General features: G+C 42.3%; 4 protein-coding genes across 6 annotated transcripts; 1 reads left to right on the top strand and 3 right to left on the bottom strand.

Annotated features, from left to right (window-relative positions):
- Positions 1-72,127: 72,127 nt before the first annotated feature.
- On the top strand, positions 72,128-99,850 carry ASPNAT (aspartate N-acetyltransferase). The gene is made up of 3 exons (XM_086747148.1): positions 72,128-72,637; positions 73,961-74,125; positions 99,397-99,850. The coding sequence occupies exons 1-3, from the start codon at positions 72,304-72,306 to the stop codon at positions 99,762-99,764; spliced, it is 867 nt and encodes a 288-aa protein (XP_086603274.1). The 5' UTR covers positions 72,128-72,303; the 3' UTR covers positions 99,765-99,850.
- A 27,942-nt stretch (positions 99,851-127,792) lies between these two features.
- On the bottom strand, positions 127,793-225,241 carry POLN (DNA polymerase nu). Its single transcript, XM_010129841.2, has 24 exons — positions 224,947-225,241; positions 221,475-221,536; positions 216,923-217,411; positions 216,253-216,443; positions 214,305-214,417; positions 212,645-212,802; positions 206,639-206,707; positions 205,060-205,120; positions 204,783-204,847; positions 203,877-203,960; positions 203,366-203,455; positions 200,292-200,348; positions 199,434-199,487; positions 199,130-199,195; positions 182,629-182,686; positions 180,974-181,051; positions 180,428-180,542; positions 160,844-160,926; positions 157,655-157,786; positions 154,608-154,718; positions 150,875-150,953; positions 139,319-139,386; positions 130,767-130,828; positions 127,793-127,861 (listed from the first exon to the last, which is right to left on the bottom strand). The coding sequence occupies exons 1-24, from the start codon at positions 225,077-225,079 to the stop codon at positions 127,793-127,795; spliced, it is 2,547 nt and encodes an 848-aa protein (XP_010128143.2). The 5' UTR covers positions 225,080-225,241.
- Positions 225,242-226,694: 1,453 nt separating this feature from the next.
- On the bottom strand, positions 226,695-235,085 carry HAUS3 (HAUS augmin like complex subunit 3). The gene is made up of 4 exons (XM_086747624.1): positions 233,704-235,085; positions 232,148-232,584; positions 230,335-230,563; positions 226,695-228,008 (listed from the first exon to the last, which is right to left on the bottom strand). The coding sequence occupies exons 1-4, from the start codon at positions 234,655-234,657 to the stop codon at positions 227,775-227,777; spliced, it is 1,854 nt and encodes a 617-aa protein (XP_086603750.1). The 5' UTR covers positions 234,658-235,085; the 3' UTR covers positions 226,695-227,774.
- A 9,656-nt stretch (positions 235,086-244,741) lies between these two features.
- MXD4 (MAX dimerization protein 4) lies at positions 244,742-284,916 on the bottom strand. Of its 3 annotated transcripts, none has more exons than XM_086746507.1 (6): positions 284,774-284,916; positions 284,032-284,200; positions 274,639-274,668; positions 251,666-251,780; positions 248,523-248,682; positions 244,742-247,512 (listed from the first exon to the last, which is right to left on the bottom strand). In XM_086746507.1, the coding sequence occupies exons 1-6, from the start codon at positions 284,835-284,837 to the stop codon at positions 247,364-247,366; spliced, it is 687 nt and encodes a 228-aa protein (XP_086602633.1). In that variant the 5' UTR covers positions 284,838-284,916; the 3' UTR covers positions 244,742-247,363. The 3 variants fall into 3 exon arrangements, with proteins under 3 accessions (XP_086602633.1, XP_086602634.1, XP_086602635.1); XM_086746508.1 differs by having other exon boundaries at positions 284,032-284,131; XM_086746509.1 differs by having other exon boundaries at positions 284,032-284,128.
- Positions 284,917-288,358: the final 3,442 nt, after the last annotated feature.

Genomic DNA, 288,358 nt, shown 5'->3' with positions numbered 1-288,358 from the left:
CTTAAACTTGCTTATAGCAGCATCTTTTAAAAAAAAAAAATTGCAGCCACTGTCACATTTAGTCAGCACAGGAGATGCTGTTAGTGCTCTAGCTGAGACTGCCGAATTTTAGCCTTGAAAGATGGTAACTCAGCCTTCCTCGTGTGTCCTGCTCTTCCCATTTCTTGGGGCAAACAGGCAGGCTGTGGACTCACACACAACCTACATGTGCCGTGGCATGCTGAGAAACAGTGAACTGCAGGCAGTGCTTTGGGGAAGAGGAGCTCTGGAGGGGAAGCATATGCTTGTGTGCTAAAATCTGCCATTTGAAGAAGTTACCTCAGAGTCTGAAGAAATAAAGAAAAGTTGCAATTATTTCTCACAGCTTTTTCTCTCCACAACAAAACAAACAGACTGTTTTAAGTAATCTCCTGAGATAATAGATTGATCTGGTTTTCTAAAAGGGCTTTTATAGTCCTTTCCCTGTATTTTCTGGAGCATGGCTATGTGACTTAAAAATTTATTCACCTGGGATTTTCCATAAGTCATTCTAGAGTTCATTTCCATTATTTCTTTCCTTGCATGTATCATGGGTTTTTCTCCTTCTGTGATTCATTATATAGTATGGTTTTGATGTACTTATACAAAAAAAAATATGTTAGTGGCTATTTTTTCTTTCCACCTCTTTTTTTTTTTATCAGAGATTTTGCTCAGTGACTCAGGGTTTGTATCAGCTGTAACAGTTCATTTCAGTTCTTAGAGGAATTTGGGGGTAATTGTCCTTGGCACTTTGTAGGTTAGTTGCTTAGCTACCTAGCTTGGTCTAGGAACATTTCATCTTTTCTTCCCTCTATATTTAGTGTGTCCACTGTAGTCTGAACTTTCTTCTGTGCCTCCTTTCATCCAATACATTAGCAGGCTTTTATATGTTTTTTCTAGCTAGCTCTATGGGAGACTGTGACAGCACATTTTCTTAGTTAGTGCTGTATTGTTCCAGTTGCTGCTTTTCAGCAGTCATCCCTTCTGAGTGGACTTCTGTGATTTCATAGTACCATTGTGTGGTTATATTTCCTTAAGGAGCTGTCAAAATTTCTAGCTATACCGGCCAATTTAGACTTGGTAGGTCAATTCAAATCTGGCCTGAGTATAAACAACTCCATTGACTTCACAAATAAACACAGAGTGAGTTTTAACAGTTTCTGAAATAGCTGATCTTCTGTGTTTGTTACTAAATGCTACTTTGTTTTAGGAAACAAATACCATCATTCAAAGCCAGTAAATACACTCAACTGGTCACAGTATCCTGGGTCCACCATGTAATCTCTAAGGAGGTAATCAACAGGGAAGGTCCCTTTGAAATGACAAAACAGATCCAAAATGTGTAGGTTGCCCTCGGCTCGCACGTTTCCCAGGCTGCCTTCGCACAGACAAAGATTTGGAAATACGCTCTGTGGCTTTGGGAGACTTCTCAGTGTGGAAGTGCGACCTTCCCCTGGGCTGCAGCTGGGCTGGCTCCATACTCAACACCATGTGGACCTGGCCACATCCCTGCTGGGAAGGTGAGTCGGACAGGAAATGAGCCAGCTCATCTTCCCTCCTTACAACTGAACAAACCGGCCTGCCAAAACGCTGTTTTATTGGAGTAAGGGTGACAAAGGGAGGCTAGGAGAGGGAAAGAGAAACAGCTACCACGGCTAGCCACTCTTTGTGAGTGGCTCCAACACAGCAGCCCCTAACTGGGGAGGATGAGCAGTGAATTGACTTTGTTGAGTCAAGAAGACTCAGATTTTCCAGGCTTTACCACCTATCCCAGAGTAGGCTGTGGGACACAGATGCCCTACTCATCCCGCTGGCCTTTCCCAGAGCCACTGGCTCAGGAGCTGCTCCTTCCCTAGCCAAGTCTGCTGGACATTTTCTTCTTGCTGTTCCCTCTGGCTTTCCCTTTCCACTGCTGGCTGCTCCTACTTGTCATCATTTAGCGATTTCAACTCCACCCTCCACCACAGAGACGCCACATCTCTGCCATGTTTGCCTGTGCTGGCAGCTCCAACAGTGCTCCTTCCAGTCCTCTCCATTCAAGATCTCCCTCATGGTCTTGGCTATTTATTCCAAGCGTATTTAGACCTGCTGTTTTGGTCTGCTCTGGTTTCATACAGCCCAGCTCTCTGAAAGGTCACCAGAGGAAAACTCATTTTTCTCATCACAAAAAATCAGAAATATAGTTGAAGTCCAGTCAATTAAAAAGACTGTTTCTTGCCTCATTCTTTCAGACTGATGAGGTTTCAGAGCAAAACAGCGGCAGCCAACGTGGACACTGCAGATTCTCAAAACACAAAAGGGAAGGGGAGGGAACGGATCCAAACTGATGGGCATGTCAGTGGCGAAAAATACCACAACCCCACCAGCTGCAGTTGGCCAACTTCACTCCCAGCCACGGAGGGTCTAGCCCTCAGCTAGGTTTATTCCAACCAGATCTGTGTCTGTTGTAGTGCTGGAACCAAATCTGGGTGCGGGAGTGATGGCTACGCTGGGAAAACTGGAGTGGGTGGAAAAATGCTGTGATGTGCCTTGAGGCTGTGCCCGGTGTTAGATTTTGCTCAGAGGCAGTTTCTGATATTAGCTCATGAATTTAAAAAATGCCATGCGCAGTCAACTGCCAGCCACTGAGAGCTGTGGGGACAAGGTTCCTCTCGTATAATTCCTAGCTGATCCATAACATGAAGTGCTTCTGTTTTTCAGGTCCCCATGCACAGCACGGTTCTGAAGCTGCTGTGATTCTTCTCTGGGACTGAGACTTTCATTAAACAAAGGGGAAAAAAGATAAAATGTCTGGCCTTTATAGCTGTGAATAAAACCTTCCAAGCATGAAAAGAATGTCAAGTCTTTCCTATGCACAGAAGTCTATTGCTTTAACTACTTTAAAAGGCAGAATGGGGGAAATTAGCCTGGTATAAAGCTGTTTTATACCAGTATAGCTAATCTCACATGGCAGGGAAACATATGGGCACAGCTCTCAAGACACTTCTATCCTAACAGAGAACTAAACACACAAGGGGAGGCATTTGAGCCCAGGCTGGCAATCAGGGACAGCCTAGTTTAGCACAAGTGGTGCAGTTCCTGCCCCTGATGCATGGATGTCACAGCTGCTCACCCCTCAGCTCATACATAGCCTGCTCTTGCACAGCAATGACACCAACCCAAAACCCCTCTGTAACCTTGCTCAGAGCAAGGCTGCCGTGCCCACATCAGAACAAATCAATTCCAGAAATGTCTGGCAGTATCACAGCATTAGTACTGTGCTTTTCCTTTTTAATAACAGAAGCCTTCATGCAGACATACCTAGGGTGGCAGACAAGTCATCTTGCCGGCAGAGCTCACCGTGCTTGTGAACTGTTCTAACCTTTCAGCAAAAAAAAGGATCATTATGTCTGTAGAAACTGAGTTTCCCCTAAAAAGGACAGTTGGTAGAGCAGGAGCAAAGTACATCTTTGCAAGAGAGCCCAAGTCTGAATCTCCAGCTGCCCTGAAATATTTCTTCTGAGACAAGTGGATGCTGTGGTCTTTTTTCTAGGGGGCACTGATCCCAATGAAGATATCATTCCCTTGATGAGCCGTTTCTCATGAGTGTAACTCCAACAGGCTTGTTCCAGTGCTTTCTCCTGTTCCTCCTGTGACCCTCTAAGACACTCTGTCTCCTTTTCCGACACCCTAGAAACAAAATGAGCTTCAGATGGTTTCTGCAGCTTACGTGAGCTCCCCAGGGCCTGCAGAAGAAAGTCCTTCTGGTCTCTTCCTCCCTCGTCCTCCAGCTCAGCTCTGCAGCTCTCTGTGGCAGATGGCAGAGCCTGATTTGTCCCAAGTAACTGCTCTGTGCCAACACCTGGAGCTCTGCCCAGAGGCCCTGGGCCCCCAGGGCTCCACCCTTGGGTCTGTGCTGCCTTTGCATACTTGTCTTCTCAAATCGTCTTGAGCTGCAAGCACAGGTGTTAGTGCTCTAACAGCCAACCAGTGCACATGGGTTATGGTATAAACTGTGTATACTGTTTCTATATTTAGCTCAATAAAGAGGTATTCTTACAAAACACCAAGGTTTGCTTCCAGATTTCTTGCCTGAACTCTGAGGTTCTGATTTTGCCTTTTGTCTCCCATGAAGGGGACACCAAGATTATTAAGAGAGCTGGAAGGCAGAAGTACATTCGCAAGCACACTCAAAAAGTTCCTTACCACTTGGTTGTGAATAACTTTCCAAAATGGGGATGTTCGTTTTACAGTCGGCCTGCTCAAGTGAAATAGCTCTGGCATGCCTCATTCCAGTAAAGTGGCTCCTCTTGTAGCACCCTGCAAGGAATTTCAAAGAGAGAAAACTCTTAGAGTTGCTGATGAGACCTGGTGCTGCCTAGAGCCACACTGCCTTCAAAAAGTGGACAGGATTTGTTTGTACAGTGCTGGGAGATGACTCTGGCTTTGTCTCTGATAAGAACAGGTCTAAAGATAATTGTGAAAAGTTACTTTTTGAGGTGGGAGGTATTTATTCCCCTGAACATCATCCAGTGGGTTTCTCAGCCCCCAGGAAACAGGCAGAGGCAGTCAGTGAGGGAGTGAAAGACAAGAAAACAGAGAACAAGTGCTTTCCTCAGAGATTTTTTTTTGACCGTTTGCTACCTGAATGCAAACATACCAACCAACAGCCGGTCCCATCCCTGTGACTGTGGCACACCCTAAGTAAGAGCATGAGTTTGGGTACATCAGCAAGGAGGGATTCCCCTTGCTCCGGCAAACCTCAGCAGGCTGAGCAGCCAACTTCCCGCTTCCTTCTAGCATTACCACCTCGAGCCCAGGGTGTTCGGCCGTGCAGCTGGCGACACGGACAGCCCTTCCTTTCTCAGGGCTTCGCTGCTTTTAAACCTGCAGCATGTGTGTCCGCTCAGCAGCGAGCGAGAAACACAGAGGCAAGTGCCAACAAAAACAGGCCTGAAGGGACTAATTTCTATAGGAAATGCCAAAAGACTGACATGTATGTAGTGCAGTTCATGAACTTTGGTGGGGAGGGCTAGTGATACGCTGCCAGGCATAGGAATTGGAGAGGCTTGGCAGTCAGAGTGGGCTGTGGAAATATGCAGAGCAGCATGTGAAGAAGCAGAAGAGGTAAGCGTAGGCTATACAATATAGAGGCGAGCTGTGATGACTAGGGCAGCCAGAGGATCAGCCTCTCCAGGGAATACGGAGGTGCTGAGAGGGCTTGAGGTGTCCAAAGCCCTCTGGTGCCCTGGAGAGGGGCCTGGTAGCTAGGCAGCCATGCTGCTCTGCTTTGAACTCCGGGAGGAGTAAGTGGTTTAGTTCAGAGCTGGTGTTTGCTCTGAGGTGCTGCCCCTAAAAGCACTTTTTTTCCTTTCCTGTTTCATTTGGCTGATTTTTTGTTTTTCCCCTGTTTTCTTTCTAAGCCCTGCAGTGGTGGCTCTGCTTCCTTCTCACTTCCAGGACTGTGTGCTAGGCAGGAGTGCTGTCAGGTGCATACAGGTGGGGTGTGAGCCCAGACCAGGGCCCAGATTTGGGAAAGCCACTTTCCACTTTGTTCTAGGTACAGAGGCCTTTCTGTGTGGGATCCCTGGAATATCTTTCTGTGGTGCTTTCAAATTAATTCAGGTATTATGCTGTACCATGGAAAATAGCATTGAATACAAGGAAGGAAACCCCCATCAACCCACGTATTTGCCTTGAATAAATAACGACTCCGAAAAGATAGAAATGTAAGGGATGTGTTGCGTGCAGGCAGTGGAAGCATTACAAACCATCAGGTAAGCTGCACAGCACTGGTATTACTTTGCAAAGTAATCCTTTTTCAAAGCAAAATCAGTAGGACACAGGCACATCAGACGTATAATTTTTCTGTTTGCAAATGCTTTTAGACACTTAATCATAGCCTATGGCATGCTCACAAGAGGATGTGCATCGAAGCGCGCACTTAGTCCATATGCTCTGGAGTAATCTCCAGTTCCTCCTCAGCTGCAGCCAAAAGTGGCATGAATTTTGGGAAAATCATCTGTCTTGTTATCATTAGGAGGATATATTATCACCAATGCTTTCTTCGTTATTAATCTCCTAAATGAGACAGTTACTCCCAAATGCACCATCTTCCTTTAATAATATCAGATCTTCAAAGCTTCTGATCTCTGCACCCAGACAGAAACAAAGCTTTTTGTTTCAGTCTGTCCTTATCTGCAGCATGAAATTTGTTTTCTATTTCTCTTTCTTGGTAAATCACAATTTTTCACATGCTGCCACAGATGCTCTACGTGGCCAGACTTCATTCTATTAATGTTCACCTTCAGCCAAACACTGCCTGCATGAGGATTTTGGCTTTTATTTTTTATAGGGACTCAGCAAAGAGAGGCATATGCCTGCTACCAGCTCATGCCACTTCTTTTGTAGCTTTAATTTTTCCTCTGTGCATCTTTTTGTAAAGCACCATTGAGTAAGAGCCTGGCATGATGGCAATGTACTTGAGGGTGTTGGGAGCACAGACATGATTTCTCCCACAAAAGTGATCCTACCAGAATCCAGCCCTGCTGCCCCATGACAGCGCGGGAGGAAAAAGCAAGGGGCCAGTGGAAAAGTGTAAATAATTTCTATGAAAGAGATAGAAAGTTTTAAGTTCAGCAATCCAGTGAACAAATATGAACTCTGTCAGAGAGAGAGCTGCAAAGGGGAGGAGGAAAAGCCAGTCTCTGGGGACAGGATAATGCTGGTCTGACATCCTAACTGGCTTTCCAACAGAAGACTTAGAGGGACACTGCAGCAGGTTGCCTGGGGAGGCTGTTACCACCCCAGCACTGGATTTTTTGAGCAAAAGCCATCTATTATGAACAGTTAAAAGTAGTGCCTATAGTACACCCATGAATGCAGGACCTTTTGAGGACTTACTTGTTTTATTCTGTCACCCTCCAGATCTCTCCCACAGAGGGCACTGGCAAAAAAAAATCACTCTCTCTAAGGGCAGGTAGCCAGATTTTGGGATGGACGCTTTTTTCAAGAAGTTATTGCCCTCCTTTGCGTTACCAGCCCTGGCCCCTCCAGCCAGAGTTTTACATTGTGTCTTGTAATGCCCTCTGCCAGCAAAGGAAGAGGCTGACTTGGAGCCAAGAGAAACTAATTGTTCTCCACTCATTTTCAACACTGAAAATAAATAAGTAGCATATGTGCCTAAAACTACTTGGATTTACCATTTTTTTCATCCCAGGTTACCCTGATTCAGTGAAGGATTCTTAGGGGCATTTTTAACCTTGGCACCTTGAAAGGGGAAGGATCATGGTGCCTAACACTCTTCAGGGGAAGGCAAATCTTAAAAGCTGGCCCAGCTTCACAAACAGCACTACATCTTCTTCAGCAGACTGTGGCCTTTTGGAAGGTCAGATCCAAACTCTGTTTGCTGAGCCCAAGTGTAAACAAAACTACCTTTACCCACCTTGTACGCTGCAGCCTTATTGCAGGCAGGTAGTGGGGGGCACAGCCTACACTTGGAGAAAAGTTCTTGCTGGCTTTAAATCATTTTGCACATTTGGTAGCATGTCAAACCATTTACATCTTAACAATGCTGCGCACCACTCAAGCAGGAAAGTGCTTTAAAATCATAAACCTTCTTGTAAAGAAAACCATAACTTTCCTGTGCTCCTCAGGGTGTGACTCTCTTAAATGGAGATTCCCCTATTAGCTTTCTTAGATTCCCAACATATTAAAGAGAAACCTGCAAGCAAAGATGATCTTGCTGCAATCGAGGAGGAGGCAATCCTATTAATTGAGCCAAGAACCTGGATCTCCATGCTGTACAGACTTGTCTGTCAAGGCAAATGTGGAAGGAGAGCTCTGTCCTCCCTGCGCTTGGTGCACCGTGATGGGCATCAGTGGGAATCAGAATTTAATGCAGTTCAGTGTAATGCAGAGTGGAATTGAAATACCTGCTGTCTGGCAGGTGGTTCCTAAAGTGCCCTTCCAGGATCAGTCACCGCCATGGCTTTATCCAGGTAGCAGCAGCAGCGGTCTCCTGTGCACGGCGCAGAACAGGGCTGGCGAGGAAACGCAAGAGGGAGCACAGGACAGTGTTTAATAATGAACATCTGGCTCTCATGGCACAGACTGCGAGAGGCTGATTTATAGGCAACAAGACAATAGACTATTGTGCTGTATCACAGGGACCATTTGACTGGGTCTATTCATTCTTACAGATATATGAACTGCCCGTCTCTTATAAATGATCTCCTCCTTTCTTAGGTTGTTGCCTTCTTGCTTCTTTTCTCTCCTGCTCTTCCTTTTGAGATGAAATATATAAATATCTAACACTAGTGCATTGATTTTTTTCCTTGGCTGTGGTCAGTGGCAGCATATAAAAGTGTTGTCTAAGGAAGATTTTCGTACTTGTAGCAAAACCAGATCCTCTCACTATGACTTGTTCTGCCCTTTCATATTCTGGTGCGTTTGTGCAGGGCCGTATGCACTGGGGGTGATGAGACCAGTCAATCCATGGTCATCATGATTGAACGAGGACTAAGAAATCAGGTGTTCAGCTGCGAACTGCAAAGCTGTTCTTCCCAGGTTCTTAATGAATGGTGTCACCAAACATTAGTGAGGCCTTGAAAACCCCTTGAGAAAATTGATTCTGCATTGTTATTGTGTAACTAGGAAAACAAAGGCGTAGCCAAATCCCAGCCTGAATTACGAACTGTGACTCTGGGAGACCCCAGCTCTTGGCCTCCCAGTGTTGATGCCAAGGGCCTCGTTCACATGTGTTTGATGCAGTGCAAAGTGGAGAAAAAATGATGTTTGATAATAGAAGGAAGCATTTGCTGTCTCTGTTCTGTTTCCATTTCCTTTGGTCCAAATAATGCTGCAGAGTTCAAGACTAGAAGAAAGAAACTGCTGTCTAACAAAGTATGCTAGAAAAGTAGTTGGAAATGTAGCATTCAACATCCAGGAAATGCCAGCACTAATATTTTTTGTGCAACGTTAATTCAGGCCCCTCCATGCATATGTGTTTGAAGGCAGAGTATAATTGCACACATTTTTTCCTCTAGTTCCCTGCCTAATTTAGTACGCAGAAAGGATGATGCTCAATTAGTGAGCAGCTAGTCAATAATCTCTTCTATCTATCTTTTTTGTTCAGTGGAAGGGTCCTGTCTCTTATTTAATGCTCGTTTTTAAACCCTGCTCTGACTACAGAATTATTTGCTTTCTCCTGGGCACGTCTCTGGAACTCCTCGGTATTTGGGTACTTCACAAATATTAGTGCTTTTTGTCGCAGCCTGTGAGTTTATTAGTGAGACCAACTCCCTTGTACCAGCGAGGGAATGGATAGATCAAGGTTGGAAACTGTGTTTAAATTTCAATGTCCAGTTTATGATACGATTGGCTGATTATTTCATTCTTAACCACGTGATATGATCAAAGCCTACAGCAGGATGACTTCAGTTTAGGATTACCACTGTCCAAGTTTTTCCCTACAAACTAGCCAGGCTGGACCCCTTGCTATTGCGTGTGTATGAGCTGGGGAGATACTGTGCTGGCACCTTGGCATTCAGCCTTGGCACTCAGCAGCGTCAGGTAGATCAGGCTAGTTAAATATGGAGTAAAACCAACAGATCTGTTTTGACAGGTCCAGCCAGACAGGAGTACATCTAAAACCTCCCGGCACAGCTGCGTGGGCAGGCTGTCAGCAGGCAGCCTGGACTCAGCCGCGTGGATCGTGGTGGGCAGGAGGCTGGGCACGCTGTGCCAAAGCCCACTCTGGAGACTGATCTTTCAGAGCGGTACAGGCAAAGCTAATACAGCCTTGGCCTCAGGTTTTCAAGATTAAAGGCAGCATGGTGCCTCTGGAGCCAAGAGGAAGTGTCAGTCTTCAGAAAGGGTCATCCAAAAATTGCAGGCCAGTCTTAAAAATATGCTGCAAGCAATCTGTCTACAGTCATTTGGGAAATCTGTGGCAGGCTGGAAATACAATGTGGACATCCATCTCCCAGCTCTATGTTTTAATAACAAGGCTGCACTTCCCAGATACCAATCTACTCAGTTATTTTTTCCTCTATCAGAAACATTCTTCACGCATGTCTATTTTTTTTCCTCCACAACAGCTTTACAAGGGTGGATCTCTGTTATAGGCCATTTCTTTACACAAAAGATTGAGGGTATTTTAATTAATATTGTTTGTAAAGCCCTGTGCAAATATTTTTATTATTAACTTTCAAGCACTCCGAATACATTTGCTGGCCTGCAGGACCATAATGTCATGAGAATTTAATTCACCAGTGAGATGCAATGCAAAGGAACCTGAAGCTTCTCTAAAAGGTATTAGCATTTTAGGAACCACATCAGAAGAAGCAAAATGCTACAGTATGTTACATTCAAAAATACTGGTGAGTTAGGGTAAACAGAAATGCTGTTCTATGAAGTAACGCTTGGGGAATAGCTAGTCAACCCTTTGCTTTGTGCAATTTATACTCAATACTTGCAGGCACAAGATGGGTCTCTAAATTTTTCTAACAAATAAAATCTTTTAACTCTCCTTGTTATTGTTCTTCTTTGCAAATTTAAGCAAGGCTAAACAGCTGATTTCAACTGGTATTTAATTTTTGCAGAAACTCTGAATGCCTGGTGACTCAGGAGCTGAGCTCAGTGAAGGCATCAGTCCAAGCCATTGGCCAGGAGATGGTAAGGCCAGAGCATCATGGTTGTTAGTCAAAGTTAGTCAAAGTTTGATATACATCAAAGAGGAGCACACTTACCTCCACACTACAATAACCCAAAAAGAAATACGGTAACCTGAAAAGGTTATTGTGAGGACTCCTGTTTAGACACTCGTTACTGTATTTCTTTACCTGCGTTCCGTGGAAATAGTTTAAGAGCAAAGTCATCCTCTCTGCAGGGTGCAGAGCTCTACTGGCTATTTTAAGACGTAGAGGCAGCAGGAGAGGAAGGACTACTGATGATTTGAGAAATGATAATCACCGTGCAAGGGCAAGAAGCACAAGTGCCAGTGACTCAGAAAATTGTGTGTCAGCCAAAGGACTGTGAGGTGGAAGGGTGTTGGAACAACAACCTCTGCACAGCCCAGACTCAGGAAGCTGCTGTTCATTTCAGACACGAGCATGCAGTTGTGTCGGAATTTTAAAGACACATCAGCCAATTGTGAGATATTTCTGAGCAGCAAATTGTGAACGATCTCTTCCAAAGCCTGCATCTACCCCTTTGAAATCACACTGCAGAGATTTTTGTAGTGGCAGAGTTATGATTTAAGGACAGGTTCTGGTTTTGTGGCAGGGTGAGCCAGGTGATCTCTGGAGAGCTGTTTGTATCAGCTGCAGCAGCGACTTAATGATTAGATGGGGAGAGCAAACTAAAAGACCAATTAGTAAAATCTGAGAATATGTTTTGGACCAGATTCTTCCTAAATTAACTTTTGGTAACAAGAATCTAAACTATCAGGTGACAAATCAAATTAAATAACTACCCACGTGGAGACTCCAGTGACTACAGAGGGAACACAGACAGGGTCAGTATCTAGCTTGGACATCTAAGGTTGGGTGGGATGCATCTGACCCATGCCATGAGGTGGAGAATGTGAGGTCAAGAGGACTCACTGTCATTCCTTGCTGAGGTGAAGGTGGTCTCTGAATCATAACAGAAGGCAGAAGCCTTTGCTAAATGAGGTCAAGAAAATATCTGTAGGAATTCAGATGAACCACTGCAGAGATGTTTGGGAAGTGCAGTAATGCTTATGATAATTCATGAAAAAGTTATTGCTGAAATATAGAGGCAGAGACAAAGATGATGAGAAACAAACCCACAGACTGAAAGATGTTTTCCAGCAAGTGCAGATATATTAACTCTTGATAGATTATGAAAGACATGGTGTCCTTATAGCAGCAGAGCATGAACCACTTCAGTACTACCCAAAAAAAGTAAATTGCCTAATTGTCCTGTGCAGTTACTTCTCATCCAAATGGATGCCTTGCCCTAGGTTCTTCACATGCCCCAAGTCCTGTCATTATCAGCAGTGTTTGTGGCTTCTGGAATTCAGGATGAATTTGTAAGCTTGTGAGATCCCATTGCTTCTTCATCAATCCTTCAGCAAGGCAGAGACCAGCTGGCCTTGGTATGAGCCTGTATCATTCCATACAGAGCAAAATGCAATGGTAAAAGATGAAGGGCTTTCAAAAAGAGTACTTTTTTTTTTTTTACATATGGTCCAGAGGGAAGTGGGAAAGAGAGATTTGGAAGAAATGTTAGAAAAGTGTTAAGAAGCTGTCAGTGTAACGCTGTCATGTGTTAATTAATGCAGGGGAGAAGACAATTATACTGAAATTATACAAATAGCCCTATCTCAGGTTAGCAGCAATTGACTGGAGTTTAAATCACTCACCAGAATTAATTAAACATTGCATCCAAATGCCTTTGAAATTATCACAGTGCAAATCATCCCAGAACAATAGCAGGCCTCATCATTAGTTGGTACGAATTGGTTTACTCCACTGACTTCAATATACCTTATCAAACCAGTGCTGTCAAACAACAGGAACAATAATCAAAGGACTTATTTCAACCATTGAACAATTCCAGCAGCAGCTCTGAAGAGGAGAGGATATTGTTATCAATTTTCATGGCACAAAGTCTCAGCGCTAACTCATGTTACCAGACCAAAAGCCATTATAAAATGAAGACAGCAGTCTTGAGGGCTGCCTCTTCAGTCCTGAGGAGATACCCAGAAATGGGCCAAGTTTACTGCTTCGTGCTAAGGCAAACTTAGCTACCAACTCTCCATCCACAGTAGGCCTGAGGATATTTCCCCATAGATGCTGTTCTTTCTTCTGGTTACACTGGGTAGAAAAAATCAACATAACCTACTCCAGGGACAGGTGGGTGGACTTAGTTTGAGTTGGGGCTGTCCTCAGACCACTAAGAGAGCATGAGGTACAAAGTCTTTGGAGACATCTGGGCTTCAGTGAGCTTTGGGGATCCCCCAACTTCAGCGGTAATGTAAAAGCTCCTCCAAAGCCAGTAGGATTGCTCAAGATTGAGAACTCTATGTGTGGAAAAGAGGAGGACAGTCTAAGGAAGGAGCACGTCTTTCACCCTGTTGCACACCTCCCTTCTTAACACCCAGGAAGGTTTCTGAGCAGAAAATCCTTACTCTTCCAAGTTGCAGGTAACACTAATCTGAAAAGCCTCCTGTAGCTGTAAAAGTAATTCAAAACTGCAGATGTTCACAGCTTGTAAATCTCCTTATGATTGCGTGCAAACCCAAGTAAATACACAGGAAATCCACGTACCCATCACCAGTGAACAAATTAAATTAGCCGCCAGCCTGTTACTACTGTCCTTGTGTTACAAACTTGTCAAACACTCATCCTGGTTAGACATGACAGTGCCTTTTGTAGTGCACTTCCACTTGGTCTGCAGAGCCACCAGCTGAGCTAGTCACCCCAAATAAGCAAAGCCTTCAATCTTCTGCCCACCACATCACACGTATGCCCTTCTCAGCTCATTGTTTCGCTCTTGCTGGGCTTTTTGACACAGGCTACCTCTCTCCATCTACATTTTCTTCAACAGTGCCTGGGGACTCTTCCATGACAACTGATGATACGTTGAATTTGCTCTACGTGACTTACAGTTACTGCCTCTCCCTTTGCCCAGGGAGAGCAGTGATTATTTCCCTCTCAGGAGTTGTGCCAGGTTTCTGGCACTGGCACCACCTGGCATGTCACTAGGAAATGGTGCCAGCCCTTGTGACTTCCAGTGGGTCTCTTGGCTGCTGGCAGCTGGAGTCCCAGGCATTGGACTCTCTTGGCATTGGCCCCTAGTCTTCATGGGTCTGGTTGTTGGGATATTGCAGGGTAGCCAGCAACCATCAGTCAACTGCAGAGAGTTTTGCTGTGCCCCCTCCATCTCTCCCAATTCACATCTCCCTGTTGTTCATTCCACCTGTTCCTTTTTTTGCTACACTCTTTTCCCCTCCCCTGCACTCATTTTTGCTGCTTGTGTACTTCCCATAACTTCCCTCTGTTTATTACCTCCCACTAGGTCATGTCTTTGGGTATAATGAGGTAGGGGGTAACAAAACCTTTGAAGTGGCCTCCTTCAAGGTGTCCTGTCAAGCCTGCAGCCACCATGCACAGGTCCCCATCCCCATTCCCACTCCAGTCCCTCTCCACTGCAATAGGTTTCCCCTTATTCCTCTATCTCCCTCCTGTCTCATTTCAGAGTGATACTCATTTCAGAGTATCCAGCACCTGGAGTGGAGAAGTGCCGACCAGCCACCAGCCCAGAAGACACTGTGTCTCTGCTTCTCTTCTCCCCCCATGGCACTAGGGAGAGCCGGTGTGGCTGGTGACCAGGCTGGGGAGGAGAAGCCTGTGTCCAGTCTGGAAAGACAGGGCAGTGCAGTTGAAGGGCAACCCACTGAGGCACGGGAGGCTCAGGAAGCAGCCTGAGGAGTTTTGTGGGCCAGTAGGCATACTTTGCCATCTCACCCTGTCCCTGCTCAGGCCCTGAGGCAAGGACCAGGGCAAGGTGGCCTCTTTCCCTTTCATCCTCATGATGGCCCGAGCTGTGATGCTGGATTTTGGTCAGTGATGACTGGCTCAGAGCCTCTTAAATGACTACTTCCATCATTACCCTGTAAACAGTGTATTAGACACAATTTGTCTCAAGAGAGAAAGTCAGGATCACTCTGACTTATTTTTTGATATAGGGCACATCCGTGGTTGTCATATGGCCAGGTTGTTTCTCTCTGAAGGTGCTTTGTAGTTTCCATCTGTTACTGTAAAATGCTGGTGCTGGGCAGCATTTCAGCATCATCCTTTATACCCTCTGTAGGGCCCATGGTTTGTTTGCAAACCAAGAGGCTTTCTACCACCTGCAGCAGGGTCCCCCAGGTACCTCTCTCCCACTCCAAACGACCTTGTTGGGGGCTGCCTAGGGAGGCCAGGCCACTTTGTGGTGCTACAGATGTCTACAATGCAAAAGGGGACGATATATGTCCAGGGACTGTCATTTCCTACCACCCATGGCTCTGAGGTGCCTTTATTATGGCCACGTGCAGAGCACGAGCACTTCAGTGCATGCAGCACCGGAGTCGCAGCCCCAGGGTTTGCCCTGCGGGCAGTTGGGCAGGGCAGCGGGGCACCGTGCTGGCACACTGCTGCATTTCAGAGAGGCGCAGCAAGCAGCCAGGGCTCAGTCATCTCACGTGTGGATGTGAAAGTCAACACAGGAAGGCAGCCCTATAGGAAAAACAACCTTCCTCTCCACCACTCACCTTTGTCACCTCTTCTGTGAGTGACTAAACTAAACTAAACTCCCAGCTTTGGTCTGGAAACCTTCCAGAGCTCTGCTAATCTCTGCAAGTTTTCTGTCTGCCTTTTCCTATCTTTGTGGTGCTTGGCAATTTTCTCATTCAGTTATTCAAAAATGATCCTAATATGCAAGGGGCACTTAAAAAACAACAACAACAACAACAACAAAAAAAAAGATGTTTTGTCCAAGAAAGAAATGAGTACCATCATCTAGCTGGAGGAAAACTGCAAAATTTTAATTACTGTGTGAGTGGCACACGCAGAAGGACATGATTTCCACACATGTTCAAGGAACCAGCACTTTTCTGTTGTAATTACTGTGCAGCTGACAGCATTAGGCATAAACAGGAGCAGTAGGCAGTGTCAGGAGGTTTAGAAAAAGGAAACGTGACGTCTGGAAGGCTACAATTCAGAATAACGCACCAGACAACAGATTATTTAAAAATATAAGCATATGTACCAAAGAAGGAATACAGAATTTACAAGAGAAAGACACAAAATTGTTAGAAATGGAACCAAGTAGGAAAACTGATAGCGTCAAATCACTCTGAAAATGCTTTTATTTTGGTGCATGCAAGTTACCTATCAGGAGGATGGGATTCGTCCAATAGCCACTGCCCAGGCTGGTATGGGATGCCCTGGAACCTCTCTAAACACCTAAAACACAGCAGAGCACAAGCCCTCGTCCCTCCAGTGTGGGTACAGTGCAAGTTTGGGTGCAAGCCTGGGCCTGGTCTGTTGTTTCTGTATCAGCGAGGTGGGCAGTGCCTCTTGTTCTGCTTACACCGTGAACTGCTGTAATTCCTTCCATCAGCTTCCATCAGCAGTCAGTAGATCTCGGTTTGGGTTTTTTTTTTTTTAGCTGAAAAACGGGAAGGAAGTTGGATTTTGTGTTTGCTCTGAAAGTTCTCCAGATGTTCATGTAAATGAAAAATCTTTGTCCTCTACACTCCTTTTGTGGCAAATAAAATTTGCTATTTTTAAATCTATGATAGGAGAAAGGAATAAAGCTACAGTAAGTCTTGTTTCCAATGGTTTTGATTAAAGAGAGATGTTGTGATGCCAATTGCATTGCTTGTGCCCTGCAAGGTCTACTGGTTTGCACCAGCGTGAGTGGGGCTGAATGACACGGAGAGCAGTAGATGGGGCTTGAATCCCTGAGTTTCATTTACACCTCAGTTACAAGTCAGTTACTAGCCTGTGGGTCTCCACTGCCCTCTTGTACAAAACTGCTGACCTCTTTAGTAAAACTGGTGGGGACCAGCAGATGAAGAGTGGATGGTGTCTAGCTCCAGGAGCTGCTTTTGGCTTGGCCCTGCACACAGGGGCAGAGGCTGCTGCCCTGAGCCTCACACATGGGGTGTGAAGGAGAGCTAGTATGGACCTCGTCCTGGGGCAGGGAAGTTGAGTGGATGGTGATTAACAAGTTAGAAGCCCTCGTGTCTTTAATTGACCCTTTGCAATCCAGGGAGAGGCACTGTGCTTCCTACTGTCTTACACAGCAATTCCAGCAAAAGGCTGTGAAATGAATGACTCCCACCAGGAACAGTTCAGCTCTTGGAAACATTTGGGTTTGTTTTCCTGTGTTTCTACTGTGCTTTTAAGCCAAGAATCAGAGCAGGAAGCACGACTTTTAACCACAGCTGCCCTAACTCACTTGTTACTGGATCCTAGTGTAGAACATGCACTGGGCTGTTCTTATAAAATGTCTGCAGAAATTGCAAAAACCATCAACCTCTGACCTAAGCTACACAATGGGCAAAACCAAGGTCTGTTTTCAGTTTTGGTCTTTCTTCTGACCTAGGCATGCCTCAAAGGGAGAGCTGGTAATGGGGTCAGGAATCTCTCCTTGCCGGGAAAATGCTGTGGTGGGTTTTGCCAGCAGTCAGTGATGAGCAGTGGTGGTGCAGCTTTCCATGTTAGAGTCCACAGTGCTCAAGCATCTCTCTGTAGGATGGATGTAAGATCTGTAAATGAAAGGGGGTTATATTAAAAATCACTTCTTTGCTGTTGACTCATTCTTCTCTCCGTGGCAAAATACTTCACTTACCATGCTGCCTTCAAGTATTTATGCAGATATTATTAATTTGCAGGAAATACAGACTTTTCAAACTCTGAGGGATAGCGGAGAAGAGAGTCTCCAGGCTCAGAATTTGCAACATTTTTTTTCCTATCTGCTCAAATGCTGCAGGGAGCTGTACAAAGTCCTCATTAGCTTGGCTCTGAGCAGACTCTTGGGACCAAGCTTTGCTGAAGTGTCACCTACACCTCAAGGGGTGTCGTTATGCACATGTGTAGCAAAGGTGGTTTAAGTTCCCATCTCTGCCTCTGGATATTTGTTTGCTGCCTCAGGGATGGGGATGGAATAAGCTCACACCAGTTTGTCTTCAGCAAACGTGGAGACAGCCCTGTGAATGCGGAGTGCAAATATCCCCTTTTACCTGACTCCTGCTACCAGCAAAAATAAAGTCTCGTCAGATTTCATAATATTGCTTGATCTTTCACTACAAGGACCTTTTCCACATTTTTAAGACTATATGAGAAAACTTATTCATAGGGTACTTGCAAACTCTTGAATTAATTATTGAACTCACTGGAAGTTTTTTTGTTGACTTAAGAGGAATGCTGGCAGTTCACATGTGGTCCTGTGTGTGGGAGAGCTCTTCTGTCAAGCATCGTAGGCTGAGCCCAGACCTGCTTAGCTTATATCAAAAGGATTGTATGGTCTTCAGTAACAATCAGCAGCTGAACAAGCAGCTGCCCTTTCATTTTAACACACAGACAGCTGGGTAGCTTTACCCTTCTGATAAGCTTTGGCCAGCAGCTTTGTTTCAGTCATGTGGTGTGCACCAGGCAGGAGGAGGCACAGGTGATGGATTCGGGCACCCTCTGATATGGTCCAGTCTGTTGACAAATGGACAAGTTCCTGCTTTGCAAAATGCAGGGGAGAAACTGAAGAGCAGATAGACCCTTGTCTGTAGCTCCAGCTTTCTCTGTCACATCTGAAAAGAGACTGAAAGGTGCCTTCTCTGGAATTTACTTCCAACGATCATTAGCAGCGTTTCAGTTTCAGCCTTCCTTGGTTTGCCTTCCTCACACCTTTCTAAGGCACTGCCCAACACACCTTGTATTTTCCATAGTTTTAGGCAGAGTCATGCCTTGGTGGAAGGTGTTTTAAGAACAGCTCCACTGTTTTTTATATCCATCATAATAAATCCTGTTCACAGGATAATATGGTGCCCACGAAGTACAGCCCATTCTGGAACAGCAGTTTGTTTCAGCCTACGACTGAAACAAACTTTAGTCATTTAAAAGTATTTCCAGTCATAGTCACTCCTGGACGACATGGACAGATATTTTTTCCAAACTGGGCCATAGCTGGTTTGTATTTTAGCTGCACTCACAGCACTGGAGGAGTCGGTGTGTACTCAGATGAGTCATCCCCAGAACCTTTCAGGTGTGGGACGGGAAATCTATTCATGTGTTATCAGGAGCTGATCCAATATCCAACGGCCTGTTACACAGAGCAGATAAGCGATGCATCTGGTGTGGAAATCTCTGCCTCTGATACCCTTTCTCTCTCTTTCAGGAGAGAGAAAAATAAAATAGAGCTGAGCCTGACTGTTCACAGAGGAGTCCTTTGGTTGCAGGGAGGAACATGTGTCACTGTAAAGTTAAATCAAACTCCCAGCAAAACCAACAGCAGGCTTTAAAATCCTGTTTGTGGGAGGCGGAGGGTTAGTGTGAACACTAGTGGTGCAGGGTGCTGTCGGGGTGTCTGCGTCGCGCTCCGTGGGGTCCTGCCAACCTGCCTGCATGGGGTTGGGCACCAGGAACCTGCTGGGCAGGAGAAGGTGCGAGACCTCCAGGACCAGTGCTGTTGTGGGACTCAGCGTCCAGGGAAGAGGGAGCTGCTTTGGCCACAAATGAGTACTGGAGACCTGGCTGGTGACTCTGGCTCACAGTTGAAGGCCATTGGGGTATGTCATTATCACGATAATTCCTGCATCAAGCCTGTAACTAAGAAATCCCCCTGGCTGCCCTTATCCTTCAGCCTCAAACACGGGGAGGTGATTATTGCAGGCATGGGCCTGTCACTGACTGTCTGCAAAACCTTGGGGAAGAGCTGCTTGGAGCTTGTTAGTGGGCAGTGCCTCCTGCAGGAGCTGAAGGTTTTGAAAACACCTGCCTGGGTATTTGATTTTTAAATGCATAATTGCCCGGAGCCCTGCTGTGTCTTGTTTCTGCACACATACAGCTGATGTGGGAGAACGACAGAGCCTTTTGCCCTGCTGTCAAACTAAGAGCATGTAATGGAGAAGAGAAGCTGGGTTAGGCACCTTCTGCGCAATGCTATGACATGGGGAGCAAAAGAGAAGCAAAAGCCATCTTTCAGATAAAGAACTTGAATGGCCATCCACATTTTGGCAGGCTTAGACTCTGTGACAGTGCTGAAGAGCATTTAATGAGAGGCTGAGTGGGTATACACTGTAAAGGCAGCCGTGCAGATGAATGTCTTGGTGCTGCTTGTGTCTTACAGCTACTGTCCCCTGCCTGTATTGATGTGGTTGGTAGGCAAAGGGCTTGGCCGACTGGCACATAAAATGCCACACTGTAAAAACACAGTGAATCAAGATCTCGGCTTGTCTGTGTTCCAAGGAGAAGAGGTCCCTCTTGTAGAGGATGTAAATGGCAAGCTCGCATCCCCAGGGGGCACTGACCTGCCTCTCTGTGGGGAAATCTGTTGTTCTCTGCTAGTCCAGGTGAAAAGCAGCAGGAAGAGTTCAGCAGGCACCAAAGCAAAGAAAGCCTCCACGGTTCACACATGCAGCAGGGCCAGAGGATGGAAAATCTTCTAAGCACGGTTGCAGCACGACAGGAGTGGAGGTAGTCTGGCATTTCCATAACAGTTTCACTGGCAGCAGCACGGTTCCCTCTGGAAGTCTGGTGGTTTACAAATTTGTGTTCCCTGCACCTTCCCTTTGGAGGCTGCAAGCTGTTCCTTCTGCCCCATGAGGCATTTGGTCAGCTCACAGCACCCAGTCCTGCTCCTTCCCTTCCAGCTCCACCCAAGACGGCAGGGAAGAGGGACTGGAGGAATCGCCTTCCTACCGTTGTCTGATTCTGCATCCTCTGGCCCAGTAGAAGAAGATCTTTGTTCCTGGCATATTTTTTCAAAGTTCTTGTTTCCCCTGATATTTTTATCATACATTACCAATTTTCTACACTTCAGAACTTTGCATTTTTTATCAGCTCTGATCTGCTTCCCCTCTTTGTCATATGGTGCTTTTTAAAATTTCTAATCGGAGCCTTCACTTTGCCATGAAATCTGGAAGGGATTTTAGCCAATGTTATCTTCTTTATTGATTGTGTGACTGTGATTATTTTGGCTTGAGAAATCATTGATTCCCATTAGCCTTCTGTCTTTGCCTTTCCTCCTGTTTGCTCATAATTTGCTTATCATTCTCTTAGTCTGGAGGAATTAGCCCTTCTGAATCACCATGCTTGTGTGCATGTGTATGTGTGTCATTTATTAAGTGGGATTTTCCTGTGTTTCCCATATTAGGCAGAATGACTGTCACTCAGTGCCTGAGCATTTGTAATGTGAGCTGTACACAAAGAAACAGAGCATAAATCCCTCCCATAAATGTCAGCAGCACCTTGCTGTTCCCCTCTTAATCACGGTCAGAACTGCCCGTAGCTCCAGTCTAAGGATATGTCTATGCTAAGGTGAAGGTACGCACTCTTGCACAAACACATCTTAGCTTGAAACTACCTAAGAAGGGCCATGACCATGGGGAAAATGTAGATTTACTCACTTCAGCCCTAGGCAGCGGCTCAGCCCATGGCGCCAGCTCCCAGAGGAGCTTGTTCACCAAATGCTGCAGCTCCCAGGGGTGAGGAAGAGGACACCCCTTGGGCTCTGCGCTCATGCTGCGTAAGCAGAGGTTGCCTGCTCCCCGATTTCACAAGTACTGGTTTTCAGCCCTCTCGTACCCCCGTCAGCAGTTTCTTGGAGTTCGAAGCCTGTAATATGGTCTGTTGGCAGCGCAATTGCCCCAAGACAGAAACATGTAGCTGGAGTGAAGAAGCTTTATTGGGACGCTGCAGAACTTCTCCCTTGCCCTTGTGTGACCTGGCACACGGCACTACCCCCGCCCTCCTCATCCAGGACAACCCAGGGGCATGCAAAAGCTCTAAATATATCTGCAGCTTACACATAAGAAAACCGTAAATGTATCTTCAGACAACAACGGTGAAGGTCAAGCGTAAAATCCAGGTAAGCCTTGTTCAGATCTGGCCTTGTTTTGCCCTGGGAGAGACTCTCCGGCACTTTGTTTGCTCATCCACAAGCACCAAAGGGACCGGGAGGTCAGGTGAAGTTTTACTGCTTGCTCCTTCCACACTGCTGAGCTCCAGCATGATCAGTACAGACATGGAGCCTGCGCAGGCTGGAGGTGGGGGTTTGCTTTGTCGGTCCCTGATGCACAGCACCGAATCCAGCTCTTGCTTACGTGCGTAACCACAGGAGACAGCTTCTGATGTCGTATTTTAAAAATGCACCTGCGGGCACTGAGAGAGGATTGGCAAAGCAGGAGGCCCTCTACAAGACAAAATGGAGATGACAGGGGCACTGATTCTGGAAACAGACTGAAGCTGCCCATAGCAGCCAGGTCTGAGCGTGACCCAAGGCTGATGGAAGTGGGAAGGGTTCCCCAGCGTCTGCTCGCACCACCACTGACAGTGCGCTTGGGCTGGTACCACAATCTTCCCGTTGGCTGTAAACAAGGCAGGACAGGAGGCTGGGCAGAGCAGGCACCAAGGTCTCACCAGCTCTCATTCTCCCAAAACATCGTGTGAAGCTCTGGCTGTGCAGCCCAGGCCAGCTTTGGCTGTAGGGCCGTGGTGCTGGTGGCATGCAGGTGAAGGGCATTTGTGAAGCCAGGAGTTCAGGAGAGACAGAGGGTGACGGTCAGTCCTATCCTGGCTGTGAGCGCTCTCTTAGACTTTCAGATGAGCTGCAAATGTTTAGATCAGGCTGAAATTATTACGAAATTAATGGAGGGGTACAACCCTGCCACATCATGTATGTCTTGACTTACAATGTCAGCAAGCTGATGATGCAATCCCTTCTAAGGAGATGATGAGGAGTGGAAAAGGCATGGGCTTTGCTGTTTAGCTCATTACTTAGACACATAACCGCCTAGTGCTGCCATTGATGGTGTTTATACAGCCTCATTTTTGAAGTAATTGGTTGCTGGATTAAACACAAGTCAGTTGTGATCCCTCTCAATAGGAGGAGGGGAAATCTTTTAATTGGCCACAGAGAAAGTGGGACTAAGCAGGAGATGTGCTGTCAGCAGGGCAGACCTGCTGAAAAAATTAGTATTTCAGAGATGAGACTGAAATTTCATATTTGTCTTCTTTTTGGGAAGATATGAAGCATACTAAGCTTTGCAGCAGCCTTGAACTATTTCTGTGGAAACTTTTATTTTAAAAATTACTGCAAAGTCTAATTTACTGGATACTTAGAGTGTTGATAGACAAATTTGTGGCTGAACAAACATATTTTTCTGCAAATAATAAAGAAACAATCTTAGTAACACTTAATTTGTGTTACAAATCTTTTCTTTCCCCAAGAAAAATAATGAAATTCCCCAAATGCTGGCCAGTTCTACCTTGCCAGGACAGTGGGAGGCTGAGACTGGAAGTTGCAAAAATAAGTCACCTGCTAAATATCCCTGCTAGGCAGGCATCACGCCAAGGAGAGGGTGCAGAGGGGGCACATGAATAAATACTTTTATGTACTGAGTAGCAAAGCACTCAACAGCAGACACTGGAAGTAGAACAGGCGACTGTTTCCTTTGGAAAGGATGTGAGATTTCTGTTACAGCAGCAAAGGACCTAGAAAATGCAGTTAAATTCTTGATATCTGAATCACAGTCGCATTTGTAAGTACTTTTGTTTACAGGCTCTGGAATGAAGTGAAACTGAGCTAGATCCAAGGATGATAAAAAGAGTATGTAAGGTCCTGTGCCAGGAGTCAGCTCTCCATTTTCCACATGCATCAACAGCTCTTCCGTTAGCAAAAGCTATGCACAGCGAAATAAGGAAGATGCCTCTGTTAAAATTACAAGGCTGATATCCAGGCTGGATGAAGGATGGATTGAGAGCAGCTCTGAGGAGAAGGACTTGGGTGTGCTGGTGGATGAGAAGCTCAACATAAGCCAGCAATGTGCACCTGCAGCCCAGAAAGCCAACCGCATCCTGAACTATATCAAAAGAAGCGTGGCCAGCAGGTCGAGGGAGGGGATTCTGCCCCTCTGCTCCGCTCTGGTGAGATCCCACCTGCAGTACTGTGTCCAGTTCTGGAGTCCTCAACATAAGAAGGATGTGGACCAGTTGGAGCAAGTTCAGAGGAGGGCCACAAAGATGACAGAGGGCTGGAGCCCTCTGAAAACCTCTCCTATGAGGACAGGCTGAGAGAGTTGGGGCTGTTCAGTCTGGAGAGGAGTAGGCTCCAAGGAGACCTTATAGTGGCCTTCCAGTACCTAAAGGGGGCTTATAAGAAAGACAGGGAGAAACTCTTCAGCAGGCCCTGTTGTGACAGGATGAGGGGTAATGGTTTTAAAATAGAGGGAGATAGATTCAGACTTGAAAAAAGGAAAAAAATTTTTACAAAGAGGGTGGTGGAACACTGGACCATGTTGCCCAGAGAGGTGGTGGATGCCCCATCCCTTGAAATATTCAAGACCAGGTTGGACAAGGCTCTGAGCAACCTGATCTGGTTGGAGATGTCCCTGTTTCTTGCAGGGGGGTTGGACTAGAAGACCTTCAAAAGTCCCTTCCAATCCAAACCATTCTGTGATTCTATTATCTGTGGATCCATTCAGACTCCTGCAGTGCCACTGTGTTTCTGCCACCCGCGTAGAAGAAAAGGGACAGTGGCATAGTTGTCCCCCATCCCACTGAGCTGTGGTCTTTCAGACCTAGCAAATGAATCCATGGCAGCCAGCCGGCAAAAGAGGACAGGATGGAGGGTGCATTGCCCGTAAGGGTTGCTGTCGGCTTGCCTTTGTCCCCAGCTGCCCTAAGGTCTCTCTTCAGTAGTATCACCTCCTTTCTCCTCTTCCCAGAAGAAGACCTCTCTCTGGGATATCACTTGCCACTAATGCAAAGTTATTTTTTTCAGAGTGGCCTCTTTCCCAAGGGTCCAGAGCACCCAGGCACAGCATTTTTAAGTGTTCACACTGTCAAATTGCTTTAGAAAAAAAGTGTCTGATAGTGATCGTATCTCGGCTTATCTCTGCTGGTGACCCTGTTATAATCAATTTGCTATCTCTGCTGTAAAGCTACTTGTGTTAGTCAAGTGGAAGGCACTGTTGTGTCCTCTAACCCCACAGATTAGCATCAGGTCGAGGAGTTTGGTGAGTAAAGAAAGAAATTACTTGCAAATGTTTATTTTGTGTTATTATTTTTCAACTCATTATCTGGGCGATGGAGATTGACCCTTGTATATCTTTGAAGGACAGTTACGAGGATCAAGCTGCTAATTACATCAAAACACAACTTTATCATTATTGCAGCCACCGAGGGGACTGTAGTCTGTTACATTCAGCAGAGAGGGGCCTCAGCTTCATCTTTTCCTACATGGAGCTATATTGCAGACGTAAAAGGTGATGTTCCCAGCCTGGGAGTCGGCTGGGGGTTATATGAGGGTGGCAGCTCTGTGGTTGCAATCTGGGTCTTCTTCCAAAATGTAATTAAATCAGGTTTTGTGAGCTCCACTGCGCTGCACAAAACCATGACAGGCAAAGGGAAAGTTTAATAGGCAGAACAGCTAGAGAAATAATGAGATTTTAAAGCTCAATTTGAATAGAACAATGAATCAGAAAGGTGCCTCAAAATGTAAAGAATTAGTTAGCTTTCTTGGTTCTCTTGAAATAAAGTAAAAAATGTGTTCTCTTCCCCAGAAAGATTATTTAAATCCAGTGTAATGCCACATAGCATTAGCATCATGCTGTTTCATTACATTTCATTCTGATGCCATGAATTATATACAGGAAGGTGCCCTCTTCACAACATTTATCTCTGCAAGCTCTGGTCTGATATAATAGGCTCAAAACCTATCTGCACCGTGACTGAGGACTGCTGGTGTGCCTGGTTTATTTCCAAGGATGCTGTATGGTACAAGGTGACAACATAACTTACCTATTAGTAGTTACTTTTCTTGTTGTCAGAAACAAGATACCAAAACAAAAAGAAGAATTTTTCCATAGTATATTGTCTGGCTGAGCCCAAGGAGGCTGATGGAAGATGCCATTCAGCTGAGTTGATGATCTCCCAGGTTTTCTCACATGTCAATACAAGCTGGAGATCACTAAAGGTGTTTAAGACACATGAAGAGAAAACCTGGAAAAACAGAAAATCAACTGAACTGAAATCATTTTCAGTCAATCACATTTTGGGACAGGATATAAGCCAGGAAAACGATTACAAGAGCGTGACTAGGGAAGGATGATGGCATGTACTAAGGATTTGGATGTCATCCCTCAAATAGGCAGAGAAGCTTACAGTCTACACCATCTACAAACGACAAGACCTAAGTGTGGGATCAATACGAGGCTGACATGCTAAATCAATGTAAAAGATTATATCTAAACTAAGTGTCACAAATCACATCCAGCTACAGGCACTGAAAAAAAAAGAGAGGCAAGTCAGAGTGCTGGAACAATTACGTTTCAATCTGATCTGTGTTTGCTTATAAAAACACTTGCACACTTTCCTGCCTGCTATCTCAAGGGACAAGTGTGAAGACAAGGGATTTGAAGGTAGAGAAGATGAAGTGGAGCAATATAAGCCTGACATGGGACTGACCCAGTAGGTGTCTTCTTGACCAGCGTGGCGATTGTAGCCATCTCACGTGCCCCAGCATCTAGAGATTGGACGGAGGCAGAAAGTGACTTAAAAGAGTAAGCCAAGAGCAGGCTTTCTTCCTGAGAAAAAAAGTGGTTATGGACTGTGGAAAAGAACCTTGGTCAGAAAAGGCCAGGATCTGCCAATTTACCCCACTGAGGAGGGTTTTTGAGGCAAGAGTATGGGAACCACTGCCTTGGTTTTGGGGTAGGCAAACGCCTGGGCCAACGCTGAGCCAGTGCCCAACATCCCAGCACAGACAGTGTTTGAACTTAAACAACTTTTGACATCAACCTGAAGTTACTGTTGCCCATGATGGGTTCCTGCCCCATCTGAGCAAGGATGCAGCTCTTCATTACCAATTCCTGTTCAGTGGTTAACAACATCCCGAAGAAAGGCTTAAGTGTAATGACACATTGGTCCAACAATTGAAACACAAATAATTTTAGTAACTAGAAAAGGAGAGCTGGGTCCAGACAATACCTTTTGCCCAGACTGTACCCAGAGACATTTTCTTCACATTCCTTATGACCTTCTGTTTCCAACTCCGTGCAATTTTGTCCTTGTAAATAGTGTCATTAAATGTTATCTAATCTGAGTGCATGGTTTGTGGGCCTGAGCTTCTTCTGAAGTTGTGATAGCTCAGGGAGAGCAACACCATGGAGAGCTGCTCTGAAGACATTTGTAGGGCAGATGATAAATTCCTATCTGAGAGACAGACAAAAGAGCATAAGACACCTATTGTCTCACCCTCTGAGGGAGGCCAGGCCAGCTGCTCTGCATAAAACCTTCAGCATCCTAGGGGGATAAACACTGGCTCTTCTGAACAAACACCCACACTTTGCATCCTCTCTGTTTTGCATAACATCTGCTGAAATCACTGTTCGCTGGATGAGACAGGGAAATGTGCACCCATAAAGAAGAGAGCTAGAATGGAAACTATTTGCAAGCTGCCAAGGAAGGTTTGCCTCCACTTTCATTTAGCAAAATAAATATCTTGAGCTCTTGGTGGGCAAATACCCCTTCTTATTCTGGAGAAATAACATGTTGTAGGGGCTCCATCTCTCCTCCAGAGCTTAGCTGTACCATCAAGCTTGCTCAGACCGGTGGTGCTCTGTTTTCTTTGGGTGTGTTTTGCTGTCAGCTGTAACTGATATGAGCCTGTGGAATAATGTGCCATTTATTTTGAGATCAATTCTGAAAGGAATTGTTGGCTCAGTGTTACTGGCTCAAAGGAAATATCTTCTCCAGAGAACGTACTTCCTCAAACTCGGCATCTTGGCAAGTGACCATCAAGAGACTGACATTTCATTTTGTGGTAACTAAACACTCAAAAGAAGCCATGACTGGGGGTATGAATTATTTCTTTATCCATTTTAGAGCAGAACCTGGCCATGTCCAGGCCCTTAAGGAGTCCCAACTTGGCATGTGCATTGTGCATTCTAGGAGTATCTATTTCAGCCACACGCTGTGAAGGAGGAGAGCAGTGTGCCTCAATGCCAAAGGTCAGAAAATGGAAATGCAGTCCTACAGGGACACATGTACAAGGGACGTACAATGTGGAACGGTGCTTTTGGAGGAGCAGATAGCCAACGACATCGAGCTTCACCACATCAGAAACAGGAAGCCTCCGAGAGACTCCCTAGAGCGCCAAGGTGACAACAAAGTATTGAGGAGCATAAAGATCTTTACAGTGGAGGTAAAGGATTTATTGGTATCAATCTTCACCACAGACAATGCTGGAAATATTGGCCCCAGACGTATTTTTTCAGGCTCAAATGATAGACAGTGAGATGTTAAAACATGAGGTGTTGAACAACCTAAAGAGCCACAGCTCTTTAGCAGCTACAGAGCTGCTAGGAATGAAAGGTATATATCCCAAGAGAACTGGAGGAATTTAAGAAAAAAGAAGCTGAATTGCTAACAGAAATATACTGTCTCTAATTATGTCATATCTGTATTTTAGAAAGAGCTGATCCTAGGATGGGGAACCAGTGAGCGCCCTTCTTCAGTGCCAGCTGCATTGGCTGAAACTAATCAAAACCAGAAGTTTGGTTGGATGAACATGACAGAATGGGGACGACTTGGTCTGGATTCACTGAAGGGAAATTGTCTCTCTAATCTACTAGAGATTTTTTAACACATTGCCAGAAGAGTGGATGTGACTTTCTTGGACTTTCAAGAGGCATAGGACAAAGTCTTTCACAGGAGGCAATCTGGGAAACAAATACCCTAATATATGAGAATGAATATTGTCACGGACTAGAAATTGGCTAAGAGAAAACAAAATAAAGGATCAGTTGCAAGAGAGCAAAAAATTAACATGAACCTTCCTATACCATATCCTGCAGAATAATATTTTCTTACCAGGTTTGATGCTTAATATTTTTAATAAGGGATTAAAGAATTGACAGAGCCATGAGATGCGTTGGAAGTGCTGAAGGCTGTGAGGAAGCTCTGACAGCTGGAGTGTGCTCTGCCTCCTGCTTAGTGGGGTTTTGAAATTCTCCACGCAGACTAGCACTGCTAAGCAGTTACTTGCAGGTTTATGTGACCAGTGTGTTGCAGAGACAAGATGCCAGCACAGCAGTTTTTGAATCCTTGTTTTTACTTCCTTTGTAACCGAAGCTGGTTTAAATTAGTTTTGTGACTTTTCTGGAAATAAATACATCTTGCAGCCCTTTCTCAGAACCACTGCACTGTTAAAATCTCCATCTGAAAGATCTTGAGAACCAATTATAAATGGAGCTGTTATTTAGGAAAAGGAGTCACAAGTTAAAAGAACTGGAAAGCCTCCAAGATGTGTATATCTTCTTGTTCAAGTTTTTGTATTTTCTCATCAAGTCATCTTGAGTTGTGTATTAGGTTCAATTTTTTTGATAAGGATTTTGCAGACTTATTTCCTGTTTCTAGAGACTTTCCTCCACACTTCATTATGTGTTTAAAGACCTTTTTCCAGAAAGTATCTTGCTTGTAGTATGGAAATAGCCACAGTAAATAGTTTTCAAGTATTGCTTCTGTTATCAGATAAATTTGCCAGTCTTTACAGTCTGCTGCTCTTCAGACATACTTTATTTTTCGCTCTGTGTTATCTGCTCCTCATCCAGAGATATTGGCAAATTCAAAAATGACAGACAAGTGCCAGTATTGAAACAGATTACTACTCTTACCATGGTTATAGATGCATTATTCTAGCAGCTAAACTGCTCAGGAAACTCTTCCTGAGAAGGCAATCTCAGCTTCCTGTCCGTTAAGCAGCCATAGAGAAGATTGTGTCTTTGTGAAAAAGGAGTCAGTTTCCAAGAAGTCCTTTATTTGTGAGCTTTGACAGGTCAATTGGTATTCTCACCGAAAAAAAAAAAAAAACTAAAATGCTGGAACAAGCCAAGTTCTTTAGGCCAAACAACCAGTTTCATGGCTAAAATACAATTTTACTGATGAACAGTATATTCAGAGGATCATAGAATCATAGAATAATTTGAGTTGGAAAGGACCTTTAAAGGCCCCCTGCAAGGAGCAGGGACATCTCCAACCAGATCAGGTTGCTCAGAGCCTCATCCAACCTGGCCTTGAATGTTTCCAGGGATGGGGCATCCACCACCTCTCTGGGCAACCTGTTCCAGTGTTTCACCACCCTCAGTGTAGAAAAATTCTTCCTTATATCTAGTCTAAATATACTTCTTTCTAGTTTAAAATCTCTACCCCTTGTCCAATCACAACAGGCCCTGGTAAGAAGTCTGTTCCCATCATTGTTATAAGCCCCCTTTCAGTATTGAAAGGCCACTATAAAGTCTCCCCAGATCCTCCTCTTCTCCAGGCTGAACAACCTCAATTTTCTCAGCCTTTCTTCACACGAGAGGTGCTCCAGCCCTCTGATCATTTCTTTGGTGGTCCTCAGGATGGACTCCAAGAGGTCCATGTCTTTCCTGTGCTGAGGACTGCAGAGCTGGACACAGTACTGCAGGTGAGGTCTCACCAGAGCAAAGCAGAGGGGCAGAACCACCTCCCTCGACCTGCTGGCCACGCTTCTTTTGATGCAGCCCAGGATGTGGTTGGCTTTCTGGGCTGCAGGTGCACATTGCCTGCTCATGTTGAGCTTTCATCCACCAGTACCCCAAAGTCCTTCTCAGCAGGGCTACTCTCAATCTCTTCATCCCACAGCCTATATTGATACTGGGGATTGCTATCACCCATGTGCAGGACCTTGCACTTGGCCTTGTTGAACTTCATGAGGTTCTCACAGACCCACTTCTCAAGCTTCTCCAGGTCCCTCTGGATGGCATCCCATCCCTCAGGTGTGTCAGCTGCTCTCTGTAATAGCAGCATTGGAACTAAATGTTGGTTCTGGCTAGGATAGAGTTAATATTCACCTGAGCTGGGAGGAGAACTGGAGCTGGTGGCCCCTATGGCTGGGGCACCCAGCTGGGATAGGTTACTAATTAGCCAACAGCTGGGGTAAGTTTACCCAAATTAGCCAAAGGGCCATTCCATACCCTGTGACATCATGCTTAGTATATCAGTGAGGAGGGTGCTGAGGAAAGCCTCCTGCTATGTGGGAAGAAACTGGGTGTTGAGATTTGTTGTGAGCCATTGTACTGTATTTGTTTTTTTTCTGTTATCTCTCTTAAATTTACTTTTTGTTTCATCTCAACACACATGTTTTTGCTGCCTTTTGTTTACCAGTTCTCCCTTCTGTCCCACTGGAGGGTGGGGGGAGTGAGAGAGAGACTGTGTAGTCTGGTCCCAATTGGGGCTGAACTACGACACCAAAATAACCTTTGGTAAAGATGTAGCAATGAATTACTAAATTCTTTGTAGAGCAGTAACAGCACTTGAAATGTTCAAACAGCGTTTCAGTCAATGGGTGACCTGGTGCTGGGAACCCATTTTAGCTTGATAGGTTGATACAATATCAGAAGAGTGAAGGAATGAAGATGAGGCAAAGAGGGGAGTGTTCATTATAAAATACTTCTGTTAAGTGTTTTTAAATGGACCTGTGGAGAGCATTCTCAGCACCTCATCAGCACCAGCACCGAGACCAGCCAGAAAAGGACCTTAGTCTTTGTAAGATGCCTTTATTTTTCCTCAAAATCTTCGGTGAGCTCTGCTACTCATCACCACTCATCATCTGACTTCTCACAAATGTATAAATTAAGTAGGTTCAAGAAGAGATTTGATTTTTATTTTGCCTAATGCGCAAACACGTGCACTAGCATAGTCTTAGGCATATACATGTTTAAATTGAGTAAAGCCAGGTCAGTTCCTGTTGTAGTCCTTCCACATTTATTCCCCACTCTTTGTCTACAATTTACAGGGTACCTTTCTGCTTCTTTTTTTAAGACTGAGTTATTGGCAAAATCCTAAACTTACCGAAGTCAAGAGAAGTATTGTTATCAGCATCCATAGGCTTAGGGTGTCATTCCCATTTTTCTAAGCTTCCTGCAAAAAGCTAGATAGTTTTAGGCAATGGAAATAATACTAAGTACAGAGCATCAGAAGAGAGCAACTCCTTTAATCTGGATTTGACGACATTTAACATGACAGAACCCTACATGGTTTGCTTCTTAGTCCCCTTTTGCAATAGCAGTATTGTGCAAGAGCACTGTGTTCTGTTCCTGTAACAGAAGTGGAGGTGAATGGTAGCACTATAATTTTTAAATGTGTTTATCTCATTACAGCGGGTCACCCACAGTGCAGAAGTGCAAAAGTTTACACATCAAACATCACTCCTGAGTTAACCGAAAGCTCATGTTCTTGCTTATGCTGTCAAACACAAATCATGAGGGGGCACTAAAGAGCTGTCAATAGCAAAGTCATTTTGAGGCAAGGTTTGTGGGGAGAGGTAACTATCTTTTTTTAGATCACCAAATATTTTGACCAGGATCTGAGATAGTCTGATTTCAAAATGTCTTCAAACTATGAGGAAGATTAAGTTTTCCATGAGCCTTTCAAGACCTTTTCTAAAAACTGGGTCTGTAATATATTTGGTTTATAAAGCCAAGAAGGGGTTTGTGAGAGACAGACAAGTCCTTTTACTGATGAATTTTAAATACTTCCTGTTTTGGAAAAATATTCTGTGTGGGAGATTAGAGATATCACCAGGCCTTGCAGCACCTGGCAGCACAAACGGAAAATGAATGAATGAAATGCAAATTGGACATCTTGACTAGTAAAGATGGAGTATTTCCTTCTAAAGACTGGGTTCTGGATGGAGTGCCAAAACTGGTGCACTTGGATTCAGCAGAGTCAACCCTGACAAATCGTAAAGAAAATCCCCTATCTCGTAGACAAAGCAGAGGATTTTCAAAATTAAAATGGGCTGTTTCACAAGCGACTTGTGAGCATTCCTATGGGACTGCGCTGCTAACAGATGTCCTCAAAATTGCTCTTGCAGGCCCCCTTGAAATGGAATGCACATATGGCACAAACTGCAACCAGACACTCAGTGCAGCACAGGCTGATCACTAATTTTGCACGCCCAGTTTAAGTCTGAGCAGCTGACTCACTGGAGCAAGGTCACATGCCATGTCTCAAACTCCAGGGAAGTCAGTGAGAATGGAACTGGGATTCAGTTTGATCACAACAAAAATAATTAATATTTGCTTACTTGCAATTAGTTTTCCTTCTTAGACATTTCTTTACATAGAACGTTTGAGGGAATAATAACAAGGTGTTTCCAAGCCAGAGGCACACAAAGATGTGTTAGATTACAATCCAGACTCAAATTTGTGTCTGATACAGCCAGAACTTTATGATCCTAATCTTCCAGTTCAACACCTTCCCAAGGATGGGATGTGAGCCATCCTGGAGTCCTGTTCCAACAAGACTATCTTCTTGAAAAAAATCTTAGTCTTGATTTAAAGACTTCAAAGATAAGAAGCAATGAAAAATCCAGTGATATCTTTGGTAAACTGTCCCAGTTGCCAATTCCCATCACTGGCAGAAAGTTCACACCCAACTCCTAGTCTGAAGTTGTTTGACCTCATCTCCCTGTGGTTGAACTCCTGTACCTTTGTCCACCACACTGAGCTCTTTCAGTGTCAGACTTCTGCTAGACAGTGACCAAACAACTCAGTCACCTTCCTTTTTTTTTTTGTATGCCACACTGGTGTTTTTTCTTGTGGCTGTTTTACCAAGGTATCTTTACCAATCCTTAAGGCATGTGCTAGCGTCAACTATTCATGCCATAATTTATCAACACTTTTTTGAATTCTGGACCCCAAACTGGAAGACCCCCAAGGCAATTGACACCCAGCATGGACATTCAGACCCATATAGCCTTTCTAATCACCGCATCATCATGGTAGGCCATGGCCAGCTACATATCCACTACTGCTTACTAGTGCTTTTCCAAGGCAGTTTTCCAGAGAATTGTGCCCTGGCCTGTGAGACCATCTTGCAGCCTTTGACTCTAAATATAGGGTTTGTATTCAGTCATGATAAAAGGCATCTTGCCCTTCCAGGTTCATTTAACAATACAATAATGGTTGCTCAATATCAGCACTTTGTATTTCTTCTGCTAACTTGCCCTTCAGTCTTTGTGTAACATAACTTTGTAAGGACTTGGTTTGTTTTTTCCATTGACAGAATCATAGAATCATAGAATGATTTGGGTTGGAAGGGACCTTTAAAGATCAGCTACTTAGAAGAGCTTTTATAGGTACAAAAGAAAGTCCAGGGAAAATGTAGGCCCCCTCCGGAAGGGAACTGGTGTCCTGGTTACCTAGGACATGGAGAAGGCTGAGGTTCTCAATGACTTTTTTGCCTCAGTCTTCACCGACAACAGTTCCTGTCCCACCACCCAAGCTGTAGAAGGTGCAAGCAGGGACTGCGAGAATGAAGAACTGCCCATTGTACTCGAAGAGCAGGTTCAGGATCATCTGAGGAACCTGAAGGTGCACAAGTCCATGGGTCCTGATGAGATCCATCCGCGGGTCCTGAGGGAACTGGCGGATGAAGTTGCCAAGCCACTGGCATTTGAGAAGTCGTGGCGGTCTGGTGAGGTCCCCGATGACTGGAAGAGAGGGAACATAACCCCAGTTTTTAAAAAGGGGAATAAGGAAGACCCAGGTAACTACAGGCCGGTCAGCCTCACCTCTGTGCCTGGCAAGGTCGTGGAGCAGATTCTCCTGGAAACCATGCTAAGGCACATGGAGAGCAAGGAGGTGGTTGGTGACAGCCAGCATGGCTTCACCAAGGGCAGATCGTGCCTGACCAATCTGGTGGCCTTCTATGACGGGGTGACAGCATCGGTGGACAAGGGACGAGCAACTGACATCATCTACCTGGACTTGTGCAAAGCATTTGACACTGTCCCGCACGACATCCTTCTCTCTAAACTAGAGAGACATGGGTTTGATGGACAGACCACTCGGTGGATAAGGAGTTGGCTGGATGGCCGCACTCAGAGGGTGGTGGTCAACGGCTCAATGTCCAAGTGGAGACCGGTCACGAGTGGCGTCCCTCAGGGGTCCGTGCTGGGCCCAGCCCTGTTCAACATCTTTGTCGGCGATATGGACAGTGGGATAGAGTGCACCCTCAGCAAGTTCGCCGACGACACCAAGTTGTGTGGTGCCGTCGACACGCTGGAAGGGAGGGATGCCATCCAGAGGGACCTTGACAGGCTGGAGAAGTGGGCCCGTGCCAACCTCATGAAGTTCAACCAGGCCAAGTGCAAGGTCCTGCACCTGGGTCATGGCAATCCCAGGCACAAATACAAGCTGGGCAGGGAATGGATTGAGAGCAGCCCTGAGGAGAAGGACTTGGGAGTGCTGGTGGACGAGAAGCTCAATATGAGCAGGCAATGCGCCCTTGCGGCCCAGAAGGCCAACCGCATCCTGGGCTGCATCAAGAGGAGTGTGGCCAGCAGGTCGAGGGAGGTGATTCTCCCCCTCTACTCTGCCCTGGTGAGACCCCACCTGGAGTACTGTGTCCAGTTCTGGAGCCCCCAACACAAGAAGGACATGGACCAGTTGGAGAAGGTCCAGAGGAGGGCCACGAAGATGATAAAAGGGCTGGAGCACCTCTCTTATGAGGACAGGCTGAGAGAGTTGGGGCTGTTCAGCCTGGAGAAGAGGAGGCTCCGGGGAGACCTGATAGCGGTCTTCCAATACCTCAAGGGGGCCTACAAGAAAGATGGGGAAAGGCTGTTTAGTAGGGCCTGTTGCGATAGGACAAGAGGTAATGGTTTTAAAATAGAGGGAGGTAGATTTAGATTAGAAATTAGGAAAAATTTTTTTACGATGCGAGTTCTAGAACACTGGAACAGGTTGCCCAGAAAGGTGGTGGAGGCCCCATCTCTGGAAACGTTCAAGGCCAGGCTGGATGAGGCTCTGAGCAACCTGACCTAGTCAGGGATGTCCCTGCTCCTTGCAGGGGGGTTGGACTAGATGACCTTTGAAGGTCCCTTCCAACCCAAACCATTCTATGATTCTATGATTCTATGATACTTCCAATCCCACTGGGCAGGAGCATCTTTCAGTGGATCAGATTGGACAAAGCCCCATCCAACCTAACTTTGAATGCTTCCAGGGATGGGGCATCCACAGCTCCTCTGGGCAACCTGTCCCAGTGTCTCTCTACCCAATGCGTAATAGAAGTGCAAAATAGAATGAGGACAATCCCTGTGCAGCCTTGGTAGAAGTTTACTTCATTTATTGTAATTCTTGTAATTCTGAGATTGGCTAGTTTATCTAGTTTTTCTCCCTATTAGTGTATGCTAAGTTGATTTTTAAAATCTTTTACTCAAAACTTCTGAAGTTATTTTTCATTTCTATTGGCAATAGAAACTGTGTGTATTCAAACATGAATCGATTGTTTGATTTTGCTTCTAAGCATGGTTTTCAGAAATTTTGACTCTTCCTTGACTGCAGGATTATGGATTTTTTTTTGTTATTTTAGGATAAATCTTCAGAAAATCTGAAATAACAATCATATTTTCACACACTTCTTTCCAAGTTATTTGGCTCACAGTTGTTTCTGTCTGTAAAATACCTTTCTAAGAGCTGGAGTATATGTATCAGTTCATTATAATAATCATCTGGACTTCTTTTTGCCTGTACACAAGAAATCCAATTAAGTAAGACCATTTGTTTGAAAGACATCATTAAAACTAATTCTGTCAACTGTTCTTTGACTTTCAAGGTGAGGTTTAATAGTAAATTTCCTGGATTAGATGGAACATTTTTGAGTAAGGAAATTAATTTCTATAATTTTTAGAAATTCTAAGGCCATTTAGTTTTGGCAGTGTAACACCTCCAGTGTATATTAGAATGAGGATACCCTCTCCCTTCCATCACCTACATTTTTTTCTTGTGAATTCTGTGTATCTACGAACAGATAACTGCAGCGTGAATGGGTGGTGTATGCAAGATACCAACTGGTATCTGCTTTACTGGTTAGGACACTAATCACTGACTCTGAAAGGACTTGCTTCTGAGCTGTCAAACAGATCTCAGCAGTTCTGGTAACATGATTGCCTCTTCCCTTGGCCACTTGATACTTTGTATCCTCCCTTTGTATCTTCGATAATTTTATTAATTTCATTCTCCATATTTTGATTTTTTACTAAATGACTGCTGTTTCCTCATTTCACCCTCTGCTTTTGGATATGAGTTTAACAGTTAGTGCAGCCAGATCAGTTCTTGGAAAATGGCTTGTCTTCCTCCTCCTGTTGGATGCAGGCTGCTCCTTGGATGAGGGACTCACTGCTACAGCTGTGGCCCTTGGTTTTGTACCATTGACCTGGCCACTGAGTCGCTGCCAATTCTTTTCCATCTTGCATTGTTTGCAGGAGAGAGATGTTTTATGAAATCTTCAGGTGTTCTTCTCTGTTAAGACTCTTTCAAGTTGCATGAAATCTTGGGAAAATTTTGAGGATCTGGGAATTTGGGGCAGTTTTCAAATTCCACTGCTGCCACCTTTCTGCAGTACTCTTTGGCAGGCTGCTCTCTGGCTCTCATGTAGCGTATCATCTGATCCTTTTGCTCATGCTCACTAGAAGCTGCTACACTGCCTTTTGCTCTGGTCCCTGCACTGCTCAATCCATTCTTTGTGGAGTCTGAGACAGTGATTCTTCTCAAATGGGGTTATCCAGAAGCTCCAGCTTGTGATGTTCCCGGCCCTGTCCCTCCTGCCCCAGAGCTGTTTCTTCTGTGTGCAGTCTATGAACTGGATGCTCTTTTCCTGGAGTTATGGACATCAAATGAGTGAGTTCAAACACCAAATCAGGTGTAGCCCTGAAGATACAATTCTGATTTCCCTGAATTTTCCAGCCTGCTTCCACACAGCCATGGTCCATGCTTACTTCACCCATCTCAGGCTTGTCTGCTGCCATGTCCTATCCTAATAACTCTCATGACCTCACTTTTCCTTATTCAGCCTTGCTGTTATTTCATAGGGATATAACCTACAGCAATCGCTCCCAAGGACATTCTGATCTTTCTCTAACTCATTAAAAAATTACATTTGTCCTATTTTTATTTCTTATTCATACTTAGTATAGAAACTAGTAGAAGAACTTTACAATTAGCAAGGTGAGATGGCTTGGTTGGTTAAGGTTACAATAACCTATTATTTTGTTGGTGGTTGAGTGAAGCATTATTGTAGGTAAGAGATAAAATACTTGTTCAAGACAGGTGGGAAAACTGGTTAAGCTTTTTTGTAATAAGGAGAGAAATACAGCCTTTGGACAGTCACCCCCTAAAACTAAAGTAATTTGCCATTGAATTATGATAGTTACATGGTCACGGGACTTTGACTCCAGACTGAAGGCAAATGGAGAGGGTTTGGCATTGTTTTAGTATGTGAGCCAGTGAGGAAGAGAGGTAGATCTATATGCCAGTTAAAAACAAAACCAAAAACAAAAAACCAAAACCACAATAGAACAGTCAGAGAGGCTTTAGGAGGAAATTGAAGAGATGCTAATGGCAGACTCAAAATCACAGCTTGGGATATTGGCAGCTGGGACCCCATGTCCAGGGTATTTTGTGTGCTCATGTGCATTAGCAAGATTGTCGAAGGAGGTCTAGGTGACCTCATGGAAAACAGCACTGTGGAACCCAGTTATAAGGTAACTGCTCATGGCAATGGTGTCATACTAAAGGAAGAATATACTTTGAAATATTACCTGTAATTTTATCTGGATAACTAGTCTTTGCCTCTTGTCCTACATTGTTCCAGTTGTCATTAGACAGTTGCTGGTTTTCAACCCAAATTACTCTATTGTCATGGTGAGTAATTCCCATTACTAATCTATAAAGTGTGTTGGCAGCTTTCCAGACAATGCTGCCCAACTCTTCCCAGGCATACAGAGCTCCCAAGTTTCAGAGTAAGGTGCAAAAATGACTGCATACATGCATACTGCTCTTGTGGAGAAGTGACCCATGTACAAAGTGTGCATTCATCTGAACATTTACGTGATTCACATTTCAACTTACATTTTCAGTACACACTTCAAACTGGTTCATGAACGCCATGCAGGTCATGAACCCTGGGTGGTTCTCACCTGCTCTGGATTAAAAAAAAAAACACTATAAACCAGAAGATTACTATTATTAGCAACAAGACTAATTAGTAACATATGCCACTTCCTTAGTGAGCCTTTCCAAGCAGGTTATAAATGGCCATAGAAGATGGCATACTATCAACCTACATGTTTTCACGTATTTTGTCTATACATATATGATTATCACCGTGCCTTCAACATGATACTGGTTCTAAAAATATCCAGGCATTAAGGGCTATAAGGCATGGTAAGATGCAACCAGCGGGAACAGAACAGGGGTAGTGAGAGAAGGGGCAGGCAAGGAGAGCAGAGAGCATATTTCACATATCAGTATTTGCTTGATCCAATTTAGGAACGAGCATCAGCCTGCCGTGGTCATGGTCATGCAGTATTTATAGACTACCATCTCCTGTCTCACAGACATGTAATGGCAACTAAGCATTTACTCCAAGAGTAAATTGAGACCAGCTGGCTTTGGGACCAATGCAATATTTTATAGAAAATCAAAATAATTTGTTTACTTATGTGATCCCCACCAAAACCAATGTTTAATTTTTCAGTGTGATTAATGGAAAACTCATCAAAATCAACACTGTTCCTTGGCCAAGGTCCAAAAAGATACTTAAAAAAATGATGAACTTCATGCATGGAAATAAAAAGTGCTGAACTTCATGCATGGAAATAATCACACTGATTAGTGTTCCTGATGAATTGGGACTTTCATTTTAAAATACTTACCACTTTTTCACTCTACAGTGCTTGTCATAGAGTTATTTAAGTATCAATTTAAACTAGAGTATACATTAAAAATACTGCGCTCTCTTTGCATCTACTCTGTATGATCTTTACTAAAAAGGGAATTGTGATTGCACACATGTATTGCTGAAAAGGACCTGGTGTGCATGTTAAAAAAATGAATCTTCATCAGCATTTGGAAACAAGCCTGTCAGATTCGCTAGGGAGCTTCAGCGTCCAAGGAGAACATTTTATTTCCAAGCATCATGTCACATTGTTTCTGAAGTGCCATTTTCTTAGAGTTTTCAGTTTGTGAGAAGCTTCAGACAGTTATGGGTTCAGCACAGTTCAAACCACAATCAAATTCAAAGAAGAACAGCAAGGACATTTCCCATATGCCAGAAATTCTGCTTCCTCGTCTGGTCTATTATTCCAGAAGCAGCTCAAGGTCTCTGTTAGGGTCAGAGACACCCAACATGGGACTAGGCATTTTTTGCACCTTCTACAGCTAGGTTTAGCTTTTGGGATCATATTCAGGGGACACCTTAGGTGGAATTAACTGAGCAGTCTCCACCAGCATTGCTCTGCTTCCTTAGGAGTTGAATACCCAGCCCTGTGCTGTTCGATGGGGCGACTCGAGGCACCTTGGCAGGACAGCCACTCCCTTCTGTGCTCTGTAGAGGAGGAGTGAACATCATCCTATGTAGTAGATTTAGACTATATGTAAGGAAGAAGTTTTTACAGTGAGGGTGCTGAGGCACTGGGACAGGTTGCCCAGAGAGGTGGTGGATGCCCCATCCCTGGAAACATTCAAGGCCAAGTTGGACGGGGCTCTGAGCAACCTGATCTGGTTGGAGATGTCCCTGCTCCTTGCAGGGGGGTTGGACTAGATGACCTTTGAAGGTCCCTTCCAACCCAAACTGTTCTATAAGTCTATGATTCAAAGATGCTGAGGATGCAACTCTCATATTTTTGTATTCCCATTTTACAGGTACGCATCCTGTCTAACCCAGCCATTCCCCTCCTGTCTTTCGCCTCCCTTGCTGCTGAGCTGCGGCTGGTCTCCATTCACCTCCTGTGAGGCACGAAGGCTGAAACACAGCCCACAGCCCGGCTCTCCTTTGCATTGGATTTTGTCTGGCCCTGAGTACACCTTGGGAGCCACTGTATGAATCAACACCAGTGTGGACCTGAGAAATGGCTTTGTTCTGCCAGAGCCCTATGTTTTCCAACACTGGCACTTCCCTAGGAAAGCTTTGGGACTTGCAGCGTAGCTCCACACACGCAACAAAGAACACATTTAGACAAATGTCTTTGGAGAGACTGTGGTTTTGGTCTGCAAAGGAAAACAGGAACTGCGGTCTTATGGTCCATGCACTTCACAGAAGTTATCTCTGTCTTCTATTAATATCTGTTCTGTAGCTGTTGGATAAAAATATATTGCACTGTAAATACAGTGTGTGATACCTTCAACCAAAGCCACAAATTTACAGAATAGTCACGATGGATATGGATATGGTAATGGATTTGGACTCCACAGAGAGAAAACCAACAAAGCTACAAAATATAAAGTACCAGAAGTGCCTGTGAACCAGTGCAGAACACCCAGGGCAAATCAAGATGCCTAGTAATGACTTTGAGTGAAAAAAGGGAATCGATATTACTGTTTGCTTTTTTTTTTTTAATCTGGAGGAATCACGTTGTCTATGCAATATCCATGTGTGATATTTAGGAAGCTGGCTGGGAGAAGCATAAAGATAAACACAGACTAAAGATTTCATACTGCCATATAAAATGTACAATATCTGAATAGGGAGCTGAAATGTTCATGGTTACAGATTTCAATATACAGCAGTGCCAATTTCAAATATTCAGAAATCATGAATCAGGCCCCTCTAAAGCTTTTCTCAGTCTGACACTGAACAATTTCAATGGAGGAAATCACCCATAATTGCCATTCTACAAGATTTACAAGAGTCTACCATTTTAACACTGACTTGAAAATAATGAGATACAAAAAGAAACACTCTTTCAATTTATCTTCTGGTTTGCAAGCACAGATCTGTATTTTAAATTTGCTTTGTAACCCAGAGGACTAGAAACTTATTATTTTAAACAAAATGTGATGTTCTTATGTAATCAGTTGCCCTGAGAGCAAGATCTTTAAGATAAGTGCCAAATTCTAGGAAACTTCTGATAAGTTCCTAAGAATTGGAATCACTAAATCAAAGAACAAAAATGTAATGACAGGGTCATACCATAGGGCCTGTGAGAAAGAACTGAATGGGGTTAGGAAATCAAAGAAGCAACTTCATCTTATAAAATTACAATTATGGGTGCTTTCATCCCTAGAAATTTTTCAAGACAAGCTTTAGAGACGTTAAATGAGGACCCTGAAATGTCTTTCTCTAAAAATATTCTAGAGGAGCAATTCCCCCTTAGAAAGAGTGGGTTTGAGTGACTAGCTACAGAAAGTCACAGACTTTCCAAGCCATTTGGGTGATTAAATTATGCTGTGCCATGGTCTACACCTTTATTGAGAATTGCACCAGTGTTGGCCGATATTTTGTTTTGCAACTGTGGTGACTGTGCCATTCTCTGTTATTCTGCCCAAGGACAAGCAATCGAGACGGCGCAATAATTGGAGAGGTTTTCAGAAACCATTTCTGATGTCTGAGCGACTGGTGACATGAACAATGACTGAGTGAGCTACTATGTGTTTCGGTACCACTCACAAAGGAGTGTTGATTATTTCAGTTTGCACCGAACAGGCTTATTCTTCCTCCTGATGTATTTTCCAGGCTGCTTGAGGTTTGGCATGACTGGGGAGGCTAAATTCAGGCAGGCGCTATTGAACGGAAAATATATTCTGGTCAGGTACCACTTTCTTTCCCAGTTAGTTCCATACATACTTAGCTGGTTTCATCATTGTACTGTGCTGACAGCTCCTCACAGGAGCAAAATCATTTGTCTGATCTGATGCCTGGGTTGATTAATTGGTTCACTATGCAAAATGGCCCTACCGAGATCTAACTTTATTGTGTTGATTGAGAAAGAATAGGAGGCTCATTTTGCCCCCATTTCTGCAGCGACAGATTTCTGTAAACGTTATTTGTGGTGTTGGTAGAGAGATTCAAAATGGTTTTTGCATCATTCTGGTTGGAACTATTTCCCTCGTTGTTTCATGCACCAAAGTGAATCTGTGCAGCATACTGCTAGGGTCATCAACTCCGTATTTGTCTGCTTCACTGTCTCTCACATTATCCTCTCCCTTAGAATGGCAACAATTGATTACTGCCTAATGTAAGCACTGCCTCAATAAGGTTTTAGACACTTGGCCTGGGACGGCAAATCCAATCCATCTAACACTGGATTTCGCTTTGCAATCAGCTGAGTTTGGCACTTCAAAGAGCTGTGAGGGGAGGCCAGTTCTCCCTAAGATAGTCTTTTTCCTTGATATATTTATTCAACAGGAAATTAGGCACCTCCAGAACATAGTCCAGTCCATATATATTAGATATACACATCTTTTTAAAGCAGGTGTATCTTGAAGATCAGTAGCTCTGAGAGTTCTCTCCTGTGGATGCACCAAGGTGGATTGGAGCTGCAGATTCCTGGCAATGTGCTGGAGAGACTTTTTGGTCTTCTGGCTATCATTTGCCAAGCAGGTTCTGGAGAGTTTGGAGAAGACCAAAGTCCCATTGGTTTTCACAGGGTGAGCCCATCACGCAGAGCTATTGAGGAGGGATTGTCTCTGTGAGATGAGTTGAATGCACTCAGGATCAAGGGTAATTCAGGTTGAAAGGGACCTCAGGAGGTCTCTAGTCCAACCTCCTGCTCAGAGCAGGGCCAGCTTTGAAGTCAACCTATTCCTGTGCTGTCCTCATGATGAAAGAGTTGTCCTTTTTATCTGGTCTGAATCTCTCTTATTTCAAATTGTACCTGGTGCCTCTCGTTCTCCTCACGTGCATGGCAAAAAACATGGATGTAGTTGTTTAGCTGAAAGTTGGCTTTGAAATGTATGCAGAGCATAAGGAGAACAAGTAAACGTAATGCCTAAAGGAGATATTCAGATATTCAGTATTTCTACCACTGTTTACACATTACTAGCAATTTTTTTTTTGTTGGCTAAGGAATGATAAGGTGCTCTCTGCCAGAGAGTTGTATTCGGCTGAGGTCTGAATCTATTTGCCAAATACAGAAATGTGCAAAAGTCAAAACTGACATTTTAGAAAATACTATGAGTGTTGTTTGGAAGCAAAATCTGACTTTCATAATTGTAAATAAGTAAGTGCTTTTCCTAAGCATATAATTTTTTTCCTACTTGAATGAAGCATAATGACTAAAACAATAATTACTCCTGGGACGACCTCAGACCTAGCCCATTATGTTGCCATTTCTGATGGTGACTGAGCTGTCAATGGGACCTCTCTCTCTTGCCAACTCTGTCCTGGTGGGTGATGTCCCTGCCTGGATTGTGGTTGCTCTCTACCCTTTGTGGCTGCCCTGCTCTTGCTGCTCCCTAAAAGGATCTGAAATGGCAAAGTTTGATTTTTGTGTGTAAACATCATACTTTTAAAAAAATCATCTGTTTTCATCTAGTGAACCCAGTCTGACTGGTCCCATGACAAGTAGATGACATGACAAACTTGGACAGAGTCCATGCAGGTAGCCCTGACACAAATTGGGGTAGAAGGATTGTGTGTTTGGCAGCATTTCCAGGGATGCTCATGCTGTGCCACTTCAGCCACACAGGCCAGACCTCGCCATCGCCACTGGCATCCAGCTCTGGGTGATTCCACATCACATGGAGACCTTGCAGAGTCCCTGCACAGCCCATGGCAAGTCAGCGCTGGGAATCCTTGGGATGGCCGAAGGTGTTGCCTTCAGCAGCTGGTGGCCCAAGCACCAGCCAGAGCAGGGAGCCCTGTCCCCAGATACAAGGAAGGTCAGGTAAATCATGCCAGCCCAAGTGCTGCAGTCTTTGTGCACCTAATTAACTTGCAATGCTGTCATCAAGGGAATCCATGATCTTTCCAAACAATTTTGTGGCAGCCGGAGATGAGCCCTCTGTAGGAAAGACACAATCTGGTTTTTTTTATTGCTGTGTCCATTTTTCTCTATTCCCTTTCTGTATACCCTTTCAAAAGAACCACAAGTGAGGAGAAGCAAAACTGAAGAAAGGGTAGAAGAAATACCATGTACTCCTGAGACAGCATTGTGTAACAGTGAATCCTAAAGCAATCATCTGTAGATGAAATGTAGGTTGAAATTCTCTTCACCTTTTATTGCAACAAACAACTCCTGATTATTTAGTTTCTCTTTATACGTCATGGATTTAAACAGGGCATATTCATTTCCACATCCTTTTTCCATCCTGCCAGGGGTGGTTCTGTACTTGAGATGATGTTTTCTTAGCTGGCCAAGACATTTCAAGAATTTGTCCAAAGAAGAAGCTCCAGCTGGCATCTTCAAGGACACTTATGAACTCTTGTACTTGAACATAACAGTGGGAGTCGGGAGTTTTGGGGACTATTTTTGTCTCTGGCACTAATCACTAGAGGAGGGACTCACCAAAAAGGCTCTGACCTTTTAAAAGTTAGACTCAAGTATTCACCAAAATCTCTTCCGCTGAGAGATGGAGCAGAGAGCCACTTGTGGATGTGTCGTTCCACACCAAATAAATATTATTAAGTAAAGTAACTCACCTCCAAGGTTAATACTGACTATAGTAATGCCTCTGTACTGCAGTGATGCTCCATGTCGGATGGAGACAATAAGGTTTTTCAGGTATGATATGAGGGCAGCCATGAAATTTTAGCTGCTAATATATGTCAAGTGTTCTTAAATCCCTATGTAAGGAAGTAAAATTGAATTTGTGCTTATTTTTATCCAATATTAGAAAAAGCAATGATCTCAACAAAACTTTTCTCCAATGAGAGAGATTTCCAGAAGAAAACTGTAACTGCATTAGTACCTCTTCCGAGTCCAGACAGTGATTATTCTTGTAAAGGGAGTAAGAGGATGGAGAGCTCTTGTATCTTATGTACAGCCATGTAGGCTGTTCATATTCACCGAAAGGTCTCAGTCTTGTCTTGGTTCTATCCATTGGTCTCTATCAGGTGTAGTGTCATGTGATGCCCTCAGGACTTTACTTTTCCTGTTTTCACTTTTTCAGCTTTTTTATTCTGGTGCATTAATTATGCTGCCCATGACAATGAGCTAAAGAGTGTTTGTTCTGTCTTCTCAGCATTAGCCTGTATTTGCCTGTTTCTGTTAAGTCTTTGCCTCTCACGTCAACTTGCTTTTTTACTCTCTGCACCTCAAGACAGGCTGAGTGATACTAATTCCTGTCAGAACTGGACTCTTAAGTTAGATTTTCCTTGGGTTTGTATTAAACCTCCCTGGTCTTGGCTATCCTGAAGATTTTGAGTCAAAACAGTGCATTTTACATCCTGGCTGGCCAGCGGTGAGTAAACACAGCACCAGTCTGCAATCCTGTCCTTGCTGCTACCCACAATTAATCTCTTTCCATGCTAAGAATTGGCCATTTGTTCCTACTCTTTGCTCCTTATCTCTTCTCCAGTTTTTAATCCATGACAGCACTTTACCTTTCACCCCTGGATTGCCAAGTTTCTCAATAGCCTCTTGTGCAGGACTTTATCAAAAGGCTTTTGAAAGCTGGTGGAGTCCTCCCTGTGCCACGGTTTCGTTAACCCTTTCAAGGTATTCAAGCTGAAAAGCAAGAGCCTGAGAGAGGGAGGAAAATTATCGCTCACAGGAAGTTTACTGGTTGGCATATCTGTCATGTTTTTTGTGTTTTCTTGGCCAAACGGCTTCCAGTTGCAGGAATGATGTGTGGTTTATATTAACCTGCTTTTCTTGAAGGTGGTCTGGCTGTTTGCTGCTTCACCACATTTTGGGAGGAAGCATGGCAAGGCCACTCAGGTCTGTATTTTAAGGCACGGGCTTATTTTAGTCTCTAGGTCTTTACATCAAACTCTGAAGTGATTGCTCCAGACCCCCAACCTTGGAAACAGACTTGAACATATTTTATCATGCTGATTGTGCATCCTGCCTGATGGGCACAATTCAGTTGCTTGAATGCGGGCCCAGTGCCATCTGAGATGGGCATGAGTATGTGTTTATGTGTGTTATGTATGGCTATGTAGGTAGGTACCACACAGGCACTACGGGAGGTCTGGGCCATGCTGGATAGACAGCTGGAGGTGGGCATGTAGGTTGTCTCAAGCATCTAGAGTTGGCAGTAGACAGTTTGCAACGTGAAGTTGGGCAAGAGTCCTCCAGAGGTTCCTTCCAACTCTGGTTTCCTTGCGTGTGCTCTGATACAGTCTTAGCAACACTTGGCACTTGCTGGCATTGTGCCTTCCCTCCAAACCCACTGTAAAGAGTCAGGGCAGCAAGATCCCGGGCACTGCGGGGCACTTCTCATTGTGCAGCTTCAGCAGGGTTGGCAAAAACCAACCAAAGGCTCTGCTGGGAAACTTCTGTTTGCCTTTGCAATTTTGCATAATCATACCAAGCCCCCTCCTGAGCCCTATTCCACCACTTTAACATGTCTCCTTTGTTGTCATTGTGTCAGTTCTTCACTGATAATGTCCCATTTATTGTTGCTGTCATTTATTTTCTTCCACAGAAGCAGATCCCTGGTGAAAGGTCCCAAACCCTGCAGGAGCTAAACTTGATCACGTCAGTGCCCTGTCCTCAGCAAGCCCTGAATAGACTCCCTTCCTGTGTGTTTGTCCTACTGATTGTGGCCAGGCCTCTTGAATCTTCACCTTGCAAGATGTCTCTTTAAAAGTGCTGAAAACCCTCAAATCTACAATGCCTTCACTTCAAAGTAGCTGGATGAATTCAGTGTTTCTCAGGGCATACCTGGTTGGTGTCTCTGGCTCTTGCTCTCCTTTCTATTTTCCATTTCACCTATATTAACATCATAATGGTTGGACTTCTATTTTCACTTGGTTGTGTTATCACCATAAAACTGGCAGACAGAGGAGAGTACAGGCAGTAGGTGAACCCTGACACATCTCCCCCTTTGCTTGTGACAACCATGACTGTTTCCTTTTCTTCCCAAAGCCCTGACTTTTTGCTGCACTTGCATCCCACATCTGTGCTCCTGGGGGCTCACTCATATGTGCTGCAGCAGTATTTGTTATGTGAAGTAAATGCAGCAATTGTAAGTGGATCTGGGCAGGAGCTCTCTGTGTCCTTGGGACAGGCAATGGGAATTATTTTTTTTTATTTATCTACCCCTGGCTGAAATATATACATATATTTATCATATCCAAAGTACTTTGGGCATAAAGAAATATTCAGTTTTGGGTTTTGTAGCACAGTTACCATACAATGAATAGAGCAGGAGCTGCAGAGCACAGGTTGAAATCTCTGGCTCTCACAAGGAATCCCAGAATTCCCAGGAGTAGTAAAAAAAATTAAGGAGAAATATAATAACGTATTTCAGTCACTACCTGTAATCCTTAGGGGCATCAAAAGTCCCTGGAGGGATCTGTTATACATAGTGAAGAGTCTGAAGAAATACCACTGCCAAGAAATCAATTCCCAGCTGATAAACAAGCAGTTAGCAGTTTACAGAGAAACACCTTCAGCCAGGATATATGACAGTTGTACAAATACAGCTACCGCTCAAGGCAGCTGCATTCCAAAAGCTTTAACCCTTCAGGCAGTGATCAGAAAACCGGCTAGTTCTGGCAGATGTCTTATTTAACCATTTTCCCTCCTTAGGAGGCAAACACCATAAATGTGTTTCCTGGGCAAGAGCCAAGGGCTCGCTGAGGGTAATGGTTTTATCCCAAAGCTCTTCCTTAGGAGTCAAAGCAACAGTGATGTTGTGTAAATACTATTAAAAGTTGCCAAAACAACAAACCTGACAACAATGGGTAATATAATATAACCATTTGAAAAGGAGGAGAGATGTTTAAATCAACAATGCCACTGTTCATGCCAGGCAAAGACCCTGAAGAAGAGCAAATCTGTTATTGCCAGAGCACAGGAAAGCGCCCTCTGCAACGTGACCTCCTAATTTCTTGACCTGTTGCCTATGTTTGTCAGCTTTTCATTAAATTCTGGCATTTAGTGATATTAGTGTTCCGGCTGCCTTGCCTTTCTGAAATACTGCTGCTGACCAGGGGATACATCAGTTAATCACTTTCACAAAATACCTGTATTTCTGGTAGCACTTTTTCCAGGAAGTTTTCTGATGGCCATAAAAACAAGTTGTTCTGTTTGAACTTTTCTAACAGGATCAAAAGTGTTAAGCTGAAAGAGAAAATTTGAAAGACTGGAAATTCAATTGCATTCCCCACCTTCTTGTAGCCAAAAATATTGACCAACAAGGTATGAAACTTGGTTCAATGCGTAGTACCCTGGCCGACGGAGGATTAGGAAAAAAGTAGGCAATATTTGCTGAAAAGGGAAAGGTTTTCTACATAATGGGGGAACTGAACATCATTTCCTTAAATGTCAGCAGAGTGAATAATCACATAAAATAAAATTTAAAAAAAACCTTTTCTGCACCTGAAAAGATAGAATACTGCTGTGGGATTCCTGCAGGAAACATATGACTTAGACTTAAACCTGAGTAAATCAGATTTTGCTCAGCTCAGCTTGAGAGCATCCAAAGTGAAAATGAGTTGCTCTTCTGTTCCATAAAAACACAGCTTTTCCTCTATTTAATTCTGGGACTAACAAAAGGAGAAGATTGTTATGAGTCAGAAGTAAATTGCTTAGTATGAAATAATTTTTATTAAACTCACTGACCTCAACTGTTTTAATTTAGCTTTCCTGAGTGCATTACAGAGAAACTTTATCCAACCTTGTTGCTCTGGTGTCTCAGGGATTACATATCAAGCTCTTTTTAAATCACAGATTTAACACATCATGTGTTAGCTTTCAGCACCTGGTAAATGTTACAGGTTTCCTAATGCTCTTGCAGAATTGGAACCACCAGTAATTCGGCTCTCCAACTGTTGTTTGACTATGTGGCATTAAAGGCTGAATATTTTATTAACAAAAGGAAAACAACCCTTAAATTAAACTAAAATACTCCACCCAATAGCCCAACTGCATGCTGCTCAACCTCAGATCCAGTTTGTGCTCTTAGCTATATCACCTACTAGTGGAATATACAAATTGAACAGTTTTGACAGTTAGAAATGTTTTCTAGTAATGTGCTAAAGGTGGATGAGATTCAATAACCTGCCAGAAGTCACAACTGCCACAATCTAAGGAAGGCTTTCTTAAAGGAAGATGAGCAAAGCAAAACAGTTTCACAAGCTGAAATAGTAAAATGCTGCAGTTTGCTAAGAGCACACAGCATCATTTTGGGCACTTTGCACAGTAAGACTGAACCAAACTTTCAAACATGAATGTTGAAACTGAGTGGAAATAACCCCAGAACTGTCGACACGGTGGTGGGAAGGGACCTCTGGAGGCCTTTTGCCCAGCCTCCTGCTTGAAGCCAGACTACTGCCAACTCTAGATTAGGTCAGGTGTGGCTTTGCTAGCCAAATTTTGAAAACCTCCAAAGACAAAGACTGAGGAGCCTCTCTACAGCCTGTTCCAGTGCTGTGCTATGTTCCTCGTGAAATTACATTTTCCCTGCTGTCCTTCCTAAGCTGCAGACTGGCCATTGCCCTCTCTTGTGCTGCCCTGCGCTCCTGAGAAGAGTTTGGCTCCATCATGTCAAGGAGTTGTAGGCAACTGCTTGATTTCTTCTTTAACTCCCTTTTGCCAGACTAAACAAGCTCAGCTACCTCAGCTTCCCTTTCTAGAAGTGCAGGAGGTCCCTGACCACGTTAGTAGAAATCTGTTGTACAACTGCGGGCCCAAAGTAGCCCAGGTGTGGTGTTCCCATACTGAATGCAGCACGTAAATACCATTTTTAATGCATGGCCAGAAGCAGGTCCCACAGTCCTCTACAAACCTACTCAGTAATGGAAACCTCAAATTGGCTGAAATAAAGGGCACAGCCTTTTTGGCAGAGCAGGGATGAGGTTGGTTCAGGGAGATGGGGAAGGAGAGGGTTTGACAGGACTATCATCTCTGGAGAAATTGCCTCCTGCCAAGACTTTCATTCCTCTGAAAGCATTTCAGCCCAATTAACTTGTAATTTAATCTCCTGTGTTTCTTCTCAGGGTGATTCGGTTTGCTGTGGGTTTTATTTGCACATGTGTGGTTTGCAGTTAGAGGGACGTCGGCTCTCTGTCTATGAGGACTAAGGGAACCAGCTGAATGTTAGGCTGGAGTGGGCAAGCACCCACTGCACAATAAACATATCTTGTGCTTTTCCAAATTTCCCTCTTTCATTCCCTGCTCTTTTCCTCATTATTTTTTCTCCATTTCTTAATTTTCTTTTTCTGGCTTTCTACTCCTCTTTTAAAAACAAACACCTCTTCTATCCTTAGTTTCTTTCCCCTCTCTTTTCTCTGCTCCCTGCCCTTCACAGCCATGCGTAAGCCTTGATGCCAACATTTGAGCCAAACTCGTGAACCCATGCAGCTCACATCCCAACTGCATTTATAAACTGAAGGAAAAACTCCCACTTTTTGCAGTGGGCCTGTTAAACTGAGGTGGATTTGTAAGATATATTAGTGCAAATGGCAGAAAGCACTTGCTTTCACCAACCAGGGAAGGGCAGACAGCTCTCTGGGTTTCTGGGGACATGCTCTCTGTCTCCACCGTAGTGGTATTTGTAGATCGTAGCACATTTGTCCATAATTTATAGATGTCAGGCAGCCCAACTGGGGCAGCCACTCTTACCGGGTGAGCAGATGTCCAGAAATCCTGACATATCCACTGTGCACGGGAACATCTGTGCTGTAGCGTCGGAGCAGTCGGATGGAGGCTCTCGGGAAGCCACGGGGGATCCTCAGTTGTGGCAGTAACATCAGCTGCTGCGTGACCCCAGCACAGAGGGTCTGGAGGGCACGTCCCTGCGCTCCTGCAGGCTTTTGCAGCCATAACAAGCAGAGAGTGTCAGGGTAAAATAGGGGACTGAAGAGATTTTTGTCTGTGCCAGAGACTTGCTATGTTGCTGTGGATGTCACTGTATTTTTTGGTGCCTGGATTCGCCAGCTTCAGCCCAGAGATTGTGTTCCCTTTCTGTTTTTCCACTCAGGTCACTCAGCAGTGATGCTGAGAATTTCTTGGTGTCCCTTAAGCCCAGCAGAAACTCAATCTTCAGTTGCACAACCCCTGAGCCCCGAGGAAAACCTGCAGCACAGTCTGGAAGTACGTGGCATTCCTTATTTTGGGGGGCTGAAAATAAGCAGGTTTATTCATATCGATCTGAGGCATTTAACCACTGTGGAGGAAGAGAGGTGCCCCAAAGTCCCATGTAGGTGACACTGGAATAGGGAGGACATGACGCCAAACCCTCAGGGTTGCTGTCGGAGCCGGTGGCACTCATTCCTCCTTCATCGGTGTCCTGGCAGTGGCAGCCCCTGTAGGGCAGAATCCTCACTACCCTCTCTGTCCCTGCATGAAGCACTCTCCAAAGTGCCAACAGTATGGAGAGGCTTTGGTCAGCAAGAAGTCCTCACTCCCATCCTGCAGGGCTGTTCTGAGTTTTCTCTGGAAACATGGCACTTTCAGCCATGGGGAGATTAGGATATTAAAATCCCAGAAGCGATGGTGACACAACATTTACAGGAACTACGTCAGAGCCAGTCTGTAAGGCATGGTGACACGCTTACCTAATAGGGAGAGAAAAAGGAGGGGAATGAAGGCATCTCCTGGTAGCTTCCCCAGAAGAGGCATGGCATTGATGGTGGTATCATCACCACCAGATATCGCTTTCCCCAGTGAACCAGGCAGCCAGGAATAACACTTCACTGTACATCTGATGACAGAGAGGGAGCAATCACTGCCCCAAGCTTCCTAAATAGCATCCAGCAGCCTTGATCATCACAACGACCATTACTGGAGAAGGTGGGTGATAGACCATGGCAAGGGCTAGAGCACACTCTTTCAGCCTTGCCAAGTATTTTCACCAGGCCACATGCATCTCATGTTGTCAACAGACCACAGATACTGTGCGTTACAAGATACAGGCTCTGGGTTAGACACACATCCCAGGACACACAGAGACTGTGATCTGGTTATCTGATGCTGCTCCCTCTTCCATGATCTCATTGCTGCATCTGTCAGCACCATGCTCCGGGGAAAACCCTCACTAATAAAAGGTCTCCCCTCCCATCAGGACTGAAGTGCTGCTCTCACCACCCTGGCCAGACACGGGGAAATCCAGCCTCCCTGGGTAGATGGTTTTCCATGTTTGGTCTTCTACAATAGTAGAGGAGATGGTATCTCCACAGGGCAGCACTGAAGTGGGCCTGGTCAGCTCTTCTCAAGTTGAGGAGCTCCCTGGCAGCTCCTAAATCAGGGAGCATGAAACCAAATGGCATCTCCAGCTGGAGACAGGCATGGTCCTCTTTCCTTACCTGGATCTCAAAGCCCAGCAGGATGCTCTGCTCCTGACATGTTGAGTCCAAAGCTCAACCCAGGTAAAACTCCCTTTTAACTAGCTTAAAGAAAAGGTTGTATCTATTGATATTGATATAGATGATATATAGATATAGATATAGATATAGATATAGATATAGATATAGATATAGATATAGATATAGATATAGATATAGATATAGATATAGATAGATATAGATATAGATATAGATATAGATATAGATATAGATATAGATATAGATATAGATATAGATATATACAGATATTTTTATTGCAGTTAGAAAGTTATGTCCAATTTTGCCAACATGAAGAAATATTTTGTCCCACTTAGTGCATGGAAAGTAAGCATGACTTTGCCCAAGATTTTCTCTCTCATTTTAGTATCTGTATTTTTTATTCTCTCAAACTCCTGGAAAGGGAGCGATCATCCCTCATTGCATCCCCTGGGTTTTGCAGTGGCATCTCCTGCAGCAGCCTCGGGGCTCCTTAGAGGAAAAGTGTCATATAAGGGAAACCACCTCAACCTGGGCTTTCAGAAAGACAGATGTGCTGAAATGAAAGGCCACTCTTGACAATATGGTGCCTGATGAGATCCATCCGTGCGTCCTGAGGGAACTGGCAGATGAAGTTGCCAAGCCACTGGCCATCATATTTGAGAAATCGTGGCGGTCTGGTGAGGTCCCCGATGACTGGAAGAGAGGAAACATAACCCCCATTTTTAAAAAGGGGAGTAAGGAAGACCCAGGCAACTACAGGCCGGTCAGCCTCACCTCCGTGCCTGGCAAGGTCATGGAGCAGATTCTCCTGGAAACCATGCTAAGGCACATGGTGAGCAAGGAGGTGGTTGGTGACAGCCAACATGGCTTCACCAAGGGCAGATCGTGCCTGACCAATTTGGTGGCCTTTTATGACAGGGTAACAGCATCGGTGGACAAGGGACGGGCAACGGATATAATCTACCTGGACTTGTGCAAGGCATTTGACACTGTCCCGCACGACATCCTTCTCTCTAAACTAGAGAGGCATGGGTTTGATGGATGGACCACTCGGTGGATAAGGAGTTGGCTGGATGGCCGCACTCAGAGAGTGGTGGTCAACGGCTCAATGTCCAAGTGGAGACCGGTCACCAGTGGCGTCCCTCAGGGGTCCGTGTTGGGCCCGGCCCTGTTCAACATCTTTGTCGGCGACATGGACAGTGGGATAGAGTGCACCCTCAGCAAGTTCGCCGATGACACCAAGCTGTGTGGTGCCGTCGACTCGCTGGAAGGGAGGGATGCCATCCAGAGGGACCTTGACAGGCTGGAGAGGTGGGCCCGTGCCAACCTCATGAAGTTCAACCAGGCCAAGTGCAAGGTCCTGCATCTGGGTCGTGGCAATCCCAAGCACAAATACAGGCTGGGCGGGGATTGAGAGCAGCCCTGAGGAGAAAGACCTGGAAGTGTTGGTAGACGAGAGGTTCAACATGAGTGGGCAATGCGCCCTTGCGGCCCAGAAGGCCAACCGCATCCTGGGCTGCATCAAGAGGAGCGTGGCCAGCAGGTCGAGGGAGGTGATTCTCCCCCTCTACTCTGCCCTGGTGAGACCCCACCTGGAGTACTGCGTCCAGTTCTGGAGTCCCCAACACAAGAAGGACATGGACCAGTTGGAAAGGGTCCAGAGGAGGGCCACAAAGATGATCAGAGGGCTGGAGCACCTCTCTTATGAGGACAGGCTGAGAGAGTTGGGGCTGTTCAGCCTGGAGAAGAGGAGGCTCCGGGGAGACCTGATAGCGGTCTTCCAATACCTCAAGGGGGCCTACAGGAAAGATGGGGAGAAGCTGTTCAGTAGGGCCTGTTGTGATAGAACAAGGGGTAATGGGTTTAAATTAGAAGGAGGTAGGTTTAGATTAGATATGAGAAAAAAATTTTTTACAATGAGAGTTGTAGAGCACTGGAACAGGTTGCCCAGAAAGGTGGTGGAGGCCCCATCCCTGGAATCGTTCAAGGCCAGGCTGGATGAGGCTCTGAGCAACCTGATCTAGTCAGGGATGTCCCTGCTTCTTGCAGGGGGGTTGGACTAGATGACTGTTGAAGGTCCCTTCCAACTCTAACTATTCTATGATTCTATATTAATAAACAGTCCCTTCCCTTGCTAGTCCCAGGGAAGAGCTCTCTCCTAGATGGGAATGCAGCTCTCCGTGTCACAAGCAGAACATCCGAAATTAGCCGAGGGGTTTGAAGTCTTTGCCAGCAGTGCTCAAATAGCATTACCTCCTGGCAGGGTGCCCGGCCCCTCTCTGTCCCTGCTCAGGAGCCACAGCTGGCAGTGGCTGTTAACCCTTGAGGCCATCACCCTGGCTGGCATGGAAAATGATTGGGAGCTTTGCAGACATCCTGGGTTAAAGCTGCCCCTGCCCGCCGAGCCTTGGGGAGAAGCGCACACAAGCCATGCAGAAGAGTCGACAGCTACTGATGTGTTGGAGAGAAGACCACAGAAATGTCGGGTCCCACAAGGCCACACAACAGCTACATATTCCTGCTGTGGTTGGAGAAACCGCAGAGGAGAAGTGGGCCTCTGCTGTGTGATGTGCTTTACAGATGCAGCGCATGCAAATAGTCTGGGGAATTTATCATCCCTGAAGAGTTTAGCATCCTGGGGGAAGTTAAAAGTACTGCTGGGATCTTAGCTCCACTTGGTTTTTTTCTTAAGGGTGGTGACTCCCCGCAAGCAGTGTAACTTAAGCCATTGGATATGCCCCCAATGGCAACTAGAGATTGAAGGAGCAGCAGGAATACCTTTGTATCTCTCCTTGCAGGTATCTGGTCGGGACTGCTGCTCTCTGCTGCCTTGGCTCAATCGCTGTGCCTGTCCACCCTGAGGGACTCCCTATCTGGGACTTTCTCCATGACTCTGAGGCCTGGCAGGATGCACAGCCTGACTGCTGTGCGCGGCTTCCCTCGCTGCCTTCTCCCTGTTCAATAATGCTAAATATTATCTCATACCAGGGATTGATTTCGTCTCATGCTTGATTTCACATCTCAGGCCCAGGAGAAGCTCTCCGTGTCTCAGAGCTCAGCAGAAACCCATGATCCTTTTGGATGCCTAATGACAAAATGAGTGCCCCTGTCTCATTCCCTGACAAGATATTTCCTCGTGCACAAAGGTGAAATCCTCCCTCCAAATACATCTTTCAGAAATCCACTTGCAAGTGTCAGTAGCTCCAAACTCCTCTGTGCCACCGCTTCATTCAGCCTTGGTGTCCTCCTTTGATTCTCCTCCTTTCATTGCTGGTGAGCAGGCTGGTGGAGGTGCCGGCCCGACGCTGCCGGGCAGGTACGTGGGCTGACTTACACACTTCTTAGCTCTGCTCCTGGCTCTCCGTTTTCCACGCTCGTCGCAGTGACAGGTTGATAGGGTGTGGGTGGGCTGGGAGACAGCAGCACAGACGGGAGACCCAGACAGCCTGTTCGGGAGCACAGCAGTAGGGCGAGAAGCAAGGAGATTCCTGGAGAGCATCGGAGCTGCAGGGGAACTGCAATCACAACTGGGAAACACAAGTGAACTTGTATAAATCACTTCGCATGCCACATTTATTCCTCCAGCACTCATAGAAATGGCAGAGCCCAGCTACAGCTTGGAGTTTATTGGATTGCTGCTGGGCTAAGGAGATTCATGGGAAAATTAAAAATTGATCAGTTGAGCTAAAAACAATGTGTTCTGCTGGAAAAAAAAAGCTGGCTTCAAGTAATTTTGCAACTTGGAAAAGTATTTTTTGAACCGCACTTGACATTGCTGAAGACATATTGTTTTGCAACTGGGCTGACGGGCAATTGCTGCGTGCTTGAAATGGAAGTGAAACTTTGCAGTTGCGCTCGCTGGAATCTTTCTTTCAGGTTTACAGCTTGAAAAATGCTTCTGTGATTGTGGCTTTTCATTGCAACTCATGACAGATTTATTATTCTTTTCTTTGATACCCTAACAAATTTCACAGGGGAAAAAACCCCGCACTCTCCCGAGCTGTGGCTGCATGCGCTCTGGGGCCAGGCATTGTTTCGCAGGGAAGGCTGTAGTGTGTGCACTTAAAACAAGGGCTACCCCAAGCCCAGTTGTGCAACTGGATGTTTAATCCAAACAGTAGTATTAACAGTCAACAAGCCAAAGCAACTGTAGCTGCTCAAGTTCCTAGCAATGACATCTTGCAGTCTGGATGCAGGCGTCCCCACCAGGCATTGCCTACCTGCGCCAGGATCTGGGTCTGCTTCTGGTTTTGCAAAGCAGAGCCAACACGAGCCCCGTTCAGCTGCCTGTGAAGAGGCATGTAGCATTTGGGGTCCTCTGTGGTCACTGGACCATCCGTATGGGGCTGGTGGCTGTGACAGGGAGTAGCTTCCTACCTGTGCAGAGCAGCAGGTAAGACCTCTAAATTCAGCCCAAAGTTCTTGCAGGGCCCCAGCACTTATCACCCCAGCCCTGAAGCTCTGGCAGGAGGTTTCAGTGGCTGATGGCTTGCTCAAACCACGTAGTGAGCCAAGGCTGGCTCAGGAGGAGAGGTGGATGTTTGCAAAGTGCCTTGGGGTGAGAAGGGCCAGCAGCCCCGGAGCATCCCCTGCGACAGCCGCCTGCCCCCCAGGGTGAGGAGGGGGAGGTTCCTACAGGAAGATGTAGGACCTGTACCCAGTGCAGTTTTTACAAAGATTTAAAACCGGGAGTTACAACAGGGATTGTCTCTGGTAGAAAAACTGAGCATTATTAAGCAATACAGTAAAAAATACTGTGATTCGCTGAGCATCCGGGCTGGGCACAAAAAAACCATGGTGCTGGGTCCTTTGAAGGGGTCCTTCCCTGTGAGGCAGGTGCCTTTTTAAAATGAAGGCACTGGCTCTAGTTTGCCACTTACCTGGGTGACTTGCTTGGGGTCATTTTTGGTTTGATCTGCTGGAAGGGAGAGGCGAGTCGGGTCTGCTCCGTTGAGTCTTACTCTTCTGGAATCTTGCTATCACACTTGTCTCCGGGCCTGACCAGCTGTTCCCCACAGTCAGTCCCACTGAGATAGCAAAACCAGCTAAACGTGCTGTTCCCTGTGTGTCCCTCCAGCCTGCACACAACCTTATGCCTCACACAAGTCACCAAGGAAGGCCCCTGTGCAGGACATGGACCCCCCTTTGAGGCCTCCAAGGCGAACAGGGGATTACTGAAAGCAGGTGAGAGGTTTGCAAAACTTGTCCTCAGCACTGGTGGCCAAAGGAGGCTTCAGTGCAAACCCAGCCATAAGGAAACCAAACCTCACCACGGTATGGATATGTTGCCTGGGTGCTCTCTTGCCTTTCCTCCTCCCTTTCCCAGAAGGTGCAGGATGTCTGGCCCAGGTGGCCTTCTGTGACAGCACACCAGTCATGTAAGCTCCTACCTACAAAAAGAAAAGGAATCGTGGGAAAAACCCAAGGAGAGCACATTTTCCATCTTCTCCCTACACATACATATTGTTTTTTCCTGCAGGAGAAGGTTATCCAGGCAGGACTGTAACAGCCCATGGTATGCGTCCAGCTCTAAGAAGGACATGGACCTGTTGGAGCAAGTCCAGAGGAGGGCCAGGGAGATGATCAGAGGGCTGGAGCACCCCTCCTGTGAGGACAGGCTGAGAGAGTTGGGGCTGTTCAGCCTGGAGAAGAGGAGGCTCCGGGGAGACCTTATAGCGGTCTTCCAGTACCTCAAGGGGGCTTGTAAGAAAGAGGGAGAGAAATTCTTCAGCAGACCCTGTTGTGATAGGACAAGGGGTAATGGTTTTAAAATAGAAGGAAGCAGATTCAGACTGGACATAAGGAAAAAATTCTTTACAATGAGGGTGGTGGAACACTGGACTAGGTTGCCCAGAGAGGTGGTGGATGCCCCATCCCTGGAAACATTCAAGGCCAGGTTGGACGGGGCTCTGTGCAACCTGATCTGGTTGGGGATGTCCCTGTTTCTTGCAGGGTGGTTGGGCTAGATGGCTTTTAAAGGTCCCTTCCAACCCAAACCATTCTATGATTCTATGTCCCAGGGACTTGCTCTGCCACAGAGCATGGGCTAGATGTCCCCCCAGCAAGATGGACTACCAGCCCAGGCTGCCTTGCTCCAGAAGCATTGCATAGGCTTTTGCACTGAACAAAGACAAAGCAAGAGCGTTTCAGGATAGATTCTGCTCTGCTTCCTACCCTTGTCCACAACATGAGAAGCAGTCAAAAGCACAAGAAAGCTCAAACCCAAAGGCACAGGTTGTGTCCTCTCCTGTGAAGTCTCCTGGAGAAGTTGGCCAGTGGCAATGTCCCTGGGAACTGAAGCAGAAACTCGCTGCAAACCATCGTGGTTGCCACAAAGAGACGATCCTCTGAGTTTCAGCTGAGTCTTGGCTGGAAACCTCCTGCAGAAGGGCTGTACTGACTCAGCTTCCCCGTGGTGCTGCGACCGCAAGCAGCACCAACAAAAGGCCACATAATCTATGTAGCTGCATCTGCTTTGATGATTTTGTCGGCACAACTGCAGCAGTGAGGAGAGGGACTTTTTCCTCACAGTCTTAACCTAGGCACACCAGCCAAGCCTTATGCTCTAAATTAAGTCCAAATGGCTGAAAAAAAAAAAAAAAGGTTTGTGGCTAAAGTTAAAGGAATTAGCCTTGTTTAGTCTACAAAAGGAGGCTAAAATGCCATAAGATAATAATCTTCCAACACATAAAAGGTTGCTGTAAATCAGGAGGTGGTCAGTTGTCCCTCAGCTCCTGGCAGGAGGACAAGCCCAGCAAACGTGACTCAGGTTAGACATTAGGAGTAACTGAAAGGAGATTTAAACATCAAGCAATAAAATTGGAGATTAATTTACTACAGAAAGCTGCAGAGTTCCCATCTCTAAAGGTTTTTAATGAGAGATGAGACTAACTTTGATCAGGAATAGTCTGGGAATACTTGTTCCTTACTTGGTGAAGGAAATCTGGATAACTTCTGGCCCCATCTCAACCAGAGATTCTGTTTTAGGGGTTGAACATGGGCAAACAGATGGGCAAAACTGAGAGATAAAGCTACTTTGAGAAATCATGGCTCACAAGAACAAGCCACTCTACAAAATATGGCATCTCAACATTTTGTGCTCTGCTTACTTCCCATCTGCTGTATTGCAGTTACATGTATTGGTCAATCCCTCACTCTGCCTTTATGTCCTCTCCCCTTTCCCAAGCCCTGGCCATGCTGTCCCCAGGAGCAGGGCCGCTACATGATATTTAACACTATTTTTAGCCTGTGCATTGTTATGGCATCTTCTCTAGTCTAACAATGCTGAAGTAGGACCTGGTCCTGCTGTGACGTGAACCTGTGATTCCCAAGAGCTGAGGCACGAGCCCGGAGCTGCGATTTCCAGATTACACAGTTTACTGAAACTTCAGGGCCAGACTGATTTATTGATGCCGCCTGAAGCCTGAAGACAGGGTGGTGACCTTGTCTTGGTGAGCAAAGGCCAACTGATCTTCCAAGGTGCTCCTGCTCAAAACAGGTGGATGAAATCCTTCCTCACCCCAGCAAAATAGATGTAAGCCTTGAGCCTGTGTCAAAGTCGCATCCAATGACCTCCTGGTAGCCAAGTGCTGAACCAGCTGAAAGGTCAATAGCATATCAGCCAGAACAGCTGGATCTAACAGAAAATGAGTCAAGATGGTACATAGTTGGCATTGCAGGAATAACAGCTTGGGTTGGTTGTAGCAGCGTGTTGATGTACTGAAGCAACTGAGGAGAGACTCGCATGACCACAGCGTTATCACTCTCTTCCCATCCACTGAAACTGAGATGACCTGCAGATGTTACATACATATTTTCTGGTGACCGGGTTTATGCACATGGCAGATACAAGGCAGATCTCACAGCAAAATGTGATCTTGGGAAGGGCCATTTGCAATGAGGGATGTGGAGATGGAGCAGATTGCAAGGTAATGGATATAATCCACAGTTTTGATTTGCGTTAGGACTCTGCAGTCTTCACATCCAGGCTCAGCCACATCACTCCTGCCACCCTGGACCAGGGATGCTGTAAACCCAGATTTGCCATTTCACCTTCTCTGCTGTTGTTGAAGAGATGGTGATGTTTGCAAGTTAAATTAAAAAAAAAAAAAAAAAAAGCAGATGCTTAGCTCAGAGCATCTTTTATTGTCCAAATTAAAGGAGGCACACGGGAGCAAGGTGAGGAAAGCAGTTTGCAGGAAGCGGCACTGTGAAGCCAGCAGGTCTTCCTGCAGGAACTGTGCTGCAGCAGCAGCAGCACCTAGCTCCCAGAGCTGTAAAAGGGATTAACTCAAAAAAATTAAAAAGAAAAAGAAGGCTAAAATAGGAGTCTAAAATAAGAATCAGAATCCCTCTGGTAAATTGCTGAGCTCGCTCCCTGCTGTGGAAAGCCAGTTGTGTCAGGAGGAGTGAGCTATTTTCTGGAGATGTGCTGGAAATAGCACGGGGCAGTCAGGGAGCAGCAGCGGGTGAGCATCAGCAAGGGAGCCTGTGGTCCCCCAAAAGCTTTCCTGCTAGGCTGGGCACCCCAGGGTATGTATGCTGGGCGGATACGGTAGGAACCAGGCCGACATGGGATGAGATGGGGAAGGTGGTGGGCCCAGTCCTGCTGATTCAAGGCTCCCGGCTCCAACTCTCAGCAAAACCACCCTGTTTCTGGGCAAGGCACTGAGCCCTGCGCCTTGGTGCTCATGGAGGCACAGCTGAGTGCAGAGGGGTTCTGGGCCAAAAGTGTGAGACTTCTTGCAGCCTCACAACTTATGGCACTATCCTGGCACCGCAGCCCAGCCGCTCCAGCCCCCCAGTGCTCTGGCAGCGACGAGCAGCCAGTCATCTGGCAAAGCAATTCCTGCCCAGCCCAACGTGCTGCTGCTAGTGCAGAAATGGAATTTTGAAGCAGTCGGCAGCAATTCCCCATGGAGCACCAGCGGGTGGATGGGAGACAGCACGAAGGAGGTTTTTCTTACCAGGCTTCAGTCCTCAACTCGGATGTGGTGAAATTAGACGCTAAGCCTTGAGCTCAAATCCTCTGATCTTCCTATTTGCATTCAGCACTGCTCTTGGTTTTTCCCTTATAAAACATGTTTGTTGAAGCTCTTAAAGCATTTGTCCTGAGTTTTGAGATGACTCTGCCTCTTGCAGAGGGCATGAGGGGGAGGTGATGGACACCAGAGCAGTCAGAAGCCATGCAATGCAGGAGACTGGGGCTAAGAAAGTGTGCTAAGGAAAAGCAGCTTTCCCACGTGGTAGCAAGGGGTCACAAAATTAAAAAAAAAACACATCAAACCTAATTCCCTGGCCATTGTTAAACCTGGGAAATCACCACCAAAACCCAGGGTTTTATTTTGCTATGTTTTTTTTTTTCCCCAGGAGCAGCAGACAGGCATGTAGAGCACTACCGTGTAAATGAGTAACCACTTCTTACGGAGGTATTTACAATAGGGGCGCGTGAAGAAGTGATGGTTGTTAGAAGACTTTTGGTAAGATCACATGAGGCTGATGAGTTCAAGCCCTGTGCCTGTCTGGATGAGAGCACCAAGAGGGAGGATGGCATAGAAAAGCCTCTTGTGCATCTCAAAAAGGGAGGGAGGGATGGAAGGAGGAGGGTGCAGAGTTTCCATACCGCACCGTTTCCTGCAGGCTGTAGGTTATGTGCAATGCTTGTCCCAATGATGCACTGCAATAGTCCTTAAGCCAGACCTTTTCTGGCCCTTCAGTAGGGATTTCCACTAAGCATTCCTAAGTGTAAGTCCCTTGTTGCAAGAAAGTGTGTGGTCAAGTTTGGGAAATGAAATCCCTGTGTGTCTCACCTGCACTCCAGCTCCATCTTGCAAGGCCTGGTGGGGGTTGTAAGCAGCTGAGCCGAGCCCATGCCAGGTCCCAGACCCAGAACCTTGCGGGTGGATCTGTATTTCCAAGGACCTGCGGCTACCAGCACCCTCCTACACAAGCTGCAGGCTCTGGGCCCCAAAAGCCAGACCGAGCACAGGAAAGGCAGCCCATCACTGCCACAGAACGGCCTCGCTGTGCAGATGATGTACCGGCTGTCCTCCCCGAGACCTGAAGGAAGCACAGCCTGCAGCCTCAGCCAACCTTACACTCGAGGCGCTGGTGCTGAAGGGAGGAGAAGGCGATCTCTTCCACTTCTCTTTGCTTTTCTACAGGACCCTTCACTTTGGACATGAGCTCCTGTTCACCCACTTGCAGTGGCGGAGAGACAGGAGCCCTGGGCAAGGTCCCGGTCCCTGGGGTGACAGTGACAATGCAATGTAGTACTCGGGAGGACCACTGGAGGTCTGTGCGCATTTGCTTTCTCCTGTTCACTGTACAGTGCTGCACAGCGCAGGATAAACTCCGTTCACCCTCCCCTAGCCCGGGCAGGACAGTGCACCCACCTCCCCGGGCCACCCCCGCATCCCCTTCGAGCATTCCAGGGCTGACCCACCTTGGGCTCCGTGGTGGAGTGAAAATCCAACAGCAAAACAGGGAAATCGGGAGGACAGCTCATCTGGTTCCTCTCTGCGCCGGAGGCACCTCCTGCAGCTGAAACCGTGCCGGCGGGACATCCTTGCTCTCTCTTTTCCAAGGAGGTGCTTGCGGCTTTCCCAAGTTTGGAGTGAACTCATCCTCAGTCCAGACCAGCATCAAGCTGTCAGCCTTCAGGATGTGCAAACCTCCTTCCTTTCCCTGGCTGGCTGTGGTCACAGACTGGGCAATGCTGGCATTCTCATAAGGCTCATTTTTTCCAGCTCCTGCAGCTCCAGCCCTGCACCTCTTGCCTGTGTCTACATCTTTTCTTCCCTGGCCTTTGCTGCATCAGTTGCCCTGACTTTGTTTTTAATCACATTCAAACACACCTGTGAGCTGCAGGGTCATGGCGTGAGTGTGTGTTTGCACAGCGGTTTTCATTCTGGGAGGGTGCTCACCCACTTTTGCAGCTCGACAAACAGACGGGCACAACTCAGCAGCTGTCTGACACAGAGGCGGTGGTTCAGTGCCGGCACCAGGGATGAGGGATCATGGCGGTGACTCAAGGGTGGCTCACACTGGTTGTGTTTCAGCCCGATTTTATCCAGCCACCACTGCAAAGTGGCTTCTTCCCTGCCCTGGCCTCTGTAGGGTGCCAGGCTGTGCTCATTGCTCCGGGCTGCAGCGCATGGGATATCTCTATGCATTCTGTGAATTTTCCCAGTGCAACTTCACCATTGTGAAAATGGCACTGAATCTTTTAAACTTCACAAGTTGTTAGGACTTCAATTTTAAAGGAAATATGGCACCCAGGATCACAGCTTCCCCCACTACCATGTGGTGGCCCTGGTCAGAGGGGAAAGTCAAACTTCTCCTTTCCGTTTCAGAACAGAAGGAAAACTGAAAGGACCAATCATTCACTCATTTTTCAGAGCCTGACCATTCTGACGCAGCTACCTTTGGGGCTTGGCAGCTGCCAGAGTTGTTTCTTCTGGGTGCTGCCATCACTCTTTCATGTCTGACCTGCCCTCAGATCCTGTGCTTTTCCACTCGGATGTTTTAGGGCCGAAGGTCTCACTTAGGACATACCCCTGTGATTCTCCTTACCTAAAACTGCATCATATACACTGTCCCGCTCCGGCCAGGAGCTCCAGATGATGATGGTGGACCTCACCATGAAAGAAGAGCAGAAAACAGAGCTAAAGCAAGCAATGGTCACCAGAGCCTCACTGTCTGCTTTGCAAGGGGTCAAGCAAAACCTTAATATGGCTTTTTATCAACTGAGCTTTGGAAACCTGCTGCCATGTTGCATCTCCATAAAGCATCCCCTAAATAGCTTTCAGTCCAGGTAATGGAAATTCAGCTGGCAGTGGTGGGCCATGTGCTCTGGAGGGAGGGAAATGCACCAGCAAAGGCACCACAGGAGCTGAGAGGGGTGGAAGTATGGGATGTTTTCTTGGTGCATGAGGATGAAGGGCTGGGCTAGGGGAAGGAAGCACAAGGATGGCGTAGAGAAAAGGATGGCCAGCTCCAGGAAAGGAGGAACATTGCTGTTTTTCACAAGCACTGCAGTTTGGAAGAGCAAGGAGATATCAAATGATGGGCTCTCTCAAGTGGCAATGGTAGAAAATGCAGATGGCTTTCCTAAACATGCAAACCCCACCATTCTTGGCTTGTGAAGAAGAAATGCCCTGCACTTGCCACGTTGCTAGCAAAACTGGAGCAGCACACACAGAAAAAAACAAAGCAAGCTTCAGAGCAGACTCTGGGCTGAAGCTGCTCTAGCTTTGTCTACCCTAGGACAATGAGGAGGCCTCATTCTCAGGGCAGGTCTTCATCTGACTCAGAAAAACAATGATGTATGATCATGCTCTGATCACCTTGCCCTGGCTATGAGCTTCAGGGATGAAAAACCTTCCACGAGCAGATGTCCAACATGCTGTTTGCAGGGAGGGTCTGGCCAGCTCAGAGCCTACCCCCGGCTCCCCTAAAACCCCTGTGGAGACCCCAGCTGATGATGTCCAACACCTCTCCCCGTGCCCATGCTGGTCCTGAGGAGGATGCTGGGCTCAACAGCATCTGGATCTCTGTGGAGAAGAGGAGCGAGCGTCAGACAGCTGTGGGAAGTGGGTTCCTAAGAGCTCGAGGTTCCCAGACGGTGAAGTGGGAGTCAGGTAGGTGCCTCTCTCTGCCATCGTTTTGCTTCTCCAGGAGGAGCCCAAGCCTCTGTGGTGCTCTGAGTTAGCATCCCCCCACCCCAGGAACGGGACCTGGGCCCGCACGCTGCAGCATCAGGGCCTGGAGGCATCACTGAGCCGGAAAACTGGAAATACCTGAAAATTTACCTCAGCTCCTTGCTGAAAGGCATTATGCAAGGAAAGGAAAATCCCAGCCTGGACCAAGTGCTGGAAAAACCAGTGTAAAATCAGCTCTGACATGAGCCCAACCCATACAGGGGATGATCTATATTGCCTCCCCCGAGGCAGCATGCACATTGCTGCTGAAGGAGTTTGGGGCACTGGCTGGCCCTCGCAGCCATGCAGGCCAAGCAGAAAACGCCGCTTCCCTTTGCTCAGCAGCAGAACGAACTCCCAAGTGTAGCCAAAAAAACCCAAAACCTTTTCACATCTTTTCCTGCCTTATCATCATGGAGCTCATCTTAGGCCAGGGCATTCATTAGTCATATTTTAAGATTTTTCCACCTCTAGTTGGTTTGACATCTAATTTCCCTCTTCTTGATAGAGAATATACTCTTCTCTTCTTTGCTGAGATTTTCTGCCTGTTTTCCTCCTTTTATCTTTCCTGGGTCCTTTTCAAACTCCTTCCACCCCCGTCTGCCGTCAGGCTGCAGAGGCTGCGGTGTAAAGGGGTAAATAAGAGGCTGCTTGTCCAAGTTCCGATATCCTCCTTAGAAGGTCATAAGGCTACAGCCATACTTTGGCAATCGTTATTTAAAACAATCACCATTAAAAATGCCAGTAAAATAGCTGTTGGTCGAAAGTACAGTTATTAACCATACGGTCTTCTCTTCTTCTTTAGCTAAGATGGATACACATTGACAGAGTTGTTCATGATACAGCAAATTTTGTAGCAGTGTTATGCTACAGTGTTATGTCCCAAGCAGGTAGCCAAAATTTGGATGGCTGGAAGTTATTCACAGCAAGAGAAGGAGCTGACTATGGAGGTGGTGTTGCTGATTTACAAAGAAGGTGCAAAGTCCTGCACTAAAAACCCCAAGAAATGAGGATTTCCTGGCTCGCACCACCTGTGTTATTCCCACGTGCATAAGAGCTCTCATGCCCTCAGCTTTTCCCAGGCTACACGTGGTCCTGGTCCCTCCTTCACGGCACCGCGCTGCCAACACAGCCCCCGCGCAGCCTCTCCTGTGCGTCGCGGGGCCTTGCTCTGCATGCACAGCTGTCTCCTACAGCTAATTAAAATGAAGGTTTCTGGTAAAAGCTTACAAAAATTTCAATTTTTTTTTTAAACTGAGTTTGCAGCAATAATATTAACAGGAGGAAAGACGTGTTGTCTCCCTAAGCCATCACACTCAGTGTCAGACAACACTACTCCTTAACTGAAGATGCTTTAACTCGCTACGGAAGCTCTCCTTGTTTGAAAGTGTTCCTCACGGTTGCACCAAGATGCTCTAAAGAAATCTCTGAATAATCATTGGATAGGTCTGAAACACAGCTCAGAGTTTAACATTCCTGTCATTAGAATGGAGTTCCTGATGTGACATCTGCCATAGATGTTACTGTACGTTAAATGTACATGCAAGTTCCAAAATCGCTGTTCCAAGGAGGATAAAGCCAGCTGTGACTACATAGACTGCATGGGAAACACTAAGATTTTATTCACAACCCACAGAATTCTTTCAACCCAAAAAATTTGTAGGAAGAGATACATCTTCAGATATCCCCGGGGGAGACTTCCACAGCTGAGCTGGTCACCCTGCACTCCCTTTGTAGATAAACCCAACCACTTTTAGCACATCATTCATCCGATCTATTTTAGGGATCCACGTTGGGATGGCAGGCTCTGTGCCTCTGAAGAGGCTGGTCTTCCCCCTTCACAGTGTCCGGAGTGGAGAGCAGCCAGCTCTGATGCCGAGGTCCACCTGGCAGAGGTCTACATCAGTCAGCGGATACTACCTCTGGCCCCTGGTTACCGATTCACTCGGCTGTGCAGGTTGGAAATAATTTGGCACATCAGGTTTTATAGTGACTTATCATTTGTGGCACCCAGACATCCGGGGAAGAAGGAAGCCTGCACCACCGCTGTGATGGCAGGATTGGGGAAACTGGGATGTGTGCGTGCCCGCACCACCGCTGTGATGGCAGGATTGAGGAAACTGGGATGTGTGCGTGCCCGCACCACCACGGTGATGGCAGGATTGGGGAAACTGGGATGTGTGCGTGCCCACACCACCGCGGTGATGGCAGGATTGGGGAAACTGGGATGTGTGCGTGATTACTGCCATTCGTTCGCACGGCGCGGGCACTGCTGCCGACGATGGCTCCTGAGCGAAAGATTTGTGAATCCTTGGGCCCGGGGGTGTGTGCATCGGGAAAGGGGCCAGCAACGTGCTCCCAGTGTGAAAAAAGTGCCCGAGAGGAGCTGCTGGAGGGCTGCTGCTGTCAGAGGGAGTGCAGTGAGAGCAAATCGTGGGATGCTAATTAATCCCCCCTCAGGAAGATATTTATTAGGTAAATGCCTCACATTCATATGCACATCTGCAGTCAACAGAGAGGCTTTTACTTTCTTCCAGCCCAGTGAAGCAGGAGGGTGGGAGGCTGCTGTGGCCCAACAGCCGGTGGTGCTGGGGGGGGCTCAGCCCACTCCGGGCATCTCAGGTCAAGCGTGGAAAAACCGGTTGAAATGACCAAGGTCCAGGCTGGAGGAGATCCTGGAGGTAGCTGAGAAGAGCTTTAAACCTGGATACCTTCCTTCCTCGCTCACTGATGGAGACGTTGCAATGGACAGAGTGGGAGCCATCCCTGCCAGACAGCCTCATCCTGCTGGGATGAGCCATTCCGGAATCACCGCATTAATATAACCTGGGGCAGTTTTTGCTGTCAACCAGTTAATTGCTGAGATTGATTGATACTAGCCCCTGATGAGCAAAGGATTGTGGCTGCTTGTAGCTTTAGCAGAAGGAAGATAGAGCCAGCAGCACCCCTCTCCTTGCCCAGCAGATACTGAGCAGTGGGTCACGGAGGTTTGCGGGGGACTTGCCTTGGCGTTCCCGCTCCCCAAGTATAGATGCTCTGCAAGAGTAACTGCTCCTCCCAAACTGCTTGCTTCATTTGCCGTCACACGGATCTCGTGGCTTCAAGAGTTATAGCAAAATCTAGTTGGAAGAAAATGTTTTGAGTCATTCAAAGACCAGCGCTGGATACAAAGCTTAAAATTTTGGAACATGAGCAGGGTGTGAGGTTCCCAGCTGGGGAAGCAGTAAATCTGTTGTACATCCGCTGGGCGCTTCCTACAACCCGTAAAAGGGAGTGACTCCCCCCAACCCAAGATGAAAACTGCAGTTTTGGGAAGGATGAATAATGACATTTACAAGGCTTACTGGTTTGATGTGCTAATCCAAAGCAAAGTCAGCCTAAAGCAGACCTGCTGAAGGTAAAACATGTTTCTTACTGAAACACCCAAACCTCCTCAGCCGCGCAGTCTGCCCTGGTTATCCCAGGTTTTTTTCCCAGCCATACCAATGGATCGAATATCTATAAAAGCTCCTTGTTTACACTGAGCAGTGAGAGCTGCTGAGAGCACTGACACGAAACTCAAACTCTAAACTTTCCATTTTAATTAAATTAGTTCTATCCATGAGGTTCAGCGGTCAGTCATAGCGTGTGGGAGATTTACCCTCAGGTCCTGCAGGAGCAGGAGTAAACCCAAACGCAAAATCCTCAGTCACTTGGGATGACAACTGCGTTCTTAAAGACTGAAAGCTCCTGGCAGAGCAGTTGCCTTGCCAGCAAGCTGCTGTTAACAATATCCTTTTTATTCCAGGGGCACAAATCTGCCGTCTGCGAACCTGACTGGCTTTTGCAATTGATTTCAGCGAGGCCCTTGATTTTCCCTGACATTTGCTTCGGTCAGTCACGGCCGCCTGCTCCTTCCCCATCCCTCCTCCCCAGCGTGCAGCAGCACCCCCAGAACCTCCCCTTCCTCCCCATTTTCAGACAAAGTTGAAATCCTGGCTTTGCAAAAAGAAAGGCAAAGTTTGGCACTCAGACAGTGAAGAAGGACTTGGGAAGTCTGGTCCGGTGCCTGTGTCTCCTTTGAGCTACTGCATAATGGTGCATAAATCACTGCGTTCCCCTGTGCCTCAGTTCCCTCCCTGTAGCCGAGGATGACGGTGCCCCCTCGTCTTGGGGGAACAGGGGATATTAATTACTGTTCATAAGATGCTCAAATGTGGCAGCATAAGTAGTAAACAAGTACTTAGTGCCTTTCTAAAGATAACTCATCTGCAAACACTCAGGTCCATAGCTTGGGACTGGAATTGGAGCTCCCCTGGCTGTTACATAACTGCAGTGGGTTTTTTTTTTTTCAAGGAATGGGTTGCTTTTATTACTGTAGTTATTTCACAAATAAGCAACGCATCTGACTAGAAAGGATCAAACAAAAATAAATGCCTGCTTGACCCAGGCATATGGAAACTAAGTGTTATTTCAATTATATATTTGAAACAGCAACCTCTTATCTTTGGCCTGAAGCTTTTAGAATTCAAAGGCAAACACTACTCTGATTTTTTTTTTCCCCATCCACAGCTTCTTTGCCTTTCTGTTGGCGAATTTGGGGCTGCCAGGTATCTCCCGAGTGCAGGAGTCCAGCTGATCCTTGCTAAGGTGAGACATGACAGGAGGATGCAGGGATGCTGTAGTCTTGCCTCTCTCTCTGTGGGGGATCTCCTTCCCGTAGGAGCCTCCACTCTCCAGCGGGAGATGTTGCTCTTTTCGCCAACCCATCCACCCAGCAGCAAGGCCGCTCTTGTACCTACGCTGTGCCATCTTTCACAACGGTACGTTTTGATCTCTGGTTCAGTCACAGGCTTTGGGAGCTGGGGGTTGCTCTGACTGCAGTTGCAGAAGATGCTCATTAGAAACGGGAACTCTGCCGGCGCTGGAGCTGGCTGCTAGCAGCTCTGCAGCATCCCACCACGAGTGGGTCCCACAGCCGCCTGAGGAGCTGCTGCTCACCAGGGACGCCCAATTCAGTGCGAGCCTGTGGGGTGCTGGCACCGCTCCTCTGGGCGGGAAGGTTTCCAAGCCCTTACCTAATCCTGCCCCCTCTCTCTTACTCCTGAATAATTCTTAATAGAAATAGAAAAGTGAAGCAATGAAACCATCACAGGGAAACCAAGCTTTAGCTTGAAGCAAAGATCTAGTCACCATGCATCTTCCTGAGGACCAAAACGTACCCTGTGAGATTCCAGGGCAGCAAATCCCGCAGGGTGCTGCACTCGCTGACGGATGGGTGCACCTCCCCGGGGATGATACAGCTTGTAGGGGGATGCAGCTGAAAGAGGGGTGGTCTCTGGCAGGGGGATGCACAGGGGCACCTTGCAGGAGGAGGAGACACAGGTGAAAATTTCAGGGCGGTGCACGGATGCACCTTGCAGGAGGGGTGTACGTTTCAAGGGGATGCACAGGGGAAGCTTCCAGGGCAGGCAGAGCTGCACCCCGCCGGGATGTGTGCACGGGCGTCACCTGGCAGGGGGAGGCACCTCGCAGGAGGGGAGGGCGTCCGGGGCACCCCGGCTCCCCGCCCAGCATCCCCCCGCCTCCGCCCCGTCCCTGCACCGGCCGCGCACGGCGCATGCCTGGGGCAGATGCCGGCCGGTTCCAACCGGGAGAGACCGAAGGTTTTCGGGTCCTGCGAAGAGGAGGAGCCCGTCTTCCTCCCCCTGCGCATCCCCGCATACCTCCCCCCGCGCCACCCCGCGCCTCCTTCTCTGCGCTCCGCGGAGGCGACGTGGGCACGGCGGGAAAAGTTACCGACCGAGGAGGAGACCTATTTGGGGATCAGGAGGTGCTGTGCACCCCTCCTCTCCCCACCCCCAGCTGCAGGGTGGCCGCGGCAGGAGGCCGCCCCTCCGCGCCTCGCGGAGCGCCGCGCTGGGGCTGCGCAGGGATGCGCGGCCGCGGTGAATGACTCACCACGGCGCGGCCCACGCCGCAGCCCGCCGGGACGCGGTGCGGTACCAGCGACGCCGGGCCCCCTCCATCCCCCCCTCATCCGCGACTCCGCGCAGCGCCGCGCACCCGCAGCGACTGTTCCAGAAAGCTGGTGGGCCTGCGGTACTTGGTGCTTTTCGCTGTAAACAAATAAAAAAGCAACGCACGCACCCCCCGCCATGCGCTGGCGTGTGCGGGCAGGGATGTGCGGGCCCCCGGGAGGAAGCCGGCCCGCCACCGCCCCCCGCGCAGATACGCGCCGTAGTAATTTGCAAGGGGCGGTGCAGGGATTTGGGGGGGGGGGGGTGGAGAGAGGCGTCCCTCCCCCCCGATCACATGGCGACCCCGCGCAGCCAATGCGGGGGGCGCTAGGACCCCGGGGACCCGCGGCTGCCCCCCTCCCACCCCCCCAGCCCTATAAATGCCTCTCCAAAATGCAGCGGAGCTCCTTTCTCCCTTCCCGCCCGGCCGCGCCGCTCCGCGCCCCGCGCAGCCGCTGCCCGGCGGGTCTCCGTCCCTGCTCCGCATCCCGCTTCTTCCCCCTCCCCTTTTCCTTTTCTTTTTTTTTTTTTTTAATTTTTTTTTTTATTTTTTTTAATTTTTTTTTTTTTTTTTTACCCACTCCCGTCCCGTTTTTCTCCTCCGCCCCCTCCCCGCGGCCGGTTTGCATGCATTGTCTGTCTCCCAAGATGGTTTGTGAGACCAAGATCGTGGCGGAAGATCATGAATCAATCCCGGGAGCCAAAAAAGACACGATCATTGTTTCCTCCTCCCAGATGTGGCCCTCTTTGGCGGGCTCCCCCTCCTCACCCTCGCCTCCCCTCGGCTCCCCAAAAGACGACCCCCGCCGGGACAATGTCTATATCCGCGAATTCCACCCCTCCGAGCAGGAGGTGGTCCGCCGCATTTTTTACGAGGGTATCATGGAGCGGATCCCCAACACGGCGTTCAGGGGGCTGAAGCAGCAGCCCCGCACTCAGCTGCTCTACGGGCTGCTGGCGGGTGAGTATCTGCTCCCTTTTGGGGGAGGGGGTCGCGGGTTTTTTCCCCCTTCCTCCGCCCCCCCCTCACGCGCACACCTTAGGTCTTCACAAAATGGTCGGAGGGACGGGAGGAGCCGGGGCAGCGCCGCAGCATCGCGCGGGGCGGTGCGGAGCGGCCGCGGAACCGCAGCGCTGCGGCGTGGGGAGGGGGGGATGAGCGGCTGCGGGATGCGCGGCGCTGCGCGGGTTTGACGGGAGAGGAGCGGTGTTTGTTGGGGGCGGGGGGGGGGGGGGGGGGTCGCCGCGTAGGTTGCGCGGGCTGAGGGTAGAGCCGTCTTTCCAGTTATTCCAGGCCTAGGGAAGGGGGACTGCGGTGAAGGGGAGCGGTGCGCGCTTTGCACCGCGCACCGCCCCGCCCCCGCGCAACCCGAGGGGGGATGGGGGGGCGCCGCGTGCCGGCGTTGCCTAGAGACAGCCGGTCCCGCAAGCGGAGCGACCCCCCCTCAGTGTGGGGAATGGGGGGGGGGGGGGGAGGGCGGCTCACGGCCCAGAGCTGCATGCCCAAAATAGCGCCCAGAACGTGCCCCGCACCAAGTGCAAATCCCCCCCACCATGTGCCAATAGATGCACGGAAGCGGGGGTCACGTTATTAATAACGTGTGCGCCCCCCCCACGCCGAGCAGGCTTCGGGCTGGTTTCTCGTGCACCCCCATATGCCCCCAGCCGGGGGTTGGGGGGGCCCTGTGCTGGAGGTGGGCCCCCCCAGCAGACATTTGGGGTGTAGGGGGGTCTCAGCCGGTGGCTCTGGGAGGCTGAGGCCATGCTGGGGGAGCTGCATCTCGGGGGTGTCGTCAGAAGCCCCCCCAGGTTTTTAGCAGCACACCGGCATCCAGGTGGGCAGGGTGCCTTCCCCGGGAGCCGGTGCTTCCTGTGATGGAAATATTAATGCCGCAGTGGCAGACCCACGGCTGCAGAGCCGCATGCCTGCAGCGTGCCTCTTCCCACCGTGGCCACGTTTCGGCCTCGCCGGGGAAAGCGAAGCAGGGCATGGGGTGTGACTGACCCCCCACGTCCCCACCAGCCCCTTGCTGGGGGAGTTGTGGCCACATCCTCCCCACTGGCTCTCTCCAGGCACCCTATAAACTCTTTGGGGGTTGTCTCGGCGTGATACGCCGTCACTGAACACCATAATCTCGAGAGTGTGAATTGTGTGTGTACTGCAAATGTATATTTTGTCTGTGCTTGTTTTTGGTTTTTTTTTTTAATGAGTTTCTATTCCGAAATCAACACTAAATTCTCTTTTCTGACAGGTATCGTTTATTTCTCTTCCTTATCTCCATAGTAATATGCTTTGTTGTGACCAAGTCCTTCCTGCTGACCTGCTGTTTGCCCATCTTTCTGATGGGCATGAGGTACTACTTCAGTAGAAAAGTTATCCTCCACTATCTCGATTGTGCGCTGCATACGGACATGTCTGATATTGAGCAATATTACATGAAACCGCCAGGTGAGTGCGAATTCCCCGTGGGGAGCCTTCCCCCTGCCCCGCTCGGGAACATGGCTGCTCCCTGCTGCTGGCGCCTTTCCCTCCTCCCGGCAGCACCGAGCCTGCTTAAAAGTCACCAGAATGCAGCTCTTGAGCCGCGCCAGGCACAAAGCCATCTCTGGGTCTGTTTTGGTTTGGGGTTTGGATTTTTTTATTTCCCCCACCTCAAGATGTCTAGTCATCCCAAGCAGCCTCCATCCACCCCCTGCCTTAACGCAGCACTCTCAGGTCCTGTGGCCGGTCCAGGGACCGGGGCATGGGTTTTTGGGGGCACTGAGGGTGGACGAAGCAGGTTATTTACTGCTTGCTAGGTCCACCCCACGCCTCGTTTCTTGAGCTCGGTGTTTCTTTGCTCCTCATGTTTGGTATTAACTCTGAGAGAGGGAGGAGGGGGAGGTGAAAAGCCTTTTAGCCCAAATGCGTAGAGGAACCTAGTTTAGTTATTGCGCCTGTTTTCCCATGTTATTTAAGAAGAAAGTTCCTTAATGCAGGTGTTTTGGAAGAGGCACAGATCAGGTATGTAAAGGGACACTGCCTGGGTCTGACATGATATGCGTTTATCCATTTGTTACGTACATGCATGTAATTAAAAATATAGTGTCAATGATGATATTTGCTTGTTAAGCAGTAAAAGATCTCTTATGTAATTATTTTAAAAAAAAAAAGTCCCTTCAGAACTTGTCAGGTGCTGTTTCCTTTTTTGTCGGCGTACATCCATGTTGAGGACCAGAGCAAGGGGGTGTCTGGGCAGTCACCCAGGGTTTGGGGTTTGCTTTTGGTGGTTGCCTGGTACTGGTGATGAGCCAGGAAAGCAAGGCAGTGCCAGTATCCCCCTTAGTTCCATCTTCTCAGGGTACCTACTGTGTTGTTTTAGTGCGTGACCGTGTTTTTGCTGTATCATTGCTGTTCTCCAGGTGTGACAGACCTTTTCCTGGGCACTTTTAGAGGACTCGTAGGAAGGACCATAGCCACATTCACTATTCACTTCTAATGTGAATTCCCTTCACTTCTAATGTGCAATCTTATGTTTTTTTTTTCTAAAATGTTGCTCCTCCTCTAATAAAAATCCCTGAGTATCTTAGATGTGCTTGCTTTAGGTTTTGTTTCCCATCATAATGCGTATCTGGTATGGATCTTGTCCTATCTTACACACAGCTTGTGTTTCATTTACAGTGCTTGCTCTTGTAAAAATTAACTGTCCTGTGACTTGTATTTAAAAGGCTCAATTTTCATTAAAGGTGGTGTCACAAAACCAAAAGGGCTCATAACAAAACATTTCGGAACCTCCGTAGTGAGGCTCAGCCACACATTATGCTGGAGAAAGTGGGAGGGGACCCCAGTGGCATGCGGACGTGTGATAAGGTGTTAATAGGTGTTTGAGTCCATCGCTCATTAGTGCCTGGGACTTGTGTGGTCACGATTCAGGGCACGGATCGAAATGCTGGTGTTTGTAACACTAACACATACAGAAAATAAAGGGACTCAAAGGAAGAGTAAGGAATGCCCTCAATTTGTTTAGGGTCAGTAACGTAAGCCGTTTCAGCTGTGTTGCCCACATGTCTTTGAAATGTTAGCATTGCTTTTGTTTGGTACCTAGAAGGGCTGATTTCCATTTTAGGGCAAGTGTGGGGGCTTTAATTTTTGACAGAATTTAATCAAGTGTAATTAGGCTTCTGCCATGCCATAAAAAAGCAGATTTATAGGATCATTGGTGCTTGTTAAAGGTTCTTGGTGATAGTGGTGTTCAGCAGGTTGGCTGGAGTCGTAATTGGGCAAAGACCAAAGAGGCTTTGGGAACTGGGGAGGAAAGGGATGTCTGTGGGTCGGGACTGGCACCACCAGTGATGCCAGTCTGCCCAGTGCCTGTCCGCGTGCAGTGAAGCTGCATGACGCTATTTGGTGTGGCTGTGCATGAGGCATGAATCCAGTGTTTTACTCCTCTTTCCCCCCAAAATACAGTTGCTGGATTTCTTCCCTATAAGGTAGCAGTGCAAATACAGTCGTCTTGGAAAAGCCCAGAGATTTGTGCGCTTCGGAGGCTGTTTATCTGAACATACGGAGAAAGGCAGTGATGTACAGCATCCACGCTGCCCATCCCACCCAAAGGACAGAAAAATGACAATAAAACAATTTCCAGTCCTGAGTTGCTTTTATTTAGTGAGCTTACAAATTTAGCACGCAGGCAGAAACGATTGCAGCGGGAATGAGAAGGGCTCGTTCTGCGTATTGCTCCAGCCTAGATGTTAGTGAAAGCTTTCTTGGTTGGGTGTTAGAGAAGAAGTGGTCACAGCGAGGTTAATCAGGTGTGGAAACGGGCCCAGAGAGGCTGGAGGTGGTCAGAGCTCAACTACACAAGTTAAAAAAAAAACAGCCTGGTTTAAGTGGAGGTTGGCCTGGCTTTGGCGGGGAGTACAACCAGGCAACTCCTTGCTCCTTCTTTGGAGAATCCTTGTCTAGTTGCTTGAATACTTTTTTTTTTTTTTTTTCCCCCCTTCCAACATGGAAAATAGGGGAAGGGATTATTTCTGTAGCGAGTTTGCAAATTCCTGTTTCCTAGGGTGATGAACACAAAGGTAGAACTGGGATGTGGTCTTAGTAGGGTCTCACATTGTGATGTGGATCATGGCTTTGCTGAGGTTTTGTTCTTGGCACTCGTGGTACCCAGGCATGAAAAACTGTTGTTTGCAGTGGGCTCCTTGTGCTACCCAGGGCTGGGATACTGTTGTACAGAGCATCTACAGCAAATAGCTTTTAGGAGGGCAGGTGTCTGCAGTGCGGGAATAGTTTAACTATTAAAACGTGTCATTCTTGGTAGTTGTGTGAAAGCATCCACAAAAACTGTGGGTCAGTCTTAAAACCAAACCAAAAGGACCTGGTCTGCAATGGGATGCCGTAAGCACCCGGGTTAATGATTGGCATTGAACGGTCCCTTGAGTCACGTCGTGTTATGGCTTTCCTCCTGCAGTTTTTCTGAACCGCTTGCCTCCAGGTTAGTTACAGTTTTAAATTTTTTCCGCTGGGTTTTGTATGAACTGAAAAATATGTGCTGACAGGGATTTTGCAGAAGTAAACTAGCCAAAATTTAAATCTTTGTTTTCTCTTGCCCTCCTACACTTACGCCGAGGACCTGACAGAACATCTGGGCCAGCACTTAGCTTCAAGCTCCTATGCAGCGCGGCTGGTGACTCGAAATCGCTGTGGATTTGAAAGGGATTGCTTGTGTTGAGTCCCGTGCTGGGGTCTTAAAACTGAAGGCTGAATGGTTCAAACACCTTCCTGAGCTCTTTGTAAACTTTCATTTTTCATTTTAAAATAGCACATATTGGAATTTCCCCCCCCTTTTTTTAATTCTTCATAGGCTATGAAAAAAGGCACTGGGGTGGTGGAAAAGAAAGGAGTGGGATAATGAGCTTAATTGTCAACCAGAGTAACTTAGGCTCTAGTAAACAAAAAAATGAAAAAATGAGAATAAATTAATTTTAAATAGAGCCCTGCCTCTTGAATTTCTCTACACAAATAAGAGGAGCACAGCTGGAGCTTCTTTTATGGTCTGATGATTTTGATGACTAATCAATTTTACAGCATCTCTTTGAGCTTCTGTCCTGCTCGGTTGTGTTGTGTATTTTTTTGCAGTGGTTGACGTGTTAGGGATATTCTTGCAAGGCTGAGGTCTCTGCTGAAGAACTGATGGAAACCAGGTCTCCTTGCCTCCGATGCAAAACCGCTGCTCTCCAAAACAAGGGGGGCTGGAGATTTGGCTGACATGCTATCATGTCTTTCTGTGGTGGTTTAAAGTGTTATCTGCTGCTGCTGAGGGGCGTGCATACATTTCGTGGTGGTGCAAAGACCTGGTGGTGGTGGGAGCTGGCCTTTGCCAGTGATTTTGGGCCAGCAATGAGCTGGGTGGTCACATTGCGATGCCCAGTGCCGCAGGAAGGACCGGGTGGATGAACGGACAGACAGGGAGCCTGGAGAGCTGCGGCTGCAGGACTTGGTGGAGTCTTGAGGGCATCTGCCTTGCGTCACGCTGCAGATGAAGCCAAAGTGGTTGCTGCAGAAGGCGTCAGGTCACATTAAACACGCCACACTGAGAGCTGTGGTTTTTGGGGATAGCTGCACATCTGCGGCTCTTGAGCTCTGGGCAGGTGGGTGCCTCTGGGTGCCTCGTGTTGGGAGGGGTCGTGCACCTCTGCTCTCCTGCCTCTGTCCAGGGGTGAGCAGAGCCTCCTCGTCCTGATGCCCTTTGTCCCCTGGTATGTGAGGGTGCAGAGGAAGAGCCTGCACTGGTATCCTGGCCTCCCTGGGGGATGAGACGGGATGGGACTGCGCCCTAAGGAACAGGGGCTGAGTGGGATGGCTCATCAGGGTTCAATTCCTGCTGCTCTTGGGTGGTGCGTTCCTCAGCTGAGCCCAAAGGTGGGCTGTCCTGCCCTTCTTGGTGGAGGTTTTGGGATCAGACCCTTCTCAACACCAGTTGAGATGGAACCAGAGCTGAGTTGTGAGGAGGCGAGACCCTGTTTGCTGCTCGTTCCTTTTGAGGTGTTCCTTGCCTCCAGCAAGATGTTTGTCTGGGCAACGACCAAGTATTTCATTGTGCTCTTGGATCTGGTGCGTTCGCAGTGGGTTTGATGCCAGAGGGACAGAGCTGACCCCAGAGGAGTTGAACCCAGGTGTTTGCAGGGAGGTGGGCAGCTGGGTGTGAATTTGTGTAGTTGCTGCTGACCCCACTCAGCAGGTGCCTGTGGGGTGAGCAGCAGTGAGTTTGGGGTGCTGAGCTGGTGTGGGGACCACAGGGAAGATACAGCGGCCACCTTGGGAGGAGATCCTCCGCCTGGGAGCTGCGGTTGCTCTGCAGACCCTTTGCAAACTGGGAGAGGTTTCTCTCCACCACAGAGGCCCTGGAGCCCAGTTCATCCACATTCTGGGTAGTGCTCAGGCTGCCAGATAAGCAGGAGCTTGGCTGCCTGCTGATAACATTGTTTGGAAAGAATAGAGCAGCTCTTGCTTTGCAAAGAAAGGGCTTAGTTACCTGATGCCGGGAAAGGGCTCAGGGCTGGTGCTTCCCAGTGGAGGAATGTGTTTTTGGAGAGCCCTGCCCCGCTCTGGGTGCCCGAGGCAGCTGGAATCTGAAGCATCCCTATCTCCAGCATTTCTTGCCGGCTTACGCAGTGCCCTGACCTCACGTACCTGCCAAACCCATGAGCTAGCTGTCCTGTGTTGGGATTTTGGCACATGCCTCTCCTCACGCACTGCATAGGGCCTTGAGGAGTCCAGCATGGGGCTCAGAGCTGGAAAAACCCAGGGGAGAGGCTGTGTCCTTATCTCTGACTGCACATTTCCAGGCTCTGCTCCCCACTGCTGCTGGGAATGGAGGCCAGGTCTCGTCCTTGGGCATTGGGAGGGTCTGTCCTGGGAGCACGTTGTGTGCCGTACGATGAGAGCGCTTCAAGGGATGCGATCTGCAGATCAGAGAGATCGTGCAAGATTAGGATTAAAGACCTTTAATGCATTTTATAGTAGGAAATACTATGTCTGAAAGTATTTCTGAGACTGGCCTGCTGCGAGAGGCACGGTCAGGGATGCTGCTGCTGCTTAGCAGTTATTCCCGTTGGTTTTTTTGGGTTTCTATGGCACTGGAACTGCCTGGTTTGGCTCTCCAGTGCAGAGCTTGTTGGAAAGCAATAGGAAAAACAATTCATGTTTCTATGTGCTAGGGATGCGCTTTGTCCAGCATTAGTAATGGACTGAAATATTTTGTTTTCATTTGAATCATGTAAAACATCTTTAAAGTTAGGTTGTCTCTCCTGAAACCCACCTCTGTTGACGCGGCTGGTGCTCCATTGCGCGCGGCTGCCTGGTTTTGCTGTGGAAGAGCCTTGGCTTTCGTATCTGGAGGCAGCCATGTCCTGCATGTGCTTCATGTGGTCACAGTGAGCACGGCATGGTGCTGCTGGGGCCAGCACCAACCCAGCACCCGAGCTCCAAACCTCCACCCTGTGTTCCCAGAGCTGGCCAAGGGCTTTCCCCGAGTCCCAGCAGCAACGGCGAGCTGACGCCAGCCCCTGCACCCCTGCCCACAACCTCCGGGTACATCTGGAGGTGACACAGCCCGGGTCCCTCGTGGTGCCAAGCCATGTGGGTCAGCTCTGTTCAACCCACTCGAGGACCTGCAGGATGTTTCAGCCTCACTAAATCTTTATTATTCAGAGTTTTTTCCACTTTTGCGGGGTTCAGGTAGGGTGGAGTAGAAGCGTGGTGCTGTCAGCCAAGGGCTGGCACATGGGAAAGCTGCAGTTGTCTGAGTGGAGCATCCTGCGGATTCAAGGCCGTGTCATCCACACAAATGGGACGAGCGCGTTCGTGGGCACGCCGCTGCAGCCTTCCCCCCGTTATGTATTTGTCACTGGAGTGGGAATGTATGCACAAACCTGTTCCTCAACGTGCATATCTGTAAGACAAAAATAGCTCTCCCCTCAGATCTATGAGCTTTGGCATGCTCCAGTGTCAAAATTAGATTAAAATAGATTTTATAGTAAATTTTGCAGAGCGCTATAACCTATTTTTTTTTTTAACTCCATGCATTAAAAAATTTTCTGTAAACGTAGTCCCTAATTGACATGCCGATCAGTTAATGCAGCAGTATTTAAGTTGTAGCCATGTCTGGGTGGATGATGCTTCTGAACACAAGCTCTGCCTGCAGGTATTTAAAAACCCTGGTACGTGCAAGCACTGTTCATTAATCTTCAATACATGAAGTAATAAGCTGCGTAAATTGAACACCAGTACTTTTTTACACACAGTTAATATCTCAAGACAACAAACACAAGCCATGCTGGGACTTACAAAAAATGAAGAGGGCAGGGACAACAGACATTGAGGGGTTTGTTTTTGGTTTTTTTTCCTGGCTTTGAGTAATTTTTTTTTTCTAAATGTTGGTGTTGTATGTTTTCTGGCATGGTTGTGTGCAATTTCTCACAACTGTCTTAGTGAATAAACCCCGAAAGGACTGCAAAATATTCTACATTCTAAATGCAGATGAATTACTCTTATAAAGGGTTTGCAGTGGCTCTTCTTCCTTCTCTCGCTTTCTTAGGAATGGCCAAGATTTAAAACAATTACAGAAAAGTTTGTTTCAGGTTAAGATTTTCATAGTAGCCTAAACTTAGGCTCTGTGTCCGCTATCTAACTAGTGGCAAGGGTTTTAAAAGTACAAAGCTTTGAGCCCCTCTTGACACTGAATTTTGGATGTAGGAACATGAACTGAAAAAAAATCTTATTCCCAAGCACATGCTTACATTTGGGATGTAAGCCTTCTTGGGTTTATTCAGGAGTGTCTGTGGCCAGGTTGGTTCCTCCCAGTGTGTGTGACCAGGGCCCCCAATACTTTAGAAATGATCGGTTGGCATTGCTCTCTATCGTCAGTCTTTTAAATGTGTTGAGAAAGCAGTTTTTACTGTAAAAGCCTAAACACATGGCCTGACTTTCAAGAAGACAGTCTATTCAAAATGCCTCCAAATTTCAGAGTGAATTTCTGAAAATCCCCTATTCCTTCTGTAGCCTTACATCGTTACATCGTCACTCGGGCAGGTTGTATTTCATTAGGCGGGATGGGAACGGCTGGCGGAGGTTGGGGCGGCCGCGAGCCCTATGTGGGCTCCAGGAGCTCATGGCGTTATTTAATGGTGTACTGCAGAGCACGTGCTTTTATTTTGGTAATGCAGTGCTGGGAATCTGTTACAAATAATCACCTTTGCTGCTCCCTTCCAGACTGAAGCAAAAAGACTTTTGCGGAGTGTTTTTCTGGTGCCTGGCTGGGTGAGGAGCTGAGGGATGTACAGGCCTTTGTTGTTGCTTTCTGCATCAGCAAAACAGGGAGCTTCAAAGTGTATTTTTAGAATTTTTTTCCCTTTTATTTTTTTTCCCTCATAAGAAGCTGAGGAATCGTGGCTTTTTTTTTTTCTGACAGGTGGCTAATGAAAGCAGTCTTAAAGGGAATCCAAAGATAGCAGCATGTCTTATCTAGTTTCTGTTCACAAATCCATTATTTGTAACCAAATTTTTTTTTTTTTTTGCTAAGGGCCAAGTGGAATTGCCAAGAAGCCTGATGCACCATGAGTGGTGTCCATAGTGGTCTGGTTAGAGCCAGGTGCAAGCCATTACAGATGGTTTTGAGCCGTTCTTTAAAGTCATCTATTGACTCATTGGACCCCAGCAATCAATTAACTATTTCTGAAAGCATAGATGGTATCATTTATGGTCTTGTATAACTGTTGGACAACTGTTTCTTTCAAGAATTGAAAATTTTATTTCTTACGAGATGATTCTAAAATTTAGACCTGGGAGTCCCACGGTTTAGTGCCAAGCAGGGTTTCTGCTTTAAATTGGGATTCTGTGAGTGAAAGGGGACTTTTCAGAATAGGTAATGGAAAATGTCTTTTACAGGTGTATTTTCAGTGGCTACATGAGATTGCTATTTAAAATTGGATTTGTAACACTGTAAACACTAATAGAAAAGTACAATGCATTAGTCGCGTGTTAGTGTGTGCTGCTGGAAATTACAACTTTTAAGTAATGTTTGTCACTTAAAATTCATGTGCTGCTTCTAGGATTTATCCAAGTGGCGAAACTGGAAACTAGAGGTTTAGTGAGAAAATTATTTTTCAGTTCAGAAACTGGAAAATAAAAGGGAGGGTAGTTTTGATCCAAAATAAGCTGATTTACTACTCCTTCTCTGTTTTTTTCTCTATGAAGAAGCAAAAATCTGTGTTTAGTGATGAATGTAATACTACTTTCAGCCTGAAACCGTGGATCCCAGGCCCTATTTAAATTATGTATTTAGGTGTTTTGTACCAGTGTAGTAGCTGAAGAGGCGGTGTCGAGGGGGGGGAACCATCTCTGAAGTCCTGGCAGCCGGGACATCCCCTGCGGTCCTGGGGAGGATGAGCTGTGCACAGGATTAGTGCCAGCCTGGCTTTCCGCTGCCTTTTCTTTCCCAGCTGAAGATCTTTGAATTCAGGACAAATGTGTAAATTGCTTTGAATTGACAAAACTGCATTTTAAAGTAAGCTACTTGCCTAGATTTATCCTTGATCACAAGTAATTGCTATACAAGCTGCTCCTACTCTCTCTTACCCATGTGCTTGAATCCTGACTCGGAAGCTAGCATCAGAGGTGCAAGTTTATTTGCTTTTTACAGTTGCAGCTCTGTCTCTGCAGTAACACTGCTGATTGAAATGGGGGGTATGGACCAGCTGTCCAGCCGTGAATGGCTCCTCAGTGCACCTCACATACAATGCTCATTTCAACAGCTCTCAGATAATAACATCTACTATTGGGGGCCAATATTGGTTCCTTGAGGGTTTTTTCCATTCCCCCCCCCCCCCCCCCGCCTTCCCCTGCCACAGTAGTCCTGTATCCCACCTTTCCAGTCTTGTGTCAAACTACAATACTTGCGGGTTTTTATCCTTTGAATTCTGCTTGGCTCTCTTGTCCATCCCTGTGTTGAATTCTCCAGTGGGTTTGGTCTGGTTCTTGCTTCATTCGTCACTTTTGGCATCTCCCAAGAGCGGCAGTCCCACACCCTGCATCCCTCTTTGTATCTCTGATCTTCCCCTTCCTCCCATTTCACTTTTAAATTTATGTCCCTTTGCTTAATTTCACTCTTTAAGTACTTATCTTTCTTCATTTCTTGTTCAGATATTTTGCATGGTGAGCACAAGTATTTATTTTTGTTGGTAGAATACTCACAATAACAAAGATGAGAAAATAAATAGAAGTCAGCAGCACGAGGATATTGTGTCTGTTAAGCTGAAAACAGAGTGCGTCAGTGCACAAACCCACGTGTTGGGAATGGTGAGGAGAGAACATTTTGCCTAAAGGAAAATGAGCTGCCAACAACAGGATTTCTTCCACCTTCTTTAGAGCATCTGACCGGCATCGCTCCCAGATGTATCTGGGCACAGCCTATTGATCTTTTCCACTATGATTTTTTTCCTATAAAATCTACTCTTCCCATTTTAGTAGGATCTATGAAATAATTATTGCAGTCAGAGTACAGAAAAAATAAAATCGTTTGCTGAGATCAGGGTTTTTTGTTCTTTTTTTGGAGGTGCCAAATCTGTTCATCCTCCCTGGAACTAGTCAGCAGCATCAGAAACACTGTGTAACACTTCTGGTGGGAATCCAGGGAAGACCTAAATCTGTAGTCTTTCAATTTAAAATAATGTTAAATAGCAGAATGGCAAAGATAAGCATTTGGTTTGGAGCACCTGCCATTTGTAAGCAGTTTTGGATGATGGTTTGTTAGAGACAGAGCAATAAGAGCAGGGCAGAGACCTGGCTGCTGGCCGCTCAACAGCAGTGACCATCTTGGTCAAGTTCTCGTTGTTGGGATTACATTGTTAGTCATGGGATTTGTTAAAGAGAGAAAGTGAGTGGCAGGGAAGTTACTGTACGAAAGGAATGCTAATGAGAGATTTTAAAATCTGAACTGTTTAGGAAGGATATTTGTAAAACAATTTTTCAAGCTTTTGCTGCCTGTAAAGTCAATTAGACTCACTTAGTGACTATGAAAATATACGTCTGGGGTGATTTCAGAACCCGCAAATGTTCAGAGGATAACATCAAGCTGCACCTCTTGGGCAGTGATTTTCATTCGGGAATAAGCCATCATCAGGTTTTACAGGGCTTTTTTTGAGCCATCAGTAGTCTGAAAAGCATCAAAGCATCTGCAAGGATTCTTGAGAAGTGGGAACATTTTTCATGGATAATTCAAACAGCTAAAGAGGATTTCAGTGAAGTTCTGGGGAAAAAAAAAAAAACCAGACCAACCACTCTCCTATCATATTCACTGAGTCTACTCTGGGACAGTTTGGCTTAAAGATTCAGCGGAGCATTTGCTTTAATTTAATCATGGACTTAAATCTCTTGTCTCTTGCTGGGAGCGTAGCCTGTACTTAGGGGCATCCTTCAGTACGGGTCCCAGTGCTCCTCTGGCCTTTACAGGAAACCTGTGGCATGAACGGGAAATGCAATGATGGAGTAAACCTGCCTTGAGTGTGCTGCATGTGCCTATCAGCTGCCTGCAAGGTGAATTTATGGTGATTTAGGGAGAACTGGTGCATCAGAAGGAGGAATTGTGGCGACTGTGGTCCTGCTCCGAGTTATATTCGTTCTGCTGTGTCTTAGCATTGGTTTAGAGTTATTTAGCGTTGCCTGTGTAGTTGGGAAAATCCACCCAATCCTCAAAATACTGCATTTCCACCCAGGTTTGTGTGGATTTGCATCTCTCCTGGCTGTGGCTACTGTAGGCACTCTTCACATTTATAAATCAATGTCTTTTTTCGGCAGGTACCCTGTGAATGGCTGTGCCACGGGCTGGTGGCACACGGCAGGAGGGTAGTCTGAACACGTGGCAAAGGGGTTTTTTTTTCTTTTTTTAATTTTAGAGATGTAGAGATTTACACATGTAATTTTCATTTTCTGTTAATGCATTTTCCACAACAGGTCTACTGTCTGTGCCCAGCCCAACAGATGTTCATGTATTTATGGATGTAGAATTTTTTTACGCTGCCACATTAAATATGCTAGTTTCAATCTGGAGTAGTGGAGTTCAGAAGAATTACACCCAAGGCGTGTTGGCCTTGATGTGCTGGAAGAGAGGTGTAGAAACATGTTGGTTTTAACAACAGTGAGCATCCAGGTGTGTGTTTTTCTGAACTGTGGCAGTGCTCTGGCTTTACATGGGGCATTGCCACTGGTTTGCTGAGAGTTAAAAATGGAAGCGATGTGTGGTGATGGAGCCTCGTGCTGCTCGGGAGGAGACAATACTGAGGCTTTGTAGAGGACTTTCATTTTCATTACTTATGTGACAGAAGACAGTAAAATCTTGACCCAGTGTTTGCCCTCCTTGCTGGGGGTGGTGGGAGCCCTTTACGTTCACACACAACACTGGAGCAACCTCACACCAGGGCTGAATTAGGTATAAATATAACAACTCTCCAGGGATTAAATATTTATGGTAAATCTTGAAAAGTAAGAAGGCTGCAGGCAAGAAAGGTGCTTCCACTGTAAGTGGGAGCCTGTGGTGGGATGGCTGTGGGGAGGTGGTACCTGAAGGGCTGTAGGTTGCCTTCACAGCCTTCTCCTGCTGGAAAAAAGCCTGCGTTCATTGTCAAGGAGAGAGAGCCCATTGCAGTAGTGTCCCTGGGAGTCTTGGGGCTGTTACAATGGCCTGGTTGCCTCAGAAGAGCTGAGGACCCTGAGACACAGTCTTAGGAGGGGCTCAGCATCTCCCACAGCCAGGCTCTACAGGCACATCAGGATGGGAATGCAACAGTACCCTCTCTCCTGTTTCTACCTGACCCCTGGAGTCAACACCCACTGTGTCAGTTGGTTGAGGGTTGAGTTGGAGGTGTAGGAAGGTACAAAGCACCAGGAGGTGCCTGGAGCTGTTAGTGGGTCAGGCTCAGCCCCATAGCAGCACAGCAAAGCACCTTAGGGTCCAGTCCCGTGTGGTGAGCACCTCTTTCTCTGCTCTTCCAGAAGAGGATGGGCTGGTTGGTATGTTGTAGGGGAAGAGTCATTGCTGGAGGAAGACCTCCAGTGTTTGAAGTGTGCTGGTGTTAAAAGCATTTAGGGAACACTTGGAAGGTTTGCTAGTTATTTATTCATTTATTTATATGGGTCAGGAGTTGCATTTGCTACAAACTGAAGTATCAGTCCTGTCGCTATTTCTGACTTTGCATGTCAGAAGTGCATGGCAGATGCCCCTTCCAAGGGAAAGGCCTTGATTGTTGGCATGCTGCAGGTGGAAATGTTGGCTGGTTTTTGGTTAGTTCCACCCCCCCCCCCCCCGCCATTACCTTCTGTGCCAGGGTGGGCACCTCCCTAGAGACACTATACTGCCTCAATGGCAGCAGGGCGGAGAGGCTGAGTTTTTGAGTGGTTGACCAAAGCCTGTTTCTCCTTACCAGCTGTATTATCATTTCATGCACCATCCCTGGAAACGTTCAAGGCCAGGTTGGACGGGGCTCTGAGCAACCTGATCTGGTTGGAGATGTCCCCGCTCCTTGCAGGGGGGTTGGACTGGATGGCCTTTAAAGGTCCCTTCCAACCCAAACCCATTGGTTGGGGAGCTCATACTGACAGGATTGGTCCTGATGAGAAGCACCCAAAGAAGTGTCCTTGGCGAGCAGCTGGGGAGGACAGGTAGTGTGCTGTGCTTCAGTGCCACCCTCACTCCTCGCCTCTGGAGTTGTTCCAAGTCCATTCAATGGATGTGGGAGGCTCTTCCCAGTGTGGCAGATATTGACTGTTCACATGCTGTGATGTGATGGGGTGGGTTGGTTCCGAATGAGTGTAACTGGCGTCCTTGTTGGATGCCTGAGCTCTGGAAAGTGTATGTGTGCAGCACTGTTTCAAGCTGCTGTGCTAGAAATAGAAAGAAATATTTATTGCTTTCAATAGGCTCAAGGAGATCAAGCCACGTACCAAATGACTTCAGCCAGTACCACATCTGTGCCCTAACCTTTCCTTTTTTTTCCCCCTGTCTTAATCTACATTGAGTAATGAATTCTTCACTGTGGTTTCAGAGAAAATAAAACACCGTATGACTGCTGTCTCACTCCTATAGATTATTAATACAGTGAAAGCTAGAGGTCGAGGAGGTTTGATTCATTGTGTTAGCAACAAGGTAGGATTCTTCTGAAACTCGAGTTGAGAAAGGCTTTGAGTGGAGCAGAGTTGTATTTGTCATTAGTTTTAGGGGAGTATTGCGGTAGCTTCTCTTTGCTGTGCAGCATTTGGTGAAATGCAGTCCCTGTCCATCAGTTCCTCGTATGATCTTTAAGGTTGGAAAAGTCCTCCAAGATGATCAAGTCCAACTGTAAAGGTTGGGCTTGATGCCCCAGGAAGGAGAGTGGAGGAGCTGCACTAGGGTCTGAGACTTTTCTGGTCAGTGTTTCTGCACCGTAAATATTGCTAATTGCTACTCATCATTATTGCTTATCGGCTGTTGTGGTAGTGACATCCTCGTTCAGAGGCTTTTGAGGGCAGCAGGAATGTGCTAAGGTGGGGAAAAAAACCCAACATTATTCAGAACTGCTGGAACATGCATGTTTTGACTGAATGTACACATCCTTTATATGACTTAGAGCTGAATGCTTCCAAACCATGCTGTTGTCCTTTTCTATCACTTCTCTGCCTTACATAGGTAGATTTGGGGGTTTGGATCTACATCTTGGGTGCAATTCATCCTGCCTGCCTTGTTCCTGGCTAACAGCGGTTGTGTGCAGTGAGCTGTGTGGGCTTCTGCTGTGGTCCTTTGCAGAAGAGGGGCTGCCCCAGAGGGTAACTCAAGGTGGTTGACCTCGGTTAGAGCAGCATAAAACTCCTTGGAAGTCCTTGTCAAGCTCAGAATTGCATTTATTATTTAACCTTAAGTAAATATAATGTCAGCTTCTCTCCTTGCTGTGAAGCATTTGGTGCAATACTTGGGTAGACGAAGGCACTTCTATTGAACTGAAGGGAGTCTTGGCTAAATTTAGACCAGACGAGTAATGATGGGTAGCGAAAACAAGATCAATTCTATCCATTTTCCCCGTGCAGTTTATGGCTAGGCCAAGTGCTAAGCTCGAACAAAGTCATTTGATGATTACTGCTCAGTGCCTTTTTACAGTAATGCAGAGGAAGTAAAAGTCAGCAGGCAAATAATGAATTCTAGGCCATCTGATTTTTCCATTTTTTTCCAGTCTTTGGAAGTGGGAAGTGCTGTAATGTAAATTCAGTACCTCTCTGAAAGCAGTAAAGCCATGCAGTGAAAGATTGATGTAGAAGATGGAGGCCGAGCCTTAACAATGTCCTCTTAAGGAGCTGGCTTAAAACACAGCCAGCAACACGTTTTGTCTTGTAAACTAATTTAACTAAAGAGAAGTTAATGATCATGTCAGTCTTATGAGCGTTTTCTGTGAGGATGCAGGAGAGCAAAGCTGGCAGAAGGGTTTGATTTATTTTTTTTCTTTAAACTTCTAACTAAAAACCAGTCTAAATGCGAAAGCACTGATTTACTTAAGGTCTGACTCTGCAGTTGGTGGGCTTAGTGTGGATTTTAGATGCGTAGGGAACATCTACTATGAAAGTACTTTAAATACTTTTTAAATACAGCTTTGTCCATTTGCAGACCAGTCCGTTCTGCTGATGCAGTTCCATTGAGCTGGGACTCACTATCTAGTTAGCCCTGAGGACAATGCCGGGCCAAAATCGCATATTCCAGCCTTTGTCCACTCCTTTAAGCTATTTAATTCTTTGCTTATCGATAACAATTGCTCACATGCAAAAACCACAGACAATGCTTGGTTTCTCAGACTATGCTTTCTCTTGATGACCCAGCAGGTAGACCCCAATGGCTGTGTCGGTGGTTTTGTCTCCTTTCTCTGTAGCCTGTCCTTTTCAATAGCGGAGAGCAGAGCGATGGACCAGGCTAAATACGCCCTGATAACCAGGGTACTTCTAATCCCCCTTAACTGCTTCTGCAGCTTTTTCTTGAACAGAGCTTATACATTGGCTTTATTACAGTCTTTGCTTTTCAAGGTGCATCATGGCCAGCAAAAAGAGCAGAATACAAGATTTTAAAGTCCTGCTGTTGCACTTCTTAATATAGCATCCTCTGAAACGTGCTGGAAGGGCTGTCTTTACCCTGTCTGCGGCATCGCCTGGATTTCTAGCTGTCTCATCAAAAGCCTACTCCTGAGATGTGCTGAGTGCTTCCCAGGGCTTTGCTGAGCTCTCCCAGTGCTGTCACACGTGGTGACACTCTGGGCTCTGTGGGACTGAAGCCTATTTGAAAAATCAACCCATGAATAGCTGATGTGTCATATGGCCACTAACGCTTGTGTTGGTCTAGACGTTCAGGCTGGGTCCTCCTGAAGCTTTAGAGGAGTAAGATGCAGGGATAGGAGCTGTTGCATAGGTGTTTTGGAGGAGCAGGGTGAAGTTTAAAGCAAAGGTTTTAAGAAGATTAGAAATGCCTGCTGGGTTACATCCCCAGCAGTGACAGCAGGAGATGTTGTATAGGTCCAAACCTGGCCGCTTTCTGAAGCCTGTTTACTGCAGAATGTGTTTTTTTTATCTTCTCCAGTCAAAATACCAGAGTGAAAGTAAACTATAGCTAGCTTTATCACATCTGTGATAAAGTATCTGAATGTTCTTGAGTATGGACCAGCTCCATCAGAAACCCTGGAGCAGGCACTGATGAAAGTCAGTTCTCATACTGCTGCTCTCAACTGCAACCCCACCACCCTTTCCATCCCCAAGTGAAGGGAAAGCTGGGCTGGAGCAAAACCTCTCAGTGGGACCAGCACCTGTGCAGCGTGTGCTGCTGCTCCAGGTTTGTCAGCCTTGGCACGTTATGGCATGTACCAGTTGGAATCCAAGTATGCTTTTTTGGGTTTGCATGCATGTTGAGGCCAGCTGTTGCCTGCAGTCCAAAACCTCTTCACTCCCAGTGTGTCACTTTATGCTCGGGTTTATCAGCTGCAGAGGCCACCTCTGAATTCCTGTCTCCTGGGGCGGTTTGAGACCCGTTGCTGTTGTGGGTCGTGGTCATGGTGTTTCACGTAGTGAACGTGTTGGAACCGTGCTGTGGCTGTGTTGCAGGTCAGATGCTGGATGTCGCTGTCATCTCATCAGTCTGCTGATTGCAGCTCTGGAGACTTTGCCTGAGCTTAGAGATGGTTGCAAGTACCTTCAGCCCTTGGGAACAACAACAAAGTTGAAAGGTAGCAAGGATGGAGAAGAAGGCAGATGGAGAAGTAGCTGAGCTGGCTGCTCGGGACCAAGTCATCAATCCCTGTTGATGCTGTGTAGGTGATCTCATCGCCTGCTGCCCAGATGCCCCGTGAATCAAGGGATGTCAAGCACCCTCGGCATATAGATGCACTGCCCTGTGCTCTTCCAGCAGGGAATTATTTATAATGGGGCCATGAATCCTGCGGCGGTAGGTTATGTGGAGTTATTTATGGGAAGGAAGGGATCTCACAGCATTTCTAATTTTATGCATGAATAATTCTTGTGTGTCCCTGACATTTTTTGCTCCCCCATGTGTGGGCCTTGTCTGATGTAGAGGGATGCTCACGGGTGTCAGGAGTGTTGGAGTCAGGGCCTCTCACATCTCAGCTGGTTTCCGTGGCCATAAACTACTCTGAGATGCCATTATTTTGTAGGAGCCCTCCAGGAAAGCCTTTTAACTGAAGTCAAGTGTAGAGTTATTAGCAGAAGTTATTGGAACTGTTGTGCAGCCCTGCTTGAAGCCAAGGAGAACTAAAAGGGTGGAAGGGAGAGAAGCTCAAGACACAGGAAAGATGGAGGTAAGGAGAGAGAGTGTGCCTCGTAAACACAGAAATAAATCCCTCCTTGACTCAGCTAGCTGAGCAGTTGCAGTCTGTAGCAGGTTGCCTGTCCTTGGTTAGTCCCTGTGGCTGGGTGGCAGCCGACATGCCACGTCTGTGCCCCGGTCTCCTCCCGTGGGCAGCATTCGCATCACGGCAGCCGCGCTCTCCCAGCAGAGCCTCCGTTCTCCCTTGACGCTGATGTAACTCGGCTGGTCTGCCCCGCGTTTCGCCGAGGGTGGAGGGGAAGGAGGAGGGAGAGTTGCCTCAAGTGCAGAGTTCCTCAGCTCGCTCCTCAAAACCCAGACAGGATAAAAGGGCAGAGACTGGAACAGCGTCAGCAGAACGCGGCTGGGGCACAGCCAGCTTTCGGCTGCCCACTTGCTGCCGCGCGTGGCCTGTCTCGCTTAATGTGTATAAATAGTGCTGGCAGGAGGAGAGGCGAGACGCTGAACTTCGGGGCTTTTTCCTCTGTTATCTATAAATAAGTGGTAATTGCACCGCATGGTGTCCAGTGCAGGTCACCCCCCAGGTCCCTCTGTATCGCCTTGCTCAGACCACCTCTGCTTGGCAGAATAGGCTGTGGCTCTGGCCAAAATCATGCTGAAAGATGGCACTGGATGCTGAACAAGTGACTGCAAGGGCAAATATTTAAAGCTTCGTGATGCGACAGCGTGCTGCATTTCCTCTGTCCTGGTATTTCCATGCGGTGGTGTTGCACCGGGCCGTGTCACAGTATGTCAGCAGGGTGCGGGGAGGAGTTTGGGGGCATTCGGATCTCTAGGATTAGCGAGCCTGTTGTTTTTGGCAGGCTTTTGTGTAGGTATACTGAGAGCGAGGGACACGGGCAGCTGCAGGTCCTGTCCTGTGGGAAGCACAGGGATGATTTCAGGGTGTTTGTTTTTTTTTTTCTCCTTTTGCCCCTTCCTAGCAGCCTGGAGGAAAATCTGGGCTGGAGAGGGAGGTTTGCCTTGTGCAGGATGCTGCTCCTGCCAGCAAAGCCCTGAAGACACACGCAGAGCCCGTGGGCAGCCTCCATCCCCTTCCAGAGCTCACGCCTGGCCTGGCCTGAGTTTTGATATCCGCTTCCTTTTCTCGTGGTGGCCAGTCCTCAGATGCTTTCCTGGCTCTGCTGTAAGCACGCAGAGGAGGTGGTGCTCACCTGGCAGGTTCCCAGCAGTGGCGGGAGCTGCCGAATGGGTCTGTTGGTCTCCTCACCTGGACGATGCTCTGAGGGGGTCACCTGGGACAGCTTTGAGCAAGAAGGGAAGTTGCTCACATTCATGTCATTGTTACCTGCTAAAGCAGAACCAACAGTCACAGTCCGTGCTTGAAGGAGCATTGCTTTGGGAAGCTGCCTGGCTACAAATCATGTTCCATGATAACACTCAGTTAATAAGAGCTCGGCTGTGAGAGATAGCAGTGCCACCCTTGAAGAAAGAGAAAAGACTGACCTGCCTCTGGGCAAGGTTTCCATACTTGCCCTGTGCTCATCTTCCAGGAAAAATCCTTCCCACAGGGATGCAACCTCACCCATGCAAAAATACCACCAGCAGTTGGCAGTGGCCGCAGGAGCTGCTCTGTCCCCTCGCCAGCCCTGTGCAAAGCAGGGGTGGGTTTTGTCTGGCTCAGCCCTGAGCCCCCTCACCGCCCTGCTGTGTGGGTGTGGGCACAGGGGAGGACCTGGGTGTGAGTTCAGGATGTCTTGGGGCAGCAGAGCTTTGCTTGCTGCTGTGGAATTACTCGAATTTACTAGAAAACAATGGATTTTAAAAGTACCTGGCAGCCAGAGCATTGCTTTGCCAGAGCAATGCACGCTGTCAAATTCTGGTTTTGGGGTAGCACTCGTCGAGCACTAAGGGATTTAGGAAAGCTGTGGAACCTGCTATAGTCAACCACACAGGACTCATGCTGGTGAGGAAGGCTGATGTCTCATTTTCCCCCTCTTCTAGCTATTGCTTTTGGCTCCAATCTTTCCACCCACTGGCCTTTTATTCACCAAAGGGTGTAGAAGAATTTTCAGCAAAAATAAAGGAATTTATTTTCACCCACCATCCTCGTCGGCTGCACGGGGGAGAGCTGTGCTGCTCATGACGGTGGAGGAGAGTGGGAGAGGAGGCTTGCAAGCACAGCCGGGGCATCACGTGGCGTGTCCTCCTTGGGCAGGAGCGGTGGGTGCTTTGGGTGGAGGATGAGCAGCCAGCACTGTGACACTGCTCTAGGGAAGTCCTCAGGGCATGGAGTCTGCATCCTGTGCTGTAGGACAGGGGTGGGTGGATTAGAAGAATGCTCTCTTTTTGGTCCTCAAAAGCTGGGAATCATTCTTAAATTTTGAGCAGAAGACACTGCCACCACATGTAGGTTCAGGCCCTGGGTGCCATCAGCTGAAGAGCCACATCTGACCCTGCTGGGTTATTCTGTACATTTCTTTTAGTAGTTTCACTATTACAGCAGCTCTTTCCTGTCCGGTAAGCAAAATATATCTTAAAAGATGGTGCTGCAGGAGCAGGTGGCTTTGCAGCAGTGAAGTCCAGGTTGGTAGACAGCTATGTGGTTTGAGTTCCTCACTGATAAGTTGGTCTAGTTTGCTGCCCAGAGCATGAGAAGGTGTTGTCGCTGAGACACAGACAACCCATGGATGAGGACAGAAAGATAAGACAACCATTTGCATCTTGCTGTGCCACTTCCTTAATTTCAAGGAGACAGGAGATATGGGAGCCCTGGCTTTTCTTTGTCTTACAATGCATCTTGAAGGCCTTGTTTATCCCACTATGACATCTCTAATCAATGCTTCTGCTTGCAAGCAAATCCTCATGTGCAGCTCACACCAGTGCATGTGCATCCTCTTGAGATTTGTCCTAGGACTTATGGACTTAAGCACAGCAGAATTCTCATGATGTAATAAGGCATGGAGATACACTGGGTGGGTCTTTCCAGGGAAAGCCCTCTGGAGCTCAACTTTCTTGTCTCAAAACCCATCCGCTGCTGACTTGGTCTCCCAGACTGACTGCTGTTGGGATGCTGGAGGAACCAGGGTAACTTCACCAAATCTGTGAAGCATGAACAACCCAAAATCATATTCCTTGTTACGCATGTCACAGTTGTTTTATGCCTTTTTGATAGATATGTGCATCCTGAGTTTTTGTTTTCACAGAATGGTTTGGATTGGAAGGGACCTTTAAAGGTCATCTAGTCCAAACCCCCTGCGCTAGCCAGGAACATCTTCCACCAGACCAGGTTGCTCAAAGCGCCATCCAACCTGACCCTGAACACTTCCAAAGATGGGACACCCACAGCTTCTCTGGGAAACCTCTTCTAATGTCTCACTCCTTTCATCGTAGAAAATTCCTTCCTTTATTAAAACTTTTGCCTATGAGTTCCTGAAGCCGAGGGTCTGTGTGGTGAGGCAGCAGGCCAAGGGAGTGGAGAGAACTATGTAAGGTGATGGTGGGCTTTCCATGGCTGCTTCTCCTTGCTGTTGGCAGCCCAGAGGTCCCAGGTGAGACTGAGAGGCAAGGGACAGTGCTGCAAAGAGGTGTGGTGCTTGGCTGGAAACAGCTAATGGCTCCAGGAGGCACTTCTCCAGAGTGGTGTTAATAGGGCAGCTGGAGTTAAGTGGAAGATGTCCATGAAGAGCAGACCTTGGAATGACTTTTCTTGCAGGGTCAAAAACCAAGAGAGGAGCTTTAGGGCAGGGTGTGCTGGAAGGGCTTTGGATGTCTGTAGCAATTGAGCGACAGGGGACACCAGAAGATGGAGGCAGGTGAGAGTGAAGGCAGACATGCTGCCACGAGATGAGTATCTGAAGGGCAGGGAGAGTTGTAGCCGTCAGCGTTTGTATTTATCTTTGCAGCAGTGATTATTTTCAGATAGTGGTGCGAGAGAGTAAAACGTCAACTCCTGCTATTAATAGTGCTGTGAACAGCAAGGCTGTTGCTCATTACTGGCAGGTGAGATGAAGTTAATTTTATTTCATGCTAGGTATGAAAAAGTGCAAAACCGAGACAGGCTCTGAGTCAATCCCTTTGGTCCAGAAAAGATGGAAAGAGGCCACCCCCCAGGGATGTGGGGTGGTTTTCTCAGGATGCTTCCATCCTGCTCCACAGCAAGTGCTGCTGGAAGAGTGGATAGGTGTGGTGAGGAGCTGCAGCTGGCTAGGATTGCTGAAAACATGTTGAGTTTAGATAAAAAGCAAACTAAAGACCTTCAGAGTTCCTGCTCTGAAACCAGGGGGTTTACCCAGAGGTGAGGAGGTCTCAGCCCAAGGTCAGCAGCATGTGGTGGGACCCTACGGGTGAAAGCTGCTCCTGGGCTTGTAGCTGCCTTTGGAAACTTGCAGTGTCTGTAGCAGGCCGAAGGATCTGGCCACCAGTGATCCTCAGAGCAGGCACAGACATGGGGTGGGCAGCAGAGTAGAAGTTTTGGGGACTGATGGTGCTGAGAGCCGAACACAACTTGCATTGTTTGAGCAGATGTGTCCCTGTCTGCTGCTAATTATAAGCGTTGCGTGCACAACACACGCTGGGAGATGTGCCAGATACTATTTCTTTTCATGTTGAACTCAAGATCATTATAGTTAAGCTTTAAAGTTGTAAGTAAAAACTAACAAGGAGTGTGGCTTTGCTGTCGTGCTGCTTGCAACTGGGCTGGTCCCCGCGGGATGGATGGTGTGAGGGCATGGGTAGGACGGTCAGAGGGGGCTGGGGGTGTGAAGGGCCTTGTGGGCTCTGCTGTGGTGGGCATGTCCAGATTTGGGTTTTAAATAGGCAGAAGACCTAAAAATACTGGAAACATGCTGTTTTGACAAAGGTGGGAAGTGTTGCTTGTTGAGCTTTAGCAGGCTCTGGCTTGGTGGTCACAGGAGATGTGCTTGCTAGGAAGGAACAATCAGGAATAAAAGCAGGAAGCGATGGGAGAAGCAATCGCATAACCTGGGCCGAGGGAAACCTAGGTTATCTCTGATAGCTCCTGGGGGATTACTGTGCGCAAGACTGTATGACAGGGACATGGTGGCTGTCCCACCAGCCGCAGCTCGGCAGGCACCAGTTGTTTTGTGGCACTTTTTAGGGCTGCCTTAGGACAAGGTGGGTGCTGGGGACAACACCATGTGTCCCTAGGGGAGCTTCCCACCTCTGCTGCCTGAACACTGAGAGGGGGCTTGTGAACCCCCTTTTTGGGCTATGCCATGGGAGCAGAAATTGGTGGCAGGGTGTGTAGGGTTGGGGATCACTGTGGCCCCAATTTTGTGGTGCGCTTGCCATGTGGCCGGAGGCCTGATGGATGGGCCGGGGGGTGCGCTGGGCAGAGCCGCCACGGGACGTGTAGTTGGAAAACAGGGCTGTGGAGCAGAGCAGTGAGCTCTGGCTGCCCTGCGATTTGTATTCGGAGGGAAAGCGGCTGCTGGGTTTCAGTGCTTGTAAGTCTTCGTCTGGGGTCATGTCAGAATAAATTACATTTTGAGATCCAGGCAAATGCAGGGGAACAAGCTGCGCTGTCAACGCGACAGCGGAGGAGAGACAAATTTTCACTGCTCGTGATAAATGGGTCAAGATGGGTCCCAGTGTTTTAAAAATTAGCTGTTGACCTAGATAGCGACAGCGTAAAAACTTGCAGTGGGAACAGAAGTGAGCGTTGCTGGAGCTGTGTGTTGCTCTGAAGGTTGGGACGAGCCTGGTGTGCTGTCTTGAACTTGGGCTGGTTCCCTGCGCTTTGTACCCGGCTTTCCCTCAGCAGCTGGGCTGTGCCACATGGAGGACCTCGGCCATCTCTTTCCGATGGCTTCACCGGGTCGCAAGGTGCATTTGTGCCACGGGCAGCAGCCAGAGAGGCCCCTCCTGCTGCCCTGTGCTTTGTTGTCCTGCAGTAGTGAAGAACTCAGAGGTGTCTTGTTCTTTTTTCCCCTCCCCATTTTGCAGGGGAAGTAGTGCCGTGCACCCCTGAGCACCCACCCCCTGAGCACCCACCCGGGCTGTTGAGCAGCAATCCTCATGGAGATGTGCCATCAGTTTGGGTCACGGCAGTTGACAGGATTGATGCTAAAGGTGGACCTGCTGTCCTAGACAGGTTTTCTTCTGCTTAGCACCGGGGAAGGAGGAGGCCACCGCCTGTGGCAGGTTGCAGTGTGCCAGGGGTTTCTCCTGTGATGGGATCTTCCTTCTCTGAGTGAAGCCATGTTCCTCCTGAGCACAGAAAGTCAGTGCTTTCCTTCTTGGCGAGAGCCCTGTCAGTGTTTTTCATACCTGCCGTAATTAAATAGTGGCTTTCTTGGGTGTTAATTAAGCGACACCCAAGCGAAGGTCACAGTTGCCCTGTGCTGGCAACATTGGTCTTTTCAGGTCACTTGAAGACACTGTTCCTTCACCAGGATTTTATGTGAAATCCTTAGTTAAGACCTGAGTAACTCGCTATTTGAATTTCATTTGTTTTTCTCCAGTTGCCTTGCTGGTGGGGCCAAATGGAGCTGTAATGCTTTGGAGTTATGCCAGTTTCTAATTGCATTGCCTTTAATGTTTGTTGGCCAGTATGAGCAGTGGAATGGGATGATCTTGGTGCCTCTCTCCAGCAAGGTCTAGGTTTATTTGAGCTTCATAACTGGGGCTGTGGTTGGAGTGCTTGAGACCCCAGGTTGCTTTCCTGAGCCGAGCTGGGTGCCTTTCAGGCTGCTGGGCTTTGATCAGATGGGTTTTGCTTTGGCCTCCTGAAGGCAACATGTGCCCCGCCAAGCCTTGAGCCCCATGGCAGAGCGGCAGTGCAGACACCCTGCACCCCCAAAAGCAGAGCCTGTTCCTTGACCTGCATCCTCATTCCTGGAGCAGCACTGCCAGCTGACTGGTGCCGGGGAGGAATTAAGGATAGGCTGGTTTTGCTCGCTGAAACGCTACGTGGTTTTGGCCTGAGCTGCTTGAGCACCATGTGTCCAGCTCATGAGATGCTCTCGTGTCGCACCTGCCAGCAAAGGAGGAGCAGCAGCTCCAAAGCGGGGATGGGGGGAGAGCCTGACTGTGAGCACCCCAAACTGGGAGGAAAAAGGGGTGGGTGAGTGGGTGAGCCTGATCTTGGTTGTGCACAGGAGATGCTCTTTCTGGGAGCTGTATATGGGGTTTTCCCCTGTTCATGCTTTGCTGGCTTTCGTGATCCTAGTTTCTCATCTTGCTGCCCAGTTTGGATTTTCTCTTTGAACCTGTCTTAGACAAGTTCTGCACTGAGACCCTGAAGTGCGCAAGAGGAGGTTGCACTTGTGTGTCCAGACATGGGGGGCGGTCAGAAACAAGCCAGGCCTCATGGGTTGGAGACGGGGTGGCAGAGAGGCCAGGTCCTCGTGCCATCCCTGTGTGTGCGGAGCAGTGCTCACGGCTCTCCAGCTCCCGTCAGGGTGCACAGCCGGCCCTGTTCGTCTGGCTCCTGCTTGGAGCTGGCTGCCTACCTCTCCCCACAACACCAGGAAAGGGGCTCAGCCTTTCCCTCCCCTCACTGGTATCTGGGCCGGATCCTGCTCTCCCCAGTCACCAAGGATGCTTTGTGCACCACGCTGTGCTTCTCCCTGGGCTCCCTGCCTGTGTGCAGCTGGTCCTGCTGGGTTTGGAGACCTCAGGTCTGCCCAGAGCACCTCGGTGGCTCTCTGCTGATGAGCCCGGTGATGCTCTGCCCACACCGCAGGCAGGCTATTCTCCTGGAGCCGAGAGCCGCTGGGAAGCCTGGCTCCTAGTAGAGGAGGAGTCTGGCAGCAAGGCGTACAGGGGGCTGCCTGCGCTGCTGCCGGCTCTTGGGGTGGGATGCAAAGCGGGTGCCTTGCTCGTTTTGCTCATCCGAGGTGGCCGGCAGCTACATGTGCTGCTTTGTCTCCTGCAGGCTCCTGCTTCTGGGTCGCCGTCCTGGATGGCAACGTGGTGGGGATCGTGGCGGCACGGGGCAACGAGGAGGACAACACGGTGGAGCTGCGCCGCATGTCCGTCGACTCCAACTACCGCGGCAAAGGGATCGCCAAGGCCCTGGGCCGCAAAGTGCTGGAGTTTGCCATGCTCAACAACTACTCCTCTGTCGTGCTGGGAACCACGGCCGTGAAGATGGCAGCCCACAAGCTGTACGAGTCCTTAGGGTTCAAGCACATGGGTGTCGTCGAACATTATGCCCTGCCGGGGATGACGCGCTCCTTACTGGAGAGAATGTTTTTCCAGGTCCGCTACCACCGCTACCGCCTGCAGCTGCGGGAAGAATAAAAAACCCAGCCGACCAAACGAAAAAAAAGTTTTTTCCTCCTCCTCCCCCCTTCAAAAATAATAAATTGCCCTTCTATTTCTCGTCACTGATTTGCCAATTCTGGGTTGAGTTTCTGTTCCCTCATGCCATCTCTTGGTTTGCTCCGTGCAGCTCGACGGGCCGGCCGAGCAGCGCTCCTTCCTCGCATGCTGTAGGTGGTGGCGCTGGGAGTCCCGCGAGCCGGTGGGGCAGAGCCGAGCGGAGCGGCGCGGCGGCCTCTCCTTCCCAGGTACCTCCGTAAAGCACAGAAACTTTTACCTGCAAAATAGTACCACTGCTCTGGTGTACATAGTCTTCTCCTTTTCCAAATGTAAGATAACATAGTGATGCATTCATAATAGCGCAGAAATATTACTTGAATGCAGTTTCCAGTATTTCATGCACCAGTAAGTAGAATATGCATTCATCTTACCGTTATTTACTGGTTAATAGTTTTCAAAGAAAAGGTGGGGGGCACAAAGCCCCCGCCCCAACCTGCTTGCTACAATGCATGAAGAGGAAAGCGCGTGCACGCACTCCAACACATCGCACTGCCGCCACGGCACTGGTGTTGCACTTTTTTTGGATGTGCCTCATTCTGCCAAATGTCTGAGAGACCCCGGGTGCATCCGGTAACCACGACTCCGCTCCATCCCCACCCTCCTTCCTAAGCCAGCACAGACTCGGACCGGCTGAACTCTGAGCCCCGTTGTACCATAGCGTGACGTTAAGATCAAACCTAAATATCTCCTGCGCTGTCCTGTAGCCACGCGTAACCTGCAGTCCTGGGCCAGACTCCGCATGTGCGTTGGACTTTGCTGCCTTTTGGGGTTTTTTTTTGTTTGTTTGTTTTTATTTTATTTTTAAGGGGGTTTTTGTTGTTGTTGTTATTTTAATTTTGGCTTTTGCTGAATGGTGTCATTGAGGCGTGATGGAGGCTGCAGTTCCTATGGCAACACATTTGCACATTAATGTGCACACCAAATCTCACCACTTCAGAGAAGCAACATGTGACAGATAATAGCATTTTGGGGAGCTCAGGGGCGGGGGGCGGGGGGGAGCATACTCCTTATCTTAACCAGCTGCTTGTTTGGTAAATGTAGATGGCCTCACTGCAGCCTTCCATCCAAGGTAACTTAACTGCTTTAATGATGTCAGATTTGTGAATTGTACAATGCAAAAAGCAATGCAAAGCAGATTTGGCATGCGTCTGTACCCAGTATGTATGTACAGTGCCTGCCAACTAAAGAATAACCAAGACTACAGCTTCTTCTAGCCTGAGATATCAACTTTTATAACTTATTTAAACAAATAGCAACTTTGCATGAATTATGTCTTGGGGGGGGGGGAAGATTGGTAGGTTTTAATTTTTAAAATGTGGTAACAGAAGTATAAAGAAAACCATTTCTGGCTGCACTTAATTTGGGGTGGGTGGAGGGGTTCAGCTCTGTTAATACGTTTAAAGGGAAAACACCTTTAATTTTGTTCCTGGGGGAAAAAAAGTTACTATTTTATGAAGTATTATTGGGGGGGGGGAACCCAACACCTGTCATGAACTTGATGAAAGGATAGAGCATGTGTTAGCCACGCTTGCACTTGCAAACACAACGGAAGCATCAGCGGGAGAGCCCCAGAAGGGAGGCGGTGTGGGGCGCGCGGAGAGGAGCGGAGCCGTGGGGCAGAGAGGAGGGCAGGCAGCGTGGACCCACGCCTGGGGTGCTGCCTGTGTCTCCTCCTGCTGAGAGCCGCGCGTTCCAGCTGAAAGCTTTCCCAGCGCTGAGACGCGGCCGGCAGCGCTGGATGAGCTGAGCGGGAAGGGGGCTCACCCTGTCCTCGCCAGGGCCCCGGAGCAGGTGCCGGTGGCGGGGATGGAGGAGCCATTTGGCACAACCCCGGCAGTGCTCAGTGCTGGGCTCGGTCCAGCCTGTAAGGAGCCTGAGGGGCAGAGTCCCAGTGTGTGTCCCAGCAATAAGGGGGGAAAATTAGGATGGTGAAGGGCACTGTAGCAAGAGACCGTGAGTTTAATTAACAAAATTTCTGTATGGGGCACTATATTTTTAAAAGTCTTTCTATGCTGTACATTTCTCCTGAAGCTGAAATAATGTACTGTTGGTAGGGGTTTTTGTATAGTGTACAGAAATTGGCAGAATATTTTCTTGCTGCATTCAGTGATTTATTAACCGAAGTAAAGTAGACAAATATAAAGTGTTAGCAAAAGTTGAAAGAAAAAAAAAAAACAAAACAGTTTGTGCCTTTTTTAGTTTATTTTTCTGTTGCTATATAATCACTGCACTAAAACCTTTCCAGAGGGGGGGAAAAAAAAAAAAAACTAGTCTCTTAATAAGGGAGGAATACATAAAGCCTAAATTGAGTGTTAATTTTTTTATTGGGATATTTAATTAAAAGAATGTTGCTGGTTTTATTTGATACCTGTGCCTTTGTAGTAAAACTTCACGTCCTGTCAGGAAAGCCAAACCTGGAATAAATCCCCCCAGATCCCATAGATGCAGAAGTACCATCAGGTTACCAGTATTTTCTTTAAAAACATATAAACCTTAACTGATGATGTTACAGTATGTGATTGTAGTACCTGTTGAGTTGCCTGGGAAAGATGTGCTGTCAAAGGGGTGCAGCTTTTGGGGGTGCTGTCTGCATTCCTCTCTGGGCACACCAGCTGCCGGAGATGCACTGATAAGGATTGAGTCATTGCCTCTGGGCCAGTAGCTGCCCAGCAAATTTCTTCCCTTAATGCTTCTGCCAGTTGCTTTGTGACCGAGCTCTTTGGAAAAAATCCAGCTGGTTGCTCCCAGCTCTCCAGCCGGGGCAGCTCATTTCTGAAGGAAAGGGCTGGCTGCCAAATAGGCTGAGTTTTGCTTTCCGTGGGAGACGGAGAGGACTGGCAGGTGAAATGCTGCTGATCTCAGCCCTGGGTTTTATTGGGAAGCCCACATGGCTGCCTGAGCTGCATCCCTGTTAGCGGCCGTGGGATGAGGGTACAGGACCCCCGGCGTTGCTGCTGCTTTCCCACCCAGAGCTGCTCTCAATAGCATTAGACAAGCTTTGGCTTAAAGGCATTGAGATCTGTTCATGGGAAGTTTCCCTACATGTGATAGCTTGGGCTAAGCTCTGGAGCCGGAAAGCCTCTGTGTGGCCCCTGGGCTCCAGACCATGCCAGGCTCACCCACTGCCCTCCCGGGGGTCCAGCCTGCCTTGTCCTCACGGCCTGGGCCAGCATGCTGGTAACCACGGTGGAGTTCATGGGGTGACATGTTGAGGCTGAACTGCCTTTGGTGGATCCATCCATCCACTGTGCTTCTTTCAGGGTGCACTGGTTTAAACAATGCTGCATGGAAAAGTAAGATCCCACAGCTCGTTGCTTGTCCCCTCAGTACTGGTTTTGCAGCCCCTCCTTGGGGAGCTTCTTGCTCCTCCTGCACCAGATAGCTGTGGTTGGCACAGCCCTGCATCGGGACCATCACTGTCCACCTTCCTCTGGGCTTGAGCGTCATCTCCTGACTGTTCCCATCCCAGTTCAGCATCTGAGTGCTGCAGAGCAGCACAGGATGGCTGTGGGTTTGGTCCTGAGCAGAAGAACTTGATGTCTGGACTGCCAGAAACCCACTGAGACCCTATTGCCAGTTGTCAAGTCTAATTCCAACAGATTCCCATCAGTATGGGATGGCAGGGGATGTTCTAATTTATGTTGGTGGTTTCTCCTTCCACGGACACTTTTAGCCAGAGTGTGGGGAAGAGTGGAGCATCTCTTGGGTCTTAGCCTCAGTTGGTAAATGTGATGGCTAGGAAGACTGCTTCAGATTTAGGTGGAGGATGTGTTGGAGATGTCAAGGAGCTTCCCCCAGCTGTGCTGGGTGCCTTGTTTTACTCTGCTGTGCATGTGGGTTGTCACAGCTCACTGCCCGTGCGGTGGCAGTGAGGATGTAGTTTCCTCACCTGGCAGCGCTCTCCTCAGTATCGTGGGGTTTTCTGCTAATCCCTGTGCCGTGGGCGCTGCTCAAGTGTCCTCTGCTCACAGGGAACTGGGGCAGAGCCCTTGCTCATTGGGGAAGGCACCTTAGAGGGTCAGGGTGTGATGTCCCTGTAAAAGTCTCATAAAAAAAAAATAAAAAAAAAAAAAAGGAAAAAGAAAAAGAGGGAGACTTGGCATTGCTGAGATCTCCAGCCTCAGAGCTGCCCCAGCCCTCCAGCACAGCCTGGGCAATTCCCTGTGGAGTGAGTGGGAACGCCCTACGCTTCCTGGCATCTCAAGCACACCTAATATTTGGCAATAAGCTCTATGGGAAGCTTGATCTCCATAGCAAATGATGCTGAGCAATCAAAGCAACAACGAAAGCAAGGAAAGTGGTTTCTAATCTTACTTGAAACTCTTGAACTGGTATTTGTCATAAAATCACGCAGTATTTTCCCTCTGTGAAGCAGGCAGGACCTGCATGATACTTGGAAATGGCAGCGTAATTCATCTCTGATGGGAGATGCCCTTTGCAGTGCTTCTTGCCACAGAGACGTTTGGGGCACCACCGTCAGCTGAGAGCCATTCTTTTCCCCTACCTCACCGTTACCGTGCGGTACGTGGGACGGTATTTCTGAGCAAGCCTTTACCTCTGCCCGAGCGTGCTGCAGGCTGTACCCACGTGCGAGACCAAGCATCAGGAGCTGGGTGCTCTCCTGCACAGTCCATCCGCTTCCGTCTCTGCGGCACGTTGGGCTGAGGGAGCAGCCGGGGTGGTCAGGGCTGCTGCAAGGTGCTGCCAGCTCGGGGAGTAGAGATGTGCGGCCGTGGGGCTTTTTAGGCTGGCTGTCGTGGGGGGTGATAGCTGGCAGTGCAGTCAATCCTGTCAGGGAGAAGCAGGCTTGTTTTGAAAGAAGTTTGTTGGAAGCAAGATTAGTTTGACAGTGCAAGAGGAGCGTAAGGATGCTCTGTGCCCTTGGGATCTGAGGCGCCGGAGTGCTGTGGGGTTGAGCTCGTTGGTCATTGCAAGCAGCGTGTAGTGGGGGAGGTGTGGGGCACAGAAGCCAGACCAGTATTTGCGATGCTGCAGAGGTAGTTGCACTCCCAAAGCCAACATCACAACTGGCAGGGCACACGTCGTTCCTCTTCTGCTGCGTGCAGGATGGGCGCACCTACCAGCACTGCATCTTGGCTTGTTTCGGCATCGCCCTTCAGCGAATGCAGGGGGTAAATGACCCGGGGATGTCTGGCCGTGAGGCTGGGACCTGGACAGTTGTTTTCTCTCTGCATTCGTCCATGTGTGAAATAGAGGTGACACTTTATGTCACAACATCTGAATTTAATAGCCCCTGTGTAGGAGAAGCAGGTCTACGGGTGGGCAGGTGGCTGTTGGGTTCGGATATGTCCCAGTGCTGCACAGCTGCACCAGGAGCAGAAAGTGCTCAGTGCTGGGGGGGGACCAGGCCCTTCCCCGCTGTGGTAAACGACACCTCACACTCGGGCAAGCAGGATAAGGCCCTGGAGAGCGAGAACAGAAAGTCCCGTGGACAGAATTCCCAAGGGAACTGTGGTTTTACAAAACCGTGTCACAACCCTTGCTGCTGCCCGTTGCTCACTGAACTGAATCCGTCCGTGCCGCAGGTCTTGTTGCCTCTTAATTTGCCAGATTTGCTGGCTGAGGTGCAAATGGATGGAGACTGACTGCAGGGATTTCCAAATTGCCAAACACACAGGGGCTGGAACCAGCTCCAGTTACCTCTGCATTAACAATCTCATTTTCAGTGTGCTGGGAGCCTGTGTTTCATTAGCGCTAGCGTGGTGCTGCTGGTATGCACTCTATTTACAGCTTAATAAAGGCGTTTTAATGCCATGCTAACTGGAGTCTTGCAGCGGAATATATTGTAGCGCGTAAAGAAAGCAAAGGGATGCAAACTGTTAAATGAGCTTTAACATGCAAAAGAATAATTTTCTTTTTTTTTTTTTCTCCCTCAAAATAGAGGGAGAAAAAATTCTCCCGCACAGAATCTTGAGCAAAAAAAATGGTGTACTCTTGCATCCCTCAGGAACAGAGACTATGCACAGAGATTACGCTTATCTCCCACTGAGGCACCGCTACCTGAGCGGCCACTTGGAGTACCTCGCGTTGAACATAAAATAATTTGAACAACGGAGGGTTTAGTTAAAACACAGTATCATTTAAAACAACAAGCTCTAAGTCAGCATTTGGAGTTTGATCACTGTTTCAAATCGCTGTTCAGTGCTGTCTTTGTATTACATGATGGTCAGCTGTGGGAAATAATACACTTTTAACATCTAAATCGTAGAGGTTGGACTTTTTGAGACCAAGAGCATAACAGATACGTAGTGCAACTGTAAATTTACTTACGAATAACACATTTGAATGCAGAAGCAGCTACTGCTACGTAAGCGTAATGAACATATAGCTAATGTTGTTTTCGGTTTCTTTTCCTCCAAAGCTTAGTCCTTTTGACTTGTAATATGTATATTTGCTTTTCTAAAAATATAATTAGTTTTAACAAAGCATCCATTGCTTTGTGAGTTGTACTTATGATTGTGCTGGGCCGTTAGCTTTAAGCAGTTTGTGTGCTTGTGTTATTTTATTAAAGCAAAAGTCTTCTTGAGACAAATGCGGTAAAGGTAAAGAAAAAAAAATATATTTTTTGGTAGTGTTAAGCAGATGTGTGGTATGCGTTTGGAAAACATCCAATGTCAGTTGAAAAAAAAAAAAAAAACAAACAACCAAACACCAAAACTGGGGCTAAATTGCTTGCCAGAACTGCTCGTGTCTAAGGCAGTGGCGTTTAGTTCCTGGGCTACAGGCTAAACTCTTGCCTAAATAGAAACTCGGATTCCCCCAAACAGCCTCTGATTCTGTATCTCTGCACCGTTGTACAAGACCGATGTGAAATGAGTCTTGTGTTTTCTATGTTCAGCATAGCATGTACTGTACTTTGTGATGGGAAGTGGCTACAAGTCCTCAAAGAAATACGAACATATTTTAAAACAGCAATAATTACCACTGTAAAGGGAGTGAGTGTGTGGGGGAGAGCACAGGGAGCTAGTTAATGAAGACGACACCGTTAGGAACACGCTGGTGTCAGTGCTGCTGTTGCACCTGGGGAGCAGGATTAGGTACTAGGAAAGGCTGTCGGTCTCTGGGACCGGACTTCACCTTGGCAGAGGACTTGCCCACGTAGGATCCCTCTGCCTGAATTGTTCTTCGGCGGCGCAAATCCTTAGGCAGCACAGGTTTTTCACCGTAGTTTTAAGGGTGAGTTATTGGAAATACCGATCCTGATGGGAGAGACAGACGGAGGGAAGAGCTGTCAGTCACCCAGAGGAAGGTAAACGCTTGTTGCTGCAGTCTCGTACCCCACTGTGCTCTGGTACTGCACTACTCGGGCTCAACAGTAGCAGAAAATAGAATAAACTCATACAATTTTCCAATGGAGGGAAGCAGGGGTCAGGTCCATTGGAAAGCTGTTTGCGTACCGTCAAGGCGTATCGATACCAACCGGTTCCTCCGGCGGGACAGGATGTGGTAAGACGTGTGAGTTAGCCCTTGGAGTGCTTTAGGCATTTGAGCTCCAGCCTGTACAGCGTTATCCTGATGCGGCGTGGTCTCTCCATCTTCTGTCGGCAGAGCCCCGGGAGCCAGCCAGCTCTCGAGGGACAGCGGGGTGTCCTGAGGCAGGGTCAGGCAAGGTGCTCTGGATTAATGACTTGTAGGTACTTAAGTTCTGTTCCTGATGGCCGCTGTAACTGTGAAAATTAACCAGACCTGCTGTGATAAATTTGGTTATATAAGGTTTATTTGGTTAATTTTTTATAAGTGAAAACTGAAAAGATGAAAGAGAATTGTAATATGAAAGCAACTGCTGTAAATAATGTATGAATGAATAAAATCTAAAACTTATGTCAGTTTTTTCCTAAACTGTATTGCTGTCGAGTTACTGACACCGCAGTGCAGACGGTGCCCGCGTCTCTTCCAGCTCCCACGCCAGCGCGGGCAAACACCACTCGTTCCTGATTTCATTGATAAATAGGAATATCTTTATGTGTGTGTCATGCATGTCCTTGGGTTGTATTTCCATGCTGTTCCAGCTCACTGACTAATGCTACCACGTTCAGAAGTGTAAATGTTCTTGGAGCTGCATGTAGTAAATGTGGAGCCACCCCTGGTCATTACGCTGCCCCATGATGGGACCCTGCCCAAGGCCACGTGCCTCTGTTTGCTGGTTGAGCACTTGCATCCAAAATTTCACCTGAGATCGAAGATAGCCCTGAGAAGTGTCCCATGGGAGCAGAGGACAAAACAAAACCACATGGTGCCTTTTTTTCTACCACCAAGGACGTGGAGCAATAGAGTGAGTGGTACCAGTGAGGACGTTTTCATGATGGAGATACATCTGGGGGGTGGGTGTTCCCTGAGCTACCCAAACCCTTTTCTCTTCCCTATGCCTCTGAACTTCCTTAGGTAAAAACCAGCACAAATGGGCCGTGCCCCACTGTTGGTGTGTTAGAGCCGCACGAGGCTGTTTCTGGCCAACTCTCGAGCATCGCTGTGAGATGGGGGACCGCTGGCCTCCAGTGTGGGGAGGGGTGACGGGGCTCCAGCTGTAGGTCCGATTAGATACAGTTGGAATAAACTGATGGCTGCTGAAGTGGCCTTTGGGGCTGTTTATTCCTGAAAAGCCATTTTTGGAGGCAGTTACAAATGCTGCTAGGAAAGCCCTGCCAGCCAGCGGCTCGGGGACACCCAGGCCAGACCCCCATGGCAAACTGGCCCTGGAGATGACCCAGGCAGCAGCCCCAGCAAGGGCATGGGGTGCTGTCACCTTCCCAGCGGTGCAGGCTGAGGCTCTGGGACGTGCAGGGTTATCGGGCTGAGCAGCCGGGCAGTGGCATGGAGCGGAGGGTTAATGCCTTTGCCGTATGGCCCCGGCCCTGTCACTGCTCTGCTTTATCCAGATGTGCAGACACCCAACAGCCGTATCTCGCCCGGAGGGGGAGTTGGCATGCACCTCTGGGACTGATAGCAATGTGCTGTGGGATTTGGAGGGGTTCTGGGGCAAAACCGCGGTAACGCCATGTATGTGCACAAGCTTTGTTTTATACCAAAGCTAGCAAAAACCACAGCCCAGAACTACTTTAGTGCAATAACAGGAAAATGCCAACAAAGGCTGTGTTAGTTTTAGAAGCTGTATTGTGGGTGTGCTGAGTGCCCTAAAGCACCTCAATTAACTGCGAATGGGGGTCCCACTCTCTACTTACAGGCCACCCTGTAAGGAGAGATTGGCCTTTTTCCTGGCCTCCTTTCCTTCCCCTTCATGGTGGTTTGCTTCACATAAAAATTTAAAATTTGTGGGGACGAGGACTTCCCCCCCTCCCATGCTCTGCACTCCCAGGCGTGTGCCTCATGCTGTAGATGAGACAGGACATCATGACCCCCTGTTGCAGGCTCCCAGCACACCCGCGAGCCGTGTACACCTTAATGCTTCCTCAAAAGCCAAACCAAACCCGCCCCGAGCTGTCCCCTCCCTGTAACCGTGGCCTCCCCGCAGCGGATGAGGACTCTCCCAGGAGGAGCAGAGAGGCCAAGGCTGGAGCTGGGCAGAGAGGCCCCTGGGTCTAACACAGTTACGCACATAAAGCCCACAAAACTGCTTTTAACTTGGCCAAACAGCCACCAAGTTGTCCTGTCTAGCTGTCTATCCACCTGTCTGCCTTCCAGCTATCCAAGCTAGCCCACCTTTTGCCAAGACAGAGCGAAATCCCCGCCTATAGGTCCCAACTATGCACCACCACAAGCCCATCTGGGCAGCGCCTTACCACTGGCTATGGCTAGATACTTTTGATGCTGTGGCAAGCTCTGGGGGCCACTAACTCGCCTCCAGTCTCCCCGGTGTCCCCCCGAGACACATTTCATATCTGGGCTTCACCAGGAGCCATGAACGCTTGTCTCATCCGCAAGGTTGATGAGCAGCAAGGAGGATGATGTGACCCTGAGCCTCATGGCTGTGTTTCTTTTAGGACGGGCTGAGGGATGTTCTGAGTAGGCCAGGTTGGGTGTATTTGTGATAGGATGCCTGTGTGGCAGTGGTGAGTGTGCTCACTGCGGTGGGATGTACAGTCCTGTCACGTGGCAGGACATCCAGCCTCGCTGCTGCCGGCCGCGTTTCTGCTCTGTCAGCAGCTCCTCTTTGCAACATCCCCCCACCACCTGCCAGTCTCACAGAAAGTTCTCACATCTCTACGTGTCTTCAGCCAAAGGAGCCACTGCTAAGTCTAGTAACAGCCAGAGTCTACTGGGAGTGCCCCTGACAGCGTGCAGGATTCCACCTGAAATTTCCTCCACCTCTTGGGAGTTTTTCACCGAGCTTGTGCCTGCGTTTCTCTTTCTACTCCCTGAAGCATCACCCTGGTTCACAACTGCCCCCGCCCCCATTAGACAAATGTAAGTACCACAATTACCAGCTCTCCCATTTCAATAAATACGAAGACACTCATATATTCCAGTAAGGATGGAGGTGTTCTGTCCCAAAGATTATTTTTTATTGCAGTTATTTATAACAGTACTGGCCAAAGAAGCAAAGCAAAACAGCTTCTTTTTACTGCCCCATCATCTCAAGATATGGCCAGACTCCTCTGGGAAGCAAAGACCTCAGAGAAAGCTTCCTTTGGAGATGGGCTCCTCATCAAGCAGGCTGAGGCACCACAGGATGTTTGCTTGGCTCCCTGAAGTCCTCACAGCCCACACTTTGGCACAGCGCTTACATGTTATTGCCAGGATACATTCAGGCCCTGGCAGTTCTCGCCACCAAAGTTTTCCAGGTTGATCTTCCTACGAGGTGAAATCTGCAGAGCTATCAGCTCTGTCAACAGCAATTTTGTATAAAAAGTTGGAACATCAACTGTTGGTATGGGAGGAAGATGGATCATGTTTATAGCCATGTATGCTAATACAATTTATTTTAAAAATTGTCAAATTGTCAAGAAATTAACCTATTAATTTCTTTGACATACATTTTCACTCTTTCCTGTACTTGACTGCATTTGCAAAGTCAATAAAGTAAATTCAACACTTGAGGTCAGTTATAACAGAAGAGGACTGAACATTGTAGAGAGAGATGAATCTTCTCACATGGATGTCAAAGGCAGGGTCAGATGAATCATGCTGTAGACGTGCTCATTGACCAGTCCAAGATGAGTCTAGACCAGCCCAGCAGTAGATGTCTAGCCTAGAAACTCCTAAGGTGAGATAAATCCTAACATGATGTCTCTGTAGAAAAGCTTAATTCTACCTAGAACTCAGGGAAGCTGAAGGACAAACAGTATTGGTTTTTTTCAGCAATTATTCATTGGGGCTTTAAAGGTAGCTGATTGTATTCACTCTCCAAAACGTAAAGACTTAACAGTAAACTGTGCTCCTAGAAATAATCTGAAATGGCTCCGAAAAGAATCAAAGGTTTGGTGCTGCAGTAAAGACAAATTACTTGCAAAAACTCAGTTGATCTATAGCCTGGTCCAACTGCTGCTGCTCTGGTTACCTGCAATGTGGTTTCATCTAGTGGAAAGAAGTATGAAAATCAATTACTCACCAGTAATAGTTATGTTACAATCTAATTACTTAGATTATTTTTTTCTAAACAGGAAGGAACTGAGAGTAGGAAAAGAAGAATAAAAAGCTGCTTTGTGTTTCTCTGTAGAGAGGGAGGTGGGGTGGAGGACAGGAAGAATACAGCAAAGTGAGTTACCTTTGGCTCCTCTTTATTTGTTAGGTGTTATCACTCATATTTTATCTTGCAGCAAGCCTGGATAATAGCCATTAAAAAAAAAATCAGGATCATTCTTTCAATTCAATTGTTTAGGGACAACTTTAGTTTACATTTGGTGGCCCTTTTTGTAAGAACAGAAGCTCCTACAGCCTTCTAAGCTGAAGAGACCTTTTTTCTCAAGCATAGGAGACAATGACCTGTATGATGAGAAGAGCTTCCAAGATGAAGCTTTTGTGCTCTCCTCTTTGTGGAAAGGTAAAGAAAATCCAGAAAAATAGTAGATACTTAGTCGTACAAGTTGTGACTTCTTTAGGAACATTTTGAGTAACAGAAGAAAAATCTAGAAGCTAGTGGGCCATTAGAAAACCTTTAAGTAATTGTGCACTAGGAAGAAATTTTGGCAGAGCATCAAGGGGAAGAGGAAGGTTCAGTACTGAACCCACCAAGTGGGTCCCAGGAAAGGCTGTTCTCAGCAGCAGCACCAAAGAGCATTTGGGGGAGGGATGAACAAATGGTTACAAATGCTTGTCCTTGGCCTTTGCCTAGTGTGTAAGGTGGAGAACCACCCATTCTGGTGTCCCATCAGTGGCAAGCTTCTCCTGCTCTTGAAGGCTGGGAGGTCTCAGAGCTACTGCGGTCCAGTTAGAAGGGGAAGGTCAAGACTTCAGACTCAAGAAAATCAGACCAGAAAAGGAACTAGATTGGCTGTTATCAGATAGGGATTTTTTTTTTTTCTTTTGATGGATACAGTGGAGCTGAGCAATCCAAGAGTTGCTTGAAGGTTAGTTAGTCCTGTTTGGACTGCTTTGGTCTGACAAAAGCCCCCTGCCTTAAAAAATGTCTTCATGCTGCATGCAAAAACTACACAAGTAGCTAATTTTTTTTTGCTCTGGCTCAGAAGGTGTGTGAGAGGAACCAAAACCAGCAGACTTTGTGCCAAACCTCTTAAAGCCGCATGCATGGCATATGCTGGGGGCGCAGGGTTGTGTCTGCCGCTGTGGATGCCCTAAGGCAAACGTTCTCCAGCTAGCACGGTAGGTAAATCTCATCATGAATATACATAAAGGCAAATGCATGACAGAGAAGCAGTTCTTCCTTTCATTTTAGTGCAGTATATCCAGCAAAATATCACCTAAAATAACTCTGAGGTTAACCACAGGGAAAAAAAAAAAAAAGCATTACATTTTATGCAATTCTGTGATTCTGCTTCACATTGCAAAGATTAGCTTTCTGTTCAAAATACTCTCTAATGTAAGAATGAGGCCTAAAACAGGCTTTTCGTGATTATTAGACTGTGTATTCATCTAATTCATCTAACAACTCATAAAAATATGTGTATTTCTATAACAAAGCTACCATTTTTCCCTTGCAAATATGTGGATTATATTATACATCCACCTCTCCCACTGAGTCCACTGTAAGCAAGAACCCAACTGGAGATACTCCTTTTGCACTGAGAAGTGTGGTGAATGGGGTTCAAATGACAGGGAAAATTATGACATACCCCTACCTCCATTCCCATTAAATTTCGTAGGTGTTACACATAGAAGATTAAAATCATCTCCGTTCATCAGATTCTATTTCAGATGATGTCAGATAGGATGTGAGTGTCCTGGGAAGGGTGAGGAGCTGAAAAAAGGGTGAACAAATGAAAAGCTTTGGGGCGAAAAAAAAAAAGAAAAAAAAAAAAAAAGAAAACAAAAAGGTCACACTGAAAACTAATTTCTACAAATGCAGTAGTGTGAAAACTTTCCAGTGGCTGTTGCTCTACTTTGATTCCCAGGCAGCAAAAACTTGCATGGCTGGCACTCGGGCACATTAAACTGCAGCAAAAATGTCCTTGATGCGCTATGAAATTTTCACAAGGCTGAAGTGTTTCTCTCTCATGCTAGATATGAGCTTTTTTTTGTCATTGCAATATTAGTCTCCTAAATGTCAGATCATACCTGTGATGATCACACACAAACTCCCTCAGTCTGGCCGTTGGGAAGAGGACTGCAGTTTCACTTTGTCCTTCAGATCTGTGCAGTGTTCAAACCCAGTATGTGAGATTTTGAGCATCCTGGAAAGATTCCCTCACTGTGACGTGCAGAAATACTGCACTTAGTGAAGGCAGATGCTGGTTTTTCACTCTTGTTCTAACACAAACACAATAGATTTTGATACAAGTAGTAATGCTCTCTCTAAATACAAAGGATGTGATTCAGCTGGCTAAACACACGGCTTCAGCATCATCGGAGACACCCTGTGTTTAGGTGACTTGAAGTGAGCTCAGCCAGGCTGTGTGCATTTGGGAGAGCTAATAAGCTGGAGAGGCAAGCAATATTGTTGTCTTCTCCCTTACTCTCATGCTGAGTCATTTAGATTTATTATGTCTTATGTTTGCACAGCAAATGCGAACACATCACACAGATAGCTTGAGCACTTGCATGTTATGGAGTCTAAAAAAATAAATATCCTTTCACCCTAAAGGATCATTTGTCTTCCTAGACTCTGAACGTCTGAGAATCTGATCACTCAATCCCGTGATCATCTACTATTTGTACAGTAACCTTTTAATTAATATCAGTGTCATGACACCTCTGGTCCTAGGAATGTGCACTGCCTATGCATAATTAAAAATAAAGATAGATTTCAGTAGGACAAATAATAGTGAAATGAGCAGAGTACATGATAAAATAGTTCCTTTGTCATTCACTTAAGCAAAATTAATCAAAACACTTCAATATGCTAATAAACTGCAAAATTATTCATTGAGATGTTTTGTTCCTTCATCATGTCATAGTGTCAAAGGATTTGTCACCAGCGCTTCCGCACAGATTTTCAGTATTCTTTGCATATGTAAAGAAGTCCTCAGGGAAAACAGCACAGAAGCTCAGGCCCTACAAAAGGCGACGTCAGATGTGGAAGAGCTGTGAATTTAACATACTTCAAGCATGCTAATATAGAATAATATCTCTAAGTCTGTCATATTTTCCTTCCTCTGCTCTAAAACTCATTTTTAGAAATCTATTTTTAAAAGTTCTATGATTAAACTGAAGAAATATTTTTTCATCAACGTGCCTAATGCTCCTTGTGTGTGAACACCTACATCTTTAATTGCAGGCTATAAAGCTCATTCTATAGGCATTCAGGTGACTGGCCAGAGGCCACAGGTTTTGTATATTATTGTATAAAAATCTGTGTTAGGTGGAGAAGGAGGTCAAGGTAAGGGCTGACATTCAAGACTATTTCTTTGTTCCCAGTGTCACACACATCTGTTTACATTCACTTTACCGCTAATAAGTTTAATAAAGGTTGTGTGGTTTACATGTTGTAGAGCTGAAGAAGAGAAGCTCAAGCCACTTTCACTCTGGTGTACCGAGCTCTGAACAGGACGCTCAGGACCAGAGTGGTCATAGCTGTAATGCACTCTTCGGCGTGCAGCTCCTGACACATGGTGAGTTTGACTGACAATTGCATGCATTCTAAGAGATGGGCCAGAGTATCTTTGCCGCTCTTCCCTCCTTTCTTCAGGAATACCCACAGAGTGAGGCTTTAAAAGGATTCCTCTGGGTCTGTGAATCTGATGAAGGTGTTATGGCTGGGAGGTGATACGGCCAGAGCTTCCTACAGGACCTCCACTGGAGCAGTTACCTTCACGAATGGCTTTTGCAGCCCGTGCTGTGCTGCCTGCTGTTGCAACAGCATCAAGCTACTGAAACTACTAAGCATGACTTCTTGTTTTGAGCATGGAGGCACTTGCTGAAATTCAGTATGGTAACTTTTTGAATAGTTTACTGGGCATTAAATTCTTGGAAGCGAGATACCTACCTCAGTGTTATTTCCCTGGTACAATGTTTTAATTAAAGACAGACTTTTTTTTTTCCTATTAATTATTATGTCTGGGAATGCTACCAGGGTTAGACATTTAACTTGTAAATGCCAAGCATTTTATCAATCCTGCTCAGTTTAATAAAATCTATTTATGATTTCTACCTACAAATCATTCTAATTATGACAAGTCCAAAGCTTCAAATGCATCAGTTTGCTTTCTAACCCTCACTTAGTTTACAAATAGATGAAGAATCTCTTTGGCTCTGGCACTGGAGTCCTCTGGGATGGCCTGTCAAAGGTCACATACAGTCTAGGTGACTCCAAAACAGTCTCTAGAGATGAGGCGTATCAGAGTCTAAGGAAAACAAGAAATGTAAGACCATTTCCCATAAAATCTATTTGATACAACCTGGCTTGTTAAGAGCATTGTGCCTGTGTCCTGCCCACCATCATTGCCAGAGGCTGCGCTTTCACAGTCTGGGGCCATACCCTGATGGAGTGAGACGACCATTCGGATCGTTCCACAAGGAACTGATGTGAACACCTTGGTTCTTTAGGGCAGGGAACCCACATTTTTCAGTTGTATACCAAGGAGCACTTTCAAAACTGACTTTTAGTCCAATCACTTTATGAACCAGGCAACAGAATGGTTTGCTTCCCCATTTCTTCAAGGCAGGGAAAGCAAATAACTGGAGATTAAACTTTTAGTCTATAATGTGAGGTTCATGTAGGCAGTAAAAGGATTTCGATTCCACAGTTTCTCCACTGTTACTAATGTGTTTAGCTGCATCACAAACAGGACAATACTTTAAGCTGGCAGATTTGGAAAAAAAAAAACAAGTCTAAAAAGAGTCTTTGCTGTTGCTGGGGAAAGAATATCCTTGGGCTAAGAAATTTAAAAAAAAAATCATTAGTGGCTGCTGGGTACAGAAGTATCAATGAGCAAAAAAGAGCAGCAGGCAGAGCAAGGCAGGGAGTGAGTAACACCTACTGCCAAGATAATTTATTGAAATAACTGAAACATAAGGAAACTAGAAATTAGTTTTAAGGCCAAAGGATCACAGAAAAATAGCTGAAATGCTCACTTTTGAGTCAGAAGGTGATGGAGGGGAAGCAGGGACAAGAAAGTGCACCTCTGTCTCCATTAGCATGGAGCATGATGAAAAAGGACATGGAGGATGCATAATGCGGGAATGGTGTTAAAGGGAAAAAGTCTTCCAGCTCAAGGGCAAAAAAATGTGCATTTCACTGGGTTTTTACCTATGGCCAATTACACATTAGAGAGTTAACTCTGCTCTGTTCTGATTTACATACAATGACATGTTTAAAATGGTGAAGCATTCCCCAGATTGGAGGCTCTCCTGTGGGATACGGTAACTCGGAGGCTAGACAGTCATGCTCTTTTCTTTTCTCTTTTTTCTTTTTTTTTTTTAAGCTCTCTGGCCAAGCAAATATTGATTAGTTCATATACAGTGGCCAGCCCCAAGAGGGAGCACAGAAAGCTCCTTGGCAGAACATCCTGTAATCTGGTGATCCATGCATTCCCGTGGATGATGGATGTCGAAAGCCTTTCAGGGAGAAAGGTTTCCTACACTTTGTAGATCAAAGGACAGAAGTGGCAGCAACATCCATTGCTCTTTTGAACAAAGGTAACCCGCCTCAGTGTTAGAATGAGAAGCCATGAGTATCAGTCGTAAGCAAGTGACTCCCAGAAGGCGGCACTTGAATCCCAGAGAGGCAGAATCAATCTTACTTCCCTCTGCACAGTTTTTTTGTGCAGGCTACTTCAGTGTTTAGCAGGCTGGCAAACACGGGGTAGGTTTTAAGCATTCTATGGAGTGCTAAGTGTATGTCTGATTCTAAAAATGCTACGTGACACTAACAGTCTGCCAGCTCCTGGTACTCCTGCCTGGCCGAGTAATGCTGAGTAATCCTGATATTAACAGCTGACGAAAAGAGAGGTCAGTAGTTCATTTGACTTGAGCTGGACTTCTAGATAAGCAAAGATAAATTACCCAGCTCAATAGGTCATTTACAAACTGGAATAGCTCCCTGCATGGCAAGGATGGACATATCAAATGCATGAGCAGGAAATGGAGTGCTGGGTCTGGGTCTGAGGTGGGATACTGCCGTAGCTAACCCCACTCGGGACAAGCTCTGCAGTCTCTCACTCACTCCCCCCACCCTCCGAGGGAATGAAGGAGAGATAATAAAACAAAAAGGCTGGAGGTTTGAGATAAGGCCAGGGAGAGATTCTTAAAGTTACCATTACGGGCAAAACAGACTCGACTTGGGGAAAACTATTTGTTTATTAACAAAACCAAAGCAGGACAATGAGGAAGAGGGAAAAAAAACAACTTCCCCCCACCCCTCCCTCTTCTCAGGCTTAACTTCATTTCAGTTATCTCTACCTCCTTCCCCGCCCAAGCAGCACAGGGAGAGGATAGGGAATGTGGGTTGTGGTCAGTTCATCACTTGTCGCTTTGCCGCACTCCTTCCTCCTTGGGGGAAGAACTCCTCACATTCCTCCTCTGCTCCTCCGTGGGCCTCCATGGGCTGCAGGTGGATCTCTGCTCCTCCATGGGCCTCCATGGGCTGCAGGGGGACAGCCTGCTTCACCATGGGCTGCACCATGGGCTGCAGGGGAATCTTGGCCAGGAGCCGCATTACTCCTCCCCCTCCTTCTTCACTGACCTTGGCGTCTGCAGCCGTTCCTCTCACAAAAAATTCTTCACAATCAGCTCAGCAGACGCCTCTCACATCTCCTCTCTTCGCTTTTTTTGGCTGGGCCAGACCAAGTCGGGCCCAGATGGCCGCCTGACAGGAGGCCAGAGGCCCACAAGGCTCACACCTCCCCATCTCTGCCCACCACTTCAGCTTCTTCACTTCTTCCTCTTTTTCTTTTTCCTTTTTTTTTTTTTCTTGTGTTTTCCCCTTCTTAAATACGTTATCACAGAGGCATTATCACTGAATATTCCCTCACCAATTGGCTTGGCCTTGGCCAGCAGCGGGTCCACCCTAGGCCTGTCCGAGTCCACTGAACAAAGGGGAAACTTCTAGCAGCTTCTTACAGAAGCTGCCACCTTAGGCCCCCCCTCTCACTAAACAAAATTAACAGATATACAAATGCAGTTTATGGCCAACTAGACGTGTAAGGGGCACTGTATTGCAAACTGGGGCTTTCAAAGGATCCATGCTCACGCTCACCTTTGTGTAAGTCACAGGTGTGTAGCTTTGTTATTTCCGTGCTCCCAAATGAAGTGACAGCAATGGTTCTGAATAGAGTCTTCAGACAGAAAAAGTTTTGTGTTTCTGGCTGAAAGGAGAGAAAAAAATTCAACATGTAGATGTCTCACAGAGATGTTATCAGTTCTACTGGGTGTACCACGGGTGGTATTTGGTACTGTGAGCCTTTATGCCCATTTTGTGATTTGAGCTTGTAGGCTGCAGAGACATGTTTTTCTCAAAATGGAAGTAGAGGAAGAAATAATCTCTAAAGTCATAACCATGTACCTTAAACATACTCTGATACATGGAAATAGTATTTTAAGACACGTAAGTGTTTCCCAACATTGAAAGAAACCCAGCAATTTCTAATGGAAGACTGATGATCACAAACTTTACTCCCTGTCCAGTCTTAGGAAGCTGTCTGCAAATCAGCCTGGGAATGGTGTTTTATGTCTTTTTGTCTTATTGACCTTGTAACTTCTTTCTAGGGAAAAAAAAAAAACAATTTGTACATTGCTGTGTTTATGTTACGTACAGAAGGCATGACTCTGAGTGAGGGAATGTGTCAAAACTTCAACCAGCTGAACAGAGTCACCTACAAAGACACCAATAAAAGTTACCAGTGCAGGTGTCCCTGGGAGTCTCACCCTATCCAGCTGAAGATGCCTCCTTGAGACTTGTGCACCACTCATCCTGTCCAAGAGCTTTTTGATCAAGACATGCCCCATTCCAAGGTCCCAATAAAACCTGCTCAGCAACACATTGCTGCAGTCATTCCTGTAACACATTATCTGTAAGGAAGCGGCAAGTTGGCAGATGTGCAAGGGGAAAGGGCAACAACAGAGAGGCCTGGAGAGCTTGATCAAAAGAATAAGATCCTTTAAAGCTCAATGGTGGGTCAGAAGAAAAACTCTTAACCATATTTTTTTTAGTACAAAGAAAAACATCAGTCTGCACTACTTAAGAGAAAAACTCCATCAGAAAACTCTCCATCCCAATAAAACTCCAGGGATTAAAAACATTGTTATGGACTCTTCTCGTGTTGCAAATTGAAACCTGACACTGTCATCCAGGCAGTCTGCAGAGCTGGACTGGGTGAGTTTCTAGCTGGGAATAACTCAGCAGGAAAGCAGGGTGCTTCAGATCTGTTACAGGTGGCTACTTAGACACACAGAGTAACTGAGGCTGGTACGGACCCCTGATGGTTAACTGCTGCAATCCCCAGCTCAAAGTAAAGCTCAAAATAAAAGCAAAGAGCTTTATTTCTTTTTACTTAGTACAGAGTCTGTCCAGAACTAGTAAAGCACCATCATTTTGTGCACCGTCATTTTGTAAACTGATGCTCTGATTTGCTGGCATCACGGGAGAAGCAGTGGCACTGATTATGATGCAATGCGTACTGTTCTCAGAAACCAGAACTAGAGTTGGAAAGGATCCCAATGGGGTCCTCAGCCAGTGTCTCTGTCCTGAAGCAGGATCAACTAAGCATGGGTATATTCTGACAGGTATTTTGTTTATCCTGTTCCAGAAATATATTGTAATAAATATTCCAAAAGCTGTATTTGAGTCCATTCAAATCCTTAATTATCACTAGCATTCTTTAGAAAGGCTTGCTTAACATCTTCCCTAGTTATACCTTGCTGAAATTTAAGCCCCTATCTTCTCATTCTATCTCCTAGGGACCTATAGAGCAGTTTATTGCCATCTTTATGACAGCCCATTTCACACTGGATGACTGCTTTCAGATCTTTTCTCAGTCTTCTCAAGGTTAAATGACGTAAATTCTTTCAGTCTTTCGTCACAGCTGATATTGTATACAGCTCTGATCATTCTTGTTGCTCTCCTATGGATCCCTGTTGCTCCACATCTTTTCTGAAATGCAGTTCTGAAAACTGGGCAGAACATTCAACTGAATTCTGAAATTTACACAGAGCCCTTGTTGGGGCTGAAGCGATTGGAAGGATTGATTTTAACATTCTTGATCACTATGCAAACACCTACAAATCCCCAGGTCTTTTCCTGAAATTGATACCTCACTACCTGTTCTCTACATTTTGGGAAATAGGTTGCCTACATTTGGGTAGATGCCTGGTTGTGCGTGTGTGAAGCTTTGCACTCATCCTCACTGAATTGCTTCTTTTAATTTGTTTTATACTATTATTCCACTGTGTTAAAATCCTTTTGAATTATAAATCTATTGGCCATAAGGATTTAAAGCAGGATTTAAATGCTACAAAAGCAATACAAAGACGACTCAGAAGCTTCCCAGAAAATAAAGAGATTACTTATTATCAGAAAATATTTGTTTTGTTGTTCAGTTACAAATGTCTGAACAATAAATGGCTCAAACTGGAGGAGTAAGATGAATTAAAGTGCTGACTATCAACCTGATTACCAAGGAATGGAAGGTGTTAAGGGATACAGAGAATGCCAGGAAAAGGTTACGGTTTAGGTCAGGTATGAGAAGTGAAAAAACTAAAAAAAAAAAAATTCAGCTCCAAAAGAAAAATCAAATGTATCACAAGACATAGTATCAGAAGCAGCACAACGTGGCCAGAGTATTTGACTAAAGCACAACATTTACAACACTTTTTTTAACCTCATCTGTGACCCACAGAGGCCCCAAGGGAAGATGTTGACTTCTCCCAGCTCATGTGCTACAAAAGCTCATTATATTTAAAGGAAAACCTCCCTGAGAGGCTTATTTAATTTAGCATCACAGTTCAAGTGAATGGATGGGAAGATAAACAGAGATGAGGATTGCTGGCAGGCGAGTAGGGTGGCCCAGCTTTCAAACTGCTGCAGAATTTATTCATTGTAAAGAAATGAAGTTCTTACAGATGTCCTTCACATGCAGTTTGGAGTCAGTCATCAACCTGTACTGGCTTTGGGGCACAGCTAAGTGTCAAAAAGAGAAGGAAAAGTAATTTCTGGCAGAAGTCCTGAGGAGACTTGTCTTCTTCACCTAACCAGATACCAACAAGACATTTAGGATAAATCAGCAATGAACTAATTTCTGGGCTCAGCTGGACGTGGACTAATGGATCAGTGCAGAGGCCAAGGTAATCCAGGGAGGTATTTAATTTTGCCTCAGCCAATTCTATGCAGAAATGTAGCGTAAGAGGCAGCAGCCGCTTATGGGGATGTCGTAGTTCAGCCCTGATCAGGATCAGACTACGCAGTCTCTCTCTCACTCCCCCCACCTTCCGAGAGAACAGGGAGAGAAAATATAAGAAAAACGGCTCGAGGTTTGAGATAAGGGCAGGGAAAAATCCTTAAAGTTACCGTCACGGGCAAAACAGACTCGACTTGGGGAAAACTATTCATTTATTACTACAAACAGCAGGATAATGAGACAGAGAACAAGATAACCTCCCCCCACCCCTCCCTCTTCCCAAGCTTAACATTATCTCTACTACCTTCCCCCCCACCCCAAGCGGCACAGCGGGGGAAGAGGGAATGGGGGTTGCAGTCAGTTCATCATACGTTGTTTTACGCCGCTGCTTCATGGTCGGGGGAAGAACTCCTCACATTCCTCCCCTGCTCCATCGTGGGGTCCCTCCCACGGGCCACAGTTCTTCGTGGAACTGCTCCGGCGTGGGTCATCTCTTCCACGGGGTGCAGTCCCTCCAGAATGGCTGTCCCAGCGGGCCCTCCACGGGCCACAGCTGCCTTCAGGCATCCACCTCCCCCGGTACGGGGTCCTTCACGGGCTCCAAGTGGATCTCTGCTCCTCCGTGGACCTCCATGGGCTGCAGGGGGACAACCTGCTCCACCATGGTCGTCACCACAGGCTGCAGGGGAATCTTGGCCAGGAGCCACATTACTCCTCCCCCTCCTTCTTCACTGACCTTGGCGTCTGCAGCCGTTCCTCACAACAGGCTGGTAGATGTCTCTCAGGATCTTTTTTACATCTTATTCACTTCTCATCTCCTCTCCACTTCTTGCAGCTGGGCTGGGCCGAGTCGAGCCCAGTCGGCTGCCTGGCGAGAGGCCAGAGGGTGAGGCCTGCAAGGCCCATGAGGCTCGCGCCTCCCCCTCTGCACCTCTGCCCCCGCTCAGCTTCTTCACATCTTCTCTTCTCTCTTTTTTTTTTTTTTTCTGTTTTCCCATTCTTAAATACGTTATCGCAGAGGCGTTTTCACGGGACATTCTGCTACCAATTGGCTCGGCCTTGGCCAGCAGCGGGTCCGCCCTAGGCCTGGCCAAATCCCCTGAAGAAAGGGGAGCGACTTCTAGCAGTTTCCTACAGAAGCTACCACCTTAGGCCCCCCCCTACTAAACAAAACCACGACAGGGGAGAATGGAGGGTGATTCTCAGGCGCCTGTAAGTACAGTTTCTACTTAACACACAAATTGGAAAATGGGATTGTAATTGGATGCATGACACTTTTGAATAATTAAGAAGTGAGAAATTCAGTGTGCACAGCAGATGAAACTGCCAAAAATGAAGGGAAAAAAAAAAAAAAAAAGAGATGGTTTAGACAGTCAATTTTTGATGCCATGGGAAAATTGATCAGGAAATGAACAACTGAAATACAAACATAGTTAGGCAGAAAATAGTCTCATAAATGCCATAAATGCATAAACACCATGCCAAATGGTAGAGGGAAGCAAGCTGCGGACACAAAAGTCAGAGGCAGAAAGATATGCAACTTTTTTTTTAGCTTGTGGACAATGAACAGTTCTGTTTTCAGTAGAGATGAGCTGATCAGGCTGAGGAAGTTCCCCAGGAAGGCGAAGACAGGACATGATTGAAACTGATTTTAAATCCCAGAGACACCCTGCCTGCTAAAACTATTGCAGAATGGCAGAAGTAAGAACTGATTCCTTTCCACTCCCTGAATGTTTCTGACAACCTGCTAATTCCAAAAGGAAGTATGCCAGCCAAAAGTGAGCCCGTGAGCCAGGAAATATAGTAAATGCTGGCACGGAATGAGGTAACACAGGTGGGAAGGAAGAATGAAATCCCAAAACATTTCTGGAGCTTCTTCTGGTACGGCACTGTGTGCTTTAATGCGGTACAGCAGAATATTTGAAAGGAATTTCTGGTTTGTCTTTCAACCAGGTGACTGCTGTTGTCCAACTAATGAATGACATAAGACCGTAGGACAATTCAGATTGGATGGGACGACCTCAGGAGGTCTCTAGTCCAACCTCCTGCTCAAAGTAGTCAAAGTAGGGTGAGCTATGAGGTCAAGACCAGGTTACTCAGGGATTTATCCAGTCTGGTCTTCTAATGGTGAAATGAGAAAACACTTTTTATGCTATTGAGGAAATATACCAGGAAGGAACAATACAACCTTCAAATCATTCTTTGGCTTCCTTTGCAAATCAGATTAAACAAGAAAATGAGACATCAGATTCTGTGGACTCCCAAAAATGAAGTAAGCTTACTTTTAAGGGCTTTTTCTTAATCATCACCAAGAACAAACAATGTCCTGCATGCTCTAGCAGATTTCTCTTAATCTACTCTCAGTTTCCAAAAACTGAGAGGGTTTCCCCCCCTACTCCCATATTTAAAAAGTCCTGCTCACATAAAATCTGAGACCCGTGTTTGAACTATGGTTATTATTATGTTGGACCAACATTGAAGGTCAGAGTCCTGCTGTTCCACAGTGGTATGTGGACATTAAAAGATTCAATTCCTGAGCAGATATGTATTGGTCATGCCATGCCCATGAAATGCCAGCAAATAGCTGTGCTATTCCAGTTCTCACAGAAACTAAGTTAAAATGTGTTCAGATAGTGTCCCTTCCTCATTACTTCACATGGCAAATGAAAAGATTTACAGATGCAAAAATTCAGGCCACCAAAGACACAACTGAAATTAAACTCAAAGACACAAATCAGTTCAAAAAGGGTTATAACTATGTCCAGAGAATCAATTAATGAAATTTCTGCCCACAAAAGATAACTGAAGCTAAGCAGATCCAGCTATTCCCCTCTCTCCCTCTGTTCGGTGGTCTCCCACACTCATTGATCAGTACCTTTTTAGGGTTCTGCACTTCAAATAGAAGCTTTGTTTCTTACTCTTCCAATACCTCTTCACAGATTGCAAGAAAAAGGGAATCATTTTAGAGATTAAACAGAGAGTTTTAAGGACTGAAAAGGGCTCTTATGATTGCTCCTGCTTCAGCCTACCCATGTTTTATGGTCCCTTTCACACAGGACCAAAATAACCTGAAAAGGTGGTCATTTATTATAATAAGGTTCTTGAGTTCTCTGGTGTGAAATTATTGCGCCACTGCAAAGGAATTCCTAGCAGTCATCAAGTACAGAATATTTTCACCTGCATTTATTTGGGAGGAAATGTGTGGTCAGAACTGGCCTTACTTCCCTATAATGACTCTTTAGATTCAGGCATGCTGCAGGGTAGCTTGCCTAGGGTTTGGAAAAACTGCACTTCCCCGATTTTACAGTTATATGTAGATCAGCACACAACTGTGGTAAAACTGATGCCTTGTCCATAGGACCTCATTGGGAAAGGAATTGCAAACACCACCCTATCTCAGGCAGCTTGTTCAAGGAAATTACTCCCATGCTAAAGAGATATATACTTCTGCAGTTCCACAATTTGAAAAATACAGATGTTTCCAAAAATCTATATTGCCATACAGGATGGAAAGCAGTGGGAATGAATTGCAAAGTAAAATACATTGTCCCACAGGCTCAGCACTCTTCTCATTATCTGGGATCTTATGAGTTAAAAACTGAGGAACTTTGAAGCCAGAGCACTTCAGTGAGGTCTGAGAAATCCACAAAATCTGTACCTTAACACTGCAGCACAGGGCAGGTAGTGAAGACTAGGTACTCACCTGGCTATCCAAGGAGAACAGAATGAAAAGATCAGAGAAGACGTCCCAGTATTTGGAATTCATAGCACAGCAGATGCTAGTTGCATGTACATCGAAGAGCTCTGGTCTCCACCTAGCTCTGCCATAAATCTATATATGCTAACTCACTCACAGGCTGCAATTAGAAGAAAATACAGCTTCTTTCTGGAGAATCTAGAGTGCTGAATCCTGAGTTCATGGTATGCAGCCTGCAAGTTGTAGTGGCAGAAACTGCACTGAGTTTTAAGATCTTGGTCATCAACAATCCTCCAAAATTATGCCAGTTTGCCTTTTGCCCTCACATCAGTGTGTGCAGAAGGAGCCCTTGGACACATGTGATTGATAAAACGGTGCCCTTATTGCTTGGTTCTCTTCCTTTTGATAGCTTACTCTTTGGAAATTTAAAACCAGGAAGAAAAGTTGTAAAAGCAGAGGGGCAAATCTTGTGCCCAGAGAAGCTCACAGTCTCTCTCTGGGGCACAAGGAGAACAAAATACTAATTTTGCCCACTGTATGAGAATCTATACAAAGTGCAAGCATCTGGGGAACTGTGACTGACAGTCTTTTGTGAAGGGCTGTGTTTGAAAATTTGTTCTGTATGGTGACCTCTGCATTTCTGTAGCTTCATATTTGAAAAGATGTCAATCCACACGACAGGATCAAGGTTCTTTATGTTCTTAAGTGTATATTTGTCTTTTTGTTAGGCTGAAGGGTATGCCTAGTATTGTTCAGGATGTGAAAAAAACCCCACTATCTATCCAGTTTAAAAGTATGCATCATCCTAGGAAACATACACAAGGTGGAAACCAGCTGGGAAATGTACAAAAAATGTTGACTTCCTTCATGAGGTAGTAAAGTTAGAAATGTAGCCTTAGAGAAGCAAGGCTTAATTAGTACCAGTAGGTCTTCAAGAGGAGTGAAATAGATGAGACAGTAGAACATTTCACACTTATTCAGTGCTGTTGCAAAGACAGAAAGCTTAAAAATGTCAAAAAGTAGAAGAAAATTCATACAACCTCTTCTGTGCTGGAAAGGTGGAATCAGACCCTCTGCTCGCATGACCTGGTGCAGCGTCACAGCCATGCAGGCTGGACTCTCCCCCAGCCAAAGAGCTGACCCCCAATTAACATGTAGAAGGTTCTGACTCTGCTTACATGACCGCTGCTAATTTTATAATAGAAGAATCAATTTTTAGGAACAACTGACTCACTTCAGCTGACAGGTTATGTATGATTAATATGCACCATAAGAAAACAATGTTTAACACTTTAATGTCTTTAAGCACAATGCAAAATTGTTTTAATGATACAAATGAAAACTGCTGCAAAATCTCTGTAAGTATACACTTAAAAAATTTAAATTATATTACTTTGATCATTTGAGGTCCAGTGTTGAAAGATATCAAACACCTCTTAAGAGTTTTGTGTTTGACTTCAACTTCTAAATAATTAGTAGACTTTGAGGACAGTTTCATATTCCACAAGCATGAAGGCAGAATTTGGCAACCAGTACTGCTATGAAACAAACTGATTTAAAAAATAAACTTTACGGAAAACCAAAATATCAGTAACAAATCCGAACACTAAACTAGAAGCCTGAATCCTAAAAAGTGTAAATCTAAACAATATTATCATTATATCAGTAATAAAAATAATAGATTAGGCAAAACTATAATATGTCCCCTAAAGTATGCTAAGGCTACAGTGTACAAACTGAGTATGAAATTAATTGAATTGACAACAATCTGGTTATTTTTAATGCATTTAGGCATCCACTTTTGTTTACCTGTTTTTATTTATCCTAAATATGAATTAAGGTGGACACTCTTAATTTCCAAAGAACTCCTTTTCTAAGTCTGTGGAACATGACATTTAATATGGGATGCAGACCAGGCAGCTGCCTTCTAGTCACAAATTATAAAATAAGCTGAACACAACAGGTAAGCACTTGCTGATACGGTTCAGTGTCTTTCTAACGTCAGATTAGAAGTATTTTTTTACACAAGCACTTCACAAAACATTTAACATTAAAGTCTAACTATCTATCTAAATCAAATATATTTGTCACGGTCCCAAAGGGTTAATATTGTCTTGCTTCATTTCTTACATGTAGTAATTTAGCTCGGAACAAAAGCAGCTCCCTGCTGGTTACCTTGGCTAAAGGAAACACAATGAACTGGTAAAAACCAGTTTTATCTCACTGCTGTTGCCTAGGGCTACAGACAAAATGAAGTAAAAAAATTCACATGCAGAGTATTAGGTGCTTATGAAAGATCCAGCAGCGCTGTTGCCTAGCGATTCAGTGAGGAATCAGCACAGGCCAATGAGGTGTATGGGTACTGAATAACATCCCCGATGACTGCTTCACATCTCCTGCAATTCTGTCATACACCCCCATGATTTCCCAGTGGTAAGAATCACTTTCAAGGGAACCTGTCAGGGAAAAAAAAAAAAAAAAAAAAAGAAGGAAAATTTAAACAAACAAACACACTACATCTAGCAAGATTACTATTTTTGCTTTTCCCTTTGGATGTTGTTACAGCTGTAGATTGCATGCTTATCCAATACGAAATGTTCTTCATAGCTATTAATACTTTTATCGCTAGAATTTTGATTAAAATACCTTAACAATTAAGATAAATTTCAGCTTTGAAATTGCAAATACATGGTACTGGATTGCAAGGAATATGCTAAAACAAAATTCATCTTATTATGCTTTTCAAAAAAGCTACAAAACCAGAGTGTTTATAATCAGCAACTTTGTCAGTAATGCATAAAGATACTAGGGTTTTTTTTACCATCCACTTTTCCTGTTCTGGGGTATTTTTGTTGTTGCTTTGGTTTTATTTCAGTTTGTTTTGCAGTTACTGGTGCTCTTTTAAACAGTCGATTTTCTGACATGAAAGCTGCCTCATTAGCAAGGACTATATTTTGGAAAAGAAGCTACTTCAAAGATAAAGCATCCTTTCCTCAAAGAAGAAATCTCTCCCCATTAAGACTGTATGTGTGCTCTACTTTAGTGACATTTTTTTCTCCATATTAAAAAATAATATTCATATTAACAGAGCACATAAGACATATTTAGTTGAAGGAAGTGTGTTGAAGGAGAGCAGGAGAACTTCACAGAAATCTTTTCATCTTCAAAATCTCTAATGCTAAAAGACACATTCTTACTGTATAGAAGGGTAAACAACATGAAAAAATATAGATTTTTTTTTTTTTTTTAAAAGATCACTCTTCATTTCTTCTTTGAGATTAAGCTGTTGGTACTTTATGTTTTCTGTCTGGCCTCTGCCACCAATCTATTCGTGATGCTTCAGAGGAAGATGAAGTATCTTCATGATGCATGTAGTCTAATGTGCAGTAGGAGTAAAAGTATGTCATGACTCCTACAGTAATTTGCTCAGGAAAAGAAGACAAAACCAAGGGTAATAAAACATGCATCTCCAAATATTTCTACTGCCTATTAAAAAATCCTAATCTTTGAAAACCCCAGACAACCACCTATTGTCCAAGCACGTGTTTATTTTCACCTGTTAAAATGTAGCTGTCATTTAGCATAGGACTGCTGTTCTCATAGGAACTACATATTGAATCCATTTGCTAATGCACCGGGATGAATTTGTCAGTGTGTGATAGACACTTTAGACAGAGGTGACAGAAACTGTGTTCCCATTTTGTCCATTGGAGAGCTGGAGAGGTGGCCAAGAGAGGTGGGCCTGTGCAAACCTCATAAAGTTCAAGCAAGGTGCTGCACGTGGGCTGGGGCAATCCCAAGCACAAATACAGGCTGGGCGGAGAATGGATTGAGAGCAGCCGTGAGGAGAAGGACTTGGGAGTGCTGGTGGATGAGAAGCTCAACATGAGCAGGCAATGCGTGCTTGCAGCCCAGAAAGCCAACCGCATCCTGGGCTGCATAAAAAGGAACATGGCCAGCAGGTCAAGGGAGGTGATTCTGCCCCTCTGCTCTGCTCCCGTGAGGACTATATTGTTGCTGTTCACTTTATGTACCATCAGTAATATCATATTTGATTATTTTAATGAACCTTACAGCAGCATGATTGCCAAGTGTCATTAAAAATATTTAGATGTACTACGCCTTGCAAAACAGTTTGCAGCTTTTTTCAAGGCATTTATAAAAATAAAGAAGCTAGGTAAGCACAGCTGTACAATGTAAGCAACTTACAGAAAAACAGTTTATAAAGCTTGGAAGTGCAACAAATGTATAATCCCAGTATGGCCAAAAGGTCTCACTTGACAAATCCAGTAAACAGGAGTGCAAGTTCTTACAAGGGTTAAAGGAATGGCAAGGGGGAAGTTTCCAGTGTGGGAAGAAGAAAGAGTAATTTGGATCTCAGATACCTCTCATTCTCTCCTCTCAGCTTTTGTGGAAAAGATGGGTTCCATAAGGACCCAGAAATATGTAACTGCCAGACCTCCAGAGAAAACCTCACAGTGACTGAGATGCTGAAATAGATCTGCAGGGAGATAGGAAGATCTGCAGGGAGATAGGAAGATCTGCAGGGAGAAATACAAGCTAGAACTAATCTAGTAGTTTTCTTTTTCAACTGTTTCCATAAGTGCAAGTCTGTATGTTGTAACCATTTCTGAAATAAATAGAATAGACTTTTTTTTTTCTGTCCTCGAATCTCATTCAGCAATACTGCTGAATGAGTGAGCTAGCAACATCAAGCACTCAATTTCTCAGGAAACTGGAAGCTGAGCAGTAGGCTAAGGTGAAGCATACCAGTCTTGTAGAGAGAAAAATATAATTATTTTATCAAGTAATTACAATTAGGTGCAATACATAGTTAGACACAATAGCTGTGTAGCTATCTACTCAGTTTTCACAGATGATGTCCTGTACCCTAAACATGGCCAATGATTTTGTCTGCTTTATATGTTAGGCATCCACATGGAAATCTTAAAAAGACCAGTTTTCTAAGTGAAAATTACTGAAGAAAGATGTTTTGCAATATTTTTTCAGCAGTAATGAATGCCTGGCACATTTAGAAAGCCTATTAAAGGCACATATTTCTCACTCTACCACACCCAACAGAAATTTCATCGTAATGAACGAAATAGAGTTTGCAATTACCATACTGCAGTGCTAAGACAAAGAGTAGACGACAATCACACTTTCCAAAATGGAAGCTGAGTTTCTTTCAGTTATTTTCCTTTAGAATTTTTATAGTATTTTTAAAAAGCAATTACCTGCAAACATGAAAATTAAACCATTGAAGCAGAAGGCAAAATAGTTGTCTCTGGATTCTTAATATGACGACACACAAAGCTAAGCATGCGTGAGATGGTAATGGAAATTCAGAATTGTCCCTACCTTTAGTGGCACTTCTAAGTCTGTGGTTTTCTGCAGGGACTCCATTGTTCTTTTTACCAGTGCTGTAAGGCAAATTTGAAAATCTACGGTTTTATTTTGCATGTTAGAATTGTTATATAGAAAAAAAAATATGCTTTACATTCTGTTGTATAATACTTGCATTTCTACATTAAAAAAAAAAATTAACCATTTACATTCTTTTCAGATTTTTTTAAAGTTAAAATTTAACTCTTGTGGAAGGTTCAATTCCTTACTTAAACTTGAATTTTAGGGTGAAATTTGGAGAACTATTTAACTTATATATCCCATAAATACAGAAGTACAGTACCAATATATTTTATATAGAGGTACGGCATGTCTGAGTGCTGTATTTCTCAGCTTTCAAGTTCAGTACTCTTAACTATATGTTTGGTGACATTTTATATATTTTAATTGAAAAAAAAAAAGCTAGGAAAAAAATACTAGAAGTGGAAACTGTCTAAAATATATTAGTCTTCAAAGTAAAAAGATCAGGGCCAAATTAAAAAAAAAAATTAAAAATTCTTCCCTGTGGGATAGTGGAGCTATCAAGAATCTAAACAATTAAACTTCAGTATGATTTATGAAACTTAACAACTCATCGTGTCATAACACTATGCTCACTATTACTGTGAAAATGCATCTATAATTATTCCAAATCAATCACTTGGGACCAGATTTGTCATCCTTGGTCATGCCAATTAGTGTTTTGCTTGACAAAGATTGCTGCTGCAACACAATCTGGTTCTAATAAAAATCAAAGAGAGATTCAACGGATAAATGGCTTTTAAAAAAGAAGTAACTTTTGGCTAGTGAAAGTGAAATGGGAATACCAGGCAGCCTCAGAACTAAAGTTATTGAGCAACCACCATTGCTCAGGTGGCTGACTAAATAATATGTCATCACGTGCCTTACAGAATTGAGAAATATCAGGGCATGCAATACGTGGTTATAATTGCTAGATGGGAAACTACATGATTACTTAGAAGCTTTCTTTGAAGTTATCCCTTGATGCACATCAATGTTCTTTTGCAGCTGAGGTTAGATGCAAAGGAGCGACAAGAACTCTAAGAAGCTGCATATGGTTGTTGCTCTGGCTGCCATCGAAACCTTTTCAAATGATGCTCCGTGACACTGAGGTTGGCTTGATAATAATGATGACAACAAGCTTCTGCCTGAACAGAAGTGGAGTGCCCTCAGACCATGCTGGCTTGCTTAGATTTGCGTGCTAATGAGCTGTCATAAGATTTTCCATGAAGTCCAATTTATGCAGTAACTCAAAAGATCAGTGGCTGAGGAAACTGAGACATTTGTTGACACATTTATGTACATCTACACCTATGAATTTGCTTTATTTGAGGGTGAAGGTTTGATTTGAGATTGTTTATGGTCCAGTGTAGGATGTAGAATCATTTTCAGAGAGCAGAAACAAACATGACAACCACAGATGGTGAAAGAGGAAGTGCTGGCCTAAATAATTATCCATTTAATATCTAGTCCAAGTCAACATGATTATTAACAGAGAAGTGTTGGCCTGCCTCTGTCTTGAGAAGCCCACTCTGAATTTGAAAAAGCTGCCAGCTCGGGGAGGTCAGCAATGCAGCAGACGTCAGGGCACTTCAACCAGGTGGTTTGCCTCCAGGAGGCTAAGGGGATTGCCAGTCAGTTCCCAGGTAAAATTTTTTTCCATCAGTAAACTCCCTACCAGGCTATGGCTGCACACAGCTTTTGTGAGAGCATAACATCTGGATTCTGCACTTCTCATGCAGAATCACTGAGCTCTGTATGTTCCACCAAAGCACTTACAAACAATCTAAGGGCACACTCAATTCTGTGCAACTTAATATTTTTTGAGCTGTTAGACAAATAAACTGCCATCAAGCATCAGGGCAACAGGAGGAATAGGTTTTTACTGTCAAAAAGAGCTCCAATGGACAACGAAAGAGGGAGCATGACTGAGTGGCATCGATTCATGGGTTGAAAGATGAGCGGTATGATAAAAGGTGCTGTCTGCATACGCACTGAGTTAGAACAGTTTTCCCCCTAGTTCTCCCCCATATAACTGTTACCCCCAAAGGAGATTCGTGATGGCAGCAATGATTGCAACACCTTTCTCTGTTGGTTCACAGTTTTCACTTCAAGGCATCTGGCATGATCAGAATTCTCCTGCATCCTTAACTACTCTTAATTTTAAAAAGCAGAGATTAAAGTGGCCACATCAGTGAACAAACCTAATGGTTCCTCATTCACTTTGACAACCCATTAAAAACCTCCCCATGGATTTGCTCTGTTTTCTTCATTGTTTTGAACTCTGTCAGTTCAGCTCCCAGTTCTCTTTCTTACGTCACACTGACTTCTCCATCTCTTCCCAGAGGGTAGCGGGTGGCATAGTAAAACCATTAATTTCAAGCAATTTGAAGTTGTTTTGCCTGCATTTCAGCCTTTTGAAATTATACCTTTAAAAGTATCCAAAATATTTGCCTAATCTACTTTACAATAGATTTTGAATTAATAAATAAATAGTGATAACAGAAATATCAAGAAAAAGCAGTTGGATTACCATTCCTGTTCAGTAGTCTGCTCAGACAGTAAACAGTGAAGAAGGAAGCATTTAAACTAAATGACAATCTTTACCCAAAAATACGTTTAGGCTAGAAATTTAAAGTTCTAGATTTTGGAGAGATGAAATTCTGGAACAGTCTCCCAGCGGGAGTAATTTTTTATATGGAGATGATCATTTATAAAAGGGACCATATGGCATGGTGGTATGTAATCGCAGGAGAGGTCTCCTTTAGTCCTATGTATATAATATCTGATTCTCCTGCTACACTCTCAAATCTCCTTGAAAACTCTTCTGTTTCTCAAGGCTCAAAATAACCAATCCAGGCACACAGAACTGTATTTTCTTTGCCTCATATACATGATAAGAGTGTGGTCACTAACAAAGGTGACCACAATGTTTAAACAGATCTGTCTCTACCACCCTCAATTTTTTGTATTTTTTTCTAAGATTTAGATTGGAGGCTTTTGGGGTAATGATTATTTCTGTTCAGTCAAGAATCTAGGGCATATAAATTATTAATTTTAAAATGTTGCTTTGCAGCAAGCCATATACTGCAACGGCATATGTAAAATGCTGTTCTCCCAACCTTTGCAACTTAGGTCTCAAACCTCATAGTCAGCAATTACGGGATTTGTTGATTATGCTCATCCTGGAATCTTTTGCAAGTGCTAAGTATGTCATAGTAAAATATTTTGTATTTTAAAAATTGGTGACAGTAAAGAAGAGATCATAGATTTTCTTGATACTGGCCAGAATAAATATGCTTATTGAAAACGTTGTGAATAGGAGCAAAGAAAAGACACGCATGCCTGCTGTGGAACAAAAGCTTATTTGTCCCTATCGAACTGAAGACATTTTTCAGGTTCATTCACCTATGAAATTATGACTCCAGAAATATGTCAAAGCTGGCCAGACATATGATCTATGGAACAGGGATTTTTGCAAACTGAAAGCTATCTGGAGGCATCTTTAGTTTATGCACCAGTGTTCTTCAAGTTAGAAAAAGGAAGCTCAGAGGACAGAAAATGTCACTACCTTGTGATGACCAGCTCCTTCTTTTGTTCTTCTGTTACTGAAGTCTCCTTTTGAACATGTGCACTTTTTTGTGCAGCTGCCTCAGTACTCATTAACTGAGAAATTGTTGCAGAATAAAATGAAATTTCTTGGAATTTGTACATAAGCCAAAAATTTGTATTGGGAGATTTAAAAAAAAAAAATTAAGATACTGTTCTTTAGGTAGTAATAATCTTAATCGATGTTAATATCAAAATAAATAGGCTTAGTTCATTCTGATTTTTTTTCTTTGACCTGTCATTTTGGTGTTCTTACACTTAAATTAACTATTTCAGCTGAAATATTTTTATACCTGGTAAAATATCTAAAAATGTTTTTAAACTGTATGTTTTACATGTACCAAATATAAGAATGGATGCAGAAATTAATTTCATTAATTCTGTCAATAATGTGTGATTATAAATGAGTTCTAAAAAAAACCCACCTTTAAAAATTGCCCTAATGCACTGTGATATTGAATGGTCCAATACAAAGTACTGGAATTAATGTACTTCTACAAAAAATGTTATTTCAGGTAGCAAGTATCTTTCATCTAATTATGTTTCTCACTAATGGAGGCAATTAAGAAAGTATAGTGACAAGGAACAATCCACAGCAATCACCAGTGGCAAAGTTCACCTTTCAAATCCAGGTATATATGGAATACACATCGGAAACCAGATCTTACAGTAGTAACTGCATGTATCGCTGTACCGTAAAAAAACCCCAAGTATTCTGCATTTCTTCACGCCAAAGTGTACTCCTCCTTTTAGCAGTAATGTATTCAGAATAATCCAAGGGCAAGGAAGTATTTCAAATAGAGCATGAAGAGGTAGTCTCAGAAATAGTCTCCACAAAATGAAAAACTAGGTTCTGCAACTCCTGAATACTCTTCCAGCGTCCCTAGACAGACGCACAGTTTGATTTGGAGACAATCTCTCTACCTGATTATACAAACTTCAGAACTCAGAGATGCTGAGGCCTCTTAGATCCAAGAGTCCAGTTTTTGGCATTCCCAAAATTTCATCTACCTTTCTGCTTCCTGGGCTGCTGGAGAGCTCAGGATGTGCGGAAGCCAGAAAGGCAAGCTGGCTAGAAACCAGGAAGATTATTGATGGTAAAGCTGACAGTCTTCTGCCAAAACTAAACCATATTTTGCCAAATGTTTTGATTCAACCTTTCCAGACACCTTATAATAGAAAAGGAGGATTTTTAAAAAGCTCTTTTGCTGTCTTGTTCTTGTCTTAAAAGGAGAATTGGGGCAAATAATATGCCATATCTTTGTTGAAAATTTCACAGTTCAGAGTAGTATGTGCTTTATTGTATTTCAAAGTATGTCAGAGCCTGGGCACTCAAAGCCTTGTTATAAATAAAGGATGTTTTGCCTTGTCCATTCAGAGGGAACCATATGCACACCATAAAAGCATCGGTCATAGATTCTGTTTGAATAAGGTATTCTTCTGAAATACAGATAACACCTAACTTATGTAGATATTAGGAAAAAAATAAGACCTTATTGCTTGCCCCTTGTTTATCAAATTCAAAAGATTCAGTGTCATTTGTTGGGCATAAATTATTAAGTGCACTATAAATTGGATTTCTGTATACTGAAAAGTACTAAAAATTCTTGTTGTGGCCAATGAAATCCTAAGCAGGAATAGAGAAAGCGCCAGCATTATGATTGCCTTGTGGCAATTCTCATTCTCCACTTGGGAGAGTCTTAGAAGCAAACAGACATTTTAATGTAGTAAAACGATATAAGAGACGCTTCCTTAAGGGAAATGCTGCTGACAAGGGTTATGTTCTGTGCTATGATCTAACTGAAAAAAAGTATTATTTACCTTTATGTTCTTAATTTATAGATCTTAAAAGTATTTTGAGATTTCATATCCATTCTGCAAATAAGAAAACTGAGACACATATATTTGTGGTTGCTTTCCCGAAAAAGTAAATCAGAAGCATGACTGGAATCAGAATGCAAACACACAGAATAGCAAGCCTTGGATCACACTTGGATTGCAGAATAGTAGCTTCTTAGATCGCACTAAATGCAGAAGAGGAACACAGCACTGAACTGTACTCCATTAAAGCCATCAAAGACTACTCTTTCACGTCTTTCCCTTTACAAAGCTTTGTGACTGTACAACTGAGATCTCTCTCTGGATCATTAAGCTGCAGGCTGGAAACTGCAAGTCAGCAGATTCTATAATTTAAGGTTTCTGAATGGACAAAAGCTGATTAGATATGTAAAGACAAAGCTGACAGCTAAAGAATATCAGCAAATAAAAGTAAGAAGAGTAAGGACTTGAAAAAAGGGAGAAATGAATTTGGGTAAAGGGATGAAAACTACATTTGGACATTCAAAACATGAAAGTGAATTAGGAGCACACATCCTATTGACACTCCTCCTTTGGTTTAAAACTCACATACCTAATTTGTTACCTCCATTAGCAGCTCCTGAAATAATTGGAAAAGATTAGGAGAAAAGAGTCTTCCTATTTAGTTTCATCTGAAAGGAATCTAGGTCAACCGCCTCAGACTGCTCTGTGATGTGAACCAAAATTGTTCACACCATGGACGACTGGGGACAATAGGGAGATCTGCTTCATCATCATACTTCTGACTGGAAGTTACATCCAGTGCAGATGCACCCTTTCTCTGCCCATTGAGACTAAAAAAAATCCTCATTAATGACACTGAAGGAAGAGCCAGCTTCCGTTACTTTTAAGACAACTTGGATTAGTTCTTTTACCAGTAGAAGAAGAACCATTCGCAGAACACAGAATCACAAAATGGCTAAGGTTAGAAGGGACCTCTGGAGGTCCTCTGGTCCAACTCTGCTGCTCAACAGGGCCATCTAAAATCAGTTGCCCAAGACCATATCCAGACAGTTTTTTAATATCTCCAAGATGGAGACTCCACAACCTCTGTGGGCAACCTGTGCCAGTGCTCAGTCACACTCACAGTAAAAAAGTGTTTCCTGATGTTCAGAGACTGTGTTTCAGTTTGTGTCCATTGCCTCTGGTCCTGTCACTGGGCACAACTGGAAAGAGCCTGGCTCTGTCCTCTATGCTCCCTCCCTTCAGGTATCTATATACATTAATAAGATCCCTCTGAGTCTTATCTTCTCCAGACTGAACAGTCCCAGCTCTCTCAGTCTTTCTTTGTAGGAGGAATGCTCCAGTCCCTCCATCATCTTTGTGACCCTTCATTGGACTTTATCCAGTCTGTCCATGTCTCTCTTGTACTGGGGAGCCCAGAACTAGATACAATACTCCAGGTGTGGCCTCCCCAGTGATGAATAAAGGGGAAGGAAATCACAGAATCATAGAATTGTTAGGGTTGGAAGGGACCTTGAAAGGCCATCTAGTCCAACTCCCCTGCAAGGAGCAGGGACATATTCTAAACCAGATGTGGTTGCTCAGAGCCCCGTCCAACCTGACCTTGAATGTTTCCAGGGATGGGGCACCCACCACCTCTCTGGGCAACCTGTTCCAGTGTTCCACCACCCTCAGTGTAAAAAATTTCTTCTTAATATCTAATCTAATCTACCTGTTTCTAGTTTAAAACCATTATCCCTTGTCCTGTCACAACAGGCCCTGCTAAAAAGTTTGTCCCAGTCTTTCTTATAAGCCTCCTTTAAGTATTGAAAGGTCACAATGAGATCTCGCTGGAGCCTTCTCTTCTCCAAGCTGAACAACCCCAGCTCTCTCAGCCTGTCTACTTAATGCAAAATGATGTAAAATAAGATAATAAAAATCCGTCTATGCTGTCTGACAGATCTCATTCAATATACTACACTTTATAACTCTGAAACTATGGCACTTTTAGACACTAGCCTTTTCTGAGTAGGTACTGCAATCTCTGATAAATTGTATGGTGATTTTTAACTTAAATCAGATTTGAACTCCTATATTTAGAAGTCAAATGTTAATATATTAACCTAATTCATTACAATGCCCCTAATATAGTTAACTTAAATATTTGCCAGGTTCTTTGTTTTGATTAGATGGAGGTTTAATGTTCCATTATGAACTAATACTCACAAGAGGGATCAGTGATGAAATGAGACTAATACAGCAAATTGTACTGTTTAAATGAACGCAACACAAGAAGGTGAAATTAATGTATTCTTAGATGCTTAGATTATAATGGAGGATATTTCTTGTATTGGTTCATTTAAAATATTTGTGACACTACGCTAATTATTTTAGTCAAAGGTACTGTTGAGCTTCAAACTAGACCAAAGTTTGTGAATAAACATTTGGTGCCATTACTTACTGGAGAAGAGACCCAACAGCCTCCTATGTGCCCTCATTTGCTAGCTAAATTTGTACCAGATGCTGAGACAAAATCTGGCTTAAGAAATAATGTCTGGAAGTAAGCCAGATGACAGGATAAAAATGTAGGTAGGAACTTTTACTAACCCTCAACCTTGAAAGTTCCATCATAAAGTTCTCTTAATATAAAAAAGAAGTAAACTAGCTTAGAAATTGCAGTACGTTATATTTTTACATTAAGAATTTCATACTTCTTTATGGAACAGACCCAAATCGTAAGTACTTAGGAAGTTATTTTACAAATCATTCTTTCTAAGCTGGTTTATTTCCTTCTAAAACCCATTGAAACCTTGGAGAAAGCATTATTTAGCTTTACAGGATTCACACTTTTGATGAGAGAATCTTGATAAGAAAACTAAATACAAATAAGCATGTTGATGAACTCCAGATGGGGAGTACTCCTCCTCAAGAGCCAGCGGTGGAAAATATTCAGAAAAATCTGCTTAGTATACATTTTCTTAATCATAAGAATCAATGTGTTGCTTCTTGTTACATTAATTCTTTATGCTCTGAGAAATCACAGGTGATAGGAAGAAAAAAGGAGGTGGAGGAAAAAGAGCAAGAGATATTCTATTTACCTGAAAATTCCTGGATTTGAGAATCTTCTACTTCAAACAACAACTCATCATGAATCTGAGCAATTAACCTGAAAAATTTCAGAGACTTTAGATAACATATGCAAGAAATTTCTAGCAGTGCTTTCCATTCATATCATCAACTAATTGTCACATGCACAATGGATATGTGAAAGTTAAAATAAACATTCTAAGAAAAAGGATTGCCAATTCACATATTCTGAAAACATAAAGACCATGGTTGGAAACCCAAACTGTGCTTGCTAGCTTATAAATGTCATTCAGGGATTTAATGATGTGACAAGGTATTACTTAAACCAATGTAATTTGCAGAAAATTGCAAGAAATTATAGAGACAGGCTACATTTTTTAAATATAGCTTGTTTTTTTCAAGTTGAGCTGGAATAAATGTGGTTGCAAAGGGGTGGGTTTACTAATGCAAACTGGGTCAATAGTAAGAGTCCTTCGCTCACTGGTATATCAATATTATCTCCTAGTTGACTTGACTCCTTTCCAGGAAATAATCTTTTCACTTCAGTGCAAAGTAGGTGTCCTCATGCTGACAAACAAGTGGGTTGAAGAATAAAAACATAGGCATAGATACACAACCTGATCTGCTGCCTCTGCTACCAGGACAGTTGCCATCATAATGATGGAGTGCACAGGTGAAAGCAGTAACATCTTGAAAGCCATGCAACCACGTGTACCCGAGCTCTTCAGTTAGAGCTGGTTTGTAATGAATTTATACTGCTGCTTTCTTTTTCTCTTTGTCTGTTATTACTTCTACATCAATAGGTCTTTTGCATACGGACTGTGACTTAACTGTTCAGTGCTTAGAGGAATACCACCCTGAATTGTTGGTTTGGGTGCAAAAGTACTTCCACAATAGAAATAACAAATGTATTTGATTGAATCAAGTCCATGGCAGAATAGATAGAATCTAGCACATATAATCCCCGAATGTAGTTCTCATTCAGGAAGGAAAAATACTGCAGATCTGATTAGACTGCTTGCCTACTAGATGTATTTTATTACTTCTTTAGTTATTGTAGCTCAGAGTCTCAGTCATGAAACTGTACCACCTGTTTCCAAATTGCTTTGCAATGTCATAGAAACTTAGAATCATAGAATAGAAAAGACCTCCAAGATCATGAAGTCCAACCATCAACCTAACACCACCATGCCTATTAAACCATGTCCTGTTGTACAGAATATTTAAATTAAATGCCCGTTGTAGACTTTTCTTAATATCTAGCAGTTATTCAAGTTAAAAATTCTTTACAAATGGATGAAACATCAACATGGTTACTACTTATAACTTTTCACAGCTTTCAGGAAAATATCCAAAGATAGCTTCACACTGCCTTAAATTACAATGTGACATTGACTAACAGTGTGGTGAGCTCTAATAATAGATCTTAAATTATTAGTCACTTACAACACAGTCAGAAGCAGAGTGAAACAGATTAACATATTTCTAATAGGAAATTGGGACACACGGTACAAAAAGAAATAGATAAAAAGACCAGGATCATCTGTAGCAAGAGAATACAGTTACATGAAAAGTTATAATTTCCTATGCAAGTAAATTAATTAAAGCAAGAGATTCCTCATAATCATTGAACTGACATGTAAAAAGATATAAATCAGAAAGAACTGTGAACATTAAATATGAATACACTGTGGATCAATGGAATAAGTGAAAATAATTGCATTGACTAAACCAGTGCAATAAAAATGTGATAGACTGGTTATTATTTGTACCAGAGCAGTGTCTCATGCCTTCAGTCAGGATCAGAGTGCCATGTAGTCTAAATATTTGGAAAGGGAAAGTCCTTCCTTAGGAGAACTTACACTATACATTTAAAATGTTATTATAAATTTATCTGGATTTAGGAGTAGAGGAAAAATAATTGGATTTTCAAAACCACTCTGCACTGGATGAACTGATCACGTCATCTCCACGCTAAAAGTAAAACTGAGTTCAGGAGGAGCAGGGTTGGGCCAGAGATCAGTGCTACCTTATGTGAGCCAGAAGACCTGTAAAAGCAATGTGAACTGAACTCAGAATTTCTGCCTGGACAGCACAATAGACTTGACACAACTCTACATGCTCCAGTTCATCTACTGAAAGCAGCACAGCTATTTTATTTAGCGTGGTTCTCCATCCGGGCTAAAGGATCCTGTTTCTCAGTGCTTATCATCCTGAACAGCACAGCCTGTCAGCTGGGTTATATTGCCAGTTCACTGAGGAACGGCACACAGCTGCAGAATTACATCTACCCCATCCTAAACATCTAATGATTAATTTGAAGTTCAGCATAATATTCTGTCTGCTAAAATACAGAACTAGAACTTAGCATTGCTGGTTCTCTGTCTAGCTCTGCTACTCTCCTGCTAAGCAATGCACATTCAGTTAGAAAATGGGGATAATGTTTATCTCAGAGATATGAGATCCAAGAAATATGTATTTCTAATAGATGTCTATTTTCAGATGAAAGATATTACATGAGTTTTAATTAACTCTAAACATGATTTCCTAGCTTGATGCCAAGAAGTGGAACAGAATACACTACTTCCTCCTTAATGTTCATCAAACAAGTTAGATATTTTTTTTTATGACTTTTTATCTCTTTTTCTTATCCACCTCACATCAGCTTAATGGGTTCTACTCTTGCAGGTTTACAGTACAAGGCCACCTGCATTTTTTCAGGGTTGTTAAAGTAATAATATTTGCATGCAATATGCTGTTCCACAGAAGGAAGCATTCAATTTGGTATCAATACAGATGAAAGAAAAAAAATCAAAGCAATTTATATATTCAAAATTCATAGCTTTCACCATACCAGTGCATGCACCCAGCCACCCATTGCACACCTTGAATGAAAGAAGTTTTGAAACTATATTTTTGCTTAGCAGCTTAATTGAATCATCTTCAATTTGAAGCAATATTGAAACAGCAAGCTCTTCTCATTATCTCTTGCTAAAAGGTACGGTAAACTAGATTAGAAACTGCAAACCAGGCAGAGACTAGCATTTTTGTTGTTCTACAGATGACAAGAATGCCTTTGGTTTATAAGCTAACATTTTGTTAACTATTGTATTGCTTGCCTGCAGATTAGGCATCATTTTTCATGAGTACATATGTGATTTCTTTTACTGAGAAACATGACCTGCGTCTGAGTACGACTGTGGTGTGGAACGGAGATACTGCCACAATCTACACCTTCAAACGCAGAAGTATTTCTGTAATTGCCAGTCTGAACGCAGCTTTTGACATCAGCACACAATATCCTTCTTAAACTATTATGGTGCAGTATAGAGTCCTAAAAAGAAAATATTTTTTATTCTTTTCAACACTATATTCATCATTCTTCCAGTTTCCTATGAAACAATAGAGAAACCAAACTTCTCAGGCCTTCAATGGATCCACCCAATTATCATGACTATATCATAAGCATATTATTGACGTACATACGCGAAACCAAATTTGACTATCATCAAGAGATTTTTTTTCATAGTATTCTATTTATGAGGCCATATTGCCTCCTTGTAGTGTACTTTTTTTCCCGGTACCAGGCCCATTTGTCTAATATAAAGAACAAATTAGGAATTTGTTTGTTACTGTAAAGCAACATATTCCAGATCTGGACCTCTCTGTTGTAAAGTACAGAATTGTAATTTTTTCCATGCCTACTTCAAATGTGTTGCCTAGAAATAAGTACACTATTGAATGAACTTCAACAAAACAGCTATTACCTTATCACCGTATTTCTTTACCATTAAAAGAAACAATATTTTGTCTAAACTGCAAATGAGCATGCTCTGGCATGACATGCTGCAGACTGTTGTAGGAATATTCCATAGAAGAGACCAGTGTAGAACAGGGGGAAAAAAAAGACAAGATTGTCATAGCAGTCTTTCTCAGAAGCTGTTTTTTAACAGCCATGTGCAGGGTTTCAGGCCATTACAAAGTGCCAAGAGATGCTCAAATTAATTAAATTCATGTTCCTTCTATAGTCAAGGGACGCAGGTAGGCTCTGACTTTGATGTTCTGAATTGACATCTGGAAAATCCCAACTCTATGCACTGGCTTTGCAGGGGTACCACCTCCTAAAATAGCTACCTACATTGGATACCTGAAGTTAGACAGAGAATATCCCTCTGTACATTTTTGTGATATATTTTTGTATCACCAGGGAAATGTTTACTGCTGTTAACAAAATATCCAAAGTATAATGGTCTAGTTTTCCAGACTGGTCTGCATGAAGATAATACAAAATATAAACCACCAATAAATTCCTACAGACTGTCAGTTAACTTACACCATTGTTTGGTAGCAGGCAATCTGGACCCACCACATGCCTGTTCCAGACCCCTCAAAACTCACCTCAGTCTCAGTGGCTGTCTCTGTTCACTTCCCTCAGCGCAGCCCCTGACACTCCCCATGGGAGGTCTAACTAAGCACAGGCAGCACGAAGGAAGAGTGTCTGAGAGCAGCTCACATACTACATCAAGCTGGCTGTTTTAAGAGTTTGAACAGAAAATAAATTAAAATAAGGTTTAAAACTGGGTAACTGGGAAAGCTTTAAATAAGAGGGTCTGATTGTCATGCATATTACAGTTGGGCCTGATGATCTTAAAGGTCTTTTCTAATCTAATTGATTCTATGATTCTGTAAGGAATCAAGGGCACCTTATTCTGACTAAGAACCAGGCTGAGAGCCCAGACTAAAATAGCTTAAGATGCTTCCTGTTGGCTAGCTCTACATCTTCTGAAAAAAAAAAAAATGGTGTGGCACCATCAGGTTGTCTGATTCTGAGCTAGAGTACTCAAATGTAAAGTTTCCATTAAAAAGTACACATTTTATTTCTAATTTGAAGACATGCTGAGAATTCAATAATAACTGAAGAGGAGATTCCCTAAAGCCAAAGGATTCTCTGAAGAAGAAGCAAAAAAAGATGAGTTATTTGAAATCCATCATAGCTTATTTGTTTGAGTAAAAATTCTAGTTAAACTTTAAAAAAACATTAAGAATGTAAGACATTGTTAATAGTTAAGTTTTTATATAGGTACAATTAAAAATCCATAAACATGTTTTTAAAGTTACTAAAAGTACAATACTTTGAGTATTAATCATCGCTTGGTAGCACAATAAACATTTAGAAATCCTTTTAAAAAAATCAGTCATTTTCTGTTCACACATGGTTTTCTTCCAATTTTAAAAAGGACTATGTCCCTGATCATTTAAATTAATATGATTTTCTGATACAATGGTACCAGATTTTATATCCAAAATATTAATATCCTTGTCTGTCATCCTATGTTATCCCCTTTTTTGATGAATAAAATAATCATCCAACTAGTAACATCACATTTTTTCATTTTGAATTTGAAACTTCTAAATACATAATGGGAGACTTCAAAATTGCAGATAGGAGAGTTAAAAGCTTTGTATATAATGGTAAGTTTTAAAAAAATCCCAAAAGAGTATAAAAGCTGTTAAGTGGTTAGAAAATACAATAAAAATAATAAGATATTTTGAAATCAGATAAATGGGGAATTAAAAAAAAAAAAAGAAAAGATGTTTTACATTCTGTAATGGAAAACCAATAACTTAATTATATGAAAATTTGAGAAATTAATACTTAATAAATTCATGTTTAATAAAACAAAATATTGGTTTACAAGGCATCTAATGAAACACATTGCCAGAAGAAGAGAGAGTAATTGTTGCTCATGCAACAAACACTTGTACAGATTTCAAGAATATTTAGAAATGATGGCATAAAATGATTTTGGGGGAAGACTTTAAAATTCTATTTTTCAGAACTCAGACTCATCCTCACAATCAGAGCCAGATGAAAATCTGCAGACAGACAGGCTATCCTACTACAAATCTTACACCTTCCTCCTGAAGAACTGCTATTGGCCACACTCGGTGATAATGGACCAGATGGATGTTGGATCAGATTCTTCTTAGAAATCTCTGTGTTCCCTACAGTAAAAATGTATTAATTTTTTTCTGATACGACCAATAAATACTACCCGTTATTTAATTGTGACACCACTGCCCCACAAAAGTACACAGATTCCAGTGAAAAGAATGTCTATTAAGTTGTCATGCAACTAAGAACAAGGTTATGAAAATCTTGTAACATTTGTAGATTTTTCAAGTTTCTGTTGAAGCTGCATATATAAGGATTTCTAATGCGGTAGTATAAAAGCTATGGATATATCATGCCTGCATAGATGTTACCTGCATTGACTTTAAGCCACCTCTTTCAGTGTTTCCATAACAAAGACTAAGATATTTTGACATTTTAACTATAGAAATTCAGCTAATGTGTAAAATTTGTTTTCTCAGCAGCTACATCATGAAGAGCAGGAAGCTGAACAGATGCTTAATTAAAGGGAGTAGAATCTTCGCATGTACCCAAAGCGTTTTAAAACATACCCATCTAAAAGGTGACCTACAAAACATATTTATAAACTAAAATTATTTATTTGTGTTTAACAACCCACATAAAGGAACACTGAAAAACCTGCTACCTCATGAATGTCCTTTTTGGCTGTGATATTTAAGCATATTAAATATATTTAGCTCTTTCTATAAAGAATAAATCATTCGGACTTGTTCTGGCTCACAATGCATGAAGTGTTCAGAACAGTTCACTGTCTTGTGGATACATGCAAAATACTGCTTTGAACACTTGAGGAAAGTACTGATTTTGCTAAGTCACAGCATGTCTAGAAATAGAAAGTTATCTGACCACTTTGGGAAGCAAAGAGTTACACAATGGACTGGGACAGCAGCTATGGAGAACTCGCAGCCATTTCTGACACAGCAATATGATCTAGGATGCTTCCTTCTGCTACTGAAACAAAAATGTATGTCTTTAAAGCATAATCCAAAGCTTTTATCTTTTCCTTGAGATTCTTTTTCTCCAGTATTAGGCTAAGGATAAAAGTTGACAATCTTGTTAAAGGTAATCCTTCAGAGCAGATCTGCAACCATATACTGGGAATTGTGGGCAGAGTATCAGAGCAATAGGCATTTACTTGAAAATCTTGGATAACTGCTAGAGAAGAAACACAACTAAAATCAGTTCTTTAATTCCTGAAGAAACAGATAAAGGGACATAAGATTTATGCCCAGAATTAGAGAAAATCATCACAGATAGCAGCAACACTAAGCAGTTTACTGAACATATTTGGTTGAAGCTATGATGTGATCAGGAAGTTGGTTTTATTGGTATGTCCTTTTGTATGAACCTGAGAAATGATAAGCAGTCAATAAATTACTAATGCTTGAATCCCTACACACCTTATAAAAATGCCTGTAGGTTCTTGTGTCTAACTAAAACTGAAGCCACTTCCAACAAATGAATCATTTGTGATGTACCACATGATTTGTATCTGAAAAAAATCCAGGTCACATAAACAATGCTTGTTCCTGGGATGATTAGGGCTGCTTCTAACTAATTTAGCTATCTGTGCAGAATCGAGCTGCATTTACAGTTCACCAACTCAGAAAATCATTAGTTTGATTAAAGTGTTTGTTCCTCAAGGAAGACATACAAAACCTCCAGCATCCACCGCTATTGAAAAACAGCTGGGACCAAGAAAATAAGATTGTGTCTTTTCCTTTTATTTGCTGGTGGCTACTGCATTTTGGAACGCTCATTTATATGTGGCCTGTTGCTGAACCTGTCTCTTTAACCAGGCTCCGGACATGCTGAGAAGTAAAGCTGTGTGTTGGTGGCACAGATCCAGTGCTGAAGGAACAATAAATTGGTGAGAAAGTAGAATTGCTAGATTCACACCAAATTACTCAATAGTTCTGTAGACTTGTTAAATTTCATTTGCATGTTGCTGGGATATTATCATCTTTACTGACTTTCTGACAAGTCCATGTAGCACCAGGTAGACTTTAGGTAACATCAGTGCATCTTCAGCTTACAAAGTGATAATTTTTACAAGAATGGCTATAGGCAGCAAGTCTTCCACGATTTACCAGCATCCTTCTTTCTTACCAAGCTTCCACGTGTCTGCCACTGCAATGATGTTTTAAACACTGAAAATAACTAACTGTCCATCTGAGTTCACCAAGCACCTTTCCACTCTCATAAATTCAACACATCTTTCTTTCAGCTGCTTCTGTATGCCTTGATCTCACCTCAGAAGCTTCTTTGCTATCATCTGCCTGCAGGAAACGTTGTGTGGAGGTTCCGTGAACTGTATCAGACAGGTAAAAGCTAGCACTTGAATAATTTATGTCAGCAGCACATTTTCAGTAAGCAACATGGCCATCAGTGGCAGAACTGCATCTTAGCAGAGATCTAGGTAATAAGGAAGAAGTCTAAAGAAATCATTTTGATTCCTCGTGGGTGTCACACAAAATGTAGAGATGTTAAGACTGATGCCAGTAGCTAACCCACACTAATAACAGTTCCTTTTCATGGGTACTGCATTTAAAGCTACTTTTCCCCATTTCTGTAAAATTATTTTCAAGTAACTGATTGACTTTTTATTGTCAACAGCATAAGCTGCTAGGCTGGCATTTGAATTAAAAGATGAAGCAACACAAAAAAAAAAAAGGAGACTGCTAGTTGAGAGAACAGCCATTGATCAGTCAGAGTGGAATATACTCTTTCGTCAAAAGGGTCTCTCTGATGAGAGACCTCTTGATTACCTTTCCCTGACTTCCAAATGCAATACTGTGTATGCAAATAATAAGAGAAAATCTACTGACTACTAGTCCTACAAGAATGAAGCTTCATACTGCTGGGTCAGAGCTTACTCACAGCTGAACAGCTTATAGCATGTGAAAAATGAATGCAGTGTGGTCAGTGGAGAAGACTGCAAACATACCTGCAAACTAAGACTAAAAACTGTAAAACTTCATCAAGGATTTACTTATTATTATTATTATTATTATTATTATTATTATTATTATTATTATTATTATTTCCAAGGTAAGGAAGACAAAATGTTGAGTGTTAGCCACTACTTGGTTATGCATAATAGGATACTGTCTCCCAGTGTAAATGTGGGGATCATAATCACTTCTAAAGCATATATGAAAGATATTTCTCTTTGATATATTGTTCAAAGTGAAAATCCTGTTTCCAAAATTAGAAGTTCTAATAGGGAAAAAAAGTACTTACAAGAAGGTGAAGATAGAAGAAAAGATAGTAGTGTGCTATCTTTGGAATGAATCTCATCTGATGATAATAGGAGATTGATTATATTCCTCATTTTGGAAGAGTTACTGTGCATTCCTACTGTTACAACAACAGCACCAATTACGTATACACTTCCTTTTAAAAATATTTTTCAAAGCGCCTTACAAAGGATGTTAGTATCATTATCCTGATTTGTCTGATAAGAAAATCAAGAAACAGACTGAAAAAATAATCAACTGAACGTCACCTGTAAGTGGGAACACAAATTTTGAAGTTTCAGTCCTGTATTCTTTTGGCAAGACCACAGCAATGCTTTCAAATGCCACCGTCCAACCAGGTGAATGTTCACAGAATTTATAAAGGCATTGATTGTGCTTTTCTGACAAGCCTGGCTTGTAAGTACCTACTAAATATTACAGCAAGGAGCCAAGAGTGACTATTAAAAGCTTCTTCTTTAGCAAAGCCATCCAGTTGTTAATGGTTGGCAGGAGTTCAAAATTCCAATTTCAAACAGGCTGTCTCATTTGGATGCCTTTGCAGTCTTGGTCTTTCCCAGCTGTGACATAAATGACAGGAATAACAAGGACAGGCAGTGATATTTTTCTGATGTCTGGTGTAGCCATTCCCTATGCTTTCACAGCACAAGGAAATTCAACATGTAAAACTTCAATACTTCCCCCATGTCTGTTACCTCCTTAGCCATCTGGTGACACTACTTCTTTAAAATAAATAGTTTTGAGAAAGGACAACTCAGATAAAATTTTCTGCTGAGAGAATAGAACAGTCACAAGCTTTATCAGACACAGCACTAGAAACAAAAAACTTGGCTTTCTCTGAATTCCAACAAACAGCTAGTTACTGAACTAGGACCTGCAGAAGGGACTATGTTCTTTGCCCTCTCACTCCGCTCACTTGCCTCCTTCATTAAAGACTGTTGGCTGGTTGTCCCAGGAGGCAGCTGCTCTATGGCTTATCTAACTCAAAGTTATGACTGCTACAGAAATTTTCAACCAGGCCACAGCTGCCAGATTCTGGTCTCTTTGTACAACTCAGGGAGCAGAAATAATTATAATCAGCGCAGAGAATCTGCCCCAAAACATACAATGCAATATGTTATAGTACATCATCCAACATTTAAGACATAAATGTATCATGATCTGAAGGTATCCAGTATCTCCACCAAAGAACCATTTCCCATTTCAGATTTGCACTAGCAGGCCACTTATTTCTTTTTTTTTTTTTTTTTTTTTTTTGTAATAGCTCAATGGTATTTTGCTCAAAAAGTTGCAAGAACACTTAAGAGTGTTATTCAGAACGAGTTGTTATTTTTGGCATAGGAGTGACCCTCCCTTTGAATTTAAACTGTACAATTTATATTTGTAAATAGAAATTACATTTTGAAACATTGATCAAATAAGACAACACTGCTGTGTGTAAATGATACACACACAAACACACACTGAGTATTTACAGGGTTAGATATTACACATAATTGCAGAGTATGTTTGGAAGGCCAAACGCTGTTACTTTGTACTGACCTAAACTCCCACTGAAGTCCTTATTAGAAAATTACTTCAGCTAAGTTTTTATGATTTCCCCTTCTGTATGATAACAGAAACACTGATGTTCTGCACTACCTGCTATCTCTGCTTTTATCTGAACTTCTGCTGCAAAAATTCCTGTTCCACTGGACTGTTTACTACAGCACTACAAAAGATGTAAATTCATTTGCTAGGGGTTTTTTTCTGGATGTTTCCCTTCAAAGCATCTTTCTATTGTAACAAATGGTAATGCTCACAGACCCTCTGCATCATCCCCTCCATCCTTTACTGCACAAAAAGTAGACTTCATTATTTCTGCTACTGGTGTAAAAATCTTGAGGACATTTTGTGATCTCCTACCCAACTATGAGCAGTCACAACAGAAGAGAACCATGATGACCTAACTTTTCTTTAGCAAAGGCAAACCATTTATACAAGAATAAAAAATGTTCATTTATTTTGCTTGAGCACAGGTTTCCTGATTCTTGTTTTTTCCCAGCCCATTGAATGTTCAATTCCCATTGTACAATACACTCAAAATACAGGAAGGATATGATCTGTGGGCTTGATTTCAAAGATGTGAAACTACCACTGAACTAGATCTGACTGAGTCTGAATGGCCCCAGGGCACCCAGCGCCTTGGGATGGATTTACAGATCAAACCATTTAAGCACAAAGATATAACTTTGAATGTATAAAACCATCCTTGCTTGTTAAAAGATTCAGAGGCATACACGTTATTTCCACAGCTGCTTAAAATGCCAAAACCACAATAATTTCAACTAATTTCATTTTAAAATTGAACAGTTTTACAATCATTCATTACTAACCTGGCTGTTAAGGTCGGAGAAGCAACAACAGAGGTAAAAATCTCCACCATAGCCATTTTGCAAAGATCAGCTGCAGATCCTATGAAAGAAAGTGATCTGCTTTTAATTTAAAGCATGCAAAAGGAAAATGTTCTTCTTAGAACTATGGCATAGGAATGAAAACCATCCAAAGACTCTGAATTATAAGAATTCAAAAAATTAGCAGATTTAATTCATGTAATATATGAAACAGATGATAAGATTGCTAAATAACAAACTAAATAATGACATGTTAAGTAAAACCAGAAAATAATAATATGAAATTATGTGTTAATTAAAGGTGAATTTGTCAGTCATGGTCATGAGTTGAAAAATTCCTTTTTATAAAAAATGTCTGAAATTACCTAATTCTAAATTGGAATTAAAATTTACCTCTAAATCAATTAAAATTTAATGTCAGAAAAGGTTAGAACATTGTTTCAGAGCTACATTTCCATATGGAAACTTAATTTTATGCTTTTTCATATTTCCATGTGCATGTAAGGTATATTCATTACATTACAGTGTTAAGAGCAGTGGTGCATGAAACAGTATCATGTTATATAATAAATTATGTATTTCTGGTGATCAAGAGGCAGAATGATTCTCCTGCAGTTTGATGAAGGGGTCTGTTCTGAACCATGCAACAGGGTTTCAAACCATTTTACATAAGGATTTATCAGATAAAATACAGAAACAATAATTTAAGCAGGGATTAAGCCATAATTCTTCTTGTCCCATCAGATATCCTAAATGTACTAGATCATAGAATCACAGAATAGTTTGGGTTGGAAGGGACCTTTAAAGGTCATCTAGTCCAACACCCCTGCAAGGATTATAGACATATGATCATAGATCATAGACATCTTTCTTTTCACACCCCCTAACTCAATCACTTTTAAATTATTTCTTCCAAATAGTTCAACTTCCAGAGCAAGGGTAAAGAGGGGCCAGGTAGGCAAACGGTAGGGGCACTCTCCTGGGAGATAAGAAAAAATATCTAATAGATCAAGGAGACAGATTTAACACCTCTTCTTTCTTCATGGTTTTACATGACAAACTACATCCTCTGAATCTGAGGACATTGTTTTACTCATTAACTATATCAAGTGCAGGCCCACAACTGATTATGGAGATGTCTATGTCTAATTGCGAATTTCGCCCAAAATAGCTATCTTGTTTTCCTGTTCAAATAATGTGGCAAACTGATTCAAAACAACACAAAAAAGGACACACTGATATAGAAATTAAGAAAGGCTGTTTCAGAAAAGGTCACATAGATATCTTCCTAGTGACTGGGAGAATAAAATTATATAATTGAGCATTTCATCTATCACAATACATATGTTCTATATGTATTCTTCATGTAATAAAATACAAAAGAATTCTCAAAGTAAAAAAAAATATATTTTTTCTGAGCTGTGATTTTTAGAGATATGCCATTTTAAATATTTCTAAAGAATAATTATATCCTTGACTTTGCCACAATTTTGTAAAAGTTTAACTGATATAGCATATATTAGAATAAGATTTTGATTATATTTTTTCTGACTATTTCTGCAGTCCTTGTTTAAAACATTCCTTAATGTTAATATGATCAAATAACATAATAGAGCAGATACAGGTGGATGGCACTCCATCATTTTCCCAGGGCATTTGGAACTTACAAAATAGCAAACTCCCAGAGTAGAGTTCTTTCAAATGAATGTGACAGTTTTCATTATTAATACCTTAATAAAATACACGGTTTGCTCTATACAGTTAGCTAGAGATGATTTATAACTGAAGATTGTTATGCTGTACATTGGTAAAGACTATTGAACTGGGAAATACTGAAAGAGAAAAAAAAGCTATGAAAGAAATGTGGCAAATCCAGTTGTAAGTTAGATCTGGAGTTCTACGTTTCTCTCAATATTGTCATTCATCAGAAGAAGTCTTCTGTTACGAGGTGCTGCTACCATAATCTAAATGTGAACTGCTTAAATTAATTAGACTATTATTTGTAAGTATAAAACACATATATTATATGCAGTTTAGTTCACTAACTGTAGTAAAATGCTTCAGCATAATTAGAAAGTTTTTGCAGTCTTTAAATATTATCTCAGAGATGAAATAGTGAAATTAAAAAATCCTTGTATTCTAGAAGGAAATTTTTAATAAAATTTGAGAATACTGAATACTGTAGAGTTTTTAGTCCTGGCTTCATCGCAGCTTCTAATATTGCACGTTTTGAATAGCAGTTACACTATTTTTAATAAGATTTTTCCTCCATTACAATTTGAACCAAAAATTCAAATTGGAAAATTATAAGTTATGATACATATAAGTGAGCGTTTTGTGGACAGTCCTGTGACAGGTTTGCCTCAGCTCCAAGCTCTTTGGACAGATGGACATGAGCAAGTGCTGCTCAGAAGGCCGTGTGGCTTTATTAATGCGCCACTGTACACTCAGCACGACTCGCTGTATTAGCTCAAGCATTGTGCCTTCAACTGGAGAGGGCTGCTGGCCAGCTGGATGGAAACCCAGGTAAGCTAAAAAGTCTCTGGAGAAGGTTGTACAGGCATGGCCAGTGTTACAAACTTGCAAGCTTTGCTGCAGATTTTATAAGGATATTTCCAAATTCTACATTTGGGAGCCCAACTGAGTTGAGCACAACTATTATTCAACACGGTATATATCAGACTTCTACATATCCTTGCAGAGACAGTACTTAACTTCAGTTACTAATCATAAGTAGTGTAAAAAATGACACCAGTAGTTGTCATTTTAAAATGAAACATTAAAATGAATAATATTTGGAGAGGAAAAAAAAAAGAAAAAATAAATGATGCATCCAAAATGAAAATTCAAGTCATTTTATAAAAAGCATCCCACCACCATGTCTACAAAGCACTTTTTACTTGACTGTAAATGGTACACTTCCAGTATAACTTGACGAAAACCCTTTCAGCATCATCCAGTTAAAGAAATAACTCTTCCAAGGGGCAGCTTGGTAGGAGGGATCTCAGCTTTGGACGGCCAGCTCAGTTTTCTGTGCAAGACTGAGCCCCAAGCAATTTATACGGAGTATGTAAATACATCAGATTAAGTAACAGTTGAGCATTTTATGCTGGTTTTTACATTTCCAACCTATTTGGCAAATTTGTAATGGTTTTCTGTGAAAAAAACCACCTTTTTTTCTTGCCCTCCACAGAATTAAGTTTGAATGTTCCTTACAAAGAATGAGTTAGGTTTCAAAGCAAATAAAAACAACGCATGATTCATGTAATGTTGTATATTTCTTAAACTAAAGCTATCTGGCAAAATAAAAGCTAGGGTCCATAATCACAGAAATATTTTTGGAGTAACAAATTATCAAAACCAGAAAGAAAAATGTTTCAAGACAACAATACATCTGAAGCACTGAATTCTACATAGTCTCTCTATACATAGTTTGTACCTATACCTATATTTAACTACCACAGAACACTAAAGAGTGTCAGAACATTGATACTGTTGTTGTTATTATTATGATACTGTTTACTGGCAATTTCCAAGGTAGACAGAATACATAATTTAAACTTCTTTTTCATAGTAAAACTCATGCCTCAGTAGTAAAACTAGTAGCTACTAGAATATTCATTCTTTTGAGATTATCAGAGTTATTGTCCACTGAAGCCAAGCACAGATAAAGAGACAGGTAGGTAAACAGAAAGGTAGGCAGGCGGTTTTTTACCTTGAACAACAAAATTGACAGCCTGCCTCTCTGCTTGAGTGCGTAGTTTGTAATCCTGTGCATTGATGTTAGCCAGTGGTCTTCTACGTCCCATTATGGAAACCACGTAACCTTGGAGGATTTAAATAGAAATTAGTAGTCTTACAGTGATTAAAATTAAATTTCAAAAATTCTTTTTGATGGTAACATAGATTTTGCAATTATGTACTGCCTGAGTCAATTTAATATTTTGCCTCTGAAAATAGTCAGAGCATCTCTTATTTAAACCTTAAATGCTTACTGTATTTTTAGTTTAAAAGTTATTTAATTCAGAGGATTGGTACATGTTATACAAAGAAAATGTCTGTTCGCTAAAGCTATATTTTCACTGGGAACGTCTACTGATATATAGCAATCTTTCTCTGTGGGAGATGAAACTATAAATAGCTAGCAGAATTGCCTACCTATTAGCAGCCATAATTAGAGCTTTCCATGCAATTAACAGATTACTTGGGAATACAAAGGAAAATAAATTTGTAGATCAATTAGATCATTACTGACTATGTCCCAAAATTATCAAATAGTTTTTGAGGGAAAAACAAAGTTATAACCTTTTTTCCACTTTCTTTATGTGATTTTTTTGGTCCCTTTCACAGCCAAGCTTCCTAAACGCTAGCATGGTGGTTTTTTTTAGTTTAAAAGAAACACATGAGAACACAGTTAAGGCTTTATGTTAGGCCTAATGACGTATTTTGCCAAGTTAACTATTTTGGAGGGCAAGTGAGAGGAGCAGAGAGAGGAAAAGAGATGTGTCTTGTCAAAATAACACACACAAAACCTGATCTCAGCTTATCTTCAAAACTCAACTTCTTAAGAAAAATGAAAAGTCATCCATGTTAAAAATGTATCCTCATAAAATAATTTGTTAAACTTCTGATCACCTTGACTATCCGTGAATGGTCATTAGATACCATGGAAGTTCAGACTGCCACAGTTTTATATCCTCTTTGGCACCCAAGATACACAAGCACATGTGGTAAGGAAACCTCTCCAAACACAAAGGTATGACCTTAATATGGACAACACATACTCAGACTTACGTGCAGAGGATGAAGATCCTTAGGTTGAATTAATACAGCTTTCTGCAAATTGCTGTATTTCCAGGAGTGCCGATACCAAAAGTACCAGTTTTGGACAAAGGAGCTGAATTATTTGGAGAGCAGGATATTCTTTGGCAAATCAGTCTTCCCAATTTAACTAAGATTTTTCACTAAGGATAGTATCTAAAGATGGAATTCTCAAGACATTGGATTTTCAAGGAAAAACAGATATATGGTATTATCCTTATTGCTGTGTGGTGTGTTTCCACAACAATTTCCTTGCAATACCCATAGCTGATAAGCATCCCAAAACAAATATAATATTTCATATAATAGGGGCAGAGTATGCTTCTGTGGTCAAAGATTAATCTGCAAATATGTATTTGAATGAGGTCTTAATGTTGTCTTTTTAATATGTTCATAATTTCATCAAATAACAGCAACAAAATAATAACATATATGCTGATATAGTAATAAAAATATTTTCTTCCAAAAGAAGGTTATTTATCTACTTATCATGTCTACATGGAGCATCAGACATTTATAACACCTAAATAATAGCTGGGTGGGTGCTGTTCACCTTTGAACGGCAGATAAGTAAAAAGAAGTTACCTTCTAATGAGCTAACTAAGTTGGAATGTTTTTGTTGGAAAGTTGGAATCTGAGGTGGATTAACAAGAAAAATATTTAAAAAATGTTGACCTGCTGCAAACGTTTTGAGCTTGTAGAACCAAAACAGATTGGTTTTCTACATTAATGGTTAAAAAAAAATAGTTGATAAATGCAAGTGAGAGGGGGAGTAAGTACAAATTAGACAAGTGTGTTTCAATTATTATCAAGGATATTAGTTACAACACTCTTGTCTACTAAATTCATAAACTCCATTCTTTATCACAGAAAGTCTGGTTATTGAAACTCATTTACCTTTAAGAAAAGAAAACTATGTTACTTTAAATAGATCAAAACCATATAATAAATGTGTCGTATTTTACTAGATCTGTTATGTTGGGCTTAATCATAGTTAAAAATAGATTTTCAGTAATTTCACTTTTCTTTATTGATATTAATGAACAAAAGAATGCAACTGTGTGACACAATGACAGTTCATGCTTCCAATAGATTTTTAAGCCCTACAAAATACAAAAAAGGAACTCTATTCATTTTCATGACTGGAAGTCAGTTCTATGTTTCTATCATGACACTCACGCTTAAAATGATGGGTAATATTATATTGCAAATTTACTATTTATTCCTATAAAATGTCTATTCTTACATAACTGTATACCCTATTAAGAAAAAAAAAAAAAGAAATCAATTTTGACAGTTCTGCTAATTAGCTTTTAAAAGACAATATTCCAAGCAGCTCTATTTTCTCTCCTCAAATTACTGCACTCCTAGGATTCACTAAATATAAATGAATATGTAGACTAACAACAAATTTGATGCAAGAAGAGTTTGCAGCTGCTGGCTCCAAGAAGTGCTCTGCACACATCTGTCATTACAGATACCACCTGAACTTCAAGAACATAAATTCTGACTGATGTCAAGAAAAAAAAAAACACACAAAAAAAAAATGGCTCTGTAAATTGGCTCTGTGACTAAATTGCTGAACTTCCACGGTCCAGCAGCCACATAGTATATTTATTAAAGAAAAGATTCCTTCGGCTTTTTTGTGTTGGAGTACATTATATGTCAAAATGATGCATTGTAACTTGACATTAAGTAGGGTTCATGCTGAGAACAGACATCTTATTCTGTTAGCATCTTTCTGAGAAAAGGCAGACAGGTTTAACTAGCTCCTCTTAGGGTTAAAAAAGAAAAAAAACCCTGATTTACCAAGAAATTATATTCCAGCTTTTTTCTTGTCCTACAACTATCTGAATTTTGGTTAAGCTGAAATTTTTGTCTTCACCACTGCCACATAGTGCTGATCAGTAAACACAAATATGCTTACAGACTTCAGATTACCTTTATTTCGGCATTGTTCAATGGTTTTCTTTGTAAATTCATGTACTTTCTTGTATTTTTGCATAAAACTCTCTATAAATTGACTGGCTTGAAGAGGAGTAATTCCCAGGCAGTCAGCAAGACGTTCTTTACCTGGTGAAGAAATTATATTTATTATGCAATAAAGCAGAACAGAAATTTACCATATACAATAGCACTCTTACATTCACAATTAGTGGAATCAGTTAACTTCACTTACCTCTATGAAAAGAGGACAGAGCTGATATACTGCAATCATACTTCAACAAAGTAAATGTTTAACTTTGAGCTTGAATGTTTTACTGAGGTTACTGGATTAAGACCATACTTAGTGAGAAGTATATAAGAAGCATGTAATTAAGAAATTCTTAGTTATAATTTATACCTATAATGTGGTTGAAATCTCTTCTGTTCACAGAATAACTTTGTTGCTTTAAGTATCATTTTACTAGTTCAGTGTTGAAATCTGCAAACTTTGAAGAGCAGATAAAGAACCTGAAATCAATTCTAAACAAACACAAATGTGAACAAAGATCTAAAAAAGGATGGAGATGTGGATGGTTGAGTTGAGCTAGAAGCTTTAGATTTAGTGTAGAAGTCACAGGAAAACTTAACTGCTGAAGCAATCAGACCAAGTAGCCTGATTTTAGAAAGGCTGTTTGGAGCCTGAGTTCCATAGATTCCGAACAGTCTTAGGCTCCTCAATGTCTGTAAGAACCTAGGTCCAAGTTGTGAGATAAAAGGGTTGGAAAAAGAAAAATGAGAAAAAGCATTTCAACAGAGAGAGAGAAAGGAATAATAGCTTTTGGATAGGATATAGGTGCACAATATATATTATGTTGGATATAAGAGCTTTTACAAGACAAGGTGGAAAAAAGCTGAAGACAGTTTTCCAGAGTGTGAAAATATAAACTAAGAGATATGGTTTAAACACATTTATAAACCAAGCAGTTCCAGTAAAAATAAACCATACATCAACATTAGTCATATGAGGTTTGAAAGACAGATATATTTATGTCAGCCACACAGCAACGCAGAACCAGGACTGCGTCTGCAAATAACATAAGCTGAGAGGCGATGTCTCAAGGCACCAAAGGCACAGAATAGTTATTGTCACAGGAATACTGTCAAGAAAAATTATCTAACATTTTTGAAAGAAAGATTTCAGTCACCTAAATGCCATGACTGTCAGTCTGATGTGCATTTCAGAACATTTCTGTAGCATTTTGTCCTCAGTCATGGCAGGATCTGCGCTGAGCTGCAGGAAACCCAGTCTGGACAAGGCGCTAGAAGATGACATTCACAAGACATCCAGGATGACTCTTACTGAGCTATGATAGGTCTATGCTTTTATTTGACATCTAATTGGGTTTTCTTCCCAAATCTGACAGCTAAAGCACATAGCTATTAACAGCTGTTAACAGCTAGGAGACTGCTGTGGCTTCCTCAAAGAACTGTAACATCTAAGTGTGCCCATGTTATGCATTTAAAGAACTATTGAACAAAGTGTTGCATAAAATAGCAGGAAAATTAAGCCACAATATCAGTAAGGAAGTCTGAAAGTTTCCAGGAAAATGCAGTTCCTGGGAAGCAAAAAGAGGGGAATGTACAGCCATGTAATGGTGTCAGATCATGGACCACAATGCAGGAGCATAGGCCATGCGAGGCAATGCTCAGGAGTGGACCAAAGCTTCTCTGAGCTCTCCTTGAGTTATCTGTGCCAGGGGAGTTGTTAGCAGCAGCCTATGAGTTTCAGTGTTCTCCATTCTGTGGTATCAGCTTTCAAAACTGAAAATATTATTAGTTTCTCTGCTTTTCATTTAAACACCTTGACATCCCTCTGTGTCAATTCAGGATTTGAACATACTGCCATTGAATTGAATTAATTCCTTATTTTAATGTTTAAGTTGTCTGTGCTTTATTTTCAGAAGATGACTGAGGTAGAAAGAGGTGAACTGAATTGCTCCAAGCCAAGCAAAATACAGTAATATTGTCATCCCTCTCAATATTTGGTGTATTTATTAAAGTATCAACTCCTAGACATGAGAGTCTTCTTTCTTTATTATACTATTTTCTATCCTCCAGGATTATAGAAAATACCTTGAAAATATGTACCAAATGTAACTGAAGCTAAGAAAACAAAAAGGAAAAAAAAGATTACTATTCACTACAGGAAAGATTTTCATTAATTCCTGTAAGCATAATACAGGCAAGCTCCTCAGGGAATGATTCAGTATTTTTCAATCCCAAAAGAAGTGAAATAAATATTATCCACACTCTCCAGTTGTATCAAAATGTCTCCTTAATGAAAAGTTAGCAATCTTTTGAAGGGAGACAAACTGTGGGTGGAATTCAGTCCATCAGTTTCAGGTATCTAACAATTATTTTTTGTCAGCCCAGTTTCAGTCTAAATTGTTTAATGATATCACTCCATGTTATGTCTTAATTAGGATCTGATCACACTGCTAATGAACTGAAGTATCTTATTATCTTTCAGGTGCTTCAACTGCCCTCATTTGAGAGAGAGGGAGAGAAAGCACAAACCAGTAAATGGACATACTTAAATCAAGCACTGCTGCACTGAAACATGTAGTGCCTGGTACAGAGCAAGGGAGGGAGTGCTGACACTCTGCTTAATCTAATCATCTACGTTCTCTACAGCATGAGTAGACATAGGCAACACTGAGGGAGGCTCTAGCCCCAGTTACTGAGGCATTTCCTTTTCTCCACTGACTATACACAGAACTACAGGGCATTACTGGCGGTGATTCAGTCTGATTAAGTCACATATCTGCCTGTTCCACCCAAAGTGAAGGGAACAGATAAGAAATGTGAAGCATCTGCATGGACCAAGGGGCAGGGGTGCTAACACTTGCATTTTGTAAAATAATCTAATGATGAAGACATTCAGGTTGGAAACGGGAGATGTGATTCCAGTCTCAGCATGGGAAGGTCTGCATTTACATTGCAGAAAACTAGTGCTGGGCTTTTTAACATAGATTTTAAACACAGATGTTTAAAATGCAATAGAACTTAATGTTTGATAAAAAATAAAAATGTAATACCCTGACAAACTTGTATTCACCTTTAGAAATTCAGTCGACTTATATAAATTAAGTCTAAAGTATAAATCTACTGTAGGTGTTTGTTATTTCTTTTTTTAAATCCTACCTGCTCCATAAACCACTGAGTAAACTATACGCTTTGCTTGCTCTCTGTCAGTGTGTTTCACTTGTTCAGTTGGAATTCCCTTCCTAAACAAACAAACAAACAAAAATCATATGTTTTCAGTTAAAACTAATTTAAGTTGTTAACCCCACAGAAAATGTATTTAAGGTCAATAGCCATTTAATAACTACAGACTTGTAAGATATTAACAGAAGCACTTAAAGGCTTTTGTCTTTGGCCAGGAATGCACAACTTCTTTCCAAATTTTGGTAGTGATAGTCCATAGTAAATGAAACTCTACTTTAATCCTCATCTTCTCCTTTCCTTTTCTTTTTAATAAAATTCTTACCTAGGAAAAGTCCTACTACTATATTATTAGTTCTTTAGGTTGAAGAAGATTCCATAATGACCTATGAGAAAAATCAAGTCATTCCAGCAACAGCATTTCTTCAAGACGTGATGTATATAGAGACAAAAAGGATACGTCTGACCTAAAGCATGTTTAAACAAAGATTATATCAGGGCTTCACTAAAAGGAATATCCAACCTTTTACCAAGAATAATGACTGACAAAAGCATGCACTGAATCTCTCCATATGTCTTACGGAGCTCCACAATAGAGACGCTTCATAAAACAGCAGCACTAGCTGTTTCTCAACTAGGGAGTGTAGCTAGCTTACTCCCAGCAAAGTATGAGCCTTCCTGGTTCCCATTCCCTCACCGACGGATGTAAACAGTCCTACCAAAGGGCCAACGGATTTTGCAATTTGCAACTAAAAAGCTAGTACTCTGCAACAGTTAAAATATGTGCCATCTGTGCTTTTTCTTACCCAATGTAGATTCAGAAAGAATGCTGATATTATCAACAATTGACTACACTAAAGAATATTGATAATTTGATTTAAATTGAAATGTATTGGAGGAAATCTCGATCACACTCTGAAAACAAATACCTACACAAATTGTATTTGGAACATAGAGATTAATTGCTATCAGACATATTTGATGATGTGCACAATTTGTTAATAAGTCTCCTCATGAGTCTGTTCATGATAATTTGGTTGCATTTGTAAAAGCAAAGTTTGCTATGCTTTGTTACAGAAGTTTTTTGCTATGAAAGATACTTTGTCATAAAAGTTCTGGCTGATGAGCTTTGAGAAAATGGCATATTTCTGTGTATCTTCTTGAAGAAAAGTCTTTCATCATTATTATGGTATTCAAACACAGAGCAGAGCCACAAAGTTTTGCTTGCTTGGCCCATAGACAGATTTTAGCCAAGCCTATGCACAGTACTGATATAATTAGGTACTCTGCATGATAAACAGGTAGACCTTGAGTGCAATCAGATTTAAGTAAAGTCCTTACAGCAGTACAGATTTTTTTAAAGAGGAAAAATGAAATTGCATATGATTTCAAATCTTAATTGGGCAAACAGTCTTCAGTTTTGTAGAAGCTCGCATTGTTCCTTTGAATGCTCCTAGTTCCTCAAAGATAAAATAAACTTTTCACTGCTCATTTTAAGCTGAGAAACATGACGAACTGAATAATCCAATACATAGTAATTTCCATCCATAGTGAAGACTATTCCCATTTAAATCAATCATTCTGGTAGTTGGAGGCTCTTATAATTTGCCTTCTTAGTTATGCCAGGTCAAAAGTTCATGGCTCTTTTGAATAAAGTAGGTTGAGATTTCTAAATGTACTTGAATAAGAGGACAAAGTGGCAATTAGAGCTAATAAGTGCAGAACTAGGAAACGTCATCAAGAATTTCCTGAAGCAACCCCTTGCAGAAAGTCCACAGGAATTTCCTGAAGAACCTCACAGAAAGCTACATACACACTTAAGAAAGCAGCTATCCAGAAACAGAAGGGAAAACAATCTGCTAAGAGTAGATCTTACCTGAGGACCTTTCTGAGATGAAGAATCAAGACTGAAGAATGCTGAAACTAGGGAAACAATACAAAACGTAACAATGCTTTCCTAATACTGCATAATTTGGACTGGAGGCTTGGAGAAGGCAAGAGATTGGAGTATAGCAATAGAGTTTACTTTCAGATTTAGACAACTAGAGACAACTGAGAGCCAAGGGGTCAGCCGGGAGTATGTTAGCTTCTCTGAAAAACAAGGGCTGTAATAGAAAGAACACAGTGAGTAAGAAGTCAGAGATCTGTAGAGGAACATACAGACTTATCAGATCATGGTACTGAGGAAGATACAAGATGAGAGTCTTGCTGGGAGGGAGTGGTGGTTCTAGAGAAGTTTTAACAGTGAAAAAAGACACTAGAACTTAATTATGTGCACCATGAGACCCACTGCTAGGATTTTAAGGACAATTTTGCATTATCCATGCTTCAACTTGAAAGGGCTGACTGAGAAAAACAGAAAGAGACTTACTGCTGTAATGATGATAGGCATTGTCAGGAGTAGGTGCAGATGTATATGCCTCATGTGATTAGGGCAATCACAACAGTCACTCAGCATTTCCTGATCTTTGGTTCGTCATGAAATATATGAGAAGCAATTAAAAATTCAGAGCTTTATGTTAAGTATTTCTTTTATTATAATGCTAAAACCAAAATGGTCAGTCAACATCTCCTAGTGTGTCAGAGTGGGAAATGTGTACAGTTGGCAAAGAGGCATTACATCCAGCACTCTGTATATTTGTAAATTTATATACCACATCCAATAATTCTGAATAATAAAGTATGAAATTGCCATATAAATCACAAGTGCTTGAACAAACAGAAGTCATTAATCAAATCTATTCCTTTTTTGTCTAATAATGAAATTTTTTTTTTCTGTTTGTATTGACAGTGATTGTTTCCTACCCAGTATGCTTGATTCCTTCTGTAATACAGAGTGGCATTCCTGCAGTTTGAGGTGGATTCCTTTGAATAACAAAATAGTGCAGGGGGGCAATTTCTCAGAAATACACCAGCCATGTTAGAAATCTCCAGTAGGTTTTCTTCTCCAGCCTATTTCCTATACAAACAAATTTACATCTAACTGTGATAATTTGTTTTAACAGGTACTACGGGAACCTATTTAAAATTAAAACTTTTATTTTCGCTTTGGGCTTATTATGGAATACTATAATATTGAAAAGGTGACTTTGTTATCTGCTCACTTGTGTAAGAAATTTTTAAGCTACAATCACTAAACAAGCTATTTAATGCATGAAAATACTCAGCACTGAATTACGGTAACATATTTTACACCTATAGTAAAGACGCATTGTTTTCTAATAAATTTGAATCTGAAAAAGGAAATTGAATGGGCTTAAAAAAGTCTTAGCTGCTGGGCACAGGCAGTGACATGGAGGCAGACTTCAGCTCACCCAGTGTTATATGTACATCTGGAGGAACAGAAGGAACACTAATGCAATGTAACAGAAATTGATGCAGGGGAAAAAAGCTCAAGAGAAGAAAGAACTCCTGCAGGAAATACATATGCAGCTACTAGTTCTAACATGAAACATTTTTCCATTTTAAGACATTCTTCTCACTACTCTTTCTCTTAAATATGCTATTTGGTCAAGTTTTTAATCAATATTATCCTCATCTTCAATTTCCTCCTGACTTGCCATCTCCAAATGTACAATATTTCATGTCCTACATTCCTATCCTTGCCTGCCTACTTGTCTTAGTATTTCCACATCTCTGATTTGTTTGTTGTTTACCTTTCTCCATTTAGTACCAGTTTGCAAGTACTTGGCTTTATAGTACTTTACTTGATACACATCTATTAGGTAGAATAAAGAATGGGCTTCAATGCTGGAAGACATGTTCAGATTAACAGATCTCATTCTCAGAAGGAGTTAGCAGAGCTAAACAATCATTTGGAAAAGTCTGTGAGGACAGCAAAACAACTTACAGCCAAAAATTGTAGAAAATCTGACAAACTGTGAGAGTAGAGATATACAAAGTCTTTAAAGAGGTGGTTCTACTAAGAACTGGGCTGTATGTCTAAAAGGGAATAGCTGCCTAATTCTTGAGAATGAAATAAAAAAAAAAGGAGAAAAATTCTCTAGCAAAACAATGAAGAAGGATAACATCAAATTATTAGTAAGAAACATACAATGCAAATATGAAACTTAAAACCTGGCATATGTAATTTATTACTTTTTTAGATATAATATCTTTAATATTTTCTATAATTTCTCAAAAATTCACCATATGTTTTCATATTAATGAGTTTCTGCTGAATTAAGTCTCAGGTCTTTAAAATAAATGAATACCAAGTTTCTTTACAACCAAGAAAAATATGGCAATCACATCTGCAATTTTAAAAAAGCTCAACTATAAACCAGAATAACACATTTAAAACAGAGTAGAGATATGGATGGATTTATTTTTAACAGGTACAGAATATGAAAAAGAAAAAATTAACACAAATTTTAGTATACAGAAATGAGCACACACAGCATAAAGTATACAAACATGAAAAAAAACCAAAGAGGCTACAGGGCATAAACTATGAGCAATACCAAAATAAAACTTTGAGAACAGGTAGAAATGAAGGAAATCAGTCTTAAAAGAATGCAATAATATATTTCAGCATTTCTGGGAAATGTTGTATGGTGACGAAAGTCGTCTGTTTATGTACAGGAAAAGGCAGAACAAACTTCTCAAACACAATATCTGGCAGACATGCATCGCCTTGATCTGCATGACATTCCAGCCAAGCTAAGCTCAGTCATAACAGCCACAGAGCTCTTGGCCGCTCTCCTGCATCTGCCAATTAATCCAAGTCCAGCTGTGAGTTCTTGACGTGGGAAATGAGATGGAGTGCCATTAAATTAATTTTATACACGGTCATTAATGTCCAATAAAGGAGTGAATGTATGAGTGGATACACATTCGTTCATCTTATTGCTTTTACAGCTTTTAAAAATTTCATCAGTGAACTATATAAATTTCTCATTTTTAATCACTTGTTGCTATATAATAGCAGATGAGGGTTGTATATTTGCTAAGTTTGTGCCTGAAACTTTTTGTTGGCATACGAAACTGGTACGGACAATGTATGTATTTAGTGACAACTGCAAGCTTTAGAAAAGCTCGGTTTAACAGTGGTATCACAGTGGATAGATCATGTAGGAGGTAAACTCTGAAAGCCTACTTTTTCAGTTAAATTGGCCTTATTATACCCAAGGCAAGCAGAATATATACCTCAATGTATGTGGGTATCCTAAACATATGGAAAAGACTGGCTACACATAACCTAATCCGCTCTACTATTAATGCAATGTGCAAGAATGAGCAAAGCTGCTATTCCATGACTAACGCAAAGTGCTGACAAGGCTCAGGCAGAAGTTGTCTCAGAAATTTTTAAGGTAACATGTGGAAGCAATCTTGGAACAATGTTTGCCTGGCTAATCTCTGTTACAAAATACAGAAAATGAAGAGGTTGGGAAACAAGTTCCCTGAAGCCACTGTCATATCAAAATAGATCACTACTTTCGCCTCACATGTCAATCAAGAGCCAGGCATAAGGTATATGCAATTAGCCCATCTAGATATTTTTATTATACACAGTTTGATGTATGGTTTGGTATGGCTTGATACAGAATGTCCAGTGAAAACCACATCCATAACCACATATATACGCCTTCTATAACTATGAGGCATTTCCACAATTAGGTTCTAAACAAAAAGTAGCTGGATTGTCTTCCTCATAAGAAGAGCATAGAAACCTCAGGATGAAAAAATGAAAATTGTCTAGACTCCCCAGAAGAGTGGAAATAAAGGTAATATACTTTTCTGGAAAAAAAGGAAAGAAGCATCTACAAAAACAAACTAATGTATTCACAGAAGGGAAACAGCAGGTGAAATATCTAACAGAAAGATAGACCTTTCTGATGTAACCTAAGTAGATATTAAGTAATTTTTTCTTTTATTTCTTTACCCATGTCACTTCTAAACATTTCTGACATCTGATTCAGATGTTACATTAAATGCTTGTCTTTGCATTCTTATGATAACTTGGTTTGCATAAGTGAGATACAAGGTTACATAATAACCCAAGGATATGCACCGATAAATGAATCAACAAACCAGGGCACTGGGATATCTTAAGTATTACACCAGATTCCTAACATCTCCTCCTCCTTATCTAAAGGGTAAGGGTCCCCATTTTGTGTGCATTTATTCCCATTCATTTCACCAAGAGAGGCAGGGCTGTCCTCCAGTGGACACTGTACACGTTGGAGAATCTCTGGCACGGACCTCGCACGTAAATATAGGAGTCATGTACTTAAACACAAAGGGGAGAGGGTCACAACCTCCCACTTAGGGTGTTTAAATTTGTATGTTATTTAGTTGAGAGGTTTTTATAAAAGCTTTTAGTTGTGCTCAACTTCTTTGAATGAAAGATGACAGCACTGTGAGCCTGATGTAATCCTTCCTATACTACAGCCAGCTCTGCAACATTTTCAGCACTGTGTCTTTTCCCTCTTTGTATGCCACCCTATAAAACTGCATTTTAATTTGTTTTATATCTATTTAGCACCAGGAAAAGCTTTATAACCCCTATAATACTCTTTTTGCAAGACTGCAGAAGCACTTTAGGATTTTAAAAGTCCTTCCAGTGGCTAATCTTAAAATAATGTATTTTGTCTGAGTAGCCTCTACAGTTCATTGCATTTATTCAATTTGTATTTATTTCATTAGTCCTCAACCTTCTTTTAAAGAGCATGATATCTAGCTTTCACATATTTTACAGAAGATAAAGACATGCCTTTGCAGTTTGCTCTGTAGGCCAGAAGTCTTCTGTTGCTACATTTTAAAGTAGCAGGGAACCAAAGAAATTGCAAAAAGGGCATGTCATAAATTATAGCTATCACCAGTAACAAATTGTTGGAAGATTAATTCAGAAGTAAAGCAATCCATTAGCTTTATTAAGATATTTACCTGCATGTTGATGTCCCAGATATTTGATATTGAAGTGATAAATTAGACAGCATTTATTTTTGGTGCTCTTGACAAAAAAAAAGGTCACTTAGAGATTTTTCTTTAAAAATGCACAATTCTGGACACCTGTCAGTTAGAACAGAAAGTCCCTGACATCAATGAAGGTGCTTGAAAGAGCACATTCTACCCTGCAACCTTCACTTTTTCCTCTCCTTCATTCCTGCAGGAACAAAACCAAGGGCCTTCTTCTCACATCCATAATCTCTCCTACACAGTGAATTAGGTGGATAACTGATATGTATTTCTAAGTCACCTAATTGCTCAAGGAATTAATTAACTAGAGGGCATTCTTATTTTAGGGTCTTTGGGTCTACGAGCACACAAAAGAAAGTCAGAGTAACTAACTCCCAGCTTCAGGTGCCAGTGTGAATATCAACGGTGACAGGCACCACCACTGAAAGAACAAATAAACGTAAACAGATTAAGGGGTCTCTATAAACTGGGGTGACAAAATTTGTCAGAGGCCATTTGTATAAAACAATAATGTCAGAGATCAAATGCAAATTAATGCTCTTAAGAGTTCTTTCTTCACTTACCACATCTACTTTTCAAGCTTTCTCTAAGTGGCTTCAAATAGTTAAGAAGGAACAGAAGCCATTTTGGGAGATGCTACAGGTAGCTGTAGCAGAGTATCAAATAATTACCCATCTTGGACCTGTTAGGAGTCTAACAACTTTATAAAGGAACAGATGGACCTTCAGAGTAGACTTTAGACAAATCCCAGAAAAATGACACAGAAGGAAACAGAGTTCTTAATATATAATCAGAAGGTGATGTAACTGCCATCTTGGATATTACATGGAACAAAACATGGAGCTATAATATCGTTACAACCATGGACACTTTGCTCAGGAAAAACAAGCAGGAGAAGGGGGGAGATGTCACACTACATCAAACTGCATCTACATAGTATATTAAAAAAAAAAAAGTATACTAAAATATCTTGGTAGTGCAATCAAAAGAGGAAGAAACCAGTCATGCTATACATGAGGGTCTTGAACAAATGGGTTCTACAAAAAGGGATTAAATACTTCATAGCCCATCTCTTTCAATCTTCATTAAAAACACCTCTTGCAGCTTAAACTTCTATTATGCCTATGATCACACTGAATTAAAGGCAAAAGTAACAGTAAAGAATGAATTGTCTTTGCATTCTTGATTTTATAAAGATTTAGCTTGACACTAAAGTTAAAGCTAATTGAGTTAAATTAAATCAATGGGAACATTTTATTAAGCTCTGTGGTGTGCTCATAAAATGTAGCCTTTTATCAAAGTCAGTCTAGGGGCGATATTTGCAAATAGCTTTTCATACACAAGAAAGCCTCTCCATGAAATTAGCAAAGCCAATGTTATCAGACACCACGAAAAAACTGAGCATTGCCCAACTTCCTCAGAGCTTTCTTTTTCACTAGTTTGTGTGTTAGTTGTGGTGGTGACAATTCTAAAACTTTATTTTTCATTTACTCTAGAGTGCTAAAAAAGCATTTAATGTGCAATAATAATAAGCTTCCAATGTGATGTAAAATTAAGCTGTCTGGTTAAACTTGTAGTTAACAAGCTGGTTTATTTAAAGCTATTATTTAGCTCTTCTAAAACCAAAAGCCATTATGCTTCCTGATGACTTTATTCCCTCTGCCTTATTATCTGCTAGTCTGAACCAATGTCACAGCTGCACTTCTCCAAGGGACTGTAAACTACAATGTGAAATTTCCAAAAGCTGCCATACACACAGTGTGTCAGGGTCAAAGGAAGACAAGCGTTAAATTTCATTAATATCAACTACTGCAAGTGAGCTTTCAAAGCAGATAGAAACTGCTTTGCTGCAAAACAAAAAAAAAAATCTGTTAAAACATTTCACACCAACGAGATGTTGAACTCAGAGCTTAAAATGTTTTAAAACTCTGATTCTGAGAAGGCAAACTGAACATCCTCCCTTTTACTCAATTTCAGTATTTACAGTAGTTATTTTTTGGGGGGGAGGGATGGGGCAAGGGAGTAGAAGAGAGTAGGTGGAGAAAGCAATAGCTAATAAACTATGACACAAATGCTCTTTGAAAAAACATACTGCAATAATTAAACACCACAAGCCAAAACCTAGTTTTATCTCCTATATCTCAACAGAAAAGTTCAAATATATATACTTATATATATTTAAATCCTCATTTGTGAAGGCAGAGCTACCTAACAAAGGTATTCCAAAGGCAAAACAAGAACTATTACAGTCATCGTGCATGTTATATTTGCAAATGCCACAATTTTCAAGTGTTTTCCATCAGAATCTTTTGAGGAGTACCCTTTAGTACAAATCTTTATTATGCAAAAATGTATCAGTTACTACAATCACTCATTAAGAAACAGATACATTTCCCAAGTGATATTTATTGAGAGAGGGATGAAAATCTCAATCTAGAATTAGTGCTTTTTGCCTAATGTAAACAAGTTTGATTTAAATAATTATGCTTCTTCAGAACAATGATTAAGTCTGTTAACCTTACGAAAATTTAAGTAAAAGTAATGAACTTTACCATTAATGACACACCAGGCTAAATACTCCTAGGTCAAAACTGGAGATATAACCTGAGGATACAATTACAGCTATTTCACAATGTCTTCAAGCAGATATGAGACTCCCTAATTCCAAAGTAAATATTATAATAGGACAGAAAAGAGAAACAGAAATGCAACATACAGAGATCTTAGAGCTTGTCTTCCAAGCCATTTCACAACAAACTCTTTTCCCACACAGCAAAGAGGAACAAAATTAGACAGCACCCTGACACCATTTCCCCCTCCAGACTGTAGTAATTGTGAACCTATACCTACATCCTGCACAGCTTGAGAAATAAACCCTTCCACAGAGTCTAAAGAATAATAGAGACTAGTGCTTTTCTGCAAGCTATTTTATTTGCAAATAGGAATTACTAAAGTGTAGAATTTTTGTATAAAGTAAGGGATAAGGAATTAGAAGCAGATAAAAGATGTAATAATTGGTCATGGAACAACTAGGAAACAGTGTGGTCTGGCTGTGGAAAGATAAATGCAATTTCAGGATGCGTCAAGTGAGCTATTTCCAGTGACAGGACAATACTAATACCGCTGTACAATATCCTGCTGAGATTTTATCTGAGGTAGTTAGTTTGGTTACCATGTTCAAGAAACACTAATTTGGTGGTGGTAGGCTACCAGAATATTGAATAGAGAAAAAAAAAATTAACCATGTGAAAGAAGACACTGATTATGTCAATATTCAGAAATTAAACCTGCCCATAAATATTCTGCAGCACTGGAGCTAATTGGAAAACAACACCACATATCCATACTTTAAAAATCTCTTACCATCCAAACATGGTGCTGCATCCAGTAGCTGGGTGGAAATAATCCCTGGCCCACGCTTTTTCAGGAGCTGTGTCCAGGAACTGTTTGGCCCAGAGCCACGACCCATGACAGGGGCCAATTTACTAACCCAGATTTTGAGTGCAGCAAACAGGAACATTCCTGGCACTAAATTTATTAGAATAAAAGGTAACCTATCAAGTCATTGCTTCTTTGTTTCATTCATCGTTCTGCTAGCCCAGTTTCATGGCTGTTCCAAAATTAAGTTACATTTCTAGACCATGATATAAGTACTCCTGAGTGTGTGCTCTGCTGCAGAGACTGCAGAGCCAGCTAAAAAAAAAAAAAAAAAAAAAAAAAGACAGCTTTTGTAAGTAAAGCAGTTCAGTGTAACAGTCAGTCAGTGCCATAGAGATTCATTTTCCATGCCAAGAAGAAATACAGATTAACGTACATGGAATTCCACATAGTCATAACTAGCTGCTCCTAATACTAGTTCATTAAGGTATTTTGATGACAAATAGTCAAAGAAAGCTTGCCTTGTTTCCTTAAAGAATGAGGTTGAGAACACAATTGATCATCTTCCTAAAGTATTAATACAAAGCAAACACTGAGGGGCAAGGAGAGATAATAAAGCTAACGGGCAACTTTGTCAAGAATATTTTGGGTATATAAACTGCAGGAATAAATATAAGGCAGAAAATAAAAGGCAATGCTTAGACAAAGATGGAGCTCTGGGAGTCCTAAGCTGGTATATCTCATTATTTAGGCAATGACCAAAACTGAGAGGTCTCTACCTGGGGGAAAGGGGAGTGTGTAACCCTGTGGCTGCATCTTGTAATTATAGGTCTGCTAACAGGGATGGGACTGTCTCCTCTTCCTGTCTCCTTGGTAGAAGTCCACCTGCATAAGCATGATTATTTAATTATTCCTTAATCACCTACCAAACACCTAGGTGGCATCTCTTCATTAATAATAACATTTTTCAAGAGCTTGTGGATAATATTTTCATAAAATTAATAAGAAGCACAAATATTCCTATCTGTTTAAAAACCATTTAGCTACAGATGTGGTTTTTGCTTCTCAAAAATCTATTTATCTCGTTTCTGATTTACTGGCTTTTGCTCTTGGTATTTAAGGGAGTAGGGAGCTTAACTGAATTCAATGTCTGCTATACTGTAAACTTATATGAAGCAACCTAAAAAAAAAGACAGTGTTTTGCTGAGGATGAATCTTTTATGTATTTGATAGGAAAAAAAAAAAGTATTTGAAACAAGATTGTATTGAATTGGTACGGGCAAGTGTATATATATTTAGTCAGCCTACCACCAAGCATTTGTGCATACTTGACCTTATCTTTTTCAAACAGACCCAGTATACTATCTTTTTGTATAATTCAGCTCATGAGGACTTATTTTGATTTATTTCAGGAATATCCAAAATACCTCTGCTTATTTCCCATGTTCTTAAGAACTCAGCAGGATACCAACAGATAGAGCTATTGTCAGAAAGCATCCTGAATTGCCAAGTGGCTGGAAAAACAAGAGTCCCTGTTTTCCATAGTTCCTGCTGGACCAACTGCCAGTGTGCAACAGTTTGGCTCACCTTGCCGTCATTAGATACAATCAGTTCATTGAGTCCCTTGCTTGGCGGGTAGTCAAGAAATAAAATTTCCCCACTTTCTGGAGGAAGACAGTCTGCGAAGAACAAAATAAACCTTTCTGCACTGTGGTCTTTTTATTCAAATCTGGTTGAACTTATCTTTTTCTTTCCTAGCCTTTCTCCTTAAGTAATTTCCAAAATTACTGTCTCTCACCAAAACAGTTCACAGCAGATATGATCCCACATACATGTCAGCTGAGGAAAGATGGACTTTTATGTTCAGTACATTTTATAAACAGCCTGCAGGTCCCAAGATTACTGGAAATCAAGTGTCAAGTTCTGCTGATTCTAGCAAGGATAGTGTAAGCTAAAGACTCTTCCATGTCTTAAAGTGTGAGCCAACACAAGCCCACATATAAAAATGGAAAGGAGTGTCTTTCAAAATTATTAATGGTAAAGAATTTATAAATCCCTTGGAATTCCATGACAGCTACACACTTCCTTAGTTTAGATATTAGCTGCCATTGCTACAAAGAAATAATGAGATACGTCCTCTTATTCTGCAGCCATTTTTTTTAAGTCTGAAAGCCACATAGACTTAGGTGAACAATTATTATGTCTGGTACTTAACAGAAGGTAAATTCAATACCTGGACAAAGGACATGTATTCATGCTTTTCTCCGCAATCACACAAAATAAAGCACTAATGGCATGAATATGAGGAAGTAGGTGACAAGTGAGAGAGAAGGGAATATTTTGTGGTTTGGATTTTACAAAAGTCAGCTCTCAAAGTGAAACAGGAGCAACTAGGCCACTATCAAATTCTCCAGCCTTCTTTCAAGTACCGCCTTGAGTGTAAGCATTGTACACAACTGTCACAAATCATCCTTTCATGGGTATAATCAGAGTAAATATCACCCTTAAAGTGTATCCACTAATTACCTTGTTACCTTAATTCACCCTCAGCAGTTAATGTGTACAGGTTAAATTATAGTTTAGAGGTAGAAATTAATAGTTTAAAGAGAACGTCTGTTTTCATACTGGAATGGTGGCAGTTATCAGATTATTCAGGTAATTATCTTTTTATACACAATACATCTGCATATTGAGTGGTATTAGAGATATTCCTCTACCACTTAGTACTATTAGTATTAGAGATACTCCTCCACTACACAGTACTACGTAAGTATTCTTAATAGAGGTTCTCTCCTCTACTCTCTTATACTTTAGCTGCAGAACATAAGGAAAGCTAATTGCATATGGGCAAACATTTGTGTGTTTTCTGATTAATGTACTATGATTTACAAACTGAAAAGAGTTACAGAGTACAAAAGCTAAAACACTAAGCCGCAACTGTCCAACAGTCTTATCTACAAAGGGACTTTTCTGAGGCACGGACCAACATGGATTTCATTACACTGGATCTACAGCTGCTCAACAGACAACCTATGGCACAGAATATATGGCAAAAAATGCCTAGGTAATTTATCACTGCATGGAAAAGTTTGTGCACAGGGACAATTATCTCTTTGCTCTCACAGAAATGAAAATACACAGGATATAGTAGTAATAGCTTTATGCTCACAATTAGATCATACTGCAAAGAATTCAGTGAAGACCCTTATGAATTTCTCCCCATCCCAAATAGTAAGTATCATCTACAGAAAAGGTATATTTACCTTGAAGAGACAACACTTAGTAGTGCTTCTAGATCAAGTTTGCATTGATTTAATCTCAGAGAGACAATGTGGTTAAGAGAATGTTCTTTGTTTCATATGCTAATATTGTTTATAGAGACTATAAATCACCTGGGTATTCCCGTATCTAAATTTCTGGAAATAGTAGTACTGGACTTTCACTTCAATTCATTTGTACCTAACCCACTTATAGGATCTTTTCCTCTGAACCTCTTGGTTTATGAGGATATTTAGTCTACATGTTTTAACATCTTAGTTCATAGTTCTAATTTAGAAAGGGCAAAACCCAAACCACCCCAAGACAACAACAACAACAAAAAAAAGCATAATTTACAAGTTCAGAAGGAAAACAAACATGAAAGTACTCACTATCCTATTTAGAGTACTCAGATCAGAGTCATAAATCTTTGAGTAACAAACAGAATTAAACAATCACTAAGTAAAAAACAAATAATACCCCAAATGGGACTGGAAATAAAGAAATCAATTTTCCAACTGAATGCTCTAAGCAACCTTCAATGAAACCATAGTGTCATAAAAATATGGTTGTAAGAGAGACTGAGAAGTCACCTCAGCTATCCTTGGAAATATTTGTCTAATTGTCCATTCCCATGATGGAAATCCCACAGCCTTCATAGGCAACCCATCTCCATATCTATCTGCCTTTAGCATTTAAAAGATTTCTTTAACTGAAACGTGTAAGCGTTCATTATGCTTAGTTCACTCTCTATCCAACTCTCCGCAATAATCTTCTATATATTTGAAGACTTTGATTATGTTTTTCCTAAATCACATCTTCTCTCAACTAAACGAATCCAATTATTTCAACTTTACAATATTTGCTGAACAGAATCTCAGTTGCAACAAATAAAGTCTAACCTTGCTTTGTATTTTCCTGGGAGGAGAGAGATGTAGAGTTGAATACCCTAAGATTTAAAAAGTTGAACAAAGTCCTCCAAGCATCTAGATATTATATAAAAGCTGGGCATCACAGCCACTTGAAAAGAGTGCATCCTACTCACTTCTTTCAAAGAACACTACCTATCTAGCAGGTATCTTCAGGTATGGAGTTTGGACCACTGTGTGTCCTTGTCATTCTGTTCCTTCATTCTAAGAGGAGTTGAAATGCAAACTTCTGTGATAAAAATTTCTCATTAACTTCTCTTAGATGGCTCTGCAGCCTTTTTCCCCCTTGGAGATGCATACTTTGGCACTGTACATGGAGCTTGGCAACCCAATGCTGAGTTTTGTATTCTATTTCAGGTTCAGGAATCTAAAATATAGGAAGTAAATGTAATTTGCAGATATCAGAGATGCCTGTATTGAACACTGGAACACAGTGACATCTTCAAGTTTAAAATGACTAAGCTAGTTCCAGAGCCAGAGACAATATAGTTGCTTTTGTATGCCTAGGCTGTCCGCAGGACTCTTATGGAGGGTATCACTGTGCTCTGCTGCATGCAGCTGAACTCATTGCTACTGGCGATCTCCAGTTCTCTAAGGTAGCTTCTAAAGAGCAGGGGAAAGGACTTATGCAAATATTTTAAGTATTGCTTAATGCTTGAGTCATAGGAACTCTGAAGCAGTACTATCCCAATTCAAAAAAGCACTCAGGCAGGAAAGTAAGCATCAGTCAGGTAGGATGAAAACACATATTTATGCTGTGCTTAAGTGCTTAGCTGTCCTGGGTTTTGACCCAATATGGTCAGTATAAGTATATTTATGACAGAGGAACAACAACCTACTGCAAAGGCTGACAAATGAACAGTTTGAAAGAGATTAGTAGTCACTGGACCTCTAATTAAGAAAGAAATTGCAGGCTACCCAAAAGACTGTGAACTTATTTTTCAGCCTCTGTCTTTGAAAGTGATTTTAAGATATGGCCATCAACAGCATTTTAAATATAATTACTTATTTTTCATTTATTGTGTAAAAGCTAGATTAAAGAAGTGAGAACAATTTCATCCTGATTTGTTCTCATTCGGATGTCTTATGGCAGTTACATCTCTTGGCCAGTCAGACAGCTGCCAAGACAGTTCTCATCATCTTCAACACTGGGATGATGACTTGGCTTTCAAAGGAGCGTAACTGTCATAGGACATCAAGACAATATAACACAAGTGATAACAAGTGATCTTGCAGGTAGCTGGAATCCATTATATCATGAATTTTCAAAAGGTTAGGCAAGCCTTGAAACTTTACTATGTTCAGCAACAAGTAGGTCATTAATGTAATGCACTTTGGTGTTCTTGTAATAGCAGGTGTTGACCTGTCATTTCAGGCTTACTCTTCACAGGCCATAACACAGTATGCACTGCAAGATAATGTTGGTAAGAGCATATAATCATCATCACAGACAGGATAGGATAAGAGTAGGAATAGTACTAAGGATATAGAAGTGAACATTAAAATCTATTTATATCATCTTAGCTTTATGTGGAGTAACTATGCTAGATGACCACAAAATATATTGGATGTAGAAGGCAGAGATGGGCTTGGACTTTTCACTGACAAAAACAGCCAATAGAAGGAAATATATTGCCAAGTGGCCAGCAGTCACATTTTTATTTTATTCCATGAATTCCATGGAATAAATTTCTATGAACTTTATTCCCATGTGAAAAAAGCACTTTAAAGATAAAGCACACAGGACTGAGCATGACATTACCCAGAAACTCGCGTTAAGTGACTAGTGAACACCAGCTTCTGAGAATTTTATCTGAATAGCAATTTCAAGACAGTTCTGTCAAACGGAACACACAATACTTTAAAAACTATCTGTAGCAAGCAGTATCTGCAGCTGAGCAGAGCGCACGGAAGCCGAGGCTGGTGGAGACTGTGTTACTGCTGAAATGATCTCTGTAAGCTAGCCAGAGGAGTGCAAGATTTCAGCCTTGTCCTGCAGAGGGGATTGTGTCTCAGCTAGGTTTATTGGGTTGGGGATGGTGTTACACATGACACTGAATTTTAGCATGAAATTAGTACCTCCATTCAGCCTTTTGCTGTAACATATAGACAGAGTTTGGGTTGATGCACACGTACAGATCTCTACACTACACAGCTGACCAGTGCAAAGATTCCGTATGAATTATGTTTGATAGAAACATGGATCCAACAGGTTTTGAAGACAGACACATCTCTAAGTTCCCAGAGATAGACTGACTCATGGTAGAGCATGTCTAACCGAATTATGAAAGGAAAACTTTTATACATAAGAGATCTTAATTAAATTATAAACTCACACATCTAACTTCTTTGCAGAAACTGCCCACCGTGTGTACTTGTTGCCAAATGCTATAAAAGGCCTGTACAGGTTTTTCAAAAGGTTGGACTTCAGGTAGAAGGCTTTAGCCTGAAGGATAGTTAAGGAATAGAGGTACTTTTCAGTGGAGAAGCCATGAAGTTTAGGCAAAAAAAAAAAAAAAAAAGTTAATAAACTGGTATAAGACTTGGCTGGATTCTGGGGTGAGATTTTTTGTCCAATAATATATTATTTAATATTTATGATTTAATATTGATCAGTCTAAGGATTTTTAGATGCAGAAAACCTGCTAAAAGATACCAACTGACATGCATTCAGAAGCTGGAATGCTATCAAACACTGACATTAACTTAATTTTTTTCTTCTGAGAGAGAGCTTCAGAAACCAATTAATTCTTTATTGATCTCTTAGAGAAAAAACCTTTTTTGTCAAGGTTTTCCAATTGTCCAAAATGGGTTGGAAAAGATCTACAAACAGCAAGAACATGCAATTCCTTCAAATAGAATAAAACATTTGGTATTCTGCTTGGTGTTTCACTTGCAAGGATTAAGAGATTAAGACCCAGAGAAAATCAGGAGACCAAGAGGACATACAAGGGTGGTTGTTAGTTTCGCTCTTCCTTCTCATAATTCATTTTAATACCAGTGCAGTAGAATCAACTACAATAAAGTCAGTGAACTAATTGTTTGCCCTATAGATTTTATTTATCAATAGTGGACTATGAGAGATTAATAACTATCTGGAACGGGAAAGTATCTGTGAAATTTGTGATCTTATGCCTTCTCTTTGGTGCTATATAATTTAAGAAAAAAATTCCAGAATCCAAGGTGAGTTCACTAGGAACGGATCCAATAGGAGGAATTGGATTTGTCAGACCCAATACAGATGTCTACACAGGAGCTGGCCACCCCAGACCTACTTTGTTCTCAACACTTTTAATGTGCAATTGATCTTATTACACAGGGGACATCAACAGTAGGTCAAATGAATCTCTCCAGGTACATAACAGATGTCCAAAGTTAGATAACATTAAACACACTTTTTGTGTTTCTGTAATTAGTAAGTCATATAACAAATTAAATAGAAAGTTACTTACAAGCATTAGCTTTCTTGAAGCTTAAAAGAAGTCAGCAGAACCGTTATGTAATGATTTTGTAGACACACCATGTCACTTCTGTCTGATAAAAATATTTGCCTGTAATATTTCATTAAATTTAAAGTGACTGTGTAGCAACTATAAGAGGTTGACGGCTGCCAAGAGCTGTGAGGTTGCTGAATAGAATGGTATTTCTGGAGCCTTGCCCAGAATTGAGACAAAATTTGACTCATCTTCATGCATATATTTGCAATATACCTCCAAACTAAAATAAGGATTTAACTCCATCACGAGGTTCTAGTGATATCATGTTAGAGCGAAGAATTTATTATAATATCAACAGAAGCTTCTAAGCAACCCTGGAGAGAAAAGTAATCCTTCCATAGCTATATATGATGGGATGTTTGTGACCTTGAGTTGTGTTCTCCCAGAATGCACGTGCCTGAAGCACTGATTCAGATGTTGGCAGCAGGATAATTATAATTTGAGCTCCATTTCATTTCTTTGTACTACTTCAGAGTATATTAGCAAATATTGCAGTGAGTAGGAAATACTGTGGTCGGGAAAGCTATGCCTACAAAAACTTAGAAAATGTACGACAGGAATTGAGCTAGATCAGGACTGATGAATTAATTATCTCTATTTTTGCTTTCATTTTCAGCTAACAATCTTCCAACAACAAAAAAAAAAAGGAGATAAAAGATTAAAAGAGAGAGAGGAACAAAGAGAAAATATGAAAGTTCCATGACATTTGCATGACATCATTCTGCATTTTATTCAATCTTTTTCTGACCTATCTGTCCAAACTGTAAGCTTCTTGACATCTATGATCTGTCCTGTCACTTATTGAATGGCTCATGCACTTTTGAGTACAAGGGGAGTCTCAGTCTCAAATAATATTTTTAGGCATCACCATGATAAAAACAGTAAAAAGAAATACCTTGAAACAGTTAAGTAACTAATATTCCATCTTTTTTGATAGCTTATCTTTTGATCTGCTTGCTGAAGAGATCAGTAAATAATAATCTGGGAATTGAGATAAGAATTTTTTTTTTTAATTAGTGAAGCACCACTTTTTCCAAGTATCACATCATCCATCAAAAGATGGAAACACTAAACCCTATGAGTTCAAAGGAATCCCATGAGCTCCAGTCTCTGTTTCTCGTACATACGTAATTTGATTCCAATACTTCTATGGATAACCAAGCAGGTTTCAAAAACGCTTATACTTTTACTAAGAAAAGTTGCTCTGCAGTTTTTCAGGTTGATAATCTACTTAATTGCTGCTCTGGATTTTTAAAAAGAATTATTGAACTATAATACAGTGAGAAAGTTATCAGCATGCACTGTTCACAATATATTATTGCACCAGCTTTAGTCACAAGGCTCATACTGGTCAGTTGGATTGCAACAGTTTGACACATGGTAATTACCACAGTGAAGAAGAAAAGGGTCAGAAAGACAGAAAGGAATTACAATTCAGGATGTTAAAACAGTATTAAAAATAGATAACAAAGCAAAATACTATCTTTTGTTATCACTACACAGTAATACAGTAGTTTAAGTTATTCCTACTATTTTGTCTAATTACTATTAAAAAAAAAAAATGCAACATTTACTCTTACCACTGAGAAGCCAGCATGGAAAAGATATCAGTGGTTTCAGGTTCTTGGAACAGTTTCAGGAGTTCTGGTTCAGATGATAAGTCAGCAAGGATTCTTAATTCAATATGGGAAAAATCTAGAAAACAGAAGGATAAAATAAATCTACTGCTCTAAAATAAAAAAATACTTGCATTTTAACCAAACTATCACAAATTAAAACACAAGGCTGGACTGTTCAGTCATTTCTTCATGCTCAGAAAAACCAAATGCCTGTAAAAAGCTCATCCTGAAGCAGTTATATTCCCGCTACAAATCACACGGCGTCTGATTCCTTCATTATCTTCAGGTGTCAATTAATCTTATTAGCTCTTTGTTTCTACTGACAAGGCTTGCATATCGCCCACTTACAAAGCACACTAAGGAGTACACATCATATAACAATATTAATTGATACTAAGGGATTTGGCAGCCGTGTAAAATACAATGGCATTCAACAGAGAGGGGAAGAAGAGATGACAGAACTGCGAACATTAATATGTGTGAGAATAATAATGCATACTATCTTACCTGCTGCCAAAAACGTATACCCTGTTTTTGAAACAAACAATGTTCTTGGGGAAATAGTTACTATTTCCTCTTCTTTTCCTAGAGAGGAGATAGACATTTAAGTCCCAAACTCCAGTTCAAAAATATTGTGTTGCAAACCATATGAAGCTGTAAATGACATACCAAACACTCAAGTAAAACCACACAAATGGCAACGTAAGCAACCTAGCAGAGCACCAACTGCCAGCATCACAATTATTTTACTGTCAGTCATGTACAACATCTTTATCTCTGCCATCCTTGCAGTATTCACTTCTCCTTTTTCAAAACCAAACCCTTCACAAAACACTGGCTGACAAATGTCTATAATAACTGACATTGTTCACAGACCACTTAATAAAGGAGGCATTCAGGTAAGGAAAGATCTATAGACATGAACTAAAAAACATATTTTCTTCTATTTGAATATGCTGCAGTAATGTGTTAATAGCCAGATTCTGAGTTACAGGTGGTAGGGGGATACAATATTTGGAACATAAAGCTGATATATATATCTCTGATATAGATACCTAAATTCTAATGACAGAAATCCCTTGTAACATGACAAAGCAATAACGTACATTGACAAGTTAATAGAAATCCAGTGCTTCCTGGAAATATCACTTGTCTTGGTGTAGGAAGGGATAGTGGTGTGAAATACGACAGAATTCATCTGACCAGTATAAAAGTGGAAAAAATGAAACTGTCTTGATACAGGAATGAAAAATTTAGAAATACATTTTTGAGAAGCACATATTTTAAGATCACTAACAAAATTGATTGGACTGTTTCCACAAAGGCCTATGTGCCACAGTTATGCATGGCCGTTCAGGTCTACACAGCCACTGCTCACACCTTCTTTTCATTAAAACTTTTTAAAAATACTTATAAAAATGAATCAGGTAGGTAAAATAAAATTGTTGTCAAAGTTTTACATTGTCTTCAACAGAATCCTGTTTTACCATCTGCATTATTTCAAAACGCAGGGAGCGGATAGCTGTGAATAGGCAAGCCTGCCCTTATCCGAGAACCACGTGGAACAAATGAGCATTTCCCAGCTACGGCTGTAGGCACGCAAGAAGGAGAGCTTATGGTGGCAAATCTCTCTCTTACATGTGAGTCTACTATTGTTGGTTTCTCTCTTCATCGCTTGGGTCATACTTTTCCAAACTTTACTTTGATTCTCTCTGAATCATCTGCCTTAAATCTGCTTGTTATCAAAAACAACACGTCTGACTAATTATTGGTGTTTAGTTATGAGTTTGATTAAAATGGCCCAGCTTTAACATCTCCTCCGGAAAAGCCTTATGAGCTGAATGCACACAAAATAATCTCTATAATATTTAATGGAGTTAAGATGCATAATTTCATCTGGAAAAAATGAACAGTGAGATAGTAGAAGGCAACAAAAAAAAATCTACAAGTTTCTGACTATTTAGATCAGTTCTAAACTAGTATTTTTTTTTGCAGGAACAACCAGCAAAAAGTAATTGATTTAAATTATAACATATAAGTAAGCATTGACAATCTATTTTATTCTTTAATGATGGAGCTATTGGTCTGCTTTAAAATATAACATAATTCAGTAACATAATTAGATAAAATTGCCTTTTCATGTTAATAAAAACATGGTTTACCTTTTATGTACTGTTTATTTGTAATTTTAACTGGATGTTTAGAGATACCTTGAATGTTCTACAAAAAAGAAAAATAAAAATGTTTAGGAAGTTAAAGTTCTTGAAAACACATTTATGAACAGCTTATAAACCACATAAAAACATCAGTAATACTAATGCCAACCAGTTTTTCCCATATAATAAATAAGATTAAACACTTTGCCTTTCAAAGCGGTTATATAGTAGAGATACTTTGAGTATTGACTCTTCCCTGAAAACTGGAAGCTTGCAAGAACAATTTCTTACTGGCAGGCTTTCCAAATCCTAATCTCTGGATGCACTATAGAACATAATTAGTAACCCAATAAAAATAATTTTCTTCTCATTTTAACCTGTATTTTTTACATATGGTGAATTACTTTCAAGAAAAGAATACATGTGAACCCTGCCTTAAGGAACAGATTCTTTTTCAGCCTCTAGAAATTTTTCTAATATCTATTCCCATAAAACAAAGAAGGAGCTCTTTATCAACTACAGCACATCAGTCAAGGTTAAAAGTGAGAACTAAGTTTATCAACAAACATGTAAGACGAGGAATAACACAAGATTTTTCTTTAAAAATCTGGGTTCATACACCTCCAGTAAAACATGAAAGATGATACACAATAGCTTTTTTCTGTTACTTTATGTTACTATGACTCTTCATCAAGAAAGGTAACACATGACAAGAGACAATGTGTATCAAGCTCAATTTTTGTAATTCCGCACAACTAATTTGCAAGTGATTCAGGAATCAGATGAACATACTAATACTATGTAATACTGTGAATCCAGGAAATAGGAATAGTGCTACACAATTTCCAAATCAGAATGATTTTCTATGTAATTTGGAACTCAAATTTGTTATTTTAAACTTCAGAGCAAAGTAATCAGACTGCAAAAGCTATTGAAATTTAAAGTGGAAGTAAAATAACAAAAGCCCCCAAAAGGATCATTTCTTCTCCTAGTATCACCCTTAAGGATCTACAATTAAATGTAGTAAAGCTGAACCATACACAAAGAGATAGGAGACTACTACATAATATACATCATATTTTCACAGCACGGGTAAACTACGAACATTGCTCACCAATCCATCAATACAAATTTTGACCCAAAAGAAACTCTTGCCATCTTTAATATTTATTCTTCAGTTTCCAGAAATATTTAAAAACGTGCCAATGCATATTGTAACCATATTTTGAAATAAGTGGTTATTTAATCTGTGCACAAAACTAATATTTCTATTGATAACTATTGATTTCTATTGAAAACAAATTGAGGAGGATCAGTGCTTGTTCATATGAATAATAAGCAGTTTAAGTGGCCATGGAAGGTAGAAGGTCCTCAGAAGTTTAGAGAAAATTAAGTCCTTTATTATGTACGTGGACATGAATGTGGGATCCTAATTTTACACATCTAAAAAACAAAAGAAAGACTTTTTAATTCTGACTTGAATCATTTTAATGGTAGAGATCATTGTATAGATTTGTCATTGGGCTCTGTACTGGAATACGATGTGTGCTGAATAAGATAACCTCCAGCACAGGTTACTCTCGCCAATTATTGTTCCTTAACTCGTTAGCTTCAAAAATCCTAAATAAAGCAAAATAAGTAAAAATTTATTTATCTACCTAGAATGATAAAAATATATCTCTGCATTGTCATCTTTTTACTGACAGCACGTTCAGAAATTCTGCTTTTAATTCAATTTTAGGAAAGTTACTAATAATTCTGAAAAACACTGGTAAGTAATTGCAAGTGCAAAAAGTACTTTCACTTGGAAGTTAGTTAACAACTGATAATTTGAATCAATCTTCAGAAAATAAGTAACTCAAGAAACATGGAAGTGGTAATGCTCATCTTTAAGCTAATTAATTTTAGATGTCTTTAGGTTAGTCGTCTAGAATCCCTCTGTAATCAGTAGACAAAGACAGGAATCTCCAGTGGGTAGTTCAGTTTGTCTGTATGTGACATACTTACAGTAAGTTGACCTAAGATTCCCCTGGAGATTATTTTTTTCTAAGATTTAGATAATCAAATTTGATGAGATAAATTTACTTTAGATATTTAAAAGGCTGGAGAAATAAGGAGACAGTCTCAGAAGTGGAAGACTGATGGTGGCTTTGGTAGATGACTATTGCCACCTTGGACTACATAATACAGCCTGTATTTCTGCTTTTATGTATTTATTCCAAGTATATTTCTGCAAAACCTTCAGAGACCCAACCTGAGATGTGACTGTTATCTCATATTGTTAGAAGAGAGCATCCACATCTTGTTATTAGTCATATAGGAAAAAAAAAATTGCTGTCTCTGAACAACTATGCTCCAACAGACAAGAAGGAATATACTTGAAACAGTGCAATGGAAAAGCAGGTTGTGAAAGTTAACTATTAATACCTCTCTTAATTGTTTCTGACTGAGGTGAAAAAAAAAAATCAAGCTATTCTAGTGCATGATTATCAAGAAAACCCTAGCATTGGTTAAAATGAAAAATTTAAAACGTATAAAAAACCAACACCATAATCCAACATTAATTTCCAGAGGTTCCAATGGATAGCAGCATAGATGAAGCCAAGGTCCCAGTTTCAGTTATGTTTGCTGTGATCATCAGGGGAAGTTCCCGAGTGCTGGAAGAAAGCTTTCTTCCAGGAAAGCAAGACAGAGGATACAGAAAACTACAGGCCAATCATCCTGTCCTCAGTTCCCAGGAAGATGGTGAAGCAAATAATCCTGGAAAACATTAGCAAACGTATTGAAGTCAAGAAGATGACCTGGGGTAGTCAGCATGGATTTACAAAGGGGAAATAGTGCTTAACCAATGACAGCCTTCTGCAATGACACGACCAACTCAGTGGATGAAGGGAGAGCAGCAGATGTTGTTTACCTTGCCTTTAGCAAGGCTTTCAAAACAATCTCTCATAAAAGCCTCATAGACAAGCTGATGAAGTACAAGCTAGATAAGCAGACAGTGAGGTGGACTGAACAGTCGCTGAACTGCCAGGTTCCAAGGGTTTTGAGAAGTGGCACAAAGACTAGCTGGAGGCCAGGTGCTAGTGGAGTACCCCAGTAGACAATACTGCTCAACACCTCCATTAATGACCTGGATATCAGGACTGAGTGCAACCTCAGCAAGATGGCAGACAATCCAAAACTGGGAGCAGTGGTTGATACATCAGATGGCTGCTTTGCAATTCAGAGGGACCTGAAGAATCTGGAGAAATAAGCTATCAGGATCTCCTAGAGTTCACAGTCTGTAAAGCATCTTTGCAGAAAAGGACCTGTGGATCCTGGTGAAGAACAAGTTGAACACAAACCAGCAATGAGCCTTTGTACACAGGAAGGCCAACAGCATCCTGGGCTGCATCAGGAAAAGCATCAGCAGCAAGTCAAGAGAGGTGATCCTTCTCCTCTGCTCAGAATATCTGATGGGAGGGTGTAAAGAAGATGGAGCCAGATTCTTCTCACTGGTGCCCAATGATAGGACAACAGGCAGTGGTCACAAACAATTAGAGGAAATTCCATTTAAATATAAGAAACAAACTTTTCTACTCTGAGAGTGGGCAAATACTGGAACAAGTTGCAAAGAGACGTTGTGAAGCCTCCATCCTTGGAGATATTCTTTCCTTGGAGAAAGACCTGGGAGTGTTGGTAGACGAGAGGTTCAACATGAGTGGGCAATGCGCCCTTGCTGCCCAGAAGGCCAACCGCATCCTGGGCTGCATCAAGAGGAGCGTGGCTGGCAGGCCGAGGGAGGTGATTCTGCCCCTCTACTCTGCCCTGGTGAGACCCCACCTGGAGTACTGCGTCCAGTTCTGGAGTCCCCAACACAAGAAAGACATGGACCAGTTGGAAAGGGTCCAGAGGAGGGCCACAAAGATGATCAGAGGGCTGGAGCACCTCTCTTATGAGGACAGGCTGAGAGAGTTGGGGCTGTTCAGCCTGGAGAAGAGGAGGCTCCAGGGAGACCTGATAGCGGTCTTCCAATACCTCAAGGGGGCCTACAGGAAAGATGGGGAGAAGCTGTTCAGTAGGGCCTGTTGTGATAGAACAAGGGGTAATGGGTTTAAATTAGAAGGAGGTAGGTTTAGATTAGATATGAGAAAAAAATTTTTTACAATGAGAGTTGTAGAGCACTGGAACAGGTTGCCCAGAGAGGTGGTGGATGCCCCATCCCTGGAATCGTTCAAGGCCAGGCTGGATGGGGCTCTGAGCAACCTGATCTAGTCAGGGATGTCCCTGCTTCTTGCAGGGGGGTTGGACTAGATGACCGTTGAAGGTCCCTTCCAACTCTAACTATTCTATGATTCTATGATTCTATGATTCAAATCCCAACTAGATATGGTCCCGAGAAACCTGCTGTAGTGGACTCTGCTCTGAGCAGGGAAGGTTGGACTAGACAATCTCTAGCGGTCTTATCCAAACTCAACTATCATGTGATTCTACGATTCTGTTTTTATAACATTACTGCAATTGATTAATCTATGTATCCTAGTGCCAACCCATTGTCTTCTCTCTGCTTCACACGATTTCTAACTGAGACAGAACCGAAGCCTTCAATGGTATGAGGCAGTGGAAAGCCATAGAAAGAAACTTGCAGTCAAGTTGGTGCATCATGTCTTAAAATGCAAGCTCTGAGAAAAAGAACTGTATTTTCTTGATTACGGAAAATGCATGCAAAAATGTACATCCAAACTTCATAAATAATTTTAGTAAACCTGCAACACAATTAATAAGAACTACTTGATTGTATAATGGAAATTTCCTGTTTTTACGGTTTTCACAGAATCATAGAATCATTTAGGTTGGAAAAGACCTTTAAGATCATTGAGTCCAAACATTAACCTAACGCTGCCAAGTCCACCACTAAACCGTGTCCCTAAGTGCCATATCTACACACAGGAATGGTGACTCAGCCACTTCCCTGAGCAGCCTGTTCCAATGCTTGACAACCCTTTTGGTGAATAAACTTCCTAATATCCAATCTAAACCTCCCCTGGCACAACTTGAGGCTGTTTCTTCTCATTGTATCACTTGGGAGAAGAGACTGACACCCACCTTGCTACAATCTCCTTTCAGTTAGTCGGAGAGAGCGATAAAGTCTCCCCTCGGCCTCCTTTTCTCCAGGCCTCCAGGCTAAACAACCCCAGTTCCCTCAGCCACTCCTCAAAAGACTTGTGCTCTAAACCCTCCACCAGCTTTGTTGCTCTTCTTTGGACATAGTCCAGCACCTCAATATCCTTCTTGTAGTGAGGGGCCCAAAACTGAGCACAGTATTGTTCACTGGTGCAGCCTCACCAGTGCTGAATACAGGGGGACGATCACTTTCCTACTCCTGCTCGCCACACTATTTCTGGTACAACCCAGGATGCTGTTGGTCCTCTTGGCCACCTGGACACAACTGCCAACTGTCAACCAATACCCCGAGGTCCTTTCCAGCCACTCTTCCCCAAGCCTGTAGCATTGCATGGGGTGGTTATGAGCGCAGTGCAGGAGCCAGCAATTAGCTTTGTTGAATTTTGGGTCAGGATTGGTAGAAAGCTGAAAAAAATGACACCCTTACAACTGTACTCTTTTCTTTTTCACCTTTTTGTTGTCAATGAAACCCTTTTCCCCCCCACCCCACTACAAGCATTAAGTCATTAAAGATTAAACTTGGTAATATAGCTATCAAAATTAAAAGAAAAAAGCACTGAATCTGATCTCCATTTAAGTCAGCTTGGGTATGATAAACGCATACTGATTGACTTTTTCCTGGGTGTCCAAAGCTGACACTTTTCTTTGGCAGGGAACTAGCACTCCATCCGTTCATTACTCCTTTCATAATTTCAGTTACTTGACACATTTTCCTAGCATTTAGATGGTTGTCGGATCATTGTCTTTTACTTAAACTCTTCAGAAAACATCATGCTGGAAAAGCACAGAGCACAGGCATGGCAGAAAACAAAATCTCACTAGGAAAAATAGATTAAATCTGTGTATGTCGAAAAACAGACTGTTGATTTATTTCTGCCTACCTCCTTAATCTAATTTTTTTTGCCGTTATAATCTGTGCTGACTGATGGTCCTGACACATTCCTTACTCTGGTGTTTTAGCACAGGTTAGAAATCATCTTGGTTCTGACAATACCTCTATTAAAAGTTGTTCTACTTGTGTCTGTTGTTCTAGGGGAAGACAGTGTAGATTCTTGCCTGTGCTGTTAGCTTCTGTATACAGAGCCATTCAGAAACAATGACAGATTTCACTTTGGCAAGAAGATTCAGAATTGATGGACTCTTGATGTCTCTGTCAGAGCCTCACAAACACAGCTTTCTCAAAGCATTCAAGCCTTGCAAAAAGGATGCTCTAATCCATAAGGAAAGTCATTGTACCAGAGTAGAATTACAATGAAAACAAAATCTAATCAAAATCCAACAAATGTATAATTTCCAGTTTGACGAGTTTATTCTCCATATACATTTTCAGTACCACAAAACGCTATTTTTTGAGCAAATAACATCAGTCAGCCCTGGTAACTCCCTAGAAATAGATGTCTATATATGTATACAAAGGAATCTATAGCCGTATATATTCTTTTTGACTCAAAAAACGGCTCATTAATTTACTAACTGCTCAGAACTGCATTTCTAAATATGTCTGTCTAAAAACCTACAGACTGTAGGGAGTGGAACAGAAAAAAACAACAGTAAGTTACTGAAACAAATGGAAACACACCAAGGTGGTCGCAGGCTATTCTATGGACATTTTATTCTGATTAATTTCTGCACTAATCTAAGGACTAATTTAAAAATAAGAACAGAGACAAAACTTACTGAGATAAGAGTATCCATTCACCAATGTATACAGTATGGATGTGTCACAAGGAAAGAACAAACAGCCAAGGAGTCAGACTGAATAAATATAGGGAAGCAGTTAGCCTTTCCTCCCAGCTGTCAGTTAGACCAGGTGAAGTCATAAGGTATGTATCCTTAGATGTAGAAACTAATCCACCTGCTGTCACAGTGAGGCATAATGCCAAACGCTAGAGCAAAATAAAGACAACAGAGGAATTAAATATTGTTTTACTGTGGCTACCAATGTCAGCAAAGAGCAAAAACTTGTTGCATTTCTTATAAGCAAGAACATTTACTGAGACTGTGATCTTGTCAGATTTAATGACTCTAACAGCAGTTGCTTCAGGAATTCAATTATTTCCTATTTCCTAATACTTGAGAAAAACACAGATTTTCTCTTCCATTTGAAAAAAGTTCAGAGCAGAGAAATTCTAACGTCTCATGAAATGTACCACTCCAGCAAAAACTGAAGCATTATAAATCCAGGTGTCTCTGGAGTTTCTTTTAGTATCTTCTTCTCCAGAGAGTTTATGAAAATAATTAGGCCACAACTGTTCTCTTCAAATAAGAGATTAGCTCTACACAATAAAACACAAATTAAGCTTTTAAATTAATGGCATTTGTTTGATGACTAGCAGTGTATTACTTTTGGAGCAGAAGTAATACTTCTGTCTGTAAGACCAGACTTGGTTACAAGGTAGATGACAATTGCTTTGAGCTTTATATTCTGTATCTCTAATTACTTTTATTTTTGTAGGGGTTTTTTTTTTTTGTAGGTTTTTTCTCTGTGTTTATTTCCTTCTTAAAAATTTTCTCACTGCTTTTCCTTCTTTTTCAGTTATCTTTTCCTGCTCCACATGGGACCACACCTATTGATAAATTGTGCTCTTGTGGCTCAGTTAAATCAATTTGAGAAGAAATGTAAGCTCAGGTTCAGTGAGCTACTTCCTTGACTGTCACTATTCTGCTTGCTTCTTTGTTAAAGGCCAAAGCTGCTGGAGAAATAGCGAGGAAAACGGCACACTGCCTAAAGCAGTATTCTTGCAACGCAGAACAACAAAACTGAGTCCTGCGGGCACTCACAACATCAAATTCACTCGATTTGTCTGGCACTTCCTAAGTTGCTGGCAACTCATGTGAAATTACAGAGAAGAAATTACAAAAAAAAAACCCTCATGATTTATCTTTTGGAAAATTGCAATATTTTATTATTGTCCATAGCAGTATTTATTATTGTAAAGGAATAAACAGTTATTTTCTGTGACTTCTATATGAGACACGATTTCAAGACACTCTGAAGATCTAATTTTAAAAATACAGCATGTAGGCCAGTAAATAGAGAAAATGAACAAGGTCACCATAGCAATACCAGCCTCGTACATACCTGTACATGCCTTCCTAAGCAAATCTTGACTTGTCTGCAATTGCCACCTAGTGGCTATTTAAAAATTAAAGATATCTATTTTCCTTGTCAAAAAACACTGATTCACACAGACTTCTGGTAAAGGACTTCTTAATGTTTGGTACTAGTTACTGTGTTTCAGCAGTGAACAATCACTCAAATGTAATGCACTCCCCTCTTGACTTACCGAGCAGCACAGAACTATCAAGGTTTTAGCTGTCAACCAAGTGGAAGACTTAAAAGTAATTGATCACCTTCCCACAAGCTTAAGTATCTTTCAGAGTGAATAAAAGGGAAGAGCAACGAAAAATACTGACATCTTACTTGAGAGAGCTGGCTATAAGAATAGTGTATTTAATTTCCTGTGACTAATTCTCTTTCTGCCATATTCTTTGAAATTCAGACCTAGAAATAACCTCAGGTAATAATGTTGTAACAGCACATGAGAAAGGACTGGATTAATAATTTTTAAAATAACAAAAAAAATATTATATTTCACTAACTTATTGATTTGACATGTTATGTGACAAATTATTTTGTCAAATCATGGGTTCAGCCCAGATGCCTGGTTATACCCTGACAGATTACTAACCTTTGCACAGCAAGCAAGGGAGTTTGTATACACACAGCTCTTTCAAAAAGACAAAGAGTGCTTTTGTTTCCCATATATAAACTGACTAAATTTAATTACTTATTTCATTTCATTTTCCCGAAAGAAACATAAGCTGTGTTTAACTAATGTTCATTAATACGGGAGGCTATTAAACTCTGGGATGAACTCCAAGAAGATACGATTTGGTTTTGGTGAAAAAACAATGCTAAAGCATAGAGATAACAACCCTTTGATGGCAGTTAGGACGAGTAATTGTTGTACTGGTTGTATATTAGCTGTATATTATGGCTTTAAGGTAAATAGTGTCAAAGGGATATTGCCCAAATGTACAAATAGCAGACCTTTAAACACACAAAAAATGACAAGATTCCCAGACTGGAGGAATTTACTTTCTAAAGAAAAAATAACGGTGGTTTTACAAAAGGGTAAAATTTAGCATCTCAAACAAGATTGTTCCACATACTGAGGAATTTACTAAGCATATGTTAGCAGGGAATTCCTCTTAAAAGGCTATAAAAGACTGCGAACAGGAGGCTCATTGAAGGAGTTAAAGGAAACCTAAATAACCAATTTAGGTTTCCTTTCTTTCTTTGCTCATAGTGAGGAAAGGACAATTCTTGATTTGACAGAAGTGCTGCTTAACTCTAAGTTCCAAAGAGCCACAGCCAGCAGGTGATGATGCTAGTGCAAATAGGCACACAAATATTTAAACTAATATAAAGATCATAGATGCTTTTCTGCACATTGCTGAAGATTCAATCTGAGCAACTGTCTTTGGATGAGGACAGTGAAAATTAACTCAGTAGGACATGGGCTCTATGAAACTCCTCAGTACAGAGGTACAATGACTGTGACCACACTGATACTTCATGGGGTGCGAGCATCTGCCAGTTTCAAGCATAAGAAAAGTCCTTAGCCAGGAGCTGAAATTTGTATGGATAAACAGTGGGAGAACAAAGATTGTGATAGGCTACAGATGAATAGCCCCACTTGTTTCTTGTAACGAAAATACCATGCTCTTAAACTATTCTAAAATTACATGGAATCTGACTTAATAAAATTCCAAGAGACATCACACAATGTATAGATTAACTTCAGTAACAGAATACTCTAAGTAATAGATATTACTACAATTATTTCACTTGAAATCATCTTTTAATTTGTAAGGTAGTGAAAGCTACATTGCTAAAAAAACATTTGTTTTGATCAAAGACGATGCTAGTTTTGCTTTTGTTAGCTATGTGCTCCAGTCACATTCATATTAGAGAAAAATAACCTGGCAGTAGCACTAGCTATATTCTGGCATGGATTTCTAAAATATGATCAGTGCATTGTTTTGGCTTCTACCCACAGCACGCCCAAAACATTGCTGGCAAAGGCCATTCAAAGGATAAAATGAGTCCGCATACAACCAACTACCTTAACGAAGCCCACTCAACAGCAGTAGGCACTCAAGCGCTGAGGATTTAATTTGTGCATAGTGTATTGAAATGTAGTATCTTCAAATTTTAATGAAATAAGTGGAAGTATACATTGCCATCATCTCTCTAACACAGGAAAATTTTACAGGAACTTTTTTTCTCTCATTTCTACAAGCCTAAGCTTCTCTGAGGAGCTTTCTGCCAGAAACTAAAGGAAAGTGAAGGAGGCATTCAGCCTCCACAGTCAATACTTCATAATGTGCTAAAAATACTTCAGCTGATATTATTCTGAGTTGTACAGAATGTTTCATTTTTTACTTGTTAATTTTAATTGCTCTAAATATTTCTGTGTTTATGTTTAGTTTGTAGAATAAATAATGGCAGACTCCCTGCCTTATCCTACATAAATAAAATGCAAGCATTTTGCATGTTGATTACTGCATAGAAGCAGGTTTATACAGGCTACACATTATCTTTCTTTAAATAACACACAGAACAATTATACAAACAAAGATAATCCCAAATAGAAGAGAAGTCATATACATGACTGAACTGCTCTTGCTACTACAGAATTACAGTCCAGATGATGCTCCAAGCTTTACTGAGCTGAATGGAAAACATTATGCTATAAAATGTACTCCATGTATTGGATACACCACACTCACCATGAGACAAATGAATTTATACAAATCAGGAGCATTACTACAGAGAATGGCAAAGACATGCACATATAGAAAAGGATACTATGTGTACTCAAGATGCTAAGAGAACAAAGGTCCATGATGCAGAAACCTTATTTCTGCATGTATATATTAAATCAACACAATGATGTTCTGGAGCATCAAACATCAGCGCTGTGATACGCTTAACAGTGACTTTTCATACTGTAGTTGTCACACCAATAATTAAGAACATCCTATTGTAATGTTAACATAGTGTAAATTTTCATTATGAATGCAACTGAAGTCTTGGCAACATGCTCATTCAGTCATTTTTAAGTAAAATTTCCCTGTCACAAAACAAAAACTGTGATGAGTGAGGAAGAAAGAGAAGAAATAGAACTTCTGTCTCCAACATCGTAAAATATGGTTTCTTTAAATGATAAAGCCTTCATTAAAATATACTTCTAAAAAAAATAAAGCAACAACAAAAAAAAGATTGTAAAAGCATCAAAACTCCAAATACTCATTAAATGAGATACTATTTTAGTGATATTAGTGCAGTCATAATCTGCATATGACTCAAGAGTAGTGAAATAAATATACTGAAAAGAAACATGGCACAAAAATACATTCTGAATGCAAGAGATACTCAGAGAACAGACCAACCACAACAAATGGCATGCATGCTCTGACTTTCTCTAATAGTATGTCCACTCATCTGAGTGATAGTTGTTTGTACTGACTAGAAAATATTACACTAAATTGCTTTGATGCAAAGGTCCAAGAAAACGCACAGACATTCTCATCTCTGTGAAGACAACCTATCATTATTTTAGTGAAGCTCACATCAAAGTATACTTACCTAAAAATCATTTTGTTAGTCTAGATGATATTATAAAAGACTTTTGACAAGATGTTTTATACGAACCTATAATATGTGTGACTTGTCACTATCCACAATGCTTTCCAATAAATATATTTTAAAAATAATACACTCAAGTAAGATCAATGCAAATGTACGACCCATAATGTCTGTCCATTTTAAGTCAATATTCATTTCAGTAGGACAGTGTATAAAAACAATTTTACAAAAATTACATTCCTAATAATGAAGTTTCAAAAAGCATTGCACTGCAAAGCCAAAGCATTTGTTCATTTTGGGGTGAGGGGGAAAGAAGATGTCAGCATCCCTGCTCCCAGACTTGGCATCTGGCTCCTCACATTGCCAAAAGCCTCCTAAGCTCTGCCAAAGCCTTCTAAAAGCTGTGAAGGAAAGGGACAGGGGAAAAACAGGACACTTCAAATCTGTACAGCAGCTCTCCACTATTGAAATACCTTGTAGAACATCCTGTTTGTGGTGTAATCCAGTTGTGACTATAAGCTTTCAGAAAAAGTCGTGGTAGTATCATCACAGATCAGCCTGTAGCCTTAACGAGGCCTGGGACAAAATGTTTGGCATTTGAGAGCTGTCATGATAGTTTTGATAGCACGATTCTGACAGTATACCTTGCTTGGTTTGCGCATGTGGGTACGCGAAGGATGCAAAATCTATTGGGATAGTGTTATGAGAGGGAGACAAACAGGCAGCATCTCATCCACAATGATCCCAAAATTATTCCAAAACTGCATTTGAGTTTTATTTCAGAGATAGTTAGTCCATTCAGAAGACAGCCCAGAAGGAAAGTAATACGGATACAGTGTGGATAATCAGAAAAACTGGTTTGCTAAGTTAATTCACAGAGCAGACTCATTTTTAATGGCAGTTGCTCAGAGAGGTCTCTATTTCAAGAGATTGTCTCTCCCATTAGAATGAAAACCAGATGGATAATTTGTTATTCATATTCCAAACACTTTAGTAACACACATTTTCTAATAAACAAGCATGCAATTATCTAGATGCATTCACTATGAGAAAATATTACTTATCTGTTGCAGAGATTGAGGTATATTCAATATTTCAGGGGTTTTATGGCTTTTCTTTGAGCACATTAACATTCAACGTACCCTAATTGGTTTCTCTTCCAAATTACATTCCTGATTTCCAAATTAAAGGCTAATATGCCTCTTTGACTGATGGGTTAAATTATTTTATTTCTCTGCCTTTTTGGACAAGCTGGTAAAAGTATTTTTTCCTGGGGAGAACTAGGAATGCTTTTATTTTTTTTTCCACTTGATCTGAGAAGGTAAACAATTTTATTTATCTTGAACGTTACTTTTTGTTACTAAAAGGAAGGAAATACCCCCTGAAGCCCACTACTTTATGCTTTTTAATTTAATGATACAAACATCTTCTGAAGTATAGAAGTATAAACTCATTAGTAGCATTTCAGTTCTCTCTCCTGCAGAAGCCTGGAGGGAAGAAATCTTAATATCGAATATCTGATTCTAGCACTGAAGTTTACATCTTAAAACAAATTATAATATTCAATTATATGCAATCCTTGTATCTCAAGTTAGGATTTCTCTCTGTTCATTCTGAAAGAGGCTTGATCTTAACCGGCTTTATGTCTTCCCACTGCTATCATGACTTATCTTTGCTTTAAAAGGTGAGAGTCTGAAAAGTAGTATTTCAAGGTAGGTTTGGAGAACATAAACAAGTCTTTATGAATGTAATAAATACATTTATAGGAAAATTATCTATGAGCAATATAATAAAGAAATATCCTAATGTAGACAAGACTAATATATTTATACAAAAAATAATTTAAAATAACATATACAAATAATAAGCTTAATTAACTTTCCCTAACAGTCATAAGCAATCCATTATAGAGTGGAAAAAATAACTAGTCTATGTATATATTACAAAATAATTTGAATGAAGAATTTCAGAGTTTGTATTTACTTTTAGACTTCAGATATGCAGGTTCTCATGGAGTAGCAAGTAAACAGTTACAATGCTATAGTAGGAGACTATGCTACCAAATGTGTCCCTATTTAACAATATATTGTATTATTATGTAACACTTTGTTATTTGTGAAAAATGCATTAATAGTGTATGCGTATTGTAGAAGAAGAAACCAAATGAGACGAAATGGAGTGCTCCCTTAAGCTAAAGTAGAGGTATACATGGAAAGCCACTGAAGTAAAGTTCTATAAGAAACCCCTTTAAGTTGCTGCAACATAGAAGTCAAAAATTCATGTGAGTAAGCTTAAGCTAATCTATTGAGAGAAACCCACATGAAGCTAAAAATATACATCATCAGATGTGGATTTGTCTGAAAGAAGATCACAGAAGAGTTTAGCTGGAAAATAAATCCTGCTCTGTACCTAATGTCTGGTCATTTCCCTTAAACCTACAAGTGAACCCCTCCTGCACTCCATTTAATGCCTTAAAGGAAATAGGACAGATAGATCTACTACCTTTAGAAAACAAATGACAGATAAAGAAACCTTTGTTTGGAACCCCATCCCTCACAACCACTGCAGCAAATGGGATGTTTTTTCTATGTGAATTCTCACTTTATCTGATTTACACTTATCTTTTGCTTTAATCACTCCTTAAAGCATTTTAAAATACAGCTAAAAATAAACTACCCCAGTAAATATTCAGCTAAAATTTGACATAACATCTTAGTAAATGCAAAAATAACTACAATATTTATGATTTCTGGCAAGAATCTTCCCAATACTTTAACACTCAGCAAAGTGACTGGGCACTGCAGTGTATCTTCTATATCAATAAGTGATTCAGAAACAGATGGTATAAGTTCCATAAACATTTCACACAATAAAAAGTCATGCCAATATTTCTCCCTATAAGGAAAAGCCAGCCCTAGGCAACCCTGGGTGCTAAGTTTAGCAGCATTATTTTGGAGAAAAACAACCTTTCAGAAAAGTAGATTTCATGTCATTTTTAGCACGATGGGCCAAAGGTCACATTATGTTGTATGTGGTTGTTCAAGACAGCTGTCTCTTCAGCGCTGACTTGTAAATGCCTGTGCATCACATCAGAACATTTAGCAAACCGTGACCTCCATGCTCATCTCTTCCATTCTCTCCCGTCACTTTCCCCCATCTGAGTGCATGAGAAGCAGGAGCAGCACTAACACTCTTCCATTCCGTTGTTAATTCAGAATCCTAGACAGTTTTTTACTCAACAAAAAGCACGGGCATGTCCCATAAATTGTTTGATGGCAAATTATACTTAAATACATACCATGAGGGTAGGAAGATATAAATGAAACCTGAACTGTGAAGACAGATGAAAGAAGACCTAAGGAAGTCAACAGTATTGTGAGGATGAGAACCTCCTAGGAACAGTTTCTGCCAGAACTCCAAAAGTCACCATACCAGTCGGGACTTGCAAGGAGCCACATGAGCCCACCCATGCAAAATGTTCACAACATAACCACCGTCTAACATCTCTACTCCCCAAAAGAGCTGTGGAAGACCATGGCCTTTCTCCAAAGACTGCAGAAAGCTTCTAATGCCATTTGTACCCATGAAGCTTAAATCTAGTACCTGCATAGACAAGCAGTACTCAAACCTGCATGGGTAAGAACTGACAGTACTTTAGGGCACAAGTTAAAAAGGACAACAGCCTCGTGAATTCCCTCTAGCCTCAATGAGATAAATCGTACTTCTGCATCTAGTCCTCCTCTCCCACAGAGCCAGAGATCAGGTCTTTACTAAGGAAGGCCATGATTAACCCAAATAGAACATTTCTGCATGTAGCAGTCACTACTTTTCTACTGCTATTTCCCTGCCTGGGCCTTGACTTGAGCCCCTGAAGCAGTCTGCAACCCTGTCTCGTCCCACACCAGGTTCTGCACACTCATCCACACAGCTATGGGCTACGACAGAAGCGGAACACAAAAAGCCTCACCAGTTCCTACAGTCAAAGATCCGCATGCTTCCTAAACACCACGTAAAACGGTATAATAAAATATATTCAAATATCCCCTTAAAAAGCCCACATTAGCAAAAAATTCCAAGCCTCTAGCAGTCCAGAAAGTAAAATAAAACACATCCCAGCCACAAGCACGTACATGGAGATTGTTATATCCAAAGACAAGAGAGAAAGCCTAAAGAGCCCAAGTGTCACAGCCATACAAGCATCTGGCAAGACTTCCAGACCAACAGCAAAGCCAGCTTAGTCCTCTGCTGATATGAAGCCTGAAGCCAAATTCCAGAAGAAAAGAGCTTCCTTTTTCTCCATAATCCCCAGGGCACCTTCCAGGGCTCACCGATCCTTTACAAGGAGTAGTTCATGAACACCAGGAATTCATTACAAAGAAGTAATCAGTGGAAGTCTACAGGGTGCATGCACGGTTCACAATTCTGCCCCTCTACTTCAGACAAACTTCAGGTAATAATATTAAATTCTGATCCACAGATAACAGAAAATATTCATAAGAATTAACATTCTAGAGTAAAACACCCATTTAATAAGCTTTTTCTGTCCACCATTTACATACAATATGGCAACTGTAGACTTAAATGAAAATGAACATTTCATGTGTTTAAAAATACTACTTATTTTTTATAAATAATATTAAATCTTAACTCTAATTAAAATGCAAATAATCTAATAGATTCACTTACTGGATGTTTGGCTGAAAGTCTGCCAGTCACAGTTCCTGTCTGATTCCATGTAGAGGAAATAAATCCCTGTAGTCAAGTAAAGTAAAAATCCCCCCAAAGAAAAGGATGAAGACATATATCTAAATTTTATTTAATGTAAGTATCAGTAATAAAAATTCACTGCAATTAGAACTACAAAATAAAGAAAATACTTTAAAATTTTCCCTATATAAAAGTTCTTAAACTGTAAACAATGAAATAATTTTACATCTTTTTATTATTTATTTGAAATATCATATTTTACAGGCTACTTTTATATTTCTACCTTTCTCATGCACATTCGTAGCCCATCCACATACGTTGATTTCATCTTATGAACCTAAATTACATAAAAGTATCAATAAATGCCTATTTATAAACACAAGACATTTTTCAAATTAAAGATCTTAATTTCCAAATGCATATTAATTTGTTTTGTAGGCTTTTTTTAAAAGATGGTTTTGTCTTAGTAAATAATGGAGGTATACTCACTAATAGCTTGACCTATTAGCATAAGTTAGGCAAGTGCTCAGTTACGCCCTAAAGCCAGCTCTTTGCAGACATTGGTAAATGAACTACTGGAATTTATTCTTTTACATCTTATATCGCCAGGTCAATAAACCATACAAAAAAACCTACATTAAAAAAAAACAAACTAACAAACAAACAAACAAAACCCCCACTTTTTTGTTTATAATCTTGGAAACTCATCCACTGAAAACATAAACATTACGTTTGACAGCAGACTAACTAGCTTGTTTTGGATTTTCAGGAGGTTTGTCACCTGAAGAAGTCCCCATAACTAATTATGTCTTTCACTTTCTGCAGAGTATTTTTTTCAGAATTCAAAAAATAAATGTTCTGTCCCAAAAGTGTGCTTTATAGCACTAGACAAATTTAATAGTGAAGTTTTCCAATTGTTTTTGCAACAGAGTTGTTTGCTAGCTGTAATCTAACATAGTGCAAAACAGAAATACAAACATAAAATTTAAAACTCTTGAGAATACCTAAAACTTCAAAATTTAAATTAATATTTGAATGAACTTACATTAGAGCCAAATTTTTAAAATTTATCTGTGAATATGTTATCTTTCTTGCTAATTCTGCTTCAGTGCAACTGTACTATGTGAAAAACATAACTCACCCGACGATATTCTAAAATTATCTTAGGCAAAGGATGAAGATCTTGCAACTTATTTAGCTGCAAAACAAAGAGTGTGAATTACTGGTATATTTTTCTGTAAGTTATATTATTTAGTAATCTTAACAGAGTAAGTTTTAGAGGAAGACATCTTCTCACCAAGCTGAATGGACAAAACACTGGCTAAAGAATGTCCTTCAAGCAATGTCACCCTAGGCCCAAGGAAGCCTTCGTCCTTTACTGCCTTCAGCGGTAGGGCTGGAGATTATAATTTCATTTCCCTTCCTGTCCCAGATAGGGATAGAAAGATATGCAAACGTAGAAACTTTTCCACAACAATTTTGAAAATACTGGGGAATGAAGGGGGGCAGCACCTATGGTCCTTTTTAATTTTTTTTTCTGCTGGACAGCATCAATGCAAGTGAGAACATAATAAAATATAAAAAATAATACATGTATACACACGTATTTATACACACACACAAAATCCAACAGGAGAATTTCTCCAGTTCATCCCCTAATATTAGTTCCAGGACGCCTTCAAGAAAAATTGAAATTGTCAAATCCAAAAGCAATAAAATGAAGCATATTTCTGCCTACTTTGATTGTAAATTGCCGGAAAATTTTGTTAAGAAAAAGAATGAAATTTTTAAAATAGAGATTGGAACTACAACAGTTCAGGATGAAAAATAGATGCAACTGTACCAGAATGGAGACCTAAAGCATAAGGTTTTTTTCTTGCTACCAGGGAGAGACAACATATTAATTACCTAGTATTTATCTATTGGAAGGTTTCAGCCTACCTTCCTCTAAATAATCAAATCTCAGTAGCTGTTGGAAAGAGAGTTGGATAAAAGCATTGCTTTGATTACTGCAATAAATCTTAGGTTCCCACAAAAAGATGATGTGCATTCTATTTCACTGAGCCTCCATCTCCCAAGGCTCTCTGTCACTCTCCAAGATTACATATTTGATCTATGAAATCTCCTTCTCTCGAGTAGCGTCTGGTTTTTACGGTAATACTGTTGACATCACCTTAGAGATCGTATCTGTTAGTTCAGACACTTGGTTGAAAAGTTGAATTTCCCCTTTCACACATGAGAAACAAATACCGCCTTTCCCAGAGGGGTTCATTCTCAGCAACGAGTTATGTACTTTGACTCTCATGTAAACTAGAGCAATATAATTGTGGTACCAAATCAGAAGAAGGTGCAGCTACACAGAGGCTCCTTCTCTTCTAAGAAGGAATTCCATTGCTATTGTTATCTTAAGAAAATGATCTATTAGTGATCTGGACACAGGAATCAAGTGCCCCCTCGGTAAGTTTGCAAATGACAACAAGTTGGGCAGGAATGTTCTACCTGAGGGTAGGAAGGCTCTACAGAGGATCTGGACAGGCTGGATCAGTGGGCTGAGGTGAACTGTATGAGGTTCCGCACTTGGGTCACAGAAACCCCATGCAATGCTACAGGCTTGGGGAAGAGTGGCTGGAAAGCTCCCCAGCAGAAAAAGACCTGGGTGCGTTGGTCAACAACAAACTGAATATGAGCCAGCAGTGTGCCCAGGTGGCCATGAAGGCCAACAGCATCCTGGCTTGGATCAGGAACAGTGTGGTCAGGAGGAGTAGGAAAGTGATCGTCCCCCTGTACTCAGCACTGGTGAGGCTGCACCTCAAATACTGTGCTCAGTTTTGGGCACATCACTACAAGAAAAACATTGAGGTGCTGAACTGTGTCCAAAGAAGAGCAACAAAGCTGGTGAAGGGTTTAGAGATCAAGTCTTATGAGGAGCGGCTGAGGTAACTGGGGTTGTTTAGCCTGGAGAAAAGGAGGCTGAGGGGGAGACTTTATCACTCTCTCCAACTAACTGAAAGGAGGTTGTAGCAAGGTGGGCATCAGTCTCTTCTCCCAAGTGATACAATGAGAAGAAACAGCCTCAAGTTGTGCCAGGGGAGGTTTAGATTGGATATTAGGAAAAATTTATTCACTGACAAGATTGTCAAGCATTGGAACAGGCTGCCCAGAGAAGTGGTTGAGTCACCACCCCTGGAGGTATTTAAAAGATGTGTAGATATTGCACTTAGGGACATGGTTTAGTGGTGGACTTGGCAGCGTTAGGTTAATGGTTGGACTCAGTGATCTTAAAGGTCTTTTCCAACCTAAATAATTCTATGATTCTGTGAAAAGGAAGGGGCATCCGCATTTGCCTCAGTTTACAAAGTCTGCATTGCTGAAAATTATCTGCCCCAAAACTAACAGAAGAATGAAGTGGAGAAGCTTCATATGTGCGATACTTATTGCACTGAATCTGAAGATATTTTTGATCTCTTGTACAGGTGTATCAGAGTATCTAATCTGTTTGGTCATTATTGCTCTAAGGGAATAAGATTCTATCAAGATCCTGCAGATCAAACTCTAAATGCAACCGCTCCTACTGAAGACAAGCATCTTCACAGAGGGGTGAGAAAAAAAAAAAAAAAAAAAAACCAAACCCTGGGGAAAGTTCATGCACACAAGTAAAACACTGGACCATACAAAGAAAGTGACAGCTCACAATTCAAACCACAGATATCAATTTCCTACAGACCTCTTTACCTAGCACAAATGAATGAGTTAAGGGTCCATAAAAAGACGACAACATGGTTTTAGCCCAAACCTCCTGATAGCAAAGAGAAAGTCTCGGCTGCTATTTCCTTCACCAGCAGATTTTACATTAATGTTCTTTTCTTTCACCAGTGGTCTCTTTCACCCAACCAGTCAGTCATACTGACCTACAAAAAAATCTGAGCAATAAGAAAGCTTATCTCATGTGAGGAATATGGTCATATATGAATGCTAGTACCAATGTTTTTAAACCTAGTCTGTAGCTAAATTTTAGCTTCAGTAGCTAGTTTGTTTTTCCCCCATCATGGAGTGCAACTTTCATTTCTGGCATAAGTAAATGAAGTGTGATTAGTACAATATAAAAATAAATCAAGATTTTTAGGAAAGCTTTAGACAAATGACAGTTTCACTGCAATATAACTTAGAAGTTTTGCTAAATCATGCAGATGGTTTTAAAACCCCTCCCCATCTCACCACAACTTCTGAGGTGGACACAAGTTGTTGTATTTCAGTTCTGTGAATTTTCTCACACAGTGCATGCAGTTTCAACTTTCCAAATAGTACCTAGAGTAAGAAAAAACGCATAAATGTTTCAGTGTTTCAAGTGCTGAAACAGAAAGTAAAATTATTTGGTGCCTGAACTTAAGTCTAGAAAATAGTTTTCAAGGAAAATAGAACATACTGTAGCAAAAAGAACTACCACAGAACTAAAAAGATCAAGTCTTTATTTTTTAGCTATTCAAAAAGTAGTGTTTACTAAAATAAAATACATAATTTATGTAAACACATTCAAACACAGATTATTGAATACTGCCAGATTTATGAAGAACTGATGTGTCCTCCATTAAAATCAGAAAATAAGACAATACCAAAGAAAAAGATTTCTGAAGTTGTAAGGACAATTTTATATGCTTTATAATTCTTCTATATCAATAAGAATTTACAGAACTTACAACTTACATAATAATAGTAATATAAATATTACCTCTCTGAGTTGACTACTGCTGGTCAAAAGGAACCGTTCTCCAGCAACTTGATGAGCTTCCTGTTCAAGTTCTTTGAGTCGCAACTATAAATTAGTATATCAGAACTAGTCAGTTTACATTATTATATTCTTCAATATCTGCTACTTCTTATGTTAACAAGTATATTTGGCTTCTATTTAAAAACAGGGTACTTGATAATGAGTAATTATTCCTAGCAATCAACATTTGGTTTAGTAGATTGCTTATATACTCTTTAATCTGTATTTCTTCATGATCTGGAAAGGTGGTTTACTGTATTAAAAAGTACCAAAATTTGTGGGAAAATAATTTAGGCTACTGAAGACTACATAGATCTGTTAGAAACAGATCTATGTAAATTATTTTGGTAAACTAATAATCTGTCAGATCACTATGATTTTATGCTACAAAATATGATCCTCTTGTAGCTATTTTTATCAATGGGGAAATGGCAAACTTAGAACTCTCAGAACACGTAAGTTGTAAGGATTGTTTTGTTTACAAAGAGGGATAGAAATACCTATCACTTCTCAGGAAGGTGGTTACTGCTAAATGTGGGTTCAGAAAGTGTCATTACAATACTTACTCTCCGAGACACAGCCCTAAAGACCCTGTGCATTTTACAAACCAATCTTAGTTCTGGGGCAAGGCTAATGAGGCAAATATCTCTTTTTTCCTTCCTAAGTAAACATGGAAGTATCAAAAACGTAAATATCATTAGTTATATTTAGAATAATAAAAATACTAGAAACCCCAAACTGTCATGTAAAATGTGACAAAGCAAAAATATTCCTCCTCTTTTTAAACAGTTATCTTCAGTAAAAGCAGAAAGATGATGCTTTAGAACTAAAAAAAAAAAAAAGAAAAAAAGAGACGACACAATTTACCCCTAGAATCTCTGATGTTTTTTTCAGTTCTTGTTTGTTCACATATATTTTGTGTGTTTCCATCACTGTAAATACAATTATATATTGAGAACAGTTACAATTGACAATTCTGATCTCACATGCTTCTTAGACTGTAAAGTGGAAACTCAAACAACTCACACGGCTGTTATAAGGCTATGATAACACTTAGTATGCTGAGATATAACATTCTACTTGAGCATAGTCAGCAGCTGCGTGAAAACAGTGAAGATTCATGTTTTGAATTGAACTTTCATACCTGCCAGAATTTTGATAAGTGGAAGCTCTACTGTGCAAAATAATTTCCACAAACCTTGAACCTGTAAAGCAAGATACAAATAAATTTTTCAGTATCAGTCAATTTTAATCTTAAAACATATAGTAGTGTAATTATGTGGATCTATTTTCCAGTAAGCAGTATTTCACTTGCTGTATAATCCCTTTCTATATGACAGCTCTGTTTGTGGAATGAAATACTACTTAGTGTGAATTATAGTATCTAAATAGTGTGGTCCATTATCACTTCATTATGTGGGGAAAAGTAATACATTTTGTAACAGTAATCATTTTGTACAGGAATAGTAATAAAGAAATATAAATACCTCATTTTTCTAAAAGGTTTATTTTTAGAGTAAGCTCCATTGTAATAGGACATATAGTTATATCTTTTTCTTTGTTCACTTGAACAATTAAGCAACCATTCAGAATTCATCAGTTTGTTTTCATTAGGAAGAAATTAAAAGATGATAGGGTTATGTACCCAACTTAGTTACAAAGAATAGGAAGTCTGGTTTTTTTTTCTCTAACCACTGAAGCAATTGGCAGCAACATTCGTCTAAAAATTTATCCTGTAGACTGACTCTCAGTGTTTTCATGCTCTTGGTATTTCTGCACTGTTTCCCTGTTGCCTTCCTTCACAGATTGTTTCATCATACGGCTGGGCCAATTAGACATCCAGATTAGTATGGCTCCACCAACTAATGGTCTAAGCCCTACACTTGCTAATATCACTTTCAGGGAAAACCCCTAGGATTCCACAATGTACCATCCACCAGAACCTGAGCATATCCCTAAATTCTGACACTTTTCCAGATACGTGATTACAGGGAGAAAACACACACACACTCCAAAAAAAAAAAAAAAAAAAGCTAAAAGACTAAAAGACTTTGTGAGATGCATTCTGAACTGCAATAAGGGCTAAAATAGAATTAAATGGTTTACCTAGAAGGTACCTACAACAATCATCTAGTCCAACTGCCTGACCACTTCAGGGCTAACCAAAATTTAAAGCATATTATTAATGGCATTGTCCAAATGCCTCATAAACACTGGGGCATCAACAACCTCTCTAGGAAGCCTGTTCCACTGTTTGACCAGCATTTGGCTACTACAACCTAGAGCAAAATATACACTGAGAGTTTTTGTACCCCAGGAATACATTGAAAAAACCCACCTACGCTCTGTTTTAGCTTTAACTCTGTTAACACTTTTTAGACTGTTTCATATAGCTTTAAAATATCAAAAGAAAATTCACAATATTCTGAACATTTCTTATTCTTAGAATCTTCATTTAAACATTTAGTTAACTGTTGCAGAAGAAAAGTTCCTTCTAAAGACGAACCTTGAGACTAATAATTTCCTTCTTCTGGAAGATATGGCAAATATGATAGGCAACTTTATTTTAAATGTTAACCAGCACTGTAAACCAGAAGGATAGAAGCCCTCTACCTAACTCAAGCAGAGAGTCTGATTTGAATGAGATGGCACATCACTAACTCTCTTTAATTCATGATAATACCTGTGAAGTTATATCTGAGTAACCGCTTTTTATATCTTACCTGCAAGTCATCAGCAAGATCCATCATTACATTATAAAGCTTCTCCAAGTTCATACCTAAGTTTTGATGCTGATATAAATAAATTTTAAAAAACAATAGTTTTAATGCTAACATAGATACCATTTTAAATATTTTTATTTTAGAATGGATTAAACTATATATTTTTTGTTTATGTCTGCTGTTCTATTTAATATTTTAGTAATGTTCTTAGACCTATCACAAACACAATCCACTAACAGAGCAGTACAGATAATGAATATTCAAGATTTTACCTGTTCCTTTATTGACATTTTGCACAGACCAAGTATGAAGAAATAGTACCACTTCACTGCCTTTAACACTGAAGTCAGAATTCTATTACTACTTGTAAAATCAGCAAGAAATTCCTTGCAATTTTCTTCTATCAGTACTGCCACTCTTCTATGCCTGAACTATTAACTTCCTTCCCTTCTGTCCCAGCTATGCCATCTCATTCAGTTGACTTGAAGACCATTTCAAAATACATACAGACACTGAGAATATGATAGTTAGCTCCAAGAACATGATCACTAAAAATAAACCTGATGTCAACCTATTAAATTTCTTTATCAGGCTAATACACAGAATGTAAACAGTAAAGTGCTGGTTTTTATTACTCAGTTCCTGTGAGGAAAGATGGGAATGTGAAAAATACTGCAGACGTAGATTTTCTTTTCTTTCCTGCAGCCTGTATCTTCAACTATGGCTGAACAATCAAAGTTATGGAATAAATTTACATGCAGGTCATTAAGTGCAAAAACACTAGCACTGTTCTGTAAAATTCCTGGACCACAAACCAGAGAGACTAGGTCAGCATTCCAGAGGACTGAAGTTATGCACTTGCCTGTCCATAAACTCTTCCCCAAGAATCACATCCTGGTCTGTGTTGGAGGTAGGAAAATAGGTTACATGGAATTAAGTATGACATGCTATTATAATTTTTAGGTTTTTTAAATATGAAACAGTGAAATTAAATTAAGGGCTGTTTGTGTAAAAAGAGGCATTTACTCTGCGTTTGATAAATACTTCTGAGGATATAGCTGAAGTATTGGGGTAACTTGGCCACAATACTTTAAGACAGACATTAAGAAACGTCTTCTACAGAAGATAACAAAAAATAATAGTAAGTTTAGAAAACATGATCTACAGAGAAAGAGCTTAATCAGGTTTATTTAGTTTAGAAGAATAAGCTGAAGGAGGAGATTCATTTGACATAAGGCATTATTTTAATAGGGGTAATTAAGACGTGTAAGAAAGATTCTAGTATAGAATCTGGCTTTACATAATAAATGGGAATGAAAAAAAAAAGTCACTGAAAGGAAAGACTGACGAAAGAAGTCTGATGGGGAAAATCTGCAAGTCTATGGAATTTTGAGCAAGCACAGAAACCCAGAATACAATATAATTATCCCAGACAGTGCAGTACTGATTGCAGATTCATGTCCACAATAGTTTGGAAAAAAAAAATAAAATCAATAGCAAGTAGAGCTGCAGGATGTCTAAGCTTACTATTTAATGTTTGACAACAGGAGTATAATGTAGTTCACATGGAAGACTCAGAGCAGAAATCAATTTTGAGGTCAATAGGATCCTAACCACTTGAGAAGATAATCTGGTGCCGCTCTTCTTCCTCAATAATCACATTGCTGGAGATGGACCAAGATTTGGCTAGATTATTGGTGAACAGGGTATTCCAAGATAATTTCTACTAAGTTAATACACATAGGTAGGGTTGAAAATAACTTTAAAATCTGCTTCTCAAGTGAATTGCATCTCTCTGTCAAGAAGAGCAAAAAATAAAAAAAAAAAAATACATTAACAGTAAATCCAATGGCCATGAAATCACACTGAAGGCTTCTTAACTGAAAAAGCACAGAGAGGGTCCCTTGTAAGCAATCTATCTTCAGGTTTATCATTCACTTTATTTTTATTTTAAAGGAATCCTGATTATTCTATGCTTACTTTATTATTTGCATTTCTATCTTGGAGCTGATTGAGCACTAAGAGGGGCCACCACTCTATGAGCTGCAGAAGTCTCTCTTTCCTCTACAGACCTGCAGCTATTGTACAGCTTTCTTGCCTTACTGCTCTCATGAAATACCTATAGTTGGGAGAAAAAAAAAAAAATCTGCTCCAAAATAAATATATTCTGCTTTCTCCACTCAAAGTGAGCTAGAAAGCATTTTCTTTTAGCAGAGTAAGCTCTCAGAAATTATACTATCTAATCTGACTTTGCTGCCCATTTCACGGTTTCATGGGTTTTATTTGATGTGTTCAGAATCTTTCTTTTGGTCCTTCTGTGATAAGAAGGAAAGAAAAGGACATTTCTACTTGTTATCAGATTTACAGTCTCCTCTAAGATTGCACAGAAAATGAAGACAATGCTTCAGTTTCAATGAAACATCCAATATTTTGTGAAGAACAAACCCAAGATTCTATCATCCAGAAGAGTATATGCAATGTAACTAGATGTGATCTATCACTCTACTACACTGGATGTCATTTAGCTATGAATTACAGACTAAAAGAGAAAGATTGCCTTTGAAATTGTTGCCAAGAATATTTTCTTAAAAATATGTCTGATGTCAGAACGCTATGGTCCTCCAGGGCTTTTAATCTGCCCAGTCAGACCAGTAGTTCTTTTGAAGCAAAAGCAGTTAAGAGTAATGTTGGAATATCCTTCCTAAATGACAGTCTATACAGTCTAAACAGATATCCAAATTAATAATTTTTCTAAAGTAAATTAAAAAAAAAATCATATCTAAATTAACAGATGGGGGGTGATCTTCCTCTCTCTTCAGGGAGATAAGGACCCTTTTGAGTTTGTGAGACGGTATCTCTGGACATCTTTTTCCATGTGAACAGGGTCTTTTGCAGGAATTGCTCCCTGAGTTGGATGCTATTATCTCATCCTGGCCATCAGGATAACTCTCAGAACCTCCTGGTTGAGTTTCTAGAGAGTGAGGGCAGGCACAGACTGAGACACCAGTGCATCTAAACACTTGATCCTGTGCCCTCACAGTGCAAGAGCCAGCTGTAAATCAATAGGTAAACATTATCCACCCTCCAAGCAGCATATAAAAATCTGCCTTGTACACAAGACTCACAATTTTAGCCTACTGTTTGCAAAACAGTCCCATTATCTGAAGAAAAACAGAAGTCTGGAAATAAAGCATTACAGCAGATGCAGACTGACAAGAGCAATGCTTCATCCATTATTTGATCCAAACAGAATGCAGAAGGAATCCAAATTACTTGCTGCTGCACAAACACAATAGAACCAGACCTGATTGAAAATTCGTTTCTATTAGGACAAATTATAACACATCATTGCTACAGAGGCAAGCATTCTGGTATACAGCTGGGGAAGAACCATCACAAGAACTTTATCATATTGGTCCAATTAATTTTTAAGAGAAGAGAAAAAGTGCCAAGTCTAATAGGAGCGTAGGAGACCTATTAGTTACAGGAAGTTATCTTTCATGCTAAAAACAGAACTACCCCAGTTTTGGGGTAATCTTTGCTGCAAATACATTTTCCTTCCACATACCATAAAACAATGGGGGCACTAGCATTGCAGTCCTTCAGAATGCACTTAAGTGGGGACCATAGTTGTTTTTAACTTGAAATGACCATATGACTCAAGATAGCAGCAGATAAAACTAAACAGATTCTATATAAGCTGATGTCTGTCAGTGGAAAGCATGTCCCAGGAAAGCACCAGCAGCAGAAAACAGTTAAAATGGGGTAATGAATTCCAGTGACAGCCCATGCACGTTCCCCATCTGCTCAAGGGCTATTAGTCTACACAACTTCAACATTGTTTGTGTTGGTCATTTGTGAGTAGACAATACGGACACCTACGGTACAGGTTCCTCTCCACCTACAGCAGACAGAACACCATCAGGCTGAGAAATGGTAGGCCCTTGAAGGGAAGACACAGAGGGCCCTCTTCAAAGCTGAAATACCTAGATACATTGGTGGTCATCCTTGGTTTATAACAGTCTAGTCCTATCAGTGAGGACTTCCCTCTACCTCAGAGAGATTAATTTAAGCAGGTCTCTTAAACTTGTCTCCAAGAAACCTTGTTCATACCCACTGGTTCTAGAACAAATGAGCTGTCTGTGAAACACTGCGCTTTCAGCAACAGCTTATTTGATCCCATTCTGGAAGCAAAAGTAAGTCAAATGACAGGCTTCAATTTACATCAAGATTCCTCATCAGCAAATGCAGCAGTGACAAGAGTAGTATGATGCTTAGGACTTGTTTCAGCAAAGGTTTCAAGGTATATGAACCCCTTTTACCAAGCCTTTTGGTACAGCATCAAATACACAGACAAGCAGCAAGTATCACATATTCCGTGCTGGAGAGTGTGGGTGAGTAGTGGGCTGCAGAATAAAAGAGCAGTTATTCCATGTAGTATGCTGGGTGGACAAGACTGGCACAGTACAGAGGGAGCTTAACAAAAGTAGTGGGGCACAGGACATGATATATTGCCTGGCATGGATCCCTCTGGGAGAACAGTTAACTGTTAGGAACCAGTAAAGTCAGAGCAAGAAGGCTGAAGAGATAAATCTGGCAAAGAGCTAGGAATCGCAGGAAGAACTAGGACTCACTGAGCAAACAGAGGAGCCAAAAATAAAGTGGGCGAGTCCAGGGAACAAATTAATTGCATAAGGAATGAGGCAGGGGAAAATAACCACAGGATGTTAGAGGTAGGCATTAACTGGGACTTGGGTGAACAATTCAGCATAAAGGCACTGGAGATGGTTGGGGCAAGGAAATAAACTAGACCTGAAATAAGGCAGGAAGGAAATAAGACTTCAATATTTAACTCAAAACTGTGAATCAGGATGACAAAAGTTGAGAAGTTATAACTAAGAATAGATGTGATATAAGAAGAACAAAAGACTGAGTCAAGCTAAGGAAAGAGACAAGATTAAGGATGCTGACTCAGAGGAGTGGCCATCACATACAGAAACAACCAACAAGTTTATAGCTTCTGCCTGTTTGCCTGTCCATTCACTACACTAATAGCTTAATTCATGAAGTAGCTTCTGAACAATTACAATTTACAGCTAGTGTTTTAAAGCAAACGGGATCTGTTTTTCTCAGAAATGTCTATACTGATGAGTATGTGCTGATACGACCGACCTCTGTCCATGATCTAAGCCCATTTGACAGCAGTGGATTCGTATCCTAGAAGTCCTATAATCACATTACATTACTTGTGTCTGAACAAGCAAGGCCTCTGAAAAGTTAAAGGTTTTTAGAAAAACATCAGTTAGGTTGCTGCATGTCTATTTTTATCATCCAAACAACCTCTAAAAGCTAATGTGGCCAGAGATCACCATGGCTCAAAATGCAAATATTGAAGTTTTATAACATTAAGTAAGTTTCAACAGACATTAAGATATTTCTATAGTGCTGGGAGTGACTTCTCAAAAAGTTCATTAAGCATTCTCTCTTATTGAGAATAAAATTCCACAGATTTTTCATACACATGCTTGAAGGTTCATTTGACTCCCTACTGTTCCTCAGCCTACGATGTGGTAGCTTTACCAGCTGTGAATTTTAGAAAAATTGTTAATAACAACTAACTAAATACAGGCTAAAGTTCACAGGAATTAGGGAACAAGGCATCAGACATTTTGGAAAGGAAAGCTGGAAATCAGTTTGCAGGAAAGTGGAAAGAAAAAAGATGAAATTATATATTAATACTTTTATTGAACTTTATGGTTTTGAAGCAGAATTTTACAGCTGTTCCTGGAGAATATGATCCCATCTTGGTAGAAAGCAGTGAAGCCTTCCCTTCTCCCCTTTTTAAAAATTAGATTTCCAACAAGTAGTATTAATATAATAATTTTCTTCCATCAGAAAAGCATTATCTGTAATTTTTTTTGCAATATTTTGTAAGCAAAAGCAATTATTTCATCATTTCCTTCCCCTTTTAACCCAACCACAAATAATTTAAAACAAACTACTTACTGACATATTTCTCAAAGTGCCTGTATGTGTATTTACTGTTCCCATAGGAAAAGGCTTTTCAAAATACTTCTGTATTAAACATTCAAAAGAGGGAACGGTGTCACTGGGGTTCATCAGCCATGCTGCAATCCTTGGATCTAACACCACACCATCAGCAACTACAAAAATAAGTTATTTCTGACAATGAGAAATCCCTCTAAAGTTTTGCCCATCTTTCCTGTAGACACAAATCATAAATAGACAAGCATTTACACTACAAAAATGTTAAACATTGAATTTGCAGCTGTAACAAATGGTCAATATAATGACCACATAGGATTAAGTTCAATATTGAATATTTTTAAAGAGAGGTTTTGCCCAGAGGGTTGGTTGGTTTGTTTGTTTGGGGTTTTTCCAAAGTTTTAAAATGTAAGTAAGTCTTCAGTTCTTAAAATTAACTGTAAAAGCCTTTATTTCTTATCACTGAAAAATTACAAATTGAAGTTTTTTCATGTGAGTCTCTCTCTCCGATACAGTTTTGTTGTTGCTGTTAACTTGATTGATATCCACATAAGTGTTACTAGGGGTCAAGGGAGACATTTACTTCCTAGCAATGAAACTTCCAAGATCTTTAATATATGTATGAATTCACATACAGGTGCATGATTAATTATTCTCAAAAGTCAGAATATTTTGTCCTACAGGATCATATATGCTTACAGGGTACTTTCTCTCCTGTTCACATAGATATCTAGGATGGAGCAAGCCTAGTGCTGTTTCATTTCCCTTCCAAAGTTTAAAAAAATAAAAAATAAAAAAAAGAGGAAGAGACAAGAATTCTTTTGGATACTAGAAACTTCAGATCACATCCTATGCATCAGATAGGATTTAGCCTAGCTCTAGTATTTCCTGTTTGTATAGGTTATCAAACTGTCACTAGTGCCAGTATCATCATGATTTTCTTCCTCCCCTTCCTGTTCCCAGGGCTAAGTGTCTTTTGTGTAGATCTTCACAACAGATTCTAAATCATCATCAGTTTACTGTGATTTACGGATTAAACTTTTCAGATGCTGAACAAAAGCTGAAGACTCTCCATAGAGGGAGCCCTTCCTGAAAGGTCACACTTATTTTTCTAATTCACTCAGCAGTAATCCGATACATTGAACCAAGAAAGAAAAAAACAAACCACTATTATATTTACATCTCATATCTTCTGTTTGTACTTGCTTTTAAATCCATACAGAAGAGTCTTGTTTGTTCATATCAAAAAACCAAGGACCCATTCAAGTGATTCCTAATTCTGACAACTATGAGCACCTCTGGAATTTATTTCAGCCTTTCTTCCTGAGCAGAGAAAGTTTTTCTAGGGAACACAAAACATGAAGCAGTTTGACTTTTTCAGCTATAGTCAGTGTTGAAAGCTTTTGTTTTCACTGGAAGCTATCCTTAAATTATTCAATGATTCAATTCTTACTCTGGGAAGAAACGCATCATCTTGCCGTGTTAAGCCTCTGGTCACAACCTCCCCCAAGAAGAGTGTTCTTTTCCTTGGTACTAAAACACTGTTTTCCAATATATTACTTAACCACCAATCTATTACTTCTGTACCTACTGATTTTAACAGGAACATCAAAAGCACAGAGATTATAGGATTAGATTATAGATTAGATCAGATAGTTACCTTGTTTCCAGCTAATTTCATTACCATAAACTTGAAGTAGAGTCCTCAGGAAATCTTTTGCGTTGAAGCAAATAATTGGAACTTTGCAACGTAGCATTTGAAACAAGACTTCCCTGCACAGAAGTAGTTCATTAACACACACTATATTGCTACTAGATTTAGTGAATCTATTTACTTTATACATTTAATTAGCACCTAATACTAAACAGTTAACACATTTATTTATTCCTGTAAGAACAGAATATTGTCTTTCAATATTAAATTTGCAATTCAAGAATACCTGAAGCTCCATTCTATAATAAATTAAACATCCTAGCAGATGCCTTATCATGCATTCATAAAGAAAAAAAATATTTATTTGACACTCAAAATTAAATGCAATCTTAATCCAAAATAGCAATTGGCATCCCTGTAATACTTTAATAATACAAAATAAGATCACGGTCTTCTGAGTTAATGTAGTATTGTAAAATCATGATTTAAAAGTCACTAGATAATCTAGTGACTAATTGCCATAATTTCCTAGTGCTAACACGCTACTTAGATCTAGTACGCTTTATCTTTGTCATATTTTTCCATGTTTTGAAAATGTCTATAGTTCCCACATTGATGCTACTTTAAATAGATTTTACCAATTATATATATGAGTATACAAATTTTACTAATTATTTGTGTCATATTTTTTTATAAGCTCTATTTTGGGCAATATAGAAAAACATGGGTTTTTTTTTATAGACCTTTCAAGTTTATTTCTCTTTGGTGGTACAAAACCACAGTACCAAGTTTTTGGACATCGTAGAAATTGTGTAGATCATAAGGTGTTATTGTGTACACTGCAGATCCACTATCAAACAACTGCACCATTCTTACAAGAAATAATTACCTACAGGTTTCATCAAAATGCTAATACACTTTTTCAACCTGATTTTTATTTAATTTTTACTGTTCATATGTACATGCTTTATTGATATGTTATTCTCAATTCAGAACAACTTATATTCAAACTAACAAGAAGTTAAAGTAGTATAACTCTCATACTGCAGCTGGAGAAGCACAGGTAAATTAAGTGATTTGTTTCAAGGCACAGTGGAGCAGTGGCAGAGATGCAACCAACAACCAAGTCCAACATCTTGAAAATGAATGCTTTGTCATTTAATAACCCAAATTCAGAAGTTTACAATAAAGCAGTTATTACTGAAAGTCATAAAATATTCTAATGAAGTTTTAACAAGCAACTATTCTATGTAAGAATCAGATTCAGTTCTTATTTCTCCCTTTATGGGATACTATTTCAAAGTTAATAGTAAGGAATAAAAATGGATTTTGGTTATACTAACCAGAAGTTTAAAACATAATCCAACTTTTTTTTTTTTTTAAGATGTAGTCCAACTATTGAACAGATACATAAAGCATTTACTGAAAAAAAAATATCTTGTAATTTTGATGTAACATTATTACTGAATATTAGAAAAACTTCACTTGGGATTTCAAAAGCTATTAAAAACAGCCTACTGAGCTTACAAAAATTCAGAATATTAGCAAAGCTCAAAAAGGATGGTTACCATAATAATATCAATCAAAAACATACTAGATAAGAAATGCAGTTCAGGAAATGGAAGATAAGCTACTGGAAAGATAAACCTGGAAGAATCATATTTTGTGGTGCCATACAGCTGTAAGCTGTTCATAAAGGATTTCTAGGTGAACGTAAACAAGTCCTACCAGAATCCCAACCTAGTTCTGCAGGGCTGCAGTTAGTGATATGCTGAGCCCAAAGGAATAGTCTGTTCTTATGTGGTTTATATTAGCCCAGGCTTGACACAGAACTAATACAGCTAATATGAAATTCAATGAGCTTGATGTGTAAGGAGATTAAGCTTCTGCCATGTAACCAACATCACTGTTGTATATGTAAAGCAAAACAGTATTTTTTCCTATATACTCTCACCAAGCAAATTTCTTGTGAGCCTGTTGTTCTTGATTCCAAAGAGATGACCATTCTGTTCTTAAATAAATTAATTTATCATCTTCATTCGCAGTATTCCAAGTATAGTCAGTCGAAGTGTAACTGGGAGGGCAAGGGTGATCAGTCTGATTCTTCACTAACACAACAACTCCTTTTACTGATGAGGTTAAGACCTGGTAAGTATAATTAAATAGTGTTTCCTCTGATAGATTTTATGTAATCCTATAAACAAATTTACCAAATATTTTACAACATGAAACCTATTATGTACACTAGTTATTGCACATACCATTGATACAGTAGCAGAACATGCAAATGCTTCAGCCTTGAAACAAAAATCCACAGACACACATAGCAAAAAGCAGGATAAAAACATTCTAATTCAGTTTCACTTAAAGTATACAAATGCTTGTTTAGCCCAAATAGTTTCACTTTTTTTTTTTAAGTTTTACTTAGCAACTAAAAATAAAATGTAGTCAGAAGTATTAAAGTTTACCTCACTTACATTTATACTTTGGAAAGCAGTAATACAGAAAACTGGCCCAGACTGTAGGCTCCCAATCAAGATGGGTTTTCATTTGTCAGTCATATGCAAAGTTCAAATGGTTGCGTCTACAAAACTGACTCTAAACAAAACACATTTTTCACTAACCTGCTCTGAGTTGAGTTGTGAAGAACCATCTTGAAATATCATAGTAGTTACAAAAGCCACTGCCTTTTCTATAGTTGCAAGCAATTCTCTTTTTTCTTCGTTTCCCAAATTCATGATATCACAAGGATAATTGTCAGGAGACACTGTTTGTCCAGAAGTGCAGTTGCATCTTCTTTCATGTGAAGAACTGTACGTGTTTAGAGATAATCTTCTTGTTTTCTCTGAACAACACATAGGCACATCTTGCTTTCTTTTAAGGGGAGTAGCTATATTCTTTTCACCATCTTTTGGGTTTTTTGCTTCTACTGAAAGATTTCTTTCTCTATATCCCCACGCTGACAAGTCTAAATCCTGGTAATAGCTCACTATTTTGGTATCTTGACAGAAAAGCATTTCATTGGTATGTACTGTCCTAACTATCTGACCAGCAGCACTTTGTTCAGGGCTGGCAGGTGTTTTTAATACGGCAATTGTGGAACCATGAATCTCCTGGAAAAATTGAATTTTTTTAGTGAACCAATTATTCAGTTTATTAGGAGAAATAAAAATAAACATGCATGAGTTAATCTAGATAAGCTTTTCAGGAAGTGATATTCTATATAAAAAAAAAATGTCGATACTAACAAAACAGAAGTCAGTTTAGGGAAACCGTATTACATAAACAAAATTCAAGTATTTATCAGTAAAGACTATTTTGTTGATTTATATTTCTTACATTCAAAACCACCAGTTTTCTTAATCTAATATTAGTCCAACACTAAAATGGCAAATTAACAACAGTGAGATGCATCTACTCCAGTAGTGTCTTCCACAGTACCTAGGTTAGCAGTGACCTTTGTCTGAAGAGAGAAGAGACCATTCATTTCCATCTTCAGTTTCAATATTTAAAGCTTTTTTTTTCATGACAGCTTAGTTTATTAAAGAACTTTTGGCAGGGGACCATAATGACTGCTTTGCAAATTCAAGTACACTCAGTCAATTGCATCTCCACTTATTTCTTCAAACAACTTACAAGATTTTAAGACATAACAAAAATATATATGAAATCGCTCTGAAGGAGTATTATCAGCTGTGAAAGTGTTCTAATCTGTTTAATCCACAATGCCCAGAACATTTTTCCTACTCCGGATAGTCCCTGGATCCCTTACAGTAGCATGATATTAAATCACATTAAGCAAGAAATCTCATGGTAATCTTATGATTCTACTCCTCCTTCCTCAATTTCCTTCAGAAATTTCCGTGATACAGTACTGTATTTTCCTTGGTACACTACCCTAGTATTTTCTTACTGTTTATTTTGCTAGTTTCTTCTGCAACCTCTTCAGCTGAAATAGATCCTCTGTCTTACTTTCATAAACATGGACTTTGGAATGGCAACTGGCAACCTTTCCAAGATTCCCCAAGGTAAATGTGTTTTTAACTATTTACAGATATTCAGAGGCATATCTTGCCTCAACACTCCTCTTATGCCTTGATCACCAACGGGTCTTTCAGGAATTGGTAAGCTTTTGACTCCTGAGGCATTTGAAAAAATTATGTATTATTAGTGACGCATTTACCAGGCGTTTCTCAAAGTTTATTTGGACTATACATACTATTGTATACTTACATTTAACTTACTCAAATGAGGCAACAATAAAAGATTACAAATTCTGTTAAGTTCAGATTTTTGCATGATGACATGTTTTAGCAATCTCCTCCATACTGTCACCTAGCCACACTTCTTTTTCCTGGACAGATTTCAGTATGTTTTAAGTCTCCAATATTCTGTTTTCAATAAACCCCTATATTACCTACAAATCTTCTGGTTTTGGAGGGCAAATTCCATATATTTTCTTCTAAAAGCTCCTTCATTTTTATGTAATTTCCGTTACTGAAATGAAGCATTCCTATAGTGACTTATCTATCAGTTAATACCTTGGAAAGATTATAGTTCCTATCAGAGTATCTTTCAGTAGGAAGACTTTGAATCTGATCTCACACAGAATTAAAAAAAAAAAAAAAAATAATAATTGTGAGTTCTCTAACTGTTCCACAAAACAGTTGTCTCCAGCACCATGGCTAAGCATAATATTCACCCACTCCATGGAAAAGTAACTGAAGCCTCTCATAATGACTGTATTCTCTGCTCTTGTAGCACAGCCAGTCTCCTTCAGTAGCACTGCTGTCATTACCATTCCAGAAATTAAGGCCTTTCTCACTTCAAAAGAAACACAAGTTACTGCTGTGCAGGACTTCCATCCATTCCTCAAGATGACAGTTTTCTCTGATCAAAGGATATTGTCCATCTCTATTCAATCTGCACGGATTGAGCAAGCCAGAATGACAGAGCCAATTTTTTTTTCCTCAGATTTTGCAATATTTCTCAACCCAGTTCCCGTATTCCCAAACCTCAAAACTATGGAGTCAAAAGACAAAAAAGGCTGAGATTGCTTCAGATCATACTTCACAGGATCAACTCTACAGCAAAAGTAAAATAAACAGGTTCTAAGTAAATGGAGAAAGGGAGCTAATTAAGCTTTTGCTTCTACCAAAATGAATAGCGGTTGTTCTGAAAGAAGACAAATTAATTGGACTTCAGCAATGCTAATCAAAAAGTGAACACTGTAAAAAGTTACCATAAGTGGAAAAATACTATCACAGAAGGATCAAATGTTTAAGAGCCATAGAAAGACAAACTGATCCACTCAAGTGGATTAGTCCAGTCAAACTGCAAATAGTTGTATTGTTTAACACACTAGAATCTGAATTAGGACACTCAAGTAATTGTAGAATGAGGAATAAGCAATTCTCCTTTAAAGGTTCAGAAATAAGAATGAAGCAATTTAATTATCAAGTGAGAATAATACAGCTGGAACTACAACTAACCACAGAGAGAAACAGCAGCTTCCAGAAAGAACTCATCTTCTACTAGAAATAACGACACAGCTGGAAGTAGAGAACACAAGTGCCAGGATGTAGTTTCATAATTTATGTGGAGGTAGGAAAACTTCACTAGATGCAATGAGTCAAAATTGGCTCCTCACCATCACAAACAGGGATTCCATGACTATCTATGTGCACTGACAGCTGCATGTCTATCTATGAACCACTTTAATCTGCTGGAAACTATCCCACTCCTCAAAAGAAAACAGAAAGTTTTATGCATCTTGAGCAACCCGAAGGGACTTGCTGAACTGTGCCACATGCACCAGAGTAAGGAAGGCTGTGAAACTGGCAGCTGGGACAGGAGTACACTTGCAGTACCTGCGACTCATCGATCAACTCAACGGAGCCTGAGTTGGGGCTGCCCCAGTTATCCATTCCAATTCTCGTACTGGCCTCATACTGGCACTCACTCGCATGCATATTAAACCAAATTCAGAGAGATTATTAAACCAAAAATTAAACTTACATATTTTATATTAATTTTAGAAATACTTGTATATATTTATATATTTAAATATAAAATAAATATCTTTATAAAATATAATTTTTATTTTAAAAACTTAAACTTAAAATACAATGTGATTTTTCATATGATTCAGCTCACTTTACGATTATGTAACAGCAAGTACCAGTCTATGAAAGGACCAAAAATGTAAAACAAGGAAAAGCAGAAAAGAAGAAATAGGTGGCAAGACTTACACTCACTTACAGCACTGCAAACCCACAAATTAAGGAGATTAATCACACAAGCAACACACACAACAGAAAAAATGATGTGCCATTAACAACTCTGGAAAAGACAGTGCTGTTATCATCCCTCCAAAGCAGCACACCCACCAAAACTGCAGTGATCTCTTAAATCCATTATTTTTTAGTAGCAATGAAGAAACATGCATTTTTTTTATTCCTACACCTATCTTTTCTCCCCACCTTCAGGGGGAAAAAAAAAAATAGCTCTGGAACAGCTTTCAGGAAAAAAAATATATATATATGCTTTACGTATTTAAGCTTACCTTGTAAAAAAAATATTTTGATTTTGTAATTAAGGACAACAGTAGTGTTCTGCTGTATCAATAAATCCAGGTAACGAACTAATGCTTTAAGCTTCATCCACACAGTTGCTGTAAGGGCATTTACTTCACAGAATGATGTGTTGATTCAGAACTGGTTATGTAAAGGCCATAGCATCTAATGGCTCTGCTTTAGACCACATGGGCATTATATGGGCCATGCCAGTTATGAACCATGAGATAACAATTTACAAAACATAAGCCACTTCACCGTTATTGTGGAAAGAAGCTTGCTGCATTTGGGGGGACTTTTAGGGGTGCCAGCAATTGCTCAGTGACAGAGGTTTGAGAAAATTTTTAAATTCTGGTAACTATCTAGAAGCGGCAACCTCGTCCCTGACCAATCTGTCACGAAATACTAACTTCCTGGAAAAAGGATAGCAGAAGTGGGGCCAAGACTTTCATCGGTAAACACAAATGGGATAGAGGAAACTATGAGTCTAAGTCACATATTGTGATAAAGCTTATTATGAAAGAGTCAGTCTATAACAACTCCAAAGCTGCTATAAAAAAAAACCTGCTTTTAGTGATCTTCAATCTTAAAACATGCTTGCCTTTTCATTTTTCAGACGTGCATCCTTATCATCTAGTTTATTTTCCTTTGTCTTCTCTACACCTTTAAAAAATAATGGGAAACATTTAACAATACAAACAAATCTGACAGCAGTGCACATAACTTAGGTTACATGCAGTGTTACATCACTGACACTTTTACCAAACCTAAAATAATTGCAATAAAATTTTCCATGACAACCATTTTCCACAAATTAGTATCATTCACGCTTAAAAGGGCCCTGCAGGTTCCTAAATATGCATACACAAAAGCATGCTCTGTCCCCATTAAGAAAAAATTAATTCAAGTTTGCAGACAAACATTTTCCACGGTACTCAGAAAAGGCATTACTATAATAGCATAAATATGCATATTGCCTTCTTTCAAGAAAACACATTCCATCTTGGTCAAAGTAAAGCAGGGGGAATGGCCACATTTCACATAGTTTAACTATTTTCTTGCAATTAGGCAGTATTATTCCATAACAATTTTTTTTTTCAGTAAAACACTATTTACATATACATCTTTAGCATAGCATGCCCTACAAAGAATTGGCCATGTTTCATCTGCAGAGGAGAATTTTTTCACATCATTAATCCTCACGATAGAACAGGTATTGTAGGACCAGACAAGAACAGAGAGCAAGGAGAATCCAGACCTATCAAACTGACAGAAAGGTAAGGTAGTGACTAGCACCACAAGAAGCAGGATGGCTCTCAGTGCTGGCTCTAAGATAGAGCCCTGTGCCGCAGCACAGCTGTTAGCCTGGGCCCACCACTGAATTATCAGTGATACTCAGCCTGCTCTGGAAGCAGACAGATGTAGTTTAAGGAAGGCTTTGTAAATGCACCTGGGAACCCTGCACCATGCCAAATGAAAGCATTAGGACGCGCCTTCTCTTTTCAGCCCTCAACACTGCCCAGTAGCCGCAAGAAGAGAAGCAAGTGAAGACTGGAATAAAGAACAAGTAGCAACAGGCTAGTAGTAATTACGAACTCGGTAGACACAGAAAGAAGAACAGGGGAAAAAGATAAGACCGCTGAAGTGCATGTCTGTCCAGAGTTTGCAGTTAACTAGGATTCCTTTATCTCTAGGTTCTTTCACTGTACAGCCAAAAGACACCTCATGGGCAAAATATATATTTTGTCCCCTTCTAACTCCTCGTCCATACCAAGTACAACACTCCACTGCTGTTTTCAGCTATGACATTTGCATTACCAGCAGCAAGACACCTTCTGAATCCAGTGTGCTGATGACCAATGTCAAATAAACATAAGGTGACCTATTTCTGTTTACTGAAACTGTTTTAAAAAAAAATTGTCTAGGCAAACCAGGACCCTGTACTTAAAATACTAAAAAAAAAAGCATTTTCAAATACTAACTAGCTTAGTCTCCAGAAGAAACTACGTTTATTATTTTATAGTATTAAATGCAGGTTCACGTTTGTTGGTGTTTGTGTATCTCCAGCTCAGACTTCTAACCTGAGCTGTTAGAATAGCGAATATGACATAGCTGTATTTGTAGCTTCAAATATTTCAGGTTTGGTTTTCTTGACACTTCCTACAACAATAAAATTATGATTTAAGAATGATAGTAACTGAGTTTACATTCAGTGCTTTTAATTTTTTCACAGCTAGATACTTTTTGACAAATTCACCCTCCAGAAAAGATGAGGAGTACATTTCTCTCCTTCAGCAGACAGTATTCAGTATGACAGGTATCTAAAGAGCTATATGCCCTCCAATTGCTGGTTTATGAAAAAGTATCACCAGATGGCAGTAGAAACTCATCCTTGCCTTCAAACTCCTTAAGGCTAGATGGAACCATTACAGCTCTACTGCCAAGACAACCACAGAATTTCACCCACTAGTTCAACATCGCAGATATTTGTCCTGTTTGAACCTAGTATTTAACTTCTAAAGACAAACAGTTTTTCCAGTAAGTAGAATTTGAAGATCTATCAACAAAATACAGTTCAAGAGTTCGAAACAGACCTACTAACATGTCAGGTTTGTGGGTTTTTTTAAGGGAGACAAACATTTTCTCTCCAGATCCACACTGATCAGCTAAAGCTATATATATAATATCCCCAAAAAAATTGAAATAATTTTGTTCTTCAGTCTGTACACTAGAAACAATGGTGAGTAATTACTACATGGAAAACAAGAGCAAGAAAAGCTGGTCATGTGACCTGCCGCCACTAAATGCTTATAGTGTTCTTTCACTCCCCAGTGAACAAGGATTTAGCAGCACTAAGACGACAGCAAGCTCATTTGGCTAAAGAAACCAGACACCTTCATGGTGTTTTTTAAATAACAAGAGAATCTGATTTTACAGCTTGACAGAGAGGGAACTGATCAAGAATGGACAACATAACAAAATGTTCCCAAGTCTAAGACAAAAAACATGACATAGGGAAATGAGGCAAGATAGCAAAAGAATTAGAATGGTAATTAAACAGAGGCAGAAAAGAGCTGTGCTTTTCTTTACAATAATCTGGGTTTTGGTCTAAATGTACCATTTTAAAATGAACCCATCCCTAATTTCTTCAAATGTGTATCACTGCTTTACACAGCAAATCCTTTCACTGCTAAACCATCAGGCTCCACTGATCCAGGACCTTGACCGAAAGGCTTCACATCAAGCTCCACTGAAAGAGCCTGAGCTGTTATTTACATAAAACTGAGGCTGCAGCAAACACCATGTACAAGGAACAAATGCTAGATTTAAATCTCATTGACCAGATAATGTTCTACAATCTAGTTCTCAGGAGAAAAACAACTGAAACTGAGCAAAACTCTAACTTTTTATCTACTTCTTTCCGGAGCTACAAGACTGGCGGACTATGAAATGCACAGAATTGAGAATTAAAATTCCATCTTGCAGAACCTCCCTAGTATCCACAACATCCTGAGTAAGATTTGCTCAACAGTCAAAGATCCACTAAGGCACTTCAACATTACCTAATTTGCTCTACCACTGGGACCACTTGTTCACTCTTCCCCGTAGAATTTCACAAGGAGTGAGTTGCTAATAAATGTGTGTTTAAAGGACAGACACGAGTCTGGAGAGTTCACAGGCATTCTGGCAAGTTCCCAGTACCTCTAGTGATCTTTAAATATCTAGTCCAGAGTCAAGTCAACATATACATTTAATTTAGAGTATTAGTTAATAAACAGTTTGAAATTCTCATTGATTTCTATACCACACAGCAGGAACAGGAAGGAAAAAACAATGAAATTGAGGATACTGGTAATATCCTAGTTCCTTGCACACACATAGAGTTGTTTAATGAGAAGTCTCTGCAAATATCAGAGTTACAGCTTAATTCTTTTCTAAACCTGGAAACCTAAACCTTCACTTTTTTTTTTTTGTTTTAAATGGGGACTAGAGGTTTGATATTGTTTTATTTGTTTGCGTTTCAGTTTTTCAACTAAAAACAGTAACACTTAAATAGGCTAAGATTTACTCACTCTGGCTATTCTTTCTGCTAGTCTGAATTTCTCCTACAGGAATAGACTGTAAAGCTGTCATAATCCTCTGAGCGATATCAGATAAAGGCACTTTAGACATCTCACATCCTATGTATGATATGTGCTGTTCCATTTTTAAGATTAAGCCTAAACATAGAACACACACAAATTATGCATGATACCACAGCCACAGAACAACATCTGCACTTACAGTCTGTTGAAATTAAAGATAAAATATTGTGAACATGTTCAACCATTCTCCTCACCAGAAAATGACATTTCCTCCCTGACATGCCTATTACAAGTATTTTAAGTAAAAACTTGCTAATTGTAATGTGCTAAAACCACAAAGTGAAACTTCTTTGAAAGTGTTTTAATACACTGATAAAAATTAAGCAGTCTTAAGTAAAACTAACTTCTAATTAAAAAATCTGACAAATAAAACAAGAATTATCACTTATTTCCAAAATATGTCCCCTCTCCTCAGCATCTGTAAACTAGTCTATATCTAGCGTATGCATACATTTACTGCTACCAGTGCTCAGATTTTATCAAAAAAAAAAAAAAACAAAAAGAAAAAACCACACGCACCTTTGAAGTAACTGCCAAAATAGAGCCAACAAAAGATGAAAGAATTAAGTATTACTATCATGACGTACAAACATTAGTGATGCGTTGTTTCAGAAAATACCTATCATAAAAGACCTCTCTTCCTTAATTTTTGTATAATTGATGTACTCAAGTACTACTAATAACATTAAAATAGTTACTATAGTTTATTTGTCAATTTAAGAAATATCTAAAATCTTTACAAGCTTTGACTGCAGCTACTGGTCAGTAGCTAAATTTTATTCTAAATTTAATTTTATTTATTTACATTTAATTTTAATTTTATTTCTAAATTTTATTCTAAATTTTATCCTGTTTTGAAAAGCAGTTGCTTTTCCAGTTGACCTCTAGCAATATTCTATAACACATACAAAATACTTGGAGTGCCCCTAGATACAACACATATGGGAGAATCAGAAACAGTGTCCATGCTGATAACTTTGTTGACTTTATATAGATGAGAATAATGCATAAAACTTGTCACAAACAGAAGATAAATATCCAACATTTTCAAAATACTTAAAAGGATTCAAGTTGTACAAGTCAATTGCTCTACCAAAAACTGCTGTGAAGTAAATTATTCCTACAGTAGTAACTGGATCCTATTACCATGGTCCTATCACTAGATCCAGTGCATGAGTAGACTTTCAAGTAGAGTTTAACCATCAAGTAAACAATACTTCCTCTACTTAGATGGAAATATTTTTCTTAGCTCAAGACCACAGGCAGATTGAATGTTTGAGTACTCGTAAGAAGTAATATTTGTATGCAGATTCAAAGAGGCAGATCCATCAGGCTGCATTAGTATTGGCTATATCTATCTAGCTCAAATTTTATAGCAAGCTTGCAAAAGGGAGAGAGAGGCAGAATGGCTTTCTTTCCCCTGACATTCCAGGAGTCAGAAGTAGAATCTCTCCCCATGCACAGCTCCTCCTAACTTTTTAAATTAAGAGCAAGGCTTCTTTCCTACACAGGGTAAAAATGCTCCCTGACTTCTCAGAGTGGGAAGCAGCAGTTGTAAAGCCTCAGGGGCATATCAAAATGAGAACCTAGCAGACTAAATATAAACAAGATACTATGCATGAGAATAGGCCTAACACCAATACACAGATTCACTATAAATATTGACAACACTGAACTGAATTTGTAGTGTTTGGCATTTAATAATAAACACAATCTAGATATCAAGACATCCAACCAGTAAGTTAAAAAATTTTAAAACATTTAAAAATAAGTTATATTTACATAAAAGTTAAAAGTCTTCCATCAAAATAATTTTAACACTACTATTACTGAAGTTAAAGCTAATTTACTAACCATCATCAATATGGACAATCCTTGAAAGCAAGCACAGCTGATCCTAAAATATAAAAGACTGGAAGTTATCCTACTATAAAAGCCTATTTAGTTCTATTGGTATATTAGGAAGCTATATAAAAACCTGATAAATAGTATAACAATGCTCATGAAAGCAGAAGTATGAAAGCATCAGGACTCTGAACTGAAATGCCTATCATTACAAATTACAGAGCAAACTCAGAAGTACAAAAGGTAAATTCAAAATTCTTCTTCTTTGAAGAGCCCAGAATGAGTATGAACTGGTTTCAATGGAGAAGACAGGCCACAAGTTAAATTAAGACATATCAGAATGGTCTTAAAATAGATGGTCTCGGGACTTGAAACAAATTCCTGTACATATTCCAACACATGTCTAACTAAACCGAATCTTCTTAGGAGAACTGTAAGGGAATCACAGAGTATCTGCCTTGCAGAACTCTCCTCTTCAGAAGGAGCACATTACATTCACATTCAAGAAATCTGGAATGCCTTCTCTGCATTTATTTTTCAGTTCACATATCAAAGGTATAAAACATTCCTTTTTGTGCTATGTTGTGTGCACTGGAAATCAACATACAGGCTAGCAGAAGAGCAGACAATGTAACTCATTCAAATAACCAGTGTATTACTTCATATCAAGGAACTCTGACAAAACTGAGATTTGAACTTGGTGGGCAGATGCCAAAAGCCATAAAGCAGCATACAATCCAAATCTGGTAACTGTGGCAGCTAAACATACATTGCAATGACAGATAAATGTTAGCCTTGATAAGCTAATACTTATAATTCCAAAAACTTGTAGACAGTTTGTATTAACATGTTTTCCTTTCTTAAGGGTACACTGAAGTTTAAATATTAAGAACTTCACCAATAGTGAAATTCTAATCTTCCAGAGCACGGGCCTTGGCCTCAGACTGCTGCTCAAGCTTCTCCACCATCTCTTTCAAGTGGTCTTCATCTTTGAAAAAATACACATACAAGTTTCTTTCCATCTGATGCAGCTTATTGGACTCTAAAAAGTTTCTCTTTGACTTCACATCAGCAAGCAGATCCATAAGGAGTTGATTTAGTTTATTTAAATCACCTTCCAGCTGATGAAACTGCTCAGTAAGTTCCTAACAAAAAATACAAGACAAAAAATTATTACTTTTATAATGTTAATACACTAGCTGAACTAGAAATATAAGATACTTTTGCTTTTGGAAGTTAATTTCATTTGTAAGTGAAAAGTCATCACAAAAAAAAAAAAACAAAAAAACCCCAAAAAACCAGAAACATGGGTGATAAGGGATTCCATTCAATTTACATAACCTTTGAGCTGCATCAGGTTATGAAAACATCATTTCATTTACTTGTTTACTAAACCAGATTAGTAAAGACATAAGAATCTGGCTCTCAACTATATAGACAGTTGAATGACATTTTCAACCAGTAACACATCTTCATAGCTAGTCAAATCTTAAAAAGGAACAAAGAAAACCACCATCACAAAAAGCCAATTTAATTTCACAATTAAATCATTAATTACCAGCTACAATTTTCCCAACTGTCATTCTTATGACAGTTCACTGTAAGCAGGCTAGTAACCTACTTGCACGTTATTTCCTTATTACAATAATTACTTTTCTTGATAAACAGTATCAATAGAAAGAAATGTCACTATGCTTTAAGAGGCAACTTGGATCAATAGAAAGGTATTCGATTGGTTCCACACCACGTAATCCTAAATATGTATTGCTCCAATTACAAAGTTTCATTTTTTAACAAAAACTGCTCTATATGTTGCAAATTTTCTTGACAGATGGAAGTGTTAAATATATTTCCATGTATTTAAGGAAGGAAGTATTATGTAACATCCCTCAAACCACTTTTGAGATATCTACAATTATTTAAAATCTGTAACAAGTCACATTTAGCAACCCCTGTTCCCATTTAAAAGAGACTCTAAACCCAACACCTGGGAACTGTGTAGCAGGACTGCCCTACTACAACCACACTTCAAAATTCTGATATGCTTATTTTGTCCAAATGAGTCACGCACAGCCAGGCTTTGTAAGGGGCCAAACCATACTATTCAGGTGTTACAGGTAACAGGAAAAAAGTCTGTCTGAAATAAAGGGGAACTTAAATGAATTTTCCAGTGAGATCATGTCCAGACAACCTACTCCCCACACCATAAACTTACTAGTAATACAGGACTATATATACCTTTGAAAATAATTTAAAGTTAGATGCAATGACATGCTCAGAAACCACAAGTTTTTACCTGCCAACATTCACAAAATCCAATATTTGCTAAAAACAATGTCCCTCAGGGGTCCGTGCTGGGCCCGGCCCTGTTCAACATCTTTGTCGGCGACATGGACAGTGGGATAGAACGCACACTCAGCAAGTCCGCCGACAACACCAAGTTGTGTGGTGCTGTCAACACGCTGGAAGGGAGGGATGCCATCCAGAGGGACCTTGACAGGCTGGAGAGGTGGGCCCGTGCCAACCTCATGAAGTTCAACCAGGCCAAGTGCAAGGTCCTGCACCTGGGTCATGGCAATCCCAGGCACAAATACAGGCTGGGCGGGGAATGGATTGAGAGCAGCCCTGAGGAGAAGGACTTGGGGCTGCTGGTGGATGAGAAACTTAACATGAGCAGGCAATGCGCCCTTGCGGCCCAGAAGGCCAACCGCATCCTGGGCTGCATCAAGAGAAGCGTGGCCAGCAGGTCGAGGGAGGTGATTCTCCCCCTCTACTCTGCCCTGGTGAGACCCCACCTGGAGTACTGCGTCCAGTTCTGGAGCCCCCAGCACAAGAAGGACATGGACCAGTTGGAGAAGGTCCAGAGGAGGGCCACGAAGATGATAAGAGGGCTGGAGCACCTCTCTTATGAGGACAGGCTGAGAGAGTTGGGGCTGTTCAGCCTGGAGAAGAGGAGGCTCCGGGGAGACCTGATAGCGGTCTTCCAGTACCTCAAGGGGGCCTACAGGAAAGATGGGGAAAGGCTGTTTGGTAGGGCCTGTTGCGATAGGACGAGAGGTAATGGTTTTAAAATAGAGGGGGGTAGATTTAGATTAGAAATTAGGAAAAAATTTTTTACAATGCGAGTTATAGAACACTGGAACAGGTTGCCCAGAAAGGTGGTGGAGGCCCCATCCCTGGAAACTTTCAAGGCCAGGCTGGATGAGGCTCTGAGCAACCTGACCTAGTCAGGGATGTCCCTGCTCCTTGCAGGGGGGTTGGACTAGATGACCTTTGAAGGTCCTTTCCGACCCTAACCATTCTATGATTCTATGATTCTAAATATTGGGCCCATCATCATTATGCTAATAAATTTGTTACTGACATGTGGGAGCCAGTTTGTGTGTCCACAGACTGCATACTACATTTTTGTCAGTAAAAAAACATGACACAAATGAATGTAATAATTTTAAGAACTAGATAAGGGCTTACCTGACTACTGAGCTGTACCTGATTTCCTCCACGATACAGACTATCACGAAGAGTATCTACATCACTTTTTAGCTTGGACGAAAGGAGAGACTGTTCTTGAGAAGACGCTGCTAGCTGATCTTGTACTGTAACACAGTCCTGCTTTAACTTCCGAGCCATCTGCTCCAGGCTTCCATATGTTTTAAACAATTGTTGTTTTTTATTATCTCCTTCCAGAAGCTGATACAGCCTGTAACAAATGAAGTTAGACACATAAGCATTTTTAAGTTTCCTGTCATCATTTGTCAAGAGAAAATGTTCACGTTGAGAAGTCAAAGGACTAGTAAAGGGTACTCTTCCTACACTGCTGTATCTCCCACTGATTTCATTAGTCGCATACTGGCTATGTATAGACAGACTAATAGGACTCCAAAATATTTCAATACTAAATTAACAGCAATTAAATACTGAAGTAACAGTTAGTAAGGACACAATGAATGCAAACAGAAACTGACAATATGTTTTTGACAACTATTTCCTGACACTTCAAGGACTGCAAAGTAAGAGACAATTTTTTTAAGTGCTGAAAAACAGCAAACTTCCGTGGTCAATGAGAAATAAGAGAAACCTTTATAACATTTCAAGCTTAGTGGAGTATTTCCCATTACCTATGAAAAGTGCTAAGAAATTCTCCAATTAGTTATAGTCACGCAAAAGACAGCAATACTTTCTATATCAAACCGTACCCTTACACTTCATCAGGGATAGTCTAACTATTGCAACTTTGCTCGGTTGCTACTACCACCTCTGCATATTAAAATCTTCAGGAGTTGAGCCCCAATATAGAATCAGAGCGGCTTTAACAAGAGCAGGATACTATATTTCAAAAGTAACTAAGTTGCTTTCAAGTGTCTTCTGCTTACAAACCCTTGATGGTTTCTAACTCTTTCAACTTCCTTTCCCTTTTTAACGAAAAAAAGTGAAAAAATAGCCAGACAACATTCAGTGATTTGGACACTTCATAATAAACCTGAGATAAAATGCTGCCAGTGCAAACACACAATGAGAACAAAATTAATGCTGCCTACTTCTTGTAGTTATTCACTGTGCAAGACCATACTCAGCTATCATTTAACAATTATTAAAAAACACTTAAAGCATCACTTTAAATAAGGAGGAAAAGTCTGACATGAACACACCTGTAATTATACAATACATCTTATCAAAATACTTAAAGAGTCTTGAAGTGACAGCAACGCAGCACACATTCTGACTGTATCACTGGAGCTACAAGGAGATTTAATTACTTAGATGGTGAAAAAAACAGACTCTTATATGGGTGACAGGACACTGAAGACAGACAGCAAATCGAGCAATAAAAGTTAGCTAAACACATTTCATATATTGGCGGAGTAATTCTTCTCTACCACACAGAAGTTTTTGCAGACTAAGCTGGAAAGGCCAAGCACATAATCTAGGAAATCATTAACAGCTCTCTACAACAACTTTCAAGAGGTCCTAGATCACGACATGATGCAAGACAAGTTTAGCTTTAAATATTCATTATATCCTGGATATTGCTTGGGAACACTTCAGCAATATTAACAAGATTGGTAATTGAACAGTTTTTCCTCAGGCAAATCTGAAAATAATTTCAAAAGATGAGCAAGAGACAAGTCTCATATCTTGAAGGCTTCAGTTCTGGAGAATTCAAAATACTAATTAGCTGTAACAAGTAACTAAGAACTTAGTAACAGATAAGGCTAAGCTTGTCTAAGCCTTTTTCTCCCCAATATTACTTCAAAGTAAGTCAAAGTTCAATAGTGATGCTTACCTGCAAGAGAAACCATCCTTTGAACTAATAATGTTTCTGGGCTTTGCATGTTGAGTTTGCTCAGTTATCACTTGTAGTCTCTGTTGCAACTCATTACTGCTCTGTTTCAGAGATTCTACCAAGTTCTCAAGTCGACAGCAGATCTCCTTATGTTTCTTCAACTCCATTTCATAGGCTAGCTCAATAAGTTCAAATGATGCTTTCTGTCTTACCAAATGCCTGCATATTTCATCTTGTCTCGAAGCATAATAGTCCTGCCGAGCAATCTCATGATCCAAGTATCCTTTCACCACTGGCATGCTCAAAAGCTGTGCTTTCTTTTTCAGCAGGGGAAGCAGCTCTTCGTTGTTTATCTGAGTTATTTCTTGTTTAATTGTTGAAATGTCAGCATTTAAACTAGATATTTTAGCATCAAGGTTTTCTTGTTTTCTAATATCCTGCATGAAGCAAAATAATTGTCAGTTCCTTCATGGTTCCCCCTAAGTCCCTTCCCTAACACATTTCTTCAGTTCATACAAGATTCATGTACTTATGTTACATTAAAATCACTGCATCTTTTGTATCTACAAAATTAAATGAAAAGTCCACTAGCAGTTTTACAGAACTTTACAACATAAGGTAAATACAGATTTTAAAAGTAGGTATCAAATACAGGTATTTCAGTAAATAGCAATTTCATCCCATTTTAGGGCCAGGAAACAGTTTATTGGGAAAAAAATAGAAGAGCTGTAATTTTACTTCGCATGCAGATTTCAGGTATGTCTAACTGAAATTTCACATGCAAACATAGGTTTTTATATTTAGTCAAATGACTATTAACACTGCTATCAGAATCAATCTTGTTCAAATTACTCTAATCCATCAAGCCCTATTTGCTCATCATCCATAAATAAAAATACACAAACTGACATGATGACTCAAGTTAGTCCATGACTGGCATAAGCTAATATTTTTCTTTCTGTTACTACTTCTTCACATTCTTAAATTCCAGTAGTTTTATCTGCCCACCACCCATTTGTTGAGAGATTTCTGGGGCTTCAACTACCCGATTCATTTATTTGATATTTAAAAAATGTCACCATAATGTCACCATATTACAAATACTTGAGTTTCAAAAAAGTCAGTGAACTAAAATTTTTCAAGTTTAGGCTACGGAATGTAAACAGGAATACATTTATCATATTAGCTCCTCAATACCACAAAACTTCAATCAAAGTTAAGCTTTTATTGTACAAACAACTGAGAGCCACGTATAACTTGAAATTTCAACATTAAACTAAACTAGAAAGGTACTAAACTCTAGGGGTTTTTTATGCAGTAATTCTGGAAAGTAGAACTAAAGGTACTCTGCCATACCAAGGAACTTCTAACTATAGAAACTGGAGCTATATCGCAAGGGGAGTTTTGTGACTAAGACTAAAACTTCATAAAAGTGCAATTTTACTATGTAAAAATAGTTGAAATAACAATAACTCAGCAATTCCTTTTACTAGATCCAGATGAACATGTCTGCCTGTTTAAAACTCCACTACCCTCTGTCACCTTTTGTGGCTTACCTTGTTGTTTAAGGACTCCAGCATGTTCTCTGCACATCTTATAGCCGAATTCATGCTCTCCTCTTTAGCTTGCATCTGAATTAGCTGATGTTGAGCACAAATATACGCTGTCTGGAGCCTGGCCAACTCCTGACTCTCTTCACAAACTTCATTAGTCCCATCACAAGTGTCTTGTTTGCTTATATCTGCAAGCTGAAAGCTGCCGTCATGTGAATTTTCAACCCATTCAGACATACCTTGATAAAAACTGTTTTTTATATATGAGGTGAGTGCTGCAGTGCTTTGTTCTTCCCGAGACAAATACTTATCCAAAGAAAGTTGCGAAAAAAACACTGGCTGTGGACTCGATCCTTGTTCTGAATCTGGAGCAGTGAAGAAAGAGGCCAGTTTTTTAGCTGCATCCGTAAGAGCCAGCAGTTCATCATTAAGCTTATTATTTGCTACAGTAAACACTTGCAGTCCTTCTTTCAAATCTTTATGTGCTTCCTCCTCTCTGCTTTTTAATGTTTGTAACACATGACTGTTTGCAGAAACCATCATTTGAAGCTTATTATGACGATGAATTTGAAGTTTTTTTAACTTCTGAAGAGTCTGAAGCTCATCCTCTAATTTCTTCAGTTCCTCCTCCTCCTCTTGGCTACTGTTCTTTGAACCCAGGGGCTTCAAGGTTGTAAGGACTTCATCCAGTGCATTTCCTTCCAAAATGGGCTTACCAGACTCAAGAAGACTATCAAATTTTTGCAGTTCTTCTTCTGATACCACATACTGCTCATTTACATTTCCACAAAACCACTCCAGAAATGATTTGTCTTCCGAGGACTCAAACAGCCAGTCAAAATCTTCTCCATTAAGCTCATCAGCTTTTGGATATCCAATTTTCTTAAGAGTTTTCACAAAATCATTTCCACAGCTCATGATTAAATATTTTTGTAAGCAGAAAAGATCCAAATACATGAAAAAATCTGGGGTGTTATTCCAGTTGGAAATATTTTGTCATTTAAAATGACCAGTCAGTATTTTAATTTTAAAAGTCTGCACAGGAAAAAGGAAGTGTCAGATTACACCAAAAAACTGAATGCTACTCTGGATTAGAGTGGCTATTCAAAGACTAAAAACCAAATTTTGTTTCAGGGATGTCTCAATATATTTTGTTCATCAAATCAGGACACATATTTTTACATCAATTAAATCCCTGATCTTTGCAGACACTTACATTTTTCCTTAATTCACACTAATTTACTATTAAAATAGAATACTATCATTAATTTTAAAGCAACAGGTACTGAGTAATTAATTGGCCTGCAAAAGTGATTTACTTATATAGTTTTCCTCACATTAAACAAAAAAAAACCCTCATAGCATTTTAACTCTTCCAAAATGAAAGGAGCGTTACACCACACTTCAAGATCTTGCTTACAATTTTTTTTTTTACTTCAGCAGCAAGCAGAATTTTGTCTCCTAAACTTCCATTATAAAGTTCCCTCTGAAAATGGAACAAGAAATCCTTTAACATAAAAATATCTCAACAAAATAATGCAGGTTTTTGATCAATTATAGTATATGTAATCTATATTGTGATTTGTGAAAACAGTCACAGCTTAAAAGTTACAAGAACATGGACAAATCATCAGCTTTGAGATTCTAAAGTGGTTGCCACAGACAGCAAAGAAAAGGATAAACTAACAAGAAAGTCAGCAGGCCTCGTCTGCAATACTCTGGTAATAGCCAAGGGTTTTGTGTTTTGTTTTTTTTTTTTTTTTTAGTTTGGTATTACTTAATACTTTGTTTCCAGAACCTGCATTCCACCAGAAAACTCCCACCTTGCCAGCCGGCCTGGAGGGTGTAAGTGCTGAACAAGTAAAGGCATCCTCCTGAAAATCCGTGTGTATTTAATTTATCTTAAGTGTTACAGATTACAAAAGAAATAGAATGCGTTATGCAAGTTCCATGTCACAGGGCAGCCTTCCAACCGCCTCTGCCTTCCACGCTAAAAAAAAAGCTGCCAGCAAATAAAGAAATAAAAAGGAGGGCACACAGCTTTATGTATGTATATGCAGACCCTTAAGGCACGCTGACACTGCCGCTCAAGCCGCCATCAAACACTAGAAAAAAAAAAATCTTCGGAGCCCCGAGGAAGCTGCCCCACGATCCCCGCCCCCCACAGCCAGCTCAGCCCGCACGAGTGCGGCCCGCACGGGCTTTCCCCCAGCGCCGCGGAGCACAAATGCCCGCCGGCCGCGTCCCAGCTCCGTGGCAGCCGCTGCCTACAGCCCCAAGGGTAAGAGCCGACCCCGAGCGGAACCGGGCGGGACGAGGACCCCCGACCCCGCACCCCCCGATACTCACCGCAGCGCTCTCCCTCAGCGACCGCACGGCGGGGAGAGCAGGGGGAGCCAGGCGGAAAATGGCGGGAAGGCCGAGGAAGCGCCTCAGCCGCGTCCCCGCCCCGGGCAGAGGGAGCCGGGCGCGAGCCCCGCGCGGAGGGGGCGGGGCCGCCGGCCCTGACAGCGCCAACGGCTCGAAACGCCCGCCACGCGCGCCTCTCGCGCCGCCCCCCCGCCGCGCAGGGCAGCGCGCCACCGCCCAGGTGCCGACTGCGCCTGCGCGCAAACGCCCCTCCCTTCCCCGCCTCCCCGCCGTCCTTCCGCAGGGGCGCCCGCGCACGCGCGCCTCGCCCGCCTCGCGCCAATGGGGGAGCGAGGAGCCTGCACGGGGATTGGCGGGCGCCGGCCCGCTGACCAGTGACGTAACGTCGGCGGGTGACCCTCGCGGCAGGGCGGGGCCGGCTGTCGCCCCCGGCGGGGTCAGCGCCGCCCTCCTCTCCCGCTGCCATGGTCCGCGCTGCCATGGGCGCTGCTTGTCCTGGGGAATGTGGGAGAGCGGGGATGGGGGAGACCCGACGGCAATTTGATATTGCTCAGCTGTGACCAAAACCAGGCCTCTGAGATGTCTGGCCACCAGCCTCCCTGAAGCTGAGAGGCAGGGCTAATGGTGGCCACCAGCCCTCTGTCCACAGTTGCCCTATTAGTGAGTCATCCCTGCCTAGGCCTTTTAGTGTTTTTCAGGGACTTTATGTCCATGAATTTGTTTAAGCCCCCTTTTGAACACATTGATACCCGCCAAAACTGCACAAGGCAACAAATTCCAAAATGTCACTAGCTGCTGCTTAAAAAAAACCACTTTCTCAATTGTTTTTTAACCCTCTCCTATTTGCATCAAACGACCACCAGCTCTAGAACTCTAGGATTTGGTGAATACCACCTCTTGCATTTACTTTATCTGTAGCCTTCATCGTCATTCAGAAACCACAAATAAATTTCACAGCAGCTCTGTCCTCTCCAGTTCGGAGAGTTCCAAAATTTGTCCTCTGCAAAGCAAGTGCTCTGTTCCCCAATGATGTCAGCTGTCCTCCTCTGTGCCTTCTATAACGTCGCTGCGCCTTGCTTGAGGTACAGGGACGGGACTGCACACAGTCCTCACGGTGTGGGTGCACCAAAGTTTCCTACAGAATCCTTGTCTCCTTACATTGCTCCCTGTTTTCTCGGCTTTTTGGCTGCTGCTGCTCACGGAGCCACCAGAAGGCTCTTGGCAACGACTGCAGGACCTCTTCTGCATTGTGAGGGCTGGTTCCGAGTTGAGCATCGTGTAAACTTTTCACTGACAGTTTGAGCGTCCTTTATCAGCCGCTCCTCGAGTTTAGCCATCTTCGTTTCCTGTTTACACTTCACATGCCATGTTTTTCTGGGCTTCCCCACTTGCTTTGCGATATCCTCCTTAACTTTTTCATCGAGTCATTCGGGGGGGAAGTTTGGGCCATGGTTTTCTATTTGTATCAGACATTTTACCTAGTGCAGTGTTTTTTAAGCCTTCTGGGTGTTTGTAGACTTCTTTCTTTTGCACTGCTTATTTAGGGTTTTCTGGCATTTTTGCATAGGTCTTTTTTTTAAATTGAGTATCACTCTGATGTATTTGTCTTGCTCTCTCTTCTGACAGCGTTAAGTTTTATTGTGGTTGCTACTATGGAGCAGCTCACCCACTAATAGTTCCTGAATTATGTCTTCTGCACTGCTGAAGACTGAATTCAGAATGGTATTTTTTTTTCCTTGTGGTTTCTAAGGCCAGTTATTCTAGAAAGAAATATTTATTGCATCCAGAAAGCTTATCTCTACAGGCATTGACCCAGTCTGTATGTGGGTGGCGGAGCCCTCCCACTATACGTCCTAAATGTGCAGCTTCTCTAATCTCACTTAATGCAATTGTTGAAATGAATCAACACAGGGAAATGAGCAACCTCGCAGCTCAGCACAGCTAAAACTAACTCGCACAAGGTTTTCTAGATCAAAATCAGCACCTGTATCGCCTACAAAGTGCAGTATGTTGGTTTCTGGTATAATGTGGTCTGTGAAAGACACTCTTTTAAATTAAGCCCTGACCTGGCAGTGAGTTCTCATGGGTAAAAAGAGCTGTAGTGTTGAACTGCTCCCCATCAGATTACAGCCTGATATGCAGTTTAGGCTAGCAGAAGTTTCCAAATCATCTTGCTGATAGAGTGCGTTGCCTCTTTCCGATGAGGAAGGAACAAAAGCATTCAGTAGCTTACTTCGTAAGATGGTGCCATTTCAGTTCAGTCAGTTACTTGCACTAAAATCAACTTGTCCTACAGTGGTATTTTGGAGGCTTGTGCTTCACAGTATTGGGGCTTTTACATTTTATAAATATCAGTGTTACTCATACAAAAAAAAGTAAAAGCAAATTTTAAACATCTGTAAAACTTTCTAAAATTCTGCTGTCTTGAGAGCAGTTCAGCTCTGCTACTGAAGTCCACATCCTAGATGAAAGAAGATGCATCTGATAAAAAATTGTCCATCTCTTGTCTATCAGATTGTCAATCTGGATTGCTGGAACTAGTGCCTTCAGTTCCCTGTGTGACCGGTTCCTCTCCCTCTTTCTGGACTCACACCCTCACAGTGTGAGGTGTGGCCTCCCTCGTGGCCTTTCACAAAACCTACGTCCCCATCTGTTTAGCTTGGCAAGCAGGACTATATGCTTATTCTGTAGCTGGTTTGGAGCTCCATACATGCTGGCCAGTAGCCACCTCTCGAGCTCAACTGGGCCAGCCTTCAGGCACAGTCAGTGCAGGAAATTATTTATTTCTCTTTCTACCAGACGTGGAATTTTCCTGGAGGTTTTCACCATGGATTATCGTTGCAGCCTCCATCCTATCTCTGCATTGTCAAATTTGGTGAAAATTAGCCTGAAGGTTCAAAAGTTATCAAGGAAAGGAGGAGGGGAACAGATGGACGAAAGAGGAGTTGACAGACAGCATGATCTCATAATCCCCGCTGGCATAGGAATTCAGGCTAGAATTGAAACATTTTAGGTCAGAACATTGTGCACTTAAACTTCTCATTTTGAAAGAACAAGCCTTTACTGTGAAACAAATTTTCGTTTGTTAGACCATTGATCAGCTGTTAGGGCAGAGATTAAACAACAGCCTTTCCCTACCAACGTGTTACAAACATATCTTCAAAATTTCTCACAGCCCCTTTCCCCACCCAACCACAGTCCCATGTGCTTCAGTGTTTGCTTTTGCAGCTCCTTATGGGTCAAGATTGTTTTCCTCTGATTCATTTTTTTCTTGGTTGTGTTCAGTCAAAACATAATTAAAGGCTTACCTTACCCTTTTTTTCCATTCTAGGAGCAGTTGTTTTGCATCTGTGTCTGAAAACTGGAGAGGTTGCTCAGATAGCATATGCCTTTACAAGCCATTTTGTGGTGGATTCCAGCAGATTAAGACATTGACATTTCCGCAAGGATGTCTGCAATCTCTGCACTGTTCCACCGATGCCGTGTTGCCTTTGTTCCACTGCAAAATACGACATCGTTGTGCCTGGTACCTCAGACGCTATCGGTTACCCTTGGCCAAGGCTGTAAAGAACAGGCGAGGAGTGCAGTTGCCATCATGTCGGCGTTGCAGCTGGCCAGTATAAACCCTCCCACTGGGATACATCTGCCAGAACTCTTATAAAAAAGTGTTTTGCTTATTACTGCTTTAGGGTTTCGTTTTGTTTTGTTGTGTGAAAGAAAAAAAAATCAAACCCCACAGAGAAGACATGAAAATAATTTTTTAGCTGATGAACTGTAACAGTGCAGAAGCTTTTTCATTTTGCGTCACATTGCACATCTGCTCGCAGCAGCAGGATGTTAGAGGTCCCCGCTGCAGATTGCTGGAGTACCAACCACTCTTTGGAAACACCCTGTCCTAAAAGGTAATTCATTGCTTTAAGCAAATTTATATTCTGCATTAAGCACAGCTTTTGAAGTGCCATGTGAACTTTTGTTATAACAAAGTCAGAAGACAGAAATTTGGCACCAGCTTGCTTTCTCTCACAAGCACATGTATCTTCTCTCTAGAGGAACAGTAGATTTCATTCTGAGACTTTGTGTTCCCAGAAAAGCAAGTCAAAGTGATCAGTTTTCTTCAGCTTTGTTGGATTCAATGCCATAAATAAAAAAGGAGTGCCTACATGTTTGGGCTAACACTCCCACTGTATTTAGACACATGATGGACAAGGTGATTTTTTTCTAGGAAATGGTTTACTCCATTTTGGATTAAAACCCTGAGCAGGGCTGATCAGCTGGGCAGTCTGCAAATGGGTTTTGTTTGTAAGAAAGCAAACCTTTGTGTGGGGATGCACACTAGGGGTCAACAGGGGCCTCGGCAGGGACCCCGAAGGACCCGCCCGACCCCTGCCGCTGCCTGGCTCCGCTCTCTCTCTCCCATCAAACTCCAGCCGGCTCCTCTCCAGTGGGGCAGCGGTTCCTTTGCACAGCAGTGGCACAGGAGAGCAAACTTTCAGGGGGCTTCTACAGAGCTGCGTCCTCAGCCTGGGGAGTGTAAAACCATAGAGGGCCGAGGGAGACCAGCCTCCTACAAACCCAGCTCTTCTGGCAGCAGTGATGCCAGCCCTCCACTCCTCTCTCCACCGCACCATAACCATAGCTTTCTCACCGTGCCACGGTCCTTAAAAACACTGAGTAATTCACAGTTTCTAGAATAATAGTAATAACTGAGAACTTTGCCATTAAAAACACTTTAAACTGCTTCTTTCAGAGGAAGCTGATGCTTCTATCGTTATGAATTTAACGGTTCTTTTCCATTTAAATAGGCTTTGACAAAACATTTTCATCAGCAAGGCAAGCTTTGGGACTTTTAAAATTAAATTTGAAACATCCACCATTAACAAAATGAGGAAACTTACTTTTCTTATAAACAAGTTGTAAGATATTACAGAGGTCAGGAAAGAGGCTGTACAGGTCAGAAATTGTACAGGATTTACAAAAATGGTGCCACCACATTTGTCATAATTCTGTTACCCCGTGCAATTCTTTCTTGTGCTGAGAAAAGTGGTGCTGTCTCAAAATACAGAACTGCTTAAAGTTTAATACGGCTTTTTTCCTGTTGGAGATTAATTCATAACAAGGTAGTGATGTGCTGGATTGTATTTTATGCTTATTCTGTGATAGTGGTAATTTCAAAGAAAGCTTTGCTAAAGCAAAGTTTACTGTACTTTGCAATGAATATTTTTACTGATTCAGCAGCTTAGCTTATTTGAATCAAACATAAACATATTGACAAGTTACTTGCCATGATTTCAACTTAGAACTACTATTTCTGTATTTTTAAGACATTGCTGTGTTTAAGTGCAACATGCTTGACAAACTGGAACAAAAACCAGTGGCTGTCACACACTACAGCTGGGAGTATAATGATGCAATTTGCAAAAGCTTTTCAGTTCTGTCCCTCCTCTCATCTCTGCCAGTAACGAACTAAAATGCTCATTTTTGTCTGGCTGTACCTCACTTGTGATGTGACTTTCATATTCGACAAAATACACATGCAGAACTTGTAGGCTGCCTTTTAATGCTTTTTTTCTTTCTGTCTTGTAACAGAGCTGGAATGATTTCAAGTATAATTACTTAGAACAGACACTAATGCATTTCAATTTGCACTTTGTTTTACAGGTTGGTTTGTCTTCAGAAATGTAATAATGGAAATTTATACAGCAATAACATTAAATTTATACGGCAAATAACGTTAATGACTATTGGGGTTGCACTGGGCCAACGTATGTAAAAGAACTTTAATTTAAATAGCACTCCAACCCTCATACCATACTATTAATTTGAATTGCTAAAACTCAGTGAGCTCCTTATGAAATAGTCATTAAGCTGATATGAAAAGATTTGCAAAGAGAAGAAACGCTATACACAAAACCAAATGATGAAAAATTAGAAAAAAAATGAAAACCACAGCAAAAAGGTATAAAAATTTGTATTTATATTATGATGAGATAATGATACAACACAATACTCTGTGTGCTACAGAAGGTAGCGAGCACCATGTACGTGCAAACAAATGAATCTGTACAGTATAATACATCTCATAGACCACAAACCATTCCTTTGGCTCTGGGACCCACTGGCTCTGGCACAGAACCCACTGCCTGACACCTTTAGGTAACAATTTCACCGGTAAACAGCAGAAGGCTCTCTGTCAGGGTTTCACGTGCACCAAAATTTCATCACTTGAAAATTCATATTGCACGGAGCCCTTCAGTGACAGAAATCGTGTGTACCCACATTTTACACCTCTCATGCAAAATGGAAGGAAGGAATTCTGAAATCGGCGGGCCTTCACTCCGCTTTGCCAACGGGCGAGTCTCTGGCTGGACGTGCCTCCCCAGGAATCCTTTGGTGGGGTTAATTTACAATACTCCAGGTAGAAAAAACAGTCAAGGTGGCCAAATGGTTTCTGGTCTTTTCTGTTTCACATATCCCCTGCATTTTAATTCCAGGTAGTTACACAACACACTTGGATGTTTCTTTTGCAGCTACCAATTAACAACAGTGCATTGAGTCAGCCACTTAAGCAAATTGGCTCATTTCTTTGCTGGTGAAATTAATTTCTGAGTGTTTGCCCCATTAGTATTTGTAGGCAGTATAGCTCTTCCTTACGAGTATCTAACGGGATTCAATTCTCCTTCCACCAGTTTTGGAAAGTGCAAGTTAGTGGATTAAATATCAACACTGTTACTGGCTCTTACCACACACACAACCAGTGGCCTCTAGTAGTGAAAAAAATAATTAACAGATTTCTGAGAGAGTAATCTGTTTTGTAGACATTCCTTTATCAACACTGTCACTAAATAGAAGTTTATAAAATTAATATTCCTTCATTAAAACATGTGATCATGTGTTTCTTTTTAAAAATGTGTTCCTTTTCAAGGCTGATCTGTGAGGATGAAAAATGTCACCAGTAATTATCAGTCTCCTCTGAAGCTGGTAAAATGGTGAAATAATCACTTTTCAGAGTAGCAGAGACTGCTGTAAGTACCTCCGAGAAAAGCAGAAGTACATCCTGTGGTTAAACACGCCCCGGGGCTGGGAACGGGAGCAGGTCTGCACGCACACCCAGCCTCACCTCTCTCCATTTCCCACTTCTGGCATTTTAAGTTCATCCACTGAAACGGGTGATGCAGAGTGCACAGGAGGATGCTCAGAATACTGGTATTTATCACAGTAACTTATTTGTAGATCAATAGAAGTAACTTTTTTTTTTAAATACAAAATGATGTTGGGCTGTGTGTGCAGCTGAACTCATACGCATCTATGTCAAGAAAAATAACACCATTTAAGGTTAGGAAAAGTCTTACTTCTTTAAGTTCGATACAAGCTTTTAATTTTTTTTTTTTCCATCCCAAATCATTCACTAAGAAATCAGTATTTAGGATAGAAACTCATCTATAAACACTGGGTGAAAAAAATCTGTCCTTCTCATGGATTTGGGGGAGCCTTTTTATTTCTGCTTTAATCCAACAAAACACACTCTGAACAGTTCGGTTTTGCACAAGACAATAAAGGATCCAGGCTCTGGGTAGCAATGTGTTGTAGCTTCTCCTGGCCAAACCCTGCTCTTCTCAGAAGATAAATAAACCAACCTCAGTCAGCCCAGGAGGGCACAAATTGGGCAGAGAAAGGATGGGTGTGAGGGACGATTCCTCCTCCTAATTGCAGTGGGAAATGTGCAGGAAAAATGAACAAATTTAGGCTGGGTTTTTTTTTTTTTTGCCTCTCCCCTGTGATGGCAGAGAGTGCGCTCACAGAGCTGGGGGAAGAGCTGACCAGGAATGAAGAGGCGTACATCCTCCCGACACCTGCGTGCTGCGAGGGAAAACCCTGCCTGTCCTCTCCCAGCAGGAAACAGGCCAAACCTCTGTGTCACCATAAAAAGAACTTCTCGATGACTTCATCTCTCCAGTGCCTTTTCCACAGAGGAAAAGACCCAGCAGCCCTGTAATCTTCTCCCTACTCCTTTTCCCATGTGGTAATTGCAGAGAAAAGAGATGAACTGAGCAGGGGTATCTCCTCACCGGCTCAAAGCACGGTTGTGACACAGAACGGCAGGGCTGCCGAGGCGGTTGGTAGTATTTAATCTCGCAGCAAGCAGTATGCTTTTTGCAGTCACGTCGTGATTACAGATACAGTTGCGCGCGCGCACATGGATGCATGCATGCATGCGCGCACACGAAGCACACACACACAAATATCCAGCTTAAAAAAAAATAATAATAAAAATAGAATGCTGTTTGCATCCCAAGGTGCTATGGCCACAGGTAGCGCTGCGCTGGCTGCTCAGCAGCAGGTGAATCGTGTCCCTAAAGGAATGTCAGAGCCCCGATTGTCACCGCGGGTCGGCCAGGGCAGGGCTGGACTGCAGCACTGCTCCGGGAGCGGGCAGCCACCCAAACCCGCCACCAAACCCGCCACTTGAAACAGTTGTGCCGTTGCCTTCAGCTGGGCTGCTTCTGTCTGAGCTGCAGAAAAGGGGGCTGTGCCTGAAAACACCACCTTAACTTGGGCTGTGCTTGAGGGAGAATGGCACAGGCAGTGTGGTGTCATTTCTCTTCACCAGGATAATAGCCCCCAGCTGTAATAACTGAAAAAGTAAAAACAAATAAACCCTTTTCATTTCCACTCAAGATTATTCGAGTAATTTTTATTGAAAATATAAGATCTACAAAGCCATGGATACCCAGCGTGGAAGAACTCATTAAGTTAGCACATTCATCTTTAAAAGGAAAATTTCAGGTCGACCTAAGGTACAATAATGTTCAATTTAAAATCTCGTTTTTCCTTCTGTAAGTTTCAAATCTCTTTTCATTAGGAGGTTCTGTGCAAGAGCTGCTTGTCACGACAGGAAACACTTTACAATTCATGAATGTGTTCATTATATAATAAATGAACAGCAACAATATACTAGCCTGTTTTTTTTTTCCTGTTAACAGTCGTGTGTTAAAGTAAACTCTTTTTTTTTTTTCCATGATTTGGAAATTAGTTACATATGCACCAAAGGAGCTAGTAATTTCTGCTGCTTGTCAGCTACACACAATGAGTATATTGCTGTGTGCTTTCCCCAAGAACGAGGATTTTAGTAATATGCAAGGTGTATAGAACAGAATACCAAAACCTGCATCACAGAAAAGGTTAATTGTTTTCTTATTCAGCTGCCAGAGTTTATAACCTTAGGCCCCTCCCCAGAGCCAAAGTAGGGGTGGCCGTCCATTAGGTTATGTAAATTAAATGTATACATTTTCCTTGTTGGCAAGTTCCAAGCGGTAAGCGAGAGTGCAAACAAGGATCTGTAAGCTGCCACAAAATGTATTCATATTTCTACTCTGTGTTGTAAGAGCCAAAGGGAGGACACGTATGTCAGATGTTGAAAGAACAACTGAATCTTTGTTTTTGATCATTATGGTCAGTCTGTCATGAGGTCTTGTACCCGAACGCTAAAAATGGCACCGCACTTGGACATCCCATAGCCTTACACAGTACGTTTGCGTTTCCCTAGCCACTGAGCACTGGTCTCACAGAGACCCTGACTTTATATGCTAACAAAATATAGATTCGGGTGCTGAAGAATCCAAGGGAGGGCTTATACAGAGACAATTAACCCTCGCACCAAAACCTAAGGTAATGATTTTACTTAAAGCCACGCTGAATCAGTTGTGAGAGGGTGAAGGTATGGATACACCTCTCTGCTTCATCCGTAAGAAGGTGGACAACTGACCATTCGGACAGAGGGTCTTGAAACAAAGCTTAGTTGTCCTTTAAACAATGAAAAGGAGAGGCATACATAAATGGTCACCAAGGCACAATATGACAAAGGTGAAGAGTCCCTGAGACTCTGGTCTGGGTCTGTACCATTCCCCTCCCTATACAAGTAAATGAGAACATTTAGGAAAATATAATACAAAATCTCTTACAGGAAATATAGACTACACTTGCTAAAATCACTTCCCTAAAAGTGTTTATAGCTTTTTTCTTTTTTTCTTTTTTTTTTTCATCTTTTTTTTTTAAAAGACCTTCTTTAAACAGATAATGCAAAGACTGGTCCATTTTTTTCTTACCCGGCAAGCCAAGCTCTAATGACTTCACTAAGCAGAAGTTGTATTAAAATACATCTTCATAGTATTGCTACAATTTGGGTAAATATGTTCTGAACAGCTTGATGAGTACTAAATAAACTTTGCTGTTTTACAGCATACATTTTAATTTTTTTGCACTTTTTAAAGAATAGAAAATGCAATTAAAGTGTGCAAAAGAAAAAAAAAGAGATTAATTATCTTCTAGCTGAATACTGTAATTTTAAGCCATGCCTTCCATAAAAATGTATTGACATGTGTAAATAGAAGAAAAGAAAAAAAATACAAGCAAACAGAGATTTCATTTCCTTGCAAGGAAAGATTAACTATCACAAACTGGATCACTTGAGTTCTGTATTCTTCAGACAAAGAAATGAAAAAAAACAACCCAAAAAACCACTGAAATGCTTCAAATGTCATCCATTCCACGATAACAGGTTAAAATTGCAGTGTTGCTTTCTACTACTCCCATTAACATGGACAGAATGATTTTGCTGCTGGTTGGATACTGAATACAAAAAAGCAAAAAGCAAGTTGAGATCATCCCACATGAAGTCATTATTAGAGCTGGCTTTTCCCCCATTTTGAAGTACAGTAGTGACTTGTAAATATGACCTTTTCTAAAGATCATCTGAGATTTGAAGATTTATCTGCCTGCTTCACCCAAACAACTGCTAAAATAATTTATTCTATAGAGGCTGCTATACAGCGTTCAAAATGGTTTGGGTTTTTTTCATGAAAAAAATACCACAAAAAGTAGGTTTAGGTTTTCGTCTCTCCAAATCACTAGCACATTGTAGATTCCATTTATTCCATGTTTGAAAATGGTTTCTGCAAAATCAAAATAACTGTCAAACTCCCTTACGCCATGCTTCCAACAGTTTGAATTAATACTTCTTGAATGGAATGACATAATTTATTTTCTTTAATTTGCAATATGGCTACATGAAGCTAGCTTTAAGTCACAACTGTACCTAACCACAGTTCTCTGCAGCAAACCCATGATTTACAATATCGAATATTGTGGTTACAGTGCAGGGAACCGTGGGTAAGAAACCTCCATGTCAGAGTACTGTGGTTGGGGTTTCCCGGAAGAGTGGCAGTTGACACCTCTGGAATATTCATATATAAGTGCTTCAGTCAGATGGTCCTGAGTTGAACGGGTAACTCAGGCACTATGAGAGCCTGGCATTCAGTCTGCGGGAATGTGTGTAACCTCCGTCACTCGAACCGCTTTGCAAACTGTAGTGGTCTTCAGCATCACTGGCACTTCCAATACTGTCCATTTCACCTGGAGTAAACTCCATTCCTTCAATGTCTACTTCTAAAGAAAACATAAGAAGGCACATTTTCAGAAAGGTGGCGGTTGTAGCAAGTAACCACGGGCCAGTATTGCCTGTGTCAATCAATGCTCAGGTGAAACCTGAATCATACTTCATTTTCTGTAATTAAAAAAAAAAAAAAAAAAAACCAAACCAAAACTGGAACAGTAATTCCTGAGGAAAGGATCATTTTGTCCACCTGAGAATTAAAATCCCTTCCGTCCTCATCCATATAAATAAACTGCATGACATAATACCAAATGCTGTCACAGAACAGTTCCAATCTCTGCCTAGACACTGATCTTAAAAAAAGAAAACCCTCAGAGGCCACAGTACTGCAGCACCATTCATGGTAATTCCAACCTATACAGGTGTCACCTAGTAGCGACCGTGGTGCAGCCATCTGTCTGTCGGTAACGGCACCGTGACCAACAACTCTCCCGTAGGCCCTGAAGAAGTCAGCCTGTGCAAGTGTTCAGGCACAGAAAAACTTCAAATAAGAAAATAAGAAATGGTAACCAGCAGCTTGAGGAGCTCTGTCTTAAATGGGAACCAAATGTAGAGAACACTTGGTGACGGTTACACAGAAAATATTTTAAAATTTCACAATAAATGATGTGGAATTAATTTATTCACACAAATGAATTAAGATCAGTAAGATCTTTTTTTCCAAGAAGAAAATATTATGCCAGCCTTACCAATAATTACACTAAAAATCTGGAACATTAAATGGTAATTGTTTAAAAAACTGGCAGAAACACATGCAGTACAAATAGCTTTAAAAATAAGTGTGGTATTAGTAGCACCAAAACTGATCAGAAAAAAAGAACATTCTTCAAAGAATGTAAAAAAGATGCTGTAGTTTTTTATTCTGCAAATCGCATAATAGAACAATTTTGTCCGGGTTTTCTTGAAAGCTTGATTTTACTTCTAAATAATATTTTCTTGCTGCCCTACTTCCCTTTTCCTTCCTGCTCCCGCAACTCCCTTTGGGAAGCCCGCGTTTGATTACCTTGTTCAGAGTCAGTGGATATTGTTGATCCCATACTGTCAGTGCGGATACGCTCCATGCCCTGCACGGATAGCTGCTCCAATCTGCGTTTGAGGTAGCGGTGTTCCCGCTGTAATTGTTCTTTAATATTTAGAGCTTTTCGGTCCTGTTCTTCCAATTTCTTAAAGGGTGAGAAAAGACAGTAAGCCGACAGTTTTCACTCATGTTAAAACACAAATAACTCAAGATCTTATCAAAAACAGTAATTTTAAAACAATTTACATTTTTAAACAATTTTAAAATTTAATTTAGTTTAAAATTTTGATTTTTTTTGTTACCATTCTATAGACTCAGTACAACTTCAGCTGACTACGCCAGAGCTGAATTTGTTTCATATTAAGATACATGGATACAGGGGAGGGAAAAAAAAAAAAAAAATCCCTCAGAGACTAGCAAAACCTCCTCAGCTAAGACACAAATTATTGTTGCCTCGGTTGTGGGGAATATTTAAATTGTTTTTTTCAGCCAATACTGGCATAATCTTTGGTAAGCAGAGCACAGCTCAAATTTCAGTCAGAATGCCATGCCTCTCTAGGTGCAGTAAGAGACTTATCACCACACAGGAACCATTGCGAGCCGCCTGAATGCCCTGCCTCCTACCGCAGGCCATGGAAACTTTTACCATTTAAACAGCTTCATTAACAATAAGCAGTATTAATTATATATAGTAGGAGGAATTAGTACTAATGATTCTCTTTATTCTTGCATTTTTTTCCCCATGAACTTCTTCAAAGCAAATAGGATAATTCTGTGATAACCTGCTACAAAATCAGTGGTGTTAATCCAAAACTTCTCAGCAAACAGCCTGTGAAAGGACCCTTCCGCACATCCACCTAAAATCTCCCCTCTGCTTGAGTAAAAGAAGGGATTAATTTGGGAAATAAAAAGAATACTTCACACCTGGTAAAATGTGCTGCACTGTTGGTCCAAATGCAATAACAGAAAGAGTACCTTTTAAGATTTCAACTGAACCCTCTTCCAAATCACTGACAGCCATTTAAAAAATTGACTATATAATTAGAGAAGAAAGTGTAACGAGTGTGATGGGATTAAAAGCAGGAAGGACACACAAATCAAAACACCTTAAATTATTTTTAAAAATTATCTAACCGATGAAGTAAATTACAGGCTGTAGCAGTAAAAGCGCTTACAAGAAAGGCCAAATTTATCTGTGAGCTGTGTTTATGTGACCACTGAGATTTAGGAGATGTGCAGGGAGTGAACACAGCTGCTGATGATTCCTCCCTGCCGTCTGAATGAACCTTTGCTTGGTTTTCTGAGGAGAGCCGGGACAGTGCACAGCAAACCACAAGCAAAAGGATTTCAGAGATTTTGCTGTTCCAATGCAAGTGTGAAAGCAAAAGTATTTATCTTTGAAAAAATAACTGACACTATTGAATGGGGCAGTTTCCTGGCTGAATGAAATCTAACTTCTGCAGCCTCGTGTTAAGCCCCCTCCCAGGCAGTACACCACGCAGATACGCATCATACCGGGATACACAATGGTAAAATAAGAAAAGGGGTTGGTACATCCACGTACACAACAAACCAAATGTGCCCAGTTGATCAGATTTCCTTTTCCTGTATTTTCCTGGCTGCAATCCCAAACTCCAACAACTATTTTAGGAATGAAGTCGGTGATTCATATCCAGGAGACTCCAAACCGTCCAATCTTTCAGGGCAAGTTTCAATATTGGGGGGGTGTGTGTGAAAAGTTCAAAACTAATGACTGTGTTAGGAACGGCAGACAGGCACTGGCATGCTCTGGCAGTGCAGGCGGGAGGGAGCTGACCTGGTGAAGAGGGGCAATTAAGTGGCAACCCAGTTGGGGTAGGTTCAGTTAAAATCTTAAACTTAAAGCTAAACTTCAGTTTCAGTTTTCAGAAAATGAGTACTTGGTACCGTGCATGATGGACTTGGAAAGAATCTGTTCCTAGCTTTTTTTTTTTTATCAGCAGCTGAAATGGTAACTACATGGCTAATCTCTCACACTTGCCACTTGTAAAAACAGTTTTTCAATTTGTATGCATAAGCCCATGATAGGGGGGCAGCCCAAGACAAAAACCACATGCAGTGCCTTTCACGCATGTTAGCCTGAATTATAAACAAGAGGCCAAAATCTCAAATGGTAAAAACAGGGCTTGCCCAGCTGGAGTAAATGTGCTTACAAGAGCTGAAGAAGTAGCTCAGTAAACTTGTTCACAAGAATGGTTTGGCTTAAATTAATCTTTAATTCTTCATATGAATTATACCCGTTTCTGCAACTGCAGTGAATCTTAAAGCTGCACACCGGCAGGCTGTTCTCCAAAATACTGAAAAAATCAGTCCTGGACATAGCAGCAGAAACCTGTTCTTTAACTTTTACTTTTGAATACCTGTTTTGTCTTATTTCTGCATATAACCCTGTTCCCCTGAAAACTGTGACAGTGAAAATGGGAGTGAAGGTGTCTTTGGAGGGAGGAGGCCAGAGGAATAATTCCCTTTGAATTACCTGTGCAAATGTATAACCTGCTGCTGGATCTCAGGTGAGATTTGGGGTTGGTTTTTGTTTTAAACTTATTACATCCATGAAACACACAAGTGGGGCAGCAACTAACAGGAGATTGCATTTAATTTTTGATTGACAAATGATTGTCAAATGCTCCAGGATCTGGTCAGCAAAATGTGGGATGGGACTAAGGCTTACTAGTAGCTATAATCCCTTTGACTCCATTAGTTTTTTTGATCATGAATGGATCTGGCTTTTTGCACTGAAATCAATGCAGTACAATGCTACTTTGCTCAGTCCTTAAAAAAATAAATACATTGATCAAAGAACAGCTTTGATACATGTGTGTATATATTTTTTTAAATACTATATAAACCATTAGTAACTAAGCAGAAATCAGAAAATCACTATTTTATGTATCTGAGACTGCAGGGTAGATTACAAAACACAAAACCTTGATACCGTGACTGAAATCCTTGCAACTAATGAGGGTCAATATATCCAGAAGATCAGACATATGGATCTGGATTTTGTGTGAAAATTAGTCTCCTCTCTATGGACAGACATTCTGGAAGATTCTGTTTTAAAAGAAATAAAAATATGGATGAATATTTACCTTGATATGCATCTTAGCTCTTTTCAACAGACTTAGAGTGGTGTGTCTGGTGCTGTCCGGCCCGAGAGGCACAAGCTGTTTTAGCTGTTCCAAATATAGCCGGAGTTTGGCCCGCCTGAAATTATTGAAAACGAAGAGCGTTGTAGTAAAGTTGCACCCGAACAGCACATCCTATATGCAAACACCATCTGTTTGCAGGATCTCTGCGCAGAACTCAATTCAACGGTGGCTTCCTTTCCCCTCCCTTTGGCAAAGTTTCAGACCGAAAGGTCACTTGAAATGCAGTAATGCTGCTTGGCACATTCAAGAGCGTGGTTTCATACCTATATTTCAAAGCAGTTTGCTCAGTCTGGTTAGTCCCATCTTAATGAAGAGGGAGTACACTCAGAGATCTGAGAAATCCAGGCAAGGCTGTGCACTGAATTCATGGCTGGGTGAGGAAGAAAAGCTGGTATTTCACTCCAACCCAGTGATGTTTGCAGGCAGAGATGGAGCTGTGGCAGGGAGCAGGGAGGCTGCAGACCCCGATTCCCCTCTCCCCCATTAACTCTGCCTGATGTGACAGACATGCTCCTGCTACACAAGGCAAGGGCATCCATGCAGCTCTGCACATTTCCAGCCATGGTTTATCAAGAGGAAGGTCCTGATCCCCTTCTCCTCCCATCTACTGACTCACAATCCCCTTGAGAAGGAGACATTCCTCCTCTCACCACACAGCCAGGACAACCTTTATTATAAACACACAAGAGAAAATACTTCCAGCCATACTGGCTCCTGCTTTCTCTGTTACTCCTTTGCAAGAATCACGGATGCTGCTCTCAGCAATCTCTCCTGTACTTATGACATGAAATCCATCAGTAAAAAGAGGACAAACAAAGTGGTATTTCTAGAGATACTTCGTTTCCAGACTTTGTTTGTCTTTGAGAAAGAATCTGGCAATACAGTAGTCCATGAAACAGTTCAACTATCCAAAACAAGGCAGTGGCGAACCAAAGAACAGTGTGTTTCTACAGTTAAATCCAAAAGAAAATATGTTCTGGTTTTAATGCACAATTCTTGAACAGGAGTCCATACAAAATCACCTTTCAGTTTTGCAATGAGATGAAAATAGATGTGGAAGCACTTACATGAGCACCATCTCTAATATTTTCCTTTCTGCCAGTCTGTTACAGATTGAACAAAGCCATAACCTGCAGCATGCCGACATCCCCCACACAGCAGTAGTAATAAGTGAAGCAGATCACAAGTGTGAGATGAATAATCGTCTTTTTCAAATCTGCTCGATGCTGCATGAAGGAAACAAACTTTGCAGGAAATTTAACGCTTCTAGGCAACAATGAAATTTCTTTTGAACAATCAGTTCAGAACCAGAATTCATCATCTGTGTTTGAAGTGCAGCTGAAGAGGATTTAATATGTACCAAATGACAAATTACACATGTGTAATTGGAATGATTAGTGTAATGTGAAAACAACCTGAATTAATGGGGAAAAAACCCAAAGCAAAATAAAATCTAATTACAATACAGTACTGTAATGACTACACACTCATGTTTAGTTCTGGCTGCCTATAAATCAGCAATGTATTAGGTAGGAATTCAAAGAGCGTTTCTATAAAATTGTTAATTCTTTCTTCAAGCCACTTAAGGAAAAAAGAATATTGGTGAAAATGTGATTCTCAAGAGAAAACTGATGACAGCTTCTTTATTTAGGCCTGAGGTTTGTTTTTAAGTACAAGGCTCTAAATGTAACCATCTATATGTTTTTAGTTAAACAAAAGCAACAAAGATTGGGGTAAGTATTCACAGAAATAGCCCCATCAGATCGCAGAGCACCTCTGTGGCTGCAAATTTAAACTGGAATCTAATTTAAATAGATCCCAAAGGTGGAATACCGGAACTAGGGACTAGTGGTATTTATACAGAAAATTCTGATCAGGTAAATTTTTATTTCTGTGTCTGTAATCTCTAACAAATATCTGGCTTGTTTTGTGTTTTAAACAAACAACAAAAAAACTTGCTTTAGGGACTAAACTCAGCTAATCTTTTTGTTTTTTAAATGGCCTCTAAATAGACACGCAATCATCTGCGTCACTCAGCAGAACTTGGATGCAACTGTATTTAGACAGCTGACAAGAAAGTGGGGACTGAAGATAAAGGAGGATGTGGCACGGAAGAGGACAAGAATAGTATCCAAGTAATAAAGAGGGAGTTAAATACATTGAAATTGAATGATCAATATGCTTGCAGTAATTAAAAGTCTGATAAGGAATATACAGAACTGTTGATCTGAGATCTACTTAATATTAATCCTGGAAAACGTTAATGAAATCAGAGTACATACTTGATTTATCTGCTTCCATTACTATCTGAAGAAAGTCTGTTTACTGCAGGGAGAAAATAAGGATTTAGTGCACTTCCTTACGATCAACTGGGGAATTAACAGAAATGTTACCAAGATCAAGTGGGCATGGCTGTGTGTCTTTTCAAAGCACTAATTCTTTTATGTTACCTGCCAACCAGGTAAAGCAGGACTTTACAGAAGTGCCACAAAGAAGACATGACTGAATCTAAGAAGAATATTTTAACTGATCTAAGAGAAGAATTAAAAAGAGGTAAGTATTTAAAAAATTGCTTTAAGGCATGCTCTGCACTAACAATTGATAATAGTAAATGTAATAAACACTTCCTAAAAGACCTGCTCTAACTTCACCTTATTTTTTAAAAAAGGAACTTTTTCTTTCATTTATTTACTCATCACCTATGGAACCATTAAAGATTTTAAAGCATAAGCACATAGACCTTTACATATACAGGTGTGTTTACGTGGCTAATTCATATATTATAACACAACAGCATAATCGATGGCATAGACTGTGAATTAAAAAAAAAAACAAACCAGCCCACCACAATTCCAGTGGTACTGGAGTAAATATCCCCATGTTTTTCATTTTACACATCCTAGAAAAAACTGTAAGAATGCAAGAAAACATTTCAGGCATGTTATGTTAACAGATCACACCAGCAGGAACAGGGGACTCAAACTTCACAGCAGATAAGTTGTCACGTACAGACTTTGCCAGCACTAATTTCTCTCTTTTTCTGCAGGGACCTGACAGCTTTTGCTTTTCCTCCGCTGACTGTGACCGCCGGAGGAGGGAAAGGCACTCACAGAGGTAATCACAGCCGGGGCTGCTTTGTGTTTTGCAGCTCATGCCTTAAATTCCACCAAGAAAATAATAATAAAAAAAAGCAGCCTGGTCTCAGAGCAATGGGGTAACAATCTCTGTGCATGAAACGTGGTTGAAGTTTGGTAATTATGGTCTGCTCCAGCTTCGAAACCCAACTGTTACACCTTCGCCCACACACAGCGTGGTGTCAGGCCAGGACACCGGTGCCTAGAGAAGTGGGCACTTTTCTCACCTCATGTGGATGCACAGAAATATCCCACTTGTCACCGCTACTGAATTTATCAGGGAAGATAAGGATCTAAAAAAAAAGTCATCCAAAATCTGAATCCTCAAACCTGCAGCTCTCTGGTTTGGGTAGAGGCTCACGCCTGGAGAGAGGCGCATGAGTGACTTGTCTCTGATTTACCACATTTTCCTTTCTGCCAGAAGATAAAGGGGTTTCAGATGTTAAAGACTTCAATGTTTCCCTATAAGTGAGCTCACAACACGGTCCTGTCAATCTGCATTATAGTTCTGTTAATGCCTAATAAAAAAGAATTACCAACTACAGAGACTTGGTCAACGTTCCACAGCAGTGGCCGCGTCCAGGAGCAGTCGAGTGGTTCATTACGTTCCCATAAAGGAGAATGTAACTTGTTGACAAGTAACATAACAGGTATCTGCTGGAATTCCCTTGAACTGGTTTCAAATCCATGAAAGCTGTGATGGGTAATACTGGCAGATATTTCAGAACTGGTAACAAAATGAACCCTGGAGCCCCACAACTTGCAGGGACAAAGCAGCAACACAGTTTTATTAGGAATTTCCTCACAGTATGAGAACATCCACCAGAAGTTCATTTGAAGACCACTCACTGATTCTAGTGTGCTCGAAGACTCCAGTTTGCTCCAGTGCTCAGCAATGAAAGGCAAGGAGCAATGCTGGCCAGAAAATCTATGGTTCAGCACTTCTCCAAAAAAGGCTGCCATACAAAACGTAAGTTAAGATCTTTGATCCTAACCAATTTCAAAATTGTGTTAAATGAGTTTATTAGATAAGGGTCAATAAGTTTCCGCATACATATGCAATCCCAGATGCAAATTCATTTTAGCACACCAAGAAATGGAATAATAAGATACAGAGAGAAAAAAAAAAGAAACAAAAAAGCCTATTGTTCACTCTGGATAATCTTCATTCCAAGGAAACTGCAACAATTCCAAGAAATTCCTACAGCTACTTGATGGGTGGTTGCAATGGGAACAAAATATTTCTCAGTAGGGCTAAATAATATAACAAGAGTCAATGATTGTGACTTGGGAGACTCAGGATGGACGTTAGGAAACTGATTTTTTACTAGGGCAGTGGTGCACAATCAGAACAGCATGGCAGAAAGGCTGTGGAAGTGCCGTCCTTGAAGGTTTTTCAAGATGTCCCCAGACAAAGCCATCGCCATTCAGAGATCCCTCCAATCAACGTTTCTCTAAGCATTTAAATCAGAGATTGCTTGTCAAGCTGTAGCATTCGACTCACAAGATTGCTCCCATTCACATAACAGCAATCTTCAATTGTTCAACTTAAACTTGTGCCAGTCTGATCGATACAGCGCTGGTAGGTTTGTGGAGTGACCCGATCCACCGCCGTCTTTCCACAGAGGCTCTCCGGGGCGTTTTTAGGTCCAGCACTGCAGGCAGAAATGGCCTGCAGCTTGTCAGACAGCAGATAGCTGTGCACGCAGCAGTTGCATGGGTTTTTTGATAGCAGTGAAGGGGTGTGTCCTAAACCACACAAGCATAAATCTATAGGCCTTCTGTGTGGGAGGGAACAGCATCCATCATTTAAGCCACCGATCTGCACAAAGCCTGCTGGAAAGGCAAAAAGTGCACCTCCAAAACAAGCTGCTTAGTCCTCAGCGTGGCATGCCTCAGCCGGACCTCAGCAAAATTAAATGGCCGCAGACACTCATGGTAGTTTACAGGCTGACAGAAAAAAAAACCCTGTCGTGTGAAAAGTGTGCTTGTCAACCCTGCCACCCTGGCTGGGCAACCCATGCAGACAGAGCTGCCAACTGCCTTCCTCGCATTTATGGTAGGTAGCACGGGGTAGGCATCTCCTCAAAGCTACCTGCAACCTGAAGACATAAACGATGGTTCCCGCTGCTGACATTGTGCTGCTGGCTGCCAGAGATCACTTGCAGAAACCCTCCGAAGGGCCATGCTCATCTGTTTCTCAGCAATCATAGGCAAGAGCATAAACTCACTGGAGAGAAGTCAAATTCATAACAGTGTTCACCTTGCACATCCTCAAGCTCTGAGTCCACAGCCTTCCCAAATTAGAAGGAAGACTCTCTCACATGTATCTATTCTCTTGTCAACCCAAAGTTGGCTGTAAAAGGGAAGGAACAACTCTGTCAGCAAAGTTTGTCATAGAATCATAGAATGGTTAGGGTTGGAAGGGACCTTCAAAGGTCATCTGGTCCAACCCCCATGCAAGGAGCAGGGACATCTCCAACCAGATCAGGTTGCTCAGAGCCTCATCCAACCTGGCCTTGAATGTTTCCAGGGATGGGGCATCCACCACCTTTCTGGGAAACCTGTTCCAGTGTTCTACAACCCTCACTGTAAAAATTTTTTTCCTAATATGCAATCTGAATCTACCTCCCTCTATTTTAAAACCATTACCCCTTGTCCTATCACAACAGGCCCTACTGAACAGCCTCTCCCCATCTTTCTTGTAGGCCTCCTGAGATACTGGAAGACCACTATAAGGTCTCCCCAGAGCCTCCTCTTCTCCAGGCTGAACAGCCCCAACTCTCTCAGCCTGTCCTCATAGGAGAGGGCTCCAGCCCTCTTATCATCTTCGTGGCCCTCCTCTGGACCTTCTCCAACTGGTCCTTGTCCTTCTTATGGTGGGGGCTCCAGAACTGGACACAGTACTGCAGGTGGAGTCTCACCAGGGCAGAGCAGAGGGGAAGAATCACCTCCCTCGACCTGCTGGCCACGCTCCTCTTGATGCAGCCCAGGATGCGGTTGGCCTTCTGGGCCGCAAAGGCGCATTGCCGGCTGATGTTGAGCTTCTCGTAGGAAGTCATCCCGTAGGAAGTCCTGGAACAGCTCTGTCTGGTCCACACCCACTCACTCCCACTAGCAGGTTGCCTAGTCAAGACATGGAGCTGTCTTGGCCATACTGGGAGGCAGCTTAGAGCTGCAGCATCTCCAGCTAGTGGGCGGCAAGGTTGGGAAATGGACAAAAAGCCATTAAATGTCCATATTCCCATACTGCATGCTCTGAATTTCCCTTCCTGCTGGCTCCAGCAGAAGTTGGCTGGGTTAGACAGTGTTGTTGCTTCAACACTCACAGCCCAATGCCCCTCTCACACCATAGTTTATCACTGAAGCACGTATGGGCATGAAACTATCCTTGCCTCACAAGAAGGCCCTGACTGTGCTTTCTGTAAGATGCTTTCAATGCTTGCATGGCTGAACACGTGTCTATATTTCAGATTTAGTCAACTAAACTAGCTGTGTGTACAGGAGGTTGACACACTCTCGAATCAACTGCTAAATATACTTGCTTGTTGATGTTCTGAAAAGAAAAGGACTCTATAGATCCAACACTCAAATGACACTGCAAATGCAAGCACTGCAAGCAGCACTAGTGAGAACAACATATATTTGAAATAGATGCAAAAATTGAAAAATCAGCATTTCTGTAGACAACCTCAGACCCTACTGCAAGGCAAATTCAGTCCTACTTTGCAGAGTTTTTAATACAAACAACCCCTCCCGCTTCCAAGAATATAAACCTATTTGAAATGAATCTAGAGGAAAACAAAAAAAAACCTGGACAGAGTTAGCAAAGCATTTCAGATTCCTTCCCTCCTGTTTCTCATTTTTTTCCCCATTCAAACCTATCCTGGTCCTAGTGCTGTGCAATGAAGTTAATACATAAAGGTTTACATACAGAGCAGTTACTAAATTTTTCACTGTTGCATATGACAATGTAATCTGGCTGAATAACGTACATCAGAGAAAGTCAGAGAAGAACCTCTGCACCAAAAATTCACTCATGGAGACAAATGTTGTCCAGGTACATTGTGAAGCAAAGTGGTCTGGGCTGAGCTCATCTCTGGGTCAGAGGCCCCTGTGGTGAGCTAATGGTTGTGTTTTCTCCTTAAAGAAAGGTGATTCTATCTCCCTACCAGACATGAAATTCAGCATAAAATACAGAAGTGAGCTAACTGCAATTGTAAGACACTTGTGTTTTTACAGGAAGACACTTCACAGTTTTATTTATGAAATGCAAATACCTGCGTACAGGGAGCACTCAAGTTTTAGACAGAATCAGCAAACACAGACGCTCAGGATCCTTTGTGATATGCACTGGTCAGGATGAAGACAGACAGCATCATTATTCATAAACTTATCATTATTTCAAAGTTTTTAAGAAATGCAAACCAGCAGTAAAAACTTCCCTGTTGCCACTTCAGGATTCACTTGCCACCAGGGTAAAATCAGAGAGAGGAACTCTGCCTGCCTTCTGGCTCCAACGTCAAGTCTTTCTTACTAGAGCTTGCCACAGCAAGTTAAGATCTCTGAAGGGCTTCAGCTCTTTTTATTTTGTGCACAGTCACACTCTTCAGTGACGACAGAATCTTCCGCGAAATGGCTTTAATGGTACTGAAAATTAAATATGTTCATATTATTTTGTATATTCCTGGATATCATGGCCATATATAATGTAGGTACACATGTGATTATATACCCTGCTCTGCTTAGCAGAAGTTGGTACTTAAGCATACTTGCCTCACTCCTTCTTAAGCTAACACTTTTCTTAAAGTGAGTGTCAGAAGTTATATATTTACAGCTCTACAATACTTTTTATAAGTTAGCAAAGATGATCCTGTACTAATCAAAACACATTTGTTTACAAAGGCATTCAAAGAGATTATATATAAACTTCAATCTTAAGAAATCATAAAGATTGAATCATATAAAAATGGTTCTAAAGAAACCTATTTATTAATGCTCCTGACGGAATTTGGCATATCTTCAGCAAAATATGAAATACAATGGAAGATAACAACTCTCCACTGAAGGATAAAATCCTGTCTCTCTCACATTAGTCAGAAACATTTTCAATACTTTCTACTCTACAAAGGATACCTCAAATACATTTTTTTTCCCCAAAAGAGGCTCTAGTTCATACTCAAGCCACACAACCTGTTTCAACTACACAACAAATTTGCTTTAGTGAAAAGGAAAGAAAACCTCTTAGTATTAAAGCACTGTACCATAGCAAGGCACCCAGTGTGCTGATTGCTACGAGATGTGTGAAATGCTTGCTCACAGTTGAGTGCCTCAGAGTCAAAACCAGAAAATTCAGCAGCGGTCTTACAGCAAACCTCCTGGCTTTTTATTATCCAAGAACAGATAGGCCAAACACCAGCGTTCTCCAACACATGCCTTTTTTTTTTTTCTGTATTAAGTACAAAATCCTGATGTTTGTGCTGCAGGTGAAGATTCATCCAAGCTTTGTTCCACATGGCATTTTTCGCCCGTGTCTAACACCTCATAGAGGCCTCCACAACAAAATTCAGCAGCAACGCCCAGGAAGGTGCTGTGGCAACTAACAGGCAGAAAAAGCTGAGAGTCCCTAATTGCAGTGATTGTTAGTGAATTAAATGCAACACGACTACAATCAGCGCTACTGCCTGCTTTATTTACATTGGTATTAACCAGGAGTTTTATCCTCTAGATGCATTTTCAGTGTGCTGAATATTTTTGTGCATCTGTTTTGCTAAACTGAAACCAGCCAGGCAGCTTTAGCTGCCAGGCAGCTGGTGGTCTTTGGGGTACCTCTGAATAACCCAAACACAAGACATCAGCTGCCTGCAAAGGCAACGGCTGAAAGTGCATCTTACCATCGCTGGCTTTCCAAGAGTCAGTGCTGCTATGAACTTTGTCTTCTGCAAGTTTTCACGTGAATACTGCTCAGAATTGTCTGGTGCTGGTCCTAACACTAAGGAAGACAAAAGAAAACCTCTGCCACCTGTTACTCAGCTTACAATTTCAACGTTTTGTGCATTTTATCACTCCGAAAAATATTTAAGTTTTCTGTTTCACTACATATACACTGCAGCATTCACAGTGCATTTTATTTACTTTCACTTAGTGCTGCTTCAGCTCACTTGCTGAGCCAAGACTCCACACTTTAAATTTGCATTTTTACCTTCCAAAAGTTGTGGCTTGTTCATGTTTTAGAACATATGCATGAAACCAGAACTTATTCCTACCTCTTTCAGCAAACATAAGTGAAGGGAAGTATCTGCGGTGCCACAAATGTCTGCATTTTTGGCCAGCGAAGCCCCTTGGCAGCAGCGTGCAGAAAGCTAGCTGGGATGCAAGCTGGGCACAGGTGAAACTGGCTGGTCTGTGAGAGGGAACCTGCTGACTCCCAAGAGAGAGGATGCCTGGCAGACCTTGCTGCCCATGTTGCCCTCTTCCCCTCTCCCTCCTTTCCCCATCCCTCTAGCTGCTCCCTGCAATGACAGCTGCCTCTCCTAAATGATGAGCACTGGGCTACATCAACATTTCTTCACCTCTCAAAATGCCTACAAGCCAACTTTGATGCTCCTTGTGCTCCAGTTCTCACCGGAGAGTGGGCTGCGGTGGCCGATGTGAGCCAGGAGCAGTAGCTAAGACAGGCAAACAACAGCAACTCCTCAGGCTCGCTTTGGGCTGGAATGACCCTGTAAAGCAATCTGGACAATGCCAGTGTGAGACACCTGAGCAGAGCCTCAGCAGCTGGTGGCTGGCCAGACCACCCACATGCTGTCCCTTCAGGAGCGTATCTGCAGCAGAAGCACACTGAAAGACTGATGAGGGTCCCGGAGTCCCATTTAACTTTGGCCAGCAGAAGAAATAAAAGCCCTGTGGCACAGCTAGTGCCTGCTACCATATTGTTCCTCCACCTTCTCCCACTCAAGTTCTCCTCTTGCCACAGAGAGTGAGCATAAGCTGTCAGAGAGGCTTGCGAGGTGCGATACAGGCATCCCCCAGCCAGTACTACCCCACCGCATGCTCATCCACGTGTCTAAACTGCTTGCAGACCAACCCAGCAAGATGATAAAACCAAAATAGAGCGGACGGTTTTTAACCAGTCCTTTTCCTTCACGGAAAGTCCTCCTTCGTGGCAGGCACTCAGAGGAGCACTTGTGCAAGGCAACACACAGGCAGGACCATGTCAGCAAGGACTCCAGGGCAGGTGGGACGCCAGCAGCTGACTGGTACTGGTTTTATCTGCTGGGGAACCATAGTCTCAGGCTCTGCAGTATTAACAGCTGCAGGACTGACATCTGACCACTCTCATCTCCTCTCCCTGTTTTTTTCCAGGCTCTTCCCTGCAGCGAGGCTTGTCCTCACAGCATTCCCCACACTTCAGCCACCCCACTGTCTTAAGCTGCTCTTATCGGAAGAGCAGCCATGAAAGGTTTAACAGCCCTTCATTGTCTCAGGTCTTGGAGATAAGTAACAGCAACACGCAGAAATTTGAGATGTGCTTCATGGGAAATGTCAATAGGAATTTACAAACTATACAGGGATTTCCAAAAGCATCACAAGCCAATGTAACGGCAGCTGGATACCATTTGTATTTCCTGGATGGTGACCATCTCAAATTTACATGTACAGGATTCTCCAGCCTTTGATCAGCGGCAATAAAATCTCTGATCTTGCAAGAATGCCAGGCAACAGAAATCAAACATGGAAATAGCTGAAATCACCTGCAGTAAGTTTCTGCCCTTGTATGGATTTCTTTTCCTCTGTAAAAAACTAGGAGATTCCAGCCTATATTTTAGCATTGCAGCCTTCAGGTTGTGTTCATCTCTAAAGAACAGTTTTGTGTATTTTAAACCTTCAAAGTCAATGTCAGACAAATATGAACAATTATTACACCTATAGAAAAGGTGTCTTCTATTTTTAGCCCTGTTACCTACTGATTATTTTTAACATTTACCTTTCAAATGCTTTTAAGCAGTAGCAAGAGAGGTATCACCATGAGCTCAGCATCACACAGTACCTACCTAATACCAGCAGATAAACAACAGTGCCTTGTGGGGAAATACACGAGTGATGGAAATACCTTTGTACACACGTGAAAACAGAGTCCACAAAAAAAAAAAATAATCAGCCATGGTTTTAATAAACTTATTTAATACTTCATTCATCCAGCCTTCCACCCATTTGTTTCGCACATTAAAATGCACACATTGGAACTTAGTAGTCCTCCTAAATTAGACCTCTCAAACCCATCTGTCTTGCTGGCACTCAAGTTTCTTAGATTACACTGCAGGGAGACTTAAGATTTTAAGTTTGTCTGTTACCTCAGGATAGTGACAGACCCAATTAGATAAGGAAAGTGCCACTGCCAGATCGTGCCATTCCGGTATCAAGCAGTTTTAATTCCCACTTGAAGTTACACGGAGGTACACGTGTACTTACACACACTCCCCACTGAAACCTGAAGAATGGATTAGGACTCACCACCATTTACACAAGTGTGGTAACGCTTTGGTCCTCACCAGCAGTGGAACACCACAAAGCAAATTTGCATAGCAAATCCAAATCCATGACATCGGTCTGCAGTTCTGCAGTAGGTGTGTTTTCAGTTGCCACCTTTCACACTGCTCTTGTAAGCAATTTACTGAGGACTGCTGAACATAGGTCGAGGAGAATTACATTTATTTAAACAAGGAAAAGCTGCTTAACAACAATGGGTTTCCACTGGGCTTGCACACACAGAGAGGAACAGGATGATAACTGTAATTTTCCACAAATTAGCCATTCACCAAAAAGTGGCTGAAGAGGATGCAGTCAGTCCCCCCTAAAAGTGCCTCCAGGGAGCATATATGTCCCTCTCATGTGGCGCTTAAGGTACAAGGTGCAGCATGGCTCTGCACACACAAACTCCACATTGACTGACAACACCCCAGAGTAAGTCACTGCTTACAAATCAGCTCAGGGCTTGAAACCGGCTTTAATTATCAGACTGTTTCCCCACATCAAAATGCTAAGCAAGAACATAGTGTCTCAGGACAGTTGCCAACAGGAAGGATCTTAAAAAAAAAAAAAAAAAAAAGGGGAGGAGGGGGGCGTTGACTACAATGCTTAGAGAAGCCTGGAGAAGTTGAGCTGTAGCACAGCACTAAGTAAAGAGAGCATGGTATAAGGCCTAGCGAGCTGCTTCTGCCTAATTTTAAGCCTCCCTATAGACCTAGTTATTTTATGCATATGTCAAATGAGGGGAGAAATGAGTTCAAGATTATTTTTTTTACACCACTGTTGATGCCAAATTAAAGGAGAGTCAAGTCAAGCTGAATTATTTTAACTAAATTAAAAACATGCATTGCTGTCACATACTGAGTGCGAGGCCTTGGGATGGCAGACAGTCAGAATTAAGCAGCCTTCTCCTGCATGAAGTTAAACAAAGAGTGTGAGGCATTAATATCTGCAATACTGGATACCTGTGACTGTGGTTTTATTGTCTCTTGTACCTCTACATCCAAATGTCAAGTAAATATCAAGCATCCAATTTAACTAGCCTAACAAATGCTGTAGGAACTCCATGTTCCCACGTGCACGAGGCACCAAAAGAAACAACAGCAAATCGCACCACAGTTCTAAAACCTAATTAGAGTTAAGCCAACTATATCTCCAGTTCTGCAGCTGAACAGCCACTTTCTTTTTCTCAGAGGTAGGAAGTTTTAAGCACTGACTGGGAAATTAAGTGTCAGACAGGGATGTTCAGTGCTATGTCTTGCTTCCGTTTTTGCTTTTGCTAATACTTCCTCAGCACCTGTACCTACCAAAGCTTCGTGGCCATCTTAGAGACAGTAGCTAATGGTGGCAGCTTGAGCATGCACAAATGAAGTTAATTGGCTTTTAGGGGAAAGGAGTTGGTGGGTGTTACTGTCTTTTATTGCTGTAGGTATTTGTGATGTCTTCCAATGAGATAGCTGGGGTCACCTGGGATGAAAGCAAGGTACCTGTTCCAGCCAACTGAAGGGTGGTTCAGACCCCAAAAGAGAACACCATGGGAAAAGAAGAAAATAAATCACCTTGACATAATTAAGAATACATGTCCCCAAATGTCTTGCTGTACGTCTCCAACTCCGTCATTGAAACCTTGTAATTAGAGGTGGACAAAAAAGACAGAGTGAGGTGTATATATAAACAAACTTAAGGGAAGGATTAAATGCACTGACTGTAATTAAAGATGGTCTCTTCCGAGGCTACAATGGGTTCTCTTGCTTTCATATGTATTAAAAGCTGAGGAACATTATGTAGTATTTCCCCCACAAACAGTGACAAAATAGCATCACGGGACAGCGGAGAGTTGCAGATATCTGACAGTCCTGCCTCAAAGTTTAGATTTAGCTTGTCACAGCACAGATAGTGCCTTGTTTATAATTTAATTTCCGTCCTATTTCCCTTTCCATTGAACAGTACAAAGCTGGTTGTCTCTGTGCCAGACAGGGTGCAGTCAAGCAGAACCTGAAAATGATCCATTTTGGGACGATAAGGTATGGAACAGCTTTTCAGAACTCTTCCCCCTTTCCTCCTTCTTCTTCTTTCTTCCCCACAAAAGTCAGCCCAGATTTCTTAAGCACAGTGTCCTGAGGTTACCTGGCAATGGAAGGAAGACCCAGAAGTTTGGACTCACTCGCCATGTATGTAAAGTCAGGCAGTGGGAACCAAGACACTTGACAGTCTATTTCAAATACCTCTTAGCACCTAAACCCAATTAACTGCTTCTAACCAAACACACACAACAAGCTCCCAAATTTCCCTAGCAGAAATTATTTGCTCCACCCATGCTGCTCATTTCAGCAGTCAACACAACAGCATTTACCAATCAGGATTAAGTCAGCTTTCTTGGGGGAATTACAGGTTTTGCCTCCTTTATGTTTTGTAAATACCAGCTAATGTGGTAAGAAAGACACACAGTGTCTCCACAGCCAGTATTTGCAAATACTGATGGTACTCCCAACTTCAGCAGGAGCTGCTGAGTTCTGGCAGCAATTACATGCCAAGCAGGCCTCTTACTTAGCACCCTGCATCTTCATTTAGTTACCTAAATTGAGACATCAATGAAAGAAAAGCAGATAAATTTGTTAGGCATTAATCCCAAGGTGGCAGTTGGGAGGAGAGGAGTCACAAGTAGTTCTCCAACCTGCCAGAGACAGATGCAGTCTTTGGCTGTTCCCCACATCATCTGCTTTCTTGCTGTAAGGCAAAACCTACTACAGGCTTTCTTGATGTTGGGCAGGTAGGCTGTAACTAGAGTTACTAGTTTTCAAGTCAGAAGCATTACAACAGATAACCTCATGTACACACATCCAAGCCCACACCTCCTCCGTATCGGCTACGCCGATCTCCACGCACTACACAATTAGTTACACTAATTTGTATAGAAAAAAAATGCGTACCATAAACTAGAATGAAACAATACGACTGGCCACTCGACATCCTCTGACAAGGCCCGTCACTCTGCTTTGTTCCAGCTGGATGTGTGCATAGCTCAGTACAGAAGTTTCCGTTTCCATCTCAAAACACAGCACTCTATGAAGTCCCCAAAACAACCTTCTCCTTCCAAAAAGAAGGGCTGGGGCTGGGAGAGGGGAAGGAATATCTTATCCATTCTTGTGAACTGCACAGTCCTTTAGGACAAGAAAGGTCAGTTTTAATTGGATCACATGCAAGGGGGTTTTGTTTGTTCCTTTTTCAAAAAAGGCCCAAATTAAACTGCTCTGAAGGAACAGCATTACACTTTTGCACATTTATGATCTGCTGGCTAAATGTTCATGCTCAGTACATTTTCTGGAACCTTAACTGCATCCTCTGTAGCTGCCTGGCTGTGATGTGGGGTTCAGCTTGCAGGCAGGTATGCACAGCTCCTACTGAAATCCCCTGAGTGGGGTGCAGAATTGGGCCCGCAGCCTGCCATATGCTAAACCACTATGTGAACTGAGGAGAAAAAAAATAAATCAAAAATTAATTTACGTGCAAACAAATTTTGTGTGGTAAATCTAAGCACAAGTGTCCACTGATAGAGACCACACAGGGAAAGCAGCATGAGCTGTAACAGCAAAATACAGACTGTTCCATCCAGAAAGAGACATTTTGAATTTGGGACCAGGCCATGGTATATCCAATACTCAAATGGGGTAAGCAGCCCACGGAAAGGAGTGCTGAAAATAGAGCAAGAGATGCCAATACAGCATGGAGGCAGGGAGAGGAGGGGACAGGAACACCAGCCCACAGAATACAGCCACCTCCTCCAGCCTAGGTTGATGCCTTAGTGTCTACTCCAATCAGGGATACTGAGTCATTGACATTTTGTGCTCATGACATATTTGGGAGAAAATAATCCTGCCTCCCATAGATTCAGTGTGAATCCCGAGTGCAGAGCCAACCTTGCTTTAAAGAGCGAGCGCCATGCTGCTGGCTTTCGGGTGCATTTGCCACCTCTTCAAACCACGGTATGTACCACTTCTGTATACCCAGTTTTTGTTCGCAGGCTTCCACAAACATGACTGGTTGGGATTCAGCCAGGGATTCCCACCACGTTACTTAAGATTCATTTCAGAGGCCAGCTTCTTGATGGCCATTAGCTGCCTAAATACCTTAAAAAAAAAAAATTGAGTTCCAGTTCACTTGCCCAAATGTAGCTAAGCAAGCTTAAAAGGAAAACCTTTTTTTTTTTTTAATACCTAATTCAAGATCTCTTTTTCTCTTCCAATCAAGAGAGCAGTCACCACCAGGCATCTCTTCCCGTATTTGCAGGGAATCAGCACCTAGCTGCTGTCTGTACGGTCCTGAAAGTGTCCTGGAAAGTCCTGGAAATCTGGCCCATCTATCTCCACTCTGTACAAGACCAATCCACTCTTTCTAGCAGGCAGGTAAGAATTGGCCAGGTCAATTAGCAGATGCTGAGAATATAAACCACCTTTCACAGAGTCCATTAGAGGCCAACACACAATGGACTTATGTTTGGAGAGAGGGATGAACAAATTCAAGTGGAAAAAATGCATGCATTTCATTTCTCACCCATCTGCTTTCTGCTGGCTGTTTGGTTGGCCAGGAAGCACACAGCTTTCTGGAGCTCAGGCCCAAGACTGCACTTAGGCCCCACAGTTCAAAGCCGACTTCAGCAGGAAAAAGGACATCACAATTTAGTCAAGACTGTATTTTAGTCCATTTTTCATTGCTGAATAAAAGCTTTGTCCAAAGCATGAGGATGTGTACATCTCTGACACCTGGAATGTAACCTCCTGAGCAGATTAACTTCCAAGCTTCATCTGCGTAATATACCCCTCCCTTCCAAACCAGCAGTCTAGGTGGGAAGATGCTTCTGTTGGGAGTGCACAATCAGGTGAGCTGCTGTGTACGGAAAAGACAGCACGAGCATTTATAGTAGCTATTGCAACACATAGTACAGGACAAGGCACAGGTCTGGACACTTGCTGACTGCCTAGAGGTAGGGAAAAGGTGAGGAAATAATAGCATTTCAGCACAAAGCTTTAAACCTTCTAATTTCTTTAGTTCCATGGATTCATCAGACTCAGAAACATAGCACATTTCCACAAAAGCACAGGATTACATTTTTATTTCTGTGGGCTCAGTTCTTTATAGACTTTGCTAAACAGGGTCCACAAAAAAAAACTTACTACAGCAATTTAAGACACAAATGCCACCATATACTTTGCCCCTCTGTTGGAAACCTGAGATTAAACGACAGGTAAAAGGGGGTTTGAGGTGAGACTCGGCCTCGCACTGGCTGAGGCAACCCCATTCACCTGACCACCACAGTGGCATCCTCAGAGAGGCAGTCATAGCTGGGGGGGCAGGGAGCTGATGCCTAAACCAGTAGCTGCCTTCTCACAAAGGCAAATCAGACTCTTAAGACATTACCTTGCTTAAGCAGTGCAAAGGTATGTTTACTGGAATTCATTTGAATGGCAATAAAACACTTCACACCAACCAGATGGTGTAAAAAGTTCCTTACTTGATGAGGAAACCAGAAAAAACAGATATAACATGCAAGTTAAGTTCTACTAGTAAGATGAGGTGATTCCCATCACTAATGCAGCAGCCACATTACCTGGATGGTTTATGTATAATTTGGACATGTCCTAGAAATGGCAGCAGTTTTTATAGATCCATTATAACAATGAGATCTGTACCAGGTCAGTAAGACCCATCCAGTGCAGCACTCTCCCAGCAATAGCGGCCAAAACTGGATGCTTAGGAGAAACATTAATGGACAAAGATGTGAACTGTAAATTAATACTGTCACTCAAAGAAGCCATCCCACCCTCTCCCTGTGCTGGCATTAGGGTGTGCCTGTGACAGTGAACTGGGTCAGGAAAACAAACTGGCTGAAGAAGCAAACTTCTCCCTTCCCTCCTGTGCCAGCAGGAAGCGGGACCCAGCGGCGTGCAACTGGGCTGGGTTAAACTCGTGATGGAAGCAGAGCAGTGAGACGCATACTGGGTGATCCTTCCCTGAAAGCACTCTAGCTCCAGCAGCCAGTTTGGGATCTCCTCAGCTAGCGGCTACGCCATAGCCATTTGAAATGATGGATCAATGCAGTGATCTTTATGCTGTATAACAGACTAACTGCAATGGTAATTTGTGATTTTGAAAAGGCAGCCCATAATAAAAATAAACATTAAGCATTGTTTTGGTATGCTATTATTTCAATGACCTTTCAGTTCTGTTTCAAAACTCCCAAGTTTATCAGCAACTGGCAATTACATGCTTTTCATTAACCCTGCAATTTAGTAAAATGAAGAACCACAGAGCGAATTTCAAGACAAGGCACTCTCACAGTTTATATAACTTTAAACTCCAAGTAACTCTGGTGGGTGAAATTAATGTATCAATGAATGTAACTGTGCATCTGCACTTCGTTCATGAGAAAACAGCCTATCGATTACAACTTAACTTCAGAGGCACCTACTCTATCTACTTTATAAGCTAATGTTGTACATCATAATGCTCCCCTCAAAATATTTATTTTCCATCACAATCTACATTTATGTACAGATATCTACTTCATTGGCATGGCGATGCAATACAACAACTTTTTTTTTCTGGCAGGATTCTAGGTTTGAGGGCTACACAAAACACTACCCAAACCTCAGGACAGCTCTGCCTTCTGCACCCACAGGAACACTTTCAGTCTCCCCCTGATCAGCACTGTAAACAATGCATACGTTAAGCTCACTTGGGAAGAAGGAAAGGTTTGTTTTCTTCTACTAAAAGGTTTTGCAAGTCACTATCTTACGTATTCCCAATCCTGGTCTTGCAATTCTAAAAATTCAGAGCTGTCCCACTCAACTGATCCAGGCCCTCTCCACAGCAGTCTCAGCTCGCTGCAATATGAACTACTGAGCAAGAGAACTGCTCCCCATCCCACTCGATACCCAGTGACTGAGCTGAACACCTGTGCACTTCTCCTTCTTCCATAGGAAAGCAGGGAAATGTCCCTAGAGCACACCTCTCCCAACAGCAAAACCTGTTTTTTACCTCCATCTGCCTCAGTTTGCCAGCTTTTGTCAAACCCATCCCTGGGGACCTGGGATGGGATCGGTCAGTTCCTCCAAGCAGGAGAGCATGTGCAAGTGAGGTGCTGCAGTGCTGAGCATTGCCCTGCTCAAGATCACCTGTCCATCCTGCCCAAAGACATTAATCAGCTCCCTCTTCTAATTACACACTCATTGCTTGCCAGGACTTTACCATTTTGTGGAATGCAGGCAGGACCACTTTTATTGCTGCTCATCTGCCCCTTTCCCCTTCTTGATTAAAAAACCCAAGAAAACCCCACAGAGAATAATACAAATGGTTTGACAGAGGCAGGAGATAACTGTCCATCTGGATCAAGCCGTACCATGGTCACCCAAGCCAAGGCACTTGTTCAGTTCACAGGGTGCCAGCTTGGGGACAGCAGCACGCGGCTTGCCGATTTCGAGGCACACTATTACTGATTTCCTCACTAATTCTTAAAAGCTGTTATTCAAAGTAATTCAGTTTCACAAGCTATTTTCAAAGACTTTGCCATAGAACGGACAAGATTTTGAACTCCTCCTGCAGCAGAGCTCCTCAGGGCCAGGCACCAGTGAAATGACAGTCACGGACGGAGCCCTGACAGGTCAGTCCCAGAATCCCCCATCAGGGCTCCATCTGCTTCTGAAAAGAAAGGATGGACCATAGCAGGGAGGTGTCCCTTCCTCCACAGTCCTGCCGGAGCTCAGGGGACAAGTCTACACATGAATAGCAGAGGGCAGATGACTCACTGCCTTCACAGAGCAGCGTGAAGATCTCAGTACAATCTTCAGGGGGATATACCTTGGTTTTGACATTGTAATGTAGAACGAGTATAAACTAATGCAAATAAATGAGATTATGCTGTGCCTTTTTAAGAAGCTTCTGTCTTTCGTCGATTCTTGGGGTTTTTTACACTATGAAAGTTGAATTCCTCTGTACAGTTGTCAGGTTAGGTCAATTTAAAAATTGCTTTGCAAAAATGCACGATTAGCAATGTACTTGCTATTTACATTGCTCTGTGAAAGAAACCCTACTGAAATAGAAATAAAGCTCTGGCTGGAAACAATAACAAAAAATATATACATGTATGTATTTGTTATTAGGAACTACTTACATCTGAGTGCCATTCTGAGTGACCTGTCTTTGCTTATCAAAATATCTTCTTGAATCTCATCTTAGGATATAAGATTTCCTGCCTTCCTACTTTTTATTTAAGGAGTTTCCCGTTTGGTGGCTCTGAGATGCAAACCTTAATCACACAGGACCAAAACAGGACTGCCATTAGAGGGACGAGTCCTTACAGAGTTTCACTACAATGAACACACAGTTAAGTCCTGAGTAGGGTATTCTAGAGAGACTTAAAGCAGAGAAAAAGGAATTTCATGTATGAATTGCTGACTGACACTCTACCATAACTGTAAGCTGAATTCTGTCATATAACAGGAGTTGCTGTTGGAATTATGTTTCTGCTTCCATTTGTCTTCCTCTGAGCATCCCCTCAAGAGGATACAGAAAAGAGACCCATCAGCAGAAAAAAGTAGCGATGCCAAATGGCCAAGTCTGTACACACAGAGAGATCAACCACTGCCATTCCCGCCGATGTCAAAACCAGAGATAAAAGCTCTTATGTGCCACACCAACGCGGAACCTGAAACAGCACCATGTACCAGTACATGGCTGCTGTGGCTTTCTGGTTAGTGGCAGCTCTGGCCACCCTCATCCAGGACACAAAGGGCCTGTAAATGAGGAAGCCGTTCCCTGCCCTCCAGCACTCGGTCCAGCCCACAGACACCACGTGTGGAACTGGGCAAGGAGGAGGATATGAGCAGCCATCTCCTCTCTTCCTCCTTGACGGGCTCCTATGAGATAACCAAGTGTGCCTCAGCCAGAAGCATCATGGCAGTAGTGAGTCAAAGGCACTGGTCCTGGAAAGGATACACCTCCAAAATCAACATCCAGTGCTTCACAGACGGCAGGGCAGGGCTGTGCCGGGGGAAGAGGACAGGCCCTGCTGCATGGACCAGCTGCTACAGGGACACACTATGGCTGGGAATCTTCCATTAAACTTTGCAAGATGCTTGATTGACTTTAATGCAATTTTAGTAAAATAGAGTGAAAAACAGTATAATAGGTATTATCAGCTCATACACCCACAGTGCTGGAGGAGCGGGTTGTTAAAAAGAGATTAAAATTACAAGAGTCCTTTGCACCAATATGTTAAGTAACTACAACTGTATACACCTCAACTGCTTTTGCGAACACCTGTTTGCACACACAAGGATCTTGCACTGATCTGCAGGTTCTCACCAGGAATAATAAAGTCTAGCTTCAAGTACAGTATAACTGTAGGAGGTACAGCAAGCAGCAGCAGTTACAAATATTAGTCGTGTAATCACAAGACATACCTTGCAGTTTATCAATTTTGACCTTGAGATGGCAGAGAAAGAAAAGGTAGCAAGGCAAATACTATATGGTCCAGCTACTACAAAGATACAACACAGAACTGAAAGTGAGGACAGAGATTGAACAATTAATAGGTCCTTCTTCTGCCCCTGCATCTGCTACAAATGCTGCTGTGCCTCATTTACTGTGCTGCTTGAACATGTTAAGGCAGAGCAGGGGGAAGAAGAGGCAACTCCATGCTCAGGTTATAAAAATGACTGGAAGAGAAAAAAAAAAGGAATAAAAAAAAAAAAAAAAGGAATATGCAGTTTAGATTCTGACAAGTCAGTAATGATGGAACAGGGGAAAAGGAAGAAATGGAACAGAATATCTGGAAAGAGGATGGAAAAAAATAAGAGTGAGAAAGAAGCACAGTTGGGGCCAAAGTTGTTTTTTTTTTTTTTTTTAAGAAGTATGACCAAAGGACAGACTTTTGCATGAAGTTATTTTCCTGAAGACTCCGTCAGCAGAACTTCTGCCAGCTGATTTCACGGCCTTAGCCAAAGCACTGCATTCTGCATCCCAGGCCTGCATTTGTGAGCTCGAGCCTTCCCCAGTTCCTCTCATCTCCAGGATGACCACGTGGCTATTAGGCAGGGCTATAGTTTACTCATATTACAATTAAACTACAGGAAAGCATGCAAGGGAAGTGATGGTCTAGCTGCTACATAACTGCGGCCACAGAACAACACACAAGAAAAACCCCCAGTGAGTTCAGTCTTGTTGTGCCATCAACCACGTTTCACGTATTTAGAAGCATGCAAATAGGTTTAAGTCATACTCACACATACACTCCTTGCTTTCTTTGGATGCACGAAACCCGAAAGACCACAAGCTACACAAAAAAAGAACAAAAAAAACTACCCAAAAGAGAGTCTGTCCTGCTGCCTCAATGATAAGTGAAAGGCAGCAGTGATCCTGCAGCGAGGGTGCCAGGGTGCTGCTCAGCTGGGTAACCGAAAGCCGGTGCGAAGTCGGGCATCTTCTGCCCTCGGCAGCTCTCCGTGTGCACCTTCAGAGCAGCGTACCCCAGGAGACTGCCTACAGCTAAAAAGCCCATCTGCAAACACACTCTGACAAGATACAATAGACAGTAAACGTTGCCTCCAAAACTGTGCAAACATGAGTTCTTTAAAAATTGGGTCTTCAGGGTCTAATGAATGTCCTTGGTAAGGAAGTACAGCTTTTCACAGCGCTGGACACACAGAACCAGGGCTGCAGCTCAGGAGTTGCTGATTTCTAGCTCACACACAGCTCTTTGGACAGGACACGTACCAGCAAGGAAGCAGACGGAGGGGAAAAACGTATCTGTAGGTACTTACATGCAAGATGAAAATTAACTGCACTTTAGGCATACTTTAAAAAAAACATAGAATAACCCTGTGTGACATAATGTTCCCCGAAAATCATCCACCTTAATCACAAAATACTTTGATTATACTTATAGCATTTAACACCTCTAGCAAACAGTTGCTGCAATCAGACTCTTTATTAGCAACAGCATGGTTAACCAGTTACAGCATTAATCAGTCCAAAGCTAATTAGCGTGGGCGTTTCAAAAATAGCATACCAAACAACAGAAAAAAAAGCCAAATAATATTATACATATTAGACTGTAGTTGATAAAAAACCCCCCAACTTAATAAACTATTCCGTGCAGAATCAAACCAACTTCAACAAAATATTCTTCAGTAAGCATGGTAATTCTAACGTAAGCCATAAATCTTTTAATTTGCTTTTTTTCTCAAGACTTACCTATGTTTTTCTAGTTCGTTGTGTGATGACCTATTAAAAAGAGAAAAGAAATATTAGAGAAAATGATACATACTAAGATTTAGAATATTTTAAAGCCAACACCTGCATAAGTTGCAAAAGAGCTCTCTAAAACATTTATTCATATGGATTATGAAACAGCTTCACTGTTAAATTGGTTCACTTTTACATCCCTTAGATACTTCAAGGTATCAACTTAATTTCCATGAGTAAACCGTGGGTTTAGGGGGGAATTATAATAAATTTGCATTTATTAGTGTTCAATAGATTCAGAGACAGAATTGGACATAAAAAATCTGAGCAGGTTAGTAATAAACACAGCCCACAAGATTTTTATCTGTGAAGAAAAAATATGAGGGGGCAGAAAGCATTAGAAGACCTAAATGGTAACAGGCAAAAGTAAAAAGCACCCAAAAAGCCAGCTTCCAAGCTGACAGAGAAGCAGAAGGAAAAATCAGCAGCTAACCACTGTTGTTGCTGTTGACACCTTAATGTCAAAAAAGAGGAATCTTCTTAATTCTTCTGAGTGTACAAGTAGGAAAAAAAAAAAATTCACAGTCCCTGAACTGACCACATCAGTGTGCTATTATCTTCCAGTCTACTAGGATTCAAGATTTCTTTTTTCCCCTCCAACTGATGCCTCAGGTTTTTTTGCCATTAGAAGGCAGCCCTAACTTCTTGGAGGATTATTTCTTTTAATTGATTCAGCTGGAACTATTAATTTTATTTATTTACACAGCTCAGACTACAAACATTCCTAAAATGAAGTTATTGTCACCACTTCAAACCAGCAACTTCCTGGACCTTTAGTTTTGTCCAACTAAAAACATTTCTGGTACTTAAGGATCAAAAGATACAAAGGCGGTGGCAGCTTTTACGGCCGGCAGATTACGTCAAAGCAGCTCTCCTACAACGTGCCGTAACCCCTGCCTGCAGCTGGGCACGACGTGCTGACCGAGAGGGCTTTGTGGAGCTCTAAGTTCACAGTCTGTTGAGCGAGCAGAGACATCCCAAGGTGAAAAATTCCTCCTGCACAAACCGCCCCGTGGCAAGCCATTCTCCCTCTCTCCGCACACACGCATGCAGCTGGATGCTGCGGCATACCTAGGTGTTACCGATGACAAAAGCATCTCTCCGATCACAGAGAGAGGGAAAAAATAAAGCAAAGCTCATGCAAAGAAATAACCAATGAACAAATCCACGAGCACAAATCCCAGCACAGCTCCCGATGCTGCAAGGAATTAAGCGAACTGCCCCTCTGCAGGTAGAAGAAAACACAAAACACGTACAAGGTTCAGCACTGATGTCAATCCATTTCCAATGGAAAGCATTCCAGTATTGTTACCAAGACATCAGCTGTGCCAACCATTACCTGGTATCTGTTTCTGAAGAGCCTATAAATTTAATTTTTTTTAACTTGTTGCATGGAGTGAGCCACAGTCAGGTAATGCATGTGCTCCCACTGTGCCATGTAAGCGGTCCTGACCCATGCAGCAGCTCTGGAAGTGTTTTACACGTATTCTGTGCTACATTAGCAGGTCAAAGTGGGCTGTGTTTGCTGTGATCTGCTGCCCTTGCCATTTGACCATAATAAGGGAATATTGTTTTCACTTTCTACTCCTACACACACAGAGATAGCTCAAACCTTTCCTCCATGAAAAGTGACAAACGCTATGCCAAATCCGCCAACGTTTACAAAAACACAGAAAACATAAGTTCAGGAGGAACCATTCTCCTCAAACACCCCCAACGGGCCTGTCAAAGGCACAAAGACACTGTTCACCGGGCACTCTGGGAGAGACAGAATACCGGCTGGCCTAGATTCAGCCCTATGGCATGACCTCCCTGACGTTTTTGGCAATTATACACCAGATGAACATGATCACTGTAACGAGCCAATTCCGACTCGCCTGCTGTAGCAGAGCTCAAAACCATCTCCAGTGTGTGCACAGTGACCACTGCAACAGTGGGAGAACCACTGGCCAAGAAATTCAGCCTGCACAGAGTGTTCTGCTCGGTCAAGAGAGGATGCAGTGAGTACCTGGAAGTCCTTCTGCGCGTGCAGTGCACCGACAAGGCACCTCTGGATCACGAAGGGTGACTCTGGCATTCGCCTGGGAGACGTCCTGCCAGACCAGCTTCGGAGTGGCACAGCTACCAAACAGAGCAGCACTGAATGGGTCCCTCTTTGCACAGCTCTTTGGGGTGCAAAAGCCTAACTGATGTGTGCAAATGCGGGCATCAGCCACACATTCCAGGAGGTGCAGGGAAGCTAACTAACGCCTCAACTATCAGACCCTACCTGGGAATCAAAACTGAGAGTTTTGACATTTACCTGACAGTTGCTCCATCTACAGAACAGGCTAAATACCCTATTAGGAGCATGATGGTTTATTTTTTTTGTCGGGTTTGTTTTCAGAAGAGATGAACCTCTCTCTAAATATTGTTTATTCTTTCCTTCACTGTCTACAGCACAGTATATATATATCCAGTTCTTTCTGTTCTTCATGCAACCTGAAGTAAGGGAAAAAAAATGTAAGACCTGACCTGATCTGCAAACAAATCAGTACCCCAAGCACTACCTCTGTTTCAAAACAAAGTATTTTATTACTTCAGTGAAAGATAAGTTGTAGGCCAGAACTAAGAAGATATCCAGATGTATATATTTCTACAAAAGAGACAGATGTAGGACTGTGGTTTTCAGACAAATGGTCTGTGGAGCCCTTCAAAAGCGGCTACAAGAGAAGGATGGATTCTGGTGTTTAGCTTAAGTTCACTATATTGGGTTCTGTATATCCAGGCAAAACCTGAGGGAGTTGGGTGTAGCAGTGATGAACAAAAGGTACCAATAAAAGGTCAGATAAAAATAAAAGGCAAAAGCTAACAACAAAAAAAATATCCGCAAAATCAGATTCAGAAGATCAGCAATACTGCTGCTGAGATAGCCCTGATATCCCTTTAGCAAATGCCGAGCAGTTCACCAGCTATGAAGTAGCATTACATTTCCTTTGTGAATAAATTGTCAAAAGAAGATTTGAAAGAAGGGGGAGGAGCCAAGTAAATGCAGGTGTTGGTTTGCTAGATGCTGTGCCACTTCCAACAGCAAGTCCCCAGAGCTGTCCCCTTCCACCATCCTTACTCCCCTAAACAAGACTTCTAGGTATTGGATTTGAGCATTTGGTTGATGCAACATTCAGCAGACACACCTGAACAATTAGGACGGATACTAATTGAGATTATAAGACTAACACAAAAAAGACAAGTCGCCCCCAATGTCCATTTTCTACCAGTTTACTGGCGAGCCAGCAGGAACTGCTCACATGTGTACTGGGCTGAGATTTCCCTGTACGCAGGCTGCGCTGCCTGTTTTATTATTTTTAATTTTTTTTTTTTTATTATTTACCTTCCCCTACTGCTCCATCCATTTGCCCCACCAGACAGTGCATCTTGTCAGAAGGAAACCAGCACAGCTCCTGACAAAAGCAAGGACATACCAGCAACGCTGCAGAAATTTCTTCCCCAATGCTAATGGGAGCCAGATCCAGTTGCCCACGCATTTTAAAGCGCTATAGGGAACACAGCAGGCTAGTTAACAACGTGCTTGTAACAGTGGCAAGTGCCTTGCCGGCACCAGGGCTTTCTGGTGCAGGCAGGGCTGGCAGGGTGTTGTACATCCCATGTGCAGGGGACACAACTCCACCTAAGGCCACACAGCACTTGGGAGTGCCACGTGTGAACCACATTGACCGTACTTCACCTTTTGTCCAGGCCAAAAGAGTAAGAACAAACACAGTAAGAAGTTTTACAAGGTGCTACACACTGAGCGTCTGCATCTGGTTCCCACTCCCAAGTGCGCCGGTGCACAAGAGCACGCAGCTCACACACCCGCCGTCTTGGCTGGTGTACGCTACGCAGCTTTTTGCTGGGAAGATCCCGATTCGCTTACAGGGAATTCCCTGTCCGCACATAAAACCTGCTGTGGGCTGCACCTGAAAATATTACAGCCCACGACCCGAATCACCAGAGATGAGGAGTGGTACAATGCTAAACCTGAGCATAAGCACGCATCCTGCCCAGTATCCACTGCTCCTCGGTTGCTGTTTTTTTTCCATTTGTTTTAAACTGGACACATCGCCCGTCAAAGAAACAGCCTGTATGGAATTAATTGACTAGAAATGACTATTGCGTTCTCCTCATAGCAAAATTTAACCGGCCCTGCAGGTTCAGCTGGGATCTGGGAAGCAGGCATACTGGCACAGCCACGATGCAGAGCTCTGGCTCCAGTTTGTGCTGCCACATGTTTGCAGCGACGAGGTCCAAACACGCTTCTAATAGGGTGGCAATTTGTTTTCCTCAACTGCATGAACACTGCAACTCCCAGGCATCGCAGACCTACTGCAGTTCCTCAGCAGTGACAGACCAGTTGGTGAGATCTGTTATATTGGGACTAAAATCCATCAGTTTTAAAAACAAATATAGTGATATCAATTGCTGTCCTCCCAGCTTTAGGAAAGCAAACCCAGAGGGATCTACCGAATTCAAAAAGCCAGGCAAAAAAAAAAGCAGAGGAGCTGTGTCTGCACAGTCTACTTTGCAGTGTTTTATTCTTGGCCTTCCACAAAAAAAAAAAAAAAAAAAAAAAAAGGAAAAATAAAAAAATCAGGCTCTGATCCCTAAGCCGCTTTGTTTGGGCACACAGTAACATCTGCACGGAGCAAGGGGCTCGCTCTGTGGGCCACAGGTTGACCCTCACCGTGAGCCAACATTAACAGAGGAATTCAGACATTAAGTTCTGTTTTTATTTGAAACACCAAATGCAGCTTTCATCTTTTTCTAGATATAACCCTCCACCAGAACACAGCACAAAGTACAAGTCTACTTATATAACACATGAGCAAAAATATTAATTAATAGATACAGAAGATATATGTATAAATCAGCATTTATTTTGCTCCCTCCTCCTTCAGTAAACCAGCTCCTAAATTAAGAGGCCAAACACACTGCACCACCAACGTCCCATTCCTTTCTCTGCAAGTAAATTTAACTGTGACCTCAGTAGACTGGCATCTAACACTAAGATTTTAGGTTTTATTTTACCTTATTTCTGACCCTTTCAGAACAAAGCGGCTGCCCGAGCTCCCCCGCGCACGGGCGGACAGGCGCCTCACACCCACGCACAGCTGAAGCCACCCCACACCTGGTGGGTGTCATGACGGCCAGGGCCCAGGAAAGCCCGGTTATCTGCAGGCTAGCTTGATCTTCTATCAAAGTGCCCTGCCTCACGAGCAAACGTCACCGGTTTTCATATTTGCTGTCATATTGCTCCTCGGCACATCGCACACGTTACCTCTCCGTTTCCTCGGATCAAATGGCAAGCTCAGGAGGACTTCAGAATATTTGTTATTAACATTTTCAAGGCACAGCTGCACTAAATCCAGCTGTTTGGTTTATGCCTTTTCTTTAATTCCAACTGCACATTAACAGGAATTATTAGACTGCATGCAACTGCTTTAGGAACTACAGCCACTGCTCTGTGAAGGGGAGGCATCTACTACACTGTGGTCGAGTATCTGGGAAGTATTAGTGTAACAAGAAGATGTGACCTAGGTTTACCTCCCCCCAAAAGTCAATCTTGTGCCTTTGTCCAGTCTCCTGTCCTCTTTGCAAAACAAAAATCCAGGATTTTGGTCAAAACTACTGGAGGGGAACAAGTCTGATTCTCAGCTGAGGACAGGGTACAAACGGCAAACCGGAAAGAGAGAGAAAACAAAGCCGTTTGGTTAGTGTGACATGGGAAAGGGCACATCGCAGGAAACTGAGTGAGAAGAAAACATATAAAATCCACAAATTTTAATGTAGAAGTGAAAAAGAAATAGCTAAAAATTGTGTCTGATTGCCACTAATAAACCTGAGAATATTGTTTAGGAACAAACTGCCAATGACCACTTCCAATTTCGATCCAAAGCTATCGGTGGACAAAGCAAAAATGTTAAATTCCTGTGGTGGACAAAAGGCTTATAGATTTCAGTTAATTAAATGCAATTCTGCTGGTATTTTTCCCTGCGTGAATCCAAACCTGTCAAAATTACTTCTCACTTAATTGCAGTCAAGAGGCCAGCAAGCTTTTAGCCCAGACCTGAGCATCCTGTCGAAAGGGCAGGCAGCCTTACTCCCCCTTCCTGTCCTGTGGGTCTGGGCCTCGCCAGCCTTCACTGAGAAGACAGAGATCTCAAGACACAATTTCTTACAGGAACATCACTGCCCCCTCAGCAGAGGAAGGGGGCATCCATCAGTGCCCTCGCTGAACAACAGGGCAGCTGTAATCCATCCCTGCCTGGTGCCGCAGCGGGGAGGTCAGCACACCTGTACTAGCTGGCCAGCGCAGGGTACGTTCTTCCCCCCGGCAGGCAGGCAACACGGGGGAGAAAATACAGAACAAAGAAGGGTACAGCACAGCAGGCTTCCTCACATCTGACAGCTTTTCTCATTCTCCCCTCTCTTCCGATTTTCCAAGAATGAGGAGGAATGCTTTTATATATGTATAGCTCAAAAAGCATGAAAAATATATATATACACACACACACGTATATCCCTCTCTCACTTTTTAATCTGATCAGATCCTGAAAGCAGCAGGATACAAAAATAGATAATGAAAACAACAACAAAGCCCCTGCAGTTTTGAAATGTGCCGATATCTGCTCCTTTCCCACTCCTCCAACCTTAAGTATATATTTTTATATGTAACAAAAACAATGCAATAATAAGGCCTTAATTTCAGACACGTACACAATCGTGCCTGCCTGCATCTGATGCTCCAAGCGCAGCGCGCCTGGAAAATGGTTGAAGTGGAACAAGATCGACAAACACTTTGCCCGGTGTTCACATCACCCACGACCACTTCAGATCCTCTGAACTTTGGCCAGTCGTCTCCCTCTGTTAATCTTTAAGTTGCTTAGGAAGATTTAACTGTATTATCAAAAATTCAGACTGTAGTCTGGGGCTCGGACTCTACAGCCTATACGCTCCAAATAATAATAAAACAGCGATGCTGGTGTACTTCATGCATTTTAGACTGGATGTTCAAACATAAGGATAATTTCTCCTCCTCAGATCTAAGCTCACAGGCAAACCTGAGCAGCGATTGCTAGACGTGGGCACAGAGTCGGTAAGTAAAACGCAGAGGTGCCCACGGGGCCCTGCTGCTGCACCTCCGTCCCTGAAATAGCAGGGTGCTGCATTAAAGCAATGCGCTGCCGTGTGCCAAACCGGCAAGCAGGCCCGATGTCCGTGCTGAAGCTGGCAGATCACCATCCTGGTGGTGGCCATCCTTGAAACCATTTCTTGACAAGAATTTTCCTGTCCCGTAACAGCAACGACTCATTCCTAATCTAACCACTGCAGCGAAAGGAAAGTGTAAGTAAACGTATACAGCGTGTACTGCAGGATGGCACTTTTGAAGGTTGCCACTGCTACAGAGCAGAAGACTGAACAGGTAAATATAAATCTACAGGCAGGAAAAAAAAAAAAACAGGAAGGTAACTGCAAGCAGACGTGTATGCCTGAGCTTTAATAATGCTAGCAAATCTGTAACCAGAAATCTTTTAATTCTGCTGTATTTGATAGATTACAAATCCTCTCCTAAAAACTCCTGAAAGCAGCTTACAGTTCAGACAAATAACAATTTTGCAGCGGATGACAAGAGACCTAAGAACGGAAACGATGGAATAATAACTCTGTAACTAACACAGATTTCTTGAATGCAACAGACAGAAAAGAAGAAATTTGTACAATTCCATGAGCAGTTTACAGCTCGAAATCCTATGAGACCTGCTTTGGTTAACCATGAATTTTTTTTAAAGGCAGCGAGCATACTTTATAGGAAAACAATTAAAAATCTTCAGAAGCAAAGTGTCTCAGGAAACAAGACACGCCTCCCACTCCTGATGACTTTCTTTTTTAAAATGAACGGACGTCTTCTTTATGCTCCAAGATCAGACAAAGAATTCAACTAAAACAAAAAAAAGCGGGAGTACTGCAATTAATACCCTCCTGAAATGGTTGCCTTGCTTGGAGCAGGGGCATAGGGGAACAATTTGCTCCCCCTCTCCAAGACACATTGCTCGGCCACAGTAGGCACGAGCAGGGTGCTCAGCAGCTCGTGTTTTTTTCAAGGAGGGAGCTTGTCAGCTTTTGATTTCAGTTTGCACCGCCGGTGCCCCACAAGCAGTCACTGGCCGTCTGCCCCGTGCTTCCCCAGCGCCAGCAGACCCAGCTGCCCGCTGCCACGCGGGATGCCCACTGAAGGAGCGAGAGCAAAGCGGGCCCGCCGAGACTCACTGCTCGTTTGGAAAACAAGTCACGTGCAAGCCGAGTTCATTTTAGGCTATTCTACAGGAGCCACCATCCAGCACGACCGTGCAGAGCAGAGCCTGTGCTGGGAAGAGCATTGCTGCTCCGGGGCGAAGCAGGCCCAGCTGGGCACGGTCCTTGGTCCTCTCCGGAGCAGCCCTGGAAGAGCAAAGCAGAGCAGGCACAGCACAAGACTGGAGGAGCTCCCAGGCAGAGGCCGGCACTGTCCCTGTAAGACAGCCTCCTGCACGTACACAGCCGCTGCCCCAGCAGCAAACAAAGCTGCAGAGAGCCTGCGCACAGCAGCTCTCCACTCATGCCATCGCAGCACAGGTAGCGGCTGCAGGGAAAACAACAAAACCACCGCTACCACCACAAAAAGGCGGACGACAATCGTGATAAATAACAACAGAGTCATGCACTTGGACGGATCTGCATGCGGCGGGCAGGCGACCCGGCGGTGCAGCAGAAGCCCCTGAGAGGTCAAGTTCACTCCAGCACCTTCTCGCTTAATACCTACAGAAGAAGTTCAAGTGCACCAGTGGGTCTCCCCCCGCTGCCCCGCACACACGCTCTCCCTCCCAGAGCCCTGCTCCACGCTGCAACCGGAGGCTGCATCTGCTCCGGCTGCGATGGGGGAGGCGGTCGGTTGGCTGCTTGTGGTTTATAAATAAATGCCGGGGAGGGGGGGGAAATTAGTGCCATGCAAAGAGAAGTCTGGGTGGCGATTATGGTGTTAAGATCTGCAGTAAAAGCCGCTGTCGGTGAGCGCGGAGCAGAAGGAGCGATGAGGGCGGATGGTTTAGAAGTGCAGTGAGTACTAAGGAGATGGTGTACGCGTGGCAGTGTTTATATGAGAGATCAAAACAGAGCCAAGCCCATCCAGGGAAAAAATGGCGACTACTGGGATGGGGGAAACTAAGACACTGGATTAGTTATTATTTTTAATAAATGTATGCACTGCACATAAGCTAGACACATTGGAAAAGCTGCCGATTCATTCTGAAAAAGCGGTGCGTCTATTACCTGTTATTCTGGGATTTTCTGGCCATGGTGCCTGCCTTTGTTTTCTTTCTGGAATAGTCACTATCGAAGGGTAACACTGATGCATAGCCATGTTCTGCTTCTAGGGACAAAGTCAGCATTAGTGGCAATATATTTTTTCCATGCATTTTTTTCCTCCTTTGCAGGAACGCTAGGGTAAAGAACAGAATTTTTTCCGGTTGATTTGTTTGGATTTTATTCTGGCATCTCTTAAAGAAGCGAGACAAAAAATATAACAACTCGGTAAACCAAAAGAAAAAAAAAAAAAAAAGAGAAAAAGTGCCGAAATCAGGAGGATTATTTGAGTGCACATTAAAAACGAGGCGGATCATGCAAACCCTTGTCACGCTGCGGGGTGGGGGGGGAGGGGAGCACTGCCACACAATTAACGACTGCCACACACAGAGGAGCGTGAGCCGTCCTGAGCGCTGCAACACGCACCATCCCCATCCAGAGCTTGACAAAAAAAATAACCGGCTTTTGGTATTTTTTTTTTTTTTTGTAAAAAACAAAAAAGCAAAGAGGAGAGCACGGTTCCTCCCCCAGCGCCGTGCCTCTGGCGAAGCCCGGGTCGGTCCCGCGGGCTCGGGGCTGGAGCGGGCTCGGGGCTGGTCCCCCCCGGCCCGGGCCGCCCGCCGCCGCCGCCGCCGCCACACAACAAAGGGCCGGGAGCGGCTGGGAGCGCCTGCGGGTGAGTGACCGAGTGCCCGCCTGCGCCCAGTACCTCGGTCTCTTCTCTCCAAGTACTCGGCCGCTTCCAGGAGAATTAACAGAGAGTTCAATTCCATGGCTGCCTGCGCCGAGCCGTGCCCCGATCCCCCCGTCGCCCCGCGTCGCGCACCGCGCCGAGTTCACGCGCGGGGGACTTCCAAGCCCCCGGTTATAAGGCACCTCTCTCAACCTACATTTGACACACAGGCGACGGGCAGGCCGAGCCGCCAATAGGAAAGCGCGATTCGGCGCGGGGGCGGGACGCATGGGAGCAGCCGGGCCAACCGGCAGCCGGCGCACCCCCCCCTTTTCCTCTGGCTGGGGCAGGGAATGTTGACAGATCCTCATCTCCCGCTCCGATTGGCTGGCCACTATAGTAACAATTTAGAAGCCGAAGCTTAGCAACAGCACGTGGTGGCCCGGCCCCCGCACTCCGTGAGTGGCTGGCTTCTTGCATGTTAAGCAGGTAGCGGCAGCCGATTGGTGCGTGGGGCGCCATGCAAATGAGGGCGGAGAAGGGGCCAATGGGGAGGGAGGCGCGTGCCGTGCGGCAGGAGGCGGGGAGGCAGGGAGGGGGGTAGCCAATGGGCGGGCGGAGGCGCGGCGTTGCCGTGAGGAAGAGGCAGGCAAAGGGGCGGGGCGGGCGAAGGCCCCGCCCTCACACGCCGGCGTGCGGGCCACGCTCCGCCGGCCGGAGGGCATGGGCTGGAGCGGCCAGTGACGCTCACAGCAAAGCGGCCGCCGGGACCGCGGCCTCGCTGAACTTGGGGGCGGAACAAAAAAAAAAAAAAAATTAAAAAAAGAGGAACAAATTAAAAAAGGAAAAAGATGGGGGTGGAGGAGCCCGGGCGGCCCCGCAGGCCGCCGCCCAAGGCGGCCGGGCCAGAGCTGAGCCCGGGAGCGCCGACTCGTACGGAGGAAATCCGCCGCCGCCATAACGGCGCCTGCTGGGCACGGCTGCAACCGCCCGTCCGGGGCTCTGCGGGGCCCCGGCCGGGCCTGGCGTGCCCCCGGGCGCCGAGGCCCCCTCCTCTTCGCTAGCGGCCTGTCCCGCGCCTCCCTGCCAGCCCTGCCCGTCCCACCGCGGCCAGGCCGCCGGCCCCGGGGGAAGGCGACGAGGCCCCGCCCCTCACGGGTGGGCTGCGCATGCGCCTGGCCGCGGGGGCGACTGGGCCGGGGTGGGCGAAGGGGCGGCGGGGCAGCTTCACCGGAAGAGAGCCCCGCGGCGGGGCGGCGTGTGCGGGGCGCTGTGTGCGGGACAGCGCGGCTTGGAGGGGCGGTTGCGCCACCGCCGCGCCGCCCTCCCGCCGATTAGGGCTGCCATGCCGCGGCGGAAGGGGCCTTGGGCCTTGCTTACCACTGGGCCTGCGCCTCAGCGCCTGTTGTCCCCTCAGCGCCGGGCAGTTTGCACACAAAAAAATTATTATATTTTTCATGTAAATACGATCTCGCTGCTCCCTCCGGGCCATGGGGAGGGAAGCGGGGTTCTTGGCCATCCCGGAGACCGCTGTGAGGAAGGCGAGGGAAGTGGGGCAGCTGGCCAGGAAGAGATGCCATCTCATGACCAGCGCCCAGGGAGCTCGGCAGGCGTCGAGGGCGAAAAGCCAACCTCCTCCCGAGGTGGAGGGCCCCTGGGTGTCACCAGGCCGTTGGGTTGGGCCCTTGTGCATCTTAGAGCAGGAAAGGGGCTCCTGGTGTGCTCACTGTGGGATTTGTCACCACCGCCAGCACGTGAGGGGTTTCCTAAAGCTAGCTGGCATTTAAGCAGGTTTCAATTCTGTGTCTCCTTACCATCAGGAATGTTGGCATACAGCTACAGCTGAAGAAAAAAGTCTCCTGCTCTCATAGTGGAAAGTATGGCAAGAAATTAATCTGAATGAAAAAGATGATGCTAGTGGGATGCGGGAGATGCTGTAAAAATGTGTCTGGCACACACATCCATGACCCCTTACAGCGCACACGCATGAGGCGAAAACGGCAGTACTGCAAAAACATGCACAGAGATTTAAAAGAATTATTAAATTCTACACAATAGTCTAACCTGCTGAAAAAGGAAACTGTGGAAAGCTCTCAGAAATGCAGTCAGAGTCACTGCCAGCTTTCTAGCCCTTGCCAGCATATTCAGCTGCCTTTCGTCATCTGGATACACAGAAGCCATCTACCAGAATAGCCTGGCTCCTGGCATGCAGGCTGAGCAGGAAGGAGCTCAGCACCTTTCCTGTCCACACCATCCTATTTGCGCTGCTAACTGCATCCTTATCTCAGAGAGCTGCTGCACAGCTGTTGCCTAAAACTGGTTGGTTTTAACACAGGCAACTTTTTAAAATGGGCACATTTTAAGCTGTGCTATGATCACACATTGGTACATCTTCAGGCCAAAAGTGCCGAAGCCTGTAATCAGTCCTGCAGAACAGCACTTAGGCGCACAAGTGGTCCCATTGATTTTAATTGAACTATTTGAGTAAGAGCTATTCAGCGTATAGGAGGGCTGCAGAATATTGTCCTCTGTGTTTATTCCTTGGCAAAAGATGTTAGCTACAGTTTCCTTTTAAGAGGATAAAAGCAGTTCAGATTAAAGTAGGGGTTATGCTTTACACTTTTTACTGGATTGTGATAAAACCACCTGCACCTGGTAAGTTATTAGTCTGTTTCTTGTTGCCTCAGATACACAAGTGTAATGTGGCTCTTGAATGTTGCTGAAACACAGATCACATTTTGCTGCCATTTGGTCCAGGCATCAGGGAAAGACAAAATACAAGGCTGTGAAGAAAGCAGCATTGTGATTGTAGTTTAACATAATTCTATATTTGCTGTCTATATCCGGAAAAGGTCTGACTCCATGAATTACAAGGCAGAAGAGAATTTGGTGCATAGATTGCAACAGTGAAAAAAATTGCTGTAACATTTTCCACTTGCTGCTTGAACTGTTGAAGTTCTGCTGCATGTGGGTGAGACAGTTTTCACTGTAAACCCACTGAAGTTTATGGCAGTTTTGCTGTTGACTTGACTGGAAGTAGGTTTAGACACGATTTGACGTGGCTTTCTGTTACGAAATAGCATGAAACCATCTATGCATAGGCCTATGTTGTCTGCACAGAGAAGAAAGTTCCTTTTGCCTGACCACGTGAGTAGGATATGTAGTAAAAAACATGCAAAGATGTACAAAACAACACTGTTGTTCTCTTCCGTAGTCACAGTGATCTATCGGTACCTCAGATTTTCACAGCACCTATGTTTCTTCGCATGTATGTCCAAGTGTTATCTTAAACTCTTTTGTACATGCACTGTGGAATCAGTCACATGTCCAGAGAGGAAGGTAAACGTGCTTGGTATATAAATGCACCTGGGTGAAAGTGGGATATGCTTGCATGAAAGGCTAGGATTCAGGTGTGGCTTTACTGAGGCTCTGAAGGCCTGAAGCTCCCGCTCCTCCCCACCACACTGAGCACACAGGAGTCCAAACAAGCCTAGCACTGTGCGGGGGCAGTACTTTGGGAGGGCGTGTAGCGTGTGCTGCGCACCCCACCAAGCGCTGCCTTCACCGGACACTCCTGGGCACTCAGTCTGATCCAACTGCTGGGTCTCGCTCTCCCGCGGC

The sequence above is a fragment of the Chlamydotis macqueenii genome, chromosome 4, assembly GCF_036417535.1.
Source record: "Chlamydotis macqueenii isolate bChlMac1 chromosome 4, bChlMac1.mat, whole genome shotgun sequence".
Taxonomy (NCBI): Eukaryota; Metazoa; Chordata; class Aves; order Otidiformes; family Otididae; genus Chlamydotis; species Chlamydotis macqueenii.
Note: the sequence above shows the minus strand (reverse complement) of the source record. Positions and strands in the feature narration are given on the sequence as shown.

What these genes read in the sequence shown, in the direction of transcription:
- MXD4 (XM_086746507.1), bottom strand. Translation starts at nt 284,837, where the DNA reads ATGGAATTGAACTCTCTGTTAATTCTCCTGGAAGCGGCCGAGTACTTG. An exon ending in AACGAACTAGAAAAACATAG is followed by an intron (nt 251,781 to 274,638) that starts GTAAGTCTTGAG and finishes CAATAATTTCAG; the next exon opens with GCGGGCCAAACTCCGGCTAT. An exon ending in GAGCTAAGATGCATATCAAG is followed by an intron (nt 248,683 to 251,665) that starts GTAAATATTCAT and finishes TCACCCTTTAAG; the next exon opens with AAATTGGAAGAACAGGACCG.
- ASPNAT (XM_086747148.1), top strand. Translation starts at nt 72,304, where the DNA reads ATGCATTGTCTGTCTCCCAAGATGGTTTGTGAGACCAAGATCGTGGCG. An exon ending in GCTCTACGGGCTGCTGGCGG is followed by an intron (nt 72,638 to 73,960) that starts GTGAGTATCTGC and finishes TTATCTCCATAG; the next exon opens with TAATATGCTTTGTTGTGACC. An exon ending in ATATTACATGAAACCGCCAG is followed by an intron (nt 74,126 to 99,396) that starts GTGAGTGCGAAT and finishes TGTCTCCTGCAG; the next exon opens with GCTCCTGCTTCTGGGTCGCC.
- HAUS3 (XM_086747624.1), bottom strand. Translation starts at nt 234,657, where the DNA reads ATGTATTTGGATCTTTTCTGCTTACAAAAATATTTAATCATGAGCTGT. An exon ending in TGGAGTCCTTAAACAACAAG is followed by an intron (nt 232,585 to 233,703) that starts GTAAGCCACAAA and finishes TGCTTCATGCAG; the next exon opens with GATATTAGAAAACAAGAAAA. An exon ending in AAGGATGGTTTCTCTTGCAG is followed by an intron (nt 230,564 to 232,147) that starts GTAAGCATCACT and finishes CATTTGTTACAG; the next exon opens with GCTGTATCAGCTTCTGGAAG.
- POLN (XM_010129841.2), bottom strand. Translation starts at nt 225,079, where the DNA reads ATGGAACAGCACATATCATACATAGGATGTGAGATGTCTAAAGTGCCT. An exon ending in AAATAAACAGTACATAAAAG is followed by an intron (nt 181,052 to 182,628) that starts GTAAACCATGTT and finishes TCTCCTCTCTAG; the next exon opens with GAAAAGAAGAGGAAATAGTA. An exon ending in GTATACGTTTTTGGCAGCAG is followed by an intron (nt 180,543 to 180,973) that starts GTAAGATAGTAT and finishes TCTGTTTTCTAG; the next exon opens with ATTTTTCCCATATTGAATTA.